This window comes from Miniopterus natalensis, chromosome 5 (genome assembly GCF_054644295.1).
Source record: "Miniopterus natalensis isolate mMinNat1 chromosome 5, mMinNat1.hap1, whole genome shotgun sequence".
Classification (NCBI taxonomy): domain Eukaryota; kingdom Metazoa; phylum Chordata; class Mammalia; order Chiroptera; family Miniopteridae; genus Miniopterus; species Miniopterus natalensis.
This window is the reverse complement of record NC_142085.1, coordinates 86521371-86765523: the sequence shown is the minus strand read 5'-3', so window position 1 is coordinate 86765523 and position 244153 is coordinate 86521371. Positions and strand designations below refer to the sequence as shown.

Below are 244153 nucleotides of genomic sequence, written 5' to 3'. Positions count from 1 at the left end.
AAATGAGTGTGGATTTGGACGTGTGTGATAATGGTCCAAGCTTTAATAGCCCGGTAAAATATTTATCTTATTTTTTTATTGCTAGCGTGCAATCAATCTGCAACACACTGACAGAATATAGGAAGGTCAGGGTCTACTCAGCCACAGTTAGATGCAACCACTCCACATTTAAAAATATATAGATCAGTTAATGGGAAATGCAAGCTCATCACCAGGCGAGCCACTGTCCTGAGACCCTCTCTCTCCACCCAAGAGGAAGAAGGGAGCTCCTGCGAGCACCTCGCTCACTCCGAGGACCCTCCATTCTTTTCCAAGCCAGAGTAAAGGGCTGTGGGTATCTCTCTGGTTTGGGATTTTAAGAAGTTAATTGTCTTAGCAAATTGGCTCATTAAGTTAATCTCCCTCTTGGACCCTGAATAGCCTTGATTCGTTTCACCAAACTTCCCAATCCCCTCCTTGATAAATGATGTGGGTACAGGGGACGGGGTATAGGCTGGGGTGGAAGATAGACAATAAATATTAAGTAAATGTTCATCATGTAAAGACAAATGAATAATGGTCCTTGCCCTTTGGATTTTTTCATAATGAGATGGGAAGGGTTGGTTATGGGACATCAGCAAACACTGAATTAGAAAATGCTGGGAATGAGAAGACTCCAAGACCATTGTCTTTGTGTTCCAGGTAAAGATACCAGAGTGAGAACAAGTCATCCTCTCTTTTTGCAGAGTCAGCTCTCTCCTCGGTCTCCGGGGAGCAGATGGAAGGAGGTGAAGAGTGAAGAGGGGTGGGAAGTGTGGAAGGCAGGCAGTGGGCTGCTGCTTTTTGCTCACAGGCAGTGCGTGCAAGGAGAGTCCCTGTGCATTGATGATCGTGAGTGGTTAAGTGGGGGGCACTCTGTCCCCCTTATTCTAAATTCCAAGTGTGTACAAGTAGTTAGGAGGTCTAGGAAATAAACAGTGGCACCCTGGCCAAGCAGCTCAGTTGGTTGGAGCATCATTCCCATGCACCGAGCTTGTGGGTTCAATCCCCAGTCAGGGCACGTGCAAGAATCAACCAGCGAGTGTGTGGCTGGGTGGAGCAACAAATTGATGTTTCTCTCTCCCTTCCTCTCTCTCTAAAATCAATATAAAAATTTAAAAAAAATAAACAATGGCTACACATAATTTACCTTTTGTATTTTCTATTCGTATACATAGTATGAAACATATAGTTCAAAGATACCACGACGCAAGAATTCTGTGGTTACTTTCAGCACAAATTATTTTTTGACCTACAAAGAATTGGCTTTATCCCAAATAAGACTTGAAATTGTGCTTTTTTTCCTTTTTTATAAAAATGGCAGCTTCTTCTCAGAGGAAACAGCCTTTTTCTGTACATGCAAATCATCTGAGGCTTCTCTCATCACTGATCAATGGGTCTTGCCTTTCATATGATTGTAGGAGTCTGAGCACGATTTTCAACCTGAGTAGACTTGGCTGCTGGATTTATCATCCGGAGAGAAGCAAGGACAGAGTCTGCTGAGCCCCTGCAGCCGCCTCCGGTGTGACTTACTCCTTAAGTACAAAGCCAGTTCCCTTCTAGATGACAAATGGGCCTGAATGGAATGTAATTTTCTTAATTCCATTCTGATTAGTGTCTAGGTAAGAATGTCTCCTTCCTTTTTTGATACCTTTACCAGGATGGCAGGCTACCCTTCTGAGTGCTGGTGCTACATTAGCACGAGGCAGAGAGGAGACGATGGCCCCACGGCACACCTGTCCCCCCGCACGCGCTCCCCTCTACATGCCAGGCGAACTGCCACCGGCTAGCCTGTGAATGTGGGGCAGGTGCGCTAAAGCTCTGTCAGAAAGAGATGATGGGGCGAGGGTGCAGGGCATGGGGTCAGTGGGGGAAAAGGGGGACATCTGTAATACTTTCAACAATAAAGATAAATTTTTAAAAAAAGAGATGATGAAAGAAAAGAGAAAAAATGACAGGCAGCTGCCCTCTTACATACCCCACAATTCAACAGTTTGATGAGTGGCTATTTGGGGACCATTCCTCGCTAGGGGTACTTCAATAAGAACAAGCTCTCTGCAGCCACCCTGATGACTTGCCATTTAGCTGCCAAGGAAAACTGCGCGCAGATCCAAAATAACAGAGGACGTCACTTTATTGGCTGTCCACAGGCAGTTTGGTCACACAGGTGAAGACCGTGGCGGGCGTGGTACAACGCAATACCTTGCTTCACTGCTAAACAGACGGTTAGCTGATTCTCCACTTGATCAAACCCCAGCAGCCCTCTGCACCCCAGGCATCACCTACCCGGCGTGACTAAGCTGAATAGATGGCGAGTGACGGCATTGTCCACTAGTCTTGGCCTCTTGCACTGGCTTCCCATAAAACAGCACTTGAAAATTCACAAAATGAAGGAAGGAAGGAAGGAAGGAAGGAAGGAAGGAAGGAAGGAAGGAAGGAAGGAAGGAAGGAAGGAAGGAAGGAAGGAAGGAAGGAAGGAAGGAAGGGAGGGAGGGAGGGGGGGAGGGAGGGAGGGAGGGAGGGGAAAGAAAGAAGGAAAGAAAGAAGGAAGGAAAGAAAGAAAGAAAAAGAAAGAAAGCAAGCCGCACTCCCTCTGAAGACTGACACCACTGTAAACAGCTAGCGTGGCATGCAATCCACATCTGGTCGTCTTTGTCCGTTAGGCATTTTTAAAAAAAAACAAAAAACAAGTGGAATGGCATGTCTATTTCAAATATTAGTAGCATAACATGTAAGTGCAATTTCAGTCTGGCCACAAGTCTCCCACCTTCCGTGTGTCTGTCACAAGAGCAGCAAGCAGCCGTGTGACATCCAGGCATGTCCTTTCCCTGGAGCCTCTGATCACAGACCCCCAGGCCCCTCCATCCCCACACTCACCCTTCATATTCCAAATGCCTGAAAATAGCAACTTCTCTATTCTCATTATTGTCCAAGCAGTCAGGGTGGGGAAACAATTCTGATCAAACCAAGCGGTAAGCATTTGCCGCCTCTGCCATCCGATGGGATCCAGTTGCTCTTCAGAGGTCCTTGCACCCAGGGCCTGAAGTCGTCCTCACCCCCAAGGCAGTGAGTCTTGAGAAAGTTACTGTAGGGAGCAGGCGCCCTGTCCGCTCCCACTGTCTGCGGTTCCCCGAGGCCGGGCCACGAGGTCACACGGAGCTGAGCTTCACCAGGCCACGCACCGAGTCCTCGTGCAGAGAGTCCTGGCTGGCCAGGCCCAGGACGTGCATGGTGCGGCTGTGCGCCAGGGGGCTGCCAGCCAGCAGCCGGGGCGGCGAGGGCGCCTCCTCGGGGGTCAGGAACTGGTGGCCCACGTGCTCCTCTTTCAGGGGCAGTATGTCCGTGAGCCCGGCCTCGGCGGTGAGGTTGGGCATGGAGGAGGGCGGCGTGGGCTGCCCCAGCGTCAGGCTGGCACAGGGCGTGCCCAGGCCCGGCTTCCCCGACAGGTGCAGCTCATCGCTGGTGAGGCTGGGCTCGCTCTGCAGCAGGGGCGTGGCCGCGGCCTGCAAAACGAATTTGGTGCTCTGAATGCACTGGTCTTGGTCGCACTGGAGAGCAGGAGAGAGGCGGCAAAGAGAGGCCCGGGCGAGATGGCACGGGGAGGGGAGGGGAGGGGCACGGGGCAGGGGGAGGGCAGGGTGCAAGAGAAAGAGAAACCCGTTAGTGACGCCTCAGTCAGCCGGCGCAGAGAGCGTGCACAGCAGCCCGGTTTCATTTGGAGACACCCAGCATGCGGTAAATGCCAACACCCGGCCCCTTAAAAAGCTGCTTAAGCTCACAGCCCACGACAGGTGCCCTGGGAGTAAGGTGCAGCGTCAGCCCACCATGCTCCTGGCCCTTGTCCGCAGACGGGACCTCATTTTAAAACAATCCCACCGATGCATCAGAACCGTCCACTTGAAACCTACATAGTTTCATTAACCAATGTCACCCTAATACATTTAATTTAAAAATTCAATTTAAATAAATGAATAAAAACAATCCTTCCGGTAGAGTGGCAGGCTTTGCCACCAGCTGCAGTCTGGTGGCTGTTTCTTGTTTGCTAAAAACCACTTTTACTATAGTGTTTTAAAAATGCTGGGGCCTGTACCCCCATGTTCATAGCAGCATTACTCATAATCGCCCAAAGGTGGAAGGAGCCCAAGTGTTCACTGACTGATGAATTAATAAACAAAATGTGGTTTACACGGACAATGGAGTATTAACGAGCTGCAGAAAGGAAGGGCATTCTCACACAGGCCACAGCACGGATGACCTTGAGGACATAATGCTAAGTGAAACCAGCCAGACACCAAAGGACAAATGCTGTATGAGTCCACCTGCGCGGTACCTAGAGTAATCAAATTCACAGAGAGAAAGTAGAATGCTGTTTGCCAGGGTCCAAGAGGAGGGCTAATGGGGAGTTACTGTTTAATGTTTAGAGTTTCGGTTTTGCAAGATGAGTTCTGGAGATGAATGGTAGTGAGGATTGTGAATGAACTTAACGCCACTGAACTGTACACTTAAAAATAGTTGAAATGATAAATTTTACATTATGTACATTTTACCACAAAGAAAGAAAGAATAACACCGGGGCAACAGAAGCTCCTACGGGTCTGATCAGACTACTGGTAAAAGCCCCAGAATTCCCTGTTGCTGAGTTGTCATCATGTCAAGAACCACTAATTGAGCTAATGTGTTTTTTTAAATCTGCAAAAGAGAAACCAACATTTTACAAGATATTCCCTTTCCTACTAAGTGTTTGCAAATCTTATACATCTCATGTCATTTCTTTCACTTTACTCGCTGGCCAAAGGAATGTGGCGGGTGGAATGTGGATCTCCAGTTCCTTCCTAAACCCTTCCATGGAGCTAAGGGCTAGTTTCAGAACAGCCAGGGGAGGCTTCACTCGTGATCTTACACTTGACTCTGCGGTAACTCGTTCGAACCTCTCCTATTGCCGCAGATATTAGGTGAACGCACCGGGGCTTTCCATTCCAGCAGTAAGCTAGGAGCTCCACTCTGTCTTCAGAAGCTCTTAGAACAAACTTGCTTCCCCTCTTCACAAATGAAGACCCTGAGGTGCAGGTGGAGGTGGGTTTATCAAGACCTCACAGATAAAACCAAGGGAGGGATCCAGGTTTGGGGCTGGGGTTGCTTGACTGCAAACCTCTTTTCACTACACATCTAACACACAGTAGGTGCTTTATAAATGTGACTTGTCTTATTACCCCTCCCTCTCGCATTTGGACCTCTGGAGTTACCGACAGCTTCGTGATGGTCGTGGTCACCCTCTTCCTGTGAGGGGCTCACCTTGGACTGCTCACTGACCTACCTCCAGGCAAGGAAGCAGCCAGATCCGTGCAAAATGCAGCCTCAGGGAAGAGAGTTCACCCAAAGTCAAAATTCCTTAAGGTTTTTATCTCATTTGCTTCAGTGCATGTGTCCTTCCCAGCCAAATGGGCTTCTTTCTTAAAGGTCAGGTGGCAGTCCATCCCCTACTCAACCCAAGCTGGCATGAGGAGGTGGCATAGCCTCAGTCTAAGCAATTTACAGATTTTAGAAGTTCAAAGACCCTGTTCCAGCCAAGAGTAAACTCCTGATGGAGCTTTGAAGAGGAAAGCAAGTCTCAGGGAAACTCCTGGCTTTTCTATCGTTTCATCACAGCCAAGAGAATTTCCAAACCACGGAGAGGCTGGTGAAGGGTAGGAAAGGGCTGGGGATAGAGAAGGGAGGGCTACGAGGATGCGATGGAACCACCATTGCAGGTGGTTGAAAGGGGCTGTTAGGCATTAACGATCATTTAATGTAGCCGTTCCCCCAATCATCACCCACAGCAGTGCTTTTCCAAGGGGCGACCGAGCTGATTTCTCAGCTCTTACAGGGGGTTTCAGCTCCGGGAAGGGGTCCTTTCTTCTGGGAGGCGCTGAGCGGCCCGGCAGTCAGGCTGCAGACAGCTCTGGTTGGCAACCGTCTTGCTCCCCAACACCGGCCGTCCGGTTCCACACACCGGCTCAGTCTGGATGGGCAGAGGTGGCCCAGAGCGACCTTCCTGATTGAACACCCTCTGGGGACTATCCCAGGGCCTTTGCAAAGGATGCTTTACGAAAGTACCATTCCGTCTCCTTACTGACGGAGCCGCTGTGCTGCCTCATTTCCTGCGGCTTCGTACAGCCTCCCAGGGAGCCGGTCCCTCTGTGGCCCAGGGCTGAGGCCACCGCAGACGCAGGCCGCAGCCTGCAGGACGGAACCCTGCTGTCCACCTTCCTTCTGGAGCCCTTGTGCTTCCTAATACCTCTGTCCACACAGTGACCCCAGCTCTCGGGAAAGATGAAATTGTAAATCAGATTTGCTTGTCTCTGTGATGAAAGCTGATGGGCCCATTCTGTTTGAGGGACCAGCCCTGGTTTAGGGACTGGCTCTTGAAGACTCGCAGGGGAATATGCTAGAGCTCAGAGCTGGAGGAGGCCGGCAAGGTGAGGAGGCCAAGGAGGAGGGGAGAGGGGGCTCCTCTCCCATTCTCACTTTCTCCCTCCCTCTCTCGGTCACCTGCCCTCTTTCTTTTTTCCAGATCATTCCTCTCAGGTCGTGCCCAGCAGCAGAGCTCCTGGGCACCCATCAGGACCTTCTGGAATACAGCAGCTGCAAATAGTAGTTCGTTGAGTTCCTTAGAGCTCGAGTTATCGGGATAGTCACGTGAGTTTCATGAGCAGCTGAGGCTTTAAACATCGCCGTGCCGACTTGAACAGGAGCACACATCCGGAGGCGAATTTACTCTGAAGCTATGAGGGGGGCTCCTTGCTGGCAGACTCCCTTCCAAGGCTTTGTTCCCTGCATATTATTTTATTTTGCATATTATTTGCTTTTTCTTAAAGAAGGCTCCAAATGGGATGCCTCAGGCCCCTCGGACCTGGACCCACTCCTGCACACACCCACTGGCGCTTCCCGTGGCCAAACTGACAGTTTGTTAAAACTAACAGTTTCATGTGTTAAAACTGTAACAAATCCGCCCTCAGCCTCATGGCCAGGATCCCAATGAAAATGCTCTCCAGTTTACCAGAGGGAGAACTTAAGGACTAAAAAGTGTGAAAGAAAAAAACTTAACCTAAAGCTTTTCATTAAAAGCATCCATCAGTAAGCACAGTTACTGGGACCGTGAATCCAAGTGTCAAAATCCTGCTTGTATTCCATTAACTTTGCAAATAGTTTGCCACGTTCAACTGATTTCCGTTAGAAGACCAGGCCCACTTGGGGGTCCGCAGGACCAGGCTTCTTCTACAGGATACTGGCCCCCAGAAAGCTCCTGTTAGCTCACGACCAGCCACTGGAACGGGGCGCTATGGGTTCCATGAGATTCCAGCAAGGACAGTGCAGTGACTCTAGCCAGTGGGATTTATAATTCTCATAATATTAACTTTGCACGTTTTGAACATCTCCTTCTTGGAAGATACTCAATGATCAGGGGACATTGGATTTTTTTTCAGGTGAGAGCTTTTCCTCACTTTGCACACTGCCAAAGTCCCACGGAGGATGGGTTGACAAACCCTGGCTGCGAATCCCATTTGAAAACTTCAAGGGAGAAAGTGGCCAGTACTTTAGGGTTTCTGTGGCGATGAGGTCTTCTTCCTTCCTGCCTCTGCTTCCAGTTATTTGCCCATTTCTGGTTGGTTTTTCAGCTTGATTGCCTTCTCTCTGGTCCCACCGATTCTCTTCTCTCCCCTCCGCCTTTTCCTTCGGTCCGTTTCCCTCCCACTTCTTTCCTGCGTCCCCTTCCTTCCCCCCTCTCCCCTCTCCCCTCCACCGCCCCCCTTCTGGCTTTTCCTCTGAGGACTCTGGTCTTCACCCAGCAGAGGGAGACATCACCGCTCACTTGTTTCCCAGCTCGGCAGGGTTCATATCCCAGCACCAACACCAAGAAGCCGCTGGGAGTATTTTAATTTATCTAACTGGCTGTATGCGCTGGAAAACAAAACCAAACCCAAGCCCCAGGGTATTGGACGATGAAAATCATTACTCTGAATAGGAAATTGAGAAACTCATGTTTTCATTCCAAAACAGCCCCTTTACAGGTTCCTGTTGATCAAATACAGGGTTGAACCATATGAACTTGCCACTTATTTGGTCAACAATCATCCGATGCTGCATCCTGACAGAATAGAAACCCGATCACTTGGCGGCATAGCCCCGGCGCCGTCTGCGTGCTGGAGCGGGGCTGCAGCTGCAATAAGTCACTGTGACGGCCACTGATTTATTGCCCAAACGAAGTGCGCTGGCATTTAACTTGCAAAGAGATTTATGGCTTCAGATGTTCGAATGTCACAGGCATTATCACTTAATGTTACAACTTAAAAACATCCCAGAGATAATTTACTTTTTGTTTCTGCAGATTTTCAAATAAAATCGCTCGTGTCGGAATACATTTCATTCTGCCCTGGCTGACTTCGTGTCTGCAGTGACCCTCAGACCACGTTCAATGCTGCTGAGAGCAGAGCGTGGCATTTTCTAGATGGTCTTTATACAAATTAAGAGTGAATGACATGATTTATTCCATTTGCTCCAATTCTGTCAAGGTATTAATGTTGGGCATTGTTTATTTCTGCCTGCCTATGGAGCTGTGCTCTGGGGTCTTATGAATGCTCACTTACAGTTATAGAAACACTGCAAACTTCTAAAATCTACCTAAAATGTAGGCTGGGAGGAGAACTTCCTTTTCGTTCTTCTATTAACATTATCATTTAAATTTGTTTAACTTCTTTTTTCTACAGTATTTGATTTTAAAGATTAGGCATGGAGTTCTTCTGAACTGGTATGATTTATTAAACTAAATAAACTATTAAATAATAAATCATACCACTGTTAGGTTTAGTCTTGTTTTGATATTGGATTAAGGGGTATTTAAAAATTAGATTAAGAAAACATAGCAAATGATTTTCCAAAAAACAAAAAGAAATTCCAACAACTATGTACTATCTTTGTGTTTAGCACTCTGATCCCAAAGGAACTTTGTAGCTACAAGTGCCAGATTTAAACATAAACTGTGACTCTGATGCTATACAGAATTTAAATTATTTGACAACCAAATGAGATACACTAAAAACTGGACCACGAGTGGATGTCATCACTGCACACACATGCACAGAACTTCAATATTAGGTAATAATAAAAGCCAATAATGAGGAAGATAGGATCCTCCATTGGCACCGAGGTTATCTGCACTTAATTCCAGTGTGGCTCCTCAGAACATCATAGGTGTGCAAATGACAAAGGCTACACTGGGGTTACATGCACCATTTCAATGCTGCAGATGTCACTTCCTTACTTCTGTAACACTTCCTTCCTCGGGACTTTGTAGTAGAGGGAAGATCACTTAGACACTATATACCTATCCTCACTCCCAACAATGGGAGATGGTAAGTTAACAGTGAATTTTCCTGTTTTTGAGATACTGTAATAGGTAAGACCTCAGTGGGTACTTGGATGCCAGGGCTATCTATCAAGATTTACCTAATTTTCCTGTCCTGCAATATCATTGTGTTTATCTAAGACCTAAAGACTTTACCTCTAATTTCTAAAATATCACATATTTCCCCGGAAGTGCTTCCCTATCATTCAGGAAGTACCTTTCTGATGTAGACTTTGGTCCTAAAATAAAATAATTTGTTCATTTCCTTCCTTTGCAAATGAACATGCAGAGTCTGGTGCTAAATCTAAATGTCTCCAAATGTCCCTCCTTCAAGGAAAGCTCTGGCTAGAGTAACCATGTCTCAGGGTTAACTCACTATTTATTACTGGTAGAGTGGGTAACAAAAACATGCATCTGGGCTTGTGGCAGTGTCGGCTGCAATGTGTCCTCTGATCATAGAGACAGGCTTCTGTTCCAAGGGATGATGCATAACCGACACTGGACTAGTACTCCCTCTGTATACGGGGGGTGTATAAAACTGCCCAAAATAAGAGAGACAAACGATTTCCAATAATGCACAACACACAATGCAAGATCACAATCCCTGAGAGAAGGGAATCTCACAAGGTGAGCCCCACAGTCAACCAGCTCTCTCCTTGGGGGGACTTTCTCAACCACGCTGTAGGCTAAAGTGTGAGCAGAGTACAGCAGTCCTGCTGAGTAGAGCAAGCAGAGATCAGAGTGTGAGGAAGCTGAAGCACCTGGATCCTAGGGCAGGGCATTGGCGAAGAGGGTGCTGTGCAGAGAGAGGGGGCCAGAAGTCCTAGTGGGGGTCCCCCACAAGTCTGCTGCCAACGGCTATGGTGTGCATGTGCAGGATGAGTCTCCTCCCTCAAAGGCTGACAAGATAGCAGCTGCAGTGGGGCTGAGAGAGGAACAAAGATACTAGAGGTTGAAAAAAGTAGTGTTGGGGGACACTGACCTCATTAACACTTCCAACATCTTGTTAACATCCCTGATATCCAGCTAGGGCATTAGGAAAGCTGTGCCTTAGGAGCAAGAACCATGCCCTAAAGCGAGACCTTTGAAAGTTCAAGATGATTAGCTAGTAATTGAACTGCCCGCTAAAATAAGAATCAACAGTCTTCAAAAGAAGATAACAAAATCCAGAGTCTCTACAATATACTGTCCAAAATATGACACTGTATTCAAACAATATCAATAGACATTCAAAGAGATAGGAAAATGTGATCTCGAGTCAAGAAAAAAAGTGGTCAGCAGACACCGGACCCAAGTTAGCCCAGATATACTTAGCAGGTAAAGACTTTAAGCTTCCCATCCACGTCTCTTTCCCTTACCCCAGTCATGTCCATTGTTGTCCAGTCGCTCAGGGTGGATACAATTGAGCTGGCTGGTGTTGCCACCCACAGACATCAGGGAAATAATAATAAAAGAATAATAGCTAATACTTATCTAGTAATCATCTGTGCTAGGCAAGATTTTAAGTGCTTTAATACATTAACTCATTCCTCATAGAAGCCCTACAAGGCAAGGATACCAATATTCCCATGGATAAAAACATTTATGGATGAAAACTTTTAGGCAGAGGTTAGACACAATAGCAGTTCGGTGACTCTGACTAACCACATGGAGTGAAACAATGTCCCCATTTCCTCTGTTAAACGTGCCCTCTCTGGCTATCAGAAAGGCAAACAGTAGGTGCTCAATAAATGTTTGTTGACTTAATGAATTGTGTCCCATCCACTCTTGACCTAAAGTGGCTCAGTGGCATCAGTACCTTTGAGATAGCCTTTGCTTATTTTTTTAAATCTCGAAAAAACTGGAGCATTGTGGGAGCAGTATTGTGTGAGTCACAGGGTGAAACTAACATACGTTCATTGGTTTTGGTAAGGACCACAGTCATCAGTGACCTGTTCTGGTGATGCTTCATAATACTTTTCTCCATCTAACTGTTTATGTCCTGTCCCCAGACTGCTGACCTCGAGGACAGGGCCAATGTACTCTACAAACCTTGCATTCCTAGCACCTAGTCGAGTCTTCAATACACAGTAGGGACTAGGGACTTGGGAAGAGTTGCTGAATAAACAAGAGGTTATGTACATAGAGAAGTGATCATAGGTGCTGTGGTCAGAGTTCTGGTGAGCTTCGTCCTTACAGGACTTTTGTCTGGCACCTGAGGTAGGCGAGAAAGACTTCAAATATGAACATACTTGTCCTCCACGCCTGTGCACTTGAAGGATGCAGGGTATGAGTGAGCATGAGCATTAGAGTCATCAGACTGGGTTTGGACCCATGAATCAATGGCTGTGCCCTTAGGTAGACAATCAGCTTCTCCCAGCTTAAAAAAACCCCAGCATGCCTACGTCCCGCTGTTGGTTTGAGATTAAACAAGAGCCCATCATCACATCCTTGAATGCAGCTGATGCCCAATAAGTGTTATCTCCTTTCCTGTGGGCCTGTCTCTACTCTCTCTGTCCTCACTTTCCTCTCCTGAGAAATAAGAAGGGTGACCCTTAAGGCCATTTGTGTGGGGAGTGCAGACAGAACAAGATGCCCTGGGATCACATGGAGCAGAGTGGCAAGGACTGATGTATACACAGTTGCTTCTAAAGAAGACGAATTATTAGCAAAGCAAAGCAAAGCAAAGCAAAACAACACAAATGAAACACTGCTCCCAACAAACAAACCCAGCAAGTTCTGCTGGGGCTGGGGCCCCGCTTCCCTGTCTATAAACACAGCCAGAGGTCACAGGGAATAAGTGGTTTCCCTGAGCCCCAAGTAACTGGAGACTGCTGGCTTTCACCTTGCAGCTCTTCATACCCAGAAACAAGGGGCCCAGGAGGCTCGTTCCCCAGTCCATCTTGAAAGGGACATTAATCATGGAAACTGTTGTGGGTGACTCAGGTCCACAGAGAGCAAATAGTGCCGCTGGAGGCCCCCACGGCAGGGATCCTTTTCAGAAACATGGAACTTCTTTAGGGAAACTTGTGCCAGGGAAAGAGGGACCATTGCCTAAGGGGTTTTAGGCACAAACAGTCAGGCCAGCCAGGCTGCAATTTCAGGTGCCCGTGGAAAGCCCCCGCCCTGCCCCAAGTCTCCCACCCACAAACAGGAAACAAAGCTGCCTTTCCACGTGGCCAGGGCCTGCGATCCCCGGGAGAGAATGAACCGCCGGTCTGATGACTTGCACTAAGGTGTGTGTGGCGGGGCTAAGATGCGGCTGAGTGCGGGAACTGCCAGCGCTGTCCCCGGCACACCAAAGGGGGGTGGGAATCAGAGCAGTCTGAGGCAAAGGGACAGAATGGGACACGAGGACTGCTAGCCAGCCAGCCCTGCTTTGGGCAGCTGGATCTCGTCCCCAGATGGCCTGTGTAAGGGGACTTTCCATCACGAGGTGTCATAAGCTGCTTTTGGAGGGATTTTGTGTGTCCTTCTTTTACAAGCCCTAACACACCCGTCACCTGGCAGCCACACCCCACTTCCCCTCGCCAGAGCCTGGTCCCTGGGTCCCTGGCACAGAGGAGCTGTCTGGGTGTGCCTGGTGGGTCGTTAAGGGTTAGTGAGCACAGAAGCGGAAGGGAAGCCATTGCAGGGAGTGGGCCCCTGCAGGCGGCTCCTACCATGTCGCTCTGCGAAGCGGTGGCCCCATAGGCGGCCAGCCCGTTGGAGGGCGTGGCTGGCTGAGGTGTGTCAGGCTGGATGTACCCTCTTCTGTCAATGAGGCTACAAGAGAGAACAAAACAGTACAGGAGGAGAGTGAGCAGAAACCAAAGATGCCATCCACACTGTTTATTTCCACCTTGGGGTCCCTCTTTCTGTGCTGGGCCCACCAAGACACCTCTACTCACCTTCACATGTAGTCAGGTACCAAATGCTATCACTTCTGCTCTTTCAAATGCCTATAGCATCTGTTGCCTCCCTGCCACCTGCTGCAGACCCGGCCCTGTCCTCAGGTCTCAGGCCCACCAGCCACTGCCCTCCCACCCATGGTCCCCAGGGCCAGTCCTGACCACGTCACCCCTCCTGCTGGCACAGCTGTGAGGCTCCATCGCCCACGAACACAATCCAGGCTCCTGTGCTTGGCCTTCAGGCCTCATGCACCTGTCCCCCGCTTCCCTCTCCAGCCTTAAGTCCCTGTCTCCTGTTACACACACAGCGCTCGTATGGTCTTTCCCTCCACATGCCTGCACTCTGCCCCAGACAGAAGCCACCTACCCGGTGCTGAGGATATTTTTTCTATTCATTTTTTTAGAGAGAGTGCGGGGGGGGCGGGGGGGATGAGAAACACCGGTGTGAGAGAGACACATTAGCTGGTTTCCTCCTGCATGTGCTGCCCCAAGCCGGGTCGGGGATCGAACCTGCAACCCAGGTATGTGCCCTTGACTGGGAATTGAACCCAAGACCCTTTGGAACACGGGCCGATGCTCTAACCACTTAGCCACACTGGCCAGGGCCACTGGCCATTCTTTACAGCCAGGTTCAAAAGCCCAGTGGCCCCTGCTCTTGTCCTTATACCCACTTTTCATCCTTACTTGGCTTCTCTTAGCGCAGCATGGGGTCTGCCTGGGGTCACAGTGACTTTATACAGTAGTGTCAAGCAGCCTGCAAGCTTCCGAGGGCAATCTTCATCATTTGTCCCCACAGCACCTGGGCCTAGAGGACTCAGGGCCCGGCGTCCCCTGGCACCTGCATCCCACCCTGCTGGCATCGCCTGTACCCACACTGGCATCTGTAATGGGGTGTGAGATCCATGAGCGCAAGAGCGGAGTCTTCCTAGTCACTGTCTCTCCCTGGCCCACAGCCAGAAGGTGCTGGGCAAACGCTGTAGATTAAATGAAAATGGTCCTTTGTCTCCCACAAATGAGTTTTCTGAACACTATTTCTACAGACGTCTTTTCTGTGCTCCATGGCGGCTGCCCCGTTAGAAGGTGCGGTGAAGCTTCCCTCACCTTCAAAAGAGCTGCCTTGAGTGAGCGCTCAGTGTTGACCTTGAGTCCAAGGGCAGAACTGCAAAGGACAACAGGTTTGGCTAGTAAGTGGGCGACTCCGCTGTGGCCCCCGCTGTGTGGGGCCCGGGCCACACGCCAGCAGCTTCTGTGAAATGCCCCAGTGCACTCCACCCCCTCCTGGGCGGCCGGAGGGGGCTGCTGGAGGCAGCTCCTGCGTGTCAGTGTGGCTTTCAGAAGATGGGGGTTATCATGGCAACTACAGCCTTCCGGTCTTCAAGTGACAGAAGAACAAGCCATTAAGAAATGCTTGTGACAGGATCTTGGACTGGGACTCTCTCTGCTCCAGTTTCAGTTGAATCCCCAGAAGTTTAAGAAAAACAACAGGCACCAGGAGTCTCCATCTGCCAACGGTAGGTGCTGCTGAACCCCCCATGCAGGACGTCAAAGAGGGTCTCAGATCAAGTGTGCAAGGGGAGAAAAGAGAAAAAGTGAAAAAAGCAAAGAAGGAAGTCCTGGAGAAAGGAGTCGTCTGCACCCCACCGATGAAGAGACCAGGCGGGCCGGGGCTGGGGCTGGGGCTGGGGGGAGAGGTGAAGGTGAGGCCAGATGTGGGACAGACCCAGCGTGGAGTTGACTTGAAGACAGGTGTCAGGGGTTGAACTATATCCCCTCAAAAGATACGATGAACTCATGGGCACAGAAAACAGTGTGGTGATTGTGTGTGTGTGTGTGGGGGCGGGGTAGAGGTAGAAGAGGGTAGAGGTGGGATAAACAGTGATGGGGAAAAAATTAAGTAAAATAAAGGGGGGGGGAAAGAAAGCATCTAGCACACACACAGAGAGAGAGAGAGAGAGAGAGAGAGAGAGAGAGACAGAGAGAGATCCCTACCCAGGGAGGAAAGTGTTAACCTTCAGTGAACCTTGGAGTTCTGATTCATTGAAATGACACTATTTTGGATAAAAGGAAAGTTCTCTGAGTCCTTGTTTTCTTTTAAGTGACAGGAGAAAGTAAGGGACTTGCAGGGGATTTCATCCAGGAGCAGAAAAAGAAATGCGTCATCGAAAGTGTGTGAAGGGACAGCAGGGAGGAAAACAAAGCCGTCGACCTGCATCCTACAGGTTCAACCTCTTCATGTACCGGCCGCCACCCAGGGCTGCCATTCTGCCCCAAGTCTCTGTCCAGTCCTCACCATGGTCCACGAGCCCCTCCAGATCTGGCTGCGCTCCCCTCATCTCATCCCTTGTCTTCCCCTCCCTACCGGCCCCCCCTTGCTCCATTGACAAGCCAGGCTCTCCCCTCACCTCTGAGCCTTCCCACATGCTCTTCCCTCTGTCTGTCCTCCCACAATGCCTTTCCCCAGTTCCTACTCATCCTTTAGAACAGATCACTGAAAGCCCCCCTCCTCTGGGAAGCCTGCCCAGGTGTCCCGGGAACCTGCATCCTGCCCTTCCTTACAGCCCCACCGCCACGGTGAGGGTTTCCCATCCTGGGTCTGCACGTAGCCCGGGCTCAGCAGTTGTTGCCAAGTGAATTCTTACAACTGGCCAACCCACACTCCTGCCCGTAGGGCTGGCCCTGACCACACCTAGGGATTTTATCTTTCCAATTTTTCATTCTTCTTGCCAGACTTGTATGAGGAACCTCTCCCCCCAAACCTGGCCATTTCCACCCTGGTGTCCCCACACCTCCCAGGACACTGCAGGGAGCTGGATGTGGGTCTGCAGCTCGCACTGGGAAACAGGAAGACCCACTCTTATGAGCACACTGTCATACGGTTTAACAATGGTTTACAGGCAACTCGAGTGCATGGTTCTGGGCACACAGCTCCTGATACTATTATTATTATTGTTGTCTTATCATCGCCACAACCGCAAAAGCTTCAGGTCACACACATCTCTCCCTCTGAACTATCTTAGCATTTACATTCTACACAACTCAGCTCTTAACACTCATTTCTACACGTTTTCCAAATGCTTCTGACAGAGTGTCCTGGTTCCCTCACTGTGCTAACCACAGCTCCCTGCTCACCACTGACACACAACATCATTCAATAACTAATGTGGTCACGTGCCTCGGTTTCCCTATTTGACAGGAATTCAATGGAAGAACCAAGAAGGTGTCAAGTATAACACAAAAGACAGCCAGGTCTCTCTCTGTTTCACCGAGGCCACGTCTTTGTGTGACCCGATCCACCAGCAGCGGCAGAGCTCTCCCTGGTGAGCTCCGTGCTCACACAGCTAAGGTGTGTGCTCCCCTGAACCTGGTGACTGGACGCTGCTTTCTGAACCTCACCTCGGAGAGACGGGCCCGCACAGGGCAACACAGCAATTCGTAAAGATGTTTCCGTAGCTGTAGGGGTTGTAATTCTCTTTACCTCTCTTATTTGACCAAGATCCTTTAATCTGAAAGAAAAAGACAGTGACACAGTATCCGTCACACGAACACAACCGTTGGAGCGAACTGGGCCAGGAGAAGCCCGTAAGAGTGCAAACCATCTCCACTCGTCTTCGGCAGGAGAGCGAAGACAGTTTCACGAGGACACTGGCTTTTATCCCAAACCTGGAAATATCCCCAAACAGCAGGTCAGATTAGGGAGAAAGTAACATTCTCTGGGACGCGCTTATTTCTACTACACAATGCCAAAGACCAGCTCACAGAGCCCCTGGGGAGTTTCACGCTCACACTCAGCCTGTTAAAATAGTAACCAGGTGGATGGCAGCCGGAGGGGTAGCGTGGCTCCCTAAGGGCCAGTTTAGAGCCCGTCTGAATTTGGCCTCATGCTGTTGCCAAAATAATTGTGCAGATTCTAATCGCCATAGTTACCAAGGAGAAACAACTGTGCTAATGTCCTCTTGCCTCACGCACCTCGTCAGCACGGCTTTCTTTCCCGGGCCTCTAAGGCAGCCGGAGTGGCTCTGAGACATGCACCGACAGACGCTCTGCCAGAATCTAAATATTTAGAGCAAAGAGGACTGGGCTCGTGAAGAAACATTTTTCAACACATATTTCAACATTTCTCTTGTTTTTATACCTCTCTCTATCCGCATTACGTACAGGCAGGCGATCCCGCACGAAAGTTAAACTTTGGGGCTGGGCAGTCTCCAAAAACGACACGGAGACGCTGACCAGGAAAGGCAGACTCCACCTTCACCTGGGATGCCAGCCTGCCCTGGTCTCTCTTCGGGGAGGGGTGGCAAGTTGATCACAAAACCACTGAAAAGAGAACAGGATGTCCTCCGCAGGGCTCGGAGTTGGGTGTCACCTGGCTGATCTTAGTATTTAGTTAACTGACATGGTCCGAAAGCGAGACAGCGTAGAGATGGCGGACAGAGGCCTTGGGGCGTGACACATGAAAGGCTCCTGTGCCGCACACTCTTTGCTCCCAGGGCTCCCATCTGGAACGGGGTGTACGGAAGACCCTGGCTCCTAAGCTCTTCTCTCCCTTCCCCCCTCGGTTGCTGAACACAAAAGAACACACACCGGCCCCGCACTGCCGGCCACTTACATCTTCGTTCGTTGTCTGGTTGGAGCTGATCAGGTACGTGTGGAAACCCAAGAGCCCAACGATGGACCAGACGGAGAAGAAGCACACCACGGCCTCCAGCACGGTGACCTTGAGTCAAGGACGTGAACCGGGAGCATGGGAGGCTCTTGGAGTGCCCGCGGGGCTGCCATGGCTTGCAGTTTGGACGGGAAACACCACAGGCACTCCCTTAGGCCTCTTGCGTCTATGTAGCCTCTCCCACGGGTGTTCTCCCTACCTGGAGGGACCCCCTCGGGCAGGCCCTATGCCATGTCCTCCCGCCACCTGCACAACATTGGGCTCAGTAAATGGACGGGCTCCCTGAACCTGACCTGTTGACCTTTCCATGGGTTCCTCGACTGTCCTCCCCACCCAACCCTTTTCGCCTTTTCACTGTGACTCACTGTGTAGCCACCGACTGTGGCAGCAACACCAGAAAATACACCGGCTGGGGCTGCAGCAGCCCTGGCCTCTGATGGAAGGACTCAGTGTTGGATAGCACTTCAATCACAGACTCTAATTTTGGCTTCCGAGGGCTGAGGGCTGTAGTACCCAAGAGGCTTCTCCCCCAGCCTGATGGGGAGGCCGTGAGTGAATTGTCTCGGGGCTGACTGTGGGTGGCTGTACCGGGCAGGGTTTATCCTCATGGCTCTCTCTGGGCAGCCCATCCACACTGGTGGCTGCCTGCTCCCGTCTGCACGTGGACTTCTAAACCAGTGGGGGCACTTCTCAGGGCGGCATCACGGTGAGGGTCATTTTTATTTAGGGCACGCTTTCCCAGCCCCTCAGCCAACGCTGACACAGAAAGCGCTGAACCCTGGATGCTCACCAGGCTCTGGGGGACGGACAGTCCACAGATGTGTTATAGCCAAAGGAGGAGAGGGCTGGCTGGCATTCTTCAACAGGGCAGATAATCGGCCAAGAGCCTGGCGACTTGCAAAGACCAGAGAATTTTTCTGTCCCACAAACATTTATAAAATTCTATTTATAAGATACAGATGTTTCTTGGGGAAAAAATTTCTTCATAGGTCTGGGAGTTTAAGTACGCACCATGCATCCCCCAACAATGAATTATAGGCCAGAGAAAATACTCGCGCTTTCCTAATGCTTCCAGGGATGGGAGCCATGCCCCACACTGTAATATATCTCCATTGATTTTTTTTCAGGGTTGGATATAACTCACCCTTAGACCAGAGAAATGAACACATTACCCAGGGCAGCGCCATGACTGGCCACGTCACAATGAACGAATGCCACTGTCCAGGGACATGGGCTGCATACCGAACGGAGGAACGAACGGCTCCTGCCTGCGACCAACGGTCAACGTCAGGATGCACCCCTGGGTCTGCTCTCGAAGCGGTAGAAAATGCATTATTCTTCCAAGGGCTAAACTTCGAGAAACTGCTAGTTCACAGAAAAGCACCACCCAGGAGGAGGAGAGTGCCCTGTGCCAGCTAGCCGAGGGGGACAGCCGAGCCCACTAGAACGTCAACACGCAGCGCCCGGGGGGCCCTCCTGTCCTCACAGAGGGCGGAGGAGAGGCAAACGAAGGCGGTTATTTCGGAAGCAGATAAACACAGACGGGTGGGGAGGGTCAGCAGGGGGAGGGAGATGCCGAGAAGCAGATCCCTGCCCGGGGCTACTGCCAGCCTGGGCAACCCCTCCCCTTCTCCCAGGGTTACCCAGGTGGGCAGGCGGTTATGGCGGGAGGCCTGGTGTGCACACGAGGACACACGGGCAGTGGCCTGCGTAGCAAAGACTGTCTCATTCTCAACCGCCTTCCGACAGGTCAGCACTCACAGGTGCCCCTTCTCCTAACCTCATGCCCCATCCACGAGGGGACAGACTGAGAGGCAACCACGCCGGAGCCACGCCCTGCACCGGCTTGAAAGGGGCAGTGAGGAGGTGCACAGGGCGGACAGTCAGGAAACTGGGGGTACCAGGAGGTGACTCCGGCAATGCATTTGCACAGGCTGGAGGAAAAGACAAGATAGAAAGACTGAAGAGGAAGGGACACGTGAAACCAAGCAAGAAATGGTCAAGAGCAGGAAAGAGAGAATAAAAAATGGAAGCAGAGATTTATTCACTGAAGAACACGTGAAGAGCCGAACTCTGATCTCGGGAGCACCGCGCATCGCCAGAGGTTTACAGTCCAGGTAGAACGACAGTGAAGCCCAAGGACACGTACCATTCCTATGAGCAAACCACAGAAAACTGGCGTGAGAGCCGAGGTGAGGGACAGCAGTTAAGGCGGCGAGTGCCCATGCCGTCCCTTGGCAAAGCCGCTTACGATCGCCACCCTACCAGGAGCCACTGTTCTGCCCGTGGACGTGGAATTTTAAAGGTTTAGCACAACAAAATGCAGCTTTCTATATTAATATTTCATGCTTTAGAGACACTTTATAAATAGCAGAAGGCAGTTTCCCCGTTAGCTCACGGCTGTGTCAGAATGACATGAATTCGAGGTGAGGTGCAAACCGCGGCCCACGCTGGCCCCCCCACGCAGCAGCCGCTCCTCCCACGGGGAGTGAGGGCAGAATCGCCACCATTCGGAACAATGGCTGGCTTCACGGGCTTGTGCCAGGTGCCGTCCAAAGGCTTCACAGGGACGAACTGAACCTCAGACCAGCCCAGCGAGAAGCACAATTCCCACTCGACACATGGGGAAACTGAGGCAGAAACCAGCTAAATAATTTGCTTAAGAAACAGTAGGGCTAGGATTTGAACCCTGGGCTGTGGCGCTGCCAGTTCGCCAGGCAAGCCATGGCCTGGCTGCTTTCTTAATTCTTGCTGAGGGGTGGTGGCTCCAGGCTCACCGTCCCCATCTCTGCTTGCAGGGAGGGGGTCCCTGTCAGAGATTCCTGAGCCTGGGGCTGCTGAGGGAGACAGTCCCCTTCACATTCAGTCTCAGGCTTCGGTACAAATACCTGGACAATACATCTCACTGACCTAACAGCTGGATGTTGAAACTGTCTCTGCCAGAATAAGAATAATATACATTCTCTTAAATGTATAAAAACCCATTTACTGATTTTAAAAAGAAGAGAAATGACAGGAAACGTGCCAACTCCACTAGGAGCTAATTTATAAGCACTTGGAAGTTTACTGCATCAGAGATGAGCTCCAAATTGTAGCTGTTAGCACTGCAGCCTCCTGTCTCCACCCAACTCCCAGTAAGACAGTGGGTCTCCTTTGTGGCCAGGGGTACGGCTGTAAATCCCCCGAAGCCCCTGGCCCAAGATGTTGCACCCCGAGGCACTCACTAGCTGACTATGAAACTGAAAAAAGACTGGAAAATGCTGATGGCTAGATGCTCCTCCACTGGGTCTCTGCACAATTCCAGAAGCGCTTACTTTGAGCCTTATGCACCGGCCCTGTCCCGGGACAGGTGAAGGGAGAGGAAGATGAGCTCCGGGCCGAAGGGAACAGGAGTCTGTCCGCCCCTGGGGAGCTGAAAACAATGTTGGGCAGACTGGTGAGGGTGAAAGTGAGACACCATGAAACCAAAGCTTTTCAACTGTTTTGTGTCCCCACTCTTTTAAATCTCAGAAAAAATGCACACAAACACATTTTTTCTTATAATTTCAGGAGGCTTAAAAACTCCTCTGATGCTGTTCCATGGATACAGACTGGCCCCCAAGGTAAGGTGTCCTGATTTATTCGAATTCTTCCATTTGACAGACTGGAAGGTGAGGCTCAGAGTCATCAAGCTGCGTATAGGAGCTCACACAGCAGTCCGTGGTAAAACAGAACTAGAACTTGGTCTCCAGGCTTCTGGGAGAGACAGAACCCTTCCCAAGGCCCGAAACTATGACAGTGCCACATGACAGGCCGTAACTTCAGGGCCTCAGACCTCACGGCAGCAAGACAGAGACTGCCTGTGACATTGAACCTTGCTCCTCAGTCCCACGGCCTCGGGGCCACCCCTGGGTGGAGAGCTTATCTTCGTTAGTATGTCACAGCCCATCTCTTCACATTCCAGCGGTCAGGCTTACGGCCTGATTTTTTATTCCTACTGCCAAATCCAGATGGCAGTTTATTTTGAAAAGTCTGTGTGTTTTATGTGGGTTTTCTTATTGACTGAAGTCCCCCAGATCCCACAGTGGCCAGGGACTGCTGAAGTCCAAGGCTCTGCCTCGGGTCCTTTCCTTTCTCAGCTCTGGGCTTACAAGGCCCTGGGTGCCACACGGTGCTGAGGGACACTGCTCTGTGGGCACCAGGCATGTACCCCGAGTCCTCCTGCATCTTATTCTACGTCAGGTCTCTGTCTTGGGTTCTGATATTTAAGTATAGAAATAGGTGCTATTGGGAATTCTTTTTTTTCCCCCCTAAAAACTAGTGAAATGAGCAACGCTCACTTCCAGGAAGAGCTTGGAGGGAAGGGCAGATATCAGGGGCAATTCCCTTTGCTCTCTTGACAGAGTGTCCGCAACAGCACTTAATGCTGTTAGATATTTAGGCTCAGGAACCTGTCGGCATATTATCCTCAGCAGTTGGACGACCCTGTAATCCTTAGACAGAGACAGGGAAACACAGCTTGTGCCTGTCACCTGAGTGCCCACCACTGTGCCGGGGACGGGGGCCACTGCCTTCACACTGATGTACATGGCAGACACCTTGCAAATGGAGAGTCACTGAGACCCCTCAGAAGAAACCACCTGACCATCTTTCGGTCTCTCAACTCCTTTTCTCCTACATGCTTTTATACCAGCAATAAAGGTGTATACCTGTCCCAAATTAACCTATGAAGTCACTATAATTCTCATCACAATTCCAGCTGGAATATAAAAAATGGAACGAGTGAAAATGTACAAGAAAAGGTAAGAAATTTTGAAAGCAAGCACCATAGGGGTAGGAGTTTTGTGGCATCTCCTGACCCGTTGTCATGCTGGGCTCCTGCCTGGAAAAAGGTGATCTAACACTGAAGCCAAAATACCCCAGAGCAGCTACCTCGGCTAACACAAACGAGTCTGAGAAAACCACCCCATTCTCTCCCAAAGGAAACGAGGCGAGGCGAGAGTGAGGTCCGGGTGGAACGCGACAGCCCAGCGGCCTGTGCCCCGTGGGGAAGAGCAGGCAGGTGACATGATGGGTCCTGAGCTGCTCCCAGCCTGACCTTCCTTATTCTTTTTGGAAGTAGAGAGTAATTAAGGAGCATCACGCAAACCCATAGTTAAAGTGAGGGGCTGCGTTTTTAAATTAAAAAGCACATATTTCACGTGTGCCCCTACCCCCTAACCCCAGTCAGCAATGTGACTGCCCAAGACCCCTGTTCTGACGAGTGTTTTCTGTCTGAAATGCGTGCTTTGGAGAATGCCTCCGTCTACTGAGTCTGTTGAGAAATGTTGATGCATCATAAATCTATATTCCAGAAGTATGCTTTAGGTTCTACTGGGTTACGATTTGCTCAGAAAAAATATGAAGCTCTGGTCATTAGTGAGGATGTATGTGTGGTAAGTAGGGCAGGATCCCATCAGGACAGCTGATCAGTGTGTTTGGCTCCTGCCTTCCAGCTGGACACCTGTGTGGCTTTGGAGGTGGCATGGGGATGGCTGAGCAGAAACTTGTGAGGGGCAGATCACCGAGAAAAGGTGCGCTAACCACTGGACGGCAGACAGGGGACAGCCCAGGGAAGCTGTGAGACATGGCGGGTGCTTGTACAATTTGATTTTTAGACATTTCCATGTCAACATGTACATCTACCTCATTTTTCTCAACTGCTTTATAAATTCCAGAGTATAGATGAACCATAGTATATTCTATTGATGGATATTTAGATTTCTTAATTCTTTCACTGCTCCAAAAAATGGGGTAGTGGATTTTCTTGTTTGTATTTCTTTGTACATGAGGGTTAGTATTTCTCCAGGATTAACAACTAGGCGTGTCATCGCTGAGTTGAAAGTTAAGCATATTTTAAATGTTGACTGACTTGCCAAATTGCCCCCTCAAGAGATGGTACCAAGTCATCCTCCCACTTTCCTACATCTTTACCCCCACTGCGTGCTACCAGTGCTATGATTTTTGCCAATTTGGTGGGCTGAGAAGTGACCGACTGCTAGTGAGCTTTGCGAAGGCCCGTGGGGCAGACAGAAGAATGGCCTCCCCAAAGATACCTAATCCTGGGTACCTGAGAATACATTGTTGACAAGTCGAAAAGGAGTTTGTGGATTGAAAGTTATGGACCTTGGGATGAGATTACCCAGAATCATCAGGGTGGGGCCAATCTGTAAAAGCAGAGAGGTTCTGGCTGAGGTCAGAGTGATGGTGGAAAAAAAAAGGAAAGATTCAAAGTATGAGAGGGACTTGATCCACTGTTGCTGGCGTTGAAAAGGACGCATAAGTCAGGGAGTGCATCAAGAAACAGGGACCTGTCCTATCCCCATGAATTCAGTCAACCCCCTGCATGAGCCTGGGAGAGGGTTCTCCCCAGAGCCTCCAGGTAAGAGCCCAGGTCGGCCAACACCTTGATTTAAGGCTTGTGGGACCTGCAGCAGAAACCAGCTGAACTTACTGGCCTCTGACCTGCAGAGCTGTGTGATGATAAATTTATGTTGTGTTAAGCCTCTAATCTGTGGCTGTTACAGCAGCAACAGGCAGCTAATACAGCCAGGAACGTGCCAGAGCAGGCCTGGGAGAGGCCCTGGCCTGGCGGTACAGACGTCCTGCAGCCAAGCCACGCCTGGATGCTGCAAGGGCCTGTCATGCACTCACAGCAGGTCCTGGCCACCAACATCCTGAACTCGGAGGCGATGCTGAGGGAACAGCCTCAAAGGAGAAAACCTCAGGCTATTGGTGAGGCTCAGCAGATATAGCAACACTGGGAAGACAGCGGCTGAGATTTTTTTATGAGTTTTCAAAATCCGGGCCATAGGGTAAACTCTTTGCCTCCACCTGAGAATCATATTCTGAGAGAAAATAAGCTAAAATTTTCTCTGGACCAAATAAGAGCATTTCTCCCTCCCTTTCCCATGTGAATGGTTTCTGCAGCACAGTCAGCGTGCCACTTCGAACGCACTGCCATTCTTCCTTTCCACCAGCAGCATCTGTCTACTCCCCCTGTGGGGAACACAATGCTCTTGATTATACAGACTGTGAGCACAGCCAAACCGTGAGAACAGCGGACGTGTGAGCTCTAACAGAAGGTTCTGGCAGAGCCTGCCCATCGCACCAACCCCCACAGAAAGAAGCTTCCTTGAAATCGCTCCTCCCACGTGTGTAAGCAATGCTTGGGTGCTGAGCATTCTCACATAGATTCCAATAGTTAATTTTGTTAGCACAGCATTGTCAAGTACAGAGTGGCTGACTCCCGTGGGCCAAAAAGCTGAGACACAAAAGGGTTAAAAGCAATGACCCGTACCTCATAATTAGCTGTGACAGATGTGATGGAGCAGGAATGAAAAGCTGTTAACCCATCGAGGACTTGCTACTGGTCTTTCCTTACGACTCATCCCAGGATTGGGAGATGGTAAGATCCCTGGGTTGGGAGGTCTGCAGTGGATGACACACACACACCCGGCCACAGCAAGCCCAGCTCCACACAGCTCCAGTGGGGAGGGCTGAGGGTGAAGGTGCCCACGAGAACCACGTGGAGCAGCAGGTGGCCCAAAAGCCCCAGGGAGCAGAACCACTGAAATCCTCCAGGGTTCGGGTCAGCCTTTCTCACCAGTGAGGAGTCCCTGCCACTGACAAGGGATATGTAACCTCAGTGAAGTTCTTCCTTCCTTTAAGAGCTCCCTACCGCAAGACGACGACTCCGGGGAACAGGGAGTTCAAGTCCAGGCTACCTAGTTATATAGACGGAAGGGGGCTGGGTCCCAGAGGGAACTGGGCAGTGGGGCGAGCTGGCTGGCGCTACACCCATTACTGTAAAACCTAGGTGGATGCGAGGGAGCGGGAGCCCACGCGAGAACTTAAGGGGTGAACATTTTTCTTTCAAGAAGTTCAAAATACTACAGTAGCCTGGCCGGCATGGCTCAGTGGTTGAGCATCGACCTCGGATCTAGGAGATCGCAGTTCGATTCCCGGTCAGGGCACATGCCCGGGCTGTGGGCTCGATCCCCAGCAGGGGCGTGCAGGAGGCAGCCGAGCAATGACTCCCTCATCATTAATGTTTCTCTCTCTCTCCCTCTCCCTTCCTCTTTATGAAACCAATGAAGATATATTTAAAAATAAAATACTACAGCACATGCCCATATATACTGTTTGAGAGGATGGGATTAATCCAGTGACTTGACATTGACCGTTCAGGGCTGTGAAAGGTGGTGTTTCTGAAACCAAATATGGGTTATCTGTATTGCCCGGAGGGATGCCAAACTGACCCCCATGATCGAATCCACACGCAGGCTCCGGGAGTCCCATCTGGTGGCTGCCTGCCAAGAAAGGGACCCCCCAGGGGCATCCGCAGAGATTCTGTAGGGACCACCTGCTGATCAACGCGAAGCCAGATGTAGCCTGCAGCCTGACTTCTCCCCAGACAGCCTGGCTTAACACAATCAATGTGGGTTCTTGGGGCTGGGCAGGAGTTCACCAGGTTTTCCAGCTAAAGGGCGCTTCAAGTGAAGCCAGGCTAAGTGAGCCGCTGCGAAGTCCAAGCTTTCAGACGCCATTCGCACGCAAGCCAGCATTAGGGGGCCTTTCAGGTGCTTCACGGAACAAAAAAGAATACGGTTTCTGAGGAGACAAGCCAAGGCACAGGTGAAGAGGTAACCGAGGAGAAGGTCAGTCCAACACAACACGTCAGCCCTGCAAACAACACAACCACCACAAAGGATATCTTGCAGGACTGTCCTTAAGAGCATTAAGGAATCCTGTTTGTTGTGAACCTGTGGGAATAAAATCAACATTTAGTATTCAAACAGTCACCCCCGGAAAACAACCCGTCACGCTCAGAGCTCTCTCATCTACATGAAAATCATAGGTGTCTCAGGATCAATGAAATAATTATATTGTGTATGTGCTGCGGCACCCAGGGTCCTGATCCGAGACTGAGCCCCCCCTGAAGTTATTCAACAAGCACACGGCAGAATCACACCCAGACCCAACATCTGCAGGATGTGTTTTCAGTAAAAGCAGATGGATGTCTGCATATTTTCCCATAAATTGTAGTTCTGATTACTCCTTTGTTTTCCTCATTTTTTCTTCTTTTTTGAAAGACAGTTTTCCCAGGGTTTGTTAACTTTTGACCCTGGATGTCCTAGAAACTAGGCTACGTATAAAAGACATCTTTCTCTGCGCCCAGAGTAAACACTCATAAAGCTGAGGTTTATTAGATTCCTTTTGAGTTTGGGACACTTTAACATGAACTGTCTATGCCAGAAAACATTTCTTTAAGGGCTTGAGCAAAGATGCATCTGACAAGAAGCAATTTTTATTTATGTATTGACATTATACATCTTTACAAATAAAAGCTCAAAGGAGGAACTGTTGAGGTTCCCATTATACATCTTTACAAATAAAAGCTCAAAGGAGGAACTGTTGAGGTTCCCATCGTGCGGTGGTGATGCCGGGTCCCCGCTGTACTGCAGGAAGCCATGTGTTTGGGGGCACGGTCTGGCCCCGGGGCAGCAATGAGGTGATACCGATACAGGGACGGTTCTAGTGCCTTCCTGCCGCATGTTGTGATGGTGTGGGTGTGGCTGCAACGTGGGCGTTACAGGCAGGTCCCAGGCCCCTCTGTGTAGCTGGAAACCTGCTCAGCCACGGGAGGCTGAGTGGGATGGCTCCACACTCTTCCTCGAGGTCCCATTCCCTCTGTGCGTGCCCCCCTTCTCTCTGCACCCACTGGCCACCACGGAGGCCCAAGGGGGTGCCGCGTGTGCCAGGGTGCCGGCCAGGGAGAGCTAAGGGAAGCTTGGGTGTCCCTGCTGGGCCAGGAGGGAAAACCAGCAAGGCTGCGGCAGACCTGTGAGCAAACACAGCCTTGAGGCCAAAGAGACGAGAAGAAGTAATCTGTCTTTCCCTTCTGAACCCAAACTGTATCGCTTCCCCAAAGTCCCCTCCTCTGTGAGGAATTCCAGACGTCACTTGTCAGGAATCTGCGATAACAGAACCCTCACTCCGCTCCCCTCCCAGCCCTGCCCTCTGCTCAGAGCCCGTTACCTGGTGGGAACAACTCTGGCGACAGCTTCCCAGCTGCAATCTTAGGGGGGTCATGGGAACCATATAAAAACTCTGCCCTTCCTAAAAGCATCCCAGGTCAAGCCAAAGGGGGGTGTAGGGGGTTGTTGGGGGGCAGAATAAGAGGATAGGAAAATCTTTATTTGCTTTTGTCCAAAACATTTGGGTAACCTGAAGGCAGATACATTCTGAGCGCTTTTTGTGTGGAAGACTGGATTAAAACATACAAGCGTAAACCACAGCAAAAGCCAGCGTTCCGCAGCCCTGGTGAGCGAAACTTGAGAGGAGGTGCCAGTGGAATGACAGCCCCACTGCGGGGTGAGGCGGGGCTTGTGCGTGGGCTCCCAGAGTTTGCGTGTGTGGCTGAGCAAATGAAAACAGGCCTTATTATCCCGGATGTAGGGCAAGGCCATAACTACAATGTGATCGTGTATATAGGAAAGCATTTTGAAGGTGCTAAAGACGACATGAAAATGCACCATTTACACTATTTTGTAGTGTCACTGGTAGTATGTTGGATACCAGTGCCTCTTTCTTCCACACGTGTGCATGCAAGGGCTTCTTCTCTTGGAACCTTTGGTCTGTTAACACCCAGACAGGACCCTGGCTACTTTTGCCATTTCTCGACTCTGAAAATTGAGAGGCGAGGTGCTTCTGCCGAGCCACACTGGCATCAGCCCCCGGCTGTGTGGGAAAGGTCCTTATGAATGTCACCCCTGTTCTTGCAGTCCCGCCAAGTTACGGCTCCCAAGCATATATTACAGATCTGTATCACATTCAGATGAAAGGATTTCAGTAAGAAAAAATGGGAACGCGGATTAAAAATGCCCATGAAATTCTGGGGTACTCCATTTAACGTCCAAAACTGACCAATATTAAAAAAAAAAACTAGAGTGAAACTTCCTTACCATCCACTTCCCCAGGTCCCATACAGGCACATACAGCCCCCAGAAGAGAAGGGGGGGAAAGCATTTCCAGCTGCAGCCTCAGCACGCCCCCTTTGCGGTTTTAGTGCTGCGGCTCCGGGAGAAAGTGAGGCGTGTGCTCAGATACTTTCTGGAACATTCCAGAAAGAGGCTCCGTACTTGCTAATGGGTGGTTGTACTTCAGGAATGTGGACAAGAGGCCCCGCTGGACTTTAATGTTGCTAATGGCACTGTAATGGGATTTTAAAGTCTCAAATTTATAGCTCAAAGCCAATTAACTCCCTTCTCGTCACTGTCTACTGCAGGAAAGTGAATGGCCAAGAGACAAAAGAAACTCAAAGTTACGACCTTCAGAATGGGGAATGAAACATGCCCTTTGCTTAGGCAAATATATATTGAAGTCATTTATCCCCAAATCTCATTTTTAACCAAGCTGCTTCCTTTATATGCCAGGGCTAGCTCTCTCACGTTCTAGCAGAGACCCGAACATCTTATCAAATGCACACTTTTAACATGTAGATTCGGGTGCAAGAAAACCCAGGCTTTATCCCCAGACACTCTTTTCTAGGGAGGTGACTGTTCTGCTTAAGTAGATATCATGTTAAAAAAATAAAAAGCCCGGCTGCTCTATGGTAATCCCGGCAGCAAGCTGTCCTTTGTGCAAATGTGGGGCTGATTCTTCCAGGGGACCCCTTAGCAGGAGAGACAGTGAAGTCACTGAGCTTGGAATAGGGACAGTGTATGAAGGAGAAAGCCCTGGAGGTAGAGAGCCTGTCCCAGGTGTGACCTGGCAGCTGCCCTTGGAGGGGGGGGATGGGGAGTGGGAGGGAGGGGGGTGAGGGGGCATGGGGGGGCATGGGAGGGCATGGCAGGGGAAGGCAGAAACGCAATGGGGGCGGCCTGAAGTGAGGAGGGGGACAGGGGAAGCGAAGAGAGAGCCCCAAATGATCAAAATATTAAATCAAAATTAAATCAGAAAACCAAGGTCAGGCACAGGGTTACGTACGCAACCTGAATCCGCCAGCATACTTACGAAGAGTGACGTGGGTGATAACGAATGCAAAGATAAAGACTGTCAGAAAAGACAGAGATAAAATAAACATATAAAAAAATCTGTAGTTTCTTTTCCCCACACAGTTGCCTACCCAGGGACAGTGGTGGTCAAACCGTTCTGAAATGAGAGGCAGAAAAGAAAAAAAAAAAAAAGAAATCAATTAATAAAATGTATTTTTTACATGAGGGAGCCCCCCTCCCCACCACTCAACCCTCTGATAATGTAATAAATGATATCATGCTCCGTATTTACCAATTAGCCACTCAGAGCAAGGCTTACCTTTAAGGCATTTCAAGGACATAATTATTCTTTCAACAGAACTTGGCTAATTACAGTTAGAAAAGTAAAGATTTCACCCTTTTGTAAAACAACAACAAGGACAAAAACACCTCTTTGGTTCACAGAACAATCTCTCCTTACGGGGGGACCAAGGCCCCCGATGTAAGGGCGGGCCGGGGTCTCCGCCTTCCGTGGGTTCACTGTTGTATTTAGCAGCCACTTCTCACGGTAAGTGACCACAGAGACTGGCCCCAAGGGGCCTGGGACAGGACCGAGGGACAACCCTTGGTCTCTCGCCCCAATAACTACTGTTTCCTAAGAAGTGTCTCCGCTACTTCAATAGTCGTAGGAGAACTGATATTATTTTTTAAAGTGAACTGTGACCTTCGATTGCCACGTAACACCAGATACTTCAGCCCCCAGTTCTCAGCCTCCTTACCCGTGAGACAGGGATACTCTATGGGGTTCTTGTTGGGTTAAACGAAGTAATGTCTGGGAAGGGTTTAGGAAAAAAAAAAGAAAATGGTGACGTCGCCCTGTTTCACAGATGAGCAAACAGAGGCTTAGAGAGAAGGGAGGCCGTTTGCCTGGAGCCACACGGTTCAGAAGCAGCGAAACTAGAACCTGAGGTCAAGTCTCTCTCTGGGCGAATGGACGGGTGGCCTCCAGCACTTTATAAATGACAGGGCGTGGGCTTCTCGAATTCTGATACCTTACCAGGTACCCTGAGCACAAACCCACGACTTCTCGCCTCGGGCTTTCACACGAGTGCACAGCTGGCTGCTTCTCTCCTGTCCCCCTCGGCTGACCTTCCATCAGGAAGACCGAGGGGAGCCCTTTAGCACCCACTCACCTCGGACGGCCTGCGGGAGGGGACATGCTAGGCATACCACTTAGCTTCTACTCGGGGCCAAGCTTAGCTTCTGACCAGTGTTCACATTTTATCTACCCACGTGTGCTTTAAAAACGTAGAGAGAGGGCGAGATGAGGTGTGACAATGTAAATGAAACATTACAAAGTTACGCAAGGCAGTCAACTTCATTACTTTCTGGTCGCCCATCATAAATCACCCAACCCTATTTTATGCCAAGTGCAAGCTCGTTTCTTAAAAAGGGCATGAGGACACCTGCAGATATGTCTTTATTGATTTTTTGAGAGTGGGAGGGAGGCAGAGAGAAACATTGATCGGTTGCCTCCTGTTCGAATCCCGACTGGGAATTGAACCCACAACCTTTTTGGTGTACGGGATGACACTCCAGCCAACCGAGCCACCCAGCCAGGGCCCAGGCACCACTTCTGATGCCGATCTTTCCCTCACCCCCACGTCCCATCCATGAACAAGTCCTGTCAGATACCCCGCCATTAACTAAAATCATCTTATTGATTTGCTTTTATCCACCAACCTACTCTAAGCCTTTAGTAAGTATCTGTCAAATGACTGAATAAACCTTCTCACTACCTAAAGGACACCCACGTGAGCAAGCACATTGCCAATGTCACGAAGCTGATGGGCAGCACGGCTGGGATGGGGCCCAGCTCCACCTGCCTCCAGAACTCGGCCACTAAATGCCACGTGCTTTAGTGAGCATTTGCCACCTGCCCAGCGGTATCAAGTGCTAGGACTAGCAAGAGAAAAACAGCTGCACAGACTCTGTGCCTCCAGGCCTTCTTCTGTTCTTTGGTGAGGACACTTACTTTCAGACTCCTGAATATTCCTCAGACCCAAGGCATGGACTCCTAACAGAGGAAAGCCTAATTTAGGGTTGAAATCTGGCTGCTCTCCCACCACACACAACCTTCTCCCTCCAGGGGTCACGGATAAACCCGATGGGGTGGCTCGCCCTGCCTCTCGAGGCCCTGCTCTGGCTGCAATCCCGGGAGCTCCGAGGGGTGCGGGAAGCCGGGTGCCGCCTGGCTCATTCTGAACAGGAGGCTTACGTTACTGTCGTTCAGTTTCCCAGGAAGAAGAGAAGGGAATCTGGGCACAAGCTGACACAGATGTGGCTCTGGGGACCTGGCTGGAGCAGTCATTGGCTGGAAGGGACAACATCTGGAGGAGGAGAGGGGAGCTTGACAGCTGGCAACTCAGGCTGCGTGCAACCACAACATCTGGACGTTTCAAACAACTATTATTAGAGGTCAGCTTGGGTATTTCTGTGCGGAAACACTGACGGGGGGTGCTAGGCCCTGGGGGGTGGGGCCGGCTGTGCGGGATGGGAGCGTTTTAGGAAAAGCACTTTGTAGTTGTTGCCACATCCCTTGATTCTGAAGACTGGATCCTGCCAAAGGGAGGGGTCTCTATGCTGCAGCATCTCTGGAGGATTCCTAGGAGCTATTCCCTAAGGGAGCCCACACAGGAACAGAGCCTGGGGGAAGGAATAGGGGAGCAGATGCGCCTAGAAGGTTCTCTAATCAGGGAGATCTGAACCTGAGTTGCTAGCTGGTGGCCCTGACCACACCTCAGCTAGCGTCTCACTCTGCCCTGGGATAGTTTGTGGATTTTCCTCTCCTTCCCCAGGTCACCCTAGTAGCCCTGGCCTGCATGTAGCAGACTCTCCACAAAAACGCTCTAAGTGAAGGAAGAGACACCTTCCATTGCCTTAAGTAGGTTTCTGATCACTGCTCCTGGCTGCCAGGTGGAGACGCTGAAAAATGATAGCAAAGGTAAGATTTCAGGCAAGCCAGGCACGCGAAAAGGCGGGGGTCTGTGAAATCTGAGTCTGTTCAGAGAAGGCAGAGCGACGGAAAACGGCGACTCGAGGCTAAAGGAGCTGAGCGGACAGTTGTTAGCATGAACCGGCTCGGGGAGAAGCGGCCTCTGGCCTGTCCTGCTACCTGCGGGAGGCAGAGGTGGGTGTATTATCAACAGCGCCACAGACGCCACAGGCACACCCCGGGGTGCGGGTGAAACTCAGGGGCAGCAGTTTCGAAGTCACCTGCCCTAGGATTCTCCCTGGGGCAGAAGGTGCCTCTTCAACGGCCAGTGGAAACATCCAGGAAAATGAGTTATGGCCCTGTTTTGTTAGCCCCAAACTCTAAATAGTAATGAGAAGAGTATTATTAATGATGAAAACTGCCATTCATTGAGTGCCCGTGACGTCATTATTTCCATTCATCCTTGACAACAGCCCCACACTTTCCACAAGAGGGAACCTCCCAGGGCGGGGAGGAGGTGCCCCCAGGGGCCGCAGGCACTGGGCTGACTTGATTTCTGGGAGAGACGGAATATAAAAAAGAGCCCTTAAAAACAAGGAGCAATGGAGAAGTGTTAAAATTAGATGGGACAGAAAAATCCACTGAAATATTAAAGGAAAAGTATTCGCCAATGTCGTGTTTGAACACAATGTTTGAAATGTAGAGAATTTGAAATCTGCTGGAGGTTGGGCTCTAATCCAGGTCCCCGAGAGTGGGATCTGGAGATAGACGAGACCAGAACCCACGGGCAAGCAGGGGCGGCTGAGGATGCTGGCTCTCCCGAGCAGCGTGGGCTCTGGGAGGCCGAGCCTCAGCGTGGTCAGGAAGGAGGAACAGCCCAACTCCTTTCTCCCAGGACGTCTGCAGAGGTGTGTGAAGAATAGACGTCATAGGCAACTGAAATGTAAAACTTCTACTCTAAATGGTAATTCTATTTTAATTGACTTAAATGCTTTTAAAGGTATGAAGTGGAAAAGGGCTTTTCTTTAAACCTAGGACATTTTATCTCCAAGATGAGAAAAACTTGACCTCTTATTTTCTTAGAAGGATGAATATTGAGATAAAGTGGCACCTACTGTTACCTGGCTTTTATGGTTCCCACATAATTCATAAAATTAGGTAATAAAAACATTTAAATATTTAACTGGATAAAAAGTATTAGAGGACCACATTCTTAGACACTAAATAATTCATGCTGCCCTAAAACTTTTAGGAAAATCTAAGTTGTTTGTATGGAAAATAATACAATAACTAAGAAGGAATAATATAAGAATAAACTCTGTTTCCTGTACGCACAACTGTAAACTTATTTTTGCCCCACCCTGTATTTCTATTTCCTCAAATTTTCTAGGTCTGACCGAAAGACATAAGCCTGAGAGAATGACAGACCTTGGGAGGCGAAAGGGGGCGAGACTCAGAGATGAGCACACACACTCCCCAGGGACACAGCCAGGAGCCACAGTCAGGGGACACAGAGCAAGTCAGACAGGTGCACAGGTGGGGCCAGTGAGACAAACAGAGAAAGGCTTTCATGAAGTAACTGCTTGTGGCTTCTCTGGGTATCGAAGAAAAGTACTTAAAATACCTTTTAAAAATAAAATAAAACCTAACCTATTCCAACAAATCAAATTATTTTCATAGCTTTTTAAAAGAAATGTATTAACTTGTAATCAGCTTTCAAAACCAACGCACACAGGTTATTGGTCACTATCCAAGTATCCAGCCTCGAACAGCTCGGTGCCGCCCACGGCCCGCAGAGAGTGGGTGGGAGCCCATGAAACGTGACCGTTTAACATCCACCAGAGAGTAGCTGGAGCAGCTGCTACAGCCACAAATATTCTGGAAGAAACTTCGGGCTGGGAAGCTACGTTTCATCCTTTGTGTCTCTAACTCCTAAATCTGCTGCCAGTTTCAATGCGAGGCTTCTCAAGGGAACAACCAATTACCGTGCCCCTCCTGCAAGGCACAGCGTGTTCTAAAGACATGGATCAGACACACATCGCTTCTTGGAAGGTAACTGGTCTTTGGTCTTCAAGTCTCCTGCGCGCAATAAACTAGATTCTTTCAGAAACATTCACTGTCCTCCCTCCTGAAGCAGAGTAGCCTTCCCTGCCCCAAGGAGAGGTCACGGTCATGGTCACGGTCACAGCCATGGTCAGGAGCCTTGTTTGGCCATGAGTCTCAGCAGATGTGCTGCCAACAGAAGCTGTGAGACACTGCATGTGCGGCACCCTACCATATGGTCCAGTGACCCAGCATGAGGAAGACATGCCTGGGAGCTGCTGTCCCTTCGGCCTGGGTCTCAGAATCAAATTTGAGGGGAAGAATAAATACCTGGAGTCAGCAATACCTGGAGCCAAGCCCAGCCCTATCCCCAGGTGACCCACAGGCACAGAGAAAAAGAAATACTGTTTATTAAAAGGCACTGAGATTTTGGGAAGTATTTGTTACACAGCATCACTGGGCAATAGCAGACTAATACAGCTTATCAATTCACTTTATACTTATACTTATGTGAAATTAATCCTCCTAAGGCTGAATCTGACCACCTCTGTTTCCTGTTCAAGCATCTCAACTAGTGGCTGAGTCCAGTCCTTTTTTCTCAGATGGGCACCCAAGGGCCTCAGGGTGGCTGGCGTCTAATTTTTCCAGACTTTCCTCCCATTTCTCCCCTTTACGGGAAGTAGTCTATCATGACCATCTAAGGTCACAGTAGATACCCTGAGTGCTACAACCTTGTCAAATATTTTTTTTCATGAGTAGCTAACTTTTCATGAGCAGGCAGAAAGCTTTTCAAGGGCAAGAAGCCTATCTTATGTTAATTTGCATTCTACTTGCATATAACAACCAGTGAACAAATATTTCTGGATTAGCTGTAAATGCTTGCTTTCCAAGGCATTCCACAGACAAGGCCTGACTCCTCAACTTGACCCTCAACATCCACTCTATAGACTTCTACCCCTGTTTTGACATCAACATCCACCTCAGACACCCAGAGGGAAGAGGGTCCTAACGTGAGAGGGGGAACGCGGCCTCACTGAATGAATCTGCATCTGTAAAATTATACTTACAGAGCATGGCTTCCAGGCCTCAAAAGATGATAGCTATTTATTTATATAAAATTTTCAAGCTTGCAAATCATCTTAGCAATGCTTTGCTGGAAGTAGGGCCTCCTGTCAGAGGCCACTGCTCTCTGTGACAGGTGAGCCATTCCCAGCGCATCCCAAGGGCCTGACCTTGATGGCAGAACCTGGAGAAGGTCAGAGAAAGTCCATTTCCAGGGTTCTCAAACTGGACTCTGCCTAAAAGCCCCCTAGGCAGTTTGCGAAAGTGCAGACTCCTAAACCCGGGTGTTCCATCTTAAGGAATTAATATCTACTTACATGTACTTATGCCCATAACAAACATGTTATGAAGGAAATTATTCTGAATGATCAAAGACTTTGTGGAATTTTATTTTATTTTGGTTATTGCCTCAAAAGCATCCCTAGACTCTTCTGCAATTTGTTTTTATGAGAGAAACTCTTGGTAGCAGAGCACAGGGGATCTTACTGTGGGGAGAGCAGTTGAGAGGAGCTTGCCGGGTAAGGGTGGGCTTCTCTGGCTGAAACAAAAGGGTGGCTCCAGCGACAGCCCAAAGATTCAAAGAAGACAGAGCAAAACTGAGAGAAGAGCTGGGGCACAGCCAGGGACAGGAGAAGGGGACGGATGTGAAACACAGGAAACGAGAACTGGCAGGTAGAGGCGGAGAAAACGGTGTACTGACAACCAGGACCCCTTCTAATTGGACATAAGAGGAAGAGAAAAGGCTCCCAGAGAAGAATGTCATCTTACAGCCAAATGAGTCAGAAAGGTGACCTGGAATTCTGTCATCTGGCCCCTGAGCTGGTAACACGAAATCGCTGATAACGAGTGATGGAATTAAAACCCATCTCTTTCTGAAAACCACTTGAGCTGCTAATGAGAAAACCAGGAATAAGTCAGCGCCAAAAATACACGCCCACGTTCTTCTGTGCACGGCTTAGGGCTGGGTAAACTTGGCTCTGAGCTGTATCAATGTATAAACCTCTTCTGAAAACGGCAGTCTCCTGCACAGCCGTGAAACGAGCCCCGGCTCTCTCTAAATCTTGCAAGGTGTGAGTTACATCACAGTGACAGTAACGTTCCTTGACTTATCTGTCATTTTGCAAGTCTCATTAAACCCTCGGTGCACCACAATAGATTATCTGTGAAAAGAAAAACCTCTAAGCTCGTCCTCGGCTGAAAGATCTCATGACTGTATGTGCTCATTTCAAGCCAGATGTGGGGACACAATTGTGGGCCAGTCTGAGGCACGCAGGAACTTTCCGGAGAGGTCAATGAGAGGGAGAGGGAGGAAACACAACAGGTAGCTTGCATCCAAAGGCATTAATTAGAATGACTGACATATTTTATCACAGGATCTGTTGCTTCAACCAAAGAGACACTGAGAAAAAAGTGACAGGCTAATGCGAAGGGTTTTCCTATATCTACAAAAAATAATAATTTTGTTTGCTCATTTTTGATGGTTATATGCTCATAGTTTTCTCATCTTACTGCATTGGTTAGAAAAGCTAGAAAAAATTAGCAGTGATAGAGGACATCCTAATTTGTTCCTAACTTTAATGTAAATAATTCAATATTTTACTATTAAAAAAAGTTAGCTTTTTTAAAAAAAGCATTGGTTTTCTACTGTTGAAGAGCAAATGACCACAAATGTAGTGGCTTTCAACAACAGATTCATTGCTTCGAAATTTTAGTGGGTCAGGAGCCCAGTTTAGGGCCTCACCAGGCTAAGCTCACAAAGGCAGGGGTGCAGGTCTCAGGTGGATTTGGATCCTGATCTTTCCAAGCTCAGCGCAGTTAGAGGGTTCACCTCCTCTCCCCCCCGCCCATGTGCAACCCCCCGCCCCCCATCCTCAAGCCAGCAACGCGAGTTGACTCCCCCTGCTTGGAATCTCTCCATCTTTGTTCTTGAAGGGCTCTGTGATCACAGTGGGCCCACCTGGATGTCCCAGGAGCCTCTCCCTAATTTAAGGAGAGTTCATTAGTAACCCTAATGGCACCTGCAGCCATGGGGCAATTCCGCAGGATGACCATCAGAGACCAAAATTCTGTCCGGTCAGGCGTGGCTCAGCGGTTGAGCGTTGACCTGGGATCCAGGTGATCGGGGTTCGATTCCCGGTCAGGGCACATGCCCGGGTTGTGGGCTCCATCCCCAGCAGGGGGTGTGTGGGAGGCAGCCGATCAATGGCACTCTCCTCATCGATGTTTCTGTCTCTCTCCCTCTCGCTTCCTCTCTCTGAGATCAATAAAGATTTAAAAAAAAATAAAAATTCTGCCAACCATGACTCCCATCTCGGTTTTCTGAGTTTTAGAGTTAGAAATGGGTGCCAGGTTGCAGTAAACCTCTGTTTAGTATCTATAATCATGATCATATACTTTTGGCCTTTGACCTATTGATATATTAATAGGTTTAGTGACATTGAAAAATAACCACATTCCTGGAATACACCTTTCTCTGTCTCAATGACCAATCCTTTTACTATACTGCTACATGAAAGTGGCTATGTCACCATGCTGGCTCCAAACATTTATAAATGAGATTCCTTCTTGCATGTTACTTCTGTCCGGTTGGGGGGTTATTCCATCTTGCAGAAATGAATGGAAAAGCCGTCCGACCTGCTCCAAGCTCGGAAACACTGTTCAGAGCACAGGGAGAGGCCATCAGGTCCAGCATCTCTCTCAGATAATTGTTTAGTCAACCCCTCAGTTTCTCATAGTCAGTCACCTCGTTAAGTTTTCCTCTCTTTCTTTGGCTAATTTCCCATAAAACAATGTTTCATTGAGATTTTCATATCAATCGGTACACAAAATATTTCCAATAACTAAAAAACCCCACACAACTCACCTAGATCTGTCTCATTTGATTTCCACTTGGTTATTTTCTCTGTCTTACCAGAAGTTCACCTTTTTGTTATTTTCCACAGAATTAGTTCTGGTATCACTTCTTTTTTTTCTGTTCTCTTCCTGTTTTTCTTAAGTTTATGCTGCTATCCCCTTTCTGTCTTCTTGAGATGGATGCTATGTTTGTGTATTTGCTTCTAAGTTCGGTTTTGGTTTCTTGTAGCTGGACTTTTAAAAACTTATTTCATGGGCCAGTCACCATCCAAGTAAACTTCCTGTTTGGGGAGAATCCCAAAATAGGCGCGAGGCAGGCGCCACCCTCCCGCCCGGTTACAGAAGCTAAAGTGGGGGGTCGCCTCTGCCCCCTCCTTGGTGCCTGGGATGGAAGCGCAACAGGCCAGGAGCTCCCGCCAGGCCTCGGAGCCCAGCACCCCTGGTGCCCCCAGACAGGGTCACGGCTCTAAGCTGACGTAGCCGCAGAGTTAGAACCCAGGGGTGGTGCAACAAACACCTTGATGGTGGCCCCTGGGCCTCTGTGGTGTCCTGTTGCAGATGTGACCGGCTTCTGGCAGCCTCCCCGCCTCTCCAGGCTCTTCCTGGCTTCTGAGCCTGGTTCTTCAGCCCTTTCCTTCATTTCTATGAGCTACCCGATAGTTTTCCAAACAGTTCCTTTTCTACTCAGGTTAACTGTTTTGTATGTTTAAAATTTAGAATTCTGATCGGCAGAGTTTTCTTTTGCACAGTTCTTATTGTAATTTTCTAACTATTCCACAACTGCAATTTTGAAGCTTCTGTCACCCAAGAGTTATGATGTAAAGCTTTTAAAAATATTACGATTGGTTAGGTTTATGTATTCTATCTCTGTGGCTGATTTCCAGTTTTACTGTTGTGTCATCAGATACATGGTCTGTGCAAACAACCTGCTTTTAGGAAGTTAGGACTTTTCATGTGGCCTTATATGATTACTTTTTGTAAATGTTCTATAAACAGTTTAAAAGGATAAGTATACTTTTTAGAAACAAAGTTCAGCATCTACTTATGAATTATGTCCCTTATTTTATTACTTTTAGTTTGTTTACCTAAGCCATCAAAACTGGAGTTATGCTATTGTTTCTCACTAGAAGTGTGTTTATAACAAATTATCCTTGCATTTTCTAACAAACTTTATATGTTTTATGCAGTGTTATTTGGTGCATGTAGGTTGATGGCTACATTTTTCATTGTAGTCTTTACAATCACTCTCTTTGACCCATGTAATAAGATAACTATAATGCTTTCTACCTTGAATTGTCCTTGGCCTCTTCTTGATAATGATCTGTGGGGACTGTCTTTTATTTTCATGCATCCAGCTGTCAGCACAGTGCCTGACACACAGGTGCTCATTAAATGTGAGGGAGAAACTAGGATCCTGGGAACTAGGGGACACAGTAAAGCCCTATTTGTTTTGGCTCCTTGTAGGATACAAATGACAGTTTACTCCACCCCCTTTAAATGACAAATTTTCCTGTGGGAAGTTTATGGCCCTCTCACCACCCAAATAGTTAATGGAGATCCCAGAGTGCTGCCCACACTTCAGAATGGAGGGCAGCTACAACTCCGACTCTCATATCAGTACAACTGTGAAGCAGCCATGGGCCCTCTGGGCGGCGGGGCCACACAGCAGAGTGCACACAGACAGGATATCTGCAGGCCCAGCTCAGGAACCCACATCCCACAGGAAGCAGCTGGATGGGGGGGGCACTGAACGGCAGAGGGAGGCCATGCAGCAAAGTGCCCAGGAGAGAGAGAGCACAGCAAGGAAGGCGCGGAAGGAGAAAGGGGTTTATAAGGATTTTTAAAGATGAGGTGAAGCTCTTCCAAAAACAAGAGGAAAGGATATCAAGTCCCTGTAGAGGGTGTCTGGAGGTTCTTTGTGCCACCGACACCAAAAATGACAGAAGGGGACAGAAGAAAATGGGGCCAGCCCCCCGGAAGAGTCTGGCAATGCTGAGAGCTCCCCAGGGACTGCCACAGCCTCAGGGCTTCCTGCACCATCTTCCCTGTCCTCGCAGCTCCTCCAGATGTGGCACTGCCCTGCAGAGAGGGTCCCCTTCCCAGGCAGGGCAGAGGTAAGGGACCCAGGCGGTTGCCAAGTCCAGAGGCCACCTCTCAGCCTCCAGGCCAAGTGCCCTCTGCCTGATCCAAGTGAGACAGTTAGACACTGGCCCGGAGCCCACCCCAGTCAGGGAAGGGGGAGGGGACTGGTGGGACTTCAGAATGTGCACAACCTTCAAGGACCCCACCGGCGCCCGCATGCTTTCCAGCCGAGGGAGCCTAGGGGCTGAGAGAGCAGAGCTGGCTCCAGTGCCCAGCTGCTGGTTGTTGCCTCGATGGACAAACAACCCAAACACTGTTTCAAGTGTACACAAGTGACTTGATGACTACACAGAGAGAGAACAGAGAGAGCGAGCGAGAGAGTCAGAGAAAGACGGAAACAGGTAACGAGGTCAGGGAGAGAGAGGAAACCTGCTTCAGTGCGCAGATCGTCTAAATCCTGCCAGATTACAGGAACACAGGGGACGCCTGGCACTGTGGGACAAACCTCGTGCTCCACAGTATTTCAGAGCACACGGCATTTGTCTGGTTACTCGTGGCAACGGCATTCATGACAAGCACTTCCTGAGCCCTCAGTGGGTGTCAGGCCGTACTGGGCGCTTGCTGGGCACTATGTCACCTAATCGCTAAAAGACACCCAGGAGATAGGACCATGGTAACTCTATTTTACAGATGTGGAAACAGCTGGGGGTGGTCAGATAACCCGCCCAGTTGCCAGTTTATCAATGACAGGACCAGGACTCAGGCCTGGGTCTGTCTGTCTTCAGAGCCATGTCCCCAGTCACTGGGCTCTGCTAGCAGGTTCTATATTCGCACCCCAATGTGCTCCCCAAGAAAGCTTTTCCTCTGTCTTCGACTCTGCTCTCATTTCAAACTTACTTAACAAAGAAAAACACTCTTCTGAACAGCAACAGCCTGGGAAACTGCATTTTTCCTCTCTCCTCTCCCAGTGCAAAGCAGCATTTATCTGTGTGCCTAGAAAGGACCAACCCAGACCTAGTCATTACTCAGGGAAGGGAAGCCACGAGAGTCAACCCCAGGTCTCAGCACATCACTGTATGTTATTCCCTGGCTGCCAAGAGCAGAATTCTTTCAATAAAAACTCTCCATCTAAAAATAAAATAGTGGCAAACTCTGCCATTACACTTCTCAGTCGGGGACATCTGCTCTCCACTCTAGTTCCCGGATGCAGAAGGTCCAACTCGCTGGTCTGCCAATGGGTCCCTGCAAACCCCGAATGCAGCTTAACGAACTGGAAAAATAAAGCTGTGTAGATCTGAGCACTGTGTGATTTCTGCGAGTAGCTTTATTTTAAAATCAACTGTGTGCTACTTATTTCACCTGTCCTCCGCAGAGCGGGCCCCTGATCAGGGAGTTGCCAAGCTTCAGCCCTAGAACCACCAAATGACTCTTAGATGCAGCTTTGGCAACGGGCTCTTGGTCCAAGGTTCCTCCTCTTGAACCCATCCCCCAAGCTCTCTCCTTCCTCTCCTTTCCTGTCACCATTCTGCGTCTCCCAGTTAGGGGACCCCGGAGTGCTGGACTGCTACCGTGACTTGGATTATCAGAGGGGCTGCAGAAGGGCTTCTGGGTATTACAGACTAGTGACTCTTATTTTCTCAGCTGGTAGTTTCTATAAGAGAGGACACTATCTTAGTTATACCATAGGAGAAGCACATCATTCTCTGGGGTTGATGTCTCAGTTTTAAAGGGGATCTTACATCTATTCCATCAGGGTTCCTTAAGGAACACGTAAACCTAAGGGCAATGGAGGGAACAAATGTGAGAATTACACGATCTTTAGAAAGTGGTTTGTAATAATACAAAGGGGGTTTTAAAACACTATGGGATGGGAAAGAAAGTTGTGCCATGATTAGAAAATCTAGCCTAGAAACAGGAAACAGAGAATTGAGACCATCTGATATAAGTGAGCGAACAGAAAGGGTCAGGTGGCTAGTGAGGGGTGAACATTCCATAAATGATAAAGAGGAGGTGCCCAGTAACCTCCTCAGGTTCACAGTTAAAGTCCCTACCTATAAATACCAACTGGACTAAGTCACTGGGCTCCAGGGCAAGGCATGCAAAACAACAGATTTTATGTGAAAAAATGTAACTTACATACTTTCCATCACATAATATATGTAAGAGCAGAATTACAACCCAAGAAAGGGTCCTGAAAACCCTATAGATGGTTCCCCTGAAGATATGTAAGCCACTGTGATGTGTTGGCTTATAGTGTCCTCAAGATGGGCATGGGGCTGGAGTCACCAAGAAGGGTATGAGAAATGAAATAAAGGCTGCTATTTATCCCTGTAGAAACCCTGATGTGCCCTCACATCAAGGGCCAGGTATAGTTTGGTCATCCCACCTGCAGAAGGCTATAGGAAATCAAGAAATTGTCCAGAGAAAGCCAATCAAAAATATCAAGGGAACAGCAGTAATAACGGAAACAGTGCTAACAATTACAGAGCATTCGCCACACACCAGGCACTACTCTAAGTGCTTTACGTGTGTTAAATCATTTATTCTCTCAACCATCCCATGAGGGAGGTACTGGACTGTTATTGACCCCATTGTAGAGATGAGAAAACCAAGGCACAGAGAGTTGAAGTAGCCTGTCTAAGTCACGAAGTTAGTATCCGCACCCCCACCACGGGGTGCCAGATTCCAGGCTCTTAACTACAGGCTACTTCCTACCCAGACAAGACTGAACAGAAGTCCATGCTGTTCCACTGGGGAGCAAAGGCTAAAGGTAATTTATGTAGGTTAATAAAACCACGACAAGGCCTGATAGGGAAACCATGGGCTTCCTAACAAATTGTAGATGATTCAAGTGAGAATGAAGTACATTTCAGACAAACAGGAGGAAAACTGCTGTGCACAGCAGGAAGTACATGATACCATTTTATTTTCCCCAAGGGGAACTGAGACAGCATATTCCAGTAGACTCAGAGTTTTGGCAATTGCTAATGTGTTACTGAGGGAACGGATTTGTTCCGAGGACTCGATCCTTTCTGGTAGGAGGTAACAGGATTTAGCTGCCTACTTGCTCAGGAACGTCCCTGGATATTTCCCTCAGAGGCAGCCTATGGGACTGAGGAAACGACTGCTTTCCCTGGTGCGCAAAGCTTTTGCCCATTTCTCACTGCCCTTCCTGCACCTTGGGGCTTCTGCTGTCTCCTTGCCAAACTCATCTCAGAAGCTCCGGCCCGGGAAAGGGCGTGTCTGTGGCTGTGGGTAGCAGCTCTCAGTCTGAAGCGACAGGAAGTGCTTGTCAAATAATTCCAAGGGGTTGGGGACCCACGTCAGTTGTAGAAATCCTGTGGGTGGGTTGTGGCCTAACAGTAGGGCCAAGTCTTACAATGAAGGGCCTCTGGGCCCCACTGTGTTCCCTCGATCTGGTCCCTAGTCTGTCCTGGGGAAGCCAGTAGGAAGACAAGGGAGGTCTTGGTGGTCTCTGGGAAGGGTGACAACCCTAACCATAGCCTGGAAGTCTCCTGGCCGCTGCCCCCTTTTCTCTCCCTCACTTCAAATGCTTCCAGCTCCTCATACCCGCAGCCCACGGAGGACTTGGGAGAACCCTACAAAGCACATCCGGCAATTCCTGCAGCCAGCTCGCTGGGCAGTGGGGTACGTGGGCGTGAAATGGTTTTATTTCAAGTGCCTGCTGCCTGGTAGCTCCAAGGAACAAAGAGCCCCCACCTGGGGTGTGTGCTCAGGAAGAAGGCCTAGGGCACTGCACTGGGGCAGCGGGTGTCGCAGGGCGGAAAAGAGAAAACCAGAGCGTGGTACCAGGAGGCTTGGTGGCTGGGTCGTGGCAGGAGGCAAGGACGCTGAAATATTAACTCTTACTGAGTTGTTCAGTTTCCCAGGATTAAAGAGACCCACATGCCGACTCTGTTCAGCACAGTCTGTTCAAAGGAAACCGGCCACGCCATCAGCTGCAGGCATTTGAGCACAAGCGCTGGAGTTGGGAACGGAGGCGATTTCTACTCACCTACGCAGTTATCGCAAAGGCTACAGTGAGAGGCACGAGGGGGCCGGAAAATCTTGCAGGTGAAACAATATTTAAGTTTCACAGTCTGGCCATTGATGATGACTTCTTTGGTTCTGGGGGGTGGGCGGTACCCCCCTGAACTGGTGCCGTTGGCGATATCTGTGGAGAAAAGGAAGACCACACGCCCTTAGCAGAGCAGCAACCTCCGCGGCCCCTCCGCCTAGGGGTCCGGAGTCTGCATTCCCAGGTGCAACGCGCACCCTCGCCTCGGGTCCTGCACCTTCTGGGAGGCTCCTGACACCTGTCACATGAATGCACTGGGGCCCCGGGGGTTCCTTTCCACGCAGGTGGGAGTGGACCTGAAGCTGAGCTCTGGCCAGTGGGGTGGGAACCTCCTCGGAGCTGCGCCCACTCTCCTCTCTGGCCCCAGGACCACCTGGGAGCCACAGCCTGGGGGCCCTGAATGACCCACCACACACAGGAGGCCGGCCCCTGAGAACTCGTCACTGGGCCACAGTGACATGGGCGCCACATTCCTAGTGTGAAACATCTGGAGGTCTGGTTTCACCCGTTACAGCAGCTAGCACTGCCCTAATTAATACTGCGGGTGACAGTTACTGAAGGAACACTTTACCCTCCAGTGTACCCAAACAGAGTTCAAATGCCTCTGCATTGTAACCACTAGCCTCCTCGAAAATACCAGGTATTGGATGGGGGGGTGGGGAATACAGATTTAAATATATATATGAAATCATTAAGTGTATATTTTAAAAAATAATGTCTATATTTTGTCTATTGTCTGAATTTTTCTTTTTTAGAATTTTTTTTAAATGTTGAAGAAAATGCAAATATGTCTAATTTTTAAGTTTCATGTTATCTTCCAGCCTGGTTCTGTCCCTGAGTTCATATTAGAATCACAGGGAGCTTTAAAAACTCCCCTAATTCATGGACCCGTCCCCACCCCATTAAATCAGTCACCAGAGATGACCGCAATGTGTTGCAGGGGTGAGAACCCTGCTCTCCAGGAAGGTAAAACATCCAGCTTATCCTCATGTGCACCCCTCCCAGCCCTCGGAAGTTGCCAGAGAGAACTGGGGCAGCTGGCTGTGCAGTCAGAACAGGCCACAGGGGCATGGGGGTAGCGAGGATATCTGTGTGGCCTTCGCTCAGGGCTCTGACGGAGAACACAGGTGGAGCAGATGCTAGTGGCTGGAGGAAATCTCAGGGACCTTTACAGTGACCCTCAAAACAAAGCTAGTTCACTTGAATCCATATACACTTGAAGGGCACTCGAGACTGACGACTGCAACATACTTCTGGGCAATTTCCAAAGCGGTAGGAAGGAGTTCCATCATCCGTTCAGGCCCCCAGAGAGCCTAGGCAGGAATCGCGTGGAGAGCTGTCAAAACTACCGATAGTCGGCCCTCGGAGATCCTGATTTCATTGGTGGGGGACAGTCTGGCACCAGGGGTCTCAAAGCTCCCCAGGTGTTGGACTCCGCAGCCAATGTTGAGGACCAGGGCTCCAGGCCTCTCACTCCAAGTGCGGGCCAGGCAGCATCTGCTCACCCAGTGCTTGTCAGAGAAGCAGGTTCTGGGCCCGGGGCCCTGAGCTAGTGCCGCAGAACCTGCATTTGCCAAGATGCCCCGGGATTCGTGCACGTGGAAGTCTGAGAACCCTGCTCTGGGGGCCTGTGGATCCTCCCCATCCACACATCATCCACGCCTCTTACTCTCACATTCCGCTTTATCAGGTAGCCCAAAACACTCACGTGTGTTTTGCTCACATGAAGCCGCTTCACAAATCACTCCCAGCCACCCACGCATTTTCCTGGGAAGAACCTGGCGATTTGGAACAGCAGGTGGTATCTGTAGAGAGGCCCCCTCTGCCCTCCCGGCAGGGTCCCCCTAACTCACTGACAGAATCCACATGATGACTTCAGGCCCCTCCCCTTTACGCTGATCTCCTTTAAGAGCCTCCCAGAGCCCCGAAACCTGCCCCTAGCCCCTTAGCCTAAGGCTTGGTATTTGTAAAGATACCTACCCCATTGGTAGGGGGACATTCTGAGTGATTACTATTCATGGAAAATCACAGTTCCACAAGCAGGTGAGAGGAGAGGAAGGAGAGTTGAGGGACCCGAGGGAGAGAAGGCAGGGAGGTGGAAAAGTGAGGAGCAGGCTTTCTACTTTACCTCTGTGAGGACAACCCTTCTACTTAGAATGATAAACGGCTGTGGGGCCATCCCAAGGACTCTGGGTGGCCTTGCCGAGCAGGACACCCTCTCTTGGCATGTGCCCTGCCTGCCTGGCACCCCAGGTGGCTGCCCTATGGAATGGTGCTAAGTTCAGCAGGAATCTGGAGAGGCACTGAGATCCGAATTCACACACCCTGATCAACCGATCCGGTAATGAGAACACAAAGAGACGGCCAGGCTGTGTACTTCCCCGAGCACCGGGGTGAAATAACTGGCTTTGAACACATCAGAGATAAGGTCAGATCTCTACCGGTGCCCAGTGGGTGCCACTGATGCCTAAATTAATTATGACCTCGTGCCTCACCAGCCTTCTGTCAGCTGTTACATCTACTGTGTCTGTTTAGCTCTCGCAAACATGGGTAGAAAAACTAGAAAGTCAGATACGGGTTTAAAGCAACCAGAACCCAATCAACAATATTTGTGTTCATTGAATCAGAAAAGTTTAAAAACTGATTTGTCAAGGAGATGTTTTAAAAGCAGGGATGACAAACTCATCCACACTAGAACGACTACTGAACACGCCCAGTCCTGCGCACCAATGGCTTGAAAGGGTATTTGCCAGCCGTCAAGACAGGCCAGTGAGCCCGTAGTTCCAAAGCACAGGCCTCCTTGCGCTCCCTAACCGGCAAGGCTGCTCCACCCTTGAATGTGACGTGTCCTCCACGGGGGCCTCCCACCCTGCTGTCTGTGGAGAGAGCCCTGATCCTAGGCCCAGCTCAAGCTTCCCACCAGCAGTTGTTTGTTTCCTCCTTCGGGATGTTTCTGTACTTAGCTCATTTATCTATCCAGTCACAGCTCTGTATTGTGCTAGTAGGCGCCAGTGCTGTGCTGGGGCGGAGGGGGGGAAGCAGCAGGAACTAAACAGACTGTCTCTGCTGGTGGTTTCACAGGCTGGAGGGGAGACCGGGACCATGCCTGATGCGGTACCTAGCACAGTAGGTCCTCAAGAACTGCCTGCTGAATGGAAGGCCAACTGCCCTGGCAGGTAGGGAGCAACGATTTGGGATGCACAGGACTGGTGCCTCCACTCTGCCATGCTCACTGGTCAGTCACACTGCCCAGTGACTCCTCCCTCCCCAGAAATGCCGGCGACAAAGTCCTTCTGAGGCTGCCACTCGTCTTCAATGTGTCCATAGCCGCTGCTGGTCCAGAGACCCATCTCGCACAGCCAGTCAGAGCCACCCGGGAGGGCCAGACACGACGGGCAGCTGACTACTTCAGGGTAACGCAAAGTTGCTGTTTCTTTCACACGATAAATTCAACAGCCACCCCAGACCAATGGCTTCCAGGCAGGGCCCATACAGGAGAGATGGGGGTCATGGGGCCCTAAGTCCAGGGCTTCAAATGCCCACCTGAGGACAAAAGAAGTGTCTCTTTACCGTTCAGACTGACACCAAAGGCCTTTGTGAAATCTCTCATCCTGCGGGTGACCAGCACCCGTCCCTGCGCCGTGGGGCACGGAAGGCGGGGTTGCTGTTCTAATCTGGAATTAGCGTGTTTTTGGTTTTGGATTTTGTTGTTGCATCAATTCTGCCTCTGCTGCTTAGGGCTGCTCTTTGTGGTTTAGACACAGCTGCCCAAAAGGATAACTGAAGTCTGCAAGAGCTGAAGGCCCAAGAACACTTAGAACTTGGAGGGGAACCTCTAATAGTCCCGCAGTTTAAATGAGTCAGTGTTTCTCAAGGACATTTGTATACACAAGCATTTTGAAAGAAAACTTAAAAGCTTAAAACAGTCTTTTCCTTCATGAAGCCCCACTCTCCCCACCTCTGCTGTTGAGAGTTGAAGCAGGAACCGTAACACACTCAGCCGACAGGCAGAGAATTAGGGGCCCGGGAGAGCTGGTGAGTGTGAGGCCTGGGGTGCAAAACTGCTTGTTGCCTGTTTTTCACTCAAAGAGATGTCCCAGGCTTGCCAGAGATTTTAATTAAGTTGTTTGTCAATATACACCCATTTCAAAGCTGCTCTCCAAAAAGTAAGTCATCTTCATTCCTTTCCTTTTTTTTTTTTTTCTTTTTAAAAATATGTCTATTGATTTCAGAGAGAGGAAGGGGGGGAGAGAGAAACATCAATAATGAGAGAGTCATTGATCGGCTGCCTCCTGCATGCCCCCTGCTGGGGATCGAGCCCACAACCCGGGCATGTGCCCTGATCAGGAATGGAACCACGATCCTGGATCCTAGGTCAACGCTCAACTGCTGAGCCACACCTGGCTGGGCTTCATTTCTTTTTAAAAAAATATTTTTTTATTGACTTTAGAGAGAGAGGAAGGGAGAGGGAGAGATAGAAACATCGACTGGCTGCTGCCTCCTGCACGCCCCCTACTGGAGATCATGCCTGCAACCCAGGCATGTGCCCTGGCGTGGGATCCATCAGTGACCTTGTGCTTCACGGGCTGACACTCAACCACTGAGCCACACTGGCTGGGCTCATCTTCATTCCCGAGGGAGTAGCAGAGCTTACATCTGGAGAGACCCATTTGTCTGCCATCTTACTCAGTCCTGCCCCAAATTCGGGGACAAAATTGTTAAACTTTTCTAATCCGCACCCGAGGATATGTTTCTTATTGATTTTTAGACAGAGGGAGTGGGAGAGAGAAAAACATCAATCAGCTCTCTCCCATACATGCCCCACTAGGGGGGTCACACCCGCAACCGAGGTATCTGCCCTGACGGGGAATCGAACCCGCAACTTTTTGGTGTATGGGACTATGCTCCAACTAACTGAGCCACCTGGCTGGGGCAAGATTACTGAGCTTTTTAAATTGTTGACCTTCACCACACAGTGGTCTACCTTACCCGTGATTTTGCTTTCCAGGTTTCAGTTATGCATAGTCAACTATGGTCCAAAAACATTAAATGGAAAATTCCAGAAATAAACAATTCATTACTTTCAGATCGTGCGCTGAGTACTTCACTTTGTGCCATCACGGAGGCACCGAGTCATCTCACAGCATCGCAAGCAGGGCGAGTCCAGTACACTGAGACAGTCTGAGAGAGACCACACTCACGTCACCTTTACTACCGTTTACTGTTATAACTGTTCTATTTTATTATTAGTTATTGTTAACCTCTTCCTGTGCCTAATTTATAAATTAAACTTTATCATAGGTGTGTATGTACGGAAAAAGCAGAGTCTACATAGGGTTCGGCACTAGCCTCGGTTTCAGGCATCCACTGGGGGCCTTGGACGTATCCTTCGTGGATAAGGGGGGACTTACTGTATAAAGTAACGAACTCGGCTTTTTAAAATGCAAAGGGGAAAATTCCAACTTCCAAAAGGTGTAGATTATGACTCTGAGCCTTCACCAAAAGGATTCAGAAGGGTGGTGTCTCCCGGTGCGCTGCTGTTTCACAGACGGCTCGCCAGCTGACACAGCGTCACCGAGCAGGAGGCGACGGCCGAGAAGGCAGCGCCCCGCCCCGCCCCGCCCCGCCAGGATACGTGCCACGGGACGGCGACAGGCTCCACACCACGTCCTCGGGACTGAATCAACCGCACGCGCCGAGCACAGCTGCTGGAGCCGACAGGTCTGGCCTTTTCCTGAGGCCCCTTGCTCTGGGGCTCTGCAGCGTCCGGGGCACAAGCCACCAAGCCTTGGGATGGCTGGCACATCGTGAAGGAAGATGGGTAGGAGCTATTCACCCCGGTCTCCGGGCTGGACAGATGCTATGATGTTCACAGCTATCAGAAGCTCTTTTTTGCGGGGGGCCTGTTATATCTATCTCACTAATTAATGCAGTTACAGAGAAGAAAAAGAAAGTGCTTAGTAGCTATGACCTTTTTAATTTTCACTAACTGAGTTAATCCAAAATATGCTTGTAGCAAAATGAAAATTAATGACCGTCTCATTTTTTGCCACATTATATTTTCCACATGGGTGCCAGAGCCTTTCCCTTCAATGTGAAATAAATCAAGGTTGCTTTGTCCTTGCAAAGTCTTCGTTTCTCTTAAACTTTGTTAAAGTCCTCTGAGCACACACATGAAACTGCTGTGCTGCGTAAATGAAGATCAATTCTTCTATCAGAGGCCAAAGCTAGAAATGTCTGTGTGTTTCTACTGCATAGGTCACAGCTTCTGTGTCGTCAGAAACTACTAAATATTATACGATGACAGAGATCAATTTGGGAGGTTAGTGTTTGCAATATTATAAGACAAGCAGATGAGAGCAACGGCGAAAACTGGGCACTAGAACTCATGTCAAGGCAGGGCCGTGTTTCACCATTATCACAGGAAAATGTGAGAGCCTTTTATTGAAGTCTGAGTGGCATCAATACAGAGGCATCAGCAAGGACCTGAATGTAAGGACCAGCTTGTATCTCATTCTGTATAGTATAGTAATGTTATAAGACTTTACCTTTACTGAGGAAAGGAAAACGAAGGATGCCAGTACAGAACCAGTGGACAGTATTTAAAAATGCACAGTATTTTAAAGGAAAAATGCCCATCGATCAGACTGGTTAAAATGAATAGGAATCTTCAGGGACTAGTATCAATTAATCAACATTTATCTATCTACCTATCTACATACAAATTCCAAATGTTTTAAAATATATATATTAGCAATAACCATTTGGAAACTATAAGGGATAAAATCCCATTTACAACAGAAAAAAATCACAAAACTCTAGGAATAAGTCTAATAAAAAAATGGTAGTAGGTCTCACATGAAGAAAACTATAAAACAACATAAAGATTTAAGAAGGTTTTGAAAAACATAGAGAGACATTCTACATCCAGGAGTGTATTTTATTTTTATTTATTTACTTATTTATAAGAGCTAAAAAAGAATCTGTTTTCAAAATCATGTACAATGTGAGTCCATATTTGTGTAAAAATATATTATGCAGAGAAAAAATACTGGAGGGCACGTCAAAATGCTAACCACGGACACCTCTGGTAGGATTAAATAAATTCATTAAAAATAAAGAATGAAATTATTTTTTATGCTTTTCAAGGTTTCTACAATCTATATTTGTAATGAGCAACAGAAAGGTTACTTTTAAAACAGAGTTTGGAAAGGGGCATAAAACATTTGCAAAAGGGACTGAGGTAGTTTTCGCTCCCTACAGTTCCTAAAGTTAGAGGTCAATGGGAATATCTCTGCCCCTTATAAAACTAAGTATAAATTCATAGGTTTCATCAATGGCTTTAAAAACATGCCCTCTCTGCCTCACCTGGAGGCTGGCTGCAACAGGATTCTGAGGTTCTTTTTTCATCGCCTGAAACTCTCAGGAGGTTACGTGACTCATCGGGGGCCACTGGCAGCTCTTGGAATTTTAATTCTCCTCTTGGGCCTCTGGCAGCCACACGGGGCTAAAGGTGGGGAAGTCACAAAATTAGGTCACAATGCAGATGATCTCAGCATACCATTTACCTCTAGGAAAAGTGGCTTTCATGCTACTGGGCACTGCGCTCTCATCTGCCAAAGTATCGTTCAGATTTTGCGCCAGGAGAAAGCAAGGGGAAAAGAACATTTTCCTGAGCGTCGGGAGGCCCAGTTGCATTGTCCACACTCTGCCGCCACCGTGTGACTCAGCTCCTCCGGGTTCCTCAGATCTGTAGGACAGGGGCTGGAGAGAGGACTGATGAGGTTCCTGTGTTGGGGTGTAGGATTCCGTACAGGGCTGTGTTCCCCAACTTTTTGGCTCCACTTTGCTCTGTGCTCCTCAAAGGCATTAAGTTTAAATTAACGCTAACTCGCTATCTTGTCCGTGAACATATTTCTTATATTTTGCTGCAGTCCCACCAGCAGATGGCACGTGGGTTGAAGGTACACAGGAGGTAAGCGCCGAATGCGTGCTTGCGAACCTCAGCCCAGCCCGCCATTAAACCAACACCCGAACTCAACGCCTCCCACTTACAGAGACTGAATGAAATGATTCCGATACTCTGCCTGGATGCGGCAGCGAGGGTGAGTTCCTTCACTAACACAGGCTCACCGACAGTCTCCAGCACCTCACCCAACGGCCCACCCTTGCCTCAGTGAACCCACAGCGGCCTCCAAAGGCCCAGACCTGTGGGGTGTCTGGTGCCAGGTCTGAAAAAAGGCCAAGAATGAGCTTTATCTAAACTTGAGCATGACACTGGCGGTGGCAACTTGGTCTGCTCTTACCGCTCGTTGGTGCTTTAATAAAGGACTGCAGGTGTCGGGAAATAAAACCGTGAGCGCGGAAGAGAATTCAGATGAATTATTTACTAGCAAGCACCTTGTGATCAATAGCAGCAGTCTAGACCTTGACAAAAACAAAACAATTTCATTTTTCTCTGTATTCTTTCCAGTGCTCACAGCCACGGTCAACAACACGCTAAATGTCTGTGGGATTAGACTGGATGAACAGCAAACTGAGTTCCACTTCCAGAGATCAGCAGGCGACGGTAACCCATTTGTACCGGATCAGCCAGCACGTGAGCGCTGAGGGCCTGGCTCCCCCGAGCCGCGCAGCTGAGCGCCGCTGTTGCTCAGCTTCGTTTCTCAGGGCTCGGGTTCTACACGTGATGGTGGCCTCGGTCGAGTGCTCACCGCGTATGTTCCAGTGGGTTTGACGCGGCACCTGACACAATGCTACGGTCACGCTGTCTAGGGGGCCGGCTGTTTTCAGTTTCTTCAGGCTGATGTATCCTGACAGTCAGCATAGACATGCAAAATTCATTTATCCATTCGGCGCTTGTCGCACATTTACGTTGCTCCTAATTCTTTACCACTATTATAAATTACTCACTTCTCTCTCGAGGAAGGCTTAAATTTTGCTCCCGGAAGGTCTGTAAAGTGAGTCCTACTTCAATTTCCTTTCACACTGGATTTCTTCCATTGTCGTTATTTTGGTTCCCACATTCGCTTCTAAAGCTCGATACAAGGAAAGACAGTTCCTAATGCTCCTTCTACAAATTCTAGGTCTTTAACATCTTGCCATCGGACTTTTTTCTGTGAAAAACATTTATACCTGGTGTCCTACAAAAAAATATTCACGATAACCTGGAGCTTGAAATGAGGAAACACAAAACAGTGAAAGAAGTGATTTGAATATCACTTTAACTGAGCGACGAAGTGTCCATGAAATATAAGCGGCACTTTTCTTCCATGAGGTGCCCTCTACGAGGGCGGGGGGCTGAGCTCTCTCCTTTAGACAAAGGCCAGGCGGGTCCCTCTGTCAGGTTCCCTCCTCCGGCGCTGCCAACGGCCCATCGCACCAGCAGGAGGAGGCGAGCGGCTGACCCCGGAGCGGGGTCTGCAGGGCTCTGGCGGGGAGAAGAGAGCATCAGGGGGGAAGGAGCCCACTCTGGCCCCTCGGCAGAGCCCGCGGCACACCTGGCTCAGGAGGCTGCCAGGCCGCCGGGGGCTGGGGCTGCAACCCGCTTGCCACAGAGCTGGCGCGGCCTCCGACGGCCACCTGCGTCCTGTGAGTCACCTGTGCCGTCTGCTTCTGGCATCGCCATCAGACTCACTGTGTCCGTAATTGCTCAAATGTGCAAACAGTTATTAAAATATTGATGAAAGGAAACCAACAACCATTTATCCCCGCGGAAGAGCAGTTGTTAACCGCCTTTATCTCGGAGAGCCCCAGAAACCTCTCAATCATCGCGCTGTTTGTGCTTTGAGCTGTAATGATGCTGAAGTATGAGCGGAATCAGAAGTGCTCACTTTCCCCGGCAACTGGAGCCGGGCAGCCCTCTCCACGGCCAGGTGACCCTTCCAGATGTTTTCTCCTCTAGCAACTCCTCCCTCTCTGGCTCAGCCAGCAAGGAGAAGGCACCTCCAACAGGAGAAATCGCCATTGCACGTTATTTAAACTCTGTTATATGGTTTCACACTCCCAAAGTTCACTGGATGATTTTTGCAAAATGCAAGAGCAATAATTTTTATTTTAGTACCAACCCCCCAGAACCAGCCAGTGCAGTCAAGTGGAAAAATGGAATCACAAGGACCTGAAATGAGCATCTCAGACAGAAGAAATAAAACCAAAAACACAATTCTTTGCCTTTCATTGCTTTAGCCTGAATCCAATCTTTCTCTATTGATGGGCTGTTGCCTTTCTTATATTAGAAATTCCTCTTCCCACACACTCCAATTCCATTTCAGCTTCAAAGTCATTGGTTTTGCTTTCCTCTGGAGTTGCTAATGGCTGCATGCCCGCGCTCTGGATGGGCCACTCTTGTCCCTAAATGGCCCATTGGGGGCTCTCTGGCTGACGGATGGCTTGGAAGCAGTTTCCCTCTGGTAACCAAAATGGGCCCAGGTGGGAAATGAACCACAAGCCCGCATTCTTGCACACTAGGGAGCAAACGGGAAGCAGGGGGTGGCAGAGATGCCACCATGCTCAGAGTAATTACCAGCCGCACGCACTCTGGAATGGCAGCATTGCCGCTGGGAAGCTTAGTGACCCGCCGTCCAGTGTGGGGGCCACAGCCACTGTTGCTCTCGGACACTAAAACTGTGTGTCTGGTCTCAACTGGGATGTGCGGCAGGTGTAAACTACACACCAGATTTGAAAGAGTTAGCACAGAAAGGAGAATGTAAACTATCTCAATACTCTCTAGATAGTGATCACATGTTCAAATGATAATATTGTGAAGAACTGGGTAACAAAATGTATCACTCAAACTGATTTCACCTGTTCCCTTTTACTACTAAAATGTGGCTTCTAGAACATTTAAAACGGCACGTGTGGCTTCCATGTGTAGCTCACGGTACACTTCTATTGGGTAGGGCTGGTTTAGGGTGTCGAAAACACTGGTGTGTTGCTGGCATTTCTTTTTTTTTTTTTTAACCCTCACCCGAGGATATTTTTTCTATTGCTTTTCAGAAAGAGTGGAAGGGAGAGAGAGAGAAACATTGAGGTGAGAGACACATCGATTGGTTGCCTCCCCCATGCGCCCTGACCGGCATGGAATCGAACCAGGGGCCCTTTAGTCTGAGGGCCGATGCTCTAAGCACTGAGCTAAACCGGCCAGGGCTAGCCATCACCTTTCCTGGTCTATCCCTCAATAGACGGCAACCATCTCCTCCCACGGCCGCCCGAGCCCCGGCCTGCCCAGGCCTCCCCGGCCACCTCCTGCTCAAAGCCCCACTTCAGTCATCAGCCTAGTCTCCCTCCCTGCTCCTTCTTGGGGCCAACGGAACTGAGCTGTCTGCTTGCACCCTTCATCTCTAGTACTTTTTTATACTGAATACATGTTGAAATGATAATATTTTGGATATCCTGGATTAAAATATATTATTAACACTAATTTCACCTGTTCCTTCCCATTGTTTAAAATGTCAGTGCTGGAACACTTGCAGTTACACGTGGGGCTTGTGTTGTGTTTCTAGTGGACATGCTGATCAGCATCGCTCTGTGTTACTTTTATCTTGTGAGGCCACTGGAGATTTTAGCCTATTCCCATCCTGCTGATTTCCACTGAGTGAAAGGAGCAACCCACCCACCATTCACTCCCTCAAGGACCCTTGGACTTCAAGTGTCCATCCTTAAAGGAAAACAGATTTTTCAAAGTGCACACTCCAAGTTTTGATGGCCCATACTATGGCATTCACCCACCTGGAGTTCTGTTTTCTAGAAGGTTCTAATCTACAGTTTCCAAATAAATGGTCTTCACTTCTATCCAACTGCATAAGCCAAATTTTTCTGACAGGAGCCTCAGAAGGTAAATTTGGATAAGTGACAAGTGTGAGGAATTTTCCCTTCCTCTCCCTGGAGGCAAGAAGAGCCCTCACTGAGGACCCCGCCATTCTCCCCGCCGGCACCTCCTCCTCTGCCCTCTCTCGCATGTACCTTCTACCCTCCACGCGCTGGCCACAGCTGAGTCCCACTGCCCACCCCCAGCTCCGGACTACACAGCAAACGCCCTCTACTCGTGCTCTCATGTCCTTAGGCAGCGGTTCTGGGCCTCAGAACTTCTCCACAAGAGACACAAAGTACCGTTGCTCTGTCTCCCACAACCCAGACTTGTGTTTTCCAGGGCACAGAAGGGAAGGGAGACATAGCCCTCCTAAAACTGGCTGTCATCCCCCCTCTACAGCACTCAACTTCAAAAGGAAGGAGGAGACAGTTTACCGGGAAAGCAAATGGTGAGTTGGTTTGACTATAACTGAGGGTCAAGGGTGATTATCGTGGGATAGTCTCGTCAATATCGCAGACCGCCCCCCACCCCCCCAAGATGACGTCTCAGCAAAGCTCCATGTTCACAGACGATGCGAGCCCACAAATGACGAGGGGGCATCCACAGCAGTGAGGGACAAGCAGGGGCGCTAAGGCATGCTGTTTGGCAAGGGGCTCTTGGTTAAACCGGATCCAGACTCCAGCCACAAATACGCAGACGCTTATGAGGAAGCAGGGTGTGGGATGGCTCCCTAGTCTGCCAGAAAAAAAAAGGTGCTCCCTAGAAAACCTCAGTGGACCACCACCTATGGCTTCTTTGGCCCCTCTGGCCCCTTCTCTAACGCCTGCCGGGCACCTGCTCAGCCTCCCCGCAGAGGCCCCGCTGCCTCCTCGCCCAGGTCCTTCTCCTTCCTCCTCATGGAGTCTTTTGTTTCCTTTCGTTCCTGAGCTGCCTTTCCTGCACTTGTAATAAGAAAATGCCTCCCACTTCCAGGCACAAAGGGCCTGCCCACTCCTCTGATTAACCTCCTCCCGGGCATTTCTCTCCTGAAAAGCTATTCTCCCCTCCCCGCCTCCACACGCCCAGTGGCCCCTCCACTGGGGCTGGATCTCAGCCCAACAGCCCTGCTGATTCTTGGAAGAAGGGCTTTATCTTTGACTTCCCTCTAAACCTTATTGGTGGACTGACTCGCTCCTTCGCTGAAAAGAGCTATTGTTTCACCCTCTTGCTTTACCTCCCAAGCACACCAGCTAAATAATGACAGTAATATTCCAGTGAGTCATTTAAACATCTCACTTACGTTGCAGCACCTACAGTTCACCTGTTGAATTTCCATGGGTGTGCATGTAGCTCTGCCTTCTAAAATTATTAACAGCATATATCTTCCCTTCTGTTTAAGTAGTTGAACAGACTATAAATAAACCTTCAAAAGTATTTAGATCCCCAGAGTTTCACGGTCAAGCAAAGGAGGAGGAAGGATTTACTTCTAGAACCAGAATGATAATGCTAGAATGGATCACTGTGCTCAGTGGGTGTACTGCACATACCGTGAAATCAAGGCCCAGAGAAGCAAAAACATTTCCCAAGGTCACAAAGCAAGTGGAAGAGCTGGGACTCAGGATCAGCCAATTTAACCAATAACCACAGAGTTAGGTCTAATAAAAACATATATGGACTTTGAAATCAATAAAGCACTATCTAAAGAGATGGCATTTATTAATATAGTTATTCTTAATAAATAATACAAAATAAGATGCCACTTACAGGTACTGCAGGGAGGTTATAACACTGAATGCTCAAAGTGAATGAATGTGTAGTTAAAATATGACCTGAGAGCTTAAGAGGAAGGGAAGCAGATGCTGACTGTGGGAGAGGAAGTCACGGGTTCGGTCACAGTCACGGTCACTGCTGGGAGGTGGCAAGAATCAAGGCCGGGCTTCTCAGCTTTCAGGAACCAACACAATCTTGTTAGTTTAAAAGGCAGGTTTTGGCTCAGTCGGTAGGCCAGGGCCTGGGGTTCTGCCTTTCTAGTAAGCTCCCAGGTGATGTTGGTGTGGCTCTTCCACGGACTCGCTTTGAGTAGCCAAGATTTAGGGATTCGGTTTCAGAAGCAAAAAAGTCCAAGGAGAGGTGCAGGACCCGGATGTGAAGTCAGGACCCCAGGGCTAGAGTCCAGGGATACACCGATTAGCTCTGTGTGAGCGCAGGTGGGTTCGTACCTGTTTCCTTCTGAGCCTAAGTCTACTGGTCTTTAAACTGAAGGGGTTGTCCAGGATGATCCCAAGATTGCTGGAATGTTCTGTGACGCAGAGCACTGCAGCGGACCGGCACACCTGGAGTCAGAAAGCCCTTTCACGAGCTCAAAGGGTTCTACGCATCCGCAGCGGCCTCAGCGCCCCTGCCTGGGCAAGAGGGCCTTTCATCTCCATTAATCTTTCATCTCCAGGCCACCTGCCCTTTCCTTTGGCCATATTCTTGAACCACGTGGCCCTAATTTTTCCACCCTTTCCTGCCACTTGATCCTGTGCTTCCCTCCTGGTGGCCTCTGGCTTCCCCGCTCCCTCCAGGCTGGCCTTTTCCTCACCCTCGGAAGTTCATCCTCCTTTCCCCTTCCATGGCCTGGGGGTAGAACTGGTTATAATTATAGTGCAATTCTCTTCTTTTTAAGCAAAGCATGTCAGCATTGCCCTATGCCATCATTTTGCTGATTGAACACAAACTCTTTAAAGAATGTGACATTGGTGCTGAGAGAGGGAGAAAGAGAGAGAGACTCTCCTTATCTGAGAGTGAAGTGAGACAGTTGCTTTTCGGGAGGCGTCACTAATTCTATAGGAAAGGTTCCAATCTTTTCTATAGCACTGTACATATGTACACACATGTAAATCACATCTTCAGCTATATTAAGAGACACCCAGTAGATTCAGGATGGCAAATACAGGAGCCACTAAAACACCTCCACGGATTTAGGAACTTAGATTCCTGGGCTCAGTGCAGTGTGAGCTCAGAAGTGTGCTTTCATCAAGGTAAAAGCCCCCTTGTCTAAGTTCCTTTTCCTGTAAGGAGGAAAGTACCACTTGCCACCCACAGAGCTGCCTGGACTGTAAAGACGATTCTGTAAAGGGATCCGTCAGAGGAGCCGAGTTGCGGGTGGATGTCTATGTCATTATAATTCTCCCGTCCGACCAGCACACAGTCCACATCCCAACCTTACAACCGAGTAAGTACGTTTGCATCGGAAACCGGCTTTGGTCCCCATGACCAGGACATTCCCACGGATTGGCATTTCTATAGGAAGGGGAAATCATAAAGGCTCCAGGGAATTTCCCGGGTGAAAATCACCCATCCTTCCAAACCCTTTGGAAACAAAACCTCCGGCTCCTTCCTTCCCTCAGGACTAAGCCCTTCAAAATCTTGTGGTATTTCCCCAAATACCAGCATTTGGATGGCGACATCTGGTTTCCAGCCCGCCCCGGCTGGAATTTGCTTTTAAAGAGACAATGCGGAATTCTGACTTTTGGAGCCGCCATCCCACATCTGTGTGGGAGACTCGCTGCCTCCCCTGCCCGGGCACCTGTGCACACTACACAATGCTAGAGTTTCCCCAAATAAGGAATCCGTGTTTTTTTTTATTCCTAGAATGCCAATTTCTTCAAAAGCCCTTGTTTCCTCCAGAAGGTGTTTCAGACGTGGTGGGATGCCCGTTGCCCACTTTCCTCAGCTCCGACAAAGTTCCACGGGGAATCTAGAGGTCGGGGAGGTTCCCAGTGGAAAAGGCCCCTAGATCTTCAGGCGGCTCTAAGGGGCGTACCGGGCTGTCTGGAGTTTCCCTGGGCTTCTTCCTTCTCGGCCCACCGGGACCCAGGATTTGACAGCCAGGCGTCTATCCGTGGACGTGATGAGAGAGGCAGCGGACAGGCCAGGAGAGTTGCGGGCTGGGTGATGCTGACAGTCTGGGGGTGACAGACTGTAACTTACAGGCAATGGGAAGTGCCACCTGCTCCGGCAAGCGAGGAAATCCCCCCCCCCCGGGGCCTGGCTCCCCAAGGCAACTAGACGGTGGGCAGCGCCGTGCCACGTCGTGGTTCAGAGCACGGACCCCCGCGAGACTCCCCGCTTTGGCCCAAGACCTTCGGCAAATCGCATTCCTTTCTGAGCACTGGCTTCTGAAGGAGGGGCACTTGCAGGGACTCGGCGTCGGCTGTCGTGTGAAATGAGATAATCACAGGAGGAGCTTACGCGATGCCCGGCTTGAGGGAAGCACTGAGGGAAACCAGCCACCGGTGTTCCTCTGCCTTACCTGCCCACCGCGGACAGCGAGCCGCTGCTTCACCGGAAAGCACGCGCGTGTTGCATTTTAACAGACGCGGGTAAACGCTTTCGCTGGTACATGGGAGGGAGTGTCCACAATCTAACGGCGTCACGGCAGGTCCGGAAAGGACGGGACAGAGAGCACAGGGGACGACAGTGACGGCGGGACTGCATTCTGAATGGCGCACTGGGCCTTGCAGAACAATCACGAGACGCCGACTGACCGTTGCCAACAAAAATTACACACAGGACAAACCGCAGTAACTTTGAAGGTGAGCAGGGGGGTGCAAACAAAAATTGGGGGAAATGGTCAGAAAATGTCGCCTTCGGAAAAGAAAACTGGGCAAAGGCAATCAAACGAGCCCCTAAGCGCCTGCTGTCGTCTGCGGCACGTTCAGCAGCGTGGGCACCGGCGCGCGGCACACGGAGTGAGTCATGGACAACCGCGGCCGCAGGACGGCCACGAGGCAGAAAACAGGAGACCGCAAACATTTAAAGCGATTTTATGGTGAATACCCCCAGGAGAAATAGCCAACACAAAAAGAAATCAATAATGGCTTAGAAAATGAACATGCCAAAAAATTAAATCACCGGAAAATTTGTCTAGAAATAACAGTTCTATAAGAAAATTCGTAAAGGCAACATTCATGATATAAAAACCCCAATTATAAATGTCATGCAGGAAAAGAAATTACTCCGATAAAAATAATTTGAGTAAAATAAAAATGTAAATGGAAAAAAATTGGAACCAGTTTAGCTTTGCAATAAAGAAAATGGACTAATTCTTAAATTGGCTTAATTGTGTTCTCAGAAAGTATTTTCTCAACAAAAATCCATCAGTGTTGTTAAAATTACAATTATAATGTTTCTACTCTGAAACATAGAATTAAGACGTCTTTGGCAGGGAAGGTCTAGCAAGTGGAACTGGTGGTGACACCGTCCTGTCCCCACGGAACTCTTCCCAGGCACGGGCTCCCCGGGAGGGTGCCGAGCTGGGCGGCAGCTCGGCCAGGGCGTCCCCAGGACCAGGAGCGGCTGTGCCACGCTCAGGAGGACATCCAGCCAAGGACCAACTCAGGACACAATGAAATGGGGATTGGTTCTGTGTTCTACAAGAAAAGTCGTTGGGTGAGAATTTGACCAAAAGAGTCGGGGTGGGAGGGTGAGAGAGGGAGAAGGAGGAGGGGGGAGGAGGGAAGGGAGAGGGGAGGGGGAGGGGGAGGGGGAGGGGAGGGGGAGGAAGGGGGAGGAGATGGAGAGGGGAGACCCCCCCCCACTGTGTCTAGCAGGGTGGTCCTCTAGCAGGGCAGCAAATAGTGCAGAGAGGATAGGTGTTCAGATTTGCCACAGTACAGGGGACTTTTTAAAGACCATCCGTCTTCTTGTTATCTGATCCACCACTGCCAGGCAAGACCACCCCCTGGTGTCAGGGTCACCTTGACAGGGGGAGTTTCCTAAGTAACTGGCCTTGTTTTCAGAGCCCAACAGGCAGACGAGGTGGCCTTTCAGCCCATGGCTGACTTCCTGGCTTTTGCATCCTTAGGGCTGTCGAGGGGCTGGGAAGAGACCACGCACGACGCACGATGCTCACGTGGAAGTGAGCAGAGGTGGGCCTGCTGCCTTTCTCTTTGTGGATCCCTGGAGAGTCTATCCCTAATTGAAACAAAATGCTTTGATCCCAAACCAGTTGTTTAATATCTGATTGTTCCTGAATGAACTAAAAAAACTGAGTTTTCAAAACTAGTTTCCAAGCAGGACTCCAGTGACCCCCGAGAGACCTCCTTGGAGCCCTGCTGCCATTCTTTGCTGTGTCTGTTTGGCTGCAACATACGTTATTGGGAAAGGTCTTTCAGAAAAAATAAGTGTAAGGCGTTTCAAAAGACCTATAACGGACTCTGAGACACGGTGTCCTCCCCCCTCCTCTGCAGAAAGCTGAAGATGGGGAAGCTGTTCAGATCCTGGCAAATCTTTAACAAATTACCCAGATGGCTGGTTTCACGTTATGATGGGCTTCTGTAAGTAGAGGTATACTACAGGTAATTAGAATTAATAACCCTAATAATAAAAAGTTTCCAAACCTCATTTTTCATATTTTTAGTTAGATAGCACAAAATAAATGTGCTAAGATTCCACTGAAACATAATCTTATTTCCCACCGTGAAGAAATATATGGGAGGGCTCCTTGAGAAGGATCAGACCCGCACCATACCAGCTCTGCCATTCATTCCTGTCACGTTGCAGGTCGCTTTTTATGAGAATCTATGTTTGCAGAAGGGGAAAAGAGAACTGGGTAGGAAAAGGGGAGAGTTTCTCTTTAAAAAATACTACCATCCCCTGAGCTAACCCTGATAAGAACATTATAGGTTGTGTGCCCTTGTCCCCATTTACAGATGACATTTAGAAAGTGTGCGGCCAGCCTCAGGTCACTTAGCTTGAGAGGGGTGAGACTGTCTTCCTCCCTCCTTTTTATTTTGACAGGTGTATTGTGGTCTAACTTACACACCGTAACAGTTATCCATAGTACATGTGCAACAGAATGATTTTAGTAAATTTATTAGCTTGCACAACCATCACTATGATCTAATTTTAGGTCATTTTCATTATTTCAAACAGTTCTGGCAAGTCCGGGTGCATCACACCCCCCCCCCCCCCCCCAGCCTCGGCCATCACTGACCTGCTTTCTGTCTCTAACGATCTGTTCTTTCTGGACATTTCATATAAACATCCTGATGTAAATACAGTATGTAGTCTGTTGATCTGAACTCTTTCACCACATAATGTGTTAAGGTTCATCCATGTTGTAGGACATGTCAACAAACTTTGCTCTTTTATTGCTTAGTGGTGGTCCATGCATGGATACATCATGTATTTATGATTCATCAATTTCCCCACTGATGAACACTGAGGGTGTTTAGCATTTTTGGCTGTTAGATATAATGTACATATCAGAACATGTATTTCCATTTCTCCTGGTTCTATACCTAGGGGGAGACCTGCTGAGTCCTATGGCGCCTTGACGCTTAACGTCTTGAGATTTGTTTTAATAGCTTTAAAATGGATTGCGGTAAACTTTTTATCCTAGGATTTCAATATCTAAGGAAAAATAAAGCTATTCATCTCAACATATGTATCACAACTATGTATACTTGTTATGCTATAATAAAGAAATTCTCGCCCGGCTGGCATGGCTCAGTGGTTGAGTGTCAACATATGATGCAGGAGATCTCAGTTCGATTCCCAGTCAGGGGGTATGTGGGAGGCAGACGATCAGTGACTCTCTCTCATCATTGATGTTTCTGTCTCTCTCTCTCCCTTTCCCTTTCTCTCTCTAAAATCAATAAAAAAATATATTTTTTTTTAAAAAAGAAGAAACTCAGATCCTACGCTAGAGAAATAAGACAGTCATCTCAGATGTAAACTTTCTAGGCTTGTACTATGGAAACCAGAATCGGGCGATGATGATTATAAAAGGGTCAGAGAACAGGCACTGACCACAGACCTTCATGACTAACTGAGGCACCTGGGTTTCATGGAAACAGCAGAAAACAGATCTCAGCAGTGGTGCCTTGGTTGGTGGCACCATAGCCTGCCTCGCGTGCACCAGTCCTCACTTTACCTCCGACCACTTTCCATCCCACCTGCTATTCAGGCCATCCTGCAGCAGAGTGAATACTTTGGGGACTCCTCTCTGGCTCCTCGTCACCATCCAGCGCCCTGCCCCCTCTTGGCCTCCCACCCCAGCCTGGCCTCCCACACCCTGGTTGTGCACAGTGGAGAAGGGACCAAGGCCAAGGGCAGACCTTCAGGTTACCTATTTGCCTTTCCAGGTCAGCAGCTTCATCAGGTGTGGCTCTCGGAAGGACTCCGGGGTCGCTGAAGCTGGTGCGGAGCAGGGTCCCCATCACAAAGAAGAACAGAATGCCACCAACCACGGGAATGGCAGGGGTGATTTTCACTGCCAGATACGGGCAGCTGCCAGCAGGTGGGGAAGGCAGGAGGGGAAGGGAAAAAAAGGAGAGATAATGTCAGTCATCAACAGCAACAGTAAGCAGTCTCTACTTTCCAAGAAGCTAACGGTTTCTTTGGAGAATTGAATTGATTTCCATTAAAAATTCATCTATGCTAAGCATTTACATTTGGAGGGGTCTACCATTCTCTCCTGCAGAGGATTTAACCCGTCCTCCCCCAGCCACAACAAGCCAGGCCCTCTGCCCCCAAAGTGCCACCCAGCAAAGACGCTGGCGGAATGGAAACGGTCCTGCTGGTACGATCAGTGCCAGGTGCACAGAGCGGTGCCCTGCGCACAGTAGGCACAGCTCATGAATCTACGTGGTCATCCTCCCTCCCCGGGAACTGCCACCAGCTTAGAACTGGCCTCTCCTTGCTGGATCACAAAATACTGAGAACCGCAAATTCGCCCTCAAAAGGCAAAGAAACCCTACTATTTTTCAATATTTTGGAGTTTATCTATTCAAAAGAGGGTAATGAGCTATGGAAATGAACTTGCAGGCCAGTTTCCAGAAAGGATTAAAGGGGATTCAGTGGCTGGGATACTATAACCTGCTGTTTTTCAAGAAGGCTTGAGCTACCGTTGATCAACGTGGCCCAACTCATTCTACGAAACCCCCTCACTGTCCTTCAGCCCAGGAGCTGACTAGCAGCAAGGGGCCCTTGGGACAGACTCAAGTCTATGCCAGCCGGGCTCAGGACAGCTTTAAGCGCCACACCCTGGCCCACTGTCCCTGCCCCTTGACACCACAGAGGGCGAGAGAGACCAAGTGGGAATTAGCTCAGTGCCTGGAGCTGAGTGAAGAATGGGATCTGTAATGATCGTGGTCATTGTATCAGAAGATACAAAGAACTTGCTGTGGGGAAAACATATATATAAGAGTGTCTAACCTAAAAAAGTCTCCTTTGGTAAAGTCATCACTTAAATTTATAAATCCAACTAAGTTCGCTCTGTGTAAAAAAAGATCATTGCTTTTCCTTGAGTGTTTCAGGCAAATACAACATAATTAATACCCTTCAGAAAGACTGGGCTTCCAGTCTTTCTAAAAAGTTTGATTTTATGATCCTAGGTACTGAAAAGCTCCAAGTTAAAAAGCTTCAAGTTTAGGAAATTGGACAATAGCACTCAGTGTATCCTCCTGGATTTGTAAAGGGAATATTGTCCTGCATCTACAAGTCCTGACAATGAGAGAGACTTTTTTTCAAATCCTCACCCCAGGATATGTTTTCACTGATTTGAGAGAGAGGAAGGGAGCAGGAGGATGGGGGGGAAACATCGGTGTGAGGGGGAAACATTGACTGGCTGCCTCCCATACACGCCCTGACCACAACCTGGGTATGTGCCCTGATCAGGAATCAAACCCGCAACCTTCTGGGCTATGGGACAGTGCTCCAACCAACTGAGCCACCGGCCAGGGCAAGAACCTAATGCAGAAAGCACAACTCAACTTGAGACACAAAAGTCCAGTCAGGAAACGACCATCTTCCCTTTAAGGTTCAATAAAAAGTGACGATAAAAATCCCATTCAGACTGCATCGAACTCGGACTCCAAGGCGGGGCTGCCTCCCAGCTGCACGACCTGGCGCAGGGCAGTGGGCCATGGGCACAGACACCTTTTCAGGGCGTGTCTATATGTTAAGTGGGGCACTTTGGACTTTGACGTGGAGCTTCTATGAGGAGCTGGGGTGAAAGATCAGTTGCTTCAAGTCTATTGATTAAATAAATCTCTGCGATATCAACCGGGAGTTAATATCGAGGAACTCAGACTCTAGAAGATCATTAAAAAGTATCTGTGTCATAAAATATGACATTATCTTTGATACGCTTGCCACATAAAAAGCAACCTTACGCTGTCCGGAGCCTTGGGCACGGCCAGAGCACCACAGTGAGAAACCCACAGTCCACGCTGAGGCACAGCACTGACCCTGGCACCACCAGATGTCAACTCATAGGTATCAGCCCTAAAATATTTTCTTTAGTCTAAAAGAATCTACCCTAGGTGGACTATTTTTTTTTTTAATGGTTAGGAAAATGACCAGTTGTGTAGAAGAGAATTTTCCAGAATTTAAATTCAGCATCCCCAGAAGAATGCCTGTTTGGACAAAGGCAGAGAATAAGGCCAGTGTTGTTCCTCCTCAACATCATCGACGCGTTTGAACAGGAAACAATCGGTACAGTTGCTCGGCGACAGTGTCCAGGGCGCAGCTGCACCGCGTGACGCTGGACCGGCCCGGGGGACGTGGTGCACCTCGGGTGTCGGAGCTGTGGTTTATTTAGCGCCACGTGGCTTCTCCGAGGACAGACACTTCGGGGCTGTTGGAACCCGCCCGGGCAGGTGGTTTAACAGACCTTAGGTTCCCGTGTGTTTGCTTTTCCCTTTTGGGTCGGAAACGTCACTTGGCTGACCTCACGTTTTGCCTCCTCAGACAAGTTAGTGAGTAACCCATGTCCTAAACGGTTTCTGGTTGTCCCAAGGGCACTGCACGGGGGCCGCCCACCTCTCCAGGCCGAAAGTCCCAGAGGCCTCGCTGTCACTTCTCCCCGCCTCTCCCCACCTCCCACAAGGAAGTCCGCTGCCCTTGCTAATACCTGGTACTCAAAACTCGAGGTGAACGCCTCTAAGCCAGGGCCGTGTCCCCTGAAACGCTCTCATCGCAGAGACGCCGTGGCTGAAGTTATTGCTACTTGAGTGTCTATTCATTTTCTCAGCCCTTCCAGGAAAAAAGGGGAAGAGCCCAGTGGACGAGTGGCCGCTCCTCCCCTCCCTGCCGGCTGCTTCTGGCTGTGTGACCCGTCGTCCAACGTGGAGGAACCACACGTGAATCTGAAATACGACTTCCTCCGCCTCCCTGTTAGGCCTGCTCAGCCCCTGCCCTGCCCTGCCCTGCGTGAGGACTCAGGAGGGCACCAGGACTTTTCCCGTCACGAGATGAAGGGAACAGGAAGTTCTCCAGTCACATCAAGTAGCAAACGGTCTCATTAAATTTTTTTAAATTTATTTTTTTAAGGAAGAGTTTAACTGACTTTTAGAGAGAGAGGAAGGGAGAGAGAGAGAGAAACACTGATGTGAGAGCATAACATCAACCAGCTGCCTCCTGCAGGCCCCCGCCAGGGACTGAGCCCACAGCCCAGGCACGTGCCCTGACCAGGAATCAAACCTTTTGGTGCAGGGACAGAGACGAAACACAGCCAACTGAGCCACACCGGCCAGGGCCCAACAGTCTCATTTAGGTCACTAGAAGTCTAACGACCCCAGTGACTAGAGGACACTTCCTCCATGCACCCATCTGGCCACGTGCAGTTTCCGGCCCTCCGTGGCTCAGGGCAGGAAGGGGGCTGCAAAGCACCGACCTGAACGGCTCCGTCACGGGTGGCTTTGGGCACTCCAGGTCTACCAGATGTTTACGTCTGGCTCTGAGTTCTTCAGAAGCGCCCACGGAGCCCAAGTGCACGGCCTCCTAGGTACCGCTGCCCTCCTTCCCCTTCCTCCTCTTACACAGAGACGGGCACCCTCTCCCTGCCCAGGGCCCACCCCCCACCTCTCTTTGCCCCCCATTCCTGTCTTCTCGAGAACCTGGACTGCACTAGATTCCTTGGCTCTGGGCTTCTCTCACTTGGGAGAACTCGCTTCTCTGTCTTCCCAGCTTGCTGGGTCCTGTGACTCTCCAAACAGGCGCAAAGCTCTGCCCTGTCCAGGAGGCTTCCCAGGCTGAGTTTAGAAGGAGTGGCCTCTCCTTGGTTCCCTGCGTTGAGTGTGTAAACGAACATGTTCCCAGCATTAACCAGAACTTCTAACTCCTCCACGCTCTAAAGTTCCAGCAGATGAAACACCTCATGTTGGTATAACTTTGTACAATACCAGGTGCTCTGTGGCAGTCCCCCGTCCTACCAGCCTCTGTGTGACAAAGAACCATGTTAGTTTCTCCTTAAAATTTCGGACAACGCCCTTTACAAAAGCAGAATTCCCATCCCAAAGCAAACCCTGAGATCAGAGCCACACAGACACCTTCAAGCTGCTGCTTGGGAAAGCAATCGAGTCTGCAGTCCTTCTGGTAAAGACAAGGCAGCGAGCAGACTCTGCCCACGACAGATCGCTGGACCTCCGAGTGGGAAGCCTGAACCCTGAACCCTGAATCCTGGCAGGGCGTAAGGGCCAAAGCACTGTGCGGAGCAAAGACAGGTCCTAGCGGAGTTCAGGCCACTTGCAAATGGCTCCTCCCCGTGTCTGAGCAATTGTGCTGGGATCTCCATCCCCAGTGCCATCTGCTCGGAGCACCCCGTCCCCCAAGGCTCTGGATTTGATACAAGCTGAGGATGCAGCTGCGAGGCTATAAACACCAAGTGGAGCCCTCTTTCTGTCTGAGGAGCTGTGACCTACGCACGGCCCAGGGCCATGAGGAAAACGGGCTCCGGTCACCTCAGTCTTCATAAAGCCAGTGGGAAAGTGACAGGGAACACACGAGACTCTGAGAGCATGTGTTCTCATAGCAGAAAAGGAAGGAGCTATGGTGGCAAGAGACCAAATCAATGCTCACAGGACGAAAGCCTTCAGGACGGTCCCCTCCTACCGTGCACACCCCTGCGAGCCGCTTCACTGTCGACGTGATGATTGAATGTCTGTTATAAACTGTCAGCTCACGGGGCACTGAGGTAAAGAAAGGACCTTCCAGGAAATAAGTACAAATGGAGCACTGCCAAGGACTGGAAGGAGTTTTTTTCAGTTCCAATAGCAACCTTCTCAAATCCTTAGGAAAAACAGTTATATGTGCTTTGATCTTTACACATGAAGAGTGGGCCTGTTTTCTGGTGCTATATTATCTGAGACCATGCAATTAGTGTATTTTGTCATTAATTATGACAAAATTATTTTACCATCAAACATATACAGACATCCCAGAATCAATACTTTCAATAATCCTGAACTCACATTTAGAGACTGTCTCGCATGTTGTAATTTGCTGAATGCATGTTTTAAACTGATTCCTTGGACCAAATCCTAGGACTAAATTAATTTCTTAAACATTTCAGATAGGAAACCTGGATTTCATTATCGGGTAGCTAGGTCTCTCTGTTTTTCCACAGGACATTCTTTGGAGGAAGATTAGCTTTCTTTAAAAACAAAAACAAAACAATATTAACAAGATGTAGCAGAAACATTAAAACCAAGTGGCCTTTGGAACAAAACGTGGAGAATCGTTTTCCACATCAAAACAATTCGAGTCGTCTGTTAATATTTTGCCTGCAAATGGACGTGCACACACAAATATCCTATTAATTGTAGCTCGGGACCCATTACTATAACATGGCCTGGGGCTGATATTTTGTTCCGTGCGGTACATGTGAAAGCATAAGCACGCGAATATTTTTCTTTATACATCAAAATGAGGTCGGTGCCCCGGGCAGTGTTGCTCAGTGGTTAGAGCATCAGCCTGCACACCAAAGAGTCACAGGTTTGATTCCAGTCAAAGGCACGTACCTGAGCTGTTGATTTGATCCCTGGCCTGGTCGGGGTGCAAGCAGGAGGCAACCAATCCATGAGTCTCTTTCACATTGATGTTTCTCTCTCTCTCTCTCCTTCCTTCCCTCCCTTCCCCTCTCTCTAAAAAAAATCAATGGAAAGAATATCATCGGGTGAGGATTACCAAAACAAAACAAAACAAACAAAACAAGGTCAGCAATGAAAGTTTATACCCGAAGCTAAGCGGCCTGGCCTCACTGATGCCACAGAGGGTTTCTGAGTTGCACGAATCACAAAGTTAACCTATTATTTTAAATTTCAGAGTCTTTAGTGTGATGCATTTCCATAATAAACAGTTAAGGCAAATGGTCACAGAAGGAAATAATCTGAGCCAATGACTCACATGTCTGAAATAATAACAGAGTAGCTCTGTGAAGAATGGGGGTTGTAAGGGTTGTAATAAAAACGATCTCTCTCCTTTTCGTACAAGTCACTGTGAAATAAATGTATTTTTCATTGATAGGCAGGGATATCAACACCATTAACTTTATGATTTGTTCCTTAATCACATACATAGAAATGGACCATTATAGGGCAAAGACAAACACATTCCTTGGAGACAAATAGAGGAGAAAGGAGATGCAGAAATAACATCCACTCACAATTCTACAATGGAAAACAAACAAACAGATGGTTTCATAAAATTCCTAAGAGCGGCATTCCCCTACAAGACACCCCACAACAGCACACAGTGTTTCCAAAGCCCCTTCTTAATAATCACACGTAATGATGAATCTACCAATATTATCGGGAAGGGGGGAATTTAAATAAATAGACCCAGGGACCAAAGGGGGAAATATAACAAGAAAACTGGAAGGAATAACTCCGACCCAGAGAGAAGAGATGGGTAAAGAGTGGAACTCTGTTTAGATTTGTAGACTATAAAGATGACTCACCACAGCATCAAAAGCTCCACAGGCTCATTTTATAAGTCTCCATCTATTTTCTCATCTGACAACTGCAGCTTTTAGGCTCACTAAGGGAAGAAGGCAGGAGAAGCCCATCCTACTGCAAGAGGACAGTCCCGAAGAATCTGCTTTTTCCCTGCAGGCCTCCCAGCTGGCTGCCCACATACCATAGGGATGTCTCCAGACACAGCCCAGTCTTGCCTGAAGCCTGCAGAGCTCCCATGTAACAAAGTAGTGTCATGATTAAATCTGGGGCCCCCACACCACCCAGATAGGCCCAGTTAGAGACAGAGAACCTGGGAATCTGTAATTTACAACCACAGGCTTCAAGCCCAAGTGTGTAAACAGCCCAATATACCCACCTACCACTGACTGTGTGCAAGGGCTTGGAGGGAAAACTGGTGTTTCAAAGTTTTTGCTGAGTGATTTTGAGTCTGATTCAAAATTTCTGGAAGCCAAAGGCTTCTGGCTAGTGTGTAAACAACAGGAGGAAAGCCAGCATTTCTCTGCCCCCAAACTGGCTCTTTGGTATCGTTATATGAGTCGCTTATATGCTGTGGATATCAATCCCTTTTCGGATATTTCATTTGGAAATAGATTCTCCCAGTCAATAGGTTGCCTTTTTGTTTGTTTGATGGTTTCATCTCTGGGCAGCAGCTTTTTAGTTTGATGGAGTCCCATTTGTCTTTTGTTTCCCTGGCCCGAGGATTGGTGTGTCCAACAGGTATTACTCAGACTGATGTTAGATAGTTTACTTCCCATGTTTTCTTCTAGGAGTTTTACAGTTTCAGCCTTATATTTAAGTCTTTAACCCATTTTGAGTTTATTTTTGTATATGGTGTAAGACAGTGGTCCAGTTTTTTATTCATTTTTGCATGTATCTGTCCAGTTTTCTCAACACCACTTGTTGACGAGACTGTTGTTACTCCCATGTATATTTTTACCTCCTTTGTCATAGGTTAATTGACCATATGTGTGTGGGTTTATTTCTGGGACCTCTATTCTGTTCCACTGATCCATGTGTCTGTTTTTTGTGTGCCAGTATCATGTTGTTTTGGTTATTATAGTTTTGTCATATAGTTTGTGATCAGAGTGCATGATACCTCCAACTTCGTTCTTCTTTCAGGGTCTTTTGTGGTTCCCTATAAGTTTTAGGATTATTTGTTTCAGTTCTGAGAAGAATGGCATTGGTATTTTGATAGAAATTTAGCCCCTGCTGTATCTCCAGCGCCAAGACACTTCCTGTTGGCTCTCGAGAAATACTTGCTAAATCGAATTTAATAGAATCACCAGAGCAGACTTGAGAGTTCGGGGTCCACACTGTGTGTGGTGACTGTCAGATGATTTACAGCAAAGATCATCGCGTAGCTGAAAAGCGTAAAGAAACCGTGTATGGGGCAGAGCAGACACTCCTTCAGTGCACTCCCTGCTCCTGCTCACAGCGCTCTCCTACCCACAGCCCCCTCACCCTACTGTCGGGGTCCATTTCCTCCCATTCCTGGGGGACAAAGAGGGCCACATCCTTCCTTTTGCACGGGAAGAAGAGTGGCCAAGTGAACTTTCCTGTACGCTGTTTCCCTAAGTTGAAGAGGAACTGAAGATTTGGTTTTCCACATACCCACATCACAAGCCTCTCAGGGTCACTAACAGGACAAACGCGGGCTGGCAACAGCCGACTGTCCAGGCCGCACTGCACGTGACTTCGGACGGCAGAGCGGCCTCAGTCACAAGCGCACAGAACAAGGCAGCGCTCGTAGTGGAGACACCGTACTTTGAAAAATAATACATGGAACTTACATAAAATGGAAATATGATGCTTTTGACTAGAGAAGCAAAAGGCTACACATGTATTTAAGAACGAAAATGTTCCATTTCCCAAAAGGAGGGAAATAAAAACAAAATAAGGCAAGCGATTAACAAGGCCGAACCCTCTGACACCAAGCTGGGGGCCAGAGCACACATCTGGCAGGACAGTGAACAGAATGACCTTCTGCTGATTTCTGTCCCCTTCTCAGCATTCCCCAACAGACGATTCATTTTCCCGCCCAAAACACTGCCCATGGTATTGACTATTCTCCTTGTAAAGTGCCCTTGTACTAAAAAATGCTGAAGGCTCGCCCCCTGCCCGAGGCGGGGAGGCCGCCTACGTGTAATTATCAGCCCCTTAGGAGGCGGGGTCGGAACCGACAGGCACCGCGGGAGGCCCGCCCTTGCTAGGCCACCGACGTGGTCACACAGCGTTTAAAGTAACACGCAGCCAGACAGGGAGGCTGCAGGGAGAAGACGAAACTTTACCTTTTTTAATTTATCAAGAGCCTATGCTTCGAGCAGTTTCACAGATATTGTTTCCCATAGTCTCTGCGAAAAATCCATGACCCTGGTATTATTGAGACGGTTACAGATGAGGAAACTACGCCCTAGGAGGCTCATTAATCAGACTGAGGCAACCCCCTGGTAAATTCAGAACCAGCACATCTTCAGAGCCACGTGCCCACGGCACGTTCTCTCAATTGTGCCACAGTGAAGCCTCCATTTCTGATTGGTTCTCTCTGCATTCTCTTGGTAGAATATAGTAACAGCTGTGTCTGTTGTCACGTTTTTATAATGATCTTCATTGCTCACATTATATGTAATTAAGAATGCCTGGAACTTGGTTTAGCTTGACAGTGCCTTGCCCAGTTTGGGGAGAAGGCAGGCTCAGGAATCACAGGTGACGGCACCTCTCCATGATGGATCGTCAGCAGATGGGCAGGAAAGGAACAGATTCAAGGACCTGCCAAAAAGACAGCTAAGCCCAGGATGCAGGATCCTGACTGCTGTGAGCAGGGGCTGAGGCTCGACTCATGGGCAGAGCAGCAGGAGGTGGCTGCTGTCCAAGGAAAGCTATAACCACTAATGTGTGGGACACAAGGGAAGGGACGCAGGCCACATTTTGGTTTCTGCACCGCTAGGGACACACAGGGTCTTCCATTGCTCAGAATTCATCAGCTTGCAAGTCAAGAATGTTTCTCTTGGTCTCTGCTTCCCAATTCCACTTGATAAATAACATGATTTCCGCACAGAGCAGGGTTTGGACCCCGAGAGTCCCTGGTAACCACGCTTTGAGGCTGAATGGTGAATACTGCTCCTGCGACTTCAAAACACGTTTATGCCACACAGACAGCCTGCACTTGACTTGCTTTGATACTGGGAGGATTCTGATGGGCATAAAGCTAAAGCAAATCTCTCACTTGTGAAAAAAGAGAAGCTTCCTGAAATTTGAAAATGAGGCCCAAGGAATAACTTGCTTCCCGGGGACGAGGGCAGGGGAGCCAGTGCGGAGGGAATGCGCTGCTCTGATCCACACCTGCCCAGCATGCGAGACCAGGGACCTCAGGAGGATGTGGGGTGGTATCAGGGAACACCAGGTAGTGTGAATGTCTTCCCAAATACTACCAAGCACAATGATAATTCTTTTTATGAAACTCCTAGAACCCACTGGAAAAAACTGAAGACGACCACGTGTTGTTGACCAATTCATGCCTTCACCAGCCCCCCATCTAGTTGCACTTTTCAAGTATATTTTCTGGGGTTAAACATTCATATTGTCCCTTCAGTTTTCTTTTAAGCCACAGACTTCTGAGATAAACATCTCTTTGGTTCATTTTTAAGCAGAACAGGGTTCCTGAGGACCGCCCAGCGGCAAACATGACCATTAGTTAAAATTTAAAAAGGGGAGGTGAAAAGGCAAAATCATGTTCATTATTTCTGGGGGAAATCACAGAAACAACCTTAAGGGACAGGGTGGAGTGACCTCTGGGAAAAACATTTAATGAGCGATCACCAACAGGGACTCGGGCCACGGAAATCAGGCCCAGCTGTCCTGGTGGAATTTTTGGACAATATTATTGCTATGAAATATACAACAATGACATGACTGCCACCACATCCTTGAAATTTCCCAAGCAGATGGCAAAGCTGGAGCGCCACCCGGGGAGCTGGAGAGTGAGACACAGCAAGGGAAAGTGTCAAAAGGTGGCTCAGACTCAGACCTCATTCACCCAGGGCCTGTGCCACACGGTGCAGTTGGTCTAAACAGCAGAATTCATGAGCCCAAAAGAACTGTGAAGTTCTGAGGATGGTCTGTTACATTTCCAGAGACAATTGCCTGGGAGGACTGTCATGTGGCTGCCCAAAACCATCACTGCATGTCTTAATGATGTCAAAACGCAGAAGGCCAGCAAGCAGGGACACGGAAAAAAAATAAAGGCTTTTCAGTGCTCTAGCTGCACCTCCATGCTCAGTGGCAAGATCTTGTGTCTAGAGTGCTTACTCTGGTCGGTTCTTGAAGAATTTGCAACCAGAAGTTCCCACCAGTGTTGACAGGCTTTTGGAGTTGTCTAAATATAGCAGCTTGGCAAAACTGCGTCTCTGAGGAGAGTTCTTGAACAGGACCTCTGGGAAAACGCATAAACTGAGCCACGGAGCACCAGTTGCTGCGTTTCTACAGATGAGCTGAGACCCTGCCTTTCCTCCAGAGCACACAGTGGGTAGGTTTCTAAGAATCATAAAAATTAGCTTTCAGTGACTTTTTTAATAGTAAAAAAATTATTTTTAAATTATTTTGGCAGCTTTTGATACCAGAAAATAAATAATTTCCTTAAAATCTATACCACCCAAAATGAGGGGACCGGATTTCTTTTCCTAAGCCTTTATGTCCTACGTTAGTTATTTCTCTATGATCACGGAAGCAAAAAAAATGGGAAAAAACAACAGGGCCATACAAGCTGACTCCGTCCCACCTGACGAGAGCTGGTATGAAAACCAGCGACACTGCTCGTGAACACAGGTTCACCGGTTTTTCTTTAACATCGGAATTTAATTTGAGATTGTGTATCAGGTCTAAACTCGAATTGTCTGATGGTAGAGTTTCTAAGTTTTAGCTGTGAAAGGCACTTTGATAGGTCCAGCTTCTGACATAATATTCATATTTATAAACTAACATATAAATGACTAGGTCCAGGGACCTGAACCAAAGACCGCCTGTAATTTTCACCAAGTCCTATGCGTGGGTATTATGACTGGTGATGAAACAGAGTCACTAAGCAACATGTCAAAGGTCATCTACGTCGTAAGTGAAAAGGGCAAATCCATCCAGGACCACCTTGTGCCAAAGCTGGGTGTCTGCGCAGCCCAGCTCTGTGAGGCTTTCAAGTGCACCCTGTGATATGCTCAAGCAATCTTCAGGTTAATTAGGTTACTGCAATCATCTCAAAACTTCCCCTTTGTTATATGGCCTTAGCGTTTCTAAAGCACCCTTCCCCGTGTGGACTGGGAGGTTTGATCTGTCAACCGAGGAATCGCAGCTGCTCCGAGTTCCCTGCAGGGGAGGGCGTCGCTGTGGAAGCCAGTGGCCCGCGGCTAGTCCACGGTCAGCACCTTCCTTCCTGAGCTCCGCCTCTCCGGGAAGCAGGGGACCTCCTCTCCTACCTAAGCAGCCTCCTGCTCTGAAGCTAAGGTGCAGAGTGGAGACCACGGGACTCTTTTACTCCAGGCTTTCTGGAATTTTCTGAGCCCATACTCCATGGTGGGCCCTGTGCTGGATCACTGTAACTCGCACCGAGCTACGATGCCTGAGTCCAAACTGTAAAACCCAACAAGAGACCTGACTCACGGCGTGGGCTCTTGACCTCCCCGGTCGCCACTTCTCCACCTGTAAATGAAGTTGGGCTACTGCCCCCCACGGGCTCCTGAGTCTGATCGCTCTATGCTTTAAATTTACATCTGCACGTACATTTGTCTTTCCCGCCCCGCCAATCCAGCTACACGCTAGTAAACAGTGCAGGGACATTTTATGTGGACTTGAATGTATGTGTATTTGAAATAGTGTGATTATAAACATGTTAATAAAGCTTCATTTTATGTGCAAAAATCCAGATCCCTCTAAATTAAAACAAATTATCAACAACCATATCATTTTAAAGTTGGCAGGGAATGAACTGTCATCTATCTTACATAGTGCCCCTCCCCTCTAAGTGCTCCTTCCCAGGTAAACGAAATACCAGCCAACTTTGATTCAGCATCCTAGAGCCAACATGTCTGTTTCATGTCCAGAACACATGCAAGTGATCTTGGCGACTATCATGTTATCTAAAGATTTACTGTTATTATCATTTAAAATCTTTAAAAAACATTCCATAGAAATGTTTGCATGTTCATTAAGAAGTAGGTGCTAGGGCTGGTACTGGAAAACACTAGAAAGTTAATAACTTTGGAAAGAAAGTTACAGATTATAAAACACTATTAATATGTGCATATATTGTGCATTTTAAACATTTTGCTCAAAACAAGCTAAAAAATGTTTGTAGATTCATGCTTTTGAAGACAACATCTCCCTGTGTAAAAACTTATTCCTATGGAAAATCTTGTCTCAAATTATATGCCTTTTAAATCATGAGGTCTTCAGGAACTCATCTCTTGCATAAGCCATGACTAACACGTCATCTCTAATTAACTGTGTCCTAGTAGGACTTATGTGCCATGACAGCTGGGGAAGAAAGACCTAGAAGCAGAGACAGTCAAAGCGCGTAGCGGGCAGGAACTGAAGGAAGCAGTGAGCCTCCTTGCAGGTTCCTCCGTCCAGTCTGAATGGGGAAGGGCCTGTGTCAAGGGCCACGCCCCAGACCACAGCACTGGGATGGGAGCCCAGGAAACCCATCAGCCTCCAGTTCTGGATGGATCGCGCACCTCAATTAGACTCAACATTTTAGATCTGGAAGTGACCTTGGAAACCATCCCTTGTCCCACAAATGCCCTTCCCTTTCCCTTCAACTCGGCTGAAACGCCACCCACTTCATGTCTTCCTGGGGGACACTTCTGGCTCATTAGTGCCACCATCGCATCCTGGACATCCCCTCATTTTCCCCACTGCCGTGCACTTGCTGATTTTCTCATTTCTCTTTCTGGTCAGGACTGGTTGGTTAGCTTTTTACCCTCAGGACCTAGCAGAGCTACAGGCTCCAGTGGACACTCTGTCGATGTCTATCTGATGAGCCACAACAGCTGAATCCTTTTTTCCCAATCCTCAACTGAGGATATTTTTTCATTGCTTTTAGAAGAGAGAGTGGAAGGCCGGGGGGGGGTAGGCGCGGGGGGAAGAAACACGGATGTGAGAGAAACACATCGATTGGTCGCCTCCTGCACATGCCCCAGGGACTGAGCGTCTGAGGTACGTGCCCTTGGCCGGAATTGACACTGAACCCTAGAACCTTCAGTCCGTAGGCCAGTGCTCTAACCACTGAGCCAAACCAGCGAGGCCAGTCCTTTCCTCTTACAGGGGAAGAGCTGAGAGGGACGTGCCCGACCACGCAGCTCCTGGCCCAGAGCCGAGGCTAGAATTCAAGTCTCCCGGCTCCTGGGCCTCCACCTGCTGGTCATCCCAGACAACAGTGGCTCTGAATCCTCAATGGATCCATTAAGTCGCCTCCAGAATTCGACTCCTTAAATGATCAGCACCAGCTTTACTGGCAGGTCTTGGAGCCACTGCCACATTCACAGCTGTGACACATCTTTCTCTAGGCACATCAGCGACAACTCCCCCATTTCTGTGCCCATTTACGGAAGCTAATGACTCTGAGAGAAGGGAATGGTGTTGAAGAGTCTATTTCGTTTCCATCTTACCGAGAGCAGTAAGCTATTAAGAGCAATCTGTGCTTAACAGCAAGAATCGGCTGGGCCATCTCTCCCGATGTCCCCAGCTAAAGAGTCTCCTCAAGCATAACAGTATCACTGTGCTTATATTTAGAAGTGGTCCGTAGAAAAACTATTTTGGAAAACTGATGCAACAGTTACGTGTGTGCCTTGTCCAATGTTCCCAAACACCAAGATTTTGTTTCTCTTTTTTGGGTTCGTTGGAACTTTTTGTCATTGATGATGAAATACTCCTTGTATACAAAGGCAGAAACAGAAGATTTCCTTTTAACTGGAACATGTAAAATACAAAACTCCTCAATAAGGGCGATAAGAATGTTTTAGCAAGGTTTAGTGTGGTTGGATCCTACACTCTAACGCGTGCACAAGTTAGAAAATAGACACTGAAAGACATATATTTTGATTTGTTCCAACAAACTCACTCACTTCTAAATAAGCAATTAAATTATTATCACTCTCTTTCCCCAAAGAAGCCCATGGTGTGTGTGTGGTGTGTGGTGTGTGTGTGCGTGTGCACATTATGAACCGCAAACTGTGTTCTACACAGTGCAGAAAAGTACCATCTTTGAAGGACGAGTGCCCGAGGTCCAGGGGGGCAGGTGTGGTCAAAAGCTGAGCTTCAGCCTCAGAATCCCTTCAAGCCTAGAACATACAGTCCTATGTCCTAAAGAGTCTGGAAAAGTTTTTTCTTTGGAAGAAGTAAAACATTAATAAATTATATTCTTACTAATAAAGGAGAATCTGCGCAGCATTTATGTCAGCTGGAGAATGATGACAGTATTATCAAATCCGATTCAGTACAAAACTCACCGCTGATACCCCGCCACGGGCAAAGCTGCACATTATGAACCGCAAACTGTGTTCTACACAGTGCAGAAAAGTACCATCTTTGAAGGACGAGTGCCCGAGGTCCAGGGGGGCAGGTGTGGTCAAAAGCTGAGCTTCAGCCTCAGAATCCCTTCAAGCCTAGAACATACAGTCCTATGTCCTAAAGAGTCTGGAAAAGTTTTTTCTTTGGAAGAAGTAAAACATTAATAAATTATATTCTTACTAATAAAGGAGAATCTGCGCAGCATTTATGTCAGCTGGAGAATGATGACAGTATTATCAAATCCGATTCAGTACAAAACTCACCGCTGATACCCCGCCACGGGCAAAGCTGCGGCCCCAGGAACCGGAGAGACGCTGACCCACAGCCTCCTCAGGGTGCTAGTCCGGTCTGTGCGTCCCCAAACAAATCAACACCAGGGAGCACTCTGAACATGCAGGCACTCTTTAATAACCTCCTGTCCTCTCAGATTCAAGACTAGGGCTGACACAGTTTTACTATCACAATTTAAATTTTGGTGCAATGAAGATATCTAATCACAGGCTACACATGTCGTCTTAAAGAACAGCAAACTATCCAAAGACATAGCAAAGTTAGAGGAGAACAGATTCCTGGGATAATTATTCAGAGAAAGACCAAGAAATAGCCAATGCCCTCTACCCCCCAAAATCACGTTATTTCAATTTTGCACATTTTTTTAAAAAGTAGCCTAAAGCAGTAACACAGTTGTCTTAGAAACATTTAGATATCATAAAGCATGTCAAATTATTTTTTGCTGGGGAAAAATCTGATAAACAGCCTTGGGGGAAGGAAGGAAGGAATAATAGCGGAACGAGGAAAGGAAACGGGAAATCCAAAAAGAGTCTGCTCAACTCTGAGTATTGTTTCTATAAGAAAATTACTTAAAATCCCAAATGCCAGAGCCAAGGGAAGGAAAGTCTGACTTTTCAGTATGTGCCTCTTTTTCCCCATTAACTGTCCTGAATGTGTCTAGGGTTCCTTCCAGCAGGAGAAACTGTACATTAAACCCAGTCTCTCCAATACGCAAAATAACGAACTTCGTAATGAACCCACGATAATGGGTCTCTTCTTGCTGAAAACTGCAATTTACTTTGTTTTTCTAAGGAACATCTGCTGTGGTTTTGAAAGGTTGCTAAGGAAAGGGTTTTTTTTAAAAGGTGATACAAAGCAAGCAAAATCTTCATTCTATTCTTTACCAAAAATGTACCACATTTAAAATTTAAATTTTTATTTTAAATTATGAGAGCCATTTAAGGTTCTGCTCATCCTTCGCCTTCAATGAGGTGCCCCGGACTCAAGTGCCATGGACCTTAATTCACTCTGGGGAGTAGGGTGGGGGTGATGGGGGGGTTAAACCATGGTCCTTGGGATCCTCTAACTAGAGTATCGGCAGAGCTGTTCCCCTGACACCCACCCCCCAATCCATCCATCAGCAGGTCACATCAACCGTCAAAATACTCCTCGTTCCAATTACTTCCTATGTCGTTCATCCCTGGCTCTGGTCATGTCCACCCTCGTTTCTCATCGGGAATCTTGCAATAGCTTCTGCATTTCCCCATTTCCTCTCATGCTCCTCAACATTTAACTTTCCATACAACTAAGAGTGATTTTTTAAAATGACTTCCTACTATACTATGAACAAAATCTAATAACCTGACTGTTGTCTATAAGGCCCAACCTGACTGGCTCCTGGCTATCTCTCTGGCCTCACTTCTACCACTTTCCCCCTTGTTCAATGCACTCCAGCCATACTGACCTTCTTACCATTCCTCAAATATGCCAACTTCATCCCACTGCAGAGCCTTGGCACTGGCTGTTCCCTCTCCCTGGGATGCCTTTCCACCCAATATTCGAAAGTCTCAATCCCTCACTTCTTTCATATCTCTGCTCAGTGTCACCTCTTCAAAGATGCCTTCCCTGACAATTCTAACTAAAACAGCCTACTCTCCCTAGGTCATGGTCTATTGCCTTACCCTCTTTAATTTTCTTCTAAGGGTCCCAATTATCATGTGATATTACATTACACAATTATTTGTGGATTTGCTTATCGTGTGTTGTTACCCCTTCTAGAATGTTAAGGCCACGGAGGGCCTGGTCTTTGTCTTGTTCATTGCTAAACACTGTTCTAGAACGATGCCCAATCCTCCCTAAATATTTGTTGAATATGAAATGAGTGACTCTATTGCAGACCTAAGAGTTACAAAATTCAAACAAATCCCTACTTCTTAAATAAAATAGATTACACCATAATTATAAGCAGGTGGCAGCGTGTATACTCAGGATGATCCAAGTAGCAGAAACCAGTACATGGTACAACACAGCACACAGCTTTCCTGCTGCTCTCATCACTTGAGCCTGCCTATGACGTCTGGGGGGTGTCAGTACCTAAACCTTCTTGGTGAGGTAGGTCTGGGCTGACAGGTTCGGAGCGAATGCTGCTCTGCAGCGAAGGGACACCACAGCAGTGCCCACACCCCACAGTGCGCTCCGAGCCCCAGCGCAAGTTCAGCTACAGGAGTTTTAGGAGCTGCAGGCGGCTAATGGGATTAAAATCAGGCAAGTTGTCAGCATTTTCTGTTTTTTTTTTCAAGTTTTCAGAAATGAATACATCATCTAACCACAAACAAAAACAGTGTCAAACACAGTTCCATTTTACCAAAGCTATTAAGAACCCATATGAGTCAAATTATGTTAAGCATATGGGGTCATAGTCTGCTCGTTACCCCTACACAGCAGCATGGAAGTCAGTGCAAAGAAAACACAGATAAAAGCAACAGTAGCTTTAACCAGCTGGCGTGGCTCGGCGGTTGAGCACCGACCTATGATCCAGGAGATTGCGTTCTGATTCCCAGTTGCAGGCTTGATCCCTGGCAGGGGGCGTGTAGGAGGCAGCCGATCAATGACTCTCTCCTCATTGATGATTTTCTCTCTCTCTCTCACACTCCCTTCCCCTCTCTGAAATCAATATATATATTTAAAAGCAATAGTAGCTTTAATTCATTAATAAAGTTGCCATTTAAATTAACAGATGTTTCAGCACTAGTCTTTGGATACACTACCACTTTTATCAGAATCTCCTATTTTTATTTTAATGTCTTTACATGCAAAAGAAAGAAACGAAGTGAGACAAGAGGGAGAATTAATAAAGTGCTGATACCCATTCAGTAAGATTCTTTTTCTCCCCACTCAGTGGGACACATTTGCTAAAAGATTCCAGAGATAATGCGCCTTGAAGACCTTCGGTAAATAGAAATCCATACATTTCAAGTTCCCTGTAACTACTGAAGTTCCAAAAACCCCTAGAAACTCCCCCTTTTCCAGTTCCTGAAGTCGATCATGTGAGCGATGGAACCCGGGGTTCCTAAACGCCGTCCCCCTTCCTCACTACGGTCAGAATCACTCCCCGAAGCAGGACTGGCTCCCACCAGGGCACCTTCACGTTCAAAGTCACGAAGTTAGTTTGCATTCCGCCCTCAGTCGGCTTCCCTTTCCAGCTCTACTCGGGGCAGGGCCTGGCTTCCTCCCGCCTCCTGCACCGAGGCCTCTGGCGCCCGGTCTCATTCTGGCGACAGGCTCCCGACAACTCTCTCCCTTCTCCCTAACCCACCCTGCTCAGGGCGGGCAGAATGACCTCTCGGTCTCCGCTTTCTACACCGCCAGGCTCTTCACCCGCAAAATGCTTGATGTCACTGGGTTCACAAGAAAAGCAGGTAAGGAGAGACCAAGAGGAAGTGCTCAAGGAAACGACGAGTCTGCTTTCCGCGGCCTGTGTCAGAGGAAGCCTTTGAAGGCCGATGCAAGTGCCCATGTGTGTCTGTTTCCTAGGGCTCCCATAACAAAGGACCACGAACTGGGTGCCCTACACCCCCAGAAGCAGACAGCTCTGGAGGCTAGATGTCTGAAATCCAGCTGCTGGCGGGGCCATGCTCCTTTCCGAAGGCCTAGGGGAGAACCCCTTTCCCCTGCAGCTTCTGGTGTTTGCCCCAGTCCTTGGGGTTGCTTGGCGAGCAGGTGCATCACTCCAGCCAGATGGACGTCTTCTCTGTGTCTCACTCCATTCTGGCTGCTATGCTGAAATACCAACTGGAAGCTTACAAACAACAGTCGGCCTTTAGGAGGTGTGAAGGTCATGAGGGCGGAGCCCTCATGAGTGGGATTAGTGCCTTTATAAAAGAGGCTCCAGAGAGGCCTAGGCCCTTGCACCATGCGAGGACCCAGTGAGATGGCTCTGGCTATGAGCTGGGAGCGGGCTCGCTCCAGACTGTGACCATGCTGGTGCCTTGATCGTGAACTTCCCAGCCTCCGGCACTGTGAGAGGTAAATTTCTGTCGTTTGTAAGCTATCCAACCTGCGGTATTTTTGTCTCAGCAGCCCGCATGGACTAAGACCCAACATAAGGAGGGTGCTCCCTTTCCAGCCGCCGTGGTCCCAGAGCCTCCATGTGCCTGTTTCATCTACTGCAGTCACACTAAGCATCAAATCAGAAGAGAGCTGAGCGCAACACCTGCCCGGAGGTGGGGCCGTGGGTCCAAGGTGACGCAGGTGTGGCCCCTGCCCTAGGCGGTGCACAGGTAAGTCAACTCTGCCGATGTCCACAGCCCCGGCTGCACACTCAGCCCGACCTGCTTCCTGCAGTGGCCTCCGCCCACCTCCTCACCCGTCGGAGCTGCTCCCATCCTCTCTCCCTCCGTGTCCTCCGTATCCAACATGGCATTTCCCCTCCGTTACCTCGTCTGTCCTCAACACAGTACTGCTTCTCTGACCCTGGACCCCTCCGCCTCTCCCTCGGGGCTGGTCCTGGCAGCAACTCACGGCCTGGGCAGGCCGGGGGGACCACGTTCCCGCACCAAGGCCCACGTGGGTGGTCAGCCTCCTCCACATCCTCCGGCTGCCCCGCCACCTGGTGAGCCACGGCGCCTCGCCCTTCCTTCCACCCGGCCGCTTTCCGTCCCCCCGTAATTAAGGCGCAGCCACCCGCCCAGACTCCGCAACATGCCCCCCAGACGTCGGCCCTGTGCGCCCCCCACGCCTTCCTGGCTCCAGCCCTTCTTGCTTCCTCCATCCCTCGGGGCGCGGGTCCTCTGCGCTCCTCCCCAGCGCCTCCGTGCTCGGCCACCACACGGTCGTTACAGGAACGAAAGAAGCAGCACAGAAGGCGTGGACTCCGCCCCAATTTTAGAGCACCTTAGAAAAGTCTCCGTGTTACACAGGACAACAAAATTAGTGCTTCTTTAAATGCTCCAAAATACAGGCGTCTGCTTTTCTTTAGTGCTTGGCAAGAAATCCACAAATGGGAGCTTTGGACAGGGCAGGAGGGATGGAGTTTGCAAAAACTCTCAATCTCCTCGGGGTTCACTTCTCCCACATCTGCTTTAAAAGGAAAGAAAAACAAGCCCAAAGAAGCATTCTAGGAAGCCCTAGCCCCATTAAATAGCGTCAGACAACTGTACAGAGAAGCTGAGGTAACAAGTTCAAGTGAGGTTATTTCCAGGGAAAATGAGACAAAAAAATACTTCTTCTTTGTGGCCAAGAAGGCAGGCTGTCAGCATGTCATGTCATCCCTTGCCTGTGGGTTTCGAGTCCCCTTACTATTCAAACGCAGGACATGAAACAGATGAAGATTATACATTCAGGAAATCAAATGGACCTGAGACCTCAGAGCCTGCAAAACGCAATTTAACATTTTCTCTCTTTGAATTTCTTAGATATTTATAGTTATTTCCCTTTAAACTGCCTTAATGAATCGAAGTTTCACTTGCAACAAAAGAGTTTACAAGAATGGGTGTTCTCCAAGCGGCCGCACTCTACAGAAAAGCCAGTCGTGTTCCCCTTTGTAAGAATCTGCCCAGTCTTGGGCCTCTTGCATGAATTTGGGAAGAGTGGCAGGAGCCTTGGAGTCCAGTCCACGTGTTTCCCGGATGTCCTCCTTCAACCTCAGGCCAGCCTCTTCCAAATGGAAACAGTAACAAATGCCTGGCCTGCGTCTCCAGACTGAGATTCAGATGAGGTGATGGACCCCTATGACTGTGGTCACCGTCATTGGGACTGCAGAGCCTCAGGGAGAGTGGGGCAGAGCAAGGGTCAGAGGGCTCGGGAGAGGTCAGGGGAGGGACAAGCACCCAAGGACAGTCGGTCTCCCGCCTCATGTCAAACAGTGAGCAGTGCCCAGCACTTCATAGTCAAATAGCATGAGCGTGACCTGACAGCAACTCTGGCCTTGGCCTTTCAAGACTGTAGGAACGTTAAGGTTCCTTAAAGATAATAAAGTCCAACCCACTCATTTCAGAGCTGAAGCAACTGAGGAAATGTCCGAGGCCGCTCAGGAGTAATGGGCCAGCCAGGACCCCCAGGGCTTATGTAAGGGACCACACTTCTTTACAGACAAGGCGTCCCAAACCACGTATAAACGCACTCCTTGATCGCACTCTTTTCAGGCATTAAACCTGGACACCTAAGTATGTTGTTCAGTGGACAACTTGCCACCTGGAGGCAGGGACACACAGCCGTGTGTGCTGTCCTAGTGTCCAGACCAGATGGCAGGACCTGGCGCTGGAGACATGGAGCAGCTGCCTCCAGGGGAGCCTGAGCCTCTCCACCCCAAATGCCCAGGACCCACAGGACCGCATCCCCAGGCTGGGAGGGGAGTTTTGGAGCCACGCCCACAGAGTCCTCCTGACCGTGCCTCTGGCCCCGGGTCATGGTCAGAGAGCAAGCTTGTTTGAGTCTTGTTACAGCTGGGGGTATATGGGTTGGGAGAGCTTTCATGTTGTTGACTGTTTTCCCTAGAAAATATGTCTGACTGGCATGCTTTTGGCTTCAGGGATGTTGAAACAAGAACTGCAGAAAAAAATGGTGAGGCTCTCAGAGCCAAGCCCCCTCTGCATGTGTGTCCTGGCTCCTGCAGAGCCCCTGCCCCTGGGGGACACGGGCCTTCCTTCCATCTCCCCTGATCCTGAGCAGGCCCGGCAGGACTCAGACTGGCTGGCCTCTGGTCTGTGGGTCCAGTCGATTCTGCCTGTACACTGGTCCTCCCATGGGGTCCTGGAGCACCCCCCCTCTGTCTCCCACTGCGTGATGAATGCTGTGGGGCTGTGGGACCCCATTTTGACCCTGCCACTTTCTGTGGGACCCTCCACTGACAAGTGTCCATCTCCCACAAGGGACTGTTTGTCGAGGCCTCAGGAAGGCTGACTTCTCTCCTGAACTGGCAGCAAAGGGAGTAGAAGGCTCCATGAATATGCCCGAAACCCAAACACAGCTGGAAGGTCTAATTTAGGCTGCAACCCTGATGGGGCGCAGAATGCACATGGCAGATTTCCTAAAAGAGGAGAGCAATCACATGTCACAGGGTGACACATGAAAACAAACCCTCCACCAGAAGGTCTGCACTGTTCCAGAAAATCACACATGGATGGGAGGGCAGGGGCCAGAGAGGGAGGGACAGGGGGGGAGGGAGGGGGGGAGGGAGGGAGGGAGAGAGAGCACATCTGTGAGACAGCGGCCCCTAAAGCCATGGGGGGGGGAGCTCCCTTAGGTGAAGAGTGGTGTCAAAGCCACTTGCTACCTACAGGATCTGGGCAAGTTTCTTAACTTCTCCCAGCCTCATTCAGGCATTCAGGCTTTTGTTGCACACCTACTATGTGCCACTGTGCTAGGCACTGGAGATACAAGGCCAGGCAGTGAAGGAGCAGGAGGGGGAAGAGGGGAGAGCGAGGAGGGAGCTCTGCTTTGATGAGCCTGGTCTGGTGAGGGACTTGGTCCAGTAGTCACACTAATTAACGGAGAAGCAAACACTGACATAGGTGCCCCAGGAGGAATGTTTCTTTCAGAGAGTAAAGCCAGGAGTGACCCAGACCAGAGGCTCAAGGCACAGGGACTGAGCACCTTCTCTGAGAAGGCACATGCACATGTCACAGAGGAAAGATCACAGTGATAGGCACAGAGTGAAACCCTGATCAAACCTCAGCAACTGGGACTCCTCTCATCCCTGACTCCCCTCACGCCCACATCCAGTCTCTCAGCAAAGCCTGTAGGCCCGACCTCAAACCACACCTCATTCCGACCCCCTCTGCACCTTCAAAACACCACCTGGTCTGAGCACCATCTTTCCCTGTACGGTTGCAATAGCATCGCAGTTGGTCAACCTGTTTCTGCCCCTTCAAGTGCCAGGAGAACTTGTAAAACCTGCTACGGAACTCCTCTGCTTAAAACTCCCCGATGTCTTCCACACAGGTCCCTCCTCCAGGCTCCCCACCTCACCTGCTTTATTCCTTTCCCAGCTCCCAGCCTGCCTGTCCTGTTGTGAACTTTGCCTCCACTGTCCCAGATCGCAAGCTGCATGAGAGCGGGGACTCGGCTTGGCTGACTGTGATATTCCCAGCAGCTAGAGCAAGGCCTGACACAGGACGGACACTCAGATCCCCGGCAAATGAATTAAATGTGTAAAGAACAGGGCTTCCCTTTGTATGTCAGCTGTCCCACCCACAGAAGAGCAGAATCTGCCCCAAGCCTTACTCTCCAGTTCTAGAACTGGCTGTGCCTCCCCTGGGAAGTGATGGCTGAAGGGAAGGGCAGGGAACAGGCAGGGCCCGGGGATGGACGCAGCAGCACCCAGGTTGTTAGAATAAGAGGGCAGTGTGGCTGGAACTCAGAGTGAGGGCAGCGGAGACAGGGTGAGGCCCACAGGTGGTCCAGGTGGGACCCAGTGCTGTTCCGAGCCAGGAGGTGACAGATGGGGACTGAATATAGAGGATCCACCTGGCCCCAGAATGGATGTGGGGAGGGGAGACCTGCACTTAGGAAGGAGGTGCTGGTGGTTTAGACTAAGGTGGTGGGAGAGGAGGGAAGTGAGGGCTGCTTTTCTTCCCTGGGAAGTGGGATAGTAACAGTGTCTGCCTGGAGGGCTGCTATATGGAATAGATGAGATGACACTCAGCGGCTGATACTATGACAAAGGGGGAGGTGGGTCTGGCAGGAGAAGCACTCTGGCTTCTCTGAGCCAGCCCAGTGGGAGAGCTCTTAGCGCTTCTGAAAATGGCAAATCTGTACAAGAGATAATATGATAATCAAAATGATCCTCAGAATTATGACCAAGCTGCCTGCCACGTGCAGACTCTGTGGTTATACTCAGTCTCAGCCTGTCCCACATCCATTTCAGTTTCCTATTAGCTGCCAGTTTATGGAGCCAGAGCTGTTGATGGGGTGACAGCCAAGGCCGCTTGTCACGAAAGCACCTATTACGAGACTTGAGCCAGATTAAGGGGCCTATGGCTTGGGGACTCCCCACCAAAATGGTTGATTTGAGCCTTTGATTTCTGAGTTTAACAAATTAAATTTTAATGCAGAAATTCACATTCAGCTCATTTACAGAAGTTGATTAAAAAAGTAAAGGAGGAAACCCACATGATCTCATTACAAATGTATTCATCAAATCCTACAGTTTTTCCATTTACAAAGCCTTTCAATTATTTCATCTCCTTTCTTTCCATTTCCAGGGACACTAACCCAGTCCAATCAATCATTCCATAAATATTTATTGAGTCCCAGCTACATGCAAAGCAGTGTGCCAGGTGCTGTGCAGAGTAGAAAATGAATGAGCTTCCCGCCCCTGACTCTAAGGAGAACACAGGAGCTCCAGATGTGGGCTCCCCCCTCACCCCTTGGTGCTACTGGGCTGGAGAGGTCACAGATCCAACCCACCTCATGGCTAAAAAAATGTATTATCCATATATATATATATATATATATATATATATATATATATTTTTTTTTTTTTTTTTTTTTTTTTTTGAATATATCTTTATTGACTTCAGAGGAAGGAAGGGAGAGGGAGAAAGAGAGAAACACCAATGATGAGAGAGTCATTGATCAGCTGCCTCTTGCATGCCCCCGACTGGGGATCGAGCCCGCAACCCGGAATCGAACTGTGATCTTCTGGATCCTGGGTCGATGGCCAAGCGCTGAGCCACGCCCAGCCGGGCTATATACGTATATATTTCACTTCACATGCTCAAACTGATCTTAAACGAAATGTCCTGAAATGGTCTTCCACCTAAATTTCTTCCTATGAGCATTTATTAAATTATTAAACACTGTGAACACTTGTTAAGCACTTACTAAGTCCCAGGAGCTATTCTAAGCGTTAAAGATACGAAGCTAAACTTTCTAGTGGTTCTGTTACTCGGAGAGTCACCAGCAGCAGACTCAGTGCACAGGGACAATCTGAGCCGACAGTGTCCTCCGGGGCGCTCCCCAGAGACAGGGAGGGTCCCGCTCTCTGACCACCCAGCATGTGCACGAGGCTAGAAAACCAGCCTGACCCGAGTGCAGGTCGCCCGCTTCATGGAAAGTCACGTCCAGCAAATGGTCGGGAGGAAAGAGGGTGAGATGTGCAAGCAGAGGTCTCAAGTCTGCGTCTCCCTCCCCTCGGGAAAAAGTAAAATGAAGCTGGTCCCAGGCTGACGGCAGGAGCCGCGAGGCTGCTGGTAGAGCGCAGCTGTGCTGCTCAAGTTCTAGTTTAGATCAGCTGGTCGGCTTCCGAGTGTTCACTTTATTACTTTGCTTCATAACTTACAGCCTGCTACCAGATAACATATAGCACGGAACTCTATAATTGTCCAACGTTTCTTAATCACGATCGCTTCCAGGTAGAGGGGACTGAGGGTTTAATACCGCCAGACTCCTGAGCACGCTTAATGCACAGGTCCTCGGCGATGTGCCCCTCAGTTAGGGCCTCCGCATCAGTCCAGGATGTGGCACTGCACTGCTTTAATCACCTTGTGGCTCTGCGTTAAAGTCGAACTGATTTAAACAGACAGATACAGGAACTGAGCAACAAAGGGTATTTAATTAATGTCTAGAGGATAAGACTCACAGCACCAAAACACAATAGGAAATTGCTTGCTGTTTTGCCCACGTCAAAGGAAAGTTAGTATCATTCATACAACAATATGAAAAAACTCCTAATATATTAATGAAAAGAGTAGGAAAAGCCTTTCTTACTTGTTTTTCCAGCAACATAAATAAATGACAAAGATCCCAAAAGCAAAAGACAGTGTTTTAACTTCCTAAATGTAGATAAACATTACAGCTACATAATCCAGAGCTAAGCTGTGGTTCCAGAGAGGCCTGAAATAGAGAAAATTCCAAACAACTGTTTGCAATTTTATCTTTATTGTAACCCACCTTTGCCCCGTATGCCCAATAAGAACTATTTAGCCAAATAAGTTTTTTCTTTTATGATAAAGATAAATTTAAAATACATATATACTTTATATTTAATTTGGGGGTGGGTATCCACTTGTATGGATTCATAGGAATATATTAAAAACCAAAAGTGAATACAACTCTTAAAAGGGACCACAGATTTTGGAAAGCACCCATCACCTTGCTACCTTCGCTTTTCAAAGTGTCAGCACAGGTAGCTAGGTATTAACAGGGAAGGGAGCAAAGGGAGTCAGGCATTTGAAGCCTGATGAACTGGGAAGCTGAATGCAACACTGGGCCGGCTTCAGTAGGAAGCTGCAGATGCACACATTCCCTGCGGAACCACTGGTCCATTCCCCGAAGACGACTGGGGAACAGTAAAGGGGAAATTTCTCTGCTGGGTTCAAGCCCAGCAGAAGCCAAGACGGCAACCACAGAGGCCTGTCAGGCTAGGGAATGGATTGGTTCGGGGAGGGGTCAGCACCAGCCTGCAAAAGTTTAGAAAGCTGATTGGTTAGGTTGAAGAAGAGCTTGGTCCTTCCCAAGCCTGAGATAACATAACCCAAGCTAAATAAAGTTCTCACGCTCTCGCCCAGGCACACACTTCTGTCCCATAGCTGGATCCCGCAGCCAACACTATCAGCTTCCCCTAGTCAGAGGGCTCAGGCTGCAGGACAAGAGAAACCAGGGCCTCCTCAGGTCCCACCATCAGGCTGTGGACAGGAGTCCTGACCAGAGGCTCCTTTGCTGCTGGCAGAGTGGGCAGCTCAGTGACAGAACTGCTCTTCCCTGTCCCCACCTGCAGGAATGCCACATGCATGCTCTCATCAGGAAAATAACACCACCATGCTGAGCACTTTATCTACAGCTTTTCATCTGATCCACAGGGAGGCACCGCTGTAACGCCCATTTTACAGATGAGGGGACAGACACAGGGTCTCTGAGCATCTTCAAGATCTGGCCACAGAACACGCAACTGGCTCGCAGGGGGTGTTTTCAAAGGCTGAAACAATTAAACGATTGTTTCCTTCCCTCTACTCCAGCTTCCAAGTCATTCTTCTCTCCCCGGGCGTTTTACAACCACTGTGCTCAGCAAAACAGGTCCAGTTTTCTGCACAAAGGCAGCCATTTCCCCAGCTGTTTCAAGCCGCAAACTCTTAATTTTAGATAGCTCCCTCCTGTGATAATCTCCTTCTCACAGGAGAAGGCATTAACCAGCACAAACTCCTTCTGCAGAGGCTGGAATCCCCCGGGGAAGCCAGTTGTGCAAAGGAAATCCCGGCTGCTGGGGGAGCCCAGGGAAGAGCAGGTGTGTTGGGGGTCGGGGGCATCCACAGGAGGGGGAGGCTCGGGGGCCAGAAGTCCAGCAGACACAGAAGTCATCAGGAAAATGCAAGCTATGTAAGTATTTAAGGCTGAATTCTCAAGTCTTGTTAATTTGCTCATCTCACAAACACATCTTGGAGGCCTTCCTGCTGGGGACAGGCCTGTCCTCACACACCAAGAACATAAAAACAGATTCCTGAACCCCACTCCAGACATTGGAATCCCCTGATGGAAATACAAGAATCTGAGCTTGAAACCAGGCCCTGGGAGCCTCTGAAGACCATGTCAAGCACTGGAATAGACCCCAAAATTACAGAAATGAAAAAGACCCATTTCCCACACAGGCCTTCGTGTCTTTGGGGGAGACTGACATGGTGACACCCCAATAACAACCAAAGGAGTAGAGTGGTTGGCTGCTAAACAGCTCTCCAGGCTGGGCAGCTCCAGATCTTAAGAGTTTTCTACTCCTAAAGAATTTTTCACATTGCAAAACTTTGCACCCCTACTCACTTTTGGATGTCATTATAATATGTGTAAGCACACACTTCACTGCCCAAACATGCTGCTCTATTATCTTTGCTTTTTAAAAACATTTCATTTTATCTCTGACCCAATTTCTTCCACTGGGTTCAGAAACTGGAGATTATGTAGTATTTTTACCTATGTCGACCATGGTATTAACGTATCTAACTTTAAAATTTCTTGATAGTTTTCATGCATAAATAAATCAATGCATTTACGTTATTTTCCTGAAGTCCTTATATCTTTAAAATAATAGTTTTTTAAGCTATGTAAGTAACAATGAAGAACATTCATACAACTCTAATACACCTGCCATTTTTTTGGTATTTTTATTTCCAGTCTTTTTTTCAACTGCACTCATTCGAACGTATTTGTGGTCAATGAATATCCACAACTTTCTAACACATTTGTAATCAATGTACTATCGCGGGCATTTTGCATGTTGTTATATGATCTTCCTTGTTATTTTTTATGGCTGTATAACATTTCAGAAAGTCAATGTATCATTATTTACTTAATAATTCTCCTATGGCTGGACATTTCATTTTGGTTCCTCCCAGTTTTTCAAATGTATATATAATAGCATTTTAAAATGTATTGATTTTCCACCCTTGGAACAGAATTCCAGACACTGGCTTATCTAGGGAAAATAGAACTGAAAGACCGTGGAAAACTGGAGTAAATGGCACTGCACAGCATGCACTGAGCTGTCCCAGGAGCATGGCAAGCTGAGGCCCAGAGTTGCCCTGGGAACTGGTGTTGCTGGCAGACACACCCAAGAGAGCTGGCATGTGAGCTGGCTGCCCAAAGGCTGCAAAGGACCCTCCCCAGTTCCCACTAAGAGACCAGCGAGTGTGCTCAGAGTGGCTGCCTGCAGACCAGGTCAGGGCAGAGGAGCCTGAATGTCTAAGCTCAGACTTTTCCAGAAAGACTGAGCCACCAGGCCAACCTGTCCTTAGGGCAGAACACCTGAGCGCATTGTATTTTAATAACAGCTGCAGGGCATCTGTGAAAGACCAACCTTGGGAGAGTTCTGTTTTTCCTCCTCTCTCTTGCTAAATAGAATGACGTCATAGGTGGATGTCATGGTTGAATGCTGGTCCTCCAGGAAAGGGCTCTGACTGGGCCACTTTATTTCATTTCGCAATGTTTGGAGTTACTGGGAAAATGTTTTGTTGTGAGGGTGGTTATTACCTAACGAGCTTGGGTGTTTTTACTGCTCTCATTGTGACTTTCTGTGTCCCCACCACCACCAGCAGCCCCAGGAGTTCTGTTCTCAAGGAGACAATTCTCATCAAGGCCCTCGGAATTACAGTGAGTCAGGACCTGAGACTGACATGCTCGAGTTAGCTTCAAAGTGGGCACCTAAACGTACTCTGCCCAGCTTGTGAGTAGAGTATAATCTAAAACTACCACCATCTAAAAGCACAACAGGAGAACTGAACATGTTTGTGCTTTTCTGAAACAAAAATAAGTCTCCTTTTGTTAACTGGTCCAACTCAATAAGCAATCATTAAAATGGAAAAAAAAATGCTACTTTTTGCTATGTCATGTGGTAGATTAAAGACAGCTGCAAATTCTTGGCTGCTCCTGCCATTGAGAGATAAAACCTAACTGCCCTCCCCTTGACCTGGGCCGGTCTTAGGGACTTACTTGATCAAGAAGATGTGACAGGAGACTTCACTGCGATTTCTAAGACATGAGAGGTCTTGCAGCTCCAGCCTGGTTTCCTGGAATGCCACCTCTGGAGTCTGACTACCGCGACCACCAGGCCATGCAGAGGCTGAAGCAAACCGCAGGGAAAGGGAGAGACGCCTGGCCAGCCTCCACTGTTCAGCCACAACCACAAGAGAGTCCCCCTCGGGCGCGAAGAAGCCCTGGGCTTCCAGCTGGGTCATTATCAGAGCGAAGCTGCCAGAAGTACCCTGACCACAAACTGCCCTGCTCAATCAGTCAACCCAGAGGACCAGGAATAGCATGAGAAAGTCTGTTTCCTGCCACCATGCTTTGGGGCGGTTTATTAAACAATAACAGGTCATTCGAATAGCCAAAAAGGAGAATGTGATTATTGTTCATAAATCTTCATTTACAGTAAATTTGGACAAATGATAGTTTCACATACATTCATCCTAAAATCGACTTCATAAGTTATAGATGTAAGTTGAAGGGTAGAAGGAACCCTTTCATATTATTGAATGCGACTAGGTACAAAACTAAGGAGAGCAATTTAAAAATTCCTGGTCTGAGTGAACTATATGAAGTCACAGGAGTGAAGGGCTAAAGAAATGAATTGTTACAAAGGTCTAAGGAATTATTCAGCATATATAATTAAGAACAAAGTTACGCAATTAGGTATTAAAATATACATACAATATTCATACAAACAGAACACCCCAGGCTGCAGCCTTCTCAAGACCAGGGAACTATTCTAATCAGCCTCTAAAACTTCAGAGCTTCCAGATCGAAGGATTTTCAACCTATATTTGTGGCTGTAATGGTGAAATACTTAAAGATGAACTGAATTTTATTACTCATTTTAAAAATATTTGCTTACTACGATTTTTTAAAGCTTTATCAGTAGTGGGTTTTTTTTTTAAGATATGATCAATAAAAGCTGGGGTGAGGAGCTGGGGAGTGGGACAAAGTCCAGCAACTTCTGCTCGGCTTGAGAATTAGCCTGCATCTAAGAGCATATCCATCGGAAAGGGCCACCTTCACCTGGGAGGAACTTCTTTGCATGGGAATGCTGGACAGACCCACTGGCTTATTTTCATTAGAGGTGATTTTCCCTCTGGGGTCAATAACTGCTTCTTCTGGGGAGGTGTTGCTGGGGGCATGGAGGAGTTTAGGAAAACATCGCTATCAATGCACAAATGTATGAGCAAGGCCATGGGTGCGAGAAACAGCTTTCAAAGGTCAACACGCTACTTACGCCATGTTCCAAACACCGAGAGACAAGAGGGACAGGAGGCTGTGGCGCTCTCTCTTTTCCAGTTTTCTCAGGTCTCCCACTTTCCAAACTAAGCGCTTCTAGGGGCCGATCCGGCCTGCACCCTCTCATGCTGTCGTGCAATCTGCCCATCTGCTAACAAGGGTCCCATCGCCCAGTGTGCCTCCACCTACCTGATCGCAGCTGACAGAACCGCTCGGGCAAACATGCTGCTCCCAGCATCACTTGTCTTTATGGGCTGTCAGGACATTTCCTTAGAAAGGAAAGAGGGCCATTTTCTTTTGAATAGCTGTAGGAGGGTCACAGCTAAACAACTAAACCAGCACCACCCAAATCTGGACCGGACAGCACGAGTCCAGTCCCTTGCAGTGGGTGAGTCCAGCTGGAAAGTGCTGGAACTGCCTTTCCTGGTGTCCCCTCTATAGAGTGGAAAAGAGTGTCACTAGGTGGCTGGCCACATATCTGCCTGCCCCACCCACCACTGTCCGTCTCTGTTCTTCTGTCTCTGCCCTTATTTAGCAGCAGGGAGGTATCCGGTTGGGGTCGGTATCTCCCTGCCCTGCCCTCAGACCTGGGATAGCACTGCCGCTGGTACACACTGTCCCAAATACAACAGATACCCTTGCATTTTTATTTCAAATCTAGGAGAATGTGTTTGTAAGGGGGTTCCTAATTTAAAGGCCCTAATGCAAAATATAGCTGCTGCTACAGAAATAACTAAGAACTAGGAGGCATGCCTGCCTGGCTCAGCAGTTGAGCACTGACCTAGGATCCAGCGGTTCACAGTTTGATTCCGGTCAGGGCACATGTCCCAACTGCGGGCTCGATCCCCAGTCGGGGGCGTGCAGGAGGCAGCTGGTCAATAACTCTCATCATTGATGCTTCTATCTCTCTCCCCCCCCTCCCTTCCTCTCTCTGAAATCAATAAATATATATAAAAAAAGAAAAGAAAGAACTAGGATATATGACCAGAGAGCATGCTTTTAACAGTCCAACTGCTTTTGCCATTGGGAATGACATGAGCAATAGGACTTGGGCCAGTAATAAGCCGCACATATGAGTTCAGGAAAGCAAAGTTCAAAGCCCACAGCCATCTGCCTGATCCCTGTGTCTTGTGACAGTTGTATCCTGATGTCCCTTGTGAAGCTATTTTTGGTAACAACCATTATTCAACAATGAGGAAGAGAAATTCACATCCAATATATTCATAGAGGCCCAGGGGACTCTGCCCACAAGACGACTGCCTTTTAAAGGCATCGTTCCCCACAGAGCCCCTCGCCCCCTTGTGCCATCTGAGGTTAGATGCCTCCGCTCAATCGGATTCAACGGGACAGTGTCCGTGGCAGTGGCCACCCGGGAATTTCCCAGGCCCCTGGGATGTGCGTGTGATTGCAGAGGCCAACCCAGAAGTACACAGCGATGACATCAGATTCTCCACCACACGCTGCACGTGCTTCTGGCCCGGCCAGTCGCTGCGCGAGCAGGCAGGAAAGGGAGTCCTCTTGAGCACACGCTCGTTCTAGTCATTGTCCAAACAGGAAAAAATAGATCCAGGAATTATTTGCCTACCTCCTGTTGTCACCAACCTCTGCAAACAGAGAGAAGCACGACTGGCCAGAGACTGTTGTCAGAGGCACGGGGCGAGTCTCCGAGCGGCCCAGTGCCTGTCGCCACAGCCCTCTGAAACCCTTCCTCACTCGTTTTTTCAAATGGAGCAAACGGAGTGTGTACACACAGGCCCAGTGTTAGGCACGCTCTTTTCTGCCTCCGTGTAAGTCGAACTAGAACTCTTGATTAAAACAATACCGATTCCAGTATCTCAGATACTTTTCTATAGAAGGATTCCTGCAGGGGGTGGGGAATCGGATTAGATGACATCGAAATGATTTCTTTCCAACTCAGGGAGTTTATTTTTTATTCCCCAAGCAGCAAGCTTCTTTAAAACTCCTGGTCACAGAAATTCAAGAACTGCTATGTGATCTTTGGAGAAGTAGACACAGCAAGACTTCTCTTTAAAGGACATCACAGTTGCATATAGACGGGTCAACTTAGAGGAATCATGTGGTCTTGGCCACTAACTGTCTCCCTCTCATAGCTACCCCTGCACCCCATTTAGGGACGCACAGGCCACCTATGAACGGCCAGGGTCCTCAGGCTTCCTTGTCCTGGAGGTTCCAATCCCGAGGCTGCCTCTGCTCCAGACTTCCCCCATCCCCCAGCCCTTTCCACACCAGTTGACTGTGATCATCAGTGAGTGACACCTAGACACAGTGAGGCTTGGTCAAGCTTTGCTGTCACACAGTGGAAGATGTCTCGTTCTGTAACTCACATCACCCCACCAACAAAGTTTCCAAACTTCCAGCCACCACCCCAGAAACAAGGAATCCGTCTCATTCCTAACACCTGGGGAAATCGTAAAAGCTGGGAGGGACGGGGATACAGGGCGAGGTCACGGAGAAACTAACTTGTTCCGCCCGCAAGGCCTGGTGCCACCATGAAGCAGTTATTTGGAACGCTGTCATTTAGAAACAGCAGGAGCTATGAGGCACATTTTGGACATTATTACAAATGTCAATCATTTATTTTTCAGAGAATTCTTTCACAGGCACTTTTGGAGAAACAGCTTTATCCTACAGATTTCTAAGTTTACACATGAATCAATGCTACTCTGATAAATAGTTCAGAAATGCAGTTCCTGATCATTTCAAGGGCAGGAACTATTTTTTAATGTAAAAAAAATTATGTGCGTCCCCATGTGGTAGTAGTTGAATTTTATATCTTTTGATTATTGAGAAAATATGTGATTAGAGAAAACTACTGTGAATTCAGCAATGCTTTTAATTGAATCTATGTTTGATGAGTCACATGGGATCTACACGTGCTTGAAAACACGCAATAGCGCACACACATACGCAAGGTATGCTACTCATTGGTTACAGGCAATGCTGGATTCTTGACCCCCTGAAGTAACCCCACTGTCCCCAGTTTCTCCTGGGCTAAGGCCCACAGACTGGGAGCCTCTGTGGTCTATCCTCTTGTGTGAATTCTAAAAACCAAAATTTTACTAGGAATTTTGAATTATCATTTTCAATAAGAAAAAAGCAAAATCACTTACTATTAATTTTTTTCCTTCCACAACACCCTTATATTCGTGGTGTGATATCAAGCAACGTAACAGATACCAACAGAATAGATTTTCTACCTTTTTCTGCTGTCCAACCATCAACAAACATTAAATAAAAGAAGATACTAAGGACTCACAACACTCTCTGCTCCTGGGGACTATTAGAGTCTAATTAAAACTCACAAGATCAATGCGATGCCTAACGAGGAAAATCACCATGGGAACAATGGAGAGGAGAAAAGACTTGTTAGCAATCACATAAAATTACCCAAGTAACCCTCCTCCTTCCAGCCCCCCACAACAGCACTCCCGTAGGCTCAAACATAAGTAAATGTCAACAACCAGGTTCTCATGTACACCGACGCAGAAAGAGGAGAAGCTGCTACAAGTGCATGGGGTAGGGGCGGGGGGACGGACACCAGCTGTTTTTTCATCTTCCCTGCAGAGCTCATCTAAGCAGATGTGCTCACCAGTGTTTTAAGAGTTGGTTTCTTTGGTGTTGTGTTTTAATTTGTCCAAATTTGTTCTTCTTTGTCACCAGGACACAGACAACCCCAGGCCCACAACTGCCCTGGGGGAACCTCTGTCAATGCAGCACTTGATTGGGAGGTAACAGGAGGGCCAGGCAGTGGCTGCTGGATGTCACCCCCTTAGAACAATTAAAACCAAGAATGTAGACTGTAGCCTGGCTGGTGTGGCTCAGTGCTTGAGCGTGGGCCCATGAACCAGAAAGTCAGGGTTCAATTCCTGGTCAGGGCCAGGACATGTGCCTGGATTTCAGGCTTGATCCCCAGCAGGAGGCGTGCAGGGGGCAACCAATCAATGATTCATTGATGTTTCTCTCTCTCTCTCTCTCTCTCCCCCACTCCCTTCTTCTCTCTGAAATCTATAAAAGCATATTTCTAAAAAATTATTTAAAAAACAAAGAAAAAAAGAATGCAGCCTATATGCAGAAGGCACTAATCAGTCCCCAAAGAGATGACACTTCCAGGCATAATTTTGACATGAATCTCACCTAATAGCAGTTGACAGAAAAATCCTGTGTCTACATTATTAGGCTTATGAGAAAAGCAGAGATAAAACCCTTAAATGATTGGTAAAGATTCGAGTGAATATTGTGAGAGCCTGACTTAATTTCTGTGTGTTCCTACTCGCTGACAAAGGCCAACAGAGAGAACAGTGCAGGCCTATTGTGCATTTTAAAACATTACAGAGCGGTTCTGCTCTAGAATTCTTAGAGCAAAATGCCAATTTCATATTCAGTTACAGAAAATATCATTCCCAACTGACCTTGACCAACCCAGTCCACATAACAGATTTTACGGTTCCGACTATAATTCCTGCCCGAGCTCTTGGGGTGGATCTGGGCTCCAGTTACATTCACTGGGGCCAAATCAGTGAAGCCCTGCGGCCCAACACCGAGTCCCGATCCGAGGCCAGTGCAGGGGCCAGGAACTGTCACTGGCAGCTCAGGTTCGTGCCAGCACGGCTAACGTGTGGAATCACTAACCATGACGTTACTGCACAGTAATTTAAAGCAGAGGTGCAGAGGGCTCAACAAACTTTCCAAACAATTGCAAACCTCTTCTTACACCGCCTCCTTCCCTGGCAAATTTCCAAGCTTTACAAAACAGAGATTAGAAGAAGGCTGAGGCGGATCAATTCCTCTCCCTGCCCACCCTGAGCTTGCAAGAAGCATAAATGGCCACGGGAGGGGTGACAATGCTTTGTCTTTAGTCCTGAGACTTTTTAAAGTGCTCTCGGTCAATGACTCCAAGGCTGCCCGAATTGCCCCCGGGGAAGGGGCCGCCCGCTGTTACGGGCCAGGCCTCCATACTCGCCCCCACCCGGGCTCTGCCCACTAGAGGGGGAGCAAGGACAGGGCTGCCTGGACCACCCGCTACGAAGTCGGCACCTGCATCAAAGCAAACCCACTGAACGGATCAAGGGAGGCTGTTTAGGCCCCTGAGAGTGGTTACAAAATAGACGGGCGAGAAGGACAGGGGCGGGGACTGCCGCCGCTCGAGCCCTGACCGGCCGCCGCTCAGAATCTAGGGCCAGGAGCTGGCGGCTTCCCCGGGAAGCAGATCAGAAAGAGCCCCCCCCCCCCCCCCCAGCAGGCTCCTCCTAAGGCAGGCGAGGCTGTTTGCACAGCAGCAGCAGCAACCGGCCAACCTCGGGGAACCGCTGATGAAACGGAGCCCTGGCCAGAAAAGCAACACTCCCCTTTCCTCTGTTCTCTCTTGGACGCCCACAGTCAGAGGCAGGGGTGGGGACTGGCCCGAGGCAGCCATCAAAGATGTCATTTGGTGCTGAGATAAGTGCTGGGGAGCAGGCTGCTCACACACACAATGGGCCAACATGTTTCCCTAACTCCCCGTCGAAACTAACCGCTTTATCTGAGAGCCAGGCCTGGGCTCCACCGTCATCTTCCCTCAACAAGAGCCGCTTGTCTGCCCAGGCGACAGTAAGAAAGATTACATTCTGTTCCTCATGAAGACAGTGACAATGGCCCCTGCATGGCCCCAGCCTGCAGAAAGAGCAGCTGCGAGTCAGGAAGCTGCCCCCCCCCCCCCCCCCAGGACCCTACCCATCAACTGCTGTAACTCTAGGAGCTAGAAAACAAAACAAAAACAGTCGAAAAGTCCCCATTCTCAGGGCCTCCCGACTTCAGAAAAAGCCCTGGAGAGAACCACTCTCTACAAAAAGCCTAGGGGGGATTTGCATGTGATTTACCTGCTTCGTGGGGGGGCGAGGGGGTGACGGTCAGTGACTCGGCAGGGAGCCCTGCTTGCCCACATGACCCCCAAAGCCCGCATGCTCCCTTTTCTTGCTTTTGTTCTTTTTGGTCCCCGAGTCCTTCTACCTAGAGACTTGGTGACTGAACTCAGACCAGGACTGAGTGTGTCAGGTGGCCTGGTCCACTTGCATCCTGTGGGTGTAGACTGGGAGATGCTTCTAGAACTGGGAAAGAAAATGCCACTGCAGCAAACGCCCTGCTCCGTGCACTTCTAAAAGCCTTTTAGTGCCTTTCAGAGTGGCCTGGCAGCACCTCCCAGGAAACTTCAGGCCACAGACATCCAGATAGAAAGCCGGCAAAGCGCTTCCATTTGCAATAAATAAGATTGTTAAACTGGTGATACCTAACTGAGGCGTGTTTTCAACCAAAGTAACGATGGCATCATTCCCAGGGCTGTCAATGGCACGCACAAAAGGATGCTTTCTGGTCCAGCTGAAATCCATACTGTTTAGACTGTGGCCTAGACGGTGTTTAAACATGATGTCAGCATCAAATACGCATTAACAAAAGGAAGTACCAGGCTGGCCTGGAGCCACCATCACACAAACCCTTTGTTAATATGGAGAAAACAGTCAAAGTTTTCAAAGTTTTCAGTTTTCAGAAAGATCGGAGCACTAATCTCATGTTTGCTTTTGATTTTGTTAGTTCATGTTTAAAGATACACTAGAAGCATTTTTAAAATTAGTAATATTATGTTGTATGTTTCTTCTTTGTTTTATGGATAAACACATTTCACAGCCAGGGACCTTCTAGAATTAAAGAGCATGGCCTGCAACCATACAGTATTAAGTAAGATGACAGAGAATTACTCTTTGATATCAGAAGAAAAGTGCATTCACCAGTAGCAAAGATTGAGGTCAGGGAGGGAAAATAAGTAGACAATGCTTAAAAATGGCAGATGCATGTCTTTTGACTTTATTTCTTTGACCCCTGGCATTCAGGGTGGCTGAAATGCAGATACGATGGCTGGAGCTGGAGCAGCTGTGTTGGACTATGAGGCAATCTCGGGAATGTAACCCAGCTACAGCTAAACAAAAAAGAGTCTGGACTTGAGAAATGTGAGGAGTAGCACTGCCCCGCCAACCTAGCTTATGACAGGGAAATAAACATTTATTTTGTCTAAGCAAATGTTTTTTCCCCCTAAACCTCAACCTAGGTTATATACCCCATACTTAAGCACCTGAGATAAGCACTTGTAACCACAGCTGCCAATGAATAAGCAGGGCTATTCTCAGAGCCAGAACTGAAAATAATGCAATGGCCACCAGAAGGAAGTACATACAGGGGGTCACCTGTGGTCCCCTCTCACAAAAAACAATGACCACAGGATGAACAAAATCTAATAGAAGTTAAGGCGGATTGCCTCATCACCCATCTGGTCTTTGAAGGAAAGATGCTGTACCCCTAACGCTATGTCTGGGACACAGCAGATGCTCAGAAAATATCTACTGAATGAATGGAACTGACATCACTGCTAGCCAATCTAAGCGCAGAGACCAATTATGAGAAGATCCTTTTAAGTACAGATCAAAATAGTAAAATATAAAACTGTCATGTTTGTGTGAAACGTGCCTTAAAATTAAAGCTCTTTGATGGTTCAAGTTTTACCACAGAGGGGCCAGAGAGAACAGAAGAAGTTAACAGTTGTAAAAAGTTAAAGCTTTATTCTGTGGGATCAGAGAGTGTGACTTAAGGGTTGTCAAGGTTTCTGTGTACTGACACCCTGTCATTCAGATTTCATAAAGCTTAAAAATAAAAGATCAACACGCACACAGAATGTCTTCTATGAATCTCAAGAACATAGATGAAAAGAAGAATCCCTTTAGAATTCCTGTCTGAAGTAAATGCCCCTAGGAACCTGGAGACACCAAGTCCAATAAACAAATCCACCTCATCACAGAAGCTTTGTAGGGCAGATTTCTATCACGCAAGAAATTAAACATAACAAGCAGTGGGGGAGAGGGGAGGGAGCCAGAATACTGTTTACTACTCTCCACGAGAGGAGTGATTACAGTTTCTTTATTAAAAAGAACACTTCCCATGTTCTAGTGATCTTTATGAGACATGTCAAACATTTTTCTTTTTAATTTAGGCTACAAAATCTAAGCTCAAATTTCCTTGACAGCACAGAAAATTAAGATATCATAAGCTCTACCAAAAGCAAAGGCTGCTTTCTCATCATTGATGTTTCTCTCTCTCTCTCTCCCCCTCTCCCTTCCTCTCTCTGAAATAAATAAAGACATATTAAAAAAAAAAAAAAAAGCAAAGGCTGAAGTTATAATTTCGTGGAGGCTACTGTATTTTAAAATTAGCATAAGGTTCTGATTCTTTTTAAAAATCCATGAGGGTATGTAATTTTCATACCAAAACATATACAGGGCCAATGGGTTAAATCTGAAAAGAAACAAACATCAATTGAGCTATCAGCTGTAAAGTGTGCACACATTATTTTGGGACACCCTACATACACACTTCAAAAAAAATCCCACCTCAGACATTCTTGCTTGGGGACAGAGGAGGTGAACCCAGGTGGTATATTTCGGGTTGTAGAGGCTGTCTCATAAAGCAGGTGGGTTAAGTGGTTCACGGGCAAACTTAAGTCCTTTCCAGTGAATCCATTTGTAGAAAAATACTGAGAGCATTAGGAAATTAGTAGCATAGGTGGTAGGCAGTTTGGAAATACTGGCAAAAATACATCAGAAACTGGAAATCTGTCCAGTTCAAGGCTAGGTTTGGGTGGAGGGGCTAGTGGGCACCATGGCTGGGTTTGGGTGGAAGGAGGGGCTAGTGGGCACCATGACCTCACCCCCAGGACTTGCTGACCTGGTAGCAATTTGTACTAAGTCAGGCTGGCCAGCATCCCCAGGGGCCTCTTGACTTGCTGGACCACTCACCAGAACCCATAGGAGCCCAAGACCATCAGCATTCTCTGCCAGCTTCCACAGTCCGGGGACCCCATTCATGCCTCGGGACCTCAGCGGGCACTTTCTGTTCCCTTATTCTGCTTTCTTGCTTCCCCTCAAAAGTACATACCACCTTCAATAACTGATATTCAAGAAACAAGGCTTCCATAAAATAATTTGAGTGTGGGGCCTTTTGTTTTTAATTTCTGTGAAATGCTTCTACCCTAAAGAATTGCGTTTGGCTTATTTGAACCTAATAGTCTCTTAAATAATTCTTTTCGCTGTAGTCTAGCAGTAGATTAATCCATTATTTCATCATCCCATGTATTCATTTATTAGTAAATGCTTATTGAATGAATATATATTAATTAAATCAATGTTGATCGAGTAGAGGGCCTACTGTGTGCCAGGCACGGTCCTAGGAACTGGGGACACACTGCCCTTTTGGAGCTCATAATCCAGCTCATAGAATGACTCAGCTTTTATTGCTAAGGAGCAGGTATAGACATCACCTTTCTGTTCCAGATGACTACGCATGACATGGAAAACGGAGAAGGTCATTCACTGTTCTTCCATTTGCTACTTCTCCAAATACCTCAAAAACTGTTATTACTTCTGACATTGATTTGTGCTAAATTTATCAAAGAAAGATGCCCCAAGGATTGGCATGTGTAAGCTGTGCTGAAGGTCAAGATCACACAAAGGTTAATTGGTTTCTTTGGCAATCCTAAGCGTGGTGTAGGCACCCTCACTCAGCCCTCTCAGCTCACATGCAAAGGACACGAGCTCTGCAGACGCAAGACCAGATTTTTGACATCAAAATCTCTCCCACTGGTGACAATGATGATGAAATAAAAACACTAACATGTTTTTGCATGAAGAGATCCTTAATGTTGTAAGAAGTTAAAATCCGGCCAAAATAAAATGCTGATTACGGATGTGTGCCCTCGGGAAATCTGAGTTAAGAATCTCCTTGGGTGATGTTTCTAGAAAGACAAGCCACCTTCGATTGTACTGCTATTTGCACAGCTGCAGGAGCTGACCTGAGCTCAGACTACAGATGTGAGCAGGGGTGTTAAAACTCAGTTGTCAAAAGGCAGAAACAGACTGGCAGTAAACATATGACTTTTTTAGAAACTGGTTTGGTTTTTTATTTACCTCTTGAAGTAGTAAGATTGATCCATTGAAGGGCTGGTTAGTTTCAGACCCTTCAGTTTGCAAAAAAATATTTCACAAAAAGTGAAAGGAGGACAGTGAGTGTCCAGCAATTCCTAAAGTCCATGAAACAATTTGATGATTTATTTCTTTTAATCCTTACCGAAGGATATTTTTCCATTGTTTTTCAGAGAGTGGAAAGGGGAGAGAGAGCGAGAGAAACATCGATGTGAGAGAGACACATCGGTTGGTTGCCTCCTGCACACACCCTGACCGGGACCAAGCCTGCAATCGAGGCACGTGCCCTTGGCCGGAATCGAACCAGAGGCCCTGCAGTCCACGGGCCCACGTGCTAACCACTGAGCCAAACCAGCCAGGGCGTGATTTTCTTCTTTCTTTAGTTCTTAACTCAGTGTATTCCACAGGCTCGGAACTATTCCTCTTCAAATACATTTATTTGCTGACATTTGTAAGTATTTACTGAAGTCATTACCACGTGTCTCAAAGCACCATCAGAGATGAGGCTCACGATCTTTTACAGAGAAATCTGCAAATTAGTTTGGCTTGAAAAATACCATAAATGGGAAATTTCCTTAACCTCACCTTGTTGGTCCCTAGCACTGGTCAGTCAGAAAGCAGGTGTAAGAGCTGTGCTTAAAGAATGCTCACTTATGAATTCTTATGCTGCGCCCGATACCACTAAGTACTTTACATGGAAAATCTCGGTTAGCCCTTGAAACAACCCTGGGAGGTTTACACCATTCTCTCCTGCAGGGGGGAGCTCCAGGGCCCAGGGAGCTCGCACCTGCTCGAGATCACATGGTTGGAAAGTGGACAACTTCAACCATAAATCTGTCTGACATCAAAGCGTAGCAGGGTATGGGGGGAATCCCAGGTAGTGGTTTGCCTGAGGTGCTAACTCTCTGAGCAAAGTTTCCCATCAATAATAAGTCAGGGATGGTGATACCATCGGCCTGCACCTGGAGAGCAAAGCCAAGTTCACGTGCCCCGGGACTAAGAGCCAAAGTAAAAACAATTAAAAGCGGGCTCGAAGTAAGTAAAAGAAGCCAGACACAGAAGACTACATGGTCTGATGCCATGGAAATGAAACCCTAGAAAAGGCAAAACTACGATGACAGCAGATCAGTGGCTGCCAGGAGCTGAGGGGAGGGCAGATTTCAAAGGGGCCCAGAAGGATGAGAGGTTCCTGATTGTAACAGTCGAGATGTTTTCACAACTGAATGTATCTGTCAGACTCATCCAACTGTACACTCGAAATGAGTTGATTTTGTTTTATGTAAACTATACCATAATAAATCTGATTTTTAAAAGTGGGCTTAAAAGGAAATTGAGTAATATTCCTATAATATACAATGTATCCCCTTTCTATTCCTTTTAAAAATTTTAAATTGTTATTTATTTATTGTTGACAGTATTACAGATGCCCCCCCCCCCCCCCCCCCCCAGCCCCAGCCTCTCCCCAGGCATATATGCTATATGTCCAAGTTTCAGGTAAACCTATGTTTGGTGGGAAACTCCTGAATGTATTTGAAGAACCAACATCTTCCATGGGTTGAAGTTCCTATTTCTTTATGAACCTAACACCTCTCCCCACAGGAAAATTATCTTTCCCTGACTGACAAATGTTTGTGATTGTGTATGATAAGGTCGTGGTCCTGTGGTCTTGGGCACCTGGGAGGTGCAAGGTTTTGAGCAAAGAGGCCTTCACTCAGAGTCAAATGATTTCCACTCTCGGCCTGGCCCCTCTGCATCATGGCTGTGTGACCTTGGGCAAGGCACTAAACTTCTCTGAGCCTAAGTTTTCTCTTTTATAAAATGGGGATCATAGTGCTTCCCTTTAAAGGTCTATGAGAACTAAGTAGGCTAATTCTAAATTAAAGCACTCTCATTTTTATTATTTTAATATGTGGAAAGGGTATCTTTTTAAAAAACAGGCTAAGAGTCTCTTCAAGATGCTGACAATCTACTGTACTCTAGCACCTATAGTTGAAGCCATACATTCTACAGTTTTATTAAATTTCTTACTTGTCTTCCCATTGCTCCAAGCACACTTAATGATGTCTATAGAAGATAACAGGACGGGGAAGAGGGTAGATCAATATATGCAGGCAGAGGCAAAGGCAATATAAACTGAAAAATAGAATTTGTTGAGATGAACTGGATAATGAACGAAAGGGTTTTTTACGCTTGGTTGTGAGGCTGCTGTGCGCAGCTTATCCACCCACCACACACACTCTAGGCAGGAAAAACACTCATCTGGTAAAGAGAGAAACTTCGCTCAGCAATTATCCCAAATATATCCTTTAAGTTACCTGAAGTCAGGTTTAAGTGCCACAGTTGCAAAGAAATCAAACAAAATATTTTTTAAACACTGCTGACAAAAGCTTGTGGTCTCTCTGGGAGGAAAGCCCCAACAATCGTGGTGCACAGGACAAAAGCGGCCCCCTCACCCTGCCTAAGTAGCGAATGCTCCAAATCAAGGCAAGAGACTGAAACGACCTGGTTATCCCCCTTGACAAATGTCTTCAACAGGACCTGGAAGGTCAAGTTCTAGCTGAGGACTCTTGGCCCCTAGGCATTCCTCGCCCAGCTCCCAGCCCTGGCCGCCTTCCCCCCAAGGAGCCTTCCCCGCCCTCATGTGGGGACAACCCAGTCTGCCCGGCCAAGTGCTGTTCACCCCACCTGCCTTTCCCAACGGCCCCTGGCCCGCCCCTCAGTCCTAGGGGTGCAGAGCAGCACAGGAAGAGCCTGCACGGCCAGTGTAAGCGGGCTCGACGCCATCTGGACGAGGAATTCTGGGTCCCGGGTATTGGAGCAAGTTCTACAAGAAGGGGCGGTGCGTCCACTTAGCCCCTTGGATTCCTTACCCCACGGGAGACACAAGCAATAGAAAGCCCAGAACAGGGGCCTCTCTTGCCCACACCAGAGACCAAATGCACAAATAAGACCTTCAGCAGGTAACCAGCATTATAGTCAGACACCATATATTTATAAATATGTATTTCCACATTCATGTGTGCATATATATATATATATATATATATATATATATATATACACACACACACTCTGATGTATCAGTATATAACTCTGATATAGCAGGTCACTAATTACGTGATACAGACAATGTGTCAAGGAGTTAGAAAATGAAGAGATATACACCAGCTGAAGGGTCAAGAAAAGCACTGGGATGAGGTAGGGGGTGACCTGGGCTTTTAGGAGTGGACTGGGTGTGCCACGGGGGGAAGGCTCGAGCCGGGTGTGAAGACAGTGCTTATGCATCAGGTAACAAAAGGTGAGCTTCTGGAGATGTCAGCTAGATGACAGAACAGCTAGATCCAGGTAAGGACAGACAGGTAAGGACTGCGACAGACGCCAAGTGTTCAAATCACAAATACAGGCTTAACTGCAGGAAACAAAAGGGAAGTACAGCCACCACAGATGGATTTTGCTATAAGGTTACGAACAGTGACGTGTGATCAAAGTACAAGGAAGGGTCATTGCTAAAACCCACAAAATCACCCTAATGTGCTCCATGCCACCAGACTCACTCTTTCGGGTCAACACTGTGTATGGAGCCTGAGCTGGTAAAAAGGCACCGGCCCCAGAGACGGCTTTGGGCTCAACCAACAGCTAGGGGAGGGATATTAAGTTTAATGTCTTGGTTTCATAATATTAAACTCTAGGCATTTCGAAGCATTTAGTTTTACTTCCTAACTTCCCACCACTACCCCACTTCTCTCTCTCTCTGTCTGTCTTTCTCTCTGTCTGGCTTTTTCCAAAGTAAAACCAACTTGCCTCAGTTGGAGTTTTTCTCTGCATCTAAATATAGTTTTTTAAAAATAACATTAAAACCCAGCTGGGTGTGGCTCAGCGGTTGAGCATGGACCTAGGATCCGGGAGATCAAGGTTCAATTCCTGGTCAGGGCACATGCCCAGGTTGCGGGCTCGACCCCCAGCGGGGGGCATGCAGGAGGCAGCCGATCAATGACTCTCATCATTGATGTTTCTATCTCTCTCTCCCCCTCTCCCTTCCTCTCTCTGAAATCAATAAAGACATATTTTTAAAAAATAAAAATAAAAACATTAAAAGCCTGGCATAAAAAAGTGGAGGAGGGATGTTTCACTTTCAGACCAGACTCTAATTAAATACATTTCCCAGATAATTTCCATAGGGCACTAGGCTTAAAAGAACTTCTCTCCAGCCCAGGCCTGGTGAGGGCTCTGTCCCTGTCCCAAGAGGGCAGAGGAGGCTCATGATTTGCTGTAACCAGAGGTTGGGCCAAAATAAGGCACTGCACCCCGACACACCAGGGCTGGCCTCTCCAACTCAAGTCTGAGCACATCCTCTGTTGCTTTAAAAATAGAAACTATTTTGGCCAGACAACCACATGGAATGGAAATGTAACCGGAAGAAGACAGGAGCAAGACGAATGAACCAAGATTTTATCTGTTTCTGGTTCTGTTGATTTTTAATAAACTACGTGGCTCTTGTATAAGCAAAAATGCTGCAAGAAGCTGGTACAAGACAGAGGCCAAGGTAACTCTTAGAATCCCTTGGTCCCTTTGGGTAATACTAATTTATCCCCAGTGATTCGGAGCAATCCTTTTCAATGGTTTTACATAAATATAACTTATATAGATGAACTGTGATGGGAGGGGCAGTGCTAAAGCCCTTTGCTGGGAGTCACTGGGAGTGCCCCCTGGTCCCTGCTGATGCCCTACTTCTGCGGACCTGCCCAGAGTCACTGCCCACAATTCTGGCTTCCAAAGGGACTCTCCCCACTGTGGGGTCTTATTCCCTCTATGGGAAATCCAACGTCTGGCCACATGTTCACTTCAGGACTTTGCCTTAGTCATGAAAGCAACCCTCCTGCTTGACCCTTCACCCTGACAGTGGGACCCTAACCCGAGTGACCCGTGGACAGTTGCCTAAGCTGGCTCCAAACTAGCCACAAAGGAAATGACTGCCTCCCTTTTGCCCAATGATGTTCTTTGACCAAGTTCTGGATAAATCTTCCTTTAAAAAGTCTTAGAATTGTTGCTTTAAAAAAAAATACAACACACCCCACCGGCAGCACGGCCAGGGCAGAGGCCGCCTCCAGGGTGCACCTGCTGAGTGACCAGAAAGGGAAGGGGACTGGCTCTCCAGGAGGCCGGCGTGGGCTGCGACAGGGCGACTGGGCTTCCCCCGCAGGGCTGGCGGGCGAGCTGTTCCTGCCTCCGGAGCTTTCTGCATCAGGATGAGAGGGCCCTGGGCAGGCGGCCAGGGAAATGATGTACTGCAAACATTTATTTTCTCCTTAGTTAATGGAAATAATATTTACTTTGCCTGGACAAACCGGCACACTAGGAGAAAGGGGCGTTAGAGACCTACAAGGAGCTCCAGGAGCTGGGGGAAAGAAGGCTCTTGTACCTCATTACGAATCGATTCATCTGTCTCGGCCCAATCTCATATTTCCGCCTCGTTAATGAACATAGCACGACAAAATTTTCAGGTAACGTCCTGCATGTTCTATGTGCCTTCCCCGGAGCTCTGCTGTGGCTCATTGGTGATAAAGAGCATTAATCACTGTGTTAATTTTACAGTTAATAAAAGAGGCATCTTGAGGATAAAAGATTTGTATCATGAGTTAACTTAATACTAATACTAAACCTTGAAATACTCACTACTCAGGCCTGTACTTTATTAACTTCATCTTTTTTCATTACTTAACTTGAGAGTGGAAACTTATTTATATTAACACAAAATACTTTTCCTACTGTATACTGAGTAACAAAATATTTGTACCAAGGAACAAACAGGTTCAAATATAACAACTGTTGGAAGATTGGAAATATACGAGAAACGAGTAACAGCCCCCAGGGTGGACCTGGAGGGAGCTGGGAGAATATTTTTTGTCCCCTTTGACTTTTGAACACTGTGAATGTAGTGCCTATTGAAAAAATGAATAAATAATGCTGTTTATAGTTTTTAAATAAGAAGTTGGCTCCAGATAGCTCTGAAAAATTTATCTGAGGTTAGATAGGAATGTGCCCAAAGTAGTTTTCACCCCCACACCAGAGCTGCAATGTCCAGGTGAGTTCACCTCCCACCCTCCCTATTTAATCACGTGGCTACCCGTTCACTTGGTCAACTCCGTACCCTGACGGTGACACAGATCTGAAATCACAGCTATGGGTTCCGCTCTGCAGCCATTTGCCTCCCTCAAGGCGAGTGTCCACTGAGATTCCTGTCTACCATGTCGCCTCCCCCACCTGGGCTCTGGCCGTCTCAGTCCAGAGCCCCAGGCGGCCTCACGCTGGTGGGACAGCACAGTAATTCCAACTGAAAGTCAAAGTCATGCTTCTCAAGGCAAGAGAGTTCCCAGAGCTTCTTACACAAGAGGCCAGACAATCAACCACTCTGCTATTTCCTACCATTCCTGAAGCAGTTCCCAAAGGGATTTCAGACACTGGAGCGAGAGCAAGGAATTGCAAAACTTAGTTGCACAGATTTTATTCCCAAACCAAACCAAATACCTAAACCAAGGTGGCAACGTCAGAGCAGGCCTCCTCTTCCCCACATGGGCCGAGAGAAGGTGCAGACGGCCAGCTTCTCCAGGGTCATACTCACACTACCCACCGCCCATCCCCAAGAAGACGGTACACTCTGCCCTTGGCCGCGTGACCCGCGAGGCATCCTGGGGCAGCGTATACCTCCGGCCCCACCGTCAGATTGGCCCTGGGATTTGCTTCGGCCAATAGGATGTGAGCAAGTGTGACACCCGCCACATCAGAGGAGAGGCTCCAAGTTCAACGTGGTGGTTCCATGTGGCATCTTGCTTCTGCCCTCTGCCATGAGAGCAGCGTGCCCAGACCCTGCTCCTGGGATGAGAAGAGCCATAGTGGGCCACGCTACCTGAAGAGTAGCTTTGTGTTACATGAGCAAGAAAATACACATTCGGTGTTAAGAGCCAATGAACTTTTGAAACCCTGTTTTACAGGAGCAAAGCTGATATGCTGCCCTAAGTCATGAGTCATATGACCATTGGGTTTGATCTTCAACTTCCTTGCACATGCACAAGTGGGGTCCTGCTTTGGCTCATTGGAAGGGCTCAGGTGACTAACAGTGACACTCAACATGCCTGAGCTATTTTCAATTGCACAGAAAACTGGATGGTCATGGGGACTAATGATGGTCAATAATTAATGGAATTTATTATTAAGCAGTGGAATTGAAATGTGAAATAGTCTTTAAACATGTGCACTGTTGGACCATTCAGGCCAGTCTGTGCTAAGTAGAACCAAACTATCTTGACCTCCTTTCTAGTTTCATCGGGACACTCTGGTATCATCATTGACTCCGTGCATGCAAAGTTCTTCCCGTAAGTACTTACGAGGACCACCTGTGTGCCAGGGATGTACCAGGCTATTCCGCTGCTGTAAGCTACGTAAATGTCACTGCAATCAAAGGTTATTTTCCTTTTTCACAAAGTAAATGGTACTATTACTGTGTGCATTTAGGTGTGAAGAATGATAGAGCAAGTCAGGCGTTAAATGCAGAATACCTTTTTACATCACTAAGAGCCATTCCCCTGTTTCCTGGGGTAGGATTTTAGTACAGTGAGAACAGAGCCTCTGAAATGAGACCACCAGCTTTAAACATGAGCTTCTGCCACTCAGTGGCTGTGTGACCTTGAGCGAGACCTCTCTGAGCCTCACTTTCCGCATCTGTAAGAGCATCCACCTCACCAGCCTGTGGTGATGAATGCACGAGAAACACACAGAAAGCCTCCGGCAGAGATCGAGGCACTGAGTAAGGATTCAATATATATTATTGACTATTCGTCAACAGCTACCAGTTCTGCACCCACGGTCATCAAGAGGAGCTATTTCATGTTATTTTTCACTTAACAATCTTACTTCCCCAATGTTGTCCATTAATAAATAAACTACTGTAGTTGAGACATGTGGACCTTCTTTCCTAATTCAGTCCTACACGTGAGGGCGAAGGCGATGAAGCCAGACACGTTTTGAACATAGGTTTACATTAAACAGGAGACCTTTTCTAGAAGAAAATCACACACACACACAAGAGTGGAGACTTTTTTTTCTCTTTTCTCTTTTACTTTTTTATACAAGAGGCTGTGTCTAGATTTGCACATGTGCTTGTCAGAGAGAACATAGGAAATTTTCTTTCCTTCCTCCCATGCAGCACAGCTGCCAATCTGACACTTGAAGCAGCAGCAGGCTACAGCCCCAGAGAACAAGTCACCAAATTAACAGGAGTTGGGAAACAGGAACAGGTATTTGGTGTCTGCCTGGACACAACTTCCAGCGAGGACCTCTCTTCTCAAACACCAGCAACCCGCCGGGACAGATCGCAGGATCTGAGCAGCCTGGGAAGGTCTGAGCCACATGAGATTGGAAACAAGGGACATCTACTTCCCGACTCTGCGACGGCCTCCACCTCCCAAAAGCTGAGCCAGGTGCCACTTTGCAGCTTCCACTTGTGACTGACTATTACAGTCACAAAAAAGGGGTAGAAATGAAAATCTGGGGAACTCTTAGGTTCATTCTGGACTAATACTAAAATGGTCAAAGACCCCAGAAACCAGTAAAGACCCTAATAAGTCACATGGCCTGCTTCTGTCCCTGCAAACAGTTCAAGTTCTAACACAGGAAACTGTCTATCCTGTTTGTGGGGTGAGGGTACCGGATATTTATTGAGGTCATACTGTGTGCTAGGCACTGTACCAGGTTCTGCAGGAGACACAGAAATGGGTGCATGTCATTAATCATCAGGGGACTGATACTGATTATAAACCATATCAGTTATCATTCATTCATTCAACAAATATTTACTGAGCTCCTACTATAAACTGGGTCCCACTGCTGATACTGAGATTCTGCAAAGACTAAAACAGACCTAAAAAGTCTGCCTCAAGAAGCCTACATTTTAGTTGAAAGAAAAAAGTAATAAGTGAAATAAAGAAGTAAAACATGTACTGTATTAGATAGTGATCAGAATAAATGATTAAAAATAAAGTAGGGAAGGGGATTTATGAGTGCAGGGGGATTTCCATTGTAGACAGGGTGGCCATGCAGCCAGAGGGAGGGGGGAATGACAGAAGGTGACATTAGACTGAACACCTGAAGGAAGAGAAGAAGCCGTGTGTACATCTAGGGGCAAAGAATTCCCAGCAGCCTGGCCAGCGTGGCTCAGCAGTTGAGCATCGGCCTAGGATCCAGGAGATGGAGGTCTGATTCCTGGTCAGGGCACATGCCCAGGTTACAGGCTAGAGCCCTAGTAGGGGGGGTGCAGGACGCAGTCGGTCAATGACTCTCATCATTGATGTTTCTCTCTCTCTCTCTCCCTTCCTCTCTCTGAAATCAATACAGATATATTTAAAAAAAAAAAAATAATAATAATTCCCAGCAGAGGGAACAGCAAGTGCCCAGATAACGCAAAAGAGTGGTCAGGTGGGGGCGGGAGGGGAGCAGCAAGGAAACCAGGGCGGCTGGAGCAAACGGGCCAGGGCAGAGCTTCTGGGGCAGGGCAGACAGGTGAGCTCACGGAGCCCTCCCAGCCGCTGTCGGAGCTCCGACCATGCTGAGCAGAGAAGCAACAACTGAAAGAGGAGAAATCCTCACACACTAGCCTAAGAGCGGCACCGAGGGTCACCCGTGGGCTCTTCGTTTCCAGGTGAGATGGTGACAGCGTAGCCTCGGTCACTCAGGCTGCTTCCCAGACAAGTTCCCAGCCCCGTGGAGACTGAGTGACCGAACTGAACACAGTGTTCCGATGAGGGTCTGATAAAAGGTCACGCCCGTGCTATTAATACAACGAGGTGCTTTGCTTCAGGGACGCACGCGGTCTTCCCGGGCCCCCGGCCGACGCGGGATCCGGGGCTCATCCGTCGGTGGCCGTGGCCGTGTCGCCCACGCGGGAGCTGCTTCAACTGGTCTAGCCGAGGCTCTGCCGTGTGGACGGACAGCTTCTCATACAGACCCAAGCCCACTCTGAACTCGATTCCCCTCTTTCAAGACATTAACAAATCCACCAGGTTGGTGTTAGATGTAAAAGTCATAAACGTGCCAACCTTGACTCCATCCAGGTTACGGGAAATCATTAAATAACACTACCCGCTAGCCCAGGGCCAGGCCGAGGCGCTCCCCCCGTGTGAGGGACAGTGTGAGGGACAAAGTAAAGAGGCAGCCGGGCATCTGAGCTGAGGCCCTGGCGTCACGGGAGGGGCCCCCAGCGCAGGGTCAACGCAGGACTCGGCAGCCCCGGCCTGCGCCCCGTGAGGTGACCTTGGATAAGCGCTCACTCTTCCCTGAGTCCGGTTCCCTCCCCGGAGCATGGCCATCACCCCAGGACCTTCCTCTCAGGGGCCATCTGAGGATGAATGACACGTAAAGCGTTCAGTAGGGAGCACTCATGCTCGACAAACAGACCCACAAGCAGTAGAGGGGTCCTGTGTCCCTGTCCCTGTTTCCCCCAATGGTAACATCTTATCTAAGCTTTATCTTTATCTTTTTTTAATCATCACATATTTTCAGGTAAGCTCATTATCAGCCCCATTTCACAGATAGGAAAACTAAGGTTTACAGAAATCAGATCATTTGCCCTGGGCCACACAGCCAGTAATGAGTGTAATTCTAGAAGCTCCATTCTTGGGACCCACCGTATCACACCTCCGTGGAGAGGGGCTGGGAAGAGCATATGGAGGGATGAAGGAGGGACCGCTCCTTGTTCTGGCACAGACTGCCCGCTCGGGTAGCTCTTCCCATGTGTGAATGTGTGAATATCCCTCAAAAAACAAAATAACTCATATTTGGCAAATGCACTGTTTGGGGAAATGAATACTTTGAAAATATTGATGCTGAAATTTCAGAACCCTCAGGGTGACAGGGACTCTCTTAGGCCCCACAATCTACTTGGCACTAAGCTTTGCAGAGGTTCCCTGAAGAAGCCCCTGAACCCTGAAGTCCAATAAGCTAAACGCACTCCTAGCGATAACACTCTCAGGTAGGAAGTCGGGATTTACTGATAAACATGGTAAGGTTACAGAATAATTTTAATTATCATGAACATTTATACACCACATACTGTGAGGCGGGCACTTTACATTTATTGCCTAATTTAATCCCTTAACACCCCTCCTCAGTAAGTTCTATCATTACCTCCATTTTAAAGATGTGGAAACTGAGGCACCGAGTAGTTAAGTAGTTCACCTGAGGTCACACACCAGGTACGTGGTAGAGCCGGGATTTGAACCCACTCAGCCTGGCTCTGCAGAGTTCCTGCTCCTGGCTGCTATTCATCTTGCCTTGCTGAACACTAAAAAGACCTAATAACCCCCAAGCAGACTGATGCTTCTCCCCTTCCCACGTGGCTCTGCTTCATCCCATCGAGTGTAGCTTTCATGATGTCAGTGTTCATGTATGAATACCTTGTCTTCTGAAATGGCTCCCTGGGTGGACTAGGAAAGGATCCTGCTGCTGCTCCTTCCACAGGGCTCAGCCCAGAGAGAAGCACTTTCTGAGTGTGAAACTCTGCATGACTCTCCTATGGGGATGCTCGGTGAGGTCGGCACCTCCGCTCCTCCTGGAGTCACCTTAACTGTGTCTCAGGGTCCTGGGCATGTCACAGTGCCTGTGTGCAGATGGCTTGCTTATCTAGCTCGGTGCCTTCCCAAATAAAGGCAGGCCAGAAATCAACACCCACCCGGACTTCTTTTCGTCTTAGTAAGAGGTATCTGAGAATCAGTCCTCTAATCTTTACAAAGCTTCTCCTGGCCTCTACAAACTCTCAAAAATAATTTCTAGCGTTCTATGACTGTAGTTGCTATTTTCTTAAGGGCCCTAAGATGTCCTGAGAATGAAGAAAGGAAATATTTAGCAGGAAATAAGAAATGTAAATGACTATACTAAATGGAGGAAATGATGTTTCTTTGGCTGAGGAATTGTGCCAATTCTAAGTGACAGAATGTTAAAAAAAAGTCACTTAATGACCCTCGCATTCACTGCAATAAAGAGTTTTTGTTGGAAATATGATTCCTTAAGGGGTGAAGAAGCTAATTCAGCATGAATGCTCAATTCCAGATGAATTTGGCTCTTGGAACTCACTACGGTCTGGACAATACCCTGAATTATCACTTATAAGATGTATTTGTCCAAAGCTTTCACTCCTATCCCCCACAGCCAAATGCATCCATAAATTCCACAGCTTTGGCCCAAGCTGCTATTGGAAATAGTATTGTAACTTCCTGACACCAACACTAATATTTTGGCTGCTTCTAATATGACATCCAGACGTTTGGATTTCAAAAACAATGCCTGGGATAAGGGAGGAATATCCTGCGGTACAATAGAAGGGAAAATTCCCTTCTACTCCCCGAGCAAGTCCTTTTATAAAGGCACAGCATCTTTTACTAACAATGCCAAGAGATAAGTTTAACACAGACGTTACTATGGTGATTCTCACACTGGCAGACTCACTCGAGGTTTTACATTGGGCCACACTGTACGTAACTGTGAGGATAATTTGTTAACTTCAGCTGATGGAAAAAGCAGAGCTTTGTCCACACCTAACATTTGTTTTCCAGTCTCACTGCCTTTCTGTACTTCTAAATGCAACTCAAAGCCCAGATTGTAATCTTACAATCTCTAAAATTCTCTTATTGGGATAATTTAGAGATTTCCTTCCTCCTCCAACAAAATAAAAATAATCATTTCATATATAAAAAAAAAATCAATCCTATTTCTAGAATCTATGAGAACTTGCCATAAAGCATTCTTATCTTAAATGCTTACTTTCTTCTTACCCAAAAAAGGCCAAGTTTGTGCCACTCAGCATCCAGTCAAAGAAGTATATTTTTCTAAGTAAATACTTTATTACACTCTTTTCCACTTTCTCCTTTCTTTGTGAAGACTTAAAAATTTTTCACAACACGATTAATTAAAACTACATGAATGAGATCCTTAATGTCACTGACCTGTATATGTAAAAATGGTTTAAATGGTAAATTTTGTTATGTATATTTTACTTCAATAAAAAAAAAATTACAAGATACATGATGGACCTAGAGGGTATTATTATACTGGGTGAAATAAGTCAGACAGAGAAAGCCAAATACCACATGATTTCACTTATATGTGGAATCTAAAAAACAAACAAAACAGAAACAAACTCCTAGATACAGAGAATATTCTGACGGTTGCCAGATGGGAGGGAGGATGGGGTGAAAATAATGAGAAGGATTAAGATGAACAAATTTCCAGTTATAAAAATAGTCACAGCGATGTAAAGTACAGCATGGGAAATACAGTCAGTAATGCTGTATAACTACGTATGGGGTCAGATGGGTACTAGGCTTATTGGGGGGATCACTTCGTAAGTCACATAACATCTAAACACTAGGTTGTGCACCAGAAACTAATATAATATTGTAAGTCAATTGTCACTGAAAATTTTAAAAAACGATTTTAAAACTCTTTTATTTTCTATATATTTTAAAATATATTTTCAGACATTTTTTTCCAGCTTTACTGATTTAATTGACATATAACACCGTGTACATTTAAGGTGTAAGACATGCTGATTTGATATGCTTACATATGACAAAATGACCATCATCACAGCTTTAGCTAACAGTGCCATCATATTGCATAATAACTATTTCTTTTTTGTGGTGAGAACATCTAAGAGCTACTGTTTTAGCAACTTTCAAGTATATAATACAGTACTGTTAACTATAGTCACCATGCTGTACATTAGATCCCCCAAATGTGTTCATCTTATAACTGGAAGTTTGTACCCTTTCACCTGGTGAAATTTTTAAGGAGCTGCGACCAGACTTTGGTTGACTCCTCTCCTCCTTTCCATTCCCGCTACTCCTGGTTCATCTTCTTCCACACGTGCGTGTGCAGTGTCCCCAGGATGGTTTCCGGTTGCTCACGCTTCCCTTCTGCAGCCTACGAGAGCCAGCCTCTCCCGACCATTTCACCATCTACCCCAAAATGAGTTCTCTTCCCCCCAACCCTATTTAAACGTCCAGTCCCTTCATGGGGCTGCCCTTAGCTAAAGGTTAGGAAGAAAGTTCTCTTACTGAGCTCATTTGAATCAAAGCATTTGGTTAACTTAATCTTTATGGATATATTTACATTAGAAAAGAGGACAGTCATTAAGCCAAGTTACAGTGCTGGGATAGTAGAATTTTAAGCTGGGTAAAGGAGATGTTTTTAGGTCAGGCAACACTTTAACCAGCAGTAGCTCTCGGTCCCAGCTGCACACTGGAGCCAGGTGAGCAGCCACTGAAGATGCCCACTGCCGACACCCCACCCTCAGAGGCTCTAATACAGTAGGTCTGGCATTGGACCTACTTTAATTTAATGCATTAGAATAAAAAAAAACATTTTAATTACACCATAGTTCAGTACACATAACTTTTAACTAGCTTAATCCCAACCAAGTAATTTATCGAATAAAGAAAATGTGAACCTTGATTTTTTTTTTTTAATTCTACCATCTCATAGAAACACTAAGGTCTGTAAATTTAACCAGCTTTGCTTTCCTGTCTTCAGACCTCCACTAGCATGATCCCATAATTGACTGGTATGGGGAAGAATAAATCGTAGCACTCACAAGACAGTTTCTCCCAGTTCTATATATACAAACTTATTATCCCATAGCAATCAACAACAGGCTTGCATCGAAGAGCTAGTCTTCAGTAACACGCATTTGAGTGCATTTCACCCCGACATAAAGGTCACTTTATAAGTAGTAACAAGAAAATGCTGAGGCTGAGCCTTTAAGGGATGGATTCTGAAACTAGGGTCTCCAGGGGACTCATGAACCCACAGGATGGACCTAATGCTATATATAAGCTCATCAGGAATTTTTCTGGGAAGGCGACTCATTATTTCCTTTTAAAAAGATTAAGGACCTCAATCTTACTGCAGAGACAAGCCCATTCAAGGTGGGGGAAGGAACAGAATGAGAGCCTGACCAAGAGGCTCAGGAGCATAGCTTAGCGCACACGCTCGTTTTCACGACACCACTATAAAGAGAATCTGGGTATCCTCCGGAGGGGAAATGGCAATGGCCTTCTTACGAAGGACACATCCACTGACCTAGTTTAGTGCTCCCACTTCGTCTTCGTGGGTGCCATCGGAAATGCAAATGTGCTGTCCGGCAAAACGCTTCCTGGGACAGGAAACAATGACCCCAGCAAAAGGCACTGGTGGGATTCCTGCTGCAGCCCCCCCAGCCCACCAGCCCTTGTTAGGTCACACTGGTTACGAGAAAGACCTGGGTTGCATTGGGAAGACCTGCGAGCGGGACCAGTTGTTGTCACCGTGCCACAGGCATGGCCACAGCCCCCTGCCCTTTCTCAGCAGCTGCCATGTCTCATTACCAACCTCACTCGGCAGGTAAAGGCCTCCTCTGCTTCCCTGTACCCCCCGCCTCCCAGGCTGCCCCTTCTTAGGAGCTTAGGCCTGTCCTCAGCCACCCCAACCCTGGACTCCCTGCCGACGGCGGGGGCAGGTATTCCCCTGCAGACCCACCTGCCGACCTCCAGCATTCCAGGGCAGCATTTCCTAACGCTCTGGAACTACGTGTGGAAATTCCACAGGCCCAAACGGAAAGCACCATTCCAAAGCAGACCTGCCCGGCTCCTCTCTTTCCAGGAATAAGACCCTTATTCCTCTAGGGCAGGAGTGGGGAACAACCGGCCCACGGGAGTACGCGGCCCTTGAAAGCATCTGGTCTGGCCCTGCCAAGGCCTCGGCAAAGAGAAGCAGTTCCAGCCATCACATTAGGGGTGAGTTAATTAAATGTTTGACCAAATATAGCAGGCTAATTTTTAAATTGATAATTTTGTATGGCCCACAAATGATGTTATAAATATCCAAATGGTCCTTGGCAGAAAAAAGGTTCCCCACCCCTGCCAGCTTGGCTGGCAGTCCAGGAATGGAAACCCTGCACAGCCCCCTCTCCCAAGACTGCAGCCGCCCAGACAGGGCTGTTACCGAACATGCCACGCGAGGATTCTCCCCGCCGCGCAGCAGGTCCAGGTTCACTAAGCAAATAGCTCCGTGGGCACCGTCAGTGAAGGGAGGAGACCAGAGCGCCTTTTCGAAAAAAACCCTGGCTCTTCCCATGATGTAAAGCTTGTGGAGTGCTCTTCATGTGGCCCAATCCACACTGACAAAAATCGAGTAAACTGAGGAAAATTGGATGAAAGATCCTTTTTTTAAAAAAAATCTTCACTCAAGGATATGTTTTCGGTGATTTTAGAGCGAAAGGAAGGGAGAGAGAGAGAGAAACATCAATGTGAGAAAGAAACATCAATCGGCTGCCTCCGCATGCATCCCGACCGGGGATGGAACCCGCAACTTTTTGGTGCGCGGAACGATGCTCCAACCAACTGAGCGACCCGGCCGGGGTGAAAGGTCCATTTTAAAAGTACGTAGAGCGCAGGAAAAGAAAGGCCAATTGCAGCTATTGCTGTGGCCTAAATGATTCACAGCATCGTGTTTCCAGTGACCCAAATACCATGTGTGAGGGCTCCTCCGAGCATTATAAGAACTAGTGTGAGTGACCACTGCGGAGTTGATATCATTTTATCAGACAAGGTCCTCACAGGACTTACAGAGCAGAAGGGAGAAGGCTAGGGCCTCGCCAGCCACAGTGGGGCCCACACGAAACACCCGGCTCCCAAGGGGGTTCTCACCCGCTGGGGGGGCGCAGGAGGGATCCCCACTGCACTCAGCCTCCATCTATTCAGGACATCAGAACAGCTCCATGACCCTGACCTCAAACTATAACAGAACTACTGTCTATAAATACATAATTTATAAACTGTATTTTATAAGTTAGCCTCTCTTATTTTTAGATTATTGGCAACTAATTATATATTAGTTATAATGCTGTTTTTCTTTCCTATTTTCTTTTTGTTGTTGGAGGCTGTCATCTCAGAGCTGGATTTTTCCAAAACCACACCCGGGCATCAGCTGTGGCATCACAATGCTCACAGCCACTTATGAAGCCTGCACTTGGCTAAGTCCCATACGGATACAATTACCAGGAATAAGCATGTGTGTGGAGGGACTCGGTCCCTTTTCTCCCATCACTGCTGCTTCCTTTACCCAAAGTCCAGTGCTCCCTCAGGGAAGATGCAAGCCAGCCACTGGAAGACAGCAAAGCACCTCCAGCTTCACAGCGCACGTCATGTCACAATTTTTCCAATCTCCACTGGAAAAGAACACTTGCCAAGGTCACCGGGGGCCACCAGCTGTGCTCTGGACCAGGAGGGGGTGCATCTGTGCACATGTTTGCACACGCCACGCTGCCCGGCTGCTGTGGCCAAAGCCGGCCCTTCAAGTACCCCAGCCATGCAGTCACAATCTTTAGAGCTGGAATTGACTGGAGCTCACCTGGTCCACTCCCCCAACCCTGACCAGGACAAAATAGTCCCCTGGAGGTTCGACAGCTGTTCCCGAACATCTCACCCCAGCCCGGCTCTCCAAGTCTGAAGCCTCTGGCTCTGTCTTAGTCACTGCTTTTGTAACCTTCTTCTGCTCTTCTCACATTGTTTAGTGAACACCTATCACTTTCTGCATTTACACAAATAAAAAGCATTATCCGAGAGGGGGCTATAATTATTCAAGGAAAAGCACCCTTCTTTCATCACCAGGAAAGACACACGATGGTATTTGGTATTTAGCTTGCAAACATGTGCCCACGTAAAATTAAAATAATTTGTTATAAGGGCCAACTTAATTCAAGTATAAATTCCTATTATCCAAATAAGTCTCAAGAAACGATCGTGCCAGCCGTGTGCTGGATTTCATGCCCAAATGCAAACATGCCATCTGCTAAGGCACACGCAAAGATTTTCAAAGAAAAGTGACCACCAGCCATTGAAAATCTCCATCAAAAACAGATACACCCCATCTTGGAGGTGAGACGCGACAGCCCCCGACAACAGGAGCAGAACCACTCTCTACAGATTTTAAAACTCCTTATTCCTTCCCACTTGATCAGCAGGGATAGTGCTCCTTTTGGAACAACCATCTGGATTAAAAAACACAAAAATGGTCCCAAAAAATAGCACATGCTTAAATGTCAGGGGTATATGGCAACTTCGAGAAGTGTGAAAGAGCTGCTTGGCCGCTACATTCTTCTATATTCCTTTAGTGACCACCAAAGGATGAAGCCGCTGGCTCAGGTCAGTAGTTTAAGTAGCATGAAAGCCATTTCGCCATTCATAAAACCATGTGGAAATAGCTCTAATTAGGTTTCTGGTACAAAACAGGTCTGCTCTATGCAGTCTCAACACCTTCTATTCTACTCAGCAGGAAATCAAGTTTTAAATTAAATCATAATGGAAATTACCCAGGAAACAGCCTCTTATTGGAAGGCTATCACATGGAGAAAAGAAATTGCTCAGGAAAGTAGTGACACAGTCCAATCTCAGGTGACTTCTGAACGCTTCTGTGTGCTTTCCACCTTCTATGCAACTACTAACAACCTCAGGAAAAGCACAGGGCGAACACATCGCTAGACAGGAGGCTCATGAAGCAGGGGCTCTGCCTGCTCTCTCCTGTCCCACACAGCCTCTTATTGAAGGGACATTTTATTAATAAAGGGATGAACAATGTGATTATTCATCCACACAGTTTTCATGCATCCCCTCTGTCTAGTCCTAGAGACACAACCAAGAATAAGACAAGGTTTTTTTTTTGTGCCTAAAATGTTTTCCATTTATTTTAAAAATCAAATATACCCAGCACAAGAAGCCTCAAACTGTGTCTTAATGTAAATTTCACCACAAACATGAAGCTGCAAGTAAGCTGTTTCCTCACACAGCCTTTTCCGAGCCAACTCACAAGCCCCTTTACCTCACTAGTGTTCCTGGCTGAGCATTTCCATGAGGCCAAGAGAAAGAATTAAAGCAACAGTTCTTTACAGAGCCAGAGGGAAAATGTTGGGTACTTGTTTGGTTTATCATGACCACCTGGTTCAGATTAAATTTCCTAAGGAGTTAAGTAACCCTGGATACCCTCAGAAAGTTCAACGTAACCCACACTAGTAACAATGCAGAAATGTGACCCTAAACCGCATCAAATAGACTAAGGTCATTCATCCTCAGTCATTCAATCAGAATTCTCATCCACAGAGCAGCTCCTTCCCTCCTTCCCATCACTGAGGCATTCCCTTGCATTGGATGTAGACTCCAGTGCTATTAACCCTGTTACGGAGGTGGGGACCCTGAACATAAGGTTGACCCAACAAGAAAGATGCCTGCCCAGTGCTAGCAGCCTGGCACTGGTCTTCCCATTCTATGTGCTGGGCTGGCCCCCAGACCCTGCCACCTGCCATTTAGGCCAGCTGAGTCATCTACTGGATGAATTACTAACCCCGCCACCCCCGCCCCCGGCCAGGCCTTGCTTGCCTCATCTCTAAACAGGGATAGTAATGGCACCGGCCTCAGACAGCGGTCCTGGAGATTAAATTCAAATAATACTCCACAGAGCTTGACAAAGGCTCTGGGTTACTACTACCCACACTCACACTCACTCACCCTGTGCTCCAGGTACAACCTGGCAGGTGGGAGTGGGTGAGCCAGAGGAAGGCAGCTGCTGTTTATAGACAACTTCATGAGCAGATGAGCAACACTATGACAGCTCTGCAAAAGCCACACACAGGAGAGGATCGCAACCGGGTAGAAAATTAACCCAGGCAAACTAACCGTCAGACCAGTCTTCCTCCTGGGGGCATGGCCCAGTTCTACATGAATGGAACCACTGAACGGTCACATCCATGAGATGTCAGGCACACATGCCCAGCCTGGCTGTCCTCCCCACAAGTACAAAAGCCCTGGCAGGGGCCACTGGCGACTGGCAATTCTGGAATCATAGACCGTGTGTGGTGGCAGAACCATGGCCCCACAGGATGTCCACACCCTAATCCCTGGAACTGTGAATATTTAGGTTACATGCAAAGGGGAATGAAGGTCAAAGATGGAATTAAAGTTGCTAAACAGCTGACTTTGAAATAGGAGGTTATTCTGGGTTATTCGAGTGGGCCCGGTGTAATCTCAAGGATCCTTCAAAGTGGAAGAGAAAATTGGATGCAAGACCAGAGAGAAGGCAGCGTGAGGACCCAGTCCAACGCTGCGGCTTCGAAAATAGGAGAGGCCACAAGCCAAGGAATGTGGCGGCTGCCAGGTGCGGGGAAGGGCCCGGGAACAGATTCTCCCTTAGGGTTTCCAGGAGGAGTGCAGCCTGTTGGCAACTCCAGTGCAGCCCAGTGAAACCCATTTTGGACTTCTCAGCTGTAACAGTCACCACCTCTCCCCACTCCCTCCGAAGCACAAACACAACCTCATCACCGCTTGATGGGAAGGGAAGAAATTCAAGGTTCCGAGTGTGGGAAACCGTAACTCACTCTTCCCACTGATCAGGGACATGACTATAAACGTCACTCACACGAGACCACAGCAAGGGGCTCCGAGCAATGAAGGACAGCACCGGGCTGGAAGCTCTGACCGTTCATGCCGAACCAAGGCGGGGAGGTGAGACTTGGTGTAAGGGGAAACACCAGAACATTTGGACAGAACACCCAGTGACTGCAAACGGGCTATAATTAACTTCAGTAATCACCCCCCAGACACTGGGCAGGTTACCAGGGAATATACAGAAGATCTGGTCTCCATCCCCACAAGCCTGTGCTGAAGGTGACAAGCTGAGCAGGACGGGCCTCTCCCAGTGCTCACCGCAGGTGCCCTGGCACCAGGGGCAGACGGCTCCCTGCAAAGAGCAGCCGAGAAAGTCATGTGACCCTTCTATGTATGGGCCCCTGATCTGTGCAGGGATATTTTAAAATGGGAAATTTCACTCTCAATGACTTGTCATTCCACCCAATGACACATCTTAAAGCTTATCTTTTCACAGGCTATTTTTAGACTGATACCAGTGCACAGATCACTAGTTTAGAAAAATACCACCCTGCTTAGCAAATCCAGTCCACTCCCCCTAGCAGATCTGATAGCAGCAGGGCTGGCAAGGCCAGGGGCACTGGAGGGTGGAGTGGGCCCTGTCTGTGAGGGGGGGCATGCTGCCCTTGGGGCTCTGTGCTGGAGCTTCCCCTACAAGGGCGGGGAGGGCGGGTGGACAAACACGACAGTGGCAATTTCAGGGTCTGGTCACATTATGACCTTGCCCCTGCAGAGGTTCCCTAGTCTTCTCAATAGTTTTTCTGGCAGAAGATGCTGAGGTGAGTAGGAGCTGAAAATAGTGCACGACCACCTCCCTCCCCCCAGGAACTCAGCGTTCCTCTCATCACAATGCCCCCAGGACTGCTTCGGATTCACCTTTTAGGCTACAACTGGGAAGAGAAGACTGGAGTCCCGCCATGCATTGTCCTCAGGGGCCACAGCATCCAAACAGGACCTCCATTAGATGTTTCCACATGCTAGTGGAAGGTGGGTCAACTTCATGTCACATTTCTGATTCTCACCCCTGTGGGATTAACAGCCCTGCTATCTCTGAAGCACAATCCAATTCAATAGGCAGGCTCCCCAGGCCTGTGGACCCCTCTCTCGCCAGCCAGCACTCCAGGATTTGTCACTTTGGTTTCAATCTTGTCATTGTCTTCGGCTTCCCAATCTCCTGGTGCTGCATTTTCTCTGCTAAATCTTCCAGCCCCCGAATGAATCAAGCTGGGCATCCCCACCTGCACACCACTCCCATCTCCCAGGCCCTGCTGGGGAAAACCACAGTGCAGGGAGCAGGTTCCCCCAAACGTGAGTGGTCTCCAATCCTAGGGGCCCTGGAATCCCGCCTCACCTCTAGAGACAGGTCCCCTTTCTAGTTCACTGAGTGACACTTCCAAACTTCCAAACTTCCCAGCTCTTCTCAGATGGCCTCTAAGAAAACCAAGCCATTGGGTGAGAATGCCCTCAACACCCCTTTCACCGTCTTCTCTCCTTTCCCCCTTCGCTGCTGGCTTGGGGCAGGGATCAGCCTCCCTGCCCCAGGCTCACACTCCCAGGCACTGTGCTCTGTGCCCTCCTTTCCTCCCCGGCCCTGGCTCACCCACCATTCCCTTTCTCATCTACTTTTTCTACCATTTCCTCTGGGATGACTCTTCCCCTACTCCAGATACTGTCTTAAACTTCTCCTTCCCTTTTATGAACCAGTGGTCTACAGCAGATGCTACCACTGTGATGATGTCTCCATTTCCATGGAAAATGTCCTTGCTAAGGGTACCAGGGACCTCCAAGTTGCCAAACACAGTAACCCATTTCCACCCTGTTCCTGCTCGACCCCCTGCAGGACCTGGCTCATTTCACACCCTGCTTCGTGACACTCCCTCCTCACGAGGTCCCGGGGTCCCCGCCTCCTTTTCCTCCTCCCATCTCATTTGCAGCCTCTGTTCCTCCTCTCTCACCTTACAAGTAGCTTCTTCCAAAATTTTCGACTGTTGTGCACTCCCTTTGAATTCACTCCATCCAAACCACAGAAGATCATTCCCAGCCTGAAGCCCCAGCCGCACTCTCTCCTCAGCTCCAGACCCACTCACCCAGTGACCCAGCGTTCTCCCTCCGGGTCCTACGGGTCCCTGAAATCAACAGGTCAACAGCTCCACCTTGGTCTTGTGTGTCACACTGAAACCTAAGGACCTAACGCAGCGCCTGGCACTGTGGGCGCTCCATAAACGATTGCCAAATGAATGTCCCCAGCCAAACTCATCGCTTTTCCCTTCAAACCTGCTCCTCTTTTTGGAATTCCCATCTCAGCAAATGGCACCATCAGATCACCCAAGAAGAGACCTCAGGCACCTCAGATGTCCCTTTCTCATCCCCCACCCCCTGGCTAGACGAGGCTGGTAAGGGCCAGGGGCAGAAGGCCCTGGGCCTTGGGACACAGGTGAGAACAGTTTCCTCTTCAGAGCAAGAAGCACAGGAGTGCCGTGCAGGTCTGAACTTTCAAAGATCCCTCCTAAATTAACCTAGAAAAGTAATGCAATCCCAATAAAAACAATGGAACTTTTTTAAAGATTCAAAACAATGTTATTTTAGAGTTTATGTAATTGTATGGTTACGGTATGGCTATGCGTTAAGGAGTGAATGTGGGTGGGGGCTGGGAGGAGAGCTAGACTTTGCAGTGGTCCCAAGTGGGAGCTGAGGAAATCTGGGCCTGGGCCTGGGTCTGGGGGTGAAATGCAGAGGAGGGATGTAGCTGTGAGATGTTTATCTGGTGAAATTCATAGGACGTGGTGGTCGTTTGGACCTGGGAGGTGAGAGAGAAATGTCCAATGATGATCCTTGTTTCAGATTTGTGTATTTTGCTAGCTAATCAAATCTCCTGCAGATGTATCCACTCTTTAGTTCTTTACTAAAATCACTGCTGGCGGCAGTTTCTGGGCCACAGGCCTCGCCAGGTTTAATGAGGCTCTGAACTAGTTGTCGTCCACAGCAACAGGCAGCACCGGTTTGCATTCTGACTCTGAACCAGGCACTCAGTGTGGACCTTCGGTGGACAGAATGGTCTGAGCCCCAGAGAGCAGGCTGACCCCTGTGCTTTTCCCCTCATGGTTCGAAACTGCGCTAGAAAAAACAGGGCGGTGATTCCGTTTGAGTTTGACCTGATCGGGCTCAGTGTTTTGACTGGGGCTGGACCTCACCACCCTGCCCGTACCATTCCTACTTAATAAACAAATAAGTCCTTAATGTCCCAAAAAGGCCTCCCCTCCCCTGGGCTGGCCTGTCAGCAGCAGTCTCCCTTCGAGGTTTCCCTTTCTCCCCTGGGCCAAACTCTTTCCAACACGTTTTCAAACAGCAGAGTGAGTTTAAATAGACCACACAGCAGTTGCCTCTCAAAACATCTGCAGAAATTATTCCAGTGACTGTTGTGTGATATGAGAAAGAAGTCTGTTTGTTTTGGGTACAAGGCATGTGTCTGTTAAAACTCAGGTGGCGAAAGTCAGTGCTTTGCAGGAAACAAGCTGAGAGACCCAGCTTCTTACCTCAGCCAACACCAGGCCGGGCTTTCTTTTGGGTCCATCTGAAACACTGATGAGGTACCTGAAGCCGGGGTACGGGAATTTCCCACACACACAAATCGCCTGAGGTCTTATTAGGTGCAGATGCTGAGTCTGCAGGTCTAGGGTGGGGCCCGAGACTCTTCATTTCTCATGAGCTCCTGGGCGATGCCTTCCTGCCGATCCACAGATGGCAACAGGAGAGGCCAGCGTCTAGGTGGGCTTGGCAGTGTTGGAGCCACGCTGCTCAAGAGACCCTGCAGCTCAGGCCTTGTTCTCCTGATACACAGAATAGGGCTTTCCACAGTCTCTGCTAAAGAACCAGCTGTGGCGAGCGAATGTTTTAATGTCTCTTCGGACCTCAAATACCTGGAGGTCAGAATACCCCATCCCAGTCTAACCTAGATATTCTATTTGCTGGAAAAAAGTTCATACCTAGAAAGCCCTGCAATACTTAGTAAAACCTCACCAATGTGGATTAGATAAAAGGGAAGCTTTAATTATGAAATTTTAAAAATACAATCAGGCTTCTTACATTCAGTTTCATAGGACAAGCAAGCTTTAGAAGTTTAAAAACAGTTTGCTCTTAAGTATTTCATATACTTCCCGTGGATCACATTGGTCTTATTTCCTTTACACTGTCTATGAAAAAGGGAAAAGTCTGGGTCTTCCCAGCCCCTCTATGAATTATCACAAATTCTAAATAAAAGGAAACAGAATTTCAAAAGTCCTGCTTTTCAAATTAAAAGTCTTGGACACTCAAATGTCAATGTCAGTCCTTCAATGGAAACCATTCCTTATCAGTGGCTTTTGAACCAGCTTTCAAGGTACAGAAAGGCCTAACGTCACATGAAAAGGCAGCAGGAGTCAAGGTCAATGCCATTTTCAGGACCTTATTAAGCTAAGGAATGTCCACAGCAATAAATTCTACCCACAGGAGTCCCAGCTGTCTTGAGGGAAGGTCTGTGTGTCTCTCACACACGCTCGCAGCCTAGTTGTCAGGCCTCGGAAAACATTTTCCTTATCAACCCAAGAGTAGAAGGCATGAGAAGGGGTGAATTCTCCTTTAAAAAGAGGAGTGCAGTGCCCACAATTAGGCTGTTTTTCCTGTAACTACAAAGACCCATGTTTCTGCATCCACAAGGCCATCAGGGTAGTCATACTGTAGAAAGAGCCGCTCTGTTTTGCAAGAAAATGTGCAAAATACAAACTAGAAAGGTACAAAATGTTTAAAAATACAGAACAAAGATACAGAAAAGCACAGAACAGGTCCATGCCAATGCCTCACACATGTTCTTTCCCCCCTTCCGGTAACACGGCATCATGAATAGAGCTGACCCTACCCATCTGAAAAGGGGGGGGGAGGGCCTTAAAAACAAGAGATGTCTTCAAAAATCACTAAATTAAAATAGAAATCATAGTATGCTCAAGTACTAATGACCATGAGACGTGCTCAGTTGACTCAGGTTGTATTAAGACTAGTGCCCTTCATCCCACCACATGATCAGAACTCATCCCCGGGTAACCCTGCACCAGGGGCCGGTGAGTCCAGCTCCGCAGGAGCAAGCTGCTCCCCTGCCATTCACTTCGACCAGGATGAGGTGCAGAATCCAGAAGTGGACACAGAATTTAAAAGAAAAAATCTGGAACATCCGTGGGACAGGTATGGGAAACATCGGGCAGAGAAAAAACACCATTTGCATTGCTTCTCCGACAGTCTACATTCACCTTAACAACATGGAAAGCTTCCTGGCCGCCTACCCTCAACCCATACTCCTCTGCTGCTGTTGTCACTTGAAGCCAGCTCGACGCCTGGGGAATGCTCTTCCTACAGGCTGCCGCGGGACGCGATGGGAAGGGGCCCTGCTGAGAAGCAGCTTGGATTGCGGGCCTCACCCACCGCATCCCCACCTTTGCTCTCTCTAGCACTCCGCTCATCTGTCTGCATCTCCATCCCCACCCCCACCCACACTGCCCCAAGGCGGGCAGGTCTTGCTTTGTTCCCTGTGGTGTCCTCAGAGCCTGGCACAGTGTCTGGCACTTCGGACAGCGATGAAACTTCTGATCCGGCCCGGTACAAGCCTGAATAATTGTGGATGAGCTCCTTCGTGCCTGTGTCGGGGTGCCCTCATTTACCAAGTGGAGGTCATTGGACACTGTTTACAGTGGGTCCTGGTGGTGGTGGCAGTCAAGGTAAAAATGATAACAGATGCTTGATGAAGAAATTAATCTGAAGTCTTATTATCTGACACAGTGGGGCTCCACTATCTCACGTCAGCGGGTGGTACCACCCTAGAAGCATGAAGTTCTGGCAGAAGATTCCTTAAACAAGGGACCTGGCCACCTGAGAAGTAAATGGCTTACTGTCCCACCACATTGAAGGTCCCAGATTCTGCGTAACACATGGTCTTCCCCAAGTTTATGGGCCTGTATGGTTCTAGTCTCGGCTGAAGCAGTGGGACTCTGTGGGCTTCGGGGAACTGGGCAGAGAGGAAGGACAGGTGACCCCTGAGGCCACCCTCTCTGCACCAGGCATCTGCTCCTCACGTGGCTCAGGTTTTGGCTCTTCTTCTGTTGGTTTCCTAGTTGAAATCCTGGCAGGCAAGAACTGCCTCCCTAGCATTAGTCGAGGAATTGTGCCCGGGCCTTGAAGAAGCTCATTTAAAAACACCTTCCCCCGAGCCCTTCACCTTTCCTATCGCATCGTCTCTCATCCAAGTGAAATTATTTAACGTAAAGGATCTTAGAAAATAGAAGGAATAATCTTTAAAACTCTACTTGGGTCCTTCTGGACCAATTATCTCCATGACTGAGAAAGGCAGACAGCGCTGTACCTGCCACGCCGGCGTGACCTACTTTCCGGCTTTATATAGGTCCCCTGCACGAAGCGCTGACCTGGCTCCTCGCAGCGCCTCTGAGCGGTCCAAGAAAAACAAACAGTTCTGAAAAACTGAAAATGTGTGCTAAATTTATGCAAAGGAAAAAAAAATCTCCCAAGGAATGAAGCAGGCTGCTCTGAATGTTAAAGAGGGGAGAGAAATGGGAAAGAGAGAAAAGATATAGCAAAATGCACTTCTCTAACCACAACAGCACCTGCGCTGTTGAGGCTGGAAATTTCAGACCTGCAGTCCTGGCTCAGGTGTCCCAGACGCAGGCTCCCCAGCCCAGGTCTGCCCCATGGCCTGGCCCGTCATCAGAATCGCCCAGGGAGTGAATACGTTGGTTTTGGTATTTTTCACGTAAGAAAATTGTACTTCCCTTGGAGTTACTTTTGCCACTAACTTTTAATCCATCTTCCTAAAGCATTTCAGAATTTTTAAAAATGGACATCATGTTTCCATCAAATTCTTTTCTAATGAGCTTTTCTCTCACGAACACATCTCATCTGTCCTACTATTACCCAATCGCCACTCTTTATTCAATAAGCGTGTTGGGTGGTCCTGTCCATTCCTCACATACCACCACCTGCCTATCAAGTCATCTGAGGGTGATTTTTCACTACTTCCCATGCCTTGCAAAGCTTTCCTACTGGCAATAAAGACAGTATACATAAATTATTATGACCGTATTACTTGCTAATATTACTCAATAGCTATTTAGAGCCAGGACCACAGCCCAGAACACAACAGAACTTTTTTGGAAGGGTTTATTGATGGCATACTGATTGAAAAGCTGGGCAAGTCCAAAATATTATTGGTGCAATTCTTCTGACAATAAGTGGGTCCAGCCAGGCACCCCGCCTTCTCTGCCAACATCTGTCCATCGTCTCCTCTATGAAATCCAGCCCTTTAAGTCCTTGAATCCCCACAGAGGTGACTTAAGTACTGTAACTAGAGAGCCAGGTATAAGAGATACAGGAAATCAATCTAACGTTATTACAACATATAGAAAACTGTGGTGCAGACAGGCAGGAAGAAGGAAGAGAGTTCAGGATTCCACCAGGCAGTTATGAGATTTGAGAAGGAGCTGGGAACCTGCCAGAGGGCGCAGAGCTGGGTCTGCCCACGCAGGACATGAAAACTGGAAAGAAGTTGGGAAAGAATTTCATAAGACTGTCACTTGAACTCAGAAAAACCACCACCAACTGTGTGGTATGGACGTTGAGTGTTTGCTGATACCACAAAGATGATGAACAGGGCCCCATGTGTCCACTGGTGGCTCCAGTAGAATGACCCTACACACACACAGGCTCTCGGTCAGAACAGAAACCTCGGGCTGCAGGCATGGCCCAGTGGGCACGGTCAGCACCTCACAGTCATATGCTGCCCCCTGGGAACCTGCAACTACAGGACCAACACCTCCTGTGAGATCCCTTACCTCCCGGGCAGAGCACGACCAGTGTAGAACATCCGTTGTGGTTTTATTTAAAGGGGAGAGGGGAGAACTGGCACCACGAGGAACTGGTTCTAACAATCAAGGATGCCCATGTTACAGACTCTCAGATCGCTGGGGCTGGAGGCAAGCTCAGAGATCACTAGGTAACTTTCACAGATGAAGGCAGGAACGCCCAGCGAGGGAAGGGGAGCCAGCCATGGGCACTGAGCTGAAGAGAGGCAGAGCTGGGCCAAGAACCCGGCAGTCTCTCCATGAACCTATGACGGTTTCATACAACAAGTGTCTAAAGTAGCTTTAGATTTTATTCTTAGAGAAACAAGCCAAACACTCAGTGCTCCATGTACAGGGCCTGCCGTCCGTCTCAACTTAACAAATAATCTCTAGACCCCCCTACTTTTGAAAGGGCAAGAAGCACAGCTCAAAATTATGCCCTGTGAATGAGTCAGGTCTTCGGTGCTCAGGAATCAATGGGCTGACCAAGGTGGCTGGGAGTGTCCATCTCTGGGGATGCCTTCTCCTCGAGCCAACGCAGGCAAATGAGAGAGCAGCTCAGTTTCCACCAAAGGTAGATGACGGCACCTGGCTGGCACCTGGGTAGAACCTGCAGAGAATTCAGCCACCACAGAAGGTTCTAGAAAGTGTGAGGGAAACTCAGCCTCGGCCCCAGGTTCATTTAAAGTTCAACAGTGACCCCCCCTTGGGCTCCGCCCACCTGAACAGGGCTGGTGGGGGGGGAGTGAGTGGGTGAGAATGGGTGTTTGTGACTCAGGGTCCCTGCTCTGGCCGGTCTGAAACCCTTCCTTCCTTCCTTCCTTCCTTCCTTCCTTCCTTCCTTCCTTCCTTCCTTCCTTCCTTCCTTCCTCCCTCCCTCCCTCCCTCCCTCCCTCCCTCCCTTCTCCTTCCCTGGTAAACGCTATTAGCATTTGGTATTTAAAGATACAGCTATAGAGTTTAATTCTGTCTAATGCATCATCACCAATGCTAAATGCGCCAAGAAATACGTTTAGTTAAGGAAGTCCCTGAAAAGCACAGGATGTTTCCTCACTGGCAGGGGTCTGTGGTACTAGATACGAAACTGTTATCACCATCCAGCTAAGATCCGAGGTGAATGGAGTGTGTCGGGGGGCAGGTGAGGACGTCACGGGGGTTTTACAGTGACCCTTCAACCCGTCGGCTCCATCCTGGGAGGGTTCCGGACATGAGTCTGCCTTCCCGAGCCTTCCCCAGCGGGCTCCAGGGAGAAGGGCAGTCCGAGGCCAGGCCCTCCACCCGGGCTTGGATCCCCCCTCCCGCCTCCTCAGGGCCCCTGCACTGTAAATAAACCGTCCTTCGCCTACAGTCAGCTGGGCCTTGCCATTTTACTCAAGCCTCCACTATGAAAAAAAGAAAAATGTTGCTTGGCCTCACAGCCCCATCAGCTGCTGGCCTATGGCTGTCCTTCTCTTCGTGGCCAAACCTGAAAGAGCTGGTTGCTTCCTGCCGCCCCTCAGCCCCCGATTCCTCAGCCCACTCCAATCTGGTGTCCCCACCATCGGTCCACTACACAGCCCTCGTTAAAGTCACCAATGACCTCCATGTCACCAAATCCTGCCGTCTATTACGGCAAAGGCATTCAGTTCTGTTGGTCACCCCTCCTTGAAACAGACTCTTCCCTGTCCCTACCCACAGCAGCCCCTCCCTAGCCACCCCCCCACTCTCCGCCATTCTCAGTATCTGCCACAGCCTCCTACACCCGACCTCTGCAAGTCTAGGAGGCCTCTCCCTCCTGTCAACTTTTTCCTTAGAAGCCTGCAACACAGAGATAACTCCCAGGTTAGACAGAGCATCTCGAGACTCAACAAGCCCCAATTGTCGCCACTGTGCTCCCTCGCGCTCTCTCCCCTCCCCACCCCCCACCTCCATCCATTTAACACTGCAAACCAGGAACCTGGGAGTGACCCAGGATCCTGACATCCAACCTAAATACAGGCAGCTATACCTTCTCCAAGACGTCTCACATCTCTCCACTTCTCTCCACCTCCTCTGCCTTGCCTTTCTGGAGAGGAAGGAATACAGTGGCAGTGAACAGGCAGAAAACACGTCCCCATGGCGAGTGGAGTGCCCACGAGAAAGGTGACAGGACCCTGGGTTCAGGAATGAAAATCCCAGAGAAAGGAAAGGATCCTTTGTGGGTAGAGGAGAGTCCTGAGGTTCCAAGGAGACACACTTTAGACATTAAAAGACATTTTAGAAAATGCAGTGGAGAAGGACTTTCAGCACCCACACATCCTTCCCACTAAGTGTCTGAATGTGAGAAAATTTTGGCTGCCTTCTGACTTTTAAAAAAATGCTTTAAAAGAGAGATACCAAAAAAAGAAAAAAGAAGAAAAGAGCCTGTCATTCTGTAAGAACATTGTCAGCCATTTGAGGTCATTTTAAAACTATAAACCAAGAAAATCTTCTTCCTGAGAGGAAGGTCTAAGGTGTTGGCATCACACCAGAGTGTTGGTAAAACAGAACCAGAAACTGTGTCCACCTGTAAGACAGTAAGTGACAAGGTGAGAACGGGAGTGGTTCGCCAGTTCTCTCTCTACATAAAAAGCCTCCATAGCCTCTCATGAGTAAAACCTCTGTCCTCCAGATGTTTGGAGTCATAAAAACAAAGTCTTGATCTGGTCCCAAGAGAGAAACAGGAAAATGATCAGGCTACCCGAGCCCCAGTGGGGCCCCATATCGTTCTACAAGGGATCATCTCCTCCCTCATTCCCTTTCTCCCCCACGCCGAGACTTCATTCCCGGCGTCTTGCTCCGCTCTGTCCTTCAGTGGAGTGAGCTAACCTTTCACTCTGCGGATGATCGCCTACGGCGAACCCCGCTGGTGCTCTAAAACACATCTATCTGAAGCTGTTACATGCGTCACCTCTGGGGCGAAAACACTGATTTCCATAACCCTCTCTCTTTTACAGATCTTATTTTCCAACTCATTACGATCACGGGGGCTCTCCTCCAAATTTATTCCCAGAACTCCGTGCCCAAAGTTTCATCTATTGTTTTGCTCTGATTTCCACTTGTGTGTGTGCAGTTGGACTCTTCTCCCCTCCCCAGGGGAACTGTGTCGCTCTTCATCCCACCTGAATTTGGAAGGCAGCGATCACTCTGTGCCAAGACAATCCCCACCGCCAAGTGTATTCCACTGCGCGGCCATTGACAAAATAGTCAACGCACTTCGGATGCCAGGCCAACCTCCCCACCCCCGCCCGTTTTACACTAACGCACCGATAAGCACGGATTGCACACTCATCCAATCACCGTGCGGTCTAACCCGGGGGGTGCACCTCAGAGGCACCTGGGAAGTTCTTCTAAACGTTTTGTTTGACATAATTATAGACACACAATAAACAGTAAAAGTAGTACAGACAGTACTCAACCTTTTCACTTCTCCCTTCCTTCCTTCACCTGAACCCCTCACAGACCCTATTTTCTACGTAAGCAAGTGCCCGTCAGCCCACCTGCCCCAACCGTGACGTCTTACGTGACTGAACGAGGTCGGCTGACAGTGCAATGAACCAGACTATAAACCCGACTCAGGATGCACCATTTCCACAAACGCGCACCTATTTGAGATGTCTTTGCGTATAATTTTATGACATTATATCACATGTATAGACTATCACTGCTCATAATTCAGCTCCCTATGCAGACACGTATCGTGGTTGCTATCAACACCACCACACACTATTCACACCATCATCACCATCATCAGTAATAAAGACTCTTGGAAAGGCTCACTGACCACATTTCCACACTTCCACCGGCCCCAACCATGACGTCTTACGTGACTAAAAGAGGGAAGGTTGTGCACTGGATCTGGGTGGTGTAAAAACCTTCCCAGATGGGTTTCTCTCCTCCTTTCACGTTTCTAGATTCAGACCCTAGAATAATATATTCCTGAGCTATTTAGAATGTTTCTTTTTAATAAGCCAGGAAAATAAATAAGTATAACAGAGGCGATTTGGCTCCATTGCTCATGGCACCCCTAGGCCGAGCTCCCCCACTTCGGAAGGCACGTGCGTTAAGCGCTGTGTGGCGACTGACCGGGGACTGGATCTCACCCGCTGCCCTAGGTCACTTGGGTGGTTTCCCTTCTGAGCTGTCAGGGATGCAGAAGCAACTCACTCATTAACTCTCCCTGTAAATTCCAGATGAGAAAATCGATCAATGGTCAGTGTGCAAGAGGAAGAGGGGCATGAACACCCAAACTGAGGAGTTAGCTGTTTCACAGTGTTTCTGTACAGCGAAAATATGCGAAAATAAAACGTTTCTTTAAAATCAAGTTATCTAACCAAGGAAACGGACCCAGCTCCTATTCAGCGAGCATGAGGCAAGCGTAGCGCGAAACCTGCAGATGCGTCCTCCGCTCAGAGCCGCCAGGTAACTGCCAGAAGCTGATGCCGCCCCATTTTTAGAGAAAAGTGAGACTCGGCCGGCAGCACTTCAGAGGGAAATGGCGAGAAACCTCCATAACGCAGCTCACAAGTATCCACAAAGGCTGTCAGCCCTGGGAATTCTACAAACAGAAAACTACTAATCAGTGTAGGGACACGGACTGTTTCTCAGCAAAACACCCATTGCCACTTTCAGAAAATACTATTTTTATGGACAACAGGCTCTCATGAAAGATGACTTCATCTGTTTTCCCATCTGTAAAATGGGGTGATAACAGTACCTACCATCAAGGTCATGTGAGGATTAAGTAAGATAATGCACAACAGCCCTTATGGGCACCTGACACCTACAGGCAGGCCGCCCCAGGAAACGTGCCCATGCTGGTGCACCCGCCCTGGTGGTCTGTGCCAGCACCAGGTGGGCGTGTGCTGGTGTGGCTTAGCAGGTGTCCAGGACGGGAGATCCACACTACTGAGCCGGCCTGCCACCTTCCGTGGCCGCCTTTCATCGTCCCCGACACTGGTGGCTGAGAGTGCATGTTACAGTGTCACATTAGCTAATGAGATCATAGTTGCTAAACTGAGCTAAGCTAATGAGCTCTGCTTAATTAGCTCTACAGAAAGGAGCTTTCTTTGCCCGTGAATGGGTAGTCCCCAAGTTCATACCTATTTTTCCTGTTGAAAACTGCGAGTTTTGCCTACAGAAACATCGAGACACGAGGGCACAGCTGTCAGGCCGGCCCACACCCTCTTTCATGTTTAAGAAAGGAAACCACGGTGTTGAGTTCTGGGTCCCAGCTGCTGTGGTCTGTGGTGCTACGGTCTGCTGTCAGGGCCAAGGTGAGTATTTTCTGGTTCTCTGTGAGCACCACAACATGAGATAAAAAGTAAAGGTGTTTACTGTACAGAGCACACACAGAATCTCTAATACATGGCACCCTGTGCTTGGCATACAATAATTACTCAACAAATATCTCTGGAACAAAGCGACCAAGAAAAGAAGAGTGAAAAATTCATGAAGAAAGATATGGAAAAAAATAAGCTTGAAGAAATGGAAACGAGTCCCTTGTCCGAAAGGATGAATTTACCTGTTTGTCTAAGTGCTGTAATCAGGAGATCGGGGGCTGATGGACCAGCCTGAACAGTCATCTCAGGTTCCCAGAGCTTCATCAATGTCTTAATAATTGTGATCAATGTATGAAACCAGGCATTTCAGGTAGAACCATCTTTCTTTGGAGGCGGAAGTAACCTAGTTGACTGTGGATTCTGTGGGACTAAGCAAGCTACATGCCAACACTGCACTTAAGTTCATCGCACAGAGTCCGAGCTCACCTCCTCCCCGTGCTGGCTAGTGTGGCCTTGCTGCTCGAGGAATCAGTATGGCTATAGAATGTCTTTCTCTATCAAAAACAGAGAATAAATGAGAACGGCAAAATCTGTTCTAAGATAAAGAAGATATAGTCCAATTTCATATAGTTTACTGCAGTCCTATAAAACATGTCCAGTCTTCCTAACTCAAAAGAGAGAGACTTCTTTAAGCTCTTTTCTAGAGCATCACCAATTACTCCCATGGTTCTGTCTTAGGTGGAGAGAGGGGAGGAAAACAATGAAATATTTTAAAATCGTCTCTTGGGGAGACAGGTTTATCACACACAGAGAAGGAATTTAGTTACATGTCAGGTTCAGCCTGGCTTCCAACCTCGTCTTCCCTTTGTCTCCCCAAATGCAGGCTGGCTCCCAGGCCCTAAGACACAGACCCAGCGGGGCTGGAGCAGCAACAGCCAGAGCTTTAGGGCCTGTCCTCCACCAGCTGGCCACTGTCCCACCCTGAATCTGTGTCCAGTCCCGGTCCCACATCCACGCCCTGACCTTGTCAGGTTGCCTGCGCTGGAGGCCCAGTTCTGTAACCCTCCAGAAGTGGAGCTTGTCCAGGCACTTTCAGGCCCCACCAGTCCCCCTGGGCCCAAAGCTTCTTGCTGGCCCTTAGTCTTGGGCTGGAGACCCTGCCCTCCATGACACACCTCCTTGTCTCCAAACTCTACCAAATTAAGTTACCAGGGCTGCCTTCATCCTATCTGTTGCCTGCCAGGCTGGGTCCCCCTTCCCCTGCCATTAGTTGGTTTGTCACCACCAACTCCTGGGTCATCCCACTGGGCAGCCGACCTATGCCAACATCCAACTGTCATTACCTGTAGTGGATGCCGTTGTCAGCCAGAGAGATAACCCCTCCTGCCCTCAGCACATGGTCTATTATTTCAGGGCAGAAGCATTCCTTCCCTAGCTGCTGGAATGCTGGCCTCTGCTCCTGTGGGCCGAGTCCCTCTCAGGAAACTGCCTGCAACTGGACAGTCTCCTGGGCCAAGATCCTGCCCCCTCCCAGGGCGGCTCACAGCAAAGGCTGGTGATGCAGGAGGGAAAGAACCTGCTGCTCGCTGCCTGACAGACCAGCAGGAGGCTTGCCTGTGACCTCACCGGCCCAATGCTGCGCCCTTCACTCCTCCCGGGTGTCGATCCAAGAGCACCTCCTGGTAAAACCTGTCTCAGGGTCAGGGTCCTGGGGACCCTACCTGTGCTGTTCACCAGACCAGTCTATCCTTCAGACACTCTGCCTCCTCTCATTTGGAATTCCTTGGAATTCCAGAATGAACGGGTCCATTTCGTGTACCTTCTCAGGGGGTGTGGAAAAGTCTCCAGCATTTCAGTCCAGTTTAGTATGAAGAGCTACAAGGATGGGGTGTGGCAGACAGAATAATGGCCACCCAAAGACGTCCACATTCTAATCCCTGGAACTTGGGAATACGTTGCCTTACATTGCAAAGGAGACTCTGTGATGAAATAAAGGCTTTGAGATGGGGGGGTCACCCAGGGTCATGTGGGTGGCTCCCATCTATTCACACAGGTTCTTCAAAGTAGAGAACTTTTCCTGTCTATAGTCAGAGGGAAATGTGAGAGCTGGACAGTCGCTGGCTTTGAGGACAGAGAGAGGGGGCACACGTTGGCTCTAGAAGCTGGAAAAGACAACTAAAAGGACTTTCCCCAGAACCACCAGAAAGGAGCGCAGCCCTGCCAACTCCTGGGTTTCAGTCCAGGGAGACCGTGCGAGGCTTCTAACCTACAGAACTGTAAGATAAGCAACCGGTGGTGTTTTAGGCCACTAACTACGTGTGTGGTAATTTGGCAATAACAGAAAATTAGTCCAGAGGAAAGAGGGAATGAGAAAGAAAAACAACTCCTCATTTATTTGCACACTTATCTCCCCTTTTATGCTTGACTGGGGCTCTCAGTTCATGAAAACCTGAGATCGTTCTCGAAAACACCAACCAGGGTCAACTCTGGGTGACAGGAACAAGGTTGGCCCTGACTAAATAATAATTGTATGACGGTGAGTGGGCTTCTCTAACTACCAGTATCCGTTTACCTTTGAAAACACAAGAGCATGCCTTTTGAACTATGCACAAAATATGGGTATAGCTAATGAAATAGGAACACACACTAACGCAGTGTTCCTAGACAGTGGTCATCACCATCGGGATGTGTGTGTTAGGGCCATTCTGGAATTTAATTTGTATGGGTTGCTATCTGAAAAAAAAGGAGGAACGTTTATATCGAGTTAGTAAATGTGAGATAATCTGAAAGACAAACAGACTATATATAGCTGCAGAATTTCACTGGACTTTGACTTATATGTTCAGAAATGCCCTTATCTGCCACCAAGAATGTGGGTATGGGAAATTCATGACATTAAAAGACCCCAAAATAGTAGCATTCAAGATGATAAATTGCGTTGATTATATAAATCTGAGGCCCACTGGGAAGATCAGACCACGGGCGTCGGGAGCTGTCTAGGTGCCCACTGCTGGGCAGCTGGCTCTGCAGACGCGAGGCCACCTCGGGCTGTTGCTGGAGAGGCCTCGGGGTGAAAAGCAAGGCGGGCAGGTGAGCCAGGCGCCTGGGCCCATCAGTAACCCGGAGGGGAGCGAACATGTCACACGCAGTATCGAAGAGGCACCCCACCCGCTGTTTCCACTCAACCCTCTAAGTCAACAGGCAGATCTTAGAGAAAGAGGGTCTTGCGTATCCCTCTCAATGAATTGGAGAACGGAAAGGCGCTGCACACGGATTCCGACCATTCCGGGTGGATTTTCTTCTCCACACAATGGGTGTGCGAGTCTATCGCTGTAGGTGTAACGAACAGCATGGAAGGGAGCTCAAGAAAGGAAGCTGGGACCATGGTCCAGGCATGGGTCATGAAGGCCTAGATCACTGGGACGCAAACTTCAAACTCCTTTCCCACTGGGACATGCATGACAAAGGACACCCCTCAAAGGAGCTCTGGGGGTTGGCACAATGGTGGCTGGATTATCCAGCTGCACCCCATTCTCTCCTATTCTAGGCATGCTGGAATGCAAGTGGTGTAATACACATTTAAAAAAAAAACACAGGAATGGCCCGGCTGGTGTGGCTCAGTGGTCGAGCATCGACCCATGAACCAAGAGGTCACTAGTTGGATTCCCAGTCAGGGCACCTGCCCGGGCTGCAGGCTCGATCCCCAGTGGGGGGCGTGCAGGAGGCAGCTGATCGATGTTTCTCTCTCATGGATGCTTCTGTCTCTCCCTCTCCTTTCCTCTCTCTCTAAAATCAATCTTTAAAAATATTTTTTTTAAATCAGGAATGTAATAATTTTCATACATCTTTAAGCCGGGTTTTAAAAACTGCTGACCTCCAATTCCACGAGGAAAGGAAATAACTACAGGTAAGAAAAAAGTGAAGGAGAAAAAACCTTCTAATGAAGAGGAAGCAGTCACGGCCTCATACCTCTGAAAGTCAGGGGGGAAATGAAAATGAAGAGACAGACTTGGTCACGGAGGTGGCCAGGAGTACACATTTTGCAGAGCCACTTTATTTCTACTGCCTGTATAAGAAGAGGCCATCATTTCTCACCTCAGTAGTTGAATGAATGCCTCTACCAGACTCCAGCATTTTGTGTTAAAATAGGCGGCTTCTCTGTATTTGTGAGAAGCTCCTGAAAACCACCAAACCACAGGAGGCTTCTGGAGCTTAAATGCTTTCCCACGCGAGTGAGACCACCAATCCTCCACTGATAAGACTATCTAAAGGAAAATGCTCCCAGCCCAGAGGGCCATGGCTACACCCTCCCTTATCACCACCTTGCCCATTGTCACATTCTGATGGTTCTCAACAGCCAAGACCGGTTCCCGTGGACTTGGAGGTCAGCAATTTTTAAAGCCCAATTTAAAGATGAAAATTATTGTGTTCCTGTGTTTTTTAGTGATGTGTTCTGTCCAACTGTGCTTAAAATATTCTAAAATGAAAAGGTCTCCTTGGTGTAGAAAGCAAGTCTACTTCAAAAATCTCTAGAAAGGAGCAGGGATGTATATTCTAATGATATGTTAGCTCTTAGCTGTGAAGGGCCAAGGAGGTAGAGGCAAAAATAGACCTAAACTAAGGATAGTACAACTTCCAGTGACTGGAAGAATGGAGTTGAGAGAAAGGGACACACACAGCTGTCACCTGTCTCTTCATCCTGGGCCTGATCCTGGCAGAGGAAGAGACTGTCTCTGTCATGTACAATGTCAGGGAGACAGGGAGTCTGTAAGAGCTGAGAGCTGGCTGGTTCCACCGGAAATCCCTTCTATCCACACTGTCAACTAAAGCCAGCTACCTGAGAAGAGGTTGGTAGCAGAACCTTAATCACAAGTACTCTGAGGGGCTGTATGTAAACCAGGCACGCAATCAGAGGGGAGCTTCCAAATCCAAAGTGCTGTATGTGAGGGAGGAAAAGTAAAGCCTTCTTGGAAAATCACTGAAAAACTAGCATCAAATTAAACTATGAAGATGAAATTTATGACAAAGTACTTCATTCATCATAAAGATATGTATTTCTTTAAACCTTGCTCTTAAATATATACAACTGCAGTGAGTAGTTGATAGGCATGATTTATCATCATATGAACTCATAATAGAATTGACCCCACTGCTAAACTCTATTTCAGTAACTCAGGCCTAAGCCCTGAGTGTGGGTGTCACAGTCATTGCCAGGACACGCTTAAGAAAAAATCAGCCTGGCTGGGCATGGCTCAGCAGTTGAGCATCAACCTAGGATCCAGGAGATTGGGGTTCGATTCCTGGTCAGGGCACATGCCCGGGTTGTGGGCTTGATCCCCAGTTGGGGGCGTGCAGGAGGCAGCTGATCAATGACTCTCTCAACATTGATGTTTCTTTCTCTCTCTCTCCCTCTCCCTTCCTCTTTCTGAAATCAATAAAAACACATTAAAAAAAAAAAAAAAAAAAGAGTAAGAAATTAAAGCCCATGAAGAGGCAGCCTTGCATATTCTATCCTGTAAAATGACAGTAAATCCCAAGAATCAGTGAGAAGTCAAAAGAAAGATTAAAAAGAGTATGAAGAATGAATTGAGCATGTTTACACAAATCAAGTATTATAGCAATAAAACCTAATTCCATGTATATACACCAACAATCTGTGAAACACAATTGTAAGAGCAATCACTGCACTCTAACAATGAGAACAAGCCTTATTAGCTACAAAAGCACTGTTTTAAAAATATATCTGGGAACTGAGGCTGCCAAGAAGCTTAAATGTGTCAAGCCCCTCCCAAAAGAAAAGAGGCCAACATCTGCTTTCATTCCTAGCAAAGTGGCAGGAAGAACAGAAATCCACTATAGAAAGGAGTAAAGAGAAACCAGGAAATTTTTTAAACAAGTTTAATGGCCACATGTGGACTGTCACATGGATTAGAATTCCAAGGAGCCTCAGCCACAGAGTAAGTCTGCACCACCAACCAATTCTTCCCAATGGATTATCACCAAACACACAGGTCGAGTACACCAAAGGCTGGGGGTAGGGCAGGTAAGTTGAGAGGCATCTTCCCTGATGCCTATGGGCACTTCCCCAAGGGTAAGGCAGGAGTCAGAACAAACCTCTTAGGTACTTCAGGCCTCCACCCAGGGCACTGCAGCAGTCTCCAAAAGCTGGGGCAGAGAGAGATGTCGTGGGATATAGAAAGTTCGGGCAGAGGTGAAAGCAAAGAAATCTCCCCAGTAATGCAAAAAGCTGGTAATCTGGCTAAGAACAGAAATCTTCCATTTCAATGAGCTGGTATTAGGCTATGAGATGTAAAGAAAGCTTCAGAGTTTTGCCAGGACTCACTCAGATCCCACTTCTGCTGAAGCGAAAGTCCTGATACTGCCCTCAAAACACCTGAAGTCAGTGATTAAATGAATCTAACCAATGCTTTGGCAAAACCCACACCTATTTCAATTATAAATGAGATTGACTCAGCCCACTCACCAGTGGCCTGATAGAAGAGCACGTCCTTTTAAATTACTACAACCTCTACAATTTTTTATATGCAATTACCTGTCATGCAATAAAAAAATTATGAGGCACACAAAAGAGAAGAAAATATAACCCATAGTCAAGAGAAGGAACAGCCAAAAGAAGCAGCCCCAGAGATAATATAGATGTTGGAATCATTAGGCAAGGCTTTTAAAATAACTACAAAAATATGTTAAATTATCCAATAGAAAATATGGATCCGAACAGATGAGGAATTTCAGAAGAACGGAAATTGTTTTTTAAACTATATTTAAAAAACTATCTGTAAAATACAGAAATGTTCAAAATAAAAAATAAAATATAAAAAATGACTCAACATAGGATACAACAGAGAAAAGAATCAGTAAACTTGATTCATACTCCAAACTTGAAGACATACTAATATGAATTATTCAAACTGAAATGCAAAGAGGAAAAAAAAAGGAAAAAAATGGAATAAACTATCCAAATGTATGGGATTCTATACAATAGTATCACATATAAATAAATGGAGTTCTGGGAGAGGAAAGAAAAGGGGACAAAAGAAATAATAAGTGAAAATTTTCTAACCCTGATGAAAGATAGTAATCCACAGATCCAAGAAGCCTTAGCAAACTCCAAGCAGGATAAATATCCAGAAAACCACACCTTGGCATGTCACTGCTCTGCTGTCAAAAACAAAAGATAAAATCGGTTAGGACAAAAACTGAGAGAAGGAAATGCTAAAAATAACAGCTAACTTATCAGAAATAAAAGAGGTCATATTTAGGGAAGAACTAAACAAAAGCATTAAGATGGTACCCAACCCTTACCTGAGCCAAATTCCTGAGTGTAAATAATTTTAAGTATCTATTGATGACTGTTTTCCCTTTTGTCTAACAACCTCACCTACAAAAGAATAAATGTACTTCCTTAAAACCCTTAATTTCAATTTTCTTGCCAAGACATAATAACTCTGCCATGAATAAATTATGTGTAACACTGTACTACAAAAAAACACAAAACTCTCCAGGTTACGTAGTAGTTATGGCCCATTAAATAATTGACCATCACTATTATAGAAACCTACAGGAGTCTTTTCTGAATAATTTGGTATCACTTCCCAGTAGCTGCAACTGAACACAATAAAACGTAAGTAGTGAACAGTATCCTTCCAAGTTTTATTAGATAAACTCATGTATCCAAAGCCAAGAACCTATAAAACGCAAAATTATTCTAGGTGCTGATGGTTGTTAGGTAACATTCATATATATCGCTTCATATATAGTGCTTTATTTGCTTAAAACATTACTTAAAAAATAAGGAAAAGCTATAAAGAAGTCCTGGTTAGTAAAGAGAACATTCCAGCTCTATCACTAGTTTTCTAAGTAACTAAAAGAAATTTTTTTAAATTTTCTCTGCTTCAATTAATGCATTTGAAAAGGGATGATACTTGATTCTGAATTCATAAGAACTGTGTCAAATAAGACACTAGTAATTATAAATCTTATTAATGTTCATGACTTTACAAAATGAAAAACCGAAACATAAAGAAGCCACTTTTCAGTGTTTTGATATTACCATTATTTCATTAAACAACAAATGTATTACTGAGAGCCTGCTATTTGCCAGGATACAACAGCAAATAAAACAAATGGAGCTGCTGCCCTCGTGGAACTTACACCTGTTGCTCACGCACACAAATGAATGGGTTAGTGCACTCCTGTCAAGAGATCATTAATAAAGTTTTAAAGCAACAAAAATTCCTGTGGGGCCATAGTGGGTTATAAAATGTTCTTGACACCATCTGCTATGCTAATGGGGAGCGTTCAGTGGTGAGGTCCTGACAGCCATTACTGTCATCTATATCACCTATCAACCCCATGGTATTCTACGATGCACAGCATGGCCAGCATTTGGCCAGAAGAAGATGGGACACTTTCTAGATGTTTTCTGAGATGGTGGAGAGCTTGATGCAGTTCTGAATAGAATGGTTGAGAAAAGATGGGATGCTTATATGTTTTAAGGGCAGAACCTTCTGCTAGATAATAAAGGATTTCCAATCTGTAAAGGAGAAATTCTTGGAAATGGCTCTTTCGTTTATGGGGACAGTCCTCTGTTCCACCTTCAAGGTAAACATAACCTCAGTTCCACTGACTACCAATTATTCATCAGTTACAGCAAGTCCTAGAAATATGCCAATTTTGTTCAATATTGTTCATTATAATTGATAAGATGCCATAGGAACTTCATTCTTGTTTATGGTAAAATTGGCTTCATTATCCATTTTGCTTAAAGTCACAGAACCTATCAACAAGGACGTCAGGTGGGGACTTACTGTGTTTCAGAGGGGATTAGCCAAGAAGGAAGGAAAGAAGAGGGGTAGAGAGGGATAAGGAGTGGTGGGAGGGAAAAAATACATGTGGCTTTTTAAAAAAATCACCAATAGACTTTCTAGTGATAGGAAATTTAAGAATTTTCCCACATTCTCAAGTGTTTCAGCTCTAGTAACATCTCCAAACTGTCCATGGTGACAGCACAGAACTGAGGCAGTCAAATGCAAGATCTGAGCAGACCTCCCTTTGCCTCCGGGATGCTCCTGAAAACAGGAACCTCCCCTGCCCTCCCAGCTCGTCTCCTTCTTTCTCCCCTTGTGATCAAGAGACTATAAATTGTCAATATTTCTGGACCAAAGAGTTTATTTTAAAATTTTCAACTTGACAATAGCAGGCTGTGTGTGTGTGTGTGCATGTGTGTCTGTGTGTGTGAAGAGAGAGAAACTGATAATGCTCACTGCTCTTTTCCCACTGCAATTCTGAGATGTGAGATGAGGACAGTGCAGTGAGTCTTTGATGAACCAGCCCCTCAAAGAGCAGCGAGCTGTCTCGGTAACACTGTGGCCAGCGTCCTCCCTTCCCTCTTACATACAGCTGTGACATGCTGTCACTTTGCATCCGTACCCCATATGGCAAATGAAAGATGCCAAAACACAAACAGCCCTGCCCTACTTGGGGAACAGCAGAGTTGCATCAGGTACGCTCCCAGTAGCAATCTTTGCTGTCTTCATGGTTCTGAGATGGTAGCTCCAAACATGGATGTGAAATCCAGTCCTCACTTCTTGTAGGCTTGCTCAGGGCTCTTTCTCAGGGTCCGGGTGAGGATGGTCCCCAGACACCCCTGCGGGACCCCACACTGAAGGGGCAAGAGTGAAGCCACTCCTCAGTCATTTAAAGGTCTTTATTCTAACCACAGACTACCCAGTTCTGCATTTTTCCAGCCCTAATAAGCTATCACTGTCATGCCTGCTTATTAACCACATATCTCCTCCTTCAGGGGCTCAGAGAAGGGCGATCAGAGTCCTCGAAAGGCTATATCTAACCTTTCTTCTAATCACAGACATGGTTTATTGACCACTTGCTATTATGTACCTCACACTGTACTAAGTACACATTTTCATTTAACCCTCACAGCATTTAATGGTAGATATTATTAATCCCATTTAATAGTTTGGGAAACTGGGACTTTAAAAAGTCAAATAATTTGCCCAAGGTCATGCTTCTAGTAAGAATCTTGGGCTCTGTCCATCCAAAATCCATGCCTGTAACCACTGTTCTATATGGAGGAAGAGGGCACAGAGGGCCAGAAAGGGCGCTGGCTCTGCAGTCAGAAGCCCTGCCACTGATCACTATGTAACCTCAGGTGGTTGTTTAACTTCTCCAAGCCCCTGTCACTTCATCTTCAGTGTGGGAATGACTTCCACCCTGCCTTTCTCCCAGCGTTGAAGACAGTAACAACACTTGTTGCTGCATTCCAGAGAGTTCATTCCCCTTGGACAGACTTCCCCACCCATCTGTTCAGGTTGGGCATGAGAAGTGGGTAAGAGCAGAGTGGCAGGATAAGAGGTCCAAAACTAACTGCAGAAGTTATGTGTATTCTTTTCAAATTTTGAATTTGCCTTTGTGTAACTGTATGGCGAAGCATGGAGTCTAATGTTTGAAAATGAATTCTATTAACATTACAGTTATCTAGGCATGAAATTAATAATCAAAATAGGCAACCACACAGTATGTGCTCAGTAAATAACTAAAGGAAGGACAGAGGAAGGCAGGCAGTGAGGAGACAAAGCTAGCATTTTCTCTTGATCACTTTAATCTTTTAGCCTGTTTGCATTTCATTACCTATGCATGTAACTAATTCGTTCTCTGAGTCTCTATTAAATTAATTTAGCCAAAGTTATTTATTTTCACTTTTTGTTTGCAATGATAAAGAACTTAAAGAGCAATACAGTGACAAATATTCTTTGCCAAGCCATAATATTCTATAGTCTGAACAGCCAGCCCTATCATTGTCTCAACTGAGGCATTATGCTAGGAGGATGGGCCTACTTTCTTGAAATTTCAAATTGCCTGATTGACACTCATGGAGACCAAACACGCAGGTGCAGGCGCGCGCGCGCGCGCACACACACACACACACACACACACAGAGCTGATATAAAAATGAAGCTGCCAATAGCAGCTAATAAAACCCCAGTGCACATGTTGATTCCTCCAGCCATCGGTTAACACAATGCTGATGCAGAAACAGATCTGTGACAGCCTGTTAGCAAGGACTTTGGGGAACTCTTGGAAGACATGAACAGAGATAAAGAAGAGAAAATGAATTGATGATGGTTTGGTTAAAAGCAATGTTCGAATGAAGAAAATAAAAGATGGTAAGTAATAATTGGTGGTGGGGGACCCCTAGCCATATGGTGGAGATTTGGAAAAATGAAATACTCATTCTACATGAAAGACACTTGTGGCTGACACTCTGCAACACAATCCCAAAATTAACCCGTTTTCTCCACTCTTAACATTGCTAAAAAGGGCAAAAATGCCAATATAGGTCCCTTCAAAACTTTTTAAACATCACGAACACAGTGAATACTCTCTATCTAGACAACCACCTGTAATGAAAGCTACCATTAGAAGGATGGCATTTCTGTGCAACCAACCACATGGCATCATCTTTCCAAAGCATGAATTTGTCTCAGAATGCAAACTCACCCAGCATGTCCTGCCCCTTCCTCAGTTCCCTGGGTCTGTAAGGACTAGGGTGGCCCCCAATGGGGACAGCAGCAGAAGAAACGGAGCATTTCTCCTGCCACTCCTAAAGCCTGACCACAACCTTCCCCCCTGCCGTCCCCAGGCCCCCCGACAGACTCCACCAATTAGTCTCAATTGTGCACAAAAGTTAAACCGCTAGGAGAGACCTGGAAATTTTACATAGTCAGAAATGGAGAGTTTGTAAGTGAAAAAACCTGGAGGAGGGAAGTAGCTTAGAATGAGCTCTCTCCCCTCACCTGTTCTAACTCAATCCCGTTAAAATGGTTCGTCATATTCAGATATAAAGTGTTTCCCCAGAGAGTCAGAGGGCCTTAAGTAAATATTATTACATTGTTATACTGTCAAGAGGTCATTCCTTTCTGATTGAGACAGCATTCTGAATATCAAATTCCAGGCACAAAATCAACGCCGATTAATACTAATCAGAAACAAAAGTAAAGAAACAGAGAAGGTTTTAATTAACCCTATGCAATAGAAGCAGATGAAAAGGGTATCATGCCCCATCGCCACCAGGACATGGGAAGCACAAGGAACGCCCAGGAATATATAGCTTTTTCAATTCTGGAGGGAAGTAGCTACAACTTTCATTGAGCATAAGATACCAGGAATTACGTAAGCAGCAGCTGCATTGCAAATGTTGGGCCCAATAAGAGCAATTGAAATTGATTCTGGAACAAGGTTAAACTGCTTTACCTAATACCATTAATAAATAAGAAGATCTTTCATTAGTTGGCAGGAGAACAGTTGCTACTGGCCAATTTCATTTTCCTGAAGACAGCAAAGACTCACGCGCACTTTTTTCCAGATAAAAGCGCCCAAGTCCCAAAGCACTGCTTCTGGAACGAGAAAGTCGCCGGCAGGGCCACACTTGTCCTGACCAGGTCTGAAGTCTCCTTTCACCTGGTCCCAAATACCGACGAGAGGGAAAAGTGTTTGTTTGGAACACTTTCCGTTGAAACTTTTTAAAAAGTGAACAGTTCAGAAACATCGTGGTCAATCAGAAATTGTTGTTCAGGAGTGAACATCGGAGGGGAATGAAGTTACCCTTCCAGGCCAGGCTGGGTGGCCTACACTTGGAAACCTAAAAATAACCAAGGTTCTTCATTACTCAGCAAAGGTATGGATAAGATTTAGTCAACTGAGCCTAGCAAGATGCCCTACGGTCTCTGAGCAAGAAACGAAGTCTTTCTATTTAATGCCCCTTCCCACAGGCCACACCTGGGCTGGTTTGCTAGTCTCCAAACTCAACAGGGACAGCGCCCAGAACCAGGCACCTGCGGGGTGCCACCGGCCGCTGCGAGGTGCCCCCTCCCCTCCCAGAGCTGCACTGTCTCGGGGCCCAGAAGCAAACAGACCTTCAAAAGAGAGAGGGGGAGAGAGGGCTGCATTATATAACAATATTCGGTAGATAAGGCTTCTGGAAAACGAAAGTACCGAGGGGAGGGGCGGGAGCGGGGGCAGGCGCGGGGAGCCCGGCGTGGGGAGCTTTCGCCGCCACTTACTCGAAGGCGAAGAAGAGCCCGCTGGTGACCAGGATCAGGACGAGCGTCAGGTAGAAGACCCCCGTCTGCCGGGCCATCATGATCCTCCCGTTGCAGAAGAACTTGTTCCTTCCCGGGAAAACCTCCCATTTCCTCCGGGCCGCGGTTTTCTTCTTGTGGGGCGACTCCATCGGGGAGGAGCTGTGGGTGCTGATCTGGCTGTACTCGCAGTCTTTCATGGGCCCGCCGCTGCCGGGAGGCATCCACGAGGGCAGCCGGCGCGGGGCGCGCGGCCCCAGGAGCCCCCCGGCCGCGCGGGCCCCGCCGAGCCACGGCCGCCCCTCGAGCCCCGGCGCCGCGGCCCCTAAGCGGGATCCGAGCTCGGCCACAACTTTGCGGAGGACGCCCAGGTGAAGCCCTCGGGGAGCCCAGCTGTCATAGCCGGCTCCCCTCCCGGGAGGGACGGTGCTCGCCCGCAGCCCGCGGCGGTCCTCAGTCGCTTCCAGCCCGCGCGCCGGGGCTCCGGGGCCCCGCGGGGCTGCCTGGCGGGCTCCGGGCTCGCGGCGCGTCCGCCCCCTCGCACAACCCCGCCGCCCCCGGCCCGCCGGCCGCGCCCGGGCTCCGGCCCGCCGATCCGCAAGCGCTGCGCCCGGAGGGAACACGAGGCGGCGGCCGCGGCGCCGGCTGGCTCGGGAGCCACTTCTGCGCTTCGGCCAGGTTTATTCTAATCCTTCCTCCCGGCGGCGATCTTCCCCAGGAGACAGATGGAAACTGGGAGGCCGCTCGCGGCACCGGCAACCCCTCCCAGGGGTGGGGACACCGAGCGCGTTATTCTATCAGGAGCGGGCTCGGCGACAGCCCCGGTGCTGCTTTCGCGGCGACCCCGCGCCGGCGCGCCCGGCGGCTGAGCCGAGTCCGCGGCCCCCGCGCGGGCTGCGGGGCTGCGGGGCTGCTGGGGCCGAGGGTCGCGGCGGCGGCTCGGGCTGCGCGCAGGGGCTCCCTGGCTCCTTACTGCCTGCCCCGCAGGAGCCGGGCCGGCGCGAGGAGGGCCCGGGGGGCGGCGGAGCGCGTCTCAGGGCCGCGGGCCGAGCGCCTCTGACACTTGTTTGCGAGGCTCAGCCCGGCGCGCGCGCGGCGCTCGGAGCGGGTGCGGGTCCGCCTCCTGCCGGCCGGGTGGGCGGCGGCCCGCGCCGCTCCCGCCCGGCTCCTCCTTCCGCTCCTCCTCCCCCGCGAAGCCCTGCACCGGCTCGGGCCGGCCCCGCGCGACCCCAGGAAAGGCGCGGGGCTCCTCCGGCGGCGTCCGCGCCCCGTTTCTGCCCGGGTGTTATCCCCGGCAGCAGCTGCCGCCTCGGAACACGCTCGCTCGCTCGCGCGCGCACAGCAACACGCAAACCCATTCTTGCGACTCCGGGGCTCTGAGGACCCCGCACGGGGAGGTGACCCTCCCGGGCCTGCCCGGGCCCTTCCTCTTCCTCCCCCAGCGGGGCGCGTGGTCGAGTAGCGGGTGGCTTTCCTGCTGCTTGGGAAGGGGGTGGGGGGCCCGGCCACGGGATGGGGAAGGACAGCACGAGGCAGGCCGGACCCCGGGGTGGGGGCTGCGGGCAGGGGTCTCGGGCCGGGTTCCCCGGATTCCCGCGGGGAGCGGAGGAGAGCGGAGCGGTCTGGGTCGCTTCCGGCCCCGGCCCCTGCCTCCCGTCGGGAGGACAAGCCCAGCGGCTTGTTCTGCGTGGGCTGCAGCCTCCTGGCCCTTTCTTTCTCACTTCAACGACACGGGCGCTCACAGTTTGCTCGCTTTATTTCTCTGCTTTCCCCTCGAGTCCCCGCGGCCGCAGAGGGACCGCCCGTGCGTGCTCGCCCCGCCCCACAGTCCGGGCCGACAGGCTCCTGCGCTCGCGCCCCGTCCGGCTTCGCCGCGGGGTCTGAGGCCGCAGCGGGTGGGCGCAGCCCGTGGGAAGCGGAAAGCGAAGGCAGCGGGGCGCCGGCGCTCGGCCCTCTGAGCCCCGCTTTACTTGCACGGCCCGCTGGGATGTGTAGTTCTTCCTCTCGCCGCCCTGCTCCGCCAGGAACGCGACTTGGGAACCAAAAAACTGCAAGTCCCTGCATCCCCCGCGAGGAGGGCGGGAGAGACGCGGGGCTGGGCATTGCTGGTGCTCGGCGGTTGGAGATGGGAACTAACAAAGGGAGCGGTGGGCACGGCTGTGCCTCCTCCGCGCTGGCATTTTCCACATTACGCACGTTCCTGTGCAATGGGTAAAGGTACATTCTGCACTGCGACCCTGCGAGGCACTGCCGTATCCAGCTTCGGGAACGCTCAACTGCTTGCCCGCGACCACAAAGGCAGAGGGGGTAGAACCCCAAACCCCGAGAATTCCCCCCACTAAGCGCTGCCTCGGTGAGCTGTGCCAAAGGGAGAAGAGACTGGTTTAATCAAAAGAGAAGAAGAACTGGGGCCAGGTGGGAAGAGCTTCCTAGGAAGGAAAACGTGGTGGGGGTGGCAATCGGAGAATGACACAGGTTATAAGGAGTTATGAATAAAAAATGGGATTTACAAGTGTTCATTCCAAAGCAGGCAGGTTAGGGGAATAGGTAGGATCTTATACAATCAGAATTGAGTTCCAATGGTTTTAGATATTGCATGATGGATGAGCATATTATGGGGACAATTAAGTACTTTTTGGCTGCACTATTTAAAAAAAAATAAAAAACAACTGGCAAGCCTCAGACATTTCAAGTGAAAGCTCATATGCTTTCCCAATCCTTTAGTTCATAGGATCAACGGGATGTTATTCGATTTATTCTGAGCACTTTTCTTGGGGTGTCCAATCAATATATTTGATCTATTGACGTGATGGCTTAAAAAAAAGACTCTCATTCCTGTTGTCAATTAAAACCTAATTTTTCTGGCATTGTGATTATGCTTTTTAAAAGTCTTTCCCTGTTAGAGATACGTACTAAAGTATTTGCATGTGCTTTAAAATACTCCAGCCCACCCATTCCCCCAGAACATGACAGTATAGATGAAACAATATTGGCAAACTGTTGAAAATTGTTAGTTGTCTACTGCAGCAAATTACCACAAATTTAGCAGCTTAAAACAATACAGATTTATTACCTCAGTTTCTGTGGGTCAGGTGTCCAGGCACCTGGGGTTCTCTGCTCAGGGTCCCACACTTGCCAGCAAGGTGTTGCCCAGGCTGCCTTCTCATCTGGAGCTTAACTGGAAAAGAATCAGTTTTCACACTCACTCTGGTCACTGGCAGAATTCATCTCCTTGCACCTACAGGGCTGAAGACCCTGGCTTTTTGCTGGCTGTCAGCTGGAGACTGCCCTCTGCTCCTGGAGAGTACCTGGAGTTCACTGTCAGTGGGCTTTCCCAGCATGGCCACTTGACTTCAGCCAGCCAGCAAGGCGAGTCCCCAGAGTGAGTAAGCTAGCAAGATGGAATCTTACATAACACAAAATAATCACACAGAGGTGACATCAAATGTGCCATATTCTATTGGTGAGAAAGCCAGTCACAGGTTTCCCACACACTCAGGGGAGGGGATTATATACACAAGGGTATGGACACTAGGCTGAGGGGGCCACTCTAGGGTGTGTCCACCACAGTATGCTATTCTTATCTACTACATCTACTTATGTTTATATTTGAAATTTTCTTAATAAAGAGAAATGAATTATTTCTTTTTCATTATATCTGAGTTTCCCATTGCAAGTAAGTTTTTAGATAAGCTGATATGATTGTTTGCAGTTGTCTCCTAGGAGCACCTGTTTCTTCCCACCCCATGTTTACTCAGAACTTCAGCAATTAGTTCATGTAGGATACATACCTAAAGAAGTTCACTAGAACCTGGTGTGAAAGCCACAGATTTTAGCTCACCACCTAAAAACTATAAGGCACGGTAGAGTTTATTCATTCATTTCACATTTGTTTGGGGACCTAGGCCATAGAAACGGACTCCAGGACTGTGATAATTTGGATGGGCAGAGGAAAAAGGCTTAGGATCTCAGGGAAATTGGGAATGGTGGAAAAACATGCTGTCTAGTTGGAGTAGACTGGACTTGGGAGGGATTCCAGAAAACACCACCAGGATACTCGGGAAGTGAGACCAGGAGGAGAAGGAACCTATGGTTACTGGGATGAGCAAGTTACACTGCGGGCAGCTAAAGCTCAGATCCTCTGGGAAGTGCCCCAGAACCTGCCCCTTGGTTATTCCACCTGAGGGGCCAGGAAGCTGGACTTTATCCACCAACCTGTCTGTTATCAGTTGAGAGCTCTTTCCGGGAGCATTAACTCTATCTTCTTTACATGACCACCCTCCTAACGCTACCAAAGGCATGGCCACCAGGAGCACTCAGTGCACCTGGCTGGCCCTCCCCTGACAGTCGACAGGATCTTTGATTCCAGTGGGTCTTTCCCTGTTGTTATCTGACTCAGGGGCCACTGACAACAGGGGTTATGTTATCAATGAAATTAGAGCTTTATACCTTTCATCTGAACAGCTCAAAGCATTCCACAGACCCACCTGGGTAATTCTCAGAATGCCTCCGGGCCGTCAAGAGGAAGTATGGGCTTATCCCTGGTGCAGGAGGAAGATACTCACATCCCAGGACACTGTGTGATTTATATACCTTTAGGGGCCAGGACGAGTATGTGCCCAGTGTGGTCAAAGTACGTAGAGGTCAAAGGGACATGGTCTTAGAAGGAGAACTTTGAAATCTCCAGAAAGGGATTACTTCGGAGAGTTCTGAGACGGCAGGAAGTGACACCAACATTCCTCAGAAAACCAGACACCTGAATTCCCTCCAACCCAGAGGGCTGGCTCCCATTTTCACATGTGCTCAGCACATCTGGGAACATCTTGTATCACAGCATGTAAGGTGTTTAAAGGAATAAACAGCACTACAAGAAAAATTGGATGAGACAAAAAAATTTAATCCAAAATTTTCTTGTAATTTTCTCAAGTGACTTTTTCTTGCCTTTTCTATCACTAAAAAATTACTTTTTAGTACTTTTATAAACATAATACATGTGCATTGAAAAAAAAAATTTTTAATTATATTACACATAAATATTTTAAATGGAAAGTTCAAGTTCCATCATCTTAATCAGTAACCTTTTGCTGACCGTTCTTCTGTAACTCGTTTACGCCCACATACACACACACACATCTACCTATATCATTTGACAAAAATGGAATTGTATTATGCATGCTTTCACCCTGTATGCTCTTTTTATATATAATCATAGTATTTTTCCCCTTAATCCCCCACCCTCACTCTTTACCAAGTAACTGATGTTAACAACTTGGTCTATGCCCTTCTCCAGGCTAATATAGTTATAGGCAAATATATATACATCCCATATTCCAATTTTATCAATTGTCCTAACGATGTCCTTTATAGTCAGTTTTTCCCAGTTCAGGATCATACATGGCACCTAGACATTAGGTGCCTTGAGTATCCTTCAATATGGAACAGTACCCCCTTCCCCTTTCTTTTAGTTTCTTGCTTTGGATATTTTAGAAGAGTACAGGCCATTTACTTTGTACAGCGTCACTAAGTTTGGGTTTGTCTGGCATTTCTTCACAGTAAAACCCAGGAGGTTTCAGCCACGTGCATGCCAGCAGCGTCGCTGAAGCCACAGAATACTTGCCTGGGTCAGGCCGCTGCTTCTCCTAGGCCCCCAGTCCCTTGCACACTGATAAGAGCATTTTTGAAGAAGCATATCCCTACTGCTTCTAGCTGCAGGTGCTGGATAAATCTGGAATGTGCCTCAAGCCCAAGCCGAAGCCGACACCCAAGTACAGACAGTTGTGAATTAAGAAACAAAATACGCTGGGTTTTCGAGAAGCGAAAATTATGAAGAGGTACAAGGCTCTCAAAGTATTTTGCTGATGGCTTATCAGACGTGCACCAGAGCAGCAAACATAATGGTAGAAGGGGATGGTCCCTAGCAGTGATGAGAAACAATTCTACTAAAGTCACACCTGGGCAGGAGACCCCAGAGTCCAGCTCTGAGTTCCCCAAGGCTGGTTCCAGAGGCGGGAGCCCAGCCTCTGTTTTCAGAACACCTACATCTGGACAGTCAACACCCACATGCTCCTCAAAGGACATGAGCAAAACAGAAACATTTATCTCAACCAAAAATGCTGCTTAGAATTCCAAAAAGAGTCCACAGTGGATTTTGGAAATTTCTCGTCTCCTCTGTAAAGAATGGATTTTAAGAAACGTCTAATGCTACTTCTGAACTAAAGATACACAGTGAAACATTTGACGTCTATTTATTCTCTGAATACCAGGCCCAAGAATAGACTTTTCTTGGCATCTTTGGCATTTATGGGAAATAAAATCCTTGTTGAATGAGTAACTGAAACCCACCTACCTCAAAGGTTGGTTGTGAGATCAAAAAATGTGTGGCAGTGCCTTGTAAATAGTAAATTCATATGCAGGCATTAATCGTACTTACTCTCCCTTTTCTCAGCAGTTTCACTGTTCATATCATTTTCTTTCAGAAGAAAATTGAGACCTTTCTCAGAGTGTCAACTTACCCATGAGCAAGCAGTTCACTGTTGAAGCTAAGGAGAAGGTGGTAGTTTAAGAATAAAATCAGGAGAGGACAAGACAGACTTATTCAAATTGATGTTTTTCTACCAAACGAAGCTTAATTACAATCCCTCTATGGATAAGTAAGAGAGGCACATTTGGTGAGCACTGTTTAATACAGAAAATGAATTTATATTTTTCATTCAATGCACATTCAAATGAAATTCCTGGTCAATATTTTCTATGTAAACCTATGACTGATATTTGAATCTTTTCATACTTCCATTTAAAGATAAAATTTGAGCAGTCTGGATTTAGATTAGTGTCCTCAACCCCCTCCCCTTGCCTAGTGCCAAATTCAGTAGACAGTGTTGATGATAATGAAAAACCAGTTGAAATAATAGCAAATGCTGGTGAGGAGGTGAGATAGCGGGACTCTGGTCCACTGCATTCATCTAGTGCAGTCAGAACAGGCAGGGACAAGCACACCCACTGAAGCAATGTGCTTTTTGGTAGTAAAAAGAATTAAAATTTGAAATAACATGTCTATTACTTGAAGGCTTGATAAACTATAGATTATTCATACGATGAAATATTATACAGAATGAAATGGGAAAATTGGAACTATAAGAATAGAGATGTAAATTTCAAAAAAAATGATATAAAATGAAAAAAGAAATTTGCAGAAGGTTGCATATATATGTTCTTATATGAATGATAACGGTCTATTATTTGTGGTTATGTACATGTATGCCAAATTTTTAAAAAAACCCAAAGAATGCCAGACGGAAAATTCAGGCTCTTTGTTCTCTCTGAAAAGGAAGGAGGGAGGGAAGAAGAAAAAGGAGGGCCAGCATTTAAGCTGTGTGATCGGCACGGAGGATTATTATATTTTAATAACTAAACTTTTTTGTAACTCGGCAATCTTTGTATTTTTTGAAGCACGGGATTATCTTTTCACTTCCATACCCCAATGTGTTTAGAAATGAATAAAAGCATTTTCAAATAATGTTTGCCCAGATAAGTATCTGTCCTTTAGAAACCACCCAGTGTGAGGGGATTTTCCCTTTCACCGTCCTTACTCTGTAGTCGGCCAGCCCCTTTCTGTGGGCCACTGACAGGGAGGTCTGCATCCCCTCACCGAGCTACAGGCAGCACTTCAGCAGCGGTGACCGGAGGGGTGGGCAAAGTGTGAGCCGTCAGCAGGGTTAGAAGGAGCGCCTGGGAAGGAAGAAAGGCACGTTTCACTCACCAGTGCGGTGTAAATAGGGTAAAGAGCTCAGTTATATATTAATATTTGTTGGGACCCCTGAGACAGCTTTGTCCACTTGTACAACCATCACCACAAGAAAAATTTAACCATGTTACTTGATCTCAATCAGCTCTTCTCTGTTAAATATTTACTACCCTCCTGGCAAAAGGGAGAGTGGCTAATAAAAATTCCATTTTCTTAACTTTAGTATTTTAACAGGGCAATCAATATATCTAGATTAACAGTGTTCAGTGAACTTAAGGCAAAGTTTTGAAAAATCTCTTGCAGGCTGCAAAAACAAAAAAGTATGGAAAGGGAGAAGTGAGGTGATATGAAAAATGTAAAATTTGAACCTTAAAAGTGTTGGGTACCCGAGGTAAACTTGAGTATGTTGCTGAACTGTATCTCTGCCCATCCGCAGAGTCCCAGGCACGCGCTGTAGACGGGGTGCAGAGATGGCCGAGCACCAATCTCCGGTGCTCAGGGCAGTGACCTAAAGGTGATCACGGCCTGCCCGCAGGCCGTGGAATTCGTGCCATAGTGATGGTGCCCTCGCTGGAGCGCAGGGCCCAGTGAGGAGTGACCAACTGTGTATGTGCTGCCGAGGTGGGCACCCGAGTAACCAACTGCCGGCAGTTTCACGGGGAAGCTGGCACTTAGTCAGGACCTTTACTGAAACTCTCCTCACCCTCTGTCAAAGGTATAATGAGAAAATTTCAAAACCAAGGACTAAAGGCAACTATCAAGGCATTGTTTAAATAGTTGGGGGGAAATCGCATGAGTGAAGAATTGTTTTTAAAAATAGATGTGTTACAGGCTAAGTGTGCCCCTGCACCCTCGAAGTTCATTCATTGAAGTCCTAATCCCCAGCGACTCGGAATGAGCCTGTATTTGGAGGTAAGGTCTTTAACCCCAGCGGGCCCTGATCCCTTTCACAGATGTACACCTCGGAAGGTGAGTGAAGACTGAGAGGAGATGGCTGTCCTCAAGCCAAGGAGGGAAGCCTCAAAGACACCAACCCTGCTGACACCTTGGTCTCAGATTTCCAGCCTCCAGACTTGGGAGGAAATAAATGTGTGTTGGTTAAGCCACCAGCCCTTGGTACTTGCATATGGCAACACAAGCAAACTAATTCAATATGGTACACATAAAATGATGGTCAAAACTCTACAATATTTAAGCCATATTACTGAGTTCTAAAAAGCATGCTATCAAACACATGTATAGAGTGATCCAATTTTTATAAAATCGTGGAACTAGCTACATAAATATGCATAACAAATGTCACTGGTGATTTAAAATTTTTTCTCCATTAAGCTTTTCTGCACTGGTCCATTATGTTAATAAGCACATGAGTGGCTAAAGTCAAGTGGGAATAAATACATAGAGCAAGAAAAGAATGGAGCTCAGGGCAGAACCTTGGGGAATGCTGGTATTTAAAGGACAGAGGCGGGAGGGGGCAGAGGCAGCGACGAAGGATGGCGGGAGAGGAGAACCCGCGGTGTGATTCCGAAGAAGCCGATGAGGGCGGTGGCAGAAGGAACAGGTGCTCGCCAGCGGCCACCGCCACAGGGCTGCTGGAGGGTGGGGGGCATGTTGCTCTGGCGCTGGGAGGCCGCTGTCCTCGGGGCGCAGCTTGACGGAGTGGTGGGGCAGTGTGAGGGTTTGCGGGAAGAGTGGGCAGGAGGAAGGAAGGCCGCAAAGCCAGGAATAGCCTGACTACAAGCCGGGATGCGGGGATGCCAGTTACCCGAGAAACCCCGCGAAGGGTATCGCAGTAACACTGCATTCTGCACGGTGCTGCATTCTGCGAGGTGCCTCGGAGGTTTCTGGGTCCATTCGTTCTCGTGTAACCTGTCAACTCGCCTGGAGTCTGCTTAGTGGGGAAGATGTTCCTGTGAACCAAAGGTCTCGACAGTGCAATGTCTTCGTAGCACAGCTAGAACAGCAACCAGCATGAACCTTAGGAGAAAGGTTCCACAATGTGACAAGAAAGTGCTTGTAAACTCATTTGATGACAGGGAACATGCTTTCTCATCTGGCTTCCCTACCTCTCAGCCAGGTTCCCTTGGCATGAGGCCACGCACACTAATAGACAAGGACAGGAGTGGGGGAGAAGGCATGTGCTTAGGAAGTGTGCCAGGCACCGCCCTTTCTCGCTTTACCTTAGCCAGGTGGCCCTAGGCTGGGTACCATCAATGTTATGAGAATACGTATACACACTCCCCAATCTACGTACTTGACTCTCATGAGAGCATCACTACCCACTTCGCTTCAATTACTTACCTTTCACACAATTAGGACAGTACTATTACTGCCCCCTTTTTATAGAGGAGGAAACTGAGGCTCAGAAAAAGTTATGTGTTTTGAGATCACACAAACTACTTGATTTAAAGTCATTTCCTGGCTACTGCGGAGGGCACAGTGACCTGCGACATTCTATTCCTGGCTGAGGAGCCTGCTTCCTGCTAATACCCGTTGTTTACGCAGAGTTAACAACACCTACAAGAAGACTATGATGCTGTGAGAGGGGCCGGTGTTCCCTCCAGGTGGGGCCAGCCAGAAGGTTCTGAAAGGAGGCAGCTTTAAGCTCTGGCTTTGAAGGGGAGGAAGAATTTTAATAAGTGGAAATTCCTTTTACCACAAAATCAAAACATCATCTATTTTTACTGCCATTCTTTGTGTCACTCCTTTGAAGCTGTCTCTAAACAGCAAGGCATCACTGGCACCAGCATCTTTTTATTCCTGTCACCTTTTATTTCCTTCAGGACCCTGAAATTCCCTGGCAATAGCAGGCAGAGCTGGGCATGCACAGAGGCTCAGACGCCAACGCAGGCCGTGACGGCTAAGCCGTGGAGGCAGGATAACCTGGTCACAGTGACCCCCGTAAAAGACAGTAGCCATTGTCCTTTGGATGGGTACCTCTGAGTGCTGTGCCAAGCAGCTCCTAGGAGGGGCATTGTCTGAGGCAGCCGGAATTCACCCTGGAGGCATTTTAGGCACACTCTGTCCCAGGCTGGAGGTGTTGCCTGAATTCACCTTTAATTGTTGCCTGTTACATAAAATCCTGAAGTTCTCTGTCTCTTTAAAGTTGGAAGATGGAGAGGTTGAGTGGTCAATTTCACCCATGGGAGCTGGCGCTCTGACCGGGGCATTTGCCCCAGCACTTTCTAGCACCCTCATCTGACCCTGTGCCTCCAAATATGTCTCTGGTTGGCTGAGTTGCTTTGCCAGAAAGCAGAAAGTAATTGTTAAAATAAGTCAGTTTTTAAAAGATTAAGAACACTTTTCATTTGCCCCCATCAGAAGTCTATAGTTCCCTAACCTGAATAATACAGTCATCAGAGGAAGGGGGAATGTTTTAAGAAGGGTCTGTACGCAGCGAGTAATTTCAGGACACCTATAGAAAACAAGTCAATGATATTGAAGAAAAATTCCAAAGAGTCATTTGCTCCTATCAAAGATGAATTAATTAGGAGAAGAGAAGCTGGGATAGTCAGTTGATAACAGTCCGCTGAAAGAAACTGTACACCTTAAGAAAACAGCTCTCAATAGGCCAAAAATGTAAACATTCGATTGAGTGCTAGATTTTCACATTTTTGATTTATAGAAAAGGCTTAAGGTGTTTCAAAACCTCATTCAAACACATGCAGGATGTGAGGAACTATGTCCTCATATTCAGAAGGGGAGCTTAATTTTAAGAACAGCTTACATTAGGTAATTGAAAAAGCTTATCTCTAGAATTATGACTAAAAAATAAGATACTAAAGTGATTTCAACTAAATATGCCTACAGTAGGATAGACCATCACAAGTAAGGGACCACTCACAACCTTACTTGCAACCTTTGGTCCCAGGTAATATAATCCAAAGAATGCAGCAAAGGATGCTGTAAACCAGAGTAGCTGAATCTTCACACATTTCCTCTGTGATTTTATAATATTTTTAAATCTGGGTACCTAAAGTGCCATTTCTTCCCAGTTTAAAAATAATGCTATTTTTATTATTGTTTCCTATGGAAACTGTTTCCCTAGGCATAGCAACGGCCATTTCCCAACAGGGACTTATTTAAGCCACTTTCCCTTGTTGAGCTTTGGCTAACACAAACACATATTTCACCCCAGTGGATTCTTCAAGGCTAATCCTGCCCACTGGGGAATCAGCTAACGCTGCCATAGCCACACTCCCAGCTGCTAGGCAGCCAAGGAAAACCATTCTGTTCCCCAGGGATTAGTTTGAGGAACTTCAGGTCCTTGGGGACCAGTGGAAAGTTACAGAAGCTGTGACCAAATTTTCAGAACTCTCCAAATCTGCTTGAGGTCAGATGTCGAATAAGGCAGTGAGACCCAGAAGACACACATGCATCGCGGGAAGCCATCCGTGCTTGTGCCGGAGAGAAGGGACATTCCCTTCGCAGGGCACATATTTCTGACAACATACTACTGTTCTTTAAACATTAAAGACTGGGAAACTTCTACTTGCACCTACGTATGGATAGCTTGTAGCAGACTCAAACAGCTAAAAAACACCCCCTCCAAATAAAAAAACTATTAAAACAATGATCAGTGACCAAAGCAGCCAGACTTACGGGGTCAAGATCCTGGAGAGAAATAAAATGCATTGAAGTGAGCCAGGTAGTTTAGATATAGTTTATAGAGGCAGAGACAGAGACAGAGACACTGACAGAGCCGAAGCCAGAGACGGAGACGGAGATGGAGACAGAGACAGATAGATACATAAATAGCCGGTGCTGCAGGAGTCTCACTGGTCTAAGGAGATGAAAAGTAGACTTCAGGGCTTTCAGAGGAAAGGATTTGAGGAGCCAGCATCCTGGAGCGCCACATTCCCTGTGCAATTTCTCCCTAAGGCACTGACATATTTTTAAACTAACTAGACACAGCCCAACAGGTGGAAACCAAGCAACCACACAACAGAAAGCTTCTCAGACTAAAAGGGTCCTTGGAGATTTTAATAGTTCTCAGGGTGCTAGGAAGACAAAACTTGGAGTTCAGGGCCCTCCAAAATAGAGGAGTCCTGGCACACACTCCAGACTTTCAACTGAGACTACTGAAGGGCCACACCTAGGAGTGAGGGGGGGGATAACTCAGAGACAGAGACAGAAGAGCCTTAAGCTGAAACTCAGCTCCAGTCTGCTCAATTCCTGACTGGATCAAGGTGATCTGTTTGTCAAAACAGAATTAAACCCCCTCTGTAAGATGCTAATCATCGTCTAGACTCTATAATTTATTATACATAATGCCCATCATTCAATTGACGAGCCCTGACAGAAAATATGACCAATGACCAAAACTCAAGAGAGGAAAAAAAACACACCAAGACAACAGAAAGAAAAATACACGCAATCCAGATGCAGAGGTTCTCAAACTCAGATTTTAAAATAACTATGCTTGAAATGGTCATGAAAATAGATTAAAATACCTGGTGGGGCAAAAGTAGGTTTACAGTTGTTCATATGGAAAATAATACAAAAATTAATTATTAATAATACAAGAATAAGCTCTGTGTTTCAGGTACACACAAGTGTAAACCTAGTTTTGCCCCACCCTGTATGGAAGATTTCACCAAGAACTGGAATCTATTACAAAAGTATTATTAAATGGCAATTCTAGAACTAAAAAACATAATAAATGAATTGAGAATTCAAAAACTAGATTTAATGATAGATGAAAAGCAGAAGAGGGAGTTAGCAAACTGGAAGATAGATTAGTTCAAAAATCTAAATTGAAGCTCAGAGGAAAATATATGAAAATGGAGAAAAGAGTGAAAGAGGGATATGGGGCATGGTGGAAAATTCTCCTGTATGTGTAATGAACACTCCAGGAGAGGCGAACGAATGGGGCAGAAACTATTTCCCAAAACTAACAAAAGACATCAAGCCACAGAGTCAAGAAATCCTGATGTCTAAGAAAGATGCATACAATGTAATCCATACTTAGGCACATCATAATAGGACCAATATTGGAAATTGACAAATTGTTTTTAAAATTTATGTGAAAATGCAAAGGGCAAAAAAAGTGAAAAAAATATCTTTTAAAAAAATTTATGTTTTTATTAATTTAAAAAATATATATATATATCTTTATTGATTTCAGAGAGAGGATGGGAGAGGGAGAGAGAGATAGAAACATCAACAATGAGAGAGTCGTCATTGATCGGCTGCCTCCTGCACGCCCCCAGCTGGGGATCAAGCCCGAAACCCCGGCATGTACCCTAATAGGGAATCAGACTGGTGACCTCTCGGTTCATGGGTCGACGCTCAAGCCCTGAGCAACACCGGCTGGACTGAAAAAAAATAACTTGATGAAGAAAAAAAAGTTGGAAGACATACTACCAGATATCAAGATTCAGTATAAAGGTGAAAAGAAATAACTAGATCACTGGTGCATAGCAGAGTTCAGAAAAAAAGATGGTCTTTTCATTAAATGGTGGTGGATTAGTATGGAAAAAAATAACCTAAATTCCCTACTAATACCCCAAAATAAATTCCAGGTGAATCACAGACCTAAATGTGAAAGGTAATACAATACAGCTCCTAGAAGGTAACCTAAACAGTGTCTTCATCACCTGGAGTAAGCAGAGTTCTTAACCGGGACATAAAAACACTAAATGTGAAGGAGAAGGTGGAAAATTGGACTTTATTACAAGTAAGAATTTCTGTGTATCAAAAGACACCATTAAATAATGAAAATAATGAAAAGGCAAGAGACAGCTGTAAAAATACATAAATAATGAACATATGTACGTATGTGCTGAGAAGGCCGAGAATCCAATTTAAAAAATGGGCGAAGGGCTTGAATAGTCTCTTCAAAAACGAGTATTTCCAAATGGACAATCAGTATATGAAAAGGTGTTAGGTATCATTAGTCATCAGGAAAATAAAAACTAAAAGCACGATAAAATGCTGCCTAAAATGAAAAGGACTACAATTCCAAGTATTGGTGAGGCCACGAGTGACAGGCCTCTCATCATTGCCGCTAAGAGCAGAAATTGGTACAAATGCTGTGGCAAATTAAAAATGGCCACAAATTCTTCCCGTCTATGTAAGCATTCACAACTGACACACAGTTTGCAATTGACTTTGCAGTTTCTTTTTCCAAAAGGTCTTCCTTGAATCTGGGCTTGGACATGTAACATGCTTTGGACAATGGAACATTAGCAGATGTGACACCGATAGAGGCTTGAAAAGAGCTGGTATGTTGGAGTTTGTCTTTTTTTGCTGCTTTTGGCAACCCTGCTATTGCCACCCTGTGAATAAGTGCAGGCCCCCTGGCTAGACGGTGAGTGACCTTCAGTAGCCCCATTGCTCCTGACAACCAGCCAACTGCCAGCCAAGTGAACGAAACCATAAACCAAGGGCCGACACACAGCACAGTGACCATCCCAGGTGGGTCCCGTCCACTATGCTGACCCAGAGAACAATTAGTTATTGTTTTAAGCCACCACCCTCTCAGGTGGTTTGTTATGCAGCAAAAGCTAACGGGAAAAACACTTTGGAAAATTGTTTGGCAGAATCTGCTAAACACATCCCCTGTTACCCACTAATTCTACTCCTAGGTTTATACCCAACAGGGGTGCTTCAGAAGACACAACAGTAATGTTCATCGTAGCACTATCCACGGTAACCTTCAGACTAAAAATAACACAAGCATCCATCAAGAGCAGAATACATAAATAAATTGTGGAACAGGCATGCCAAAGAATACTGTACAGCAATGAAGATGAACAAACCTTGGTAAATACTCAGCATGGATGAATCTCACAAACACCACATTAAACTTAAAAAACAGACACACACAAGAGAATACATACTGCATGATTTCATTACAGAAATCAGGAGACAGAAACCACGCCAGTTATCTTAAGCAGAAAGAGATTGAATACAGGGAATTCCGGGCTTAAAGGCTCATTGCGAGGCTGGATGAGCCTTCTTCAGGCTGACCTCCAGAAATGACACCTAAAGTAAGACCACCAACTGGATCTCCCGAGGAGCTCCACCTCTGCCCCAGACAGGCCAGTGGGCTGCAGGAGGCTGCGCTGGAAGTGCTGAGTTTAAACACAACCCATCACAGCTGCAATCCAGATATCAGGGAGCCACCCAGACACCCCACAAAGGCACTATAACACTAGTGACTGGACACTTTGGAACAAATCCACATCCCTGCTTGCTGGCAGCAACAACCAAGGTGGGAAGGACGGCCCCCATCTCACTTCCCAGCTCAGGAAAGTGATCTAATGGGTAGAATGTAATTCACATGCATGGGTGTCTGGAAATGCAGCTTTCAGCTTTCTAGCCTCTGCAGTACAGGAAAGTCCCAGACGGAGACTGAAATGTGTACTGAGGGTCAATCAGCCATGTCCAGGCCACACTCCTTCCACCCAATCCAAGCCCATCACTTCTCACGTATGACCCAATCTCTCAGCCATAAACGAGACACCAACTCAGTGTCTGCTGGCTACCTGGGATGGGGATGGGTGCTGGAAATACCAAAAAAAAAAAAAAAAAAAAAAAAGGCATAGTTTCTGCCCTCAAGGAGCTCTTGGTTTAGAAAGGGAGAGCAAGGTCACCAGCGATCACAAGACTGGGGGCTGCGCTACGTTGAGGACGTGCGTGCCACACTGTGGGGCTACCGCAAGGATGCTCCTGCTGTACCGTTCTCAGTCCACCTCTTTATTCCTGGGTGAACGAGGCAGCTTTCCCAGAAGAGGCCCAGACACATTTCCGAGTCTTTGGTAATGTCATTTCCATTGTCTGAAATAGATCTTCTATTCATCTTAATAAAAATCTCATGAAGGGATTCACTCCTGAGTCTTAGTAGATAAAAGTCAATTTAAGTTAGAATAAGGGCATTACTAATAAATTTTCTTTTTACTGTCAAGAAGTTAAATTAATAATTGGTTTTACCTTTGCTCAGCTTAACTAGAACTGCTGTGTGGAGGGCACTGTGCTTGCTTCCTCGTAGCCAGCTCCGACACCGGTCGTAACCCCTGGGTGCCCACGTGAGTCAACAGGTTCTCGCTGGGACCTGCCACACTCACCTCATGCTTGTCCTTCTCTTCCTGTGGTGGGTCTTTATTTGGAGATGCTGCTCATAGTTTGCTTATCTGGGTGTCACTGCGGCTGGAAAAGCCAGGGGAAGACTGAGATGTGGCTGGTGTGTGACTCTCTTTGGGGGCTGCCTCATTCCTTGGCTCAAAAGGTACCACTCCACTTCTAACTGTCGCCAGCTGGATAAGAGCACCTTCTGTTATGTCCTGTCAGGCCCAGATCTATGCGCTGTTGAAAGCTGAGTAAAGCCCATTATCTTTAAAATATGAACTGTAATTCTTTAGGCCAGTTACATGTGAACTTGGGGCAGAGTTAAGTGGTACTGGTGTCTCCATAGCACTGGGCAGAGAGTAATAGCTAATGTTACTCCAGGACCCGGGTTCTGATCTAAGCAAGAGCAGGGAGTGGGCAAGGTTGCGGGTGGGGAGAGAGATCTGGGGCTCTCTCAGGTGTGGTCTGGTTCCATCCGATGCTGGCCCATCACTGAGGACATCTTTTTAGGAAGAGTAGGTGTGGCTTTCTTGTGGTGCTCCTACCCCAGAGGCAGAGCCCGATCTGCCTTTGACCCTGTAAGCGAGTAAGTCCCAGATCCCTTCTAGAGAGGTGGCAGTGCGTCTCACTGCTTGTCTCCCAGTACACATGGGCAGCCCATCCTCTAGTCTCATAAAGCCACAGGGATCCCTGAGTCTCTTGGGCAAAAGCTTTAGGGAACTGGGAAGGAGGGAGGCATGGCAGGTTTTTAAACTGCATTTTCCTTGCACCTCCAAGTTCAAACTGCAGCTCTTAGTCTACTTCTACAACTAGTAAAACAAGAATAATTTTTTTTCTTTCATTAATGACCAATTATATCAAGTCGAATAGACTAAACTCCCTTAAACAATCACTTCCATTTACATCTTGGTTAATTAAATTCCCTAAAATATGTAAAGCTACAGTTATAAATTTAATATATTCACTTTCCTTTCAATTACTTTAAATGCCTATCCTAAGCAGCAAAGCCTTTCCAAGTACTGAAATAACTGTAATAAATCTAACAAATTAAACTCTAAATACTGTGACTCTTGAGTTCACTTAAATGTTCGTTTGTTTATAAATTTAATCAAATTTTTGTATTTCATTTAAATCACAAGTCTAAAATCTTTACTTAATTACACATTTTACATTGGTATTGCAAGACCAGTCTGTCTTTGTTCTAATACGATCGATTCTATTACAAACAATGAAATCCAACTACACCCAGAGTTTGCCAATGATTTCCAATGCCCTCCTGAACTGCACAAAAGTCTGAGTGTTAAGGGTTAATTCACCTCAATCTCTCCATGCCCAATTCTAAACTTTTCTAGGGCTAGAAATACAGTTCACCCATTGAGGGAATGATTTCATCACCCCAGAAAACCTGGTTCGTCTTCCAAGGTGTTGGACTCACTCACTGGCCAGGCAGCCGAGTCCTGGAGGAGACCCCATTTGTGAGCCTGCATCTGTCCCGGGGTCCCACCTGCACCAGCTGTGGACCGGTGAACCTTTCGTGACCTTGGACAGCAGGGAACTGCAAACCCTCACCTTGCAGAGGGTGTTAATCTTGAAGATGCCTGGGTTCAAGTGGTAGTATTCCTGCCTGATGGGGCAGGGCAGAAACTGCACCCCCACTGAGCTGTCGGTTGACTTTCTCTAGTCCCAACTACCTGCCCGAGATCGAGTCCTTTCCATCTTCCTGACGGCCAGGCCACAACTCTCGCAGACATGCAGATCTGATTGGTTCTGCACATGTGCCATGTCACTGTCCAGCTCTGTCATCATGCTGGCTCTGCAGTGTCCCTACACAGCCCCCTGCAGGCGCCTTCTCTAGGGGCTGCTGACCTTAGTCATCCAGACCCGAACACACTTCCAAACCACAGGGCGAAAAACGTTAGGTGCGCTTCTGGTTAATGAAGGCGTGACCGCAAAGTGACTGGCTGGAGGACTGCGCTACAAACACCCGTCCCATCAGACGCAGCCACGACTCACTTCACAGACATCGCTGGGCACATACCGCATGCAGGGAGGGCGGGCAGGGTGGTGAACAGGACCTGTGCGTTCCTCCCCTCATCCCAGTGAGAAACGGGCAATAAGCGAGCACAGCCGGCTCCCCCAGGCCTCTCTCAGACCCACAGACCCCGGGGCTGAGGACCCAGCGGCTGCCCCGCCCCGGGCATGTGCACCGTACGCCCCGCAGGAGGCAGCGCCTGCTGCCAGTTCTAAAGGCCGCCCTAGCCGGCTGGTGACCTGGAACAAGAGACGGCTGATCCTATGGAAGACAGTTCCCCTCCCCAGGTCAGATGGGACAACGTGCCCGCCCCGCAGGCGTGGGGAGTCAGTGAGCTCGCGGAGGCAAAGCCCTTGGCACAGGGCCTGGCGAGGAGCTTGTGCTTGATAAATGACAGTAGTGTTTTTTTCAATCCTCACCTGAAGATATTTTTTCCATTGTTTTTCAGAGAGAGTGAAGGAGGGGGAGAGAGAGAGAAACATCTGTGTGAGAGAGATACACTGACTGGTTGCCTCAGGAACGTACCCCGACACTTTTTTTTAATCTCTTAAAAACGATATGTTCCTGAAGCCATTCATAGCCGAATCCTGAGGCAACATAGCTAACCAGTGTCAAATTTGTCCTCAGAAGGATTATCTCCTTTCAAAGAACAAAACATTCCTTCAGGGAACGGGCTGGTCATTGTCCACTCTGCCCTCGGATGCATTCCTCACCTTCCTGCTCTCTCTGTGCCCGGGAGCTCTGCCCTGGAGCTCTGCGAGGTCCCTTTCAGCTGCCTTCTGTTCGGATTTGGCCCACTGGAGGCCCGGGGCACACTGCAGGGCAGGGAGCAGGGCAGGGAGCAGGGCAGGGAGCAGGGCAGGGAGCAGGGCAGTCTTGTTCTGATCCCCTCCTGCTCCGGTGCCTGAGTGTGGGAGTGGCTACACTTTACAGGCTACACCTCCTGCCCCAGACAGTGAGTACACTCTACCTGACTCCAGATCCCACCGGGCCCCACTTCCCTTCAGCTCAGGGTTTCTAACAGTTTCCCACGGTTGTAGCCACTGGGTGCCTTGACCTCTCTCATTGGTCCCCTAACCCTGCCCGCTCCTCTGTAGAGTCCCTCCATCAGACAATCTTCTGTTGAATCACCTGAGACATTTTCTACCTTCTGCTGGGAGCCTGGTTGATAGATATACTTACAATAAATTTCAATATTTTTTCATGCAACCTGCCTTCCTCAGTCATGCTCTTGGTTTAATAGAATATTTTCCATTGTGAAAAAGAAATCCTGGAGACTTTCCAGCTGGCACATGTGGCTTTGCAAGGTCGTGGTGATAATCGCCTTCAGGGAAATGGTCATTTCTAGTATTACTTGGAAGTGACACTGAGAAATACAGCAAAGGAAATCCAGCCCTTTCTTGTGGCTTCATGTATTAAGAAATACGAAAAATAGGAAGTTCAAAGCTGTCAGTACAGGAATTCGCAGAATCAAGTTCTCCGAAGATCATTTGTCATTGCTCATTGCCTTCTCACTGCTGCCTCCCTTAAAGCAAAATGCTAATAATTCTTTTTCTACAGAAGTCCTACACCTACCCCTCAGCCAATCTTTAGGGGCTTCCATGAGGCATATCCTTATCCCAACCGTAAACAATCTTGGAAATCAGGGAAATAAGATTACTCTCGAATAGTTCAGCTTTAAGTCACCTGTCCTGTTAAAACAGAGATGCAAAGCCACCTTAAAAAGCAGAAGGACCCTTAGAGCTGTAAGCTTGGCTTTCGCTTGGCTGAATATATTAAACTGTAAAGCAAAACTGTCAGTCGGAAGAGGCCAGCTAAAGGAGATGGCAGCCGCAGGCAGCAGCTGTGCTCCGAGGATTCCTTGCAGAGGCAGGAGCCTGAATAAGAGGAAGGTTCTCATATCCTTACAGTGAGACAGGCCCCCCACCCTGCCTGTCTCAGCCAGATACCATTAAATAAGCAATTCCTCTAATTCCTCGATTTCAACTCCGTGCTCCCCAATAAATGCTTTTATAGTAGTAATTTTCTTATTTCAGAAGCAATGCATGTTCATTACAGAAATAATCAGGAAATGAGCACCAAGCCCAGGGATGAAGCTGATGCCTTGATTTACTCTCTTCCATGCCATTTCATGCACATAAATACACAAATGTACATATTAACAAAGACAGAAATGTCTTATCCTTACTGAGGTGTTTTCAACTTGCTCTTTGCTTAATGAACACTGAACACCTTTGTATGTCAAAAATATGGCCCTGCTACAGCAGGTTAATGGATACATTTTTTTAGGTGGAGCAATCCTATAATTTATTTAAGCAGAGCTCCGTTATTCTTCCATTTCCATAATTTTATGATTACCAACAGGCTGCAAGAGATGTTCTTGCAGTGAATCTTTGCACTTTGTTGACCATTTCACTGCACAGATGTCCAAAGGGCGTGAGCCTTACAAAACCACTGAGACATTTTGTCAGATTGCTTTCTAGAAAATATAATTGCTTCAGTGTTTGTCAATTTTATAGCTGATAAATCATCAGGTTTATTTTAATTTGTAACTTTCTGATTACTAGTGAAGCTAAACTTTTTTTCATAAATTGATTGGATATTTAAATTTCTTTCTCTTAACCTTCCTGTTCATATTCTTTGCCCATTTTTCTTGGAGTAACTGCCTCTTATTTATTATAGAGGTTTTTATATTAATAAGAATTTAGCTTTTGTGACTATATGTCACAAAATATCTTTCCCTGTTTGTTATTTGCCTTTTACTAAAACATGGCATTTTGCCTTAGGCTCAGACTCAGAAATGAATTGACTTTTATGTAACAGAAAATCCAACTCCATTGACTAAAACAAAGAGGGCTTACCTATTGGAGAGGCAGCAGCTGGAACTGGTTCAGAGGGTAGACAAGGTGAGGGCTCACATCCCTGCCCTCTATTGGCCTTCACTTGCTTCTCTTATGATCACTAAATGGCTGCTAAAGCACCAGCCATCAAGTCTGCATTCCCTGCAAAAGGAGGAAGGGTGGAGAAAGACACACCAGCTGACTCTTGCTTATTCCCATTGGCCAGAGCTGGTCACATGGCCACTCCCAGCAGCAGGTGAGGGGCCGGCAAGGGCAAAGGAAAGATGGAATTAATTGAGCAAATTTACACTGTCTGCCATAGAGCAGTTTTAAGATTTACATAGTTAAATCAGTGTATATTTCTTCCTTTGGTTTTATGCTTAGAAAGTTCTTCCGCAACTCAAGGATGTTTCAGTAGATAGTCATCTGTATTTTTTCCCATTGCCTTTATGGTTTCATTGTAACATGAAGTAGAATTCAAATTTTTTTTCCAGATAATTGGCCAGTTGCCCCAAAGTCATTTTTTTTTTTTTTTTTTTTTTTTTACTTTCTCCACTGATTTGAAAAATCTTTATTGTTTACTAAGCTTTTAGATGCATTTAAGTCCATTTTGGTGCCTACTATTCTGCTCCACGAATCTAGTTAGTTACTCCTGCGCTATGGTTAGTACTTTAATGTGATTTATGCATTTCAACCTTGCAGGGCAAGCCTCCACTCACTATACCGCCTTTTCAAAAATTTCTTGACTATTCTTTTTTCTAAACTTTTACCAGCATTTATCTTATGCTGAATTTACTCCCAGTCCATAAGTTTTTGTTTTTCTAGTTTCTTCTGGGGCATCTTTTTCCTCTACACCACCTCCTCTTCTGGTTTAGGGACAATCTGCTCTTTTTTAGTAAAGACCATCTCCATGTGGCAGGGAGAGCTTGTGTGTGGTTTAACCTGCCCACAAGTTCTGTAACTTCTGCACTGTGTCTTGGGAGCTTTGTTTACCTGGATTTGCTCAATGGCCAGAGAATCTACATCTAAACCCTTAAGTTCAGCACCATTCTCTGCATTTTTAAGCCTATGTAGCCGGGGCTGTGGAGAGAGACCTGCAGCACAGCCTCAGGGGCTTCCTTTCAGGTGATACATGAGTCAATACGGTTCAAGTACAACCAACCTTACTGTTGAAGTCATGAGAAGAGGGACTTTGTCTGTAGGCTGCTGACAGGGAAGCGCAGTATCACCCGGGGTTCCGTCTGACCATCAGGTGTGGCCGGTTGTGGGTGCAGAGCTACAGTAGAGCAGGGAACGCAGAGAGAGGCCAGAAGCTGGGTCAGACCTGACTCCGGGAGTGAAAAGCACCGTGGGCTGGGTGTGGGTAATAATGCCGTTCAGCTCAGGCCTCCCTGTGGGCCTTGGCTTCTGGAGGGTGTGTGAGTGGGGAAGCGTGTGGCACACATGCCAGGTATCAGTGACCTACTAATGTTACACAACTTTACGTGAGAGAAAGCTGCAATTTTCCACTTTTATCAAAGAGGCCACAAGGGCCAGTGACAGTAGCATCAAAGATCACCACAGTTACAGCGTGGCGGCCAGAGGAAGGGGGGCTGAGTGGGAGAAATCAGGGGACAGCTTCGGGACACAGGAGAGAAGGGCAGAGTCTCAGGGCGAGGGAGCAGTCAGAACACGTGCTGCCCTGTGTCGTGTAGACGGGGGAACCTTGCGGTAAGTGGGGCTTGCCTGGGGCAGAGTGACTGGTCTGCAGATGGCTGTCTTTGGGTCTGGTGGTGATCTTGATCCAGTTTGCTTTGGCCAAGGTAGCTGGGTCATGTGACATGGAACAGGGCCACCTCAGCAGGTGGAACTGTATATAGCCATTTCCCTCAGAACCAAGGATGTGACTGGCATACATCCCATCACTGACTTTCTCCAGACATACTGCTCCTACAACCGCAGCACATGGGATTCCTTTAAGAGAACTTCTGGATAAGCTAGAATGTGCCCAAGCAACCAGCTGCTCTACAATCAGGAGTCAAGATGGACCGGCTGCTGAATCTATACTTAGGAGAATTTCAGTGAAATCCTTCCCAGATACAAGATGACCCGCTACATGAACTCTCAAGGTCACTTCCATTTCCACAGTCATGCAACTCTGTGAAAAGCAACCAAATAAGGATAAATAAATAGCAGGGCTTGAAATAGTAAGTCTAGCCCGGCTGGGCGTGGCTCAGTGGTTGAGTGTTGACCTAGGACCCAGGCGTTCGGGGTTCGACTCCCAGTCAGGGCACATGCCTGGGTTGCGGGCTCGATCCCCGGGGGGGGGGGGGGGGGGGGGGGGCATGCAGGAGGCAGCCGATCAGTGACTCTCATCATTGATGTTTCTATCTCTCTCCCTCTCTTTTCCTCTCTCTGAAATCAATATATATTTTAAAAAGAGAAAGAAAGAAATAGTAAGTCTAATTCTACTGTAAGTCAGTCAGTCTATTTTGATTTCTCAACTATACCAATTCAGAATGTGGTTTGGGGACTGCGATTTTCTTCCTAACTGATTGGAATGAAGTAGATTGTTCATGACCATTTTGGATTTCTCCCCCACTCCCACCCCACCCCCAACAAATAGCTCTCTTTCTTCTTTCTTAGAACGTGAAGAACAGCTCTAAATTTGACATGGGAAAGTGAGATGTTATATTTGGCTTAAGTAGAATTAAAACTTCCATCCCTTAGTGAAATCTGGTCTTTGCTCTTTCAACCACCCTTAGGGTTCAGACTAAGGGCAGAGTGAAGGCATTACATTTTAGATCTGACCTTAGGCTGCAAGAGGAAGAAGAGGCATAACTCTGGGTCCCCTAAACAAAATAGCCTCATTTCTCCAAACTTAGCTAGATCATACAAGGGGGAGTGGCAGAAAGAACACTAGTGACCAACTAGTTCAGTATTTCTCAAACTGCAGCCTGCGGTGCACAAGATCCTCCTAAACAAAGGATTCCCTGGACAAATAACTTACACAATCATTTACTGTGTTCTTGTGAAGACTTTGAGAAGCCCTGAAGCAAAGAAACTTGTTGTATTTTGTCAAACTTATTTGATCACAAAACCTCCCCCCCTCCCCTCAGTAATGCCTAACAGCTTCTGGGACTGGCGTGCCCTGAAATACTTCGAAGAGTGCTGATCTATTCAATACTCCCCACATTTTACAGAGAGAAATAGAAAGCCCATTTTAAGAGACGTGGAAACAATCACGCCCCCTTACCGGCAGGGCTGGGAACCAGACTAGGCTTCCAGACAACCAGCTCAGGCTCTTTCTATCACCTTGAAAGAGGCGTCGCTAATGGGGGTGGCTCTGATGTATCCCTAGCGCATTTTCATTGCCTGCAATTTGAGGCTGTACTTATTTATAGTGCGCTCAGCAATGAACCATCAAAAGCTTTGAACGTTTTAAAAGGGCACCGGGCCCTGTACAGTTGACCTAAATAAATGAGACTATCTTTTAAATGGCATGTAATTTACTACATAGTGAAATATTTTATCATGCTGTATAATCACATTCTAAAAGGTTAGTCCTTTTGTACGGGAGAGTAAATCAAAGGGGTCAGATCTCAGTTAAATTTGTGTCTAAAATGGAAATAGACTGCCCAGCAAGGAGTAACTGTAGACATCTCTTTTGTAATGCAGAGCGTGATAGTTGGTCAGCCAAAATTATAAAAAATTGTCCAAAGGTTTTATGTATATATATATACATAAAGGTTTTATATATATAAAGATATATATATATGTGTGTGTGTGTATATATATATATATATATATATCTTTAAGTAGAGTAAATTCAAGTAGTTTGAGCATGCTTCAGAAGCACTTTTCTGACTGATGATCTGAATTGCGAAGGCATTTTGCATCTATAGGCACTTCATTTACCATCAGGTGTTTCTGAGATTCTAGCCTGGACACTTTAGGATTTTTCTCAAGATTTTTTTCTGCCTTAACACACTGAGGTCTAAGATACACTCCCATCAGTTGGGATATTTTAAATTGGGTTCTAGCCTCTGAATATCAAGTCGTCAAATGTCATGTTTCCAAAGTCAATACTGCCCATGTGCTGCCTTTTTATGAACCAGAGAAAGTAACCTTTCTTGAGGACAATGGCAGCCCTGCACCGGGTACAGGGCTCAGTGAACAAAATGCAGGCTGGATTCCAGTGCCACCTGCCCTCCCCGCCAGGCGGATGCCCTCTGGCAAGTGAACAAGTTATACCACTAAAGGCAGGGCCCCGTCTGCTGCCCTCCTCTCCTCCAGCGCTCCACCCCGTAGGGCTGAGCTGATTCCCACCTGCAAACCAGCCTCCTCCTGACCCCAATCAGGCTCCGTCCATGGACCCTGCGCTGGAAACTCGCCTGACTGACTCAGCACCACAGGGCCCCGGGTTTGGTAACCGGGATCCTGACCATGGCCTTGTTTCGGTGCCCTCGCTATTTTAACTGGGTTTGTTGCAATGACCAGTAATCATCTCTGGATCTTCAGCTCTGCACAGGGTTGGGATGCTATTATCCACAGATGAATCTCTTGGTAATGCCAGCCTTCCTGCCTGAAGCTCCAAAGGCCCTCCCCTGCCCTGGGTCCCAGGATGCCAAGTTACCTATTTGGAAAGCCTTACACTTCATTTCACAACTAGACCACCGGCACTGCAGACGTCTCTTGCCATGGCCCCCCAGGCATGTGCTTTGTCTCCCAGAACAAGCCTACTTACTTCCAGGTCATTTGCTGGAGCCTCAGTTGCTCAGCCTACTTCTGGGAACTAACCCTTCCCTGCATGCCCCTCTGAACTCTGGCACCCGTCAGTCCAGGTTCAGCACAGACACAGCCAACCTCCTAGGACCCCTCTACCCACGTGGACAATAACAGCTGATACTAAGAGGGCTGACCTGAAGCACTGCAGATTTCATAAGAAAGAAAGAAAAATGTTGCTTCAGTCCATATTTTATTTATTAACACAGAAAGTAGAAGAAATACAGTTAGAAAGAATATCAACCTCAAAGGTTGAAATCAGATGTTTTGATAAAATTCTCACTTACTTAGAAAAGGAAGGTTGTGGAATTATAAGCACAACAAGCCGAGGGCTGTGCCTCTTTACTTTAACCACACTAAACCCAGTGCCCAAGACCATAATAGGTGCTCAGTTAATACTCATTGAATGAATGAAAACTTAAGTCAATCTAAACACAGTATCTGATCATGAAAGGTTTCCTTGGTTTATGCAGTCACTCTTTCATCACACATATTGCTAGTTATATGCTGGTTTTTACTCATTTTGTAGTTTATAATTTTAATACATCAGAATAGAAGATAATTAATAAAAATAAACATAATAAACATTAGTGACATAATGGTTGATATTGTGGATCATAATGGGAAATGTGACATACATGTGCCTGTGTATGAAATCTTGGCAGGATAGTAACACACAGATGGAAATATATTTTACTTTTGGCAATGATAAAGGGTTTTTCTATGACTGGGATACACACAAGACTAAACATAATAATGCATAATATCGTCAGAATAGTTGACAATTTACAAAATGCTTGAACACATGTAATCATATTTGATGTTCACATGAAGACTGAAGCATGTAGTTGAAGAAAGTTATACGCATCCCTCTCTTGTAAGTAAATATCTAGTGGTTTATGAAATAAAACAGCTTTCAAAGAGATTTTTGCTTTATCATAAACAGTAATGATTCAACTGATAGCACGGAAAGAGATAGGAAAGTTACTCTCTTCAAAAAAGAAAAATGGAAAGGAAGGAGCCCATAACGGCAACTTCCATTTACTGTGATGAAGACAGACTTCCATTATTTGACCTGGGACAGTTATACAGTACAATTCTAAGAGATAAGTAATGAGATGCTGGAACTAAGAAATTACGCTCAAGCTTTGGAAGTGTAGTTTCAGCTCACCACAGAGGAGTTAATCCCATGCTTACCATTTATATTGCACTGTACTGACCACAGTGCATATCAGAGTGGCTCTAACTGTGGGAGCCCAGGGCAGCTGCTGGGATGAATTCAAGAGGCTACAGGAACAGCAAATGGGGGAGGCAAATTCTGCGCGGGTTCTCAGTCAGTCCAGTGTCCTTTCTTATGACCAATCATATAACTTTTTTTTTGTCAGATTGGCACAAAAATATGTTTTTTGGTGCGCCATAGAATTTTAGAAATTAGTTTATGTATGCCATGAGCTGAAAAAGGTTGAAAGTTACTGAATTAGCAAGTTTCGCCTCCCCACTTCTTCAAGTTAGCCTCTGTTAATAATTCAGCGTACAGTCCAGTAGATCTTTTCTTCTACACACACACTTAATCAGATAGTAACTCTGAAAGATCTCTGCACTATATTTTTGACAATTATCTTGTATCAAGCAGCAGGGAGAAGAATGACCAATATGTCACTCTTGTCAGATTTTAGAAATAACTCAGCCTCATAATTTAAGCAGAGAGAAATGGAAGCTCCAAAAAAATGTTTTAAAAATAGATGGAAGAAAAGCCTATCAGCATTTGGAACTACCTGGAGTGAGGGCTACTTGAATTCTGGGAATTTGAACGTTAGCAGGTTTCTAGCTTTCAAAATTGAAATAAAATCTGCAGAAGCCAAAATGTTTAAAATAAGAGTGTGGTCAGACGCATCGCTAGTGTGGACTTCAGCTGACTAAAACAAACACCAAAATAGCCACATAGTCTCAGAGAAACTTGCTTTCCCAGAAGCCCATTTGGCTTGCAAGAAATTTCTATTGTTTTCCTAAAAGGGAATTACGCTCCCACTGAAACAACAGTCTTGCTCGAATTGCGTGGAGCACTGAAGTTCCACACTTTCTGATCACCGGTTTCCACGCTCGGAAATGCTTGTGTTACTGTTTCAGAGCTAGCGACCCTGTCCTGCAGTCTGTGCTCCAAGTTTCCAGTCACCTGTCTGTATCATGCATTGCTATAGAAACCAGTCTACAGAGGGCTTGGGGGGTCCTAAAGCAGGCCAGGTCATCAGATGGCACCTGATGTACCCGATTGTGTGCACTGTAGAATACAAGACCTTGGGTAACACTGTCTTTAAAATACGTTTTCTTTAAGCATTGTAACTGGGAATGCCTGGATGTGATTCTAACCTCAGGGTCAGGAAGGCTGTCCTGTGCCTGGCGGGTTTCCCAGGCTCTGGAATCACCATCTCCCAGGACCTGGGACAGAGCCAGTGGCAGGAGCCCGGGGCAAGTGAGGCCTGAACCGGGTTATTGTTTCCCTCGAGCCCGTCCCAGGGGCTCTGTCCCTCCTGCTCGGGTTGTGCGTCTGAGGAGGATTCTCAAAATGCAAACTGCCCGCCGAAGGCAAAGCCGACCCATCCTCCCTCTACTTGCCTCCTGCACCCCTGTCCCCCGGGAAGGCGGGAAGGCGTAAAACTGTCCTTCACTTTGGGGAGCTGGATGGAAGGTAGAAACTTGTGGGCTGCGCTCAGGAGTAAACGCAGGTTTGCAGGTACTGTCTGAGAACAGAGACAGGCTGCGGAGGACAGGACGCTGCACTCGCCCAAGTTTAAAGGTGGCCATTGACGGAGTCGGCCGCGGCGAGCGGCTGGGCGCCCGGCCCGGGCCGTGCGGGGCGGTCCCCGCGCTCCCGCCCGCGCCCACGGCCCCGCAGGGGCGCCGCCCTCTCCGCAACCCCGGGGAGGCGCTTCGCGTACCGGCTGCCAGGCCGGCTCTCCTCCCGGGCCACAGCCCGCGGCTTACACCTAAAGTGACGAGCGCTAGGAGATTTCCCCGGGACGTGACGGAGAAGGGACGGCGCAGCTTAGACGCCCCAGGCGGCGCGGGTGCGAGCGCCGGGTCCCCACCCCGCCGGAACCCGGCTCCCGGCGCCGCCTCGGACCCACGCTGCCGCCCAGTCTGTTTCAAGGAGGCTGGGCTAAAGTGCAGCGACGGTCCCTGGGAGCCCGCCTGGCCGGCTGCGGCCTCGGGCGCCCCCGCCTTTCCCCTCCCGCGGCGGCGGAGAGGGTTTGGGGACAGCGCCGGCCCGGACCGATATTCAGGTTGTACAGGACAGGTGGGAGCGGAACCTTTCTCCTGCCTTGCTGTTGCTCCCACCCGGGCCCAGTTGTCGCCGGACCGGGAGTGGCGGCTCCGTTGCAAACATGGAGCCTGCGGGCCCTGAGACCCGGGAGCGGTCCCCCGGGCTGGAGGCCCCGGGACCCGCCGATGACCGGCTGTTCCTGGTTAAAGGTGTGGGGTGGGGAGGTGCGGGTGAGGGGCTCGCTCCCCGGCTCTGCCTGCGCCGAGCGCACTGACACTGTCACCGCCCTGGGGACCTCCGCCCGCGATGCCCCTGAGTTTGGCCCGTGGGCTCCGGAGACCTGGCGGGTCAGTGCCCAGCGGGGGGCTGGCTCCGAGAGCTGTTCTGTGTCTCGAGCTGCAATTCCTTCTGCAGTTTCCCTGTGCCCCCCTTTTCTTTTTTCAATCTGTAGGACTAAAATTTTATTTTCATTTTGATTAAAATTATTGGGGTAACATTGGCTAATAAAATTATATAAGTTTCAAGTGTACATTTCTATAATACATGACCTGTATATTGCATTCTGTACTTCCCACCCAAGGTCTAGTCTCCTTCCATCACCATATATTTGACCCCCTTTACCTTTCACTACCCCCACCCACCCCCACCCTCCTACCCTCTGGTGCCCACCATTCTGTTGTCTGTGTCAATGAGTTTTTGTTTGTCTTGTTTGTTCATTTATTGCTTGCAGTTTTATATCCCACATATGAGTGAAATCATATGGTTGACTTTTTCTGACTTATTTCACTTAAAATGATGGTCTCAAGATCCATCTGTCCCAGTGAAGGATCCCTACGCCCATTCCCTGTGCTTGGAAATGAAACCTCAGAATGATCTCAGGAACCAGAGGTCATGAGGTCAGGCAGGTTTCACAGCCCTGTCCTTTACCTTTGGCAAGAGGTGCTTAGCCATCATTTCTGGAATTTCAAAAATGATTTTGAATGGGATTTAAGTAGTACCTGAAATTTACTTGTGTACATCTTTTTAACTTCAGGTGTTTTTTTCCCCCCTTTCTTTAATCTCTCTCTATCCTCCACGCCTTACTCCCCAAACTCTTGGCAGGTGGACTTTTCCTAGGTACTGTTGCTGCAGCGGGAATGCTGGCTGGATTTGTTACAACATTATCATTGGCTAAAAAGAGAAGCCCTGAATGGTTCAATAAGGTTTGTGACACTGAAATCCATTCATAGCACTGTTACTGTTTACAAGTAAATGGCAGCTATTTTACATAGGAAAAAATGTTGATGGCCTTCCATAGTGCTTTTAGAAGTAAACCTATGTATACCTCATAGCTTCAAGAAGTGCACAAACGAATCAATAGTCTTTATTTTCATTAAAAAGAGGTGCTTAGCCCTAGCTGGTTTGGCTTAGTGGTTAGAGCGTAGACCCATGGACTGAAGGGTCCTGGGTTTGATTCTGGCCAAGGACATGTACTTCAGTAGTAGGCTTGATTCACGGCCCAGGTTGGGGCATGTATGGGAGGCAACCAATCGATGTTTCTCTCTCTCTCTCTCTCCCCCTCCCTCCCTGCCTCTCCCCCTCCCTCTTTTTCTCCCTCCCTCCCCCCCTCCACTCTCTCTGAAAAGCAATGGAAAAAATATCCTAGGGTAAGGATTAACAGCAACAAAAAAGAGGTGCTTATGTGCTTTCTTAACTTTTAGCAAAACAAAATTTGAAAGCTCATCCAGTACATTTTTTATTCCCAACATGATTCTAGAATCTAAATCTAGGTAATTCACTATCAGTTTTAAGTGGCCCCAATATTTTATGTATTACTAAGAAAGAAAATGTGATGCCAATTAAACTCCTGACACAACTTTGATTGGAAGAGGTATTTCTATCTCAGAGATATTAAAATGTTGAAATAAAGTGCATCTTAGTATTGATGAAAAACATGTCAGCTTCTTGAATTCAGGGATCATACGTGCTTGTGCATTACTGCCGCCCTCCTCTCTAGAAAAGTGCCTGGCACACAGTAGGTGCTCAGTAAATTTTGGTTGACTATAACATGCTTAAGGAAGAAAATCCTTACTCAAGGAGCAAGATTGAGCAATCACTGTTGTGGTCGTGCATAGCTTATTTACCTAGTTGATGAGACATTTTCTTTACATTTGCTTGTGGTTGCTTGTTCTTAGGCATTGTTCTGACTCTGCCCTCCCCTGGTTTACTTATCTATTACTTTATTGCTTCAGCAGATGTAAATTGGGCTCTTTTTTGTGATAGGCACTGTGCTCGCTAGCTATAAGAGATACAAAAATGAAGAAAACATATCTGCCTTTCAGAAAGCTAGCTTTGGTGTGAGGGACTGATATTAAACAAATATTCACACAAATAACTACATAATTACAATTTGATGTTTGCTCTAGAACAGGGGTGGGGAACCTTTTTTCTCCCAAGGGCCATTTGGATATTTATAACATCATTCATGGGCCATACAAAATTATCAACTTAAAAATTAGCTATGAAAAAAGCTCCTAGATTTATTGAATTTTGAATCCCCCCCTTCAGTTGCCTTGGCAAGGCCAGACCAAATGATTTTATGGGCCAAATGTTCCCCACCCCTGCTCTAGAATAACAGTGTTCTGTAAAAAACCATAAACCAGTTGAATCCCTTTCCACTTCTATGTATCTTTATTTATTTTTATTTTTTTTAATCTTCACCTGAGGATATTTTTTCCATTGCTTTACAGAGAGAGTGTGGGGTGGGGGGAGAGAGGGAGAAACACCTATGTAAGAGAGATACATCAACTGGTTGCCTCCTGAATGAGCCCTGCCTGGGGCCAGGGATTGAGCCTGCAACGAGGTTATGTGGCCTTGGCCGGAATCCAACCTGGGACCCTTCAGTTCTCAGGCCGACGCTCTAACCACTGAGCAAAACTGTCTAGGATTTTATGTATCTTTAATAATCCAATAATCATACTTAAACTCTATGAATACTGTAATGCAAGAGACCACATTTAAAGTGTATCTGGATCCCCTTCTGAATCCTCAGGGTTTATATGGAACTTCCCAAATTACTACTATGAACCTCATGGTAATTTCTGCCTTTATTTTCAGAGTGGAAATATATCTTGTGGCAGAAATTAGTAAAACCTAACTGATAGTGGTGCTTGAATAGTGAAGTTTGGATTGCTTTCTAAGAATAACTCATTTTATCTCACAATCAATTCCTGAGGCTGATGTAGCACGTACTATTTTTTTTTTTTAAATCTAAAAGTTTGACAAAATTAAGATTTTATTGGGAATATTACTATGTCATTAAGGGTGTTTTTTATATGTAGTTACCTTTTTAACTTAATTTAGTAAAACAAATGTGAGTTTATGTAGACATTTAAAAATATATGCACATATATAATACATAGATAATTTCTGTCCTTCCCAGGAAAATAAAGAATTTTCAATTTAAGTTTCTAAAATAAAATTTAGGCTAAAGCACTTAAACTGACTCCAGTTTAATAATATTTGGTTAGAAGTACTGCTTCTGGATGGAAATTCAGGCCAGCTAGAACTTTGTGCATTTATGTGGGTGTAGGGAACCACTCTGAAATTATAGGAACATAAGCAAAGGCGAAAATGAAAACATAATTGTTTTCATCATAGAGAATGGCTAAAGAAAAATTTCTTGAAAATTTTGCTGGGTTTAAGTCATATCTACAAAAAGTGTAAGTCAGCAAATTCTGAGTATCTACCAGGTCTAGGCACGTGCTAGGTACACATGGGCTACAGGTAAACAGAGTTCCTTGTGCAGTCAATAACATTCACAGTCACAAAATACATGTACAAAAAAACCCCTGTATTAAGAAATGTGTTGAGCAATATAAAGAAAATTATTCTAAAAAAGATAAAGACAAATAAATGAAGATACACTTCCAGGTGGATGACAGAATGTTATAAATTTGTGATCTCTTATCAGATTAGCTAATTAGTTTGATGTCATTCTAATGAAAATGCCTATGAGTGGGTATTTTCTCCACTTGTTTGGAAGTTGGAGAAATCTTGATAGAATGTTCTAGGATTTTTCTGGAAGAATTAATTGGCAAAAGCAGTAACGAAATTTTTGAAAAAAAGTAATGAGTATGATGTACTTTCTGGATGTTAAGACTTTTTATTCTATAATTAAATGTGTGTGATTCTGGCAAAAAAATACATGATAAATTAGTGGTACAAAAATAGCTTAGAAATGAACCTCTGTATAAGCTTCTTGAATAAGCTGGGAGGAGAAGAGTAATCGAACCAGTAGGGCGGCTGCTAAGGTTTTGGGGAAGTAAACTCCCTTGAGTCATCAGTTCCCATCAAAACCAAAATAAATGCCAGATGAACTAAAAAGTTAGTGGTAGAAAGAAGAGACAACTTAAAAACAAAAATACAGCTACCAGAAAAGAGAAATGACTAACTTTAAGATGGGGGAAGTTTTATTAAGCTTAAAAGTGTTAGAACACATCTTGACCAAACCCAAAAACTAAAAAGCAAAATACAAGGAATTAAAAGTAAACCAAACTAGGAAAATAGGATAGCACATATGATAGGTATAAGGGCTGAAGAACATTAATATAGAAAGAGAATATACAACGAAGAAAACTTTCAGTGCGCAAATAACATGAACATACAATTCAAAACTTAGGAAAATGTTCATTCTCACTAACATAGGCATGTAAGTTATAGTTTTATATAAATTTCAAAGATTTCTTTTGGGGTATTTTTGTGTATGTTTGCTTATTTATTTTGAGGAATGTTATATCAACATTCCCCAAATATTTATTCTTCTGAACTGCTGATTTTTACCCCAACCTTTCTGTCTCATTGCAGGGAAGCATGGCCACTGCTGCCCTTCCTGAGAGCGGGTCTTCCCTGGCCTTGCGAGCCCTGGGCTGGGGCTCACTGTATGCGTGGTGCGGGGTTGGTGTGATCAGCTTTGCAGTCTGGAAAGCTTTAGGAGTTCACAGTGTAAGTAACTGTAGTCCTGTAATTGGTATCTGGAATGTTTGTTCTTTCTGTGGTCCAAATCTTCCTGATTCTCACATTTATATAGTTTGTACACTGTCTTAGGAAGTGATGACAGAGAAGATGACTAAATTCTTACTAATAACTAGGCAACTTCATATTACTAGTAAATGATATAAGTAATTTAAGTATTTGAAGGTGGTGAAACTTCAAATATAATTAATAACTAATTCATAGCATATGTTCATTCTATGTAAATTGGCACTAGCTACTTGTACAGCGAAATTATTTCATTTGGAACAACTTTCTATGCTGTTTGACATCCTTATATATAAGTATTCTTCTAAAATAGTTAAAGCATTGTAAAATTATTGTTTAAATTATTAATGTGTTTATACATTATGAGGAAAATCCTAAAAGCCCCTGAGTGTGTGTGTAATTTAGACTCTAAGCTATAAAGCCATACATTCAGAATGATTATCTTCTTTTTTATTAAACTACCAGTAGTAGGAAGCTCTGTGGACCACGCTCTCTGACAGGTGGGAATGATGGTGGTGTGGAATATGTGGCAGCAGTAGAGTTGATGAAAATAGGTGGATCTATTTCAAAGGTAGAGTCAATAAAGATTTGTTACAGATTGGGTGTAAAAGGTGAGAGAAAAGTCAGGGATGTCTCCAAGGCTTTTGGCCTATGCAGCTGGAAAATGGGTGGGGATCAGTGGGACAGGAGCAGATGTTGGGGGTTGAGTCAGGAGCTCAGTCTGGTGCTTGGCAGTTAGAGATGTGTTAGATAGCCAAGTGGAGATTCAAGAAAGCAGTTAGATATAGAAAGTTGGAATTCTGGGGAGAGGTGCAAGGTGAAGATACCAATTTGAGACTCATCAGTATATAGATAGTATTTAAGGCCATGAGACTAGATCACCTCACTAAGACAGTGAATATAGAGAGGTCTGAGGAAGGAGCTCTTGGGCAGTCCTGAGGTTTAGAGGGTAGGGAATGAAGAAAGTAGCAAATGAGATTTCCCTAGTGAAGAGGTAGGGAAGCCAGGAGAATGGTGACCTGGATGCCAAGTGAAGAAAACCTTTCCAGGAGGTGTGTGTTGGGCTAAGTTGCATGAGATGAAACCTGGTGGTTCACTGAGGTAGCATGTGGCAGTCATTGAAGGGTAAAGCCTGAGTGGAGTGATCCCAAAGAGCACAGAGGAGAGAGACCAGAGGCAGGATGTATAAGCAAGTCTTAGGTTTTGCTGTAAAGGGAAAGAAAGAAGTGGGGTTATAGTTAGAAGTGGGGTCATAGTTAGAAGCTGGGGTCAAGAGAGTTTGTGTTTATTTTTTAAGTTAGGAGGATTAGCAGCATGTATGCATGCTGATGGAAGTGGTTCACTTAGGGGGGAAGGGAGGGGAGAATTGCTGGAGTAATAAACATTATTATTATTTTTACTGGCATTGAGTTTTTCACATTCACTTAATCATAACTAAACATAGGTGGTGGTGTACTTTTCACTCAAAATATACCAACAAACAGAGGTTGCTTTTCTCCTAGTCTGACTAACCTTTATTTTTAAAGTAATTGCTAGCAAATTAGCAAATTTTCATAGACTAACAAAATTAGGTTATTTAAATTAAATTATGTGCTTGAGAATTTGGGCTTTATGGGCTAGACTGTGCTATTTTAGTTTCTAGAATGTGAACTTCTTTGTTGTATGGGACTGATAAGAGGATTATTCCCTAAATAAAACATTTGGGGGAGAAATACTCGTTTCTGATTGGCACTGTTAGGGACTGCAAGCACACTCCCTGCACAGGTCATTAGGCATGTCTGCATGATCTCTACAGCTGAACTGTCTCACAGAAAAGTGAACCACTGGCACTTGGTCAAGGGCACATCTTTTGAAAGCAGTGTATTTATTGATTTGTTCATTCAGAAGATACTTGTGGGCCTACCCTGAGCCAGGCACTACTAAGACAGAGCTCCCCAGTGGACGTACAGGCGGCTTAGGTTTTAAGACTTTCTTTGCAAATTCTTATCAGACACTTTCTTTGCAAATTCTTATCAGACACAAGCACTGAGGCTTGTGGAGAGCAGTGTAGTGTGTTTCAGCTCTGCATTTAGAGAGTTTGATGAGAACTGTGAGGCTGCCCACAGAAAAGTCCAGCGATGAACGTTTCTCACTATTTACTGCCTCTTAATGGGAAATGTCATCTTTCTATGAGTAAGGAAAACAGTCTCAGAGAATGTTGAACAGAAGTGGTCCAGGTCTGTACACTCAGTAAATAACTGAGATTTCTAGATCAGAATCAATTCAGTGTCAAATAATTGTTGGTAGCTGCCTTTAGTTGTATTAAATCTCTACTATAAACCCAGTTTTTTTTTAAAAAAGGGGTGCCATCTAATGGCTGACCCAGAGCAGCTTACATTCCCTATTGTAACTCACAGCTACATCTGCTGGCCTGTGTAGGGAATGCTTAAAGCAAAGCTCTTCAGTGTCTTAGGAATCTTTTGGATTTACTTTTTATTTGTTGATAATTACTATGGAATTTCATTTCACATAGAATACGTATAATACATGAAATATAAATTTGTATTTTACACAGTGGTATATCATTTAATCAGAGGTTCCAGAAAAGGAGAGCTAGTGGAAGCTATTTTGTCAGTAGACTGAAGTGGATAAGTGCATCCAGATTTAAGATGGGACCCTCCCTCCACCTGCTGATCAGCCTTGGACCGCAAGTACGGCCTGACGGCTCAGTATGGGTGCATCAGTTACTTTGAACTATGGTATTTCATCATCTGATTATGACTGAGGCTGCATTAATTTGATCACAGTAACTTAACTGTGGAAAGAATGAACAGTCATTATGGGCTTATGGTCCTAGGAGACTGGCACATTCAGGCCAGGTGGGAGCCAGCATGGCGCTGTGATAGATTGTTTTGCTAGGGCACACAGGTTAAGTCTGGAGAATAGTTGGGATCAATGATCTTTAGTCAGTCAACAGGACCCTTAGTTATATCAACTGGTAATTCTCTAGTTACCAAAGAAAAAACCATGCCACCTATAGTTAACTTGCTTGTTACTCAAAAGTAATAGCTTGTTAACTTTTTTACCTTTTATTATAGTAGGTACTGTATTAATGTTTGACAGGATTTCTGAAGAAGTTGAGCATATTTATAGGGACTGCCTTGTCTTTCTTCCTCCCCTTAGAAGGAAAAACAATGGGGGTATAAATAATTCCTGGTTGATGAAGTTGGAAGCTTTGTAGCTTTTTATTCCTGTGGACCCATGTCCTACATTTGTCTGAAGTGAGGTTTATAGCCTCAAAGTTCCGGTCAGAATCTCCCATTGCTGACGTTTACTGTGGTTTGTGTATAATATGTTCATGATACTCGGCGTAGTTAGACTTTACAGATAATTCACAGTTGCCCTCATAGGAGCTCAACAGAAATAAAACCGTGAATGAAAGCATTCTTAGTTACTGTGAAATACTTTAGATTGTCCAGAGATTTAAATTTAAAAATTAACTTATAAATGAAGGGAGTTTTTTGGTTTGTTTTTTTACCCTTTACCGTAGGATAAGAGGTATTTGTCTTTATTTGTACATACTGGTATTTATTTTTGAAGAAAAATATATTTTGGACCTCTTTTTTTAAACAAAAATGGCTTTAAAAAAAATGTACTTGCCCTAGCCAGTTTGGCTCAGTGGTTAGAGGGTCAGCCTGAGGACTGAAGGGTCCTGGGTTCGATTCCAGCCAAGGGCATGTACCTCGGTTGCAGGCTCGATCCCAGCCCCAGTCAGGATGCATGAGGGAGGCAACCAATTGGTGTCTTTCTCTCACACAGATGTTTCTCTCTCTCTCTCTCCCCACCTTCCACTCTGTCTGAAAGCAATAGAAAAAATATCCTCAGGTAAGGATTAAAAGAAAAAGAAAAAAGGTACTCAATGTTAAAAAAAAAAGAAAGAAAGAAAGAAAAAAAGAATTAATATAGGAAAGTACAGGAAGGGAAACAATTACTAGAAATCTCACTGAGTTGCAATCACCTGTTCCAGTAGAAACATCCTTTGGGACCTTCCTCTGTAGGCACATTCATCTAATTGTACATAATATTGTTTTACTGTACTTCTCTAGAACCCTTTTCACTGACCAGTCATTGGACTCTTTGCACAGCAGAGTATATAAATCTGTCACTTTCGTGGCTACATGGTACTGTACTGTGCAAGATAATTTACTTAAACATTCTCCTGCCAGCAGTATTTAGATTGTGACTTTTTACTATTAAACACCACAGAAAACCTCTAATATGCACACATCTTTTTGTACTTTTCTTGGTCAAGAAATTTGTCCTAAAGACAGAGTTGTTATTGTTGAATCAAAGTGCATGTTAAAATGTTTTTGATATTTGTTGCTAAACAGCCCTCCGGGAAAGCTGATCCAATTTAGAAAATATCAACAGTGCATACAAGTTTCCTGGCACCCTTGCCACTGGTGGCTTCTATTACTCAGAAATGTCTGCCAATCTGATAGATGGGAAGTAATCTCTTCCTTGACTGCATCTCTCCGAACGCCCTGCTGCTGTAAAGGCTTTTATGGAAATAATCTGTGATTGGGGTCTTGCCTCCTCTCTGCTGAGGTAGGCTGCTGCTTTCTCAAACGCTCAGGCCTTGTTCTTGGAAAAACAAAATAAAACATATATTTTTTAAATGTTCCTCTAAAAATTGTCATTTGACTTTCCTATTCTAAGAAAGATCCTTTAAGACAAGTAATACTACCCCCTTCCTCTGGGACAGTATTAGATGCATGCTAATAAAATTTATTTTCTCCAGCTCTCTTTAGTAGCTGCTGCTGGGCATACTTTTTATGTTAATATTTAGGCTCACTTCTTAATTACTTTATGACTAACTTGAGGGCTTTTGCTAATTATAGTCAAATCTCTTTCTTTTGGATTTGCTAATTTCAGTTTTACCAACATTCTTATGTATCTCGTTAAGTACATTTATTCTTACGCTATTTCAAATGAGGCAGAGAAAATAAAACTATGGAGAAGCTTAAAAGTGTTCAGTTTCTAAGATGTCTAAGAAGGAAACCAACCTCATGCTGTATACTTTTCATCAGTTTAGGTCAAAGATCAAAAACAAATCCAGAGACTCCTGAGTCATCCTCCAAAGTCTGAAAAGCAGCCGAAACGTTTCCCTTCGTGTCCTTGCCTGATCTAATCTCCGAGCTTCCAAAGATCCTGACCGGCTTCTGCCCCCAGGAAGCCAGCTTCAATTTCTTGTTCTGATTATGTTCGTCAGCAGATCCAGCCTTGCTTCCTCCTCTAATAGTACTTACTGGCAGGCCCAGCACACAGTCACTGTGATCTTGCAGAGACAGTTACAGCTGTCACGCTCGGCTTTCAGACAGATCAACTGAGGAACATTTCCCTGCAGTCGCTTCCCAGTAATGGGAAGTGGTACCGCATATCAGTTAAATCCAGGTCTGAGGTGACAAGAACTTCTCTGTAACCCTGTTTCCTGTCCTGGGCAGCTCTAATGGGCTTGGCGCCCCCGTGGTGAGAGGCACTCTATGGAAAGGTGGAGGAGCAATTTGGTGACAGACGACTCCCAGGGACTTTTGCTCAGTTTACAAAGGGAGATAATGACCAATGCACATTTTTTTCTGGGGGGCAGGGGAGACTCCAGCTGTTTGGGCTTGTTGCCAAGATAACTCTTTAAAAAGCCACCAGTTTCCTTTTATAAGTGAAATAGGGCTTCAGGCATTTTATAAAGTGAGAATGTGCAACAATTACTAAGAAAGATAAGCTCTGCTATAAAAGCCTCCTGCTCAAGGCCTAACACAAATCATGCGTAATAACCTTAAGAGTGTTCCCAGCCTCTTCCCCTGGAGGGAGGAAAGCTAGCCTTCGTTTCGCTTGGGTTTTCCTTCTCTTTGTCCTTACTTCTCACTCTGAGCATAGAAAATGGGATGCAGGCGGGCAGAACTAACTAAAGCTTCAAGGAGTGAACACCTGGTAGCGTCCACTTCCCCCTAAGCTTTGTTTAAAAGGTACTTGTTATGGGTTAGTCACTTTCCAGTATCTAAAACTATGAGGAGTATCACGTGTGTTGATAGCTTCTATATTATTATTCATTTACCCTGGATCAGACACTGGAGGTGTCTCTCAAGTTGAATTTTCCTGGCTGAACTATTTCTAAGTTTAAAAAGAATTTTTTAATGTGCTGTGTGTCATCTGAACACAATCTTGTTTCTTGATGGCTCTGTTGTAACAGTTATTGTTCGAGTCTTGTGCCAACAGGTCATGGGTGTTTATAGTTCTCTGCTCTTTTGGTGGTTGGTCATGACCCTAGTTTGCTCTGATTCTTCGCTTCCCAGGATCCTGTTTATTCTGAATTGTTGCCACTTTCCTTTGCTCACAGTGTGCTGAGACTCCTGCCTTTGCCTTGTATTTTCTCTTTCGCGCGTCCCCTCCACTCTGGTGGCTTTGTCCACCTGCAGGTCTGTGTCTCCTGCCCAGACTCCTGAGCTCCCGGCTCATGGGCTGCTTCACTAGACACTGACATGTGGGTGCCCTCCAAGCATCACATGTGTTCCCACAGAACTATCATTTCCTCCCAGCCTACTCCTGGGTCATACTCAGTGAATGGCGGTGTCATCGCAGAGCTGCCTGGAGAGAAAAGCGGGATCCTGCTCATGGCCACGCTCCTTTTCACCTGTCTAATCGGTCACCAGGTCTTGCTACTCCCCCACCCCCACGTCCATGGGTGGGAGCAGCTTCCTGCTCCATGATCATCACAACTAGTCTCTGTTCTCCTGCCTCTGCCTTGCCCCCCACAAGCCTTTGTCCCCACCACTGCGGGACTGCGCTGGGCTTCCTCTCCCCCAGACTGCCACCTGCACCTGCACCACTCACTGCCGTTCTTCATGTCCCCACGGGTCATACGCCAGTGTGCCACCAAAGCCCCCCCATACATCCCATGCCTGGGCATTTGGTCCCACCCCTGGCATCTGCCCCAGGACTGTGCTCCCGTGTCACCCTCAGCCTTCACTGATTGTCAGCTTTCCTGCTGAGCCATGTGTGGAGACATGCTCTACTCTCTGCCACCTCTGAAAATCCTCTCTGACATTCCTCCATCTCTGCCAGCTACCAGCCTATGTGTCTGCTTCCTCTCACAGATTTCCCGAGAGAGCTGCCATGGTCGCAGTCTCACGGCTCCCCTTTCTCTCCTCAGCTTCCTCCCCAGCACCCCTGAGTTTCACCAGTTTGCTGGTGTCAGGGTCGCCAGTGTTCTCCTGTGGCCAGATCCAGGTCACTCCTCTGCTACTTGACCTCACAAGCAACATGTGACAGCTGAGCCTTCTCCCTCAGCGAAACACTGTCTTTGGCTTCTGAGACATCACCTACATCCCGGCCACTTCTGCCTGTCTCCTTCGCTGGCTCCTCTCCTGGCTGACCGCTAAATGTCAGCATCCAGTAGCATCCCCCTTGGACTCCCCTCTTCTCTATCCTGTGCTGTCTCCTCTAGACCCTGGTATTTCAAGCAAGCTGGACAGACAGCCCGGTGATGTCCAAGTAGATAGCTACAGCCTGAGCCCCCCCCCCCCCTTCTGCCCAACCTGTTCCTCCCTTAGTCTTTCCCATTTCAGTAAGTGCCACTCCCACCCCCCAGTTGTTCAAGCCAAAAACCCAGCAGAGAGTCAGCTTAGAGTCTCTCTTCTTCTGCATTCCCTTCGTTTAATCCACGAGCAAGTCCTTTCTATTAGCTCTCCTGCTAAACACAGCCTGGCTCCTTTCCTCTCCATCTACCTCCATCCACTGCCATTCACCTTTCGCCTTCTGCACTGAAATAGTTTCCTGTCTAGGAAACTGGCCTCTCCTTGACGTCCTCTAGAATTTTATCCACAATTAAGGTACTTTTGAAATGTAAGTTAGATCACGTTATTCCTTATTTAAAACCCTTCAGGGGCTCCCCCTGATGTCTCACTGGATGTGGCCCTTCCTCCCCAAGGTCACCTGGAACCACCCCACTTCACACTCCCACGCCCACCAGCCTTAGCCCTGCTGCGGGCCTTGTAGCTTTGCTCAGAAAACCCCTTCCTCAGGTCTTGCACAGCTGGCTCTGTGTTGCTATCCTGGGTTTCAACCCCAATTTATTTCACCTCCTCAGAGAAGCTTCCCCAGGCCCTCTGGTCTAAAGTCAAGTCGCCTCTTCACTCCCACCACTCAGCTCCTCTCTGATGTTACCTATTTTCTTTTCTTCACAGCACTTAGTGCAAAATGAGATGATACTGACCACTTTCCCGTTTTATGTCTTCACAAAAAGCATGTACATTCTAAGAAAGCAGAGACCTCATGTATCTTCTTCATGGTTGTGTCCCTAGCACCTATACCAGTGCCCAGCACAGAGGGGTGTTTAGTTAACATCTGTCAAACGAAATCTGATCACACTATGTCTGTCATTTCCATGACTCCTCTTCCCTTGAGAATAAAGTCCAAGTTTCTTGAAATGGTTTATGGGTCCCTCTGTGATTTTATTCACTGATTCACTGGCTCTCACCCAGGGGCAGTTTTGCCTTCCCCACCCCCAAAAGAAAGATATTCAGCACTCTCTGGACACATTTTTGGGTGTCACAACTGCAGTGGTGCTACTGGCATCTAGTGGATAGAGACCAGGACGTACTAAACATCCTACTCTACACAGAGCAGGTCCACAGAGAATGATCTGGTCCAGAATGTCAGTCATGCTTCGGTTGGGAGCCTAGCTGCATCTCTCATAGTCTCTGTCACACTCAATTCTAGCCATGGGGACAGGCCACCTTCCTAACCTCAGAGCCTTGCACTTACTCATCCCTACTGGGAGCACACCTTCCTCTCCCACTGCTGACACTGTTCTTTGCCCAGACAGTCTCAAGGCAAGTTAATTTTTAACCTTTACAACCCAGAGTTAATCCATTTTGGCAGTTTTGAGTTCATAAAGGTAACTTCAGTATCTACCCCAAATTGAAAGTAACAAAGCTATTCTTCATGTCACCTGTTTTAGATGACTAAGCTGTTGTTACTGGGGACTACAGTACTACTTCTATTACTTCATCCACTAGCAGAAAATAAGTGGGGTAATAAAACACCTATGCTATTAGACCTTACAGTTCAAGTTTCTCAATTTTTAGATACAATTTGGGATGTTTACACATACTAATGAATTTTAATTTGTTTTTCATGTTTTGTGCCACATTAAAATACTTCCTCTCCCCCTGTTTTTATGATTAATACAAGCAGATCTTTTACACTGCACCAAAAAATATGTGTAAGATGATGCCTTTGAAGAACAAAAATGAGGTTTGGATAATTTACTAGAGCCTGCCTGTTCTAGTATCTGAGGCCATAAACAGAAGGGTGATCCCAGTGCTGCTTTCCAATTTGACAGTTTATTTTTATTCTGTCTAGGAAACAAAGCTTTGGGGCCCTGCTCTTGTCCTTCCCCAGCATTCCCAGTATTGCTGCCAAAGGAAAACACTCTCAGGTGCTTGGATTTGTAAAGATCCCACACAAAGACTACATATTTATATAGATGTTAGTATCTATGAGCAATATAATTACAGCCCACTAATTTGTTTTAAAACTACAATTTGCATTTTATGACTTTCAAATCACAAAGAAGACTTTTAACACAATTGTTTATATAATGCCCTACTTGCATGCTGGTGGGTTAATAGGCTATTTTAGATCAGGTTGTAATATTAATATTGCTCTCATTACTTTTTTTTTCTTGTCAATCGAGTTTTTTTTAAAGCTTTCCAAAGAACAAAACATTTTAAATAACTTTAAAGGTTAAAAATATTCTCTCTGCCAGTGTATTTTCTGTGTTCCTAACGTAGAAATTTTTTTTTGGTATGTTCTAACTTGTTAAAGGTAGGTATTGACCTTGAGAATGGTTAAGAAATCTTTAGCTTATCAATAGCTTTACCTGAAATTTATGCATTAACCTTGCTAAGAAAACCCCAAATGATACCTACACACTTTACCTAGCCCTTTCCTCAGTGCCTTTCCATCTCTCTCACCTTTTAGCCCTCTAGCCTTAACTCAGTTCTGTCATGACTTATTTATTCTTTCCTACTACAGACATTTTGCTGAACTCCTCTTCACAGACCAAGCTCTGTTCTAGAGGACAGGGATATGCTGGTACATAAAAGGTGATCCCTTTTGGGTTACATTTAATTGTGTGATAAATCCTGTCATGGAGAGAGGTACAAAGTGCTTTGGTGGTACAGGATTTTAAAAAGTCAATTCTGCTTGGGAATTATAGAAGATTTAGGAGAAGACGGCATACACACAGCCCCCAACTTATGATAGCTAAAGTGATACGCATTCACTAGAAACTGTACTTCAAAATTTGAATTTTGATCAGCAAAATTTTCCTGAGCTAGCACTATGCAGTACAACACTCTCTTGTGATGCTTGATAGTGGCAGCGAGATGATTTTGCCCAACTGTAGCTAATGTATGTGTCCTAACGTTTTCGGTGGGCTAGGCTAAGACATGATGTTTGGCAGATTAGGTGTATTATTTGCACTGTCCACTTACAGTATTTTCAACATGCAATGGGTTTATCAGGACATAACCCAATTGTAAGTTGAGGAGCATCTGTATTGAACTGGATTGACAAAGAGCAGGGGAGCTGGGGGTGAGTGTCCAGGTGGAAGGAATAGTTTTAATCATTCTTGGTCCAGAGACCGATGGACATCTTTATTTCCTGTTTCATTCCTCCTAAGCGGTGTAACCAAAAGTACTATGGCATAACCCTCCATCAGCTGTAATACTCTCCTGCATTTTGAACTGATAATGTGAGTTAGGTGTTCCTTTCAAAAGGAACAATGAGCCACCTAAGATAGAAGGTCATTAGGGTAGGGTGCTGCCTAGTTATACTTGGCTGGCCGCACCTTGGAGACTCTCTGCGGGGGAGGTCATGTACATTTCATCTTTCTTAGTTCTCTTATCAAGACTTATGGTACATAAAAAACTGCTTTGTTTGAGGTATTTGATTGTGGAGAGTGTTATTTTTTCCCCTCAAAATTGATTTAGTTGTGGTTAAGGGGGGAAACTGAAGAGGCAGCTCTCACAGAGATTATATTTTCAAAGAGGTTCAAACTCTACAAAGAAAATTACTGTAGAAAGAAGCTGTCTAGCTAAGAGTCTTTATGTCCTTGAATTTCATCCTCAAGAACACTTATCTTGGAAAATGACTTGACTGGTCAAAGGCATCATTATAGGAAGAAGGTGGGAACAGGCACTAGGTTAAAACATTTCAAGTTATGACTGGAATAAAAGAAATGGTAACTATCAAAAGTTGGTCTTTTAAAAGGATCCCTCTAAAATGCTGGCCACCATTAAATAAAGATGATCATTTAAAAATGTTGCTGTTGCTGTAAATATAAACACCGGCGCGGAGACAAACCATACACGTGGTGCTTCCCGTCCCTGCCGTAGAGCTGCAGCCGCCAGGCCCCGCCCCGCCGCCAGGCCCCGCCCCGCCGCCAGGCCCCGCCCCGCCGCCAGGCCCCGCCCCGCCGCCAGGCCCCGCCCCGCCGCCAGGCCCCGCCCCGCCGCCAGGCCCCGCCCCGCCGCCAGGCCCCGCCCCGCCGCCAGGCCCCGCCCGCCCACGAGCCAGCCGTCCACCCAACAGGCTCCTAGGGGCTCCGCTGCCTCCCTCTCCGCCCCTCCCCAGCTTCTTTGCTTATTTTTCCTCTTCTTGGACTACATCTCAGTGGCAAGAACAGTGAGAATAGCTTTTCAAGTCCTGAATACGAAATACTCATTTCGCCGACTTGCTGCTCCACAGCGGAAATGAAATCTTCGTGCTGACCGCGGGGGCGCTCGCTGCCGCGCCAGCCTCCTGGAGAGCGCCTCGCGCTCGGAGGGGAGCTCGGGGAGCCTCACACGGTCAGCATTCTGCTAATAAGTGGGGAGACAGTGCCATTACTTTTACTTGGACTTTTGCAGTTTATTGGGTTTATTAGGGTGTATACAGGGTGCCCCCCAAAATGCATACACACTTGATAGCTGTGAAATGAAAATGAAATGTATTTTAATAAACACTGCCTTTATAATTATTAAAAGTGTGTGTGTACATTTTTGGGGGACACCCTGTATTTCATCAGATGTAAAGTTTATATGTCCTGAGAAACTTAAAAGAAGTGCCTAAGAATGCCCAGAGAAACGCGGCGCCAGGGCGGGCACGCCCCGCCGCGCTAGCTCAGCAGCCGACCCGGGACAGTGCGGCGTCACCTGCGGGGTCACCTGAGAAAAACCCACGCAAGTGGGCGCTGAACCCTCTTGTTCAAGGGTCGACATTTCATTTTACTGCTTTAATCAATGATCTTTGTGCATGGGTTAATATTTACCACTTTAGGGATATTTAAGGTATATTTTCATTCTAATAGACGACTACACGATCACCTCTGTACTTAAAAATTGTTTTTAACCAGGGCTCTCAATCAGAAACTTTCCGCCGGCGCGAAGAAGTAACAGGCGCCCCCCCCTCCCTCCTGAGGTTCAGCGTCGGCCAGCTCGCGGCGCCCCCTTACCCTTGCGCGGTGGCTTCCCCAGCGGCGCATCCGGGTCCCGACGGGCTAAAGGCGGCGGAATCCTTCCCAATAGGTTCTCAGACTGGATGCGACAGAGCACAGGGTCCCGCTTGCGCCCACGCAAGGAAACGGTGCAGGGCACCCCTGGGAGACAACGCCCAGGCTCCTTCCTCCGCGCGTTCCGGTGTAGAAGTTAACCTCATTTTCCTCTGTGCTTAATGAAAGCATTCCCACTCGGCATACGTACTGAAAATACAAAATCCGGGCTGGCTAATGACACTCATTATGTACTGAAGAGAACTCGTGTTTCTAAAACTTGAATTCAAGGGGAAGTACTTTGTACAGGTCGTCCCGCGGCCTCGCGAGCTGGGCCCGCCTTGCGCAGCCGCAGGACTAAGCTTGCGGAGGCGTCAACGGCCCACAGCCTCGCGCAGCCGCAGGACCAAGCTTGCGGAGGCATCGACTGTCCACAGCCTCGCGCAGCCGCAGGACCAAGCTTGCGGAGCCGCAGGACCAAGCTTGCGGAGGCATCGACTGTCCACAGCTTCGCGCGGCCGCAGGACCAAGCTTGCGGAGGCGTCAATGGCCCACAGGCTCGCGCAGCCGCAGTACTAAGCTTGCGGAGGCTTCAACTGTCCACAGCCTCGCGCAGCCGCAGGACCAAGCTTGCGGAGGCGTCAACGGCCCACAGCCCAGCGCAGACGCAAGTGCAGGCTGAGGAGGGAGCCGAGGATCACTCGCCCCCTTCCTTCGCCCCTCAAAGCTTGCGGCCGCGTTCTTCCACTCTCTTCCCCACCCTTTTGAGTGAATGGCCATGAGCTGGGCCGCGGGAGTCGGGTGGGCCAGCCGGAGGGTGAGCGCCGCGAGAGTGGACTTCCCGAGTGTGGGGCTGGCCCTGTGTCCCCGCCGGCCGGCCTGCATCCCACTCAGGGGCCCTTGGCCTGTTGCCCCCGTGTCCAGGATGGCGACTGTCAAGAACGAGCTTATGAAGAATCTGACTTCCGAGAAGGCCGTTCGTCACAATAAGATCTCCATTATAGGGGCCGGGTCGGTGGGCATGGCCTGTGCTGTCAGCATCGTGCTGAAAGGCCTGGGCGACGAGCTTGCCTTGGTGGACACCGCCGAGGGCAAACTGAAGGGCGAAATGATGGATCTTCAGCAGGGCAGCCATTTCGTGAAAATGCCAAGCATCGTGGCAAGCAAGGATTACAGCGTCACTGCAGACTCCACCCTCGTGATCATCACGGCGGGCGCGCGGCAGGAAAAGGGGGAAACGCGCCTTAATCTGGTCCAGCGAAACGTGGCCATCTTTGAGCTGATGATTTCTAGTATCGTCAAGCACAGTCCTCACTGCAAGATGATCGTGGTTTCCAACCCGGTGGACATCTTAACTTACGTCGCCTGGAAGTTGAGTGGAATTCCCAAAAGCCGCGTCATTGGAAGTGGGTGTAACCTGGACACTGCCCGTTTTCGTTTCTTGATCGGCCAGAAGCTTGGTATCCACTCGGAAAGCTGCCACGGGTGGGTCCTGGGAGAGCACGGCGACTCGAGCGTCCCCGTGTGGAGCGGGGTGAACGTGGCGGGCGTCCCGCTGCGGGACCTGAACCCGGCCATCGGGGCCGACGGGGACCCCGAGCGGTGGAAGGACGTGCACGGGGACGTGATCGCCAGCGCCTACGAGATCATCAAGGCCAAAGGCTACACTTCCTGGGCCATCGGCCTTTCTGTGGCTGATTTAACGGAGAGTATTCTGAAGAACCTCCGGAGAGTGCATCCGGTGTCCACCATAATTAAGGGCCTCTACGGGATAAATGAAGAGGTGTCCCTCAGCCTCCCCTGCGTCCTGGGAGAGAACGGCATCTCCGACCTCATAAAGGTGAGGCTGACCCCCGAGGAGGAGGCGCGGCTGCGGAGGAGCGCGGAGACCCTGCGCGCCATTCAGAAGGACCTCCGGTTTTAGCGCCGCTGAAACCACCGCTCCGAGGTCACGGGACGCGGCGGTGAGGATGGGCCGTGCACGTCAGGGTTCTGAATAAACTGGGGTTCTTAAAAGTTACAAACAGGAAAGGACGTAGAGCCCCTCCCCTGCTTATTTAGCCTCCCTGCTCTTTTGTTTAGCTTCCAGTTTTGGTTTTTAACAATTTCTAAGTGACTGCACCAAAGGTGTTTTTGTACCACTGATGTACCTTGAGTTTATATGTAGTTGCCATTTGGTCCAAAAGAATGTGGGGTGTAGGTGTTTATTGTGTTGTAGAAATTGATTCTTTTCATTAAGTACATGCTAATTCATTCTGGCTGATTTATGTACTCTTTGTTTATATACTTTTTTTTTTTTTTAAGTTGTAACTTTCTCTGCATTGTAAAAATAAATGTACAGAAGTCCTTTCTGTAGTGGAGCCATCAGCTGCCTTCATTCTCCTGACTGCCTGTCAGCAGGGCCTTTAAAAGGACATCAGGAAACAGTAGCTGCAAGCAGGTCCCTGTATTCCTGTGCGTGTGTGTGCCTGTGTGTGCCTGTGCGTGTGCATGTTGCTGTGCACCTTCATGCCAGTGAAGCAGGATCATGAGGTTAAAATATGAAAATAATAGTGATCAGGTTGGTAGCTGTTATGAAGTGTTTAATGCAGTAAAATATAAAGCTTTTAGGAAGAGGCTTGACAGTCAGAGGTGGTACAATTACTGTCATTTATTTGGCAGAGAAAGAAAACATCCTAAAATTTTGCAGTTACTAAAAATAAAGCCTGACTGAAATCATTTTAGAACTGCCTCTGAGAACCTGACCTGTCTGCACTGTGAATCAAGAAGCGTGTTATAAATTGTTCTTATTGGGCTGAGTCTTAGCAGCAGCGTGGCCGTGGCCCTAACACACTCTGGGGTCATCCCTGTTGCTGTTTCCTCACATTAGTGGAAAGCTTTTGCTTTCGAATTGTGCCCCGTTGTCAATCGCTGTCATAAAAATTGGCCATTTCAGTGAGTACTTCAGGGATTGTATTTCTCAAAAAGTTGCACTTTTCATTTTTATTCCTAAATCAATGGACTTCACTACAGATTTTAGACTTTATGCATGTGATACAGTGAGCATTTAGGAGGAAGTGAAGGGGCTTGTCTGACCTTTACCTAAATGATAGTACCATAACTTAGAAAATAAGTTGAGATTTTTTACTCATGTTAGCTTTCCTAATGCAATTGAATATTAAATAAATATGGTTGACCATACTCAGTATCCATGTGGATACCAATAGGCCTAATCAAAAGTGAAGGGTACTAGCATTTACTCTCTAAGTCAGTTCTTAGTTGAATTTAATCATGTAGACACGGGACAGTGATCTGCCCCCAACAGTGACTCTATACCATGCTCATCTGCGTCCCCTTACTATTTCATTGACAACATCTAGAAGTGTCCTGATTCCCCAGGAAGCAGTGTCATGTAATGGGATTGACTGATGCACTGAGAATCCTGAAGGCAGGCAGGGTGCAGGTTCATTTGTTCCAGGTAGTTGTAAGAGCTCTTTATCTTTAAGCTCAACTGTGCAGAGTTCCTCTTCTCCTTGGTCCAAGCCTTGAGTTTTATTTAGCCATGTTTCGGTCAAATTTAATGTCCTGTTGAAGGGCATCAGAGCATGCCTCATGTCTATTTTGTGTTCTCTTCACCATTAATATCAGGATAGGTTGGGTTATGCTGCAGTAAAAAACAATCTCCAAATGTGTAGCTTAAAATAAAAGTTTATTTCTGTCTCATGTAAAATCCACTGTGGGTTTGTTTACACGAGACTCTAGGGAAGCTGTCCTCCACAGCTAGCTCAGTACCTCAGGCCACCCTGACCTCCAGGCGCCACTGTGGCAACACAGGTTTCCATGATTACTGCTGAAAGGGAAGAGAGGCCCGGAGAATCAACACCTGCAGCTAAATGCTTCACCCCAAAAGTGATGCTCACTTCTTTTTCAGATTTCACTTGCCACAACTGGTCACATGGTTACCTAACTTCAAAAAGGGTCGAGAAATCTAATCCCTCTGTATCCACAAGTAGATGAGTACTGGCTCTTCGTGAACATTGATAATAATCTGCCATGCCATTCTAAAAAAAACCGGCCACATTGCAAGAGGTATATATGTTTGTAAAGTAATTTTCAGTGAAGGTCGTAGTAGAGGTTATAGAGGTACCGTGTCTTTCCAGGTCACAGACCACAGTGACTGTCAAGAAAGAGCTCTGGACATCAGTCAGGCAGCTGTACTTATTATAAACCATGTCACCATGAATGGGTTGACCTCTCTGACCTCTGGTTTCTCCATGTAAAGTGTGGTCCTCATTTCTGCCACATAGAATTATGAAGTCTGAATAATTGCCTTATACTTGGTACAGTACTTGGCTCATAGGTGATCCCAGATGGCAGACATTATTATTCCTGTTCCAGTAACATTTACAGTCTTACTGTTTTAGTTTATGAAGAAGCCGAATTTCCCGGTTCTTCAGAATTAACATTGGTGCTATAATTATTGACATATCCAAAGACTCTGGTCCTACAAAGCTTTCATCATTCTAAACCCAGCACTGAGGCTGGCAGCAGACCTGCAAATAAGTTGGCCAATGGCAAAGACACTTTAAAACTTGGAACTTTTGTTGTATAGAGTAGGGGACAGTTCTATGGCAATGGCTGTGATTATCATGGAATTCAGTACATTTATAACCAAGTTTGCCGAAATGTACCCAAGCACTAAATCTTTTCAAGTACATTTTTAAGCAGGGGAGTGTTCTGTTGCCTGTGATAAGAATTTCACCGATAAGACATCAATACCTTCTCTGAACTGCATATCAGAAATCGATATAGGTGGAAAAATTGAAGGTTTTCATTTACTGCACGTAATATAAATAATATAAGCTTTAAAACCTTCTCTGGAGTCCCATTGTTAAAGCAACTTGAGGCCCTGTTTATAACTTCAATGTGGACTCTCGGTTTCCATTTCCACCGCTGCAAATTTAAAGGAGCACTAAATGGTGTTCTTTATGCCACTTGCCTCCCTCCCTTTGCCTCGCTCTGAAGCCTATCTATTCCTAGTGGGCTATTTTTGAGATACGATTCCTTCTAATGGTTCAGCTACTCACTTAGGACCCTGGGAACACGTGAATAATACAATACTTGGGAAATGAGAGGAAAGAAAAAAATCGGGGCCAAGAGGAGAAAATAGGAACAGAACCATGCTGAAGTAGGGCAGCCACCCTTTACTCTCTGACCCCGGCCTCATCTGCGTTTCCCAGCTTTCCCCTTCTCAGCAACTGGCCGTGTTCCAGATCACCGAGAAGGTGGAGCGGTGGATGATTCTGTTCATGTGCCGGCTATCTGACGCTCCCTTTGAAAGCTGTCATTAGGCTTAGGTGTATAAGATGTTCAACCAGAAAAGTGAAGGAAAAGAACCAGGCAGCACATTGCAAACCCTAGCCAGAGAGATGTCTGTCTTTCAACTGAGAAAGGCTTATGCACATCTCCTCAATGGGGGTACTTCGTATTTTGGACAAAACAATTCTTTTTGTGGGCCATCCTGGACATTTAGCATCCCTGCCCTCCAAGATGAAAGTAATCCCCTGTGATGTGACAGCCAAAAACCCTACATTTTCAGTCCTTCCCCAGTAACTGCCTCTAGTTAGGAACCTCTCCTGAAGGGTTCATCACAGTATAGCCTAGAGAGCTGCATAGAAGAAGGGGGGGATGTCCCATGGATGTGTGTGTCTTCAAGATTGGTGTCTGGGACCCGACATTGACATGGTTGGCATGGACCTCCTACAGACTACATGTAATGGGTAACCTTATGTATCTTCTAGTGTCAATATTTAAACTAAAATGATACATTACTATAAAATAATGCTTTTAATAAACATACCATAATATTTTATCCATATGACCTTTGTTCTTGGAATATAGCACATGTATTTTGATGACGCTGTAATGACAATAGCTAATTACATTGAACACTTACCACATGTTAGGTGCTGTGCTTTATGTGTATTATCTCACTTAATCCTCACAACCCTGTAAGCAGGTAATTGTCTCCATTCTACACACCTGGAGACTGCTGCTTAGCATAAGCAGCTTTTCCAGGTGTTGAACTGGGATTTACACAGAGAGGTCTGCCAGAGTCTGCTGCTAACAGCAGTGCTAAGATGACCAGAATGAATACCTAGGCACTGACAGGTCCCAAACAAGATGCACCCCCTGAATTTGGATTTGGGTTCAAATTGAAATAGGTAAGCATCACCATAAAAAAGAATTAGCCGACTCTCAAGATAACCCCTCTACGAATGACGTGCATGTGGCTGATGAGCCCGGGTGCCTCACATACCCGTCAAGGAGATCTGCGTCCCCGGGATACACGATGGGCGGGGCTGATGAGAAACGGCAGAGCTACACTGAGTGCTTCTGAAAGAGCCTCATAGCAGGACCATGTTGATTAAGAAGAATGAGCCAAAGAGCATGTGCTAGTCCTATCTAACGGAAAGATCACCCAGCTCCCATAAATCAGTGCTCCCCTCCCTGAGGGCGGTGTGCCTCACAGGTGGAGCCAGGTGCTCCAGGCTGATCCTGGATATTAAGATCTTCCAACCCCCTGCTCCGACTCTCGGGTTCCAAATCAGCCTCCCCTGGTAAAGCCTCTGCCTAGATTCTTCAACACTGTCTGGCACATAAAAACGTTCTCATTTATCTGCCATTCATTGATTTATTCTTTTATTAACTCCCTACTAAGTTTCTTCTCTCCGCGCCTCTCTGGCTCTAAAATTCTTCTAACTTGGACCGGCCTGAGTGTGTCCATGGGTTCAGATACACAACTCTCGTTCTCAGCTGCATCTTTATACGAGAAAGCCAGAAACGCACACTCTCCTGGGAGTAACTATTATGCAGGGTTGACAGGGGAGAGTGCTTTCCAGATTCAGAGTGGAGTTTGTTACTTAAGGCCCAATACATTTATACTTAAAGAAAACAGGTGTATCTCATTTTCAAGGCAGCTGGGATAGCTCCTTACCTTTTATTGGTCCTCCTTGGCTCTGTGCCCCCGAACAGCGAGGTATCATCCAGTCAGCAGCCGTCCTCTATAATTGTTTGGCTCTTTTCCCTCCTTTTAACATTTGATGAACTTTTCCCTTCTCTTAGATGAAAGACTTTCGAAGCAAAATGCAATCAATATTTCCAGCAATTCCCAAGAACTCCGAACCTGCCGTGGAGTGGGAGGAAGCGCTGAAACCCAAATGAGATGCGCACGGCGGCTGAGTTCCAAAGCAACTGTCACGGAGGGAGGCTCTGGGGACGCCGAACAGCAAAGGGACTCACTGGTTTCTCCTCAGGAAGATGTACGGTTGTTGTCCAAACCCGCGGGACAGACGGTGTTGGGTGTGTTCACAGTCCTGCACTTTAGTGTAAAACGCCCGTGCATGTGCGTATGTGATGGGGGGGCGGGGCGGGGGTGGGGGAATAAAGTTTTCCCAAAATTAGGAAGACTGTTTTAAAAACAATGATATGGATACCTTCTCTATGTGGAGGAGATCCCCGGGGAAATACTTGTGTGTGACTAAAGCAGTTGAAACCAAGTTCTGCACCTGAAAAAAAAAAGTGTAAGAGCCTGTGATGGAAAATCTTGATAACAGACTCCTAACAGCAGCAGCACGTCAGTGTGTCTAATTACGTGAGTTCAACAGTCTTCCATCAGCCTGTGACTGTCAGGACTTGGGAGACTCGTGCCTGCCAGGCAGACTCGGGTGCCGCCTAGGGCAGTCCTGGCCTGGGCAGGGCTGGGCCCTGTCCCTCGCAGTGCTCCTGTTGGCACGTGCCCTTTACCTGATAACCTCACCCACCGTCCTGTGAGTTCTCCCAGGGACAAGAAGCCAGTAAGGGGTTATAACTTGAAAAGGTACAGCTGTGCTAAAATAAGAATGACATCACAGGTGTAAAATGTAGTCTCTTTAGAAATTGGCTCGGAGTCCCGAAACGGTAACTGGCAGTTTGTAGTTTTGTCTCAGTTGTCAATGGAAAAATTGCCCAGTTATCACCTGTCGTAAGTATTTTTAACCAGAAAGTTACCTGAGTGTTACGTCTCAGTATTAAGCATTTAGTTCCACCTGGCTGATGAAACGGGTAAATTCTTATGTACACACCCACCCCTTTTCTGTCCTCCATGAGCTCTTACAGAAAACAGAATAATGGCTAGTTGCAATTATTCTTACTGGAGATTTAAAAAATTTAAAGAAAAATAATATGTCAACATGTCCAGAAAAATAACCTCTGGTTGAATATAATTTGTGCAATCTCTTTATCTTTGCTCAGGCTCTAATTAGCAATCAGGTTTAATAAAGTACATTTGAAATTAACCTGTTATAATGGAACCTTTTAGTTCTAAGGAAAAGTTTTAAATGAAATGTCAAGTGTATAACATACATTTTTCCCCTGGACCGCGTTACCCTGTTCAAACTGCTGCATTATTAATTAATTCTGGGATCCATATGTAACCTGTCAAAAATTCCCAGGCTAAACAGAAAGGGTTGTGGAGTAGCAAAGCTCCTCTTCACCCACCTTTCATTTTTAACTAAATCTCAGCTAAGGAAAGACTTCTAGTTGTTGCTTCACAACCTCCCTGGGAGCTTCTGAAACGGCCCTTACTCGGAGGGCAGGGCAAGACCGAAGGAAGGGGCAGGCCTCTTCGGAGGGGCAGGTGGCGGGTTTAAGGAATGTCCTTACGAGCATTGTCCTGGGCACCACAAGACTGAGTAGTTTTCCGCACCTGTCCATTGACTCTTAAAAGTTATGTAGAGGCTGTAACAGGTCAGTCATGTACACCATCCAGAGTCTCAACGCCACATTTCCGTCTCAAGGCTGCATCCTCACGGTAGCTTCTAGGAGCCGGGAGGGCAAGTGGAGCGCACGTTCCAGAGACAGGGGAGGTGGTGGGGAGCCTCCTAGTGCCCGGGGTCCAGCTCTCGGGTCAACTAGCAATCACATCTCCATGACCTCCCTCAACATTGGCCTTTGAATGAAATGAAGAAAAGAAAGGCTGGAATCCAATTGAACAGGTTTTTGCCACATTAGTCTGAGTCCAGGTTCCCCTAATAGAATGGGAGCTACCTACAACTACTTACAGCTAAAATCTAGATTTTTATTTTTCTTAGGTGGAGAATAGCTATTGATTTTTTAAAAGCCCTCCACTGGGTAGGAGAAAATGAGAATTTCTAGCTTGTCTGGGATAATAAAAGGAAAAATCATTATTAATCTTGATTCTATTTAATAGATTCCTGCCTTGTAAGCTCCTTAAGGGTAGGGACTCCTCTCAGGGCCTTGTGACAGCACCTACTGCCCGGGCCAATGGCAGCCAGACCCTGGGAGTGTGCCAGGGGCCATGGTGGTGCGCTCTGCCCCCTTGGGGCCTGGCGGAACGACCATCTGAATACATAGAATGTGGCATGCCTAGTGTTTACAAAACCTTTTCCGCATACATATATCTGTGCTCCCTGAGGGATGGCAGGGATCACATAGGAATGGTCGTGAGTCACCTGCTGAGGGAAGTTTGAGGGGACAGAGTCCCTAGAATAGGCACTAAGCATAGGCTCTGGTTGCATTTAAAAGCCCAAATGAAATAACAAAGATGAAACTTAAAAGGCAAACAATCAGTGTGACTGAAGTGGTATTTTTCTGCACTCAGAACTCAGATATCGGAAGATGTAGTCATTTGTCTGCTTTTCTACCAGAGGCACATTGTTAAATTGGTTAATGGAAAGTAAAAATGTTTAACAGATAATGTTATTCTTTATGTGAAGCACCATCTGCGTATTGAGTTCTGAGTGTTCCTGGATATGGGAGAGAGGGAACGTTACGGAATTTCAAGTCTGCCTTCTCTGCTGTCTTTATCTTGGGTAGAGTGTGACAAACATAATCACATTTATCTCCTGGAGCATAAAGAGTTTTAATCACCCTATTAACCAGGATGACAGTTTTCACAGACTTAAAAAGGAGTAGAGCAGACGTTATCTCCCCATAAGCAATCCATTTCATGGGGGCTGAGCACTAGAAATTTTTTAAGGGCTGTGTAACTTGAGCCATTTCCATTCCCCGCGTGAGCCAACACTAAGGCAGCTTTCCGTAAGCACGTCACTTACACCAGTTGAGCATCAAGCTTTGTATTTAGAATCTCAGCCCCCTAAAGGGCTGTTAGAGAAACCAATATACAAAAAACTTGGTGGGCAGAGAAGGGGTGATTTCCTAGGCCTCGGGATTTATTCAAGGGAATAAATTGCTGTTATTGCTGTCCTGTAGAAATGAATCCAGAGTCAAGAAAATGTGGTTCCCGGACAACCTAGGAATGAAAAATAGGGCATGGGAACCGCCTCGAAAGATGCCTGGCAGTCTGTGTCTACCTGAAACACGGGTTCTAATGACACAGAGGCGAGCGGCCGCCGAGGCCCAGCAGAGCTGAGGTGTGGCTGTGGGTGACCCTCGCTCCATCTCGCTGACCCCTCTGGCCCCAGGGAAACCTTTCCTCACCTGCTCAGACAAAACGTGACGCCTAATCTCACCCATCATACATTCTGCTCAGTTTCATGGCCAGTAAGGGACTCAACTTGCAAATTAATCATTGCAACCTAAGGGGAAAATATAAGAAATTAAGGGGGGGAAGCCCATGGGGACAAAAGTAATTAAAATCCACTATTTAGCTATTTCACTTGGGGCAAAATTTAATCTCCTAGGTCTGGTTCATGAAGAATGTTGTATATTTCACCTTGTCTTCATGTAGTTTTCTCTACAAGTAAAACAAATAATTAAGTACAAATGAAAATCAGCTAGGTAAAAAAAATTAAAAATGTTCTCTAAATACATTTCTCATGAAAGGCAGCAGAATACACATTTTTATAGTATTTTATCACGTTCAAGTGGGATTTGTTTCTTTTCTGCCAAGAGTCACTGAACGTGTCAAGTGTTTGGGCCTGTATTGGTGTCACCGGGATTGATGATCAGAGGCTGTGACTCGGTGAGTCTAGAAGACGAAAGTAAGCACCTCTTGCAAGCATGACATTCATCTGTAACGAGTGAGGCTGTTGGCCAATTTTGTCTGAGGCAGATAACTCCGTTTTGGAGAAAGTGAGACCAGCAGTTACCAGGAAGCACACAGGTAGAGTTTCAACTTTGCTGCCCAAGCAGCAGCAGTGATTTGGGCCAGACCCTTCGCTTCATTGTGCGAGGCCTGATCACTTACTGAAAAGGAAAACAAGGGTAGAAAATAGGAGAGGGTATCCGTGTTCGTAATGACAGACGGGGTAGCCACTTTCAATGGACTCTCCTAAGAAGCTGAATCTGGCGAACAGGACGCTTGGTGCATTTCTGGAACACCTTCTACCTGCTCGTCTGAAAACACTCCCTAAACTCGCCTTCCCACTGCTGTTGACCCCTGGGCCCAGAGTGGGGTCCATGTCTGCGGCAGTCACAGGCACTTGGGGGACACATCCAGGGGGCTGCTGGGGAACAAGGGGCGGGGGCGCAGACCCGGTCTCCAGCACGCACAGGCTTCCAGCTGAAAGGAGCACGTTGACAGAACTGAATCTAAACAAAAGCTTGAACCTGACAGTCTTACTGAGCTGTGCCAACCTCTGCAGAGCCTCTTTGCCCTGCCAACCTGGGTGATGGGCGTGCACTTATTTTTATTTATTGCTACTGGTTGTCTTCTCCAACTGTCCCTGTTGTGGGGGCTGAATCCCTGTTTCCTACTCCGAGCGAAGCCCACGGTAGACGTCCTCACTGGAAACCTTGCCGGGGGGTCGTCTACATGGGCTATCCCTGCCGCCACCCCCGTTGGCCAGGGCCCTGAGTTGAAGTTCTACTCTGAGAACGGGGAGAAGAGCATTGGGAGCACCATGGGCGTGGCTCACCTGGGCACGGAGCTGTTCACTGAAGAACCTAGACAGAAACCAATCCACCACCCACTTCCCTGTGAACCCAATGTGGCCTGGAAAGAAGTCCGATAATTCCACCTAATGGACTCAGTTTGTGCCTTTGATGTGAGCCGCAGCATTATATCTTACGTTTCACTAGTCACTAAATCATTCTGAGCTGGGTGCCATCACACATTAATTACTCAGCATGACAAACCCTCAGGTCGGCTGGTTTTCCTGGGCTGTGTCTGCCAGGAGACAGCGGGGGTTATAGGAAAGTTCGGGCTGGCAGGTTAATAGCATCCCTCCTGGTACCAATGTGTGATGCCACACTCCGTGCCTGGGCTTTAAGAACTAGAATTAAAAACTGCTCTAAATACACAACAGGCCGAGAGTCTTACGGGCCCTGAGCCATCCCGATCAGGTCAATGACTATTCTCCGTGGCTCCAAACTTCTAAATCACCGCCTGCTCAGTGGCCCAAGAGCTGCGTCACCCACGCTGGTCAGTGGTGATCTCCACCGGTGGCCGGCGTTGGGGCGGACCTGCAGCAGACACCGTCTCCCAGACCAGCCCCTGCAGCAGGACAGCGAGGGATTCCTGAGCTAAATGGGGCCCCGGGAGGCCTGTACCTCTAAGTACCTGTGTGTGTTTGTTCCAAAAATCATACCAAAACCACCCGGTAACTGCAGGTGCCCCCTGGCTAAACAGAAGGCACCTCTTGTGAGGCGCAGGGCACCCACACCCCCCACCCTGGGCTGCTCCCCACCTCTCATTCCTCCCTTTGTTTTATTCTGAGGTTGCAGGAAGGCGATGCCACAGCTCCCCCTTGCCTCTGCCTCCTGCCTCACCTGGGCTTTCTCCATTTCCTTGCTACCTTCCAGTCCTCCCCCTCCTCCAGGAACACCTGGAAAAGCAAGACATGACCCTGTGTGAGCAAAGGAACATTTACTCCACCTGGGGGAAGTCTTCCCAACCTCTTAGCTGGCAGGGCGGGGGGTTCAGCATCCCTGGGTTTGGATGCTCTGTACCACCCCCTGCAGAAACCTCTTCAGGTGTCGGGACAGGGGTCACTTGTGTGGATCCTACCCCAGGACCAGCCCCAGCTCTTCAGAAGGAGACTCCAGTGAGCCGCATGTCGGCAAGTTAAATGAGCCTCAGCTGTTTCTTTTTGCACTCAGCACGAGGACCTGATGATGCGTGATTTGCGAGCCCCTTTTCCTGTCTGGGACCCCCAGGGTGGCCTGTGAGCTCTGCCCGGTGCCCCCAACTTGGTTAGGAGCATCCTCCCTGGCTCTGGGCTGGTAATTTCCCAAGCTTGGTCCTTGTTTATGGGGAGTTAAGAGTCTCTGTTCAGTACTGCGATAAACATTTTCTTTGCAGCTAAAACTCCTTTATAACAAACCCCATTAAACACATTTTTAAATTTTTCACAGTCATGCAGCACCCATGTAGCCAGGCCACCCTCCCCCAGGGGTTTTCAGGGGCCGCTGGTGGGGGCAGGGGCACCCTGTAAGCCTTCTCCAGACTCCCAACCTCAACCCCAAGCCTGGCCCTCCACTTGCAGCTGGGATGACTTTGGGCAAATGGCCCACGCAAGCCCACTGTCTCCATCTCTCAAATGGGTACGAGAACTCCCGTCTCCACGCTGTTGAGAGGGTTAAATGTCTGGGCTGCTTAACATAGCAGCCAGCCCCTGACACCCCCCAGCTGGAGTTCTGGGCATACTGGGTTTGATGCTGTTTGGTTTACACTGAATAACCCTGAATGTGCCTCCTACAGTGTTCTCTGTTCACCTCCCCCCCCCCAGGTAGGCTCCTTCCAATGTTTGGGTCCCCAGGTCTTGCCCATCTCTCACCTGTCACCCAGCAGGTGGCAGCCCCCTCCAGCCGGGGCTCCAGAGGCCACACTTGCTGGTGAAGCAGGCACCGTTGGGGGACAGTCCCCACCTCCACCATTGTAGCACACCCCTGATCACTCAGGGACCACTGGGCATCTAAAGGGGGACAGGGAGGATATTTTGACTGAGAGAATGGACTGGAAGGAGGGACCATGGCCAGTGCTGGTGGGGCACCTGCCTCAGGCGGCCAGCAGAAGGCGGCAGAGCCCAAACCTGAATGATCAGACATTCCTGAGCCCGGTCCCTGCTCAGGGCTCGGGGCATGCAGGGGTGGATTGTAGACTGCACTTTAATAGGCCTCCTTGGTGCTTAACTTTTCTCGTTAAAGGAGAGAAAATGCGAGCGGATGGCAGAACTGTAACTGAGAGGGACCTGGTGATGTCTCTGGAGGGTGAGGTGTTTGAACCACAAGGTTGCTGTGGACAGGAGTGCAGCAGCCACCCTGGGACCATTCTCAAATGCTGATGTGACAGGCACCTGCCCGTTAACAGCATCAGAGAAAGTAGGGATCGCTCGGGTTCAGGGAAGGTGAGGTCCACACCTGCTGGTGGCAGCACCTCAAGGCCCCTGAAGGGACTTCCAGCCACTGAGCCCAGGGTCTGATCCCACTGGGTCCCACTGGGAAGAAGAATTAGAAGAATTCCTCCTTGGGGAGGAACGGTCACTTCTCCAAATAGTCGTGCCTCGTTTTATTGTGCTCTACTCCACTGCCTCATAGAGGTTACATTTTTTTACAAATTGAAGGCAAGGTCCCCCACCAGCCAAAAGATGATGACTCATTTAATTTCGATATTTGCTTTTTTGCAGTGGTGTGGGACTGAACTTGCAATATATCCGAGGTGTGCCTGTAATAATAGCAATGGTCCCTGACCCAGCCCTGGTTCTGAGTGTCCCTCGCACCCTGATAGCCGCCCCTTGCCCCTCGTGGGGCACAGGGGTATGGACAGAGGCAGCCAGCCTTTCTGGAAAAGGAACCAGGAGGAGCCAGGGCCAGGCCAGCCCCCTCCATGCCCCCCGCAGCTGTGCCCTGAGCCCTGCGTACAGGCCCCACTGGCCTCAGGCTGCAGAGCTGGACCCTCCTCACCAAGTGAATGCAGTTGAAGTCCCTTGGACTTTATTTTCTTTCCTCTGATAATGACACTTCAGCCAGGCTTCCTGTTTCCATCCTTGCTTTAGCGACCGGAAGCTGGGCACAAAGTTTGGCCCTGAATCACTGGAATTTTGTCACCTGGCTCCCTCCTCCTTCTGCAGGGGTTTTCAATTTTCTCTTCCCATTTTAGCCACCACGTTGGCATGACTTTTACTGGAAGCCACCTCATCCTTTTTAGAAGTGGACAGGAGCTATATTATAAATAGAAATAAATATCCCTGAAGTCGCCCCATGTCCCTTTCTTATTTCTGGAGTTCTCTCAAGCCCTGACTTGGCGTTTGCTATCAATCCAGCACAAAACATTTTATGCGCCCACACGTTTTAAAATTTCTGTTTCTGTAAAAGATCCTGATGCTGTAATCCTGGACTCACAACTGAAAACCTTCAAGGGGAAAGTGTGTAGACACTGTTGCTTCGAGCGGTGGCTGTTGCAACACCTCACTTAAACCTTAAGCATTGTTTGAAATGTGGGGATTATTTCAGCAGGGCTGGGAGCGGCTGACGCGGGACGCTGGGAACGTAGTCACTTCTGCTCAGAAAGGCGCAGCCTTGGGGAATCGATTCCTTAGAAAAGATTCAGCTGCCACTCCTTTCCTTTTTTAAAATTTATTTTTCTAGGAGGCACTGCCATTTTTCAAAAATCAAGGAAGAATAATTTGGCTGTTTCTGCTTGTAGCCTTCTCGTTGCCTTTTCTCATTTTTTCCCTTAAGATTTCATCAAAGTTAATATATATGCATCTAGTTGAAAGAGCAGATATTTCTACTAGTTTGTTTTGAAAAACACTGGCTCTTGTGTTCCTTCCCTTCCCTCCCAGGACTGGTTTCACTTCCTTTAGCTGGTGTGAGTGTGAGTGTGAGTGTGTGTCCATGCCTTCCTATCTAAACCGCATGCCTGCCTTTTCACTTCTGATTTTGCAGTCTCGGACACACCTTTCACCGCCGGATAATGAAAACTTCCTTCTGCACCCGTCCCATGGCTGACCCTTTCATTTAACTTTTCATTTAACAGTTTCATTGTGATGTTGGCTAAACCAACATTCAGCGTTTAAAATATGACCGTGATAGAATAAGAGAGATATATATATATATATTTGGTCTCTGCCTCCAGTTCCTGGCACAGAACACCTAAAACCCTTATAATTGCCTGTAGGGGTGCCGGGCGCATCTTTCATTTTAGATAGTTGACTCCTGAACAACACATGGGCTGGGGCGCCAGCGCCCGCGACCGAAAGTCCACGTGTAACTTTTGACTCCCGCCCACGGGGGACCCAGAGCTGCTCCCCACGGTCGCCTTGGTCCTGAAGCCCCTGTGCCGGCCCCGTCCCGCTGGGCTGCGGGCCCCGTGGCTTCCCGGGCTGTCCCCCCGCGACGCGCAGCTCCGGCGGCGGGGGGAGGGGGGGAGGGGGGGAGGGGGGCCCCCCCGCAGGGCTCGTTCCCGCCCCCGCCCAGCGCGCGGCAGATGCTCGGCACAAGGCCCCGCGCCCGGACGCGGTGGGACGAGGGCGGCCTCCCCCCGGCCCCTGCGCACCACCAGGCCCCTGCCGCCTAAGGTCGCGCGACGCGCCCCCTCCCGGGACAGGCGCCCCCCGTTTCTCTGGGGCGCCGCTTTGCCGCCCGACTGACGGCGGGCCCGACGCAGGCTGCACTGCACGCCTCGCCCAGCAGAGGGCGGCCGAGCCCGGGCCCGCGGCCGCCGCGCGTGGCCATCGGCGCGGGCCGAGCAGAGCGCGGAGCGCGGAGCCGCCCAGTGGGTGCAGAGTGCCCCGCACCCGCCTCGGGCCGCGCCCTCGGCCAGGCTCGCCGCAGCCCGGGCCGCGCGTCCGCTCAGCGGGGCAGGCGTCCCGTCGCCAGGGGCCGTGCCCGGCGCCCCGTCCCTTCCTTCTCCCGCCTGCAGCCCGAGACTCGGCCCCGGGGCTCCTGGGCACCCGCACTGCGCCCCGGAGGCGCGCTCGCAGCCACGCCCCCCCCCCCCCCAGGAAGGCCCTAGAAGGCCGCAGGGTGTGTCCCCCTGAACAGGGCCCCCGCTGCGCCCCGCCCAGGGCACCCACCGCCTGGGGGTGCAGCGGGCTCTGCATTCCTATCCACAGCACCCCCTCCCAGTCTAGACCCTCGGGCAGGGACATGCCCCCCGCACCCTGGGGTGCAGACACGCCCACCTCTCAGCCTCTTTCACCCAACCGGTGTTTCCAGCAATTTGGGTTTCACCCAAGTGTTTCCTTTTTATTTACTTATTTGAATGACTCCCCCCCCCCTTGCTACCAGTAACTACATGTTCCAGGTACAAAAATGAGAAAACATCCATAAGCAAGTGAATGAACAAAGTCACCTGGGAGGCCAGCTTCGGTCAGGAACTGCGCGACCGTCTCAGGGTATCTGCCGCCACTCCTGTCCCTCTGCTCGTGGGCGTGGGTTCAGGCAACCGTGTCTTATTCCCCCTGGCCTGTGGCTCCCCAGGCACCAATGCTCAGAGAGCTCTCCAGAAGGCGGGAGCATGTGCAGGGTCAGCCGGCCCTGCTGGCCTTGGCTGGGGGACCTGGGGGAGCCCCCAGGAAACCAGAGGAGCCGGGAACCTGGCCCCCGGGCTGGGGCTGCCCTCGCCCCAGAGGGTCACCCGCCGAGGTCTCATCCAGTTCAGCCCCCAGGGCTCTGGCTTGTCTTTTTGGAGAGCACTGGGAAGAACATTCCATTCCTGTGCGGTCCTCTCCTCCCTCCCTGCTCACCTTGGAGTGGAGACAAGCCTGCCCTTCGTGGATCCGCTCTTCTTCCCGGAGTGACCTTAAATCCAAGGCAGGCAGCCGGAACCTACGCTGACCCACAAGGCGCGTCAGCCTCCCGCTCCACCCGAGGGCAGGACGGGGGGCCTCCGGTCAGTGGCGCTCCCAGGGTGGGCCGTCAGCAGCAACTCTGCCCCCAGGGGACACTGGGCGCCTTCTGGAGACGTCTTTGACTGTCGTGACTGGGGTACTGCTCCTGGCATCTACTGTCTAGAGGTCAGAGATGCTGCTGAACACCCACAATGCCCAGGACAGCTTCCAGAAATAAAGAATGAGCCACCCCAGTGTCACCACTGCCAAGGGCGGGGACCCCTGCGCCACCCCTGCTTCCACACCCTCCTTTGGGGCCCAAGCATCTCCCAGTCTTGGTCAGCCTGCAGCTCGGCCGGAGCGGTCATGGCCTTGACTGGTCACTCGTAGGTCAGCTGGGACGAGAAGGGGACAACGGAGGGCAAGAAGTTCAAAGCCACGTCTGCTGAAGTGAGAGGGGCCAGCAAGGGGGGCGGGGAGGGGGCTGGGGGCAGGAGGAAAATAACGGGGGCCAGAGTGCCCTGTTTTGTTTTGTGTCATCAAATATGCCCATTCTGGTCGTTTTCTAAGGTTTTCAGGGAAGATGTGGCTCATTTTTGGGTCTTTTCTCTCCAAGTGATTCAGGCCGCCCGGCATTTCCCAGAGTGTTGGAGCCCAAAGCAGCCTGACACGCTTTCCAACCCAACAGTCCCGTTTTCCAGATGGGAAGCGGGGCCCCGACCGAGGCGCTCGAAGCCTGTGCCTCGATTTCCTGTTACAATAAGGACATCGCCCTTTGCCAGGTACCACCTGTGCCTCGGGCACTTTCACACGTGTGCCACGGTGTGTGCCCTTGCACTTGTATGAGCATGTGTCTGGCCACTTTGACTTTAGCACCTCCAAAGTTTACAAAACCCCTAAAGCTTTTAAAATAAAAATAGGGGTTAAACCATTTGGATCTTCCAAATTAGAAAGAATAAATGAACCACCCAGCTGTAGTTATAGGCAATTAATGCGATTCTGGGAGGGCCTCGCTGCGGGATAATGGAAAAGCTGATTATAAACGAGCCAGGAGTAATGAGGGCGGTCAGAGCAGTCCCCCAGCTCTGAAGGGGAAGCCGCGCTCTGTCCCACGCTGGCTGCTCCCCGGCACAGGTCTCCGTGCGCGCCCGCCCCCTGCCCAGCCGGCGGCAGGTGGACAGCCCGGGGCGGGCTGAGATCGGCCTGTTTCCCCCAGGTGGGCAGACGCCGGGAGGGAGCCTGGCCTCCTTTGTGCAGCCCCTGCAGCTTCAGAAAGAGAAGGCAGCTGAAAATAAACCCAGAGAAGAGCAAGGAAAACCAGGACAGGAAGGGAGCGCAGGCAGGGAGGGTCCCCCTGAGAGCAGGCTAAAAACAGGACTTCTGACCTGGAAAGACACTGGCAGGGGCAGGGAGCCTGGAAGCCAGGCATGAGGCTGAGGGCTGCTGGCATTTCTCCTTTCGCTCCTGCGATTAAGGATCTCAAAACCGCATTTGCAGATCAGCTGTGGCCCCCACGTGGCCCTCCCACCCACCCCGTGCTTGCATATTTGCATTCTAACTTTGACCTTGTCTTGATTTTTTAAAAACCACTCGCCTGGGGCTTTTAAATGTATATATATTTATATACATTCATATGTTTTGCTTTCTTATATCCTACTGCAAATTCTTCCTAAAAGCAAGTCAGACATGAATGAATGTAGATCAGATCATGAGGCCAATAGAAAGATCTGGATTCTATTCCAACTGCAGTGGACGCCACAGGAAGGGCCCAAGGCACTGCAAGAACCGACATGGTGTCAGTCTTTGGGCTGTGGAGGGGACAGCTGGGGGAAGCCAGGTCGGAGGCCTGGCCTGGGCCATATGGAGGAACCAGTGAAATGGGTGGGTCTGGGATGTGATTTAGAAACAGAGCTGATGGATGGGCTGCGGGCAGGGAGTTGGTCTTGCACTTGCAGAAACACCTTTGAGACGCCCAGTGGGCAACCCTGTGGGAACACGGACAATGGGGCCCTTTCCTGAGGAGGTGGTGCCTGTCTAAGCAGAAGCCCTTCCTCTGTCCTCGACCCTGATCCCAGCTCATGATCAGTGACAAAGCTTGCTGGAGACTCTTCACAGCCGGAGACTGGGCTGCCAGATGCTAAATCTCCCCCATAAGAAATCTAAAGTCAAAATGTGCAGCAGCCACTGTCCAAGACCAATATGTACAAACAGCGCAGGGCCACTGGAACAGCAGGTGTCCCCATGGCACACACTGCAGCCAGCATGCTGGCTCTGGCAGTGCTCGTGCGTCTCATCATGGAAATAGATTCATCGAAACTGAAAACTGGAAAGAAATGGCTCAGCAAGGCTGCCCTCTCCGACTGTCATCCCAAGTAATGTGAGGAAGGACCAGAGTGACCACTTCCAGAGAGCCTGGCCTGTGGGTGGCCTGGTCAGATGCCCTGGAGACGTCCCCAAGTCCTCCCAACAGTCCTGTGGAGTTAGGACTTTTTCTATTTTTTAGATGCTGAAAATGGGCCCCAGAGAAGCTGATGGTTCAGGATCACACAGGTGATTAAATGAAGCCCCAGTTAAAGAGCAGGTGTCAGATTCTGTGAGCTGCCAGCCTGTTTCCTTGCTAACGGCGCCTGATTTTTTATGGGCATTTGGAAGGTAAGAGAGTGACCTCTGAAGGGACCGGCTCAGGAGTGTGTGCCATCAACAATAACTAGTGGAGGGAAGAGACGGAAAGCCAGACCACCAACCATGCTGGAGGAAAAGGAGCTTAGGTAGGGAGAGGCCCTTAGAAGGGGATGGTGTCTGGGAGGAGGGCCAGGAACATTCCTGGTCCCTGAGAAGGCATGGCACTGCTGAGAGTTACAGCTCAGAGGGCATCGTGATGCAGGTGCCATGGACACAGCAATGAACAGTGCAAGCCTGAGGCCGTGCGAACTGTGACACCTCAGCGAACGCCAATGAAGGACTCATCATTCCGGCCGGTGGACCTCATTAGGAATGCACGTCAATAATAAAATATGAGAGGAAGACTTTAAACCTCTGCAAATGCTACCATGAGGAGGGGAGACACTCCCCTACCTGTCACAGCCTCAGGTGTATCATTTATTTACTGCCCCTAAAATGCTGTGTAGCCAACAACCACAAGCCTGGGCGGGTCTGTGGGGCTCAGCTCACCTGAAGCGGGCTCGCTCCTGTGCCTGCAGTCCTGTGGGGTGACCGGGCGGCCCTGCTGATCCAGGCAGGGCTCTCACATTTCTGAGACTGCTGGCCCCTCGCTGATCTCAGGTGGCCTGGCCTCCATCACACCTGGGGGAGCACCTCTGCTCCCCTCCGCGCGCCTCCCACTCTCCTGCGGCCAGCAGGCTGGGGTGGCCTTTCCTTCTCTTAGTGGCAGAGGGGAGGCCGAGTGAGGCTAACCAGGCGAGTGCCTTTCCAGGCTCCGAGGCTTCTCCTTGGCTAATAGCCCATTGGTCAAAGCCCTGCATATGGCTGAGGCCGCAGTGGGCGGGCGCTGAAGAGTTATGTGGCAAAGGGCAGATGCAGGGAGGGGCAAATAATGGGCCACACGTGTAAACCGTCACTGCCTGACAGCCCCAGAAATGAGGCCGTCCCGGGAAAGGAGAGAGAACCCGATTTTAACTGATCTTAAGCACAAAAGATCCGAGTTCACCTGCAATTTTCTAAATTAGATTTTCTTCTACAGAAATGAGGTCCAGGATAAAAATTGAATTTAATTGTAGAAAAATAAAGTCACAGTGTTTGCTCATGTGACTTTGTGACTGCAACTTGTATCCTCTACATTCCTTAAGCCAAAGTTTCAAAATCGCCACACAATCGGGATGTCAGCATTAAATTCTGTAGGAGCCAGTTTTCCTGACTTCCAACCAAACGAAATGACGCCCAAAGATAACAGAGTTTTACTTCCAAAAAGCAAATGGAGAGGTGCGGAGGTTGATTAAAAATTCTGATTGGACCACAGTCGTGGACTCTGGAACAAAGTGTCCGGGGCCTCCGACTCTCTTCCTGGAATATCGTCACCTTTCTAACGGCCACCACCTCTGTAATTACAACCATAATTGCTTCAAATGTAAAACACCACTTATCTGGCTAGAAGAGCTCTCTGGGTCAAGGCAAAAAATAACATTCACTTTCTCCTTGTCAAATGGACAATGTTACCGTCATTAAACCAGTTCCCGGGTGTCATCTGGTGGGTGACCAGCTGGGACACCAAACCCTAAAGACAAAAGTTCCATGCTGCTCTTCGTGCCAGAGGTTCACGGCACGTGTTTGCTGAGAGATGGCCAAAGTCAAAGGAAGGGCCAGGGACTAGGGCGGCCAGGAGTGGAACCAGAAGGGACTCAACAGCCACAGGACGGAGAAAGGGAGTCCCTACGTCTAAGCAGTTTATCTCAAAACAAGTATTTCACGGGGGGGGGGGGGGGTGGTGAGGGATTTTCCTCCCTATTTTCACAGTGACATATGCTGGCTGCATTGGTCAGGTGTCTCTGCCATGTCCTGTCACTCCCTTCGGGGGGGGGGGGGTTGCTTCTGTCCCAGTGCTTCAGAGAACTTTTGAGAGAACGAGAGGTTTATGCCCTTTTTTAAGCCAGGGGTGGGGGATGGAGGGTTGGGGAGTTTGACCCGCTCAGCTCCTTTGGTCCTGACATTTCCTTGTGACTTAAGGTCACAGGGATCCTGGGGACCATTGGTCAGTGGGATTTTCTGAAGGACAAGGATGGCCCACACCATCCCAACAGAAGAAAGGAAGTCAACAGCAGGCCTGAAATGCATTGTTTACTTACAATGGGCAAGTTGTATGATATGTGAATTATAACTCAATTTTCTTTTTTAAAAGAAGGGTCTGTAGCATTCAGGCCTGAGGTCTCTCAGGGCCTTGGAGGCTCCTTCATAGTGTCATGAAAACCCAGCCTGAGTGTCAGGGGCCATTTCCTTCTGTTTAAAAACCCCAGTGGTCACCGTCATCAAGGGCTACCAGAAATGATGTGAAAATTCTGAAGCAAATGTGCTAAACACTGTGCAGTGAAAATTCACTGGAACTGAGTGGCATGCTGGCTCCAGCACTTCTAGGGGATTGCACGTCACTACAGGTGTACATGGTGGGTGGCCATGTGGTGACACACGCCGGGGCTACCTAACTGGTTTATAGATGGACAGAACCACCTGAGTTTCAGTGCCAGCTGGGACGCTGGAGCCACCGCATCCCATCTATGATGCCCAGCCTTTCCATCACCAATCTCTGTCCCCCACCAGAATAGTACCCATGGGAACAGAGGGCTGCAGCTTTGGGATCAGGATATTGGGGCTCACAGTCTCCCTTGTGATTTTGCCTTCACATCCTGAAGACCCTGCCCCAAGGAGCTGGGAGAGTCAGTCGTGCCCACGGTTCCGGGAGCTCTGTCTTAAACCAGCAGCGCACTCGCCCTCAGGCCCCAGGAAGATTGTGTCACTTTCAGTACTGATGGGAAGTGGTGCCTGGAAGGTGCCAGACACCTGAATTCTCAAATTGTCTATGGCTTCCCAGTGCAAATACTGGATGCCCCTGTGGTATAGCCAGTCATGGGAAATGGCGGGTCCCAAAACATTCCTCCACCTCTCCACTGGGCACCAAGCCTCACCTGCCTGGAACCCAGTCCTGGTGCTCAGGCCCACCAGAGGGGTCTGTGGTGGTGATGGTGGTTGTGATGATGGTGGTTGTGATGGTGGTGGTGATGATGATGGTGGTGATGATAGTGATGATGGTGGTGGTGATAGTGATTATGGTGGTGATGATGGTGGTGGTGATGATGACAATGGTGATGTTGATGGTGATGATGATGGTGGTGATGACAGTGATGGTGGTGGTGGTGATAGTGATTATGATGGTGATGATGGTGGTAGTGATGATGACAATGGTGATGATGGTGATGGTGGTGGTGGTGGTAGTGATAATGGTGGTGGTGATAGTGACGATTATGGCGGTGATGGTGGTGATGGTGATGACAATGGTGATAGTGAAGATGATGGTGGTGGTGATGGTGATAATAGTGATGATGATAGTGATGATGATGAGAGAATGACGCTGATGATGGTGGTGATGGTAACTCTGTGAGGCACTGGGTAGAACCCTGGCTGCTCAGGGCTACCCCTGCATTCCCCACTCCTCTGGCCCTGGAAGGAGAACCTCTTCTTTTCAGGAAGAGCTTGGTGCTCCAGAGAGCCTCAGGCTTGCAACTCAAATAGCACCTCTTAATTTTAGTCCAATTATACAGCAGCTGGCCCAGGCCTGAGTGCCTCTCTCTAGTGGTATTTACCTGCTCCTGGCATTTTGGCTGATAAACACAAGGTTACTCTTCAAAAAATAAACAAGGTTATTATGGAAAAAAACATAATAATTAAGGCATCAGAGCAAAATGTGAATTAAAAGGAGTTGATGTGGACTTTTTGTTCTTTCTGGCAGGAGGCCAAGACCTGATAAATAATGAGGTGATAACAGGGAAGAGAAAAGCTGTCATGCTCCTGTGACCTCCTAGGCTTTCTGGGAGGAGGTTCAGGCCTCTCCTCTCCACCACCAACAGGTTCCTGGTGAGCCTTAACTGCCAGCGCTGTACTAATCCCAGAGGAGGTGGGTTGGGAGCTGCTGCTGTCACTAGAAGGGGGAATGGGGCACCGAGAGGCACAGGCGAGAGGCAGACTCACCCAGTCCACAAACGTGCCAGGCCCCAGGAGACAGGACACCCTGTCCTATGGTCAAGTGGGAAAGAGACACACCGAACAAATAAATGCAATGATTGCAGGGTTTGGCAAGTGTTCTAAAGAATAGGAAAGCCAAAAAGGGAAGAAGATGTTAAGGTGGAGCATGGGGGTGTTTTGGTTGAATTCTGTCCCCCCGCAAATTTATATGTTGAAGTCCTAACCCCCAGCGCCTCTGAATGTCGCTGTATTTAGAGACAGGGCCTTGGAAGTGGTGACTGACACCTTGCTGACCGGCTGTTTCGAGCCAGAGCTCGCCGGTGCAGCAGACTACTTTTCCGCACTTGAATATTAAGTGAAAGCATCTGAATAAACAAATGTACTTTGTCATATCTTATATTTATATTACCATACATCAAAATTAAACATATTGCATATATTTTAATATTTTTAAAAATTTGTATAATCCTCCAAGGCTGGTAAAATGCCTTTTTCTGCCCATTCTTCAGAATCACTCTCACTGTGGGACTCTCACATTTCTCTTTTGCCCTTGTGATGGTCTAATGTCAGACTCAGCACTGTCTTTCGACAAAGTCCTATCTCCAGCTGAGGACCAGTCACTTGGTCAAAGTGTCTGCACATAATTCACTCAAATGTTCTTTTCTGCCGCGACGCATCTTTTTAAAAACTTTTGCCATAATAAAAGATAGACGGGAAGAAGGATATGTTGCTCGTCACATCTCTGGAAATACGAGTTGAGGAAAAGGCACGTGTGACAGAGAGGGAAGCTGGGGACCGCTGAAGTAGGGGCCGAGCAGCGAAGTGCAGACCCGAGTTATCTCGTGATCGGTCAACGGCGTTTGGGAATGGAAACACGAGTTAGCTCGTGACCAGTCACCAACATTCGGACACGAAACATATAATCGTGCCCGGTCAGCAAGGTGTTTAAGTTCAAATGAGTTCAGTAGCATAGGCCCCTAATCCAATATGACTGCTGTCCTTATAAAAAGGGAAAATTTGGGGACACAGACACCAACTGCAAGCTCAGGAGAGGGGCCTGGAACCGATTCTGTCTCCCAGCATCAGGAACCAACTCTGCTGTCACCTCGACCTCAGGCTTCCAGTCTCCAGAACTGAAACCATCCTTGGTGTGTTAGAAGCTCCGTTATCTCCCACCACCCTTGGGGTAGGTCCCCCGCCCCCCGCCCCCGCCTGTGGGGCTGTGGCTGCCTCCCTGGCAGAGGACAGGGCGGGAGAGGCTGAAGGCACAGGAAGCTCCAAGGAGAGTGTGACCTGGCTACTCCAGCTCTCGAGCCACTTCAGTCCGAGCCCCAGGACTTTGCTTGCAGAGGGCATTGTGACGAGGGTCCGGCTTGTGCATTAGACTTTGTTTAACGCCTGACGAATCGCTTGGCGTAAAGCCAGAGAATGACCACTCGGTGCAGGCTGGCCGAGCCGGTCCCCAGCACAGCGCACCTCAGTCAGTGGTTGGGGGGCGAGGCTGGCTCTTCGGGGGGGGCGTACATTTCCGAGTCCTCGCCATGGACAGTCAGAGAAATTATAAGCACACCCTCCCATAACTTCTTTTCAGGCTGACACTCAGGATAACGGCCAGGCTTTTAGAGCTGCCCCTGGTCTATCTTTGTCATTCTGAGCCTGGTCTCTTCCGGTCCCGAGGAGGCAACAGTAGCGAAGCAATAAAGGGAGGTAATTATCTCACGTGGCTGGAAGTCTGGAGGTCGGCGGGTCCAGGATGGATGCCGGGGCTGGGCGGCATCCTGGTGCCCCGCTCCCCATCCTCAGGCAGTGGCTGTCATCCTAGGCCTGCCACCTCACGGTCACAGGGCACTGCCAAGCCGCAAGCCATCAGCACACAAAAGCATTCGAGGCAGGGAGAAAGCAAAGGTGTAGAAAGACTTTCCTTAATTGACTTAGTGTTTTTAGCTCGAAAAAAAGTTTTTCACAGAAGCCCCATCAACAGACTTGCTCTGTGTCTCTTTGGTCACAACTGAGTCACATGTGCTGTCCTGGGGCAACCATGGGATTGCCTAGAATCTCTTAGATGGGGCACAGTGTACCTTCTGAGGTTGGCATCACGGGACCTCATTCCCTCTACCTCGACCTAACCCAGCTGCTACTGGCCTGCGGGGTGGGAGGGCCCTGAGCAGTGTGGGGTGAGGGCAACGGAAGGTGGAAGCAGACTGATAGGGTCTCTTGCAGGAATACTATCTCGACATCCTGCGAACCACCAGAAATGACTTTGATGCTACGATTAAGAGCTCCGAATCTAACCAAGTTCCACCAGCGGGGCCAGCAGCAGCGAAGTCCCCACCATCAGAGCCTTCGCCCGCCCGCCCGAAGAACGCCAAAGTGAGCACCTCCCCTCTCCACGGCGCATTTCCTGGCTCCAAGAGGGAAAAACTTCATCGTGTTAGTGGACACAATCCTGCTGTTACCATCTGGCCCCTGCATGCCCCTGGGCAGTGCCTGGTTGTTCCGATGCAGAACACAGTTTGAAAGTGTTACTGACTTAGGCATCTTTCAATAATAAAGAGGTTCTTGGTGAAAAGTTCAGGAATTGTTCTACTTGGTGCTTAGTAAAAATATTTTAAATTAATGTATATACAAGTTATTGCCACTTTTAAAATTCAAAAAATTTCTAGCAAATAAATAACTTTTCAATCTTAACAAAAAAGAAAAAAAAGAAGTGATCTGTTTGCAGCCACGGCTGGATGATGGCTCGTTCTGCAGATCTGATGCTCTGAGAGGAGCAGTCGGGTGCCCTCCCCAGCGGGGGCCTTTGCAGACACCCACCCTCGAGGTGCCCACTCTGACTTGTGAACACAGCAAAACAGCTGCAACCTTGTAAAAACTGGTTTCTGGATCATTTGCATTTTTTATGGTTTGCCAACAAAAGATAGGGAGAGGGGAGGGAAATTATTAATGTTCGAAGGAATTCTCCAAAATGGGGAAGAAGCGAGTGTTTTCAGGGAGACCACAGATGCGCATCTAAATATGACACCCGGTGCTCTCAGGGGGCCCCGGGCCAGCGCTCCGAGGGGAGAACTGGCAGCGCCCTAAAGGCAGGCAGCTGCCGGTGCCCAGAAGGTGCCCAGGAGCCGCCCGGGGCGCGCAGGATTTGATTTTCTCGGGGTCTGCATTCTGGGTCCGGAACGGCCATTTTCAGAAAACAACCACAGCAATTTCAGGATGTGCTGTCACAACAGGCACACTGAAAATAAAGTCGGCACAAATAGATGAAGAAATTGACAGAATAACAAGGAATTAGAATGAGCGCGCGCGGGCGAGTGCTGCTGACTCCGCGGCTCCTGGGCTCCGGCCCCCGCGGCCCCCGCGGCCCCCGCGGCCCGCCGGCCAGGCTCCATCCAATTCCGCATCAGCGGGAGCACAGGCGCTAAGCTGGGAGGGAAAACCACTTTCCTTGCAGCCTTCCCACTGTTTTGCTGCTGACACCTCTTAAGAGACAGATTGGGAGTTTCCCACAGCTGACCCCCAGCCCCAGGCCTGATGGAGCTGCAGGCAGAAGGGAGGGAGTTGGGGAAAATGTTTTTAATTCAGTGGTGACGTGTGGAGAAAATCTCTGGAATACCGATATGAGAGGAGAGAGAAAAACTATGCGCTTGGAAACCTGTTCATCATAGGTCAGTACAGGTCAACCTGTGCTAATTTGGGGGGACAGACTCTTATGATACAGGGGTTCCCAAGCAGTCCTAACCGACTGGTTAATGGTAAAGCTCTGGCTGGGGCTTCTACCCCAGTGTGGCTGGGAGGCGGCATCACTTCCTCCCACGTCCAAACTGGATGCCAGGGAGACAGAGGCAGGGAGCCTGGAAAATCCCAAATTCCTCTTTCTCTCAACCTTGACTGATTCTCAGACGTTCACTGAGTAGAGCAGAGCAACAGACACTTCTTTTGTCAAACATCTTATGGAATTTTTTGGAACGTCGTTTCCCAACGGAGTTCCCCGGTGCTGATAAGGTGAAAAAAGTGTTAGTGTAAATTCGGGAAATCTGCAGGTGACCACGTCAGGATTCCTCAGTCTTTAACATGACAAGGTGCTTTGTGCATCTTACAGAAGCTGTGAAGTAGACCGGTTTCTCAAATGAATCTTCCCATGAAAACTTTCCCTTTTAAAAATGATTTTTTGTATGTGCAACACTTTGGAAGAAGTATCTGGAAATATGTTTTGTCCTGGATACAAAACACATGACATTTGGACAATCGAAAGGGAGGGGTGGGGAGCTTGAGGACACAGCCTCTATGTTTCTGCCAGGCCAAGACCAGCTTCCTGAAACATTTTGGTTACTTTTTCAGTTCAGTACCCACTCAATTATCTAAGGGACGTGATGGTGCCAAGTTCTCTAGCCTGGGGAGGGAGGGGGGACCATGAGGTCAGTCTGCACCTCGCCGGGGGGGGGGGGGGGGCTCTACAGTGTGAATAGGCTGGACCAGAGGTGATTCATGTCCCAAACTGATGGTGCGAAATTTCCCCTTGCTGGGGCCTTTCCACGCTGTGCCAGTATTTGGCAGACATTCATTAAAGGTCAATAAAAGTTAAATAACTGAAATGGGGCTCCACTGCGGAGACATTTAATCATTTCATTAAGCATACCATTGTGTCCAGGTGCTGTGCCAAGTGGAGAGCTGGTTACGGCTCCGACTAATTCCTAACTGCTGGGGAAATAAGCGAGAGATTCTTTTGATGTTCCTCCCCAGGCAGCTGCTGGAGATGTGGCCAAGACAGGCTGCCAGAGAGGTGATTCCAAAAGGTGGATGAGATCTCCTAATCAGTCCTTCTCACGAAGCTGCTCCAGCCTGGTGGGAACTGAGAGAAGGCAGGGATACGAGGTGCGCAGCTGGAGGAAGCGGGGGAGCTCTGGGTGCTCCAGCTTGGCCAGGGTTTCAGAGCCTCTTGGGCATCCAGAGCTATGGTCCAGAGTGGAGAGAGCTTCATGGTCGTCTCCCCTTGGCCACAGTTTAGATTTCTGCAGTTTCAGTTATCCGCAATCAACAGCAGTCTGGAAATATTAGGTGGAAGTTTCCAGAAATAAGCAATTCATAAGTTTTAAATTGCGCACTGTTCTGAGCCGTGTGATGAAATTTTGCACCATCAGTTTGGGACATGAATCGCCCCTTGGCCCAGCCTATTTCCACTGCAGCAGTCCCCCACCAGTTAGGCACTTAGCTAGCAGACGGGTTAGCAGATACTTTGAGAGAGAGACATCACATTCAATCACTGTTATTACAGTGTTTTGTTCTAATTGTTCTATATTGTTTTTAGTTATTGTTGCTAATCTCTTACTGTGCCTGATTTATAAATTGAACCTTATACATAGGTATGTTTATATAGGAAAAATCATATTCTATATAGGGTTCAAAACAATCCATGGTTTCAGGCACCCACTGGGGATCTTGGAATGTAAACCCCATGGGTACGGGGAGACCACTTTCTAGGCTTCCTGGACCGCCAACCTCTGTGAGAACTGCATTTATCTGCAGTCAAGCTCCACTAGGGAAGGTAGGAGAGTGATCAGTGCTGGCTGTGGTGAGGATTCAGCAGTGAGCGGTGCTGTGGGCAGAGACAGGGCTCTGTCTGGGTATCATGGGAGCAGAGTTTCAATCCAGGATTATACAATGAAAATGGAGACACGCTCCAGAACAGACCCACACACAGGTGGTCAACTGATTGTCAACAAAGGTGCAAAGGCAGTTCAATGAGGTACAGGATAATCTTTCCAACAAGTGATGCTGGGACAACCAGACAGCCATAGGCCAAAGAAATGAGCCTTTATCCAAACCTCACACCATATACAAAAATGAACTCCAAATGGATCATGGACCTCAATGTAACGCCTAAGGCTATAAAACTTCTAGAAGAAACCATTAAAAAATTTGTGACCTAGGTTTAGGCAAAGGGTTTTTTAGTTACAAGACCAAATGCATGACTCATACAATAGCAAGAACAAAAAACATGGTAAATTGAACTTCATTAGGATTTTAAATTTCTGCCTTTTGAAAGAAGATGTTAAGAGAATCAAACACCATAGACTGGGAGAAAATATTTGTAAAATGCCTATATGATAAAGGACTTGTACCCAGAATATATATTTTAAACTCTTAAAACCCAATAAAAATAAGTATAATTAAAAACTAGACAGAAGATTTGAATACTTTGCCCAATTGTCAGATAGATAATGCCAAAGAAGATATATGGATGACAAATAATCACATGAAAGATCCTCAAAAAGTTCATCACTAGGGAAATGCTCATTAAAACCACAAATGAAAAGACTGGCCGTACCAAGTTCTGGCGAGGAGGCAGGGCAGTGAGATCTCAGATCTGAGTTAGAGATAATCTGGTTACTTTTTAGAAAAAGTTATTTTGGAGGAGTGCTGTTACAAAATATGATTACTTTGATGTCAGGATCCTAAAACTCAGTGTCCTGGGTCAACAATCCCAAGAAGAAAGTACGACTCTTATCATCCCCATTTAACAGACAAACAACTGAGAAAACAAATCACAAAATGAGTTAGTGTTAAAGATTCAACGCGGGTGGGCCAATTCCCCAGCCCACCGCTTACCCGCCTCACATCAGCCAGCCACGATGCCATGAGGACCACGCGGAAGGAAATGCCACAACATAGGCGGGCGGAGAGGAATGTTGCACCCCCAGATGCGCAGCTGTATCAGGAGAAGCTATATAGAAATTTGGGTTAAAAAGATAAGCTTTAAAAGTTTGGAAACGTTACGAAGAGTATCTCTAGGAAGAAAAGTGGGGTTTGGTAGTGAATGTTCTCTTTCTTTGCTACCCTGAACCAGAAAGAAAGATAGATATGTGCCAAGAGATATTAGGAAGATTACCAAAATTAAAATTTTGTTCACTGATCACTTAGTACTTGCCAGGTACTTTTACAGAGGTTTTATATGTGATAATGCCTTTCAGTCTCTAAAGGAAGATATTATTAGTTGGATTTTCGAGATGAGATGATTCAACGGGGCTTCAGAGAGGTTACGTACTTGCCTGAGGTCACATAGCTAGGAAGTAGCAGAGTCAGGACTGAAACCAGGTTTGTCTCATACCAGCGCCTGTCTCTTCCATTCCTTGACCGCCTCCTCCACTGGATCGGCCTCTTGGACGAGCATATGCTCGGTCATCCTCGGGCAGGTGTGTGTCCTGCCTCTAGCCTTTTGCTTCCATCCTTCATGTTTGTGTAATGGTGAGAGGCGCTCATGGTTTGCTCTGTAATTTCTGATGGCCATCTTGTCTTTCCCCCACCCCACCTGCAGTTCATACGTGCTCTCCAGGCAGGGATTACACGTGCAGGATTGTCCCCTTTCCTCTTCATTAGCAGCTCGGCCTGTCTCACTGGCCCCAGAGAGAAGCCTAAAGCAGGCTTAGTGACAGACCCAGCTTCCGACCAGGAACGTGGCCCTGGCCTCAACCCCTCAAGGCCTAAGTGTGGATTAATATCACCTACAAGAACCTCTAGGCCTTCCAGTATTGGGGTGTTTCGGCTGTGAAAACGAGGCCACATCTAACGAACGGCCTTGTCCTGTGCGTCAGTCAGCACGCTTGGCAAGAATCAAGGCTCGGTACACGCCTGCGATGAGTTTTAACTGGATGGGCCTCGTGGCCGGAACAAAAATCAGTGCGTTTCTGATGGGGCCGCAGAAGCGCTGATCTGTCTTGGCCCTGCCTTCTCCCCCACAACACCCTCCCTGCAGCGGCCAGGGCCTGGGCAGCAGATGCCCGGGGCCCCTACAAGTCCAACTATAGACCAGGGCCAGCGGGGAATGTGCTGGGGGGCTGGGGGGTGTCACGAGGGAGGGTGGGGCGGGGATGGGGTATGCGGGGTACAGAGGATACAGTAAGTGTAAGGTGCAGGGGTGCAGGGTGGGCATGGGGTGCAGGCGAGTGTGCGGCGGGGAACGGACACAGGTGGGCTCGGTGCAGGGGCAGAGGGGCTTGCATGGAAGGCGGTGAGACCCGCAGGCCCTCTGCGTGTAGGATCTGAGATTTTACTGCCGTGCGGACCCCTGCCGAGAGTCCGCTGGGCCCAGACCTCAGCGGGGGCGACAAGGATCCCAGGCAGAAGGGCCGGCAGGGGGTGGGGAGGCAGGAGCTTTCACGCTTTGTCTGGCGGGAGTCACCGTTGTGAGATATTAAAACCAAAACAACAGAAGGCGCCTCCCGGAGGTGGAAGAAAGGCAGCCTCCTCTCCCTGCTGGCGGCTGCCCAGGTCTCGGAGACGGCCTCCCCTTGGCTGGTTTGCATTTGTTTCTGTGTTTTTCTTGTTGCTGGGGAGGGAGACTGTCTGTGAACAAAGAAGATGAGGCAACTGTTGTATGGAGCCTTTAAAATGTTTTCCTCTCATCCAAGATGATGCTCCGAGGAGAGAGAAAAGTGCTTGGGAGCTCACACTGGGAGGGACTCTGGAACCTGGTGTCACGGCTTTCTCAGGAAGGACACGGGCCCGGAGTCGGGAGGTGCCGACAGAGTGGCCCCTCCCGTCTGTGGGCCCGGAGGGAATCCCTGCTGTCTCAGGAGCGGGGAGCAGGTCCAGGGCTGTGACAGCCGGAAGGGAGACCCCCCCCAGGCCGGGAAGGGACGGAGACAGCACCCAGCAGCAGGCTCCACACATAGGCCCGGGGAGGGAGCCACCAGCACCACAGGGACAAGTCTTCTGAGGGTACTTGGAAGCCCTCAGACCACGGTACTTACTGCCTGACTGGAAAGAGAAGGGAAATTCTCTGCAGTGTCCAGGGGCCGCTGCAATACCAGGGACTTGTGCCAAGCTCCACATTTCCAAACTGAAAAGTCCCCATTTCACATTCAGAACCATCAAATCATTCAAAATGCTTTTTGATGAGCCTAATTACAGTTCCTAACCTGTGTCCCGGGTGGGTGTTACACCCCCCCCAAAGAAGAAATCTCAGAGCGCAGACACCCCAAAACCCTCCTGAGCCGGGTCTCGGGCAGACACCCCTGCCGGCCCCCCTAGGAGCCCGAGGGGCCTTGCTCAGCGGGGCCCCATTTCTCGCGAAGCCTCAGAGGTCACAGCCACATAGGCGGCTCTCTCCGGGCGCTGCTCTTGTGGAAATTGATCAGACTTTCTTCCTCGGCCCAGAAGTGAATTTTTTTTTAAATTGAAGAAAATCCTTTAAGCTGTTTTGGACTTAGTCAAGCATGTAACAAGGATATTTCCCACCCATAGTCCATGCTCTGTATGCCCTCAGATAGCCCAAATAATGTCAATTTAAAACCCCGAATTGGGCCTCTTTATGTAGCATCTAAAAAAGATGCCATTTAGGAAGAAAAATATGGTCATGAAATAAAGGGTATGGGGAGTAAGTGATGCTGCTGGTTGCAGTCATAGATTGAGGCTCATAAATGGTAGCTTCTATTCTTGGCTCCGGAAAGAATTTGTGTTCACTGCATTTGGCACATGGAGGCAACCAGGAGATAGGCCCAGGAACTTGGATATGAATGAAATAAGATCTTCCTGTTAAAGTTAAATTATGAACTCCACACATAAGAGACCAGAGCAAACATGCACAAAGCCATCTTAAAGAAACAACAATTTGCAAGTCAGATGGGGGTCAGCCAGGGTTGCTGGGGAGAGCCACAGAGGCAGCTGCTGGCAGCTCACATCCAAGCTCCGGGAAAGAGGCCGGGCAGAGGGGCGTGGGCAGGGGGTGGCGGGGACCTCTGGGCCAAGCACCAGAGCGTCTGCTTGTGGGAAGCAGTAGAGTGTCCCTGGCTGACTGGGATTTCAAACCCCTGCTCTGCCATTTTCTAGCTGAGTGATCTTGTGCCAGTTGCTTAACTTCTGAGTCATATGGCCTTATTTGGGAAAATAGAGATGACTGTACTTTCTCCAGAGAGTTTAAAAAAATAAAACAATAAAATGTATATAAATCACTCAGCTCAGGTGGTGGGTAGTGAGCACTGTGGTGATGTTGCCTGTGGTAGTAATGGTGGGAGGGATTATGGTAGTGTTGGTGGTGGGTGTCATAGCCATGGTGGATGTGATTATGGTGGTGGTGGGTGTCATAGCCATGGTGGATATGATTATGGTGGTGGTGGTGGGTGTCATAGCCATGGTGGATGTGATTATGGTGGTGGTGGGTGTCATAGCCATGGTGGATGTGATTATGGTGGTGGTGGTTGTCATAGCCATGGTGGATATGATTATGGTGGTGGTGGTTGTCATAGCCATGGTGGATGTGATTATGGTGGTGGTGGTGGGTGTCATAGCCATGGTGGATATGATTATGGTGGTGGTGGTGGGTGTCATAGCCATGGTGGATATGATTATGGTGGTGGTGGTTGTCATAGCCATGGTGGATATGATTATGGTGGTGGTGGTGGGTGTCATAGCCATGGTGGATATGATTATGGTGGTGGTGGTGGGTGTCATAGCCATGGTGGATATGATTATGGTGGTGGTGGTTGTCATAGCCATGGTGGATATGATTATGGTGGTGGTGGTGGGTGTCATAGCCATGGTGGATATGATTATGGTGGTGGTGGTGGGTGTCATAGCCATGGTGGATGTGATTATGGTGGTGGTGGTTGTCATAGCCATGGTGGATATGATTATGGTGGTGGTGGTTGTCATAGCCATGGTGGATATGATTATGGTGGTGGTGGTTGTCATAGCCATGGTGGATGTGATTATGGTGGGGGTGGTGGTTGTCATAGCCATGGTGGATATGATTATGGTGGTGGTGGTTGTCATAGCCATGGTGGATATGATTATGGTGGTGGTGGTTGTCATAGACATGGTGGATGTGATTATGGTGGTGGTGGTTGTCATAGCCATGGTGGATATGATTATGGTGGTGGTGGTTGTCATAGACATGGTGGATATGATTATGGTGGTGGTGGTTGTCATAGCCATGGTGGATATGATTATGGTGGTGGTGGTTGTCATAGACATGGTGGATATGATTATGGTGGTGGTGGTTGTCATAGCCATGGTGGATATGATTATGGTGGTGGTGGTTGTCATAGACATGGTGGATGTGATTATGGTGGTGGTGGTGGGTGTCATAGCCATGGTGGATATGATTATGGTGGTGGTGGTGGGTGTCATAGCCATGGTGGATATGATTATGGTGGTGGTGGTTGTCATAGCCATGGTGGATATGATTATGGTGGTGGTGGTGGGTGTCATAGCCATGGTGGATATGATTATGGTGGTGGTGGTGGGTGTCATAGCCATGGTGGATATGATTATGGTGGTGGTGGTTGTCATAGCCATGGTGGATATGATTATGGTGGTGGTGGTTGTCATAGCCATGGTGGATATGATTATGGTGGTGGTGGTTGTCATAGCCATGGTGGATGTGATTATGGTGGGGGTGGTGGTTGTCATAGCCATGGTGGATATGATTATGGTGGTGGTGGTTGTCATAGCCATGGTGGATATGATTATGGTGGGGGTGGTGGGTGTCATAGCCATGGTGGATATGATTATGGTGGTGGTGGTTGTCATAGCCATGGTGGATGTGATTATGGTGGGGGTGGTGGGTGTCATAGCCATGGTGGATATGATTATGGTGGTGGTGGTTGTCATAGCCATGGTGGATATGATTATGGTGGTGGTGGTGGGTGTCATAGCCATGGTGGATATGATTATGGTGGTGGTGGTTGTCATAGCCATGGTGGATGTGATTATGGTGGTGGTGGTTGTCATAGCCATGGTGGATATGATTATGGTGGTGGTGGTGGGTGTCATAGCCATGGTGGATATGATTATGGTGGTGGGTGTCATAGCCATGGTGGATATGATTATGGTGGTGGGTGTCATAGCCATGGTGGATGTGATTATGGTGGTGGTGGTGGGTGTCATAGCCATGGTGGATATGATTATGGTGGTGGTGGTGGGTGTCATAGCCATGGTGGATATGATTATGGTGGTGGTGGTGGGTGTCATAGCCATGGTGGATATGATTATGGTGGTGGTGGTGGGTGTCATAGCCATGGTGGATGTGATTATGGTGGTGGTGGTTGTCATAGCCATGGTGGATGTGATTATGGTGGTGGTGGTTGTCATAGCCATGGTGGATGTGATTAGGGTGGTGGTGGTGGTTGTCAGCAATGGTGGATGTGATTAGGGTGGTGGTGGTTGTCAGCAATGGTGGATGTGATTAGGGTGGTGGTGGTGGTTGTCAGCAATGGTGGATGTGATTTTGGTGGTAGGGAAGATGGTAGTATCAGTGGGCTTGTCCTCAATGCAGAGATGGCCAGTTTGGGTTGGCAGAACCTGATGCCATCAACAATGTCCACTAGCCAAAGACACCAGGAACACATGGGTATTTGAACAAAGTTGCATTTTTGGTACTTGTTGGCACAAGGAAGACTGAAGACAATGGGAAACTTGTGAGGGTGTGGTGGGGGGACTCGTTAAGGATTTGGGCTTGATGTTGGGTGTGACACATTGAAACTGGGTATGACTGGGTGTCACTAATTTTACATGGGAGGTGGAGGAGTGGTGGAGGCTAAGGCTGTAATTGGAAAGAAGTGGCCGTCAGTCATACTGGGAGGGAGGGATGTTGGTCATTTTGTGGCTTAAACAGTGTGCTTGTGTTTTTGTCTGTGTTCAACCATGATTATGAGTAGCCTCATTTTTGTCTCTCTCCATCCCAGTCACAGAGTGACCTTGTTTGATGTTGGTGTTCAGTGAAATTGTGTTTGTTCAACAAAAGAACAGCCTGGCCCGGCTGGGAGAGCCGGGCAGCTCCAGCTGCCAGCTGCCAGGGCTGCTTTTCTGTTTCTCACCGTCCAGCCCAGACTCCCGCTCCTGCCCTCACTCTCCATGCGCCCCTTCGATTAGAACCGGGCTTCCCACACGTGGGGCCTGCAGGGGACAGTACTGGATGTACGAATGCGTTTCCAGGTCTCCGCAGCGAGATTAATGTTGAACCGTACGAAATTGCCACGCTTCTAGGTCCAAAGTATTTGAATGTTGGCAGTTTCACACCGTTGAGACTATTTCTCACTGTAGGTTAGCAAACTGTCCTGGAGCCCATACCTGTCTCCTGCAAGCCCGAGCCCACCGTAAAAGGAAAGACTCTGTCTCTGGGTGCAAATGATTTGGGGTTCCTGATCCTTTAAGGCAGAGAGTTTAACCTTAAACTACACTCAAAATGATCAAGGTCACATGAGGCTTGGAGAGAACACCAGGTGTTGGCCTGTGGCATCTCCCTCAGTTTATCAGGGCATCTGCCTCCAACTTTCAAATGCCTGAATTACAGCTTTGGCTTCGCTGGGCTCAGGCGAGGCTGACCCTTCCCAGGTGGAAGGGGTTGGGTCTGTGGTGGGCACATGAGAGGAGTGGATGAGAGAAGTCAAGACAACCGCCTGGGGCAGGGAGTTGAGAATAAACATTTAACTTGGGTGTGGCTGGGTCCACCAGGAAACCACCCAGGGCCACATAAGCTGCTCCGATACAAAGCACACACCACACCACAGGACCCTGTTACTCGTCCCCAAGCCCAACTGTGACCTCAGTAAAGTTCTAGTGGCGACTGCTGCTTGAATGGATACTTTCACCTGGCGGGAACCATGGAAGGCCCGAGGGGGTTAGTAAATGCAGGTGCACAGAGCCACCTGTGCTTTGAATGGCAGGCCCTTGCCATTAGGCGGGCACTTGCTGAGGCCATGAAGGGAAGCGGGGATGCAGAGTTTCCCAGCCCACTCAGCGCACCACAGGGTCTGGGGGAGCAGCCTGGCTCCCTGGCAAATGCCCTCCTGCCCAGCCCTTCATTAATGGCCTGAGGAATGTCCCTCAACCGCGCTGGTACTTCATAAACTCCAGGAACAGGCGTCTTTATCCCATCCCACCATGGAAGTTGTGCCTCCCAGAACTGGCAGCGATCGCCCTTTGAAACCTGGATGTCTGGCTTCCTTCCCTCCCACCCTCTTCCTCCAGCATTTACCCCATAAGGACCCAACGTACGGTGCTGGGGATCTGGAGAGGTGGACCCAGACCACCCTCGAGGACCCATGACCTAGGGAGGCAGGCAGACAGACCCCATCTCCTCCCTCCCCCGGGGTCGAGGATGCCCCACGCATCCCAGGTGCTGTGGCCAGCGATCCCGACACAGATGCACACTGAGGATGCTCCCGTCCTCTGTCGTCTGGAATGGCTCCTGATTCCCTCGACAGTGACTAAGCACCACAGTCACTGCTCCCTCCGGCCATTAATTCAAGCACCGGCGCGGCCTGGGTGTCCTGCTCTCCTGCAGCGCCCAGCCTTTCCACACAGCCATTGATTTAAGAGACAATATCACTTGCTTCCAAGTTTATGAGGCAATAAACAGCCCCGCATATTGATGACCGCCGAAATGTTTGCTCAGCACATTCGCTGTGAGCATTTATTACGAGGGCTGTGCCTTAAAGCAAATGAAACTGCCACTGTTTTCATTTCCTCTGGTAGGGCCCTGCCCCTCCCCCGGCGACTGCCTGAATCTATTTGATCCCTGGTTCCTCTCCCCCTGGTGCAGGGCTGCAGTCACGTGCCCAGCTGAAGACTCGCCACCCCCTGGGGCTCGGGGGAACCTCAAGGGTCCCACACGCTGCTGGGAGGGCCTCAGAACAAGAGGGAAGGCGAAGAGGGTCATTTTCTGAGCCCCCTCCCCTTAAGGCCTCCTGCTGGGCCTTGGCTCATCCCAGGAGAAGAGCTCACACATACCGGACCCGAGCAACCTGCCAGCATCCACTCCCCATGAGTGTCACACACCAAATAAAATTCCTTTTCATCTCGAGGAGCTGGGATGCTACAAGGCTGGGCTGCTTGTCCATAAAGATGAATCTTCAGAGCATTTACTAGCTGGAATGCCCCGTGAATCCAAACGGGTTTATGTATAAAATATTAGGCGGGTTCGGAGGAGGTGGCGAGGCTGGGGGAGGGGGGGAGTGGCAGGGAGAGATTGATTGCAAACTTTGTGCCAACTGAGCAGTTCCTCGCATGCCAGCCGGCGAGAACAACACTTGAAAGATGTATTAGATTACCCAGCACACCACGCTGATTTATGGCCATGGTAATCCCCACCTTGCTATCCATTTCCGTAATAGAGAGAGATTAGGGCAGTGGTGGCTCTTTGCTGGGGTTTTCCAGCTCCAACCCCAACCCCATCCCCAGCCGTCCCCAAACCCATGATGAATCACGCAGGAAAATCAAGAGTTAGCACTTTTAACCAGACATTCTGATGTGGAGGGTTTGGAGATTTGAAGCATTTCTGAGCTTGGAATGAAAACTGACTGGATGAGGAATTTGTTTCTAAAAATTAAATAACATTGATTGCTTAAAATCAGTTTCCTAGTGAGAGGGAGGAGGTGCGTTTCCCAGCAGCCCTTGGTCCCATTTTATAGCTGAGAGCACGGAAACGTCAAGACGTCGCCCCGGTGGTGAGCGGCAGAGCAGGAGCTCGAGCCTGGGCCCGTTCCCAAGCCTGAGTGTTCACCGCAAACCACGCCCCCCCCAGGCTTCTTGAAGGTTTGACCCGGAGAGACTGAGACGATCTCTCACTTTAGGTTGCGGGCAAGCTGCGGGCACAGCGAGAGCGGAGACGCAGTCGCTACATTTGCTTGTTCTTTGTGTCCTGCAGCCGCACACCCGCCACCTGGGGAGAGAGGCGTGAAGGGGTGGAGGCAGCCCTTCCCCAGGAGCTCGCCCAGGTGCCCACGCGCCCACGTGCCCACGTGCCCACGGAGCCGGGTGGCCACGCTGCTGCCCTTGCCCGGGAGGGCAGGAAGGGGCCGGGCGCAGGGCCTCGCAGCCTTCGCCCAGAGTCCCCCCTCCTCCTCTTCCCACCTTCACCCCGAATGGCACACACGCTTCTTAAAACACGGCCCACACGAGACAAAGCCCCAGCCCACCCTGCCGAAGACGTTTTCCCGTAGACTGAGAGCCCTGCGTAATTTAAGAGAGATGTAACTCATGCGTCTGCATTTAAGCCATCAAAGTGCTTTTAGAAGAGCGATTTGAAATCTTTGGAGCTTTCCGGACCTTTAAAGCTCTGTCTTTGAAACATGGGAATCACGCACTGCCATCGATACAGACAGGAGAACACCAAAGGCAAGGGGCGGGCTCGAGACCCCAGACATTTCACTTTACAAAACTGAATTCTCATGCTCACCACCCACCCCGGCGAGGACCGCGGCCCACGCGGATTCTCCCCCTTCGCAGGCCCCTCCCCGCCAGCCAGGGCAGCACCCCCAGCCCCACCTGGGCCTTGGCTGCCTTGCCTGCACCGAGGACGGATCCGCCCAGGGCACCCGAGTGCTGCACAGGCGCCAGGCCAGGCCATCGGGCAGGGCGGGGTGCGCCCATCTCAGGGGAGGGGGCACTCTTTCTAAAGCGCGCTTAAGCCCCACGGAGAGGCCTCAAGTCAGGGGAGCGAGTGCTGTCCTATCTGAAGCCAGAGGCTGGTTTAAAACGCAGAATCCTGGGCTACTTGCCCAACTAGGCTGAATTGTTGGCCCTGGGTGACCTCGGATCTACACGTGGCCAGCAGTGCCCCCATCCCCAAATACGCAGAGGGGCACAGGTGGCATCTGGGCTCACTCAGGCGTGGGGACACCAGCCAGAGATGGCTTGTGTCCCATCAGGCTCCACGCCCACATCCAATGTGCCCTGGTCAGGTCCCCACAGAGCTGAGAGCTCAGAGGAGGAAAGAAAGGAGCAGGTGGCACCCAGGGATGACCTTGGCCAGGGAGGCGCCCGGGGTCACCTGCAGGACGATGGCTCTGGGGCTTAGCTGGGGCGGTGGGGGTGGGAGGCTGTGCCCTGCCGAGCTCAGAGGCCCTTTGCAGTCTGGGGAGAAGCCATTCTTTATTTGTGGTGGGTGAACCAGCCCACACCTCAGTTCCAAGGCAGCAGATCCAGTCCTGCAAGGGCCCCAGGGGAGGTGACTTCACAGAGGTGATCCCGTGTGCACACAGTCTGTTTTGTCCCAAGCCCAGGCCTCGCCTGCAGGTGACCTGGGGCACGCCCTGGACACCGGGTCCCTGCTGCCCCCACCACGCGGCTGGTGAACCTACCCCAGGCCTCCAACAGGGCGCTGGACTGGAGCCTCCAGACCTGCATCAGTGGTCTCCCCTCCCCAAGCCCCACTGCAGCAGCCTGCAGACCTGCGCTTGGAGGACATGCTCAGCCTTTGACAGGACAGTGCCTGGACCCGGGACTCTGCCCAGAGCCTTACACATCCCTGACACCATGCCCTTCCCCACGGGCTCCCTGGGGTGTTCCTGGCTCTGCCTCCTCTCTCTGGAACCCACAGGCCCCCACCCTCGCCAGCTGGGAATGGGCATTTGGCTCTCTCTCCCACCTTCTGCCCTGCTCAGGACCGGCCTGTACCCCCAACCCCAAGAGGGCAGCAGCCCAGGCTCAGTTACCTGTCTTCTCCTCACTTCTTGGCTGGGGCTCGGTGTGGCGCCCTCAGGCAGCTGCCTGTCTGGCACTGTCCTGCCATTCCCAGCTGGCTCCTGGCTCCCCCAAAGCCATTAGCTAGCAGGTTCCAAATGCTAAGGAATGCTTTTTAAAAACTGTTATATTTGTACAGCAGCATAAAATTTTAAATCCTGGGGCTTTGGGTTCCCTTCCAGAGCAGTAAAGAAAATCAAAGTTGATGTGAGCAGGTTAAGATTGCCAGGGAAGAAGGTGCCTGCTCCATGACCACTTTCTGCTGGCTCCCCCACCCCACTATCCCCACGTGTCTAAGAGTCTCCCCCTCTGACCCTGGTCTTGCACCAGCAGCCTAGGTGACTTCCTGTCACCACTCCCAGGCCTGAGTCCTCACCTTGTCCTTCCTGGGTCACTTAGCTGCTCCCGTGACTGTATCACCACCGGGAAATTCACTCTGTTGGAAGGAAGGGAGGCATCTCCACCTTCTCAGATGCACCTCCGCTCCCAGTTCCCCACGACCTGTAACAGCTGCAGGCCCAGCACTCCACCATCACACACATTTCACCTCCGCTGACATCTTTCTCTCCCTTGCCCCTCTCAACACCAAGTTCAATCTGATCCAAATCCTGCCAATCCTCTTGCTCAAGGAAAGTTAAGTCTTGAAGGCCAACAGTGAGAGGAAGGGTGTTCCAGGCAAGGGAACAGCATATGCAAAGGCAAGGGCACCCAATGCCGAGAGCACCCAATGTTGGGAACCAGCGGGGGGTTTGGAGACCCTGCCAGAGGGCTCACTGGGCGGCCTGGGCTTTACCTCAGCGGTTTGGTAGCCAACATATCCCGCTAGTCCTCTGCCCTGACATCTTCTGGCTCCATTTCTTGGGGAGCAATGAGCTCTGAAGTCCCTCACCCAGGTATGAGCCTGGCTTCCTGCTCACACCTGTACACACTATAGTTCCCCTAGCGCCAGAAGCTGTGTCCCTCTTAGTCTTTGGAGGCTGGGATCAAGCCACTGTCTTTCAGGACAAAAGAGATCCAACCAACGTTTCCTACCTCAGTCTCTCCTCAAAATCTCCTCAGACAGGCAGTTTTCTCTCCTGACTCCTGAGACTGTGCTCATGGAGGGACAGGGTGTTGCTCGGTGTTGCTGCGGGAAGTCAGGACGCCAGGCAGGAAAGGAAAGGAAAGCTCTCTTGGCCTGTTGGTGGGGAACATTTACGTTAGTCTCGTGAAATACTAGAATCCCACGAAGTACAGGAACACTGCTGACCACACAAGGCAAGGCCTCTTAGAGCCCCCCTGGGAGAAGGCCTGGCTGGGCGGTGTCTGTGTGTTTTTAATATGTTTTTATTGATTTTTAGATAGGAAGGGAGAGGGAGATAGAAACACGATGAGAGAGAAACATCATAAAGATCATCGATCGGCTGCCTCCTGGAGGCCCCCTCGCGGGGACTGAGCCTGCAACCCAGACAGGTGCCCTGACCGGGAACTGAACCGGTGACCTCTTGGTTCCTGGGTCAGTGCTCACCAGCTGAGCCAAGAAGCCTGGGCGGGGCGGCATGTTTTGACCTAGGCTTGTACCCAAAGGACACGATGCAGTGTCGTCCAATGCAAAAAGCCACGTGTGACAATTCGAGGTCTAAGGATTCCCACGAGCCCAGAAGCTTTTATTATGTGCCCGTTGATACGTTTTCAATTAAATGTGGAGGTTTAGGTAGCAGCCACCAGCCTTCCAACAAATCACCCAGAAATGGAGAGAGGGACCTGGGACCTTGGCCCTCCCATCGCCACGGAAACGGGCGCTGCTGCTGTGTGGAAGTAAAGCCGGTGTCGCCCGGATGGGCACGTTTTTGAGGAGCCCACCCTGCTCAGACGCACCCCTGCCGTCTGTGCCTCACCGCCCGGCTCCCGTCCTTCCCAGCCTGGGATGTGAGGCCGGAGGTCCTCTAACTTCTATGGCGCTTTCCCCAGGGCTCTCCGAGGGACCTCCTCCCCCAGCCCCGGTGGAGGGACGGGGGTTCAAAGGCAGGTGCTCCGATTGCAACTTGCATCCCACCCCTTAGTGGCTGTGATGCTGGGCAAGTCCACGGCCTGGGGGCCTGTTTCCTTGGTGAAGGAGGAAGGGTCGC

The 244153-nt window shown here is 48.1% G+C and overlaps 3 protein-coding genes across 4 annotated transcripts; 2 read left to right on the top strand and 1 right to left on the bottom strand.

Moving 5' to 3' along the window:
- Window positions 1-3010: 3010 nt before the first annotated feature.
- On the bottom strand, window positions 3011-153107 carry ZDHHC14 (zDHHC palmitoyltransferase 14). Its single transcript, XM_016200687.2, has 9 exons — window positions 152866-153107; window positions 64949-65109; window positions 44979-45137; window positions 29969-30106; window positions 26667-26715; window positions 17876-17978; window positions 16663-16772; window positions 13042-13144; window positions 3011-3566 (listed from the first exon to the last, which is right to left on the bottom strand). Exons 1-9 carry the CDS (start codon window positions 153105-153107, stop codon window positions 3168-3170), a joined length of 1464 nt encoding a protein of 487 aa, XP_016056173.2. The 3' UTR covers window positions 3011-3167.
- Window positions 153108-182718: 29611 nt separating this feature from the next.
- On the top strand, window positions 182719-208502 carry TMEM242 (transmembrane protein 242). 2 transcript variants are annotated; one of them, XM_016200665.2, is made up of 4 exons: window positions 182719-182806; window positions 183699-183799; window positions 187443-187580; window positions 207292-208502. In XM_016200665.2, exons 1-4 carry the CDS (start codon window positions 182719-182721, stop codon window positions 207388-207390), a joined length of 426 nt encoding a protein of 141 aa, XP_016056151.2. In that variant the 3' UTR covers window positions 207391-208502. The 2 variants fall into 2 exon arrangements, with proteins under 2 accessions (XP_016056151.2, XP_087673837.1); XM_087817711.1 differs by lacking the exon at window positions 207292-208502 and having other exon boundaries at window positions 187443-187783.
- LDHAL6B (lactate dehydrogenase A like 6B) lies at window positions 200758-202542 on the top strand. Its single transcript, XM_016200686.2, has one exon. The coding sequence runs from the start codon at window positions 200960-200962 to the stop codon at window positions 202109-202111; it is 1152 nt and encodes a 383-aa protein (XP_016056172.2). The 5' UTR covers window positions 200758-200959; the 3' UTR covers window positions 202112-202542.
- Window positions 208503-244153: the final 35651 nt, after the last annotated feature.

Excerpts from the sequence above, each read along its gene's own strand:
- ZDHHC14 (XM_016200687.2), bottom strand. The coding sequence starts at position 153,107 with ATGCCTCCCGGCAGCGGCGGGCCCATGAAAGACTGCGAGTACAGCCAG. Across the intron at positions 45,138-64,948 it reads TGACCTGGAAAGGCAAATAG|ATATCGCCAACGGCACCAGT; the intron begins GTAACCTGAAGG and ends TTTTCTCCACAG. Across the intron at positions 16,773-17,875 it reads ACCAGACAACGAACGAAGAT|ATTAAAGGATCTTGGTCAAA; the intron begins GTAAGTGGCCGG and ends TTTTTCTTTCAG.
- TMEM242 (XM_087817711.1), top strand. The coding sequence starts at position 182,719 with ATGGAGCCTGCGGGCCCTGAGACCCGGGAGCGGTCCCCCGGGCTGGAG. Across the intron at positions 182,807-183,698 it reads CCGGCTGTTCCTGGTTAAAG|GTGGACTTTTCCTAGGTACT; the intron begins GTGTGGGGTGGG and ends AACTCTTGGCAG. Across the intron at positions 183,800-187,442 it reads GCCCTGAATGGTTCAATAAG|GGAAGCATGGCCACTGCTGC; the intron begins GTTTGTGACACT and ends GTCTCATTGCAG.
- LDHAL6B (XM_016200686.2), top strand. The coding sequence starts at position 200,960 with ATGGCCATGAGCTGGGCCGCGGGAGTCGGGTGGGCCAGCCGGAGGGTG.